Source organism: Solea solea, chromosome 8 (assembly GCF_958295425.1).
Source record: "Solea solea chromosome 8, fSolSol10.1, whole genome shotgun sequence".
Lineage (NCBI taxonomy): Eukaryota > Metazoa > Chordata > Actinopteri > Pleuronectiformes > Soleidae > Solea > Solea solea.
Genome location: NC_081141.1, coordinates 19306217 through 19594574, shown reverse-complemented (window position 1 = coordinate 19594574; position 288358 = coordinate 19306217). Strand labels below are relative to the sequence as shown.

The 288358-nt window shown below is 38.7% G+C and overlaps 11 protein-coding genes across 20 annotated transcripts; 3 read left to right on the top strand and 8 right to left on the bottom strand.

The window, feature by feature from the left end:
* Nucleotides 1–65442: 65442 nt before the first annotated feature.
* rasef (RAS and EF-hand domain containing) lies at nucleotides 65443–86338 on the bottom strand. 2 transcript variants are annotated; one of them, XM_058636982.1, is made up of 18 exons: nucleotides 85605–86338; nucleotides 83247–83582; nucleotides 77828–77974; nucleotides 77472–77562; nucleotides 76139–76234; nucleotides 75239–75316; nucleotides 75034–75149; nucleotides 73489–73557; nucleotides 73284–73350; nucleotides 73104–73186; nucleotides 72477–72792; nucleotides 71485–71625; nucleotides 70396–70543; nucleotides 70041–70122; nucleotides 69622–69736; nucleotides 69125–69232; nucleotides 68944–69020; nucleotides 65443–67979 (listed from the first exon to the last, which is right to left on the bottom strand). In XM_058636982.1, exons 1-18 carry the CDS (start codon nucleotides 85922–85924, stop codon nucleotides 67877–67879), a joined length of 2493 nt encoding a protein of 830 aa, XP_058492965.1. In that variant the 5' UTR covers nucleotides 85925–86338; the 3' UTR covers nucleotides 65443–67876. The 2 variants fall into 2 exon arrangements, with proteins under 2 accessions (XP_058492965.1, XP_058492964.1); XM_058636981.1 differs by having other exon boundaries at nucleotides 69125–69235; nucleotides 85605–86337.
* A 152-nt stretch (nucleotides 86339–86490) lies between these two features.
* On the bottom strand, nucleotides 86491–94533 carry LOC131463839 (uncharacterized). The gene is made up of 12 exons (XM_058635891.1): nucleotides 92811–94533; nucleotides 92321–92364; nucleotides 92035–92182; nucleotides 90391–90551; nucleotides 89106–89257; nucleotides 88842–88925; nucleotides 88374–88440; nucleotides 88172–88294; nucleotides 87946–88073; nucleotides 87421–87537; nucleotides 87089–87196; nucleotides 86491–86632 (listed from the first exon to the last, which is right to left on the bottom strand). The coding sequence occupies exons 1-12, from the start codon at nucleotides 94036–94038 to the stop codon at nucleotides 86536–86538; spliced, it is 2457 nt and encodes an 818-aa protein (XP_058491874.1). The 5' UTR covers nucleotides 94039–94533; the 3' UTR covers nucleotides 86491–86535.
* An 876-nt stretch (nucleotides 94534–95409) lies between these two features.
* frmd3 (FERM domain containing 3) lies at nucleotides 95410–143873 on the bottom strand. Of its 3 annotated transcripts, none has more exons than XM_058635184.1 (15): nucleotides 143760–143873; nucleotides 128201–128305; nucleotides 127049–127091; nucleotides 125049–125148; nucleotides 124253–124350; nucleotides 122672–122795; nucleotides 119966–120053; nucleotides 118905–118993; nucleotides 117977–118040; nucleotides 115065–115153; nucleotides 113215–113289; nucleotides 111097–111165; nucleotides 110867–110991; nucleotides 100959–101196; nucleotides 95410–100475 (listed from the first exon to the last, which is right to left on the bottom strand). In XM_058635184.1, the coding sequence occupies exons 1-15, from the start codon at nucleotides 143862–143864 to the stop codon at nucleotides 99995–99997; spliced, it is 1893 nt and encodes a 630-aa protein (XP_058491167.1). In that variant the 5' UTR covers nucleotides 143865–143873; the 3' UTR covers nucleotides 95410–99994. The 3 variants fall into 3 exon arrangements, with proteins under 3 accessions (XP_058491167.1, XP_058491168.1, XP_058491169.1); XM_058635185.1 differs by having other exon boundaries at nucleotides 115065–115150; XM_058635186.1 differs by having other exon boundaries at nucleotides 125049–125127.
* A 623-nt stretch (nucleotides 143874–144496) lies between these two features.
* Nucleotides 144497–147615, top strand: LOC131463465 (probable gluconokinase). 3 transcript variants are annotated; one of them, XM_058635190.1, is made up of 6 exons: nucleotides 144497–144694; nucleotides 145115–145191; nucleotides 145532–145562; nucleotides 145898–145984; nucleotides 146615–146658; nucleotides 147161–147615. In XM_058635190.1, the coding sequence occupies exons 2-6, from the start codon at nucleotides 145154–145156 to the stop codon at nucleotides 147516–147518; spliced, it is 558 nt and encodes a 185-aa protein (XP_058491173.1). In that variant the 5' UTR covers nucleotides 144497–144694; nucleotides 145115–145153; the 3' UTR covers nucleotides 147519–147615. The 3 variants fall into 3 exon arrangements, with proteins under 3 accessions (XP_058491173.1, XP_058491171.1, XP_058491172.1); XM_058635188.1 differs by having other exon boundaries at nucleotides 145110–145191; XM_058635189.1 differs by lacking the exon at nucleotides 144497–144694 and adding an exon at nucleotides 144700–144746.
* A 451-nt stretch (nucleotides 147616–148066) lies between these two features.
* Nucleotides 148067–154855, bottom strand: LOC131463463 (ubiquilin-1-like). The gene is made up of 11 exons (XM_058635183.1): nucleotides 154269–154855; nucleotides 153915–154057; nucleotides 153182–153303; nucleotides 152791–153053; nucleotides 152204–152359; nucleotides 151828–151987; nucleotides 151606–151727; nucleotides 151406–151489; nucleotides 151139–151254; nucleotides 150881–151049; nucleotides 148067–150445 (listed from the first exon to the last, which is right to left on the bottom strand). The coding sequence occupies exons 1-11, from the start codon at nucleotides 154398–154400 to the stop codon at nucleotides 150302–150304; spliced, it is 1611 nt and encodes a 536-aa protein (XP_058491166.1). The 5' UTR covers nucleotides 154401–154855; the 3' UTR covers nucleotides 148067–150301.
* Nucleotides 154856–154999: 144 nt separating this feature from the next.
* Nucleotides 155000–160180, bottom strand: gkap1 (G kinase anchoring protein 1). Its single transcript, XM_058635182.1, has 12 exons — nucleotides 160024–160180; nucleotides 159412–159673; nucleotides 158439–158597; nucleotides 158174–158248; nucleotides 157720–157855; nucleotides 157568–157596; nucleotides 157258–157419; nucleotides 157005–157091; nucleotides 156578–156641; nucleotides 156374–156444; nucleotides 156183–156260; nucleotides 155000–155400 (listed from the first exon to the last, which is right to left on the bottom strand). The coding sequence occupies exons 2-12, from the start codon at nucleotides 159658–159660 to the stop codon at nucleotides 155359–155361; spliced, it is 1152 nt and encodes a 383-aa protein (XP_058491165.1). The 5' UTR covers nucleotides 159661–159673; nucleotides 160024–160180; the 3' UTR covers nucleotides 155000–155358.
* A 1025-nt stretch (nucleotides 160181–161205) lies between these two features.
* LOC131463531 (kinesin-like protein KIF27) lies at nucleotides 161206–170670 on the bottom strand. Its single transcript, XM_058635288.1, has 14 exons — nucleotides 170113–170670; nucleotides 169350–169556; nucleotides 167805–168703; nucleotides 166956–167099; nucleotides 166682–166858; nucleotides 165850–166046; nucleotides 165292–165365; nucleotides 165085–165198; nucleotides 164393–164604; nucleotides 164020–164190; nucleotides 163753–163932; nucleotides 163470–163667; nucleotides 162399–162597; nucleotides 161206–162166 (listed from the first exon to the last, which is right to left on the bottom strand). The coding sequence occupies exons 1-14, from the start codon at nucleotides 170408–170410 to the stop codon at nucleotides 161532–161534; spliced, it is 3705 nt and encodes a 1234-aa protein (XP_058491271.1). The 5' UTR covers nucleotides 170411–170670; the 3' UTR covers nucleotides 161206–161531.
* A 797-nt stretch (nucleotides 170671–171467) lies between these two features.
* qng1 (Q-nucleotide N-glycosylase 1) lies at nucleotides 171468–176095 on the bottom strand. Its single transcript, XM_058636351.1, has 7 exons — nucleotides 176004–176095; nucleotides 174909–175099; nucleotides 174165–174314; nucleotides 173054–173166; nucleotides 172372–172515; nucleotides 171810–172005; nucleotides 171468–171731 (listed from the first exon to the last, which is right to left on the bottom strand). The coding sequence occupies exons 2-7, from the start codon at nucleotides 175093–175095 to the stop codon at nucleotides 171502–171504; spliced, it is 1020 nt and encodes a 339-aa protein (XP_058492334.1). The 5' UTR covers nucleotides 175096–175099; nucleotides 176004–176095; the 3' UTR covers nucleotides 171468–171501.
* Nucleotides 176096–176619: 524 nt separating this feature from the next.
* On the bottom strand, nucleotides 176620–189671 carry hnrnpk (heterogeneous nuclear ribonucleoprotein K). Of its 2 annotated transcripts, none has more exons than XM_058635207.1 (17): nucleotides 189583–189671; nucleotides 188608–188681; nucleotides 188327–188484; nucleotides 187538–187635; nucleotides 187246–187302; nucleotides 186262–186305; nucleotides 184686–184758; nucleotides 184389–184502; nucleotides 184010–184138; nucleotides 183360–183688; nucleotides 182817–182864; nucleotides 181726–181765; nucleotides 180927–180942; nucleotides 180488–180520; nucleotides 180270–180334; nucleotides 178642–178811; nucleotides 176620–177514 (listed from the first exon to the last, which is right to left on the bottom strand). In XM_058635207.1, the coding sequence occupies exons 3-17, from the start codon at nucleotides 188379–188381 to the stop codon at nucleotides 177484–177486; spliced, it is 1302 nt and encodes a 433-aa protein (XP_058491190.1). In that variant the 5' UTR covers nucleotides 188382–188484; nucleotides 188608–188681; nucleotides 189583–189671; the 3' UTR covers nucleotides 176620–177483. The 2 variants fall into 2 exon arrangements, with proteins under 2 accessions (XP_058491190.1, XP_058491192.1); XM_058635209.1 differs by having other exon boundaries at nucleotides 188608–188712; nucleotides 189583–189655.
* Nucleotides 189672–189773: 102 nt separating this feature from the next.
* rmi1 (RMI1, RecQ mediated genome instability 1, homolog (S. cerevisiae)) lies at nucleotides 189774–197258 on the top strand. 2 transcript variants are annotated; one of them, XM_058635206.1, is made up of 9 exons: nucleotides 189774–190021; nucleotides 190127–190728; nucleotides 191797–191907; nucleotides 192787–192936; nucleotides 193866–193936; nucleotides 194073–194196; nucleotides 194378–194480; nucleotides 194760–194934; nucleotides 195237–197258. In XM_058635206.1, exons 2-9 carry the CDS (start codon nucleotides 190567–190569, stop codon nucleotides 196453–196455), a joined length of 2115 nt encoding a protein of 704 aa, XP_058491189.1. In that variant the 5' UTR covers nucleotides 189774–190021; nucleotides 190127–190566; the 3' UTR covers nucleotides 196456–197258. The 2 variants fall into 2 exon arrangements, with proteins under 2 accessions (XP_058491189.1, XP_058491188.1); XM_058635205.1 differs by having other exon boundaries at nucleotides 195210–197258.
* A 19963-nt stretch (nucleotides 197259–217221) lies between these two features.
* ntrk2a (neurotrophic tyrosine kinase, receptor, type 2a) lies at nucleotides 217222–287982 on the top strand. Of its 3 annotated transcripts, none has more exons than XM_058636195.1 (20): nucleotides 217222–217904; nucleotides 220882–220956; nucleotides 223415–223486; nucleotides 223698–223766; nucleotides 224620–224768; nucleotides 231807–231940; nucleotides 232508–232640; nucleotides 232766–232837; nucleotides 232937–233164; nucleotides 233296–233316; nucleotides 233592–233603; nucleotides 234427–234464; nucleotides 234570–234669; nucleotides 262209–262397; nucleotides 269520–269650; nucleotides 275766–275938; nucleotides 276187–276342; nucleotides 276946–277030; nucleotides 284124–284282; nucleotides 286598–287982. In XM_058636195.1, the coding sequence occupies exons 1-20, from the start codon at nucleotides 217639–217641 to the stop codon at nucleotides 286781–286783; spliced, it is 2448 nt and encodes an 815-aa protein (XP_058492178.1). In that variant the 5' UTR covers nucleotides 217222–217638; the 3' UTR covers nucleotides 286784–287982. The 3 variants fall into 3 exon arrangements, with proteins under 3 accessions (XP_058492178.1, XP_058492177.1, XP_058492179.1); XM_058636194.1 differs by having other exon boundaries at nucleotides 276946–277036; XM_058636196.1 differs by lacking the exon at nucleotides 233592–233603 and having other exon boundaries at nucleotides 276946–277036.
* Nucleotides 287983–288358: the final 376 nt, after the last annotated feature.

The following is a 288358-nucleotide window of genomic DNA, read 5'->3' as shown; positions in this document are numbered from 1 at the left end:
TTTTTTGAGTGATTCTGGACGACATACTATAGTATGACTTTTTTGTCACATTTTGGACGACATACTAACCTATGACTTTTTTGTCACATTTTGGACGACATACTAACCTATGACTTTTTTGTCACATTTTGGACGACAAACTAACCTATGACTTTTTTGAGTGATTCTGGACGACATACTATAGTATGACTTTTTTGTCACATTTTGGACGACATACGAAAGTATGATTTTTTTTTCTCAGATTTTGGACGCAATACTAACGTATGACTTTTTTGTCACATTTTGGATAACATATGAAAGTATGACTTTTTTGTCACATTTTGGACGACATACTAACCTATGACTTTTTTGTCACATTTTGGACGACATACGAAAGTATGACTTTTTTGTCACATTTTGGACGACATACTAACCTATGACTTTTTTGTCACATTTTGGACGACAGGAAAGTATGACTTTTTTTTCTCAGATTTTGGACGCAATACTAAAGTATGACTTTTTTGTCAAATTTTGGATGACATACGAAAGTATGACTTTTTTGTCACATTTTGGACGACATACTAACCTATGGCTTTTTTGTCACATTTTGGACGACATACTAACCTATGACTTTTTTGAGTGATTTTGGACGACATACTAACCTATGACTTTTTTGTCACATTTTGGACGACATACGAAAGTATGACTTTTTTTTCTCAGATTTTGGACGCAATACTAACGTATGACTTTTTTGTCAAATTTTGGATAACATATGAAAGTATGACTTTTTTGTCACATTTTGGACGACATACTAACCTATGACTTTTTTGTCACATTTTGGACGACATACTAACCTATGACTTTTTTGTCGTCCAAAATCACTTTTTTGAGTGATTTTGGATGACATACTAACCTATGGCTTTTTTGTCTCATTTTGGACGACATACGAAAGTATGACTTTTTTGTCACATTTTGGACTACATCTTAACCTATGACTTTTTGAGTGATTTTGGACGACATACTAACCTATGACTTTTTTGTCACATTTTGGACGACATCTTAACCTATGACTTTTTGAGTGATTTTGGACGACATACTAACCTATGACTTTTTTGTCACATTTTGGACGACATACGAAAGTATGACTTTTTTGTCACATTTTGGACGACATACCAACCTATGACTTTTTTGTCACATTTTGGACAACATACTAACCTATGACTTTTTTGTCACATTTTGGACGACAAACTAACCTATGACTTTTTTGAGTGATTCTGGACGACATACTATAGTATGACTTTTTTGTCACATTTTGGACGACATACGAAAGTATGATTTTTTTTTCTCAGATTTTGGACGCAATACTAACGTATGACTTTTTTGTCAAATTTTGGATGACATACGAAAGTATGACTTTTTTGTCACATTTTGGACGACATACGAAAGTATGACTTTTTTGTCACATTTTGGATGACATACTAACCTATGACTTTTTTGTCACATTTTGGACGACATACGAAAGTATGACTTTTTTTTCTCAGATTTTGGACACAATACTAAAGTATGACTTTTTTGTCAAATTTTGGATGACATACGAAAGTATGACTTTTTTGTCACATTTTGGACGACATACTAACCTATGACTTTTTTGTCAAATTTTGGATAACATATGAAAGTATGACTTTTTTGTCACATTTTGGACGACATACTAACCTATGACTTTTTTGTCACATTTTGGACGACATACTAACCTATGACTTTTTTGTCACATTTTGGACGACATACGAAAGTATGACTTTTTTGTCACATTTTGGACGACATACTAACCTATGACTTTTTTGTCACATTTTGGACGACAGGAAAGTATGACTTTTTTTTCTCAGATTTTGGACGCAATACTAAAGTATGACTTTTTTGTCAAATTTTGGATGACATACGAAAGTATGACTTTTTGTCACATTTTGGACGACATACTAACCTATGGCTTTTTTGTCACATTTTGGACGACATACTAACCTATGACTTTTTTGAGTGATTTTGGACGACATACTAACCTATGACTTTTTTGTCACATTTTGGACGACATACGAAAGTATGACTTTTTTTTCTCAGATTTTGGACGCAATACTAACGTATGACTTTTTTGTCAAATTTTGGATAACATATGAAAGTATGACTTTTTTGTCACATTTTGGACGACATACTAACCTATGACTTTTTTGTCACATTTTGGACGACATACTAACCTATGACTTTTTTGTCGTCCAAAATCACTTTTTTGAGTGATTTTGGATGACATACTAACCTATGGCTTTTTTGTCTCATTTTGGACGACATACGAAAGTATGACTTTTTTGTCACATTTTGGACGACATCTTAACCTATGACTTTTTGAGTGATTTTGGACGACATACTAACCTATGACTTTTTTGTCACATTTTGGACGATATACTAACCTATGACTTTTTTGAGTGATTTTGGACAACATACTAACCTATGACTTTTTTGTCACATTTTGGACGACATACGAAAGTATGACTTTTTTGTCACATTTTGGACGACATCTTAACCTATGACTTTTTGAGTGATTTTGGACGACATACTAACCTATGACTTTTTTGTCACATTTTGGACGACATACGAAAGTATGACTTTTTTGTCACATTTTGGACGACATACTAACCTATGACTTTTTTGTCACATTTTGGACGACATACTAACCTATGACTTTTTTGTCACATTTTGGACGACAAACTAACCTATGACTTTTTTGAGTGATTCTGGACGACATACTACAGTATGACTTTTTTGTCACATTTTGGACGACATACGAAAGTATGATTTTTTTTTCTCAGATTTTGGACGCAATACTAACGTATGACTTTTTTGTCAAATTTTGGATGACATACGAAAGTATGACTTTTTTGTCACATTTTGGACGACATACGAAAGTATGACTTTTTTGTCACATTTTGGACGACATACTAACCTATGACTTTTTTGTCACATTTTGGACGACATACGAAAGTATGACTTTTTTTTCTCAGATTTTGGACACAATACTAAAGTATGACTTTTTTGTCAAATTTTGGATGACATACGAAAGTATGACTTTTTTGTCACATTTTGGACGACATACTAACCTATGACTTTTTTGTCACATTTTGGACGACATACTAACCTATGACTTTTTTGTCAAATTTTGGATAACATATGAAAGTATGACTTTTTTGTCACATTTTGGACGACATACTAACCTATGACTTTTTTGTCACATTTTGGACGACATACTAACCTATGACTTTTTTGTCACATTTTGGACGACATACGAAAGTATGACTTTTTTGTCACATTTTGGACGACATACTAACCTATGACTTTTTTGTCACATTTTGGACGACAGGAAAGTATGACTTTTTTTTCTCAGATTTTGGACGCAATACTAAAGTATGACTTTTTTGTCAAATTTTGGATGACATACGAAAGTATGACTTTTTTGTCACATTTTGGACGACATACTAACCTATGGCTTTTTTGTCACATTTTGGACGACATACTAACCTATGACTTTTTTGAGTGATTTTGGACGACATACTAACCTATGACTTTTTTGTCACATTTTGGACGACATACGAAAGTATGACTTTTTTTTCTCAGATTTTGGACGCAATACTAACGTATGACTTTTTTGTCAAATTTTGGATAACATATGAAAGTATGACTTTTTTGTCACATTTTGGACGACATACTAACCTATGACTTTTTTGTCACATTTTGGACGACATACTAACCTATGACTTTATTGTCACATTTTGGACGACATACGAAAGTATGACGTTTTTGTCACATTTTGGACGACATACTAACCTATGACTTTTTTGAGTGATTTTGGACGACATACTAACCTATGGCTTTTTTGTCTCATTTTGGACGACATACGAAAGTATGACTTTTTTGTCACATTTTGGACGACATCTTAACCTATGACTTTTTGAGTGATTTTGGACGACATACTAACCTATGACTTTTTTGTCACATTTTGGACGATATACTAACCTATGACTTTTTTGAGTGATTTTGGACAACATACTAACCTATGACTTTTTTGTCACATTTTGGACGACATACGAAAGTATGACTTTTTTGTCACATTTTGGACGATATACTAACCTATGACTTTTTTGAGTGATTTTGGACAACATACTAACCTATGACTTTTTTGTCACATTTTGGACGACATACGAAAGTATGACTTTTTTGTCACATTTTGGACGACATACTAACCTATGACTTTTTTGTCACATTTTGGACGACATACTAACCTATGACTTTTTTGTCACATTTTGGACGACAAACTAACCTATGACTTTTTTGAGTGATTCTGGACGACATACTATAGTATGACTTTTTGTCACATTTTGGACGACATACTAACCTATGACTTTTTTGTCACATTTTGGACGACATACTAACCTATGACTTTTTTGTCACATTTTGGACGACAAACTAACCTATGACTTTTTTGAGTGATTCTGGACGACATACTATAGTATGACTTTTTTGTCACATTTTGGACGACATACGAAAGTATGATTTTTTTTTCTCAGATTTTGGACGCAATACTAACGTATGACTTTTTTGTCACATTTTGGACGACATACGAAAGTATGACTTTTTTGTCACATTTTGGACGACATACTAACCTATGACTTTTTTGTCACATTTTGGACGACATACGAAAGTATGACTTTTTTTTCTCAGATTTTGGACACAATACTAAAGTATGACTTTTTTGTCAAATTTTGGATGACATACGAAAGTATGACTTTTTTGTCACATTTTGGACGACATACTAACCTATGACTTTTTTGTCACATTTTGGACGACATACTAACCTATGACTTTTTTGTCAAATTTTGGATAACATATGAAAGTATGACTTTTTTGTCACATTTTGGACGACATACTAACCTATGACTTTTTTGTCACATTTTGGACGACATACTAACCTATGACTTTTTTGTCACATTTTGGACGACATACGAAAGTATGACTTTTTTGTCACATTTTGGACGACATACTAACCTATGACTTTTTTGTCACATTTTGGACGACAGGAAAGTATGACTTTTTTTTCTCAGATTTTGGACGCAATACTAAAGTATGACTTTTTTGTCAAATTTTGGATGACATACGAAAGTATGACTTTTTTGTCACATTTTGGACGACATACTAACCTATGGCTTTTTTGTCACATTTTGGACGACATACTAACCTATGACTTTTTTGAGTGATTTTGGACGACATACTAACCTATGACTTTTTTGTCACATTTTGGACGACATACGAAAGTATGACTTTTTTTTCTCAGATTTTGGACGCAATACTAACGTATGACTTTTTTGTCAAATTTTGGATAACATATGAAAGTATGACTTTTTTGTCACATTTTGGACGACATACTAACCTATGACTTTTTTGTCACATTTTGGACGACATACTAACCTATGACTTTATTGTCACATTTTGGACGACATACGAAAGTATGACGTTTTTGTCACATTTTGGACGACATACTAACCTATGACTTTTTTGAGTGATTTTGGACGACATACTAACCTATGGCTTTTTTGTCTCATTTTGGACGACATACGAAAGTATGACTTTTTTGTCACATTTTGGACGACATCTTAACCTATGACTTTTTGAGTGATTTTGGACGACATACTAACCTATGACTTTTTTGTCACATTTTGGACGATATACTAACCTATGACTTTTTTGAGTGATTTTGGACAACATACTAACCTATGACTTTTTTGTCACATTTTGGACGACATACGAAAGTATGACTTTTTTGTCACATTTTGGACGATATACTAACCTATGACTTTTTTGAGTGATTTTGGACAACATACTAACCTATGACTTTTTTGTCACATTTTGGACGACATACGAAAGTATGACTTTTTTGTCACATTTTGGACGACATACTAACCTATGACTTTTTTGTCACATTTTGGACGACATACTAACCTATGACTTTTTTGTCACATTTTGGACGACAAACTAACCTATGACTTTTTTGAGTGATTCTGGACGACATACTATAGTATGACTTTTTGTCACATTTTGGACGACATACTAACCTATGACTTTTTTGTCACATTTTGGACGACATACTAACCTATGACTTTTTTGTCAAATTTTGGATAACATGAAAGTATGACTTTTTTGTCACATTTTGGACGACATACTAACCTATGACTTTTTTGTCACATTTTGGACGACATACTAACCTATGACTTTTTTGTCACATTTTGGACGACATACGAAAGTATGACTTTTTTGTCACATTTTGGACGACATACTAACCTATGACTTTTTTGTCACATTTTGGACGACAGGAAAGTATGACTTTTTTTTCTCAGATTTTGGACGCAATACTAAAGTATGACTTTTTTGTCACATTTTGGACGACATACTAACCTATGGCTTTTTTGTCACATTTTGGACGACATACTAACCTATGACTTTTTTGAGTGATTTTGGACGACATACTAACCTAGGACTTATTTGTCACATTTTGGACGACATACGAAAGTATGACTTTTTTTTCTCAGATTTTGGACGCAATACTAACGTATGACTTTTTTGTCAAATTTTGGATAACATATGAAAGTATGACTTTTTTGTCACATTTTGGACGACATACTAACCTATGACTTTTTTGTCACATTTTGGACGACATACTAACCTATGACTTTTTTGTCGTCCAAAATCACTTTTTTGAGTGATTTTGGATGACATACTAACCTATGGCTTTTTTGTCTCATTTTGGACGACATACGAAAGTATGACTTTTTTGTCACATTTTGGACGACATACTAACCTATGACTTTTTTGTCAAATTTTGGATAACATATGAAAGTATGACTTTTTTGTCACATTTTGGACGACATACTAACCTATGACTTTTTTGTCACATTTTGGACGACATACTAACCTATGACTTTTTTGTCACATTTTGGACGACATACGAAAGTATGACTTTTTTGTCACATTTTGGACGACATACTAACCTATGACTTTTTTGTCACATTTTGGACGACAGGAAAGTATGACTTTTTTTTCTCAGATTTTGGACGCAATACTAAAGTATGACTTTTTTGTCAAATTTTGGATGACATACGAAAGTATGACTTTTTGTCACATTTTGGACGACATACTAACCTATGGCTTTTTTGTCACATTTTGGACGACATACTAACCTATGACTTTTTTGAGTGATTTTGGACGACATACTAACCTATGACTTTTTTGTCACATTTTGGACGACATACGAAAGTATGACTTTTTTTTCTCAGATTTTGGACGCAATACTAACGTATGACTTTTTTGTCAAATTTTGGATAACATATGAAAGTATGACTTTTTTGTCACATTTTGGACGACATACTAACCTATGACTTTTTTGTCACATTTTGGACGACATACTAACCTATGACTTTTTTGTCGTCCAAAATCACTTTTTTGAGTGATTTTGGATGACATACTAACCTATGGCTTTTTTGTCTCATTTTGGACGACATACGAAAGTATGACTTTTTTGTCACATTTTGGACGACATCTTAACCTATGACTTTTTGAGTGATTTTGGACGACATACTAACCTATGACTTTTTTGTCACATTTTGGACGATATACTAACCTATGACTTTTTTGTCACATTTTGGACGACATACTAACCTATGACGTTTTTGTCACATTTTGGACGACATACTAACCTATGACTTTTTTGTCACATTTTGGACGACAAACTAACCTATGACTTTTTTGAGTGATTCTGGACGACATACTATAGTATGACTTTTTTGTCACATTTTGGACGACATACGAAAGTATGATTTTTTTTTCTCAGATTTTGGACGCAATACTAACGTATGACTTTTTTGTCAAATTTTGGATGACATACGAAAGTATGACTTTTTTGTCACATTTTGGACGACATACGAAAGTATGACTTTTTTGTCACATTTTGGACGACATACTAACCTATGACTTTTTTGTCACATTTTGGACGACATACGAAAGTATGACTTTTTTTTCTCAGATTTTGGACACAATACTAAAGTATGACTTTTTTGTCAAATTTTGGATGACATACGAAAGTATGACTTTTTTGTCACATTTTGGACGACATACTAACCTATGACTTTTTTGTCACATTTTGGACGACATACTAACCTATGACTTTTTTGTCAAATTTTGGATAACATATGAAAGTATGACTTTTTTGTCACATTTTGGACGACATACTAACCTATGACTTTTTTGTCACATTTTGGACGACATACTAACCTATGACTTTTTTGTCACATTTTGGACGACATACGAAAGTATGACTTTTTTGTCACATTTTGGACGACATACTAACCTATGACTTTTTTGTCACATTTTGGACGACAGGAAAGTATGACTTTTTTTTCTCAGATTTTGGACGCAATACTAAAGTATGACTTTTTTGTCAAATTTTGGATGACATACGAAAGTATGACTTTTTTGTCACATTTTGGACGACATACTAACCTATGGCTTTTTTGTCACATTTTGGACGACATACTAACCTATGACTTTTTTGAGTGATTTTGGACGACATACTAACCTATGACTTTTTTGTCACATTTTGGACGACATACGAAAGTATGACTTTTTTTTCTCAGATTTTGGACGCAATACTAACGTATGACTTTTTTGTCAAATTTTGGATAACATATGAAAGTATGACTTTTTTGTCACATTTTGGACGACATACTAACCTATGACTTTTTTGTCACATTTTGGACGACATACTAACCTATGACTTTATTGTCACATTTTGGACGACATACGAAAGTATGACGTTTTTGTCACATTTTGGACGACATACTAACCTATGACTTTTTTGAGTGATTTTGGACGACATACTAACCTATGGCTTTTTTGTCTCATTTTGGACGACATACGAAAGTATGACTTTTTTGTCACATTTTGGACGACATCTTAACCTATGACTTTTTGAGTGATTTTGGACGACATACTAACCTATGACTTTTTTGTCACATTTTGGACGATATACTAACCTATGACTTTTTTGAGTGATTTTGGACAACATACTAACCTATGACTTTTTTGTCACATTTTGGACGACATACGAAAGTATGACTTTTTTGTCACATTTTGGACGACATACTAACCTATGACTTTTTTGTCACATTTTGGACGACATACTAACCTATGACTTTTTTGTCACATTTTGGACGACAAACTAACCTATGACTTTTTTGAGTGATTCTGGACGACATACTATAGTATGACTTTTTGTCACATTTTGGACGACATACTAACCTATGACTTTTTTGTCACATTTTGGACGACATACTAACCTATGACTTTTTTGTCACATTTTGGACGACAAACTAACCTATGACTTTTTTGAGTGATTCTGGACGACATACTATAGTATGATTTTTTTTTCTCAGATTTTGGACGCAATACTAACGTATGACTTTTTTGTCACATTTTGGACGACATACGAAAGTATGACTTTTTTGTCACATTTTGGACGACATACTAACCTATGACTTTTTTGTCACATTTTGGACGACATACGAAAGTATGACTTTTTTTTCTCAGATTTTGGACACAATACTAAAGTATGACTTTTTTGTCAAATTTTGGATGACATACGAAAGTATGACTTTTTTGTCACATTTTGGACGACATACTAACCTATGACTTTTTTGTCACATTTTGGACGACATACTAACCTATGACTTTTTTGTCAAATTTTGGATAACATGAAAGTATGACTTTTTTGTCACATTTTGGACGACATACTAACCTATGACTTTTTTGTCACATTTTGGACGACATACTAACCTATGACTTTTTTGTCACATTTTGGACGACATACGAAAGTATGACTTTATTGTCACATTTTGGACGACATACTAACCTATGACTTTTTTGTCACATTTTGGACGACAGGAAAGTATGACTTTTTTTTCTCAGATTTTGGACGCAATACTAAAGTATGACTTTTTTGTCAAATTTTGGATGACATACGAAAGTATGACTTTTTTGTCACATTTTGGACGACATACTAACCTATGGCTTTTTTGTCACATTTTGGACGACATACTAACCTATGACTTTTTTGAGTGATTTTGGACGACATACTAACCTAGGACTTTTTTGTCACATTTTGGACGACATACGAAAGTATGACTTTTTTTTCTCAGATTTTGGACGCAATACTAACGTATGACTTTTTTGTCAAATTTTGGATAACATATGAAAGTATGACTTTTTTGTCACATTTTGGACGACATACTAACCTATGACTTTTTTGTCACATTTTGGACGACATACTAACCTATGACTTTTTTGTCGTCCAAAATCACTTTTTTGAGTGATTTTGGATGACATACTAACCTATGGCTTTTTTGTCTCATTTTGGACGACATACGAAAGTATGACTTTTTTGTCACATTTTGGACTACATCTTAACCTATGACTTTTTGAGTGATTTTGGACGACATACTAACCTATGACTTTTTTGTCACATTTTGGACGATATACTAACCTATGACTTTTTTGAGTGATTTTGGACATCATACTAACCTATGACTTTTTTGTCACATTTTGGACGACATACGAAAGTATGACTTTTTTGTCACATTTTGGACGACATCTTAACCTATGACTTTTTGAGTGATTTTGGACGACATACGAAAGTATGACTTTTTTGTCACATTTTGGACGACATACGAAAGTATGACTTTTTTGTCACATTTTGGACGACATACTAACCTATGACTTTTTTGTCACATTTTGGACGACATACTAACCTATGACTTTTTTGTCACATTTTGGACGACAAACTAACCTATGACTTTTTTGAGTGATTCTGGACGACATACTATAGTATGACTTTTTTGTCACATTTTGGACGACATACGAAAGTATGATTTTTTTTTCTCAGATTTTGGACGCAATACTAACGTATGACTTTTTTGTCAAATTTTGGATGACATACGAAAGTATGACTTTTTTGTCACATTTTGGACGACATACGAAAGTATGACTTTTTTGTCACATTTTGGACGACATACTAACCTATGACTTTTTTGTCACATTTTGGACGACATACGAAAGTATGACTTTTTTTTCTCAGATTTTGGACACAATACTAAAGTATGACTTTTTTGTCAAATTTTGGATGACATACGAAAGTATGACTTTTTTGGCACATTTTGGACGACATACTAACCTATGACTTTTTTGTCAAATTTTGGATAACATATGAAAGTATGACTTTTTTGTCACATTTTGGACGACATACTAACCTATGACTTTTTTGTCACATTTTGGACGACATACTAACCTATGACTTTTTTGTCACATTTTGGACGACATACTAACCTATGACTTTTTTGTCACATTTTGGACGACATACGAAAGTATGACTTTTTTGTCACATTTTGGACGACATACTAACCTATGACTTTTTTGTCACATTTTGGACGACAGGAAAGTATGACTTTTTTTTCTCAGATTTTGGACGCAATACTAAAGTATGACTTTTTTGTCAAATTTTGGATGACATACGAAAGTATGACTTTTTTGTCACATTTTGGACGACATACTAACCTATGGCTTTTTTGTCACATTTTGGACGACATACTAACCTATGACTTTTTTGAGTGATTTTGGACGACATACTAACCTATGACTTTTTTGTCACATTTTGGACGACATACGAAAGTATGACTTTTTTTTCTCAGATTTTGGACGCAATACTAACGTATGACTTTTTTGTCAAATTTTGGATAACATATGAAAGTATGACTTTTTTGTCACTTTTTGGACGACATACTAACCTATGACTTTTTTGTCACATTTTGGACGACATACTAACCTATGACTTTTTTGTCGTCCAAAATCACTTTTTTGAGTGATTTTGGATGACATACTAACCTATGGCTTTTTTGTCTCATTTTGGACGACATACGAAAGTATGACTTTTTTGTCACATTTTGGACGACATCTTAACCTATGACTTTTTGAGTGATTTTGGACGACATACTAACCTATGACTTTTTTGTCACATTTTGGACGATATACTAACCTATGACTTTTTTGAGTGATTTTGGACAACATACTAACCTATGACTTTTTTGTCACATTTTGGACGACATACGAAAGTATGACTTTTTTGTCACATTTTGGACGACATCTTAACCTATGACTTTTTGTCACATTTTGGACGACATACGAAAGTATGACTTTTTTGTCACATTTTGGACGACATACTAACCTATGACTTTTTTGTCACATTTTGGACGACATACTAACCTATGACTTTTTTGTCACATTTTGGACGACAAACTAACCTATGACTTTTTTGAGTGATTCTGGACGACATACTATAGTATGACTTTTTTGTCACATTTTGGACGACATACGAAAGTATGATTTTTTTTTCTCAGATTTTGGACGCAATACTAACGTATGACTTTTTTGTCAAATTTTGGATGACATACGAAAGTATGACTTTTTTGTCACATTTTGGACGACATACGAAAGTATGACTTTTTTGTCACATTTTGGACGACATACTAACCTATGACTTTTTTGTCACATTTTGGACGACATACGAAAGTATGACTTTTTTTTCTCAGATTTTGGACACAATACTAAAGTATGACTTTTTTGTCAAATTTTGGATGACATACGAAAGTATGACTTTTTTGTCACATTTTGGACGACATACTAACCTATGACTTTTTTGTCACATTTTGGACGACATACTAACCTATGACTTTTTTGTCAAATTTTGGATAACATATGAAAGTATGACTTTTTTGTCACATTTTGGACGACATACTAACCTATGACTTTTTTGTCACATTTTGGACGACATACTAACCTATGACTTTTTTGTCACATTTTGGACGACATACGAAAGTATGACTTTTTTGTCACATTTTGGACGACATACTAACCTATGACTTTTTTGTCACATTTTGGACGACATACTAACCTATGACTTTTTTGTCGTCCAAAATCACTTTTTTGAGTGATTTTGGATGACATACTAACCTATGGCTTTTTTGTCTCATTTTGGACGACATACGAAAGTATGACTTTTTTGTCACATTTTGGACTACATCTTAACCTATGACTTTTTGAGTGATTTTGGACGACATACTAACCTATGACTTTTTTGTCACATTTTGGACGATATACTAACCTATGACTTTTTTGAGTGATTTTGGACATCATACTAACCTATGACTTTTTTGTCACATTTTGGACGACATACGAAAGTATGACTTTTTTGTCACATTTTGGACGACATCTTAACCTATGACTTTTTGAGTGATTTTGGACGACATACGAAAGTATGACTTTTTTGTCACATTTTGGACGACATACGAAAGTATGACTTTTTTGTCACATTTTGGACGACATCTTAACCTATGACTTTTTGAGTGATTTTGGACGACATACGAAAGTATGACTTTTTTGTCACATTTTGGACGACATACGAAAGTATGACTTTTTTGTCACATTTTGGACGACATACTAACCTATGACTTTTTTGTCACATTTTGGACGACATACTAACCTATGACTTTTTTGTCACATTTTGGACGACAAACTAACCTATGACTTTTTTGTCACATTTTGGACGACATACGAAAGTATGACTTTTTTGTCACATTTTGGACGACATCTTAACCTATGACTTTTTGAGTGATTTTGGATAACATATGAAAGTATGACTTTTTTGTCACATTTTGGACGACATCTTAACCTATGACTTTTTGAGTGATTTTGGACGACATACTAACCTATGACTTTTTTGTCACATTTTGGACGATATACTAACCTATGACTTTTTTGAGTGATTTTGGACAACATACTAACCTATGACTTTTTTGTCACATTTTGGACGACATACGAAAGTATGACTTTTTTGTCACATTTTGGACGACATCTTAACCTATGACTTTTTGTCACATTTTGGACGACATACGAAAGTATGACTTTTTTGTCACATTTTGGACGACATACTAACCTATGACTTTTTTGTCACATTTTGGACGACATACTAACCTATGACTTTTTTGTCACATTTTGGACGACAAACTAACCTATGACTTTTTTGAGTGATTCTGGACGACATACTATAGTATGACTTTTTTGTCACATTTTGGACGACATACGAAAGTATGATTTTTTTTTCTCAGATTTTGGACGCAATACTAACGTATGACTTTTTTGTCAAATTTTGGATGACATACGAAAGTATGACTTTTTTGTCACATTTTGGACGACATACGAAAGTATGACTTTTTTGTCACATTTTGGACGACATACTAACCTATGACTTTTTTGTCACATTTTGGACGACATACGAAAGTATGACTTTTTTTTCTCAGATTTTGGACACAATACTAAAGTATGACTTTTTTGTCAAATTTTGGATGACATACGAAAGTATGACTTTTTTGTCACATTTTGGACGACATACTAACCTATGACTTTTTTGTCACATTTTGGACGACATACTAACCTATGACTTTTTTGTCAAATTTTGGATAACATATGAAAGTATGACTTTTTTGTCACATTTTGGACGACATACTAACCTATGACTTTTTTGTCACATTTTGGACGACATACTAACCTATGACTTTTTTGTCACATTTTGGACGACATACGAAAGTATGACTTTTTTGTCACATTTTGGACGACATACTAACCTATGACTTTTTTGTCACATTTTGGACGACAGGAAAGTATGACTTTTTTTTCTCAGATTTTGGACGCAATACTAAAGTATGACTTTTTTGTCAAATTTTGGATGACATACGAAAGTATGACTTTTTTGTCACATTTTGGACGACATACTAACCTATGACTTTTTTGTCACATTTTGGACGACATACTAACCTATGGCTTTTTTGTCTCATTTTGGACGACATACGAAAGTATGACTTTTTTGTCACATTTTGGACTACATCTTAACCTATGACTTTTTGAGTGATTTTGGACGACATACTAACCTATGACTTTTTTGTCACATTTTGGACGATATACTAACCTATGACTTTTTTGAGTGATTTTGGACATCATACTAACCTATGACTTTTTTGTCACATTTTGGACGACATACGAAAGTATGACTTTTTTGTCACATTTTGGACGACATCTTAACCTATGACTTTTTGAGTGATTTTGGACGACATACGAAAGTATGACTTTTTTGTCACATTTTGGACGACATACGAAAGTATGACTTTTTTGTCACATTTTGGACGACATACTAACCTATGACTTTTTTGTCACATTTTGGACGACATACTAACCTATGACTTTTTTGTCACATTTTGGACGACAAACTAACCTATGACTTTTTTGTCACATTTTGGACGACATACGAAAGTATGACTTTTTTGTCACATTTTGGACGACATCTTAACCTATGACTTTTTGAGTGATTTTGGATAACATATGAAAGTATGACTTTTTTGTCACATTTTGGACGACATACTAACCTATGACTTTTTGTCACATTTTGGACGACATACTAACCTATGACTTTTTTGTCGTCCAAAATCACTTTTTTGAGTGATTTTGGATGACATACTAACCTATGGCTTTTTTGTCTCATTTTGGACGACATACGAAAGTATGACTTTTTTGTCACATTTTGGACGACATCTTAACCTATGACTTTTTGAGTGATTTTGGACGACATACTAACCTATGACTTTTTTGTCACATTTTGGACGATATACTAACCTATGACTTTTTTGAGTGATTTTGGACAACATACTAACCTATGACTTTTTTGTCACATTTTGGACGACATACGAAAGTATGACTTTTTTGTCACATTTTGGACGACATCTTAACCTATGACTTTTTGAGTGATTTTGGACGACATACTAACCTATGACTTTTTTGTCACATTTTGGACGACATACGAAAGTATGACTTTTTTTTCTCAGATTTTGGACACAATACTAAAGTATGACTTTTTTGTCAAATTTTGGATGACATACGAAAGTATGACTTTTTTGGCACATTTTGGACGACATACTAACCTATGACTTTTTTGTCAAATTTTGGATAACATATGAAAGTATGACTTTTTTGTCACATTTTGGACGACATACTAACCTATGACTTTTTTGTCACATTTTGGACGACATACTAACCTATGACTTTTTTGTCACATTTTGGACGACATACGAAAGTATGACTTTTTTGTCACATTTTGGACGACATACTAACCTATGACTTTTTTGTCACATTTTGGACGACAGGAAAGTATGACTTTTTTTTCTCAGATTTTGGACGCAATACTAAAGTATGACTTTTTTGTCAAATTTTGGATGACATACGAAAGTATGACTTTTTTGTCACATTTTGGACGACATACTAACCTATGGCTTTTTTGTCACATTTTGGACGACATACTAACCTATGACTTTTTTGAGTGATTTTGGACGACATACTAACCTATGACTTTTTTGTCACATTTTGGACGACATACGAAAGTATGACTTTTTTTTCTCAGATTTTGGACGCAATACTAACGTATGACTTTTTTGTCAAATTTTGGATAACATATGAAAGTATGACTTTTTTGTCACATTTTGGACGACATACTAACCTATGACTTTTTTGTCACATTTTGGACGACATACTAACCTATGACTTTTTTGTCGTCCAAAATCACTTTTTTGAGTGATTTTGGATGACATACTAACCTATGGCTTTTTTGTCTCATTTTGGACGACATACGAAAGTATGACTTTTTTGTCACATTTTGGACTACATCTTAACCTATGACTTTTTGAGTGATTTTGGACGACATACTAACCTATGACTTTTTTGTCACATTTTGGACGATATACTAACCTATGACTTTTTTGAGTGATTTTGGACAACATACTAACCTATGACTTTTTTGTCACATTTTGGACGACATACGAAAGTATGACTTTTTTGTCACATTTTGGACGACATCTTAACCTATGACTTTTTGAGTGATTTTGGACGACATACTAACCTATGACTTTTTTGTCACATTTTGGACGACATACGAAAGTATGACTTTTTTGTCACATTTTGGACGACATACTAACCTATGACTTTTTTGTCACATTTTGGACGACATACTAACCTATGACTTTTTTGTCACATTTTGGACGACAAACTAACCTATGACTTTTTTGAGTGATTCTGGACGACATACTATAGTATGACTTTTTTGTCACATTTTGGACGACATACGAAAGTATGATTTTTTTTTCTCAGATTTTGGACGCAATACTAACGTATGACTTTTTTGTCAAATTTTGGATGACATACGAAAGTATGACTTTTTTGTCACATTTTGGACGACATACGAAAGTATGACTTTTTTGTCACATTTTGGACGACATACTAACCTATGACTTTTTTGTCACATTTTGGACGACATACGAAAGTATGACTTTTTTTTCTCAGATTTTGGACACAATACTAAAGTATGACTTTTTTGTCAAATTTTGGATGACATACGAAAGTATGACTTTTTTGTCACATTTTGGACGACATACTAACCTATGACTTTTTTGTCACATTTTGGACGACATACTAACCTATGACTTTTTTGTCAAATTTTGGATAACATATGAAAGTATGACTTTTTTGTCACATTTTGGACGACATACTAACCTATGACTTTTTTGTCACATTTTGGACGACATACTAACCTATGACTTTTTTGTCACATTTTGTACGACATACGAAAGTATGACTTTTTTGTCACATTTTGGACGACATACTAACCTATGACTTTTTTGTCACATTTTGGACGACAGGAAAGTATGACTTTTTTTTCTCAGATTTTGGACGCAATACTAAAGTATGACTTTTTTGTCAAATTTTGGATGACATACGAAAGTATGACTTTTTTGTCACATTTTGGACGACATACTAACCTATGACTTTTTTGTCACATTTTGGACGACATACTAACCTATGACTTTTTTGTCGTCCAAAATCACTTTTTTGAGTGATTTTGGATGACATACTAACCTATGGCTTTTTTGTCTCATTTTGGACGACATACGAAAGTATGACTTTTTTGTCACATTTTGGACTACATCTTAACCTATGACTTTTTGAGTGATTTTGGACGACATACTAACCTATGACTTTTTTGTCACATTTTGGACGATATACTAACCTATGACTTTTTTGAGTGATTTTGGACATCATACTAACCTATGACTTTTTTGTCACATTTTGGACGACATACGAAAGTATGACTTTTTTGTCACATTTTGGACGACATCTTAACCTATGACTTTTTGAGTGATTTTGGACGACATACGAAAGTATGACTTTTTTGTCACATTTTGGACGACATACGAAAGTATGACTTTTTTGTCACATTTTGGACGACATACTAACCTATGACTTTTTTGTCACATTTTGGACGACATACTAACCTATGACTTTTTTGTCACATTTTGGACGACAAACTAACCTATGACTTTTTTGTCACATTTTGGACGACATACGAAAGTATGACTTTTTTGTCACATTTTGGACGACATCTTAACCTATGACTTTTTGAGTGATTTTGGATAACATATGAAAGTATGACTTTTTTGTCACATTTTGGACGACATACTAACCTATGACTTTTTTGTCACATTTTGGACGACATACTAACCTATGACTTTTTTGTCGTCCAAAATCACTTTTTTGAGTGATTTTGGATGACATACTAACCTATGGCTTTTTTGTCTCATTTTGGACGACATACGAAAGTATGACTTTTTTGTCACATTTTGGACTACATCTTAACCTATGACTTTTTGAGTGATTTTGGACGACATACTAACCTATGACTTTTTTGTCACATTTTGGACGATATACTAACCTATGACTTTTTTGAGTGATTTTGGACATCATACTAACCTATGACTTTTTTGTCACATTTTGGACGACATACGAAAGTATGACTTTTTTGTCACATTTTGGACGACATCTTAACCTATGACTTTTTGAGTGATTTTGGACGACATACGAAAGTATGACTTTTTTGTCACATTTTGGACGACATACGAAAGTATGACTTTTTTGTCACATTTTGGACGACATACTAACCTATGACTTTTTTGTCACATTTTGGACGACATACTAACCTATGACTTTTTTGTCACATTTTGGACGACAAACTAACCTATGACTTTTTTGTCACATTTTGGACGACATACGAAAGTATGACTTTTTTGTCACATTTTGGACGACATCTTAACCTATGACTTTTTGAGTGATTTTGGATAACATATGAAAGTATGACTTTTTTGTCACATTTTGGACGACATACTAACCTATGACTTTTTTGTCACATTTTGGAAGACATACTAACCTATGACTTTTTTGTCGTCCAAAATCACTTTTTTGAGTGATTTTGGATGACATACTAACCTATGGCTTTTTTGTCTCATTTTGGACGACATACGAAAGTATGACTTTTTTGTCACATTTTGGACGACATCTTAACCTATGACTTTTTGAGTGATTTTGGACGACATACTAACCTATGACTTTTTTGTCACATTTTGGACGATATACTAACCTATGACTTTTTTGAGTGATTTTGGACAACATACTAACCTATGACTTTTTTGTCGTCCAAAATCACTTTTTTGAGTGATTTTGGATGACATACTAACCTATGGCTTTTTTGTCTCATTTTGGACGACATACGAAAGTATGACTTTTTTGTCACATTTTGGACGACATCTTAACCTATGACTTTTTGAGTGATTTTGGACGACATACTAACCTATGACTTTTTTGTCACATTTTGGACGATATACTAACCTATGACTTTTTTGAGTGATTTTGGACAACATACTAACCTATGACTTTTTTGTCACATTTTGGACGACATACGAAAGTATGACTTTTTTGTCACATTTTGGACGACATCTTAACCTATGACTTTTTGAGTGATTTTGGACGACATACTAACCTATGACTTTTTTGTCACATTTTGGACGACATACGAAAGTATGACTTTTTTGTCACATTTTGGACGACATACTAACCTATGACTTTTTTGTCACATTTTGGACGACATACTAACCTATGACTTTTTTGTCACATTTTGGACGACAAACTAACCTATGACTTTTTTGAGTGATTCTGGACGACATACTATAGTATGACTTTTTTGTCACATTTTGGACGACATACGAAAGTATGATTTTTTTTTCTCAGATTTTGGACGCAATACTAACGTATGACTTTTTTGTCAAATTTTGGATGACATACGAAAGTATGACTTTTTTGTCACATTTTGGACGACATACGAAAGTATGACTTTTTTGTCACATTTTGGACGACATACTAACCTATGACTTTTTTGTCACATTTTGGACGACATACGAAAGTATGACTTTTTTTTCTCAGATTTTGGACACAATACTAAAGTATGACTTTTTTGTCAAATTTTGGATGACATACGAAAGTATGACTTTTTTGTCACATTTTGGACGACATACTAACCTATGACTTTTTTGTCACATTTTGGACGACATACTAACCTATGACTTTTTTGTCAAATTTTGGATAACATATGAAAGTATGACTTTTTTGTCACATTTTGGACGACATACTAACCTATGACTTTTTTGTCACATTTTGGACGACATACTAACCTATGACTTTTTTGTCACATTTTGGACGACATACTAACCTATGACTTTTTTGTCACATTTTGGACGACAGGAAAGTATGACTTTTTTTTCTCAGATTTTGGACGCAATACTAAAGTATGACTTTTTTGTCAAATTTTGGATGACATACGAAAGTATGACTTTTTTGTCACATTTTGGACGACATACTAACCTATGACTTTTTTGTCACATTTTGGACGACATACTAACCTATGACTTTTTTGTCGTCCAAAATCACTTTTTTGAGTGATTTTGGATGACATACTAACCTATGGCTTTTTTGTCTCATTTTGGACGACATACGAAAGTATGACTTTTTTGTCACATTTTGGACTACATCTTAACCTATGACTTTTTGAGTGATTTTGGACGACATACTAACCTATGACTTTTTTGTCACATTTTGGACGATATACTAACCTATGACTTTTTTGAGTGATTTTGGACATCATACTAACCTATGACTTTTTTGTCACATTTTGGACGACATACGAAAGTATGACTTTTTTGTCACATTTTGGACGACATCTTAACCTATGACTTTTTGAGTGATTTTGGACGACATACGAAAGTATGACTTTTTTGTCACATTTTGGACGACATACGAAAGTATGACTTTTTTGTCACATTTTGGACGACATACTAACCTATGACTTTTTTGTCACATTTTGGACGACATACTAACCTATGACTTTTTTGTCACATTTTGGACGACAAACTAACCTATGACTTTTTTGAGTGATTCTGGACGACATACTATAGTATGACTTTTTTGTCAAATTTTGGATGACATACGAAAGTATGACTTTTTTGTCACATTTTGGACGACATACTAACCTATGACTTTTTTGTCACATTTTGGACGACATACTAACCTATGACTTTTTTGTCGTCCAAAATCACTTTTTTGAGTGATTTTGGATGACATACTAACCTATGGCTTTTTTGTCTCATTTTGGACGACATACGAAAGTATGACTTTTTTGTCACATTTTGGACTACATCTTAACCTATGACTTTTTGAGTGATTTTGGACGACATACTAACCTATGACTTTTTTGTCACATTTTGGACGATATACTAACCTATGACTTTTTTGAGTGATTTTGGACATCATACTAACCTATGACTTTTTTGTCACATTTTGGACGACATACGAAAGTATGACTTTTTTGTCACATTTTGGACGACATCTTAACCTATGACTTTTTGAGTGATTTTGGACGACATACGAAAGTATGACTTTTTTGTCACATTTTGGACGACATACGAAAGTATGACTTTTTTGTCACATTTTGGACGACATACTAACCTATGACTTTTTTGTCACATTTTGGACGACATACTAACCTATGACTTTTTTGTCACATTTTGGACGACAAACTAACCTATGACTTTTTTGAGTGATTCTGGACGACATACTATAGTATGACTTTTTTGTCACATTTTGGACGACATACGAAAGTATGATTTTTTTTTCTCAGATTTTGGACGCAATACTAACGTATGACTTTTTTGTCAAATTTTGGATGACATACGAAAGTATGACTTTTTTGTCACATTTTGGACGACATACTAACCTATGACTTTTTTGTCACATTTTGGACGACATACGAAAGTATGACTTTTTTTTCTCAGATTTTGGACACAATACTAAAGTATGACTTTTTTGTCAAATTTTGGATGACATACGAAAGTATGACTTTTTTGTCACATTTTGGACGACATACTAACCTATGACTTTTTTGTCACATTTTGGACGACATACTAACCTATGACTTTTTTGTCAAATTTTGGATAACATATGAAAGTATGACTTTTTTGTCACATTTTGGACGACATACTAACCTATGACTTTTTTGTCACATTTTGGACGACATACTAACCTATGACTTTTTTGTCACATTTTGGACGACATACGAAAGTATGACTTTTTTGTCACATTTTGGACGACATACTAACCTATGACTTTTTTGTCACATTTTGGACGACAGGAAAGTATGACTTTTTTTTCTCAGATTTTGGACGCAATACTAAAGTATGACTTTTTTGTCAAATTTTGGATGACATACGAAAGTATGACTTTTTTGTCACATTTTGGACGACATACTAACCTATGGCTTTTTTGTCACATTTTGGACGACATACTAACCTATGACTTTTTTGAGTGATTTTGGACGACATACTAACCTATGACTTTTTTGTCACATTTTGGACGACATACGAAAGTATGACTTTTTTTTCTCAGATTTTGGACGCAATACTAACGTATGACTTTTTTGTCAAATTTTGGATAACATATGAAAGTATGACTTTTTTGTCACATTTTGGACGACATACTAACCTATGACTTTTTTGTCACATTTTGGACGACATACTAACCTATGACTTTTTTGTCGTCCAAAATCACTTTTTTGAGTGATTTTGGATGACATACTAACCTATGGCTTTTTTGTCTCATTTTGGACGACATACGAAAGTATGACTTTTTTGTCACATTTTGGACGACATCTTAACCTATGACTTTTTGAGTGATTTTGGACGACATACTAACCTATGACTTTTTTGTCACATTTTGGACGATATACTAACCTATGACTTTTTTGAGTGATTTTGGACAACATACTAACCTATGACTTTTTTGTCACATTTTGGACGACATACGAAAGTATGACTTTTTTGTCACATTTTGGACGACATCTTAACCTATGACTTTTTGAGTGATTTTGGACGACATACTAACCTATGACTTTTTTGTCACATTTTGGACGACATACGAAAGTATGACTTTTTTGTCACATTTTGGACGACATACTAACCTATGACTTTTTTGTCACATTTTGGACGACATACTAACCTATGACTTTTTTGTCACATTTTGGACGACAAACTAACCTATGACTTTTTTGAGTGATTCTGGACGACATACGAAAGTATGATTTTTTTTTCTCAGATTTTGGACGCAATACTAACGTATGACTTTTTTGTCAAATTTTGGATGACATACGAAAGTATGACTTTTTTGTCACATTTTGGACGACATACGAAAGTATGACTTTTTTGTCACATTTTGGACGACATACTAACCTATGACTTTTTTGTCACATTTTGGACGACATACGGAAGTATGACTTTTTTTTCTCAGATTTTGGACACAATACTAAAGTATGACTTTTTTGTCAAATTTTGGATGACATACGAAATTATGACTTTTTTGTCACATTTTGGACGACATACTAACCTATGACTTTTTTGTCACATTTTGGACGACATACTAACCTATGACTTTTTTGTCAAATTTTGGATAACATATGAAAGTATGACTTTTTTGTCACATTTTGGACGACATACTAACCTATGACTTTTTTGTCACATTTTGGACGACATACTAACCTATGACTTTTTTGTCACATTTTGGACGACATACGAAAGTATGACTTTTTTGTCACATTTTGGACGACATACTAACCTATGACTTTTTTGTCACATTTTGGACGACAGGAAAGTATGACTTTTTTTTCTCAGATTTTGGACGCAATACTAAAGTATGACTTTTTTGTCAAATTTTGGATGACATACGAAAGTATGACTTTTTTGTCACATTTTGGACGACATACTAACCTATGGCTTTTTTGTCACATTTTGGACGACATACTAACCTATGACTCTTTTGAGTGATTTTGGACGACATACTAACCTATGACTTTTTTGTCACATTTTGGACGACATACGAAAGTATGACTTTTTTTTCTCAGATTTTGGACGCAATACTAACGTATGACTTTTTTGTCAAATTTTGGATAACATATGAAAGTATGACTTTTTTGTCACATTTTGGACGACAAACTAACCTATGACTTTTTTGTCACATTTTGGACGACATACTAACCTATGACTTTTTTGTCGTCCAAAATCACTTTTTTGAGTGATTTTGGATGACATACTAACCTATGGCTTTTTTGTCTCATTTTGGACGACATACGAAAGTATGACTTTTTTGTCACATTTTGGACGACATCTTAACCTATGACTTTTTGAGTGATTTTGGACGACATACTAACCTATGACTTTTTTGTCACATTTTGGACGATATACTAACCTATGACTTTTTTGAGTGATTTTGGACAACATACTAACCTATGACTTTTTTGTCACATTTTGGACGACATACGAAAGTATGACTTTTTTGTCACATTTTGGACGACATCTTAACCTATGACTTTTTTAGTGATTTTGGACGACATACTAACCTATGACTTTTTTGTCACATTTTGGACGACATACGAAAGTATGACTTTTTTGTCACATTTTGGACGACATACTAACCTATGACTTTTTTGTCACATTTTGGACGACATACTAACCTATGACTTTTTTGTCACATTTTGGACGACAAACTAACCTATGACTTTTTTGAGTGATTCTGGACGACATACTAAAGTATGACTTTTTTGTCACATTTTGGACGACATACTAACCTATGACTTTTTTGAGTGATTCTGGACGACATACTAACCTATGACTTTTTTGTCACATTTTGGACGACATACAGAGTATGACTTTTTTGTCACATTTTGGACGACATCTTAACCTATGACTTTTTGAGTGATTTTGGACGACATACTAACCTATGACTTTTTTGTCACATTTTGGACGACATACGAAAGTATGACTTTTTTGTCACATTTTGGACGACATACTAACCTATGTCTTTTTTGTCACATTTTGGACGACATACTAACCTATGACTTTTTTGAGTGATTTTGGACGACATACTAACCTATGACTTTTTTGTCACATTTTGGACGACATACGAAAGTATGACTTTTTTGTCACATTTTGGACGACATCTTAACCTATGACTTTTTGAGTGATTTTGGACGACATACTAACCTATGGCTTTTTTGTCACATTTTGGACGACATACTAACCTATGACTTTTTTGAGTGATTTTGGACGACATACTAACCTATGACTTTTTTGTCACATTTTGGACGACATACGAAAGTATGACTTTTTTGTCACATTTTGGACGACATACTAACCTATGACTTTTTTGTCACATTTTGGACGACATACTAACCTATGACTTTTTTGAGTGATTTTGGACGACATACTATAGTATGACTTTTTTGTCACATTTTGGACGACATACTAACCTATGACTTTTTTGAGTGTTTTTGGACGACATACGAAAGTATGACTTTTTTGTCACATTTTGGACGACATCTTAACCTATGACTTTTTGAGTGATTTTGGATGACATACTAACCTATGACTTTTTTGTCACATTTTGGACGACATACTAACCTATGACTTTTTTGTCACATTTTGGACGACATCTTAACCTATGACTTTTTGAGTGATTTTGGACGACATACTAACCTATGACTTTTTTGTCACATTTTGGACGACATACTAACCTATGACTTTTTTGTCACATTTTGGACGACATACTAACCTATGACTTTTTTGAGTTATTTTGGACGACATACTAAAGTATGACTTTTTTGAGTGATTTTGGACGACATACTAAAGTATGACTTTTATGTCAAATTTTGGACGACATACTAACCTATGACTTTTTTGTCACATTTTGGACGACATACGAAAGTATGACTTTTTGGTCACATTTTGGACGACATCTTAATCTATGACTTTTTGAGTGATTTTGGACAACATACTAACCTATGACTTTTTTGTCACATTTTGGACGACATACGAAAGTATGACTTTTTTTTCTCAGATTTTGGACGCAATACTAAAGTATGACTTTTTTGTCAAATTTTGGATGACATACGAAACTATGACTTTTTTGTCACATTTTGGACGACATACTAACCTATGACTTTTTTGTCAAATTTTGGATGACATACGAAAGTATGACTTTTTTGTCACATTTTGGACGACATACTAACCTATGACTTTTTTGAGTGATTCTGGACGACATACTATAGTCTGACTTTTTTGTCACATTTTGGACGACATACTAACCTATGACTTTTTTGTCACATTTTGGACGACATACTAACCTATGACTTTTTTGAGTGATTTTGGACGACATACTAACCTATGACTTTTTTGAGTGATTTCGGACGACATACTAACCTATGACTTTTTTGTCACATTTTGGACGACATACGAAAGTATGACTTTTTTGTCACATTTTGGACGACATCTTAACCTATGACTTTTTGAGTGATTTTGGACGACATACTAACCTATGACTTTTTTGTCACATTTTGGACGACATACGAAAGTATGACTTTTTTGTCACATTTTGGACGACATCTTAACCTATGACTTTTTGAGTGATTTTGGACGACATACGAAAGTATGACTTTTTTGTCACATTTTGGACGACATACGAAAGTATGACTTTTTTTTCTCAGATTTTGGACGACATACGAAAGTATGACTTTTTTGTCACATTTTGGACGACATACGAAAGTATGACTTTTTTTTCTCCGATTTTGGACGCAATACTAACGTATGACTTTTTTGTCAAATTTTGGATAACATACGAAAGTATGACTTTTTTGTCACATTTTGGACGACATACTAACCTATGACTTTTTTGTCACATTTTGGACGACATACGAAAGTATGACTTTTTTGTCACATTTTGGACGACATACTAACCTATGACTTTTTTGTCACATTTTGGACGACACGAAAGTATGACTTTTTTTTCTCAGATTTTGGACGCAATACTAAAGTATGACTTTTTTGTCAAATTTTGGATGACATACGAAAGTATGACTTTTTTGTCACATTTTGGACGACATACGAAAGTATGACTTTTTTGTCACATTTTGGACGACATCTTAACCTATGACCTTTTGAGTGATTTTGGACGACATACTAACCTATGACTTTTTTGTCACATTTTGGACGACATACGAAAGTATGACTTTTTTGTCCCATTTTGGACGACATCTTAACCTATGACTTTTTGAGTGATTTTGGACGACATACTAACCTATGACTTTTTTGTCACATTTTGGACGACATACGAAAGTATGACTTTTTTGTCACATTTTGGACGACATACGAAAGTATGACTTTTTTTTGTCACATTTTGGACGACATACGAAAGTATGACTTTTTTGTCACATTTTGGACGACATACGAAAGTATGACTTTTTTGTCACATTTTGGACGACATCTTAACCTATGACTTTTTGAGTGATTTTGGACGACATACTAACCTATGACTTTTTTGTCACATTTTGGACGACATACGAAAGTATGACTTTTTTGTCACATTTTGGACGACATACGAAATTATGACTTTTTTTTGTCACATTTTGGACGACATACGAAAGTATGACTTTTTTGTCACATTTTGGACGACATACGAAAGTATGACTTTTTTGTCACATTTTGGACGACATACGAAAGTATGACTTTTTTGTCACATTTTGGACGACATACTAACCTATGACTTTTTTGTCACATTTTGGACGACATACGGAAGTATGACTTTTTTTTCTCAGATTTTGGACACAATACTAAAGTATGACTTTTTTGTCAAATTTTGGATGACATACGAAATTATGACTTTTTTGTCACATTTTGGACGACATACTAACCTATGACTTTTTTGTCACATTTTGGACGACATACTAACCTATGACTTTTTTGTCAAATTTTGGATAACATATGAAAGTATGACTTTTTTGTCACATTTTGGACGACATACTAACCTATGACTTTTTTGTCACATTTTGGACGACATACTAACCTATGACTTTTTTGTCACATTTTGGACGACATACGAAAGTATGACTTTTTTGTCACATTTTGGACGACATACTAACCTATGACTTTTTTGTCACATTTTGGACGACAGGAAAGTATGACTTTTTTTTCTCAGATTTTGGACGCAATACTAAAGTATGACTTTTTTGTCAAATTTTGGATGACATACGAAAGTATGACTTTTTTGTCACATTTTGGACGACATACTAACCTATGGCTTTTTTGTCACATTTTGGACGACATACTAACCTATGACTCTTTTGAGTGATTTTGGACGACATACTAACCTATGACTTTTTTGTCACATTTTGGACGACATACGAAAGTATGACTTTTTTTTCTCAGATTTTGGACGCAATACTAACGTATGACTTTTTTGTCAAATTTTGGATAACATATGAAAGTATGACTTTTTTGTCACATTTTGGACGACAAACTAACCTATGACTTTTTTGTCACATTTTGGACGACATACTAACCTATGACTTTTTTGTCGTCCAAAATCACTTTTTTGAGTGATTTTGGATGACATACTAACCTATGGCTTTTTTGTCTCATTTTGGACGACATACGAAAGTATGACTTTTTTGTCACATTTTGGACGACATCTTAACCTATGACTTTTTGAGTGATTTTGGACGACATACTAACCTATGACTTTTTTGTCACATTTTGGACGATATACTAACCTATGACTTTTTTGAGTGATTTTGGACAACATACTAACCTATGACTTTTTTGTCACATTTTGGACGACATACGAAAGTATGACTTTTTTGTCACATTTTGGACGACATCTTAACCTATGACTTTTTTAGTGATTTTGGACGACATACTAACCTATGACTTTTTTGTCACATTTTGGACGACATACGAAAGTATGACTTTTTTGTCACATTTTGGACGACATACTAACCTATGACTTTTTTGTCACATTTTGGACGACATACTAACCTATGACTTTTTTGTCACATTTTGGACGACAAACTAACCTATGACTTTTTTGAGTGATTCTGGACGACATACTAAAGTATGACTTTTTTGTCACATTTTGGACGACATACTAACCTATGACTTTTTTGAGTGATTCTGGACGACATACTAACCTATGACTTTTTTGTCACATTTTGGACGACATACAGAGTATGACTTTTTTGTCACATTTTGGACGACATCTTAACCTATGACTTTTTGAGTGATTTTGGACGACATACTAACCTATGACTTTTTTGTCACATTTTGGACGACATACGAAAGTATGACTTTTTTGTCACATTTTGGACGACATACTAACCTATGTCTTTTTTGTCACATTTTGGACGACATACTAACCTATGACTTTTTTGAGTGATTTTGGACGACATACTAACCTATGACTTTTTTGTCACATTTTGGACGACATACGAAAGTATGACTTTTTTGTCACATTTTGGACGACATCTTAACCTATGACTTTTTGAGTGATTTTGGACGACATACTAACCTATGGCTTTTTTGTCACATTTTGGACGACATACTAACCTATGACTTTTTTGAGTGATTTTGGACGACATACTAACCTATGACTTTTTTGTCACATTTTGGACGACATACGAAAGTATGACTTTTTTGTCACATTTTGGACGACATACTAACCTATGACTTTTTTGTCACATTTTGGACGACATACTAACCTATGACTTTTTTGAGTGTTTTTGGACGACATACGAAAGTATGACTTTTTTGTCACATTTTGGACGACATCTTAACCTATGACTTTTTGAGTGATTTTGGATGACATACTAACCTATGACTTTTTTGTCACATTTTGGACGACATACTAACCTATGACTTTTTTGTCACATTTTGGACGACATCTTAACCTATGACTTTTTGAGTGATTTTGGACGACATACTAACCTATGACTTTTTTGTCACATTTTGGACGACATACTAACCTATGACTTTTTTGTCACATTTTGGACGACATACTAACCTATGACTTTTTTGAGTTATTTTGGACGACATACTAAAGTATGACTTTTTTGAGTGATTTTGGACGACATACTAAAGTATGACTTTTATGTCAAATTTTGGACGACATACTAACCTATGACTTTTTTGTCACATTTTGGACGACATACGAAAGTATGACTTTTTGGTCACATTTTGGACGACATCTTAATCTATGACTTTTTGAGTGATTTTGGACAACATACTAACCTATGACTTTTTTGTCACATTTTGGACGACATACGAAAGTATGACTTTTTTTTCTCAGATTTTGGACGCAATACTAAAGTATGACTTTTTTGTCAAATTTTGGATGACATACGAAACTATGACTTTTTTGTCACATTTTGGACGACATACTAACCTATGACTTTTTTGTCAAATTTTGGATGACATACGAAAGTATGACTTTTTTGTCACATTTTGGACGACATACTAACCTATGACTTTTTTGAGTGATTCTGGACGACATACTATAGTCTGACTTTTTTGTCACATTTTGGACGACATACTAACCTATGACTTTTTTGTCACATTTTGGACGACATACTAACCTATGACTTTTTTGAGTGATTTTGGACGACATACTAACCTATGACTTTTTTGAGTGATTTCGGACGACATACTAACCTATGACTTTTTTGTCACATTTTGGACGACATACGAAAGTATGACTTTTTTGTCACATTTTGGACGACATCTTAACCTATGACTTTTTGAGTGATTTTGGACGACATACTAACCTATGACTTTTTTGTCACATTTTGGACGACATACGAAAGTATGACTTTTTTGTCACATTTTGGACGACATCTTAACCTATGACTTTTTGAGTGATTTTGGACGACATACGAAAGTATGACTTTTTTGTCACATTTTGGACGACATACGAAAGTATGACTTTTTTTTCTCAGATTTTGGACGACATACGAAAGTATGACTTTTTTGTCACATTTTGGACGACATACGAAAGTATGACTTTTTTTTCTCCGATTTTGGACGCAATACTAACGTATGACTTTTTTGTCAAATTTTGGATAACATACGAAAGTATGACTTTTTTGTCACATTTTGGACGACATACTAACCTATGACTTTTTTGTCACATTTTGGACGACATACGAAAGTATGACTTTTTTGTCACATTTTGGACGACATACTAACCTATGACTTTTTTGTCACATTTTGGACGACACGAAAGTATGACTTTTTTTTCTCAGATTTTGGACGCAATACTAAAGTATGACTTTTTTGTCAAATTTTGGATGACATACGAAAGTATGACTTTTTTGTCACATTTTGGACGACATACGAAAGTATGACTTTTTTGTCACATTTTGGACGACATCTTAACCTATGACCTTTTGAGTGATTTTGGACGACATACTAACCTATGACTTTTTTGTCACATTTTGGACGACATACGAAAGTATGACTTTTTTGTCCCATTTTGGACGACATCTTAACCTATGACTTTTTGAGTGATTTTGGACGACATACTAACCTATGACTTTTTTGTCACATTTTGGACGACATACGAAAGTATGACTTTTTTGTCACATTTTGGACGACATACGAAAGTATGACTTTTTTTTGTCACATTTTGGACGACATACGAAAGTATGACTTTTTTGTCACATTTTGGACGACATACGAAAGTATGACTTTTTTGTCACATTTTGGACGACATCTTAACCTATGACTTTTTGAGTGATTTTGGACGACATACTAACCTATGACTTTTTTGTCACATTTTGGACGACATACGAAAGTATGACTTTTTTGTCACATTTTGGACGACATACGAAATTATGACTTTTTTTTGTCACATTTTGGACGACATACGAAAGTATGACTTTTTTGTCACATTTTGGACGACATACGAAAGTATGACTTTTTTGTCACATTTTGGACGACATACGAAAGTATGACTTTTTTTTCTCAGATTTTGGACGACACACGAAAGTATGACTTTTTTCTCAGATTTTGGACGACATACGAAAGTATGACTTTTTTGTCACATTTTGGACGACATACGAAAGTATGACTTTTTTTTCTCAGATTTTGGACGCAATACTAACGTATGACTTTTTTGTCAAATTTTGGATAACATATGAAAGTATGACTTTTTTGTCACATTTTGGACGACATACGAAAGTATGACGTTTTTGTCACATTTTGGACGACATACTAACCTATGACTTTTTTGAGTGATTTTGGACGACATACTAACCTATGGCTTTTTTGTCTCATTTTGGACGACATACGAAAGTATGACTTTTTTGTCACATTTTGGACGACATCTTAACCTATGACTTTTTGAGTGATTTTGGACGACATACTAACCTATGACTTTTTTGTCACATTTTGGACGACATACTAACCTATGACTTTTTTGAGTGATTTTGGACGACATACTAACCTATGACTTTTTTGAGTGATTTCGGACGACATACTAACCTATGACTTTTTTGTCACATTTTGGACGACATACGAAAGTATGACTTTTTTGTCACATTTTGGACGACATCTTAACCTATGACTTTTTGAGTGATTTTGGACGACATACTAACCTATGACTTTTTTGTCACATTTTGGACGACATACGAAAGTATGACTTTTTTGTCACATTTTGGACGACATCTTAACCTATGACTTTTTGAGTGATTTTGGACGACATACGAAAGTATGACTTTTTTGTCACATTTTGGACGACATACGAAAGTATGACTTTTTTTTCTCAGATTTTGGACGACATACGAAAGTATGACTTTTTTGTCACATTTTGGACGACATACGAAAGTATGACTTTTTTTTCTCCGATTTTGGACGCAATACTAACGTATGACTTTTTTGTCAAATTTTGGATAACATACGAAAGTATGACTTTTTTGTCACATTTTGGACGACATACTAACCTATGACTTTTTTGTCACATTTTGGACGACATACGAAAGTATGACTTTTTTGTCACATTTTGGACGACATACTAACCTATGACTTTTTTGTCACATTTTGGCATCACGAAAGTATGACCTTTTTTCTCAGATTTTGGACGCAATACTAAAGTATGACTTTTTTGTCACATTTTGGACGACATACTAACCTATGGCTTTTTTGTCACATTTTGGACGACATACTAACCTATGACTTTTTTGAGTGATTTTGGACTACATACTAACCTATGACTTTTTTGTCACATTTTGGACGACATACGAAAGTATGACTTTTTTGTCACATTTTGGACGACATCTTAACCTATGACCTTTTGAGTGATTTTGGACGACATACTAACCTATGACTTTTTTGTCACATTTTGGACGACATACGAAAGTATGACTTTTTTGTCACATTTTGGACGACATCTTAACCTATGACTTTTTGAGTGATTTTGGACGACATACTAACCTGTGACTTTTTTGTCACATTTTGGACGACATACGAAAGTATGACTTTTTTGTCACATTTTGGACGACATACGAAAGTATGACTTTTTTTTGTCACATTTTGGACGACATACGAAAGTATGACTTTTTTGTCACATTTTGGACGACATACGAAAGTATGACTTTTTTGTCACATTTTGGACGACATACGAAAGTATGACTTTTTTTTCTCAGATTTTGGACGACATACGAAAGTATGACTTTTTTCTCAGATTTTGGACGACATACGAAAGTATGACTTTTTTGTCACATTTTGGACGACATACGAAAGTATGACTTTTTTTTCTGAGATTTTGGACGCAATACTAACGTATGACTTTTTTGTCAAATTTTGGATAACATATGAAAGTATGACTTTTTTGTCACATTTTGGACGACATACGAAAGTATGACGTTTTTGTCACATTTTGGACGACATACTAACCTATGACTTTTTTGAGTGATTTTGGACGACATACTAACCTATGGCTTTTTTGTCTCATTTTGGACGACATACGAAAGTATGACTTTTTTGTCACATTTTGGACGACATCTTAACCTATGACTTTTTGAGTGATTTTGGACGACATACTAACCTATGACTTTTTTGTCACATTTTGGACGATATACTAACCAATGACTTTTTTGAGTGATTTTGGACAACATACTAACCTATGACTTTTTTGTCACATTTTGGACGACATACGAAAGTATGACTTTTTTGTCACATTTTGGACGACATCTTAACCTATGACTTTTTGAGTGATTTTGGACGACATACTAACCTATGACTTTTTTGTCACATTTTGGACGACATACGAAAGTATGACTTTTTTGTCACATTTTGGACGACATACTAACCTATGACTTTTTTGTAACATTTTGGACGACATACTAACCTATGACTTTTTTGTAACATTTTGGACGACATACTAACCTATGACTTTTTTGTCACATTTTGGACGACATACTAACCTATGACTTTTTTCAGTGATTTTGGACGACATACTTAAGTATGACTTTCATGTCAAATTTTGGACGACATACTAACCTATGACTTTTTTGAGTGATTTTGGACGACATACTAAAGTATGACTTTTTTGTCACATTTTGGACGACATACGAAAGTATGACTTTTTTGTCACATTTTGGACGACATCTTAACCTATGACTTTTTGAGTGATTTTGGACGACATACTAACCTATGACTTTTTTGTCACATTTTGGACGACATACGAAAGTATGACTTTTTTGTCACATTTTGGACGACATACTAACCTATGACTTTTTTGTAACATTTTGGACGACATACTAACCTATGACTTTTTTGTCACATTTTGGACGACATACTAACCTATGACTTTTTTGTCACATTTTGGACGACATACTAAAGTATGACTTTTTTGTCACATTTTGGACGACATACTTAAGTATGACTTTTTTGTCACATTTTGGACGACATACGAAAGTATGACTTTTTTGTCACATTTTGGACGACATACGAAAGTATGACTTTTTTGTCACATTTTGGACGACATCTTAACCTATGACTTTTTGAGTGATTTTGGACGACATACTAACCTATGACTTTTTTGTCACATTTTGGACGACATACGAAAGTATGACTTTTTTGTCACATTTTGGACGACATACTAACCTATGACTTTTTTGTAACATTTTGGACGACATACTAACCTATGACTTTTTTGTCACATTTTGGACGACATACTAACCTATGACTTTTTTCAGTGATTTTGGACGACATACTTAAGTATGACTTTCATGTCAAATTTTGGACGACATACTAACCTATGACTTTTTTGAGTGATTTTGGACGACATACTAAAGTATGACTTTTTTGTCACATTTTGGACGACATACGAAAGTATGACTTTTTTGTCACATTTTGGACGACATCTTAACCTATGACTTTTTGAGTGATTTTGGACGACATACTAACCTATGACTTTTTTGTCACATTTTGGACGACATACGAAAGTATGACTTTTTTGTCACATTTTGGACGACATACTAACCTATGACTTTTTTGTCACATTTTGGACGACATACGAAAGTATGACTTTTTTGTCACATTTTGGACGACATACGAAAGTATGACTTTTTTGTCACATTTTGGACGACATACTAACCTATGACTTTTTTGTAACATTTTGGACGACATACTAACCTATGACTTTTTTGTCACATTTTGGACGACATACTAACCTATGACTTTTTTGAGTGATTTTGGACGACATACTAAAGTATGACTTTTTTGTCACATTTTGGACGACATACTTAAGTATGACTTTTTTGTCACATTTTGGACGACATACGAAAGTATGACTTTTTTGTCACATTTTGGACGACATCTTAACCTATGACTTTTTGAGTGATTTTGGACGACATACTAACCTATGACTTTTTTGTCACATTTTGGACGACATACGAAAGTATAACTTTTTTGTCACATTTTGGACGACATACTAACCTATGACTTTTTTGTAACATTTTGGACGACATACTAACCTATGACTTTTTTGTCACATTTTGGACGACATACTAACCTATGACTTTTTTCAGTGATTTTGGACGACATACTTAAGTATGACTTTCATGTCAAATTTTGGACGACATACTAACCTATGACTTTTTTGAGTGATTTTGGACGACATACTAAAGTATGACTTTTTTGTCACATTTTGGACGACATACGAAAGTATGACTTTTTTGTCACATTTTGGACGACATCTTAACCTATGACTTTTTGAGTGATTTTGGACGACATACTAACCTATGACTTTTTTGTCACATTTTGGACGACATACGAAAGTATGACTTTTTTGTCACATTTTGGACGACATACTAACCTATGACTTTTTTGTCACATTTTGGACGACATACGAAAGTATGACTTTTTTGTCACATTTTGGACGACATACGAAAGTATGACTTTTTTGTCACATTTTGGACGACATACTAACCTATGGCTTTTTTGTCACATTTTGGACGACATACTAACCTATGACTTTTTTGTCACATTTTGGAAGACATACTAACCTATGACTTTTTTGTCACATTTTGGACGACATACGAAAGTATGACTTTTTTGTCACATTTTGGACGACATACGAAAGTATGACTTTTTTGTCACATTTTGGACGACATACGAACGTATGACTTTTTTGTCACATTTTGGACGACATACTAACCTATGACTTTTTTGTCACATTTTGGACGACATACGAAAGTATGACTTTTTTTTCTCAGATTTTGGACGACATACGAATGTATGACTATTTTGTCACATTTTGGATGACATACGAAAGTATGACTTTTTTTTCTCAGATTTTGGACGCAATACTATCGTATGACTTTTTTGTCAAATTTTGGATGACATACGAAAGTATGACTTTTTTGTCAAATTTTGGATGACATACGAAAGTATGACTTTTTTGTCACATTTTGGACGACATACTAACCTATGACTTTTTTGTCACATTTTGGACGACATACTAACCTATGACTTTTTTGAGTGATTCTGGACGACATACTATACTATGACTTTTTTGTCACATTTTGGACGACATACTAACCTATGACTTTTTTGAGTGATTTTGGATGACATACTAACCTATGACTTTTTTGTCACATTTTGGACGACATACGAAAGTATGACTTTTTTGTCACATTTTGGACGACATCTTAACCTATGACTTTTTGAGTGATTTTGGACGACTAACCTATGACTTTTTTGTCACATTTTGGACGACATACGAAAGTATGACTTTTTTGTCACATTTTGGACGACATACTAACCTATGGCTTTTTTGTCACATTTTGGACGACATACTAACCTATGACTTTTTTGTCACATTTTGGACGACATACTAACCTATGACTTTTTTGTCACATTTTGAACGACATACTAACCTATGACTTTTTTGTAACATTTTGAACGACATACTAACCTATGACTTTTTCTCAGATTTTGGACGCAATACTAAAGTATGCATTTTTTGTCAAATTTTGGATGACATACGAAAGTATGACTTTTTTGTCACATTTTGGACGACATACTAACCTATGACTTTTTTGAGTGATTTTGGACGACATACTAAAGTATGACTTTTTTGAGTGATTTTGGACGACATACTAAAGTATGACTTTTATGTCACATTTTGGACGACATACTAACCTATGACTTTTTTGAGTGATTTTGGACGACATACTAACCTATGACTTTTTTGTCACATTTTGGACGACATACGAAAGTATGACTTTTTTGTCACATTTTGGTCGACATTTTAACCTATGACTTTTTTGTTACATTTTGGACGACATACTAACCTATGACTTTTTTGAGTGATTTTGGACGACATACTAACCTATGACTTTTTTGTCACATTTTGGACGACATACGAAAGTATGACTTTTTTGTCACATTTTGGACGACATACTAACCTATGACTTTTTTGTAACATTTTGGACGACATACTAACCTATGACTTTTTTGTCACATTTTGGACGACATACTAACCTATGACTTTTTTGTAACATTTTGGACGACATACTAACCTATGACTTTTTTGTCACATTTTGGACGACATACTAACCTATGACTTTTTTATCACATTTTGGACGACATACTAACCTATGACTTTTTTGTCACATTTTGGACGACATACTAACCTATGACCTTTTTTGTCACATTTTGGACGACATACGAAAGTATGACTTTTTTGTCACATTTTGGACGACATACGAAAGTATGACTTTTTTTTCTCAGATTTTGGACGCAATACTAACGTATTACTTTTTTGTCAAATTTTGGATGACATACGAAAGTATGACTTTTTTGTCACATTTTGGACGACATACTAACCTATGACTTTTTTTAGGTGATTTTGGACAACATACTAACCTATGACTTTTTTGTCACATTTTGGACGACATACGAAAGTATGACTTTTTTGTCACATTTTGGACGACATCTTAACCTATGACTTTTTGAGTGATTTTGGACGACATACTAACCTATGACTTTTTTGTCACATTTTGGACGACATCTTAACCTATGACTTTTTGAGTGATTTTGGACGACATACTAACCTATGACTTTTTTGTCACATTTTGGACGACATACGAAAGTATGACTTTTTTGTCACATTTTGGACGACATACTAACCTATGGCTTTTTTGTCACATTTTGGACGACATACTAACCTATGACTTTTTTGTCACATTTTGGACGACATACTAACCTATGACTTTTTTGTCACATTTTGAACGACATACTAACCTATGACTTTTTTGTAACATTTTGGACGACATACTAACCTATGACTTTTTCTCAGATTTTGGACGCAATACTAAAGTATGACTTTTTTGTCAAATTTTGGATGACATACGAAAGTATGACTTTTTTGTCACATTTTGGACGACATACTAACCTATGACTTTTTTGAGTGATTTTGGACGACATACTAACCTATGACTTTTTTGTCACATTTTGGACGACATACTAACCTATGACTTTTTTGTCACATTTTGGACGACATACTAACCTATGACTTTTTTGTAACATTTTGGACGACATACTAACCTATGACTTTTTTGAGTGATTTTGGACGACATACTAACCTATGACTTTTTTGTCACATTTTGGACGACATACGAAAGTATGACTTTTTTGTCACATTTTGGACGACATACGAAAGTATGACTTTTTTGTCACATTTTGGACGACATACGAAATTAATGACTTTTTTTTCTCAGATTTTGGACGACATACGAAAGTATGACTTTTTTGTCACATTTTGGACGACATACGAAAGTATGACTTTTTTGAGTGATTTTGGACGACATACTAAAGTATGACTTTTATGTCAAATTTTGGACGACATACTAACCTATGACTTTTTTGAGTTATTTTGGACGACATACTAACCTATGACTTTTTTGTCACATTTTGGACGACATACGAAAGTATGACTTTTTTGTCACATTTTGGACGACATCTTAACCTATGACTTTTTTGTCACATTTTGGACGACATACGAAAGTATGACTTTTTTGTCACATTTTGGATGACATCTTAACCTATGACTTTTTTATCACATTTTGGATGACATCTTAACCTATGACTTTTTTGTCACATTTTGGACGACATACGAAAGTATGACTTTTTTGTCACATTTTGGACGACATACGAAAGTATGACTTTTTTTTCTCAGATTTTGGACGCAATACTAACGTATTACTTTTTTGTCACATTTTGGACGACATACGAAAGTATGACTTTTTTGTCACATTTTGGACGACATCTTAACCTATGACTTTTTGAGTGATTTTGGACGACATACTAACCTATGACTTTTTTGTCACATTTTGGACGACATACGAAAGTATGACTTTTTTGTCACATTTTGGACGACATACTAACCTATGACTTTTTTGTCACATTTTGAACGACATACTAACCTATGACTTTTTTGTAACATTTTGGACGACATACTAACTTATGACTTTTTCTCAGATTTTGGACGCAATACTAAAGTATGCATTTTTTGTCAAATTTTGGATGACATACGAAAGTATGACTTTTTTGTCACATTTTGGACGACATACTAACCTATGACTTTTTTGAGTGATTTTGGACGACATACTAAAGTATGACTTTTTTGAGTGATTTTGGACGACATACTAAAGTATGACTTTTATGTCACATTTTGGACGACATACTAACCTATGACTTTTTTGAGTGATTTTGGAAGACATACTAACCTATGACTTTTTTGTCACATTTTGGACGACATACGAAAGTATGACTTTTTTGTCACATTTTGGACGACATTTTAACCTATGACTTTTTTGTTACATTTTGGACGACATACTAACCTATGACTTTTTTGAGTGATATTGGACGACATACTAACCTATGACTTTTTTGTCACATTTTGGACGACATACGAAAGTATGACTTTTTTGTCACATTTTGGACGACATACTAACCTATGACTTTTTTGTAACATTTTGGACGACATACTAACCTATGACTTTTTTGTCACATTTTGGACGACATACTAACCTATGGCTTTTTTGTCACATTTTGGACGACATACTAACCTATGACTTTTTTGTCACATTTTGGACGACATACTAACCTATGACTTTTTTGTCACATTTTGAACGACATACTAACCTATGACTTTTTTGTAACATTTTGGACGACATACTAACCTATGACTTTTTCTCAGATTTTGGACGCAATACTAAAGTATGACTTTTTTGTCAAATTTTGGATGACATACGAAAGTATGACTTTTTTGTCACATTTTGGACGACATACTAACCTATTACTTTTTTGATTGATTTTGGACGACATACTAAAGTATGACTTTTTTGAGTGATTTTGGACGACATACTAAAGTATGACTTTTATGTCAAATTTTGGACGACATACCAACCTATGACTTTTTTGAGTTATTTTGGACGACATACTAACCTATGACTTTTTTGTCACATTTTGGACGACATACTGAAGTATGACTTTTTTGTCACATTTTGGACGACATCTTAACCTATGACTTTTTTGTTACATTTTGGACGACATACTAACCTATGACTTTTTTGAGTGATTTTGGACGACATACTAACCTATGACTTTTTTGTCACATTTTGGACGACATACTAACCTATGACTTTTTTGTCACATTTTGGACGACATACTAACCTATGACTTTTTTGTAACATTTTGGACGACATACTAACCTATGACTTTTTTGAGTGATTTTGGACGACATACTAACCTATGACTTTTTTGTCACATTTTGGACGACATACGAAAGTATGACTTTTTTGTCACATTTTGGACGACATACGAAAGTATGACTTTTTTGTCACATTTTGGACGACATACGAAATTAATGACTTTTTTTTCTCAGATTTTGGACGACATACGAAAGTATGACTTTTTTGTCACATTTTGGACGACATACGAAAGTATGACTTTTTTGAGTGATTTTGGACGACATACTAAAGTATGACTTTTATGTCAAATTTTGGACGACATACTAACCTATGACTTTTTTGAGTTATTTTGGACGACATACTAACCTATGACTTTTTTGTCACATTTTGGACGACATACGAAAGTATGACTTTTTTGTCACATTTTGGACGACATCTTAACCTATGACTTTTTTGTCACATTTTGGACGACATACGAAAGTATGACTTTTTTGTCACATTTTGGATGACATCTTAACCTATGACTTTTTTATCACATTTTGGATGACATCTTAACCTATGACTTTTTTGTCACATTTTGGACGACATACGAAGGTATGACTTTTTTGTCACATTTTGGACGACATACGAAAGTATGACTTTTTTTTCTCAGATTTTGGACGCAATACTAACGTATTACTTTTTTGTCACATTTTGGACGACATACGAAAGTATGACTTTTTTGTCACATTTTGGACGACATCTTAACCTATGACTTTTTGAGTGATTTTGGACGACATACTAACCTATGACTTTTTTGTCACATTTTGGACGACATACGAAAGTATGACTTTTTTGTCACATTTTGGACGACATACTAACCTATGACTTTTTTGTCACATTTTGAACGACATACTAACCTATGACTTTTTTGTAACATTTTGGACGACATACTAACTTATGACTTTTTCTCAGATTTTGGACGCAATACTAAAGTATGCATTTTTTGTCAAATTTTGGATGACATACGAAAGTATGACTTTTTTGTCACATTTTGGACGACATACTAACCTATGACTTTTTTGAGTGATTTTGGACGACATACTAAAGTATGACTTTTATGTCACATTTTGGACGACATACTAACCTATGACTTTTTTGAGTGATTTTGGAAGACATACTAACCTATGACTTTTTTGTCACATTTTGGACGACATACGAAAGTATGACTTTTTTGTCACATTTTGGACGACATTTTAACCTATGACTTTTTTGTTACATTTTGGACGACATACTAACCTATGACTTTTTTGAGTGATATTGGACGACATACTAACCTATGACTTTTTTGTCACATTTTGGACGACATACGAAAGTATGACTTTTTTGTCACATTTTGGACGACATACTAACCTATGACTTTTTTGTAACATTTTGGACGACATACTAACCTATGACTTTTTTGTCACATTTTGGACGACATACTAACCTATGACTTTTTTGTCACATTTTGGACGACATACTAACCTATGACTTTTTTGTAACATTTTGGACGACATACTAACCTATGACTTTTTTGTCACATTTTGGACGACATACTAACCTATGACTTTTTTGTCACATTTTGGACGACATACGAAAGTATGACTTTTTTGTCACATTTTGGACGACATACTAACCTATGACTTTTTTGTCACATTTTGGACGACATACTAACCTATGACCTTTTTTGTCACATTTTGGACGACATACGAAAGTATGACTTTTTTGTCACATTTTGGACGACATACGAAAGTATGACTTTTTTTTCTCAGATTTTGGACGCAATACTAACGTATTACTTTTTTGTCAAATTTTGGATGACATACGAAAGTATGACTTTTTTGTCACATTTTGGACGACATACTAACCTATGACTTTTTTTAGGTGATTTTGGACAACATACTAACCTATGACTTTTTTGTCACATTTTGGACGACATACGAAAGTATGACTTTTTTGTCACATTTTGGACGACATCTTAACCTATGACTTTTTGAGTGATTTTGGACGACATACTAACCTATGACTTTTTTGTCACATTTTGGACGACATACGAAAGTATGACTTTTTTGTCACATTTTGGACGACATACTAACCTATGGCTTTTTTGTCACATTTTGGACGACATACTAACCTATGACTTTTTTGTCACATTTTGGACGACATACTAACCTATGACTTTTTTGTCACATTTTGAACGACATACTAACCTATGACTTTTTTGTAACATTTTGGACGACATACTAACCTATGACTTTTTCTCAGATTTTGGACGCAATACTAAAGTATGACTTTTTTGTCAAATTTTGGATGACATACGAAAGTATGACTTTTTTGTCACATTTTGGACGACATACTAACCTATTACTTTTTTGATTGATTTTGGACGACATACTATAGTATGACTTTTTTGAGTGATTTTGGACGACATACTAAAGTATGACTTTTATGTCACATTTTGGACGACATCTTAACCTATGACTTTTTTGTTACATTTTGGACGACATACTAACCTATGACTTTTTTGAGTGATTTTGGACGACATACTAACCTATGACTTTTTTGTCACATTTTGGACGACATACTAACCTATGACTTTTTTGTCACATTTTGGACGACATACTAACCTATGACTTTTTTGTAACATTTTGGACGACATACTAACCTATGACTTTTTTGAGTGATTTTGGACGACATACTAACCTATGACTTTTTTGTCACATTTTGGACGACATACTTAAGTATGACTTTTTTGTCACATTTTGGACGACATACGAAAGTATGACTTTTTTGTCACATTTTGGACGACATACGAAAGTATGACTTTTTTTTCTCAGATTTTGGACGACATACGAAAGTATGACTTTTTTGTCACATTTTGGACGACATACGAAAGTATGACTTTTTTGAGTGATTTTGGACGACATACTAAAGTATGACTTTTATGTCAAATTTTGGACGACATACTAACCTATGACTTTTTTGAGTTATTTTGGACGACATACTAACCTATGACTTTTTTGTCACATTTTGGACGACATACGAAAGTATGACTTTTTTGTCACATTTTGGACGACATCTTAACCTATGACTTTTTTGTTACATTTTGGACGACATACTAACCTATGACTTTTTTGAGTGATTTTGGACGACATACTAACCTATGACTTTTTTGTCACATTTTGGACGACATCTTAACCTATGACTTTTTTGTCACATTTTGGACGACATACTAACCTATGACTTTTTTGTCACATTTTGGACGACATACTAACCTATGACTTTTTTGTAACATTTTGGACGACATACTAACCTATGACTTTTTTGAGTGATTTTGGACGACATACTAACCTATGACTTTTTTGTCACATTTTGGAAGATATACGAAAGTATGACTTTTTTGTCACATTTTGGACGACATACGAAAGTATGACTTTTTTGTCACATTTTGGACGACATACGAAAGTATGACTTTTTTTTCTCAGATTTTGGACGACATACGAAAGTATGACTTTTTTCTCAGATTTTGGACGCAATACTAACGTATTACTTTTTTGTCAAATTTTGGATGACATACGAAAGTATGACTTTTTTGTAACATTTTGGACGACATACTAACCTATGACTTTTTTGAGTGATTTTGGACGACATACTAACCTATGACTTTTTTGTCACATTTTGGACGACATACTAACCTATGACTTTTTTGAGTGATTTTGGACGACATATTAACCTATGACTTTTTTGTCACGTTTTGGACGACATACGAAAGTATGACTTTTTTGTCACATTTTGGACGACATACGAAAGTATGACTTTTTTGTCACATTTTGGACGACATACTAACCTATGACTTTTTTGTCACATTTTGGACGACATACTAACCTATGACTTTTTTGTAACATTTTGGACGACATACTAACCTATGACTTTTTTGAGTGATTTTGGACGACATACTAACCTATGACTTTTTTGTCACATTTTGGACGACATACTAACCTATGACTTTTTTGAGTGATTTTGGACGACATACTAACCTATGACTTTTTTGTCACATTTTGGACGACATACTGAAGTATGACTTTTTTGTCACATTTTGGACGACATCTTAACCTATGACTTTTTTGTTACATTTTGGACGACATACTAACCTATGACTTTTTTGAGTGATTTTGGACGACATACTAACCTATGACTTTTTTGTCACATTTTGGACGACATACGAAAGTATGACTTTTTTGTCACATTTTGGACGACATACGAAAGTATGACTTTTTTTTCTCAGATTTTGGACGACATACGAAAGTATGACTTTTTTCTCAGATTTTGGACGCAATACTAACGTATTACTTTTTTGTCAAATTTTGGATGACATACGAAAGTATGACTTTTTTGTAACATTTTGGACGACATACTAACCTATGACTTTTTTGAGTGATTTTGGACGACATACTAACCTATGACTTTTTTGTCACATTTTGGACGACATACTAACCTATGACTTTTTTGAGTGATTTTGGACGACATACTAACCTATGACTTTTTTGTCACGTTTTGGACGACATACGAAAGTATGACTTTTTTGTCACATTTTGGACGACATACGAAAGTATGACTTTTTTGTCACATTTTGGACGACATACTAACCTATGACTTTTTTGTCACATTTTGGACGACATACTAACCTATGACTTTTTTGTAACATTTTGGACGACATACTAACCTATGACTTTTTTGAGTGATTTTGGACGACATACTAACCTATGACTTTTTTGTCACATTTTGGACGACATACTGAAGTATGACTTTTTTGTCACATTTTGGACGACATCTTAACCTATGACTTTTTTGTTACATTTTGGACGACATACTAACCTATGACTTTTTTGAGTGATTTTGGACGACATACTAACCTATGACTTTTTTGTCACATTTTGGACGACATACGAAAGTATGACTTTTTTGTCACATTTTGGACGACATACGAAAGTATGACTTTTTTGTCACATTTTGGACGACATACGAAAGTATGACTTTTTTTCTCAGATTTAGGTGAAATACAAAAGTATGACTTTTTTGTCACATTTTGGACGACATACTAACCTATGACTTTTTTGAGTGATTTTGGACGACATATTAACCTATGACTTTTTTGTCACGTTTTGGACGACATACGAAAGTATGACTTTTTTGTCACATTTTGGACGACATACGAAAGTATGACTTTTTTGTCACATTTTGGACGACATACTAACCTATGACTTTTTTGTCACATTTTGGACGACATACTAACCTATGACTTTTTTGTAACATTTTGGACGACATACTAACCTATGACTTTTTTGAGTGATTTTGGACGACATACTAACCTATGACTTTTTTGTCACATTTTGGACGACATACTAACCTATGACTTTTTTGAGTGATTTTGGACGACATACTAACCTATGACTTTTTTGTCACATTTTGGACGACATACTGAAGTATGACTTTTTTGTCACATTTTGGACGATATCTTAACCTATGACTTTTTTGTTACATTTTGGACGACATACTAACCTATGACTTTTTTGAGTGATTTTGGACGACATACTAACCTATGACTTTTTTGTCACATTTTGGACGACATACGAAAGTATGACTTTTTTGTCACATTTTGGACGACATACGAAAGTATGACTTTTTTTTCTCAGATTTTGAACGACATACGAAAGTATGACTTTTTTCTCAGATTTTGGACGCAATACTAACGTATTACTTTTTTGTCAAATTTTGGATGACATACGAAAGTATGACTTTTTTGTAACATTTTGGACGACATACTAACCTATGACTTTTTTGAGTGATTTTGGACGACATACTAACCTATGACTTTTTTGTCACATTTTGGACGACATACTAACCTATGACTTTTTTGAGTGATTTTGGACGACATACTAACCTATGACTTTTTTGTCACGTTTTGGACGACATACGAAAGTATGACTTTTTTGTCACATTTTGGACGACATACGAAAGTATGACTTTTTTGTCACATTTTGGACGACATACTAACCCTTTGACTTTTTTGTCACATTTTGGACGACATACTAACCTATGACTTTTTTGTAACATTTTGGACGACATACTAACCTATGACTTTTTTGAGTGATTTTGGACGACATACTAACCTATGACTTTTTTGTCACATTTTGGACGACATACTGAAGTATGACTTTTTTGTCACATTTTGGACGACATCTTAACCTATGACTTTTTTGTTACATTTTGGACGACATACTAACCTATGACTTTTTTGAGTGATTTTGGACGACATACTAACCTATGACTTTTTTGTCACATTTTGGACGACATACGAAAGTATGACTTTTTTGTCACATTTTGGACGACATACGAAAGTATGACTTTTTTGTCACATTTTGGACGACATACGAAAGTATGACTTTTTTTCTCAGATTTTGGACGACATACAAAAGTATGACTTTTTTGTCACATTTTGGACGACATACGAAAGTATGACTTTTTTTTCTCAGATTTTGGACGCAATACTAACGTATTACTTTTTTCTCAGATTTTGGACGCAATACTAACGTATTACTTTTTTGTCAAATTTTGGATGACATACGAAAGTATGACTTTTTTGTAACATTTTGGACGACATACTAACCTATGACTTTTTTGAGTGATTTTGGACGACATACTAACCTATGACTTTTTTGTCACATTTTGGACGACATACTAACCTATGACTTTTTTGAGTGATTTTGGACGACATACTAACCTATGACTTTTTTGTCACGTTTTGGACGACATACGAAAGTATGACTTTTTTGTCACATTTTGGAGGACATACGAAAGTATGACTTTTTTGTCACATTTTGGACGACATACTAACCTATGACTTTTTTGAGTGATTTTCGACGACATACTAACCTATGACTTTTTTGTCACATTTTGGACGACATACTAACCTATGACTTTTTTGTCACATTTTGGACGACATACTAACCTATGACTTTTTTGTAACATTTTGGACGACATACTAACCTATGACTTTTTTGAGTGATTTTGGACGACATACTAACCTATGACTTTTTTGTCACATTTTGGACGACATACGAAAGTATGACTTTTTTGTCACATTTTGGACGACATACGAAAGTATGACTTTTTTGTCACATTTTGGACGACATACGAAAGTATGACTTTTTTTTCTCAGATTTTGGACGACATACGAAAGTATGACTTTTTTGTCACATTTTGGACGACATACGAAAGTATGACTTTTTTTTCTCAGATTTTGGACGCAATACTAACGTATTACTTTTTTCTCAGATTTTGGACGCAATACTAACGTATTACTTTTTTGTCAAATTTTGGATGACATACGAAAGTATGACTTTTTTGTAACATTTTGGACGACATACTAACCTATGACTTTTTTGAGTGATTTTGGACGACATACTAACCTATGACTTTTTTGTCACATTTTGGACGACATACTAACCTATGACTTTTTTGAGTGATTTTGGACGACATATTAACCTATGACTTTTTTGTCACGTTTTGGACGACATACGAAAGTATGACTTTTTTGTCACATTTTGGACGACATACGAAAGTATGACTTTTTTGTCACATTTTGGACGACATACTAACCTATGACTTTTTTGTCACATTTTGGACGACATACTAACCTATGACTTTTTTGTAACATTTTGGACGACATACTAACCTATGACTTTTTTGAGTGATTTTGGACGACATACTAACCTATGACTTTTTTGTCACATTTTGGACGACATACTAACCTATGACTTTTTTGAGTGATTTTGGACGACATACTAACCTATGACTTTTTTGTCACATTTTGGACGACATACGAAAGTATGACTTTTTTGTCACATTTTGGACGACATACGAAAGTATGACTTTTTTGTCACATTTTGGACGACATACGAAAGTATGACTTTTTTTTCTCAGATTTTGGACGACATACGAAAGTATGACTTTTTTGTCACATTTTGGACGACATACGAAAGTATGACTTTTTTGTGTGATTTTGGACGACATACTAAAGTATGACTTTTATGTCAAATTTTGGACGACATACTAACCTATGACTTTTTTGAGTTATTTTGGACGACATACTAACCTATGACTTTTTTGTCACATTTTGGACGACATACGAAAGTATGACTTCTTTGTCACATTTTGGACGACATCTTAACCTATGACTTTTTTGTTACATTTTGGACGACATACTAACCTATGACTTTTTTGAGTGATTTTGGACGACATACTAACCTATGACTTTTTTGTCACATTTTGGACGACATACTAACCTATGACTTTTTTGTCACATTTTGGACGACATACTAACCTATGACTTTTTTGTCACATTTTGGACGACATACGAAAGTATGACTTTTTTGTCACATTTTGGACGACATACGAAAGTATGACTTTTTTGTCACATTTTGGACGACATACGAAAGTATGACTTTTTTTTCTCAGATTTTGGACGACATACGAAAGTATGACTTTTTTGTCACATTTTGGACGACATACGAAAGTATGACTTTTTTTTCTCAGATTTTGGACGACATACGAAAGTATAACTTTTTGTCACATTTTGGACGACATACGAAAGTATGACTTTTTTTTCTCAGATTTTGGACGCAATACTAACGTATTACTTTTTTCTCAGATTTTGGACGCAATACTAACGTATTACTTTTTTGTCAAATTTTGGATGACATACGAAAGTATGACTTTTTTGTAACATTTTGGACGACATACTAACCTATGACTTTTTTGAGTGATTTTGGACGACATACTAACCTACGACTTTTTTGTCACATTTTGGACGACATACTAACCTATGACTTTTTTGAGTGATTTTGGACGACATATTAACCTATGACTTTTTTGTCACGTTTTGGACGACATACGAAAGTATGACTTTTTTGTCACATTTTGGACGACATACGAAAGTATGACTTTTTTGTCACATTTTGGACGACATACTAACCTATGACTTTTTTGTCACATTTTGGACGACATACTAACCTATGACTTTTTTGTAACATTTTGGACGACATACTAACCTATGACTTTTTTGAGTGATTTTGGACGACATACTAACCTATGACTTTTTTGTCACATTTTGGACGACATACTAACCTATGACTTTTTTGAGTGATTTTGGACGACATACTAACCTATGACTTTTTTGTCACATTTTGGACGACATACGAAAGTATGACTTTTTTGTCACATTTTGGACGACATACGAAAGTATGACTTTTTTGTCACATTTTGGACGACATACGAAAGTATGACTTTTTTGTCACATTTTGGACGACATACGAAAGTATGACTTTTTTTTCTCAGATTTTGGACGACATACGAAAGTATGACTTTTTTGTCACATTTTGGACGACATACGAAAGTATGACTTTTTTTTCTCAGATTTTGGACGCAATACTAACGTATTACTTTTTTCTCAGATTTTGGACGCAATACTAACGTATTACTTTTTTGTCAAATTTTGGATGACATACGAAAGTATGACTTTTTTGTAACATTTTGGACGACATACTAACCTATGACTTTTTTGAGTGATTTTGGACGACATACTAACCTATGACTTTTTTGTCACATTTTGGACGACATACTAACCTATGACTTTTTTGAGTGATTTTGGACGACATATTAACCTATGACTTTTTTGTCACGTTTTGGACGACATACGAAAGTATGACTTTTTTGTCACATTTTGGACGACATACGAAAGTATGACTTTTTTGTCACATTTTGGACGACATACTAACCTATGACTTTTTTGTCACATTTTGGACGACATACTAACCTATGACTTTTTTGTAACATTTTGGACGACATACTAACCTATGACTTTTTTGAGTGATTTTGGACGACATACTAACCTATGACTTTTTTGTCACATTTTGGACGACATACTAACCTATGACTTTTTTGAGTGATTTTGGACGACATACTAACCTATGACTTTTTTGTCACATTTTGGACGACATACGAAAGTATGACTTTTTTGTCACATTTTGGACGACATACGAAAGTATGACTTTTTTGTCACATTTTGGACGACATACGAAAGTATGACTTTTTTGTCACATTTTGGACGACATACGAAAGTATGACTTTTTTTTCTCAGATTTTGGACGACATACGAAAGTATGACTTTTTTGTCACATTTTGGACGACATACGAAAGTATGACTTTTTTGTGTGATTTTGGACGACATACTAAAGTATGACTTTTATGTCAAATTTTGGACGACATACTAACCTATGACTTTTTTGAGTTATTTTGGACGACATACTAACCTATGACTTTTTTGTCACATTTTGGACGACATACGAAAGTATGACTTTTTTGTCACATTTTGGACGACATCTTAACCTATGACTTTTTTGTTACATTTTGGACGACATACTAACCTATGACTTTTTTGAGTGATTTTGGACGACATACTAACCTATGACTTTTTTGTCACATTTTGGACGACATACTAACCTATGACTTTTTTGAGTGATTTTGGACGACATACTAACCTATGACTTTTTTGTCACATTTTGGACGACATACGAAAGTATGACTTTTTTGTCACATTTTGGACGACATACGAAAGTATGACTTTTTTGTCACATTTTGGACGACATACGAAAGTATGACTTTTTTTTCTCAGATTTTGGACGACATACGAAAGTATGACTTTTTTGTCACATTTTGGACGACATACGAAAGTATGACTTTTTTGTGTGATTTTGGACGACATACTAAAGTATGACTTTTATGTCAAATTTTGGACGACATACTAACCTATGACTTTTTTGAGTTATTTTGGACGACATACTAACCTATGACTTTTTTGTCACATTTTGGACGACATACGAAAGTATGACTTCTTTGTCACATTTTGGACGACATCTTAACCTATGACTTTTTTGTTACATTTTGGACGACATACTAACCTATGACTTTTTTGAGTGATTTTGGACGACATACTAACCTATGACTTTTTTGTCACATTTTGGACGACATACTAACCTATGACTTTTTTGTCACATTTTGGACGACATACTAACCTATGACTTTTTTGTCACATTTTGGACGACATACGAAAGTATGACTTTTTTGTCACATTTTGGACGACATACGAAAGTATGACTTTTTTGTCACATTTTGGACGACATACGAAAGTATGACTTTTTTTTCTCAGATTTTGGACGACATACGAAAGTATGACTTTTTTGTCACATTTTGGACGACATACGAAAGTATGACTTTTTTTTCTCAGATTTTGGACGACATACGAAAGTATAACTTTTTTGTCACATTTTGGACGACATACGAAAGTATGACTTTTTTTTCTCAGATTTTGGACGCAATACTAACGTATTACTTTTTTCTCAGATTTTGGACGCAATACTAACGTATTACTTTTTTGTCAAATTTTGGATGACATACGAAAGTATGACTTTTTTGTAACATTTTGGACGACATACTAACCTATGACTTTTTTGAGTGATTTTGGACGACATACTAACCTACGACTTTTTTGTCACATTTTGGACGACATACTAACCTATGACTTTTTTGAGTGATTTTGGACGACATATTAACCTATGACTTTTTTGTCACGTTTTGGACGACATACGAAAGTATGACTTTTTTGTCACATTTTGGACGACATACGAAAGTATGACTTTTTTGTCACATTTTGGACGACATACTAACCTATGACTTTTTTGTCACATTTTGGACGACATACTAACCTATGACTTTTTTGTAACATTTTGGACGACATACTAACCTATGACTTTTTTGAGTGATTTTGGACGACATACTAACCTATGACTTTTTTGTCACATTTTGGACGACATACTAACCTATGACTTTTTTGAGTGATTTTGGACGACATACTAACCTATGACTTTTTTGTCACATTTTGGACGACATACGAAAGTATGACTTTTTTGTCACATTTTGGACGACATACGAAAGTATGACTTTTTTGTCACATTTTGGACGACATACGAAAGTATGACTTTTTTGTCACATTTTGGACGACATACGAAAGTATGACTTTTTTTTCTCAGATTTTGGACGACATACGAAAGTATGACTTTTTTGTCACATTTTGGACGACATACGAAAGTATGACTTTTTTTTCTCAGATTTTGGACGCAATACTAACGTATTACTTTTTTCTCAGATTTTGGACGCAATACTAACGTATTACTTTTTTGTCAAATTTTGGATGACATACGAAAGTATGACTTTTTTGTAACATTTTGGACGACATACTAACCTATGACTTTTTTGAGTGATTTTGGACGACATACTAACCTATGACTTTTTTGTCACATTTTGGACGACATACTAACCTATGACTTTTTTGAGTGATTTTGGACGACATATTAACCTATGACTTTTTTGTCACGTTTTGGACGACATACGAAAGTATGACTTTTTTGTCACATTTTGGACGACATACGAAAGTATGACTTTTAGTCACATTTTGGACGACATACTAACCTATGACTTTTTTGTCACATTTTGGACGACATACTAACCTATGACTTTTTTGTAACATTTTGGACGACATACTAACCTATGACTTTTTTGAGTGATTTTGGACGACATACTAACCTATGACTTTTTTGTCACATTTTGGACGACATACTAACCTATGACTTTTTTGAGTGATTTTGGACGACATACTAACCTATGACTTTTTTGTCACATTTTGGACGACATACGAAAGTATGACTTTTTTGTCACATTTTGGACGACATACGAAAGTATGACTTTTTTGTCACATTTTGGACGACATACGAAAGTATGACTTTTTTGTCACATTTTGGACGACATACGAAAGTATGACTTTTTTTTCTCAGATTTTGGACGACATACGAAAGTATGACTTTTTTGTCACATTTTGGACGACATACGAAAGTATGACTTTTTTGTGTGATTTTGGACGACATACTAAAGTATGACTTTTATGTCAAATTTTGGACGACATACTAACCTATGACTTTTTTGAGTTATTTTGGACGACATACTAACCTATGACTTTTTTGTCACATTTTGGACGACATACGAAAGTATGACTTTTTTGTCACATTTTGGACGACATCTTAACCTATGACTTTTTTGTTACATTTTGGACGACATACTAACCTATGACTTTTTTGAGTGATTTTGGACGACATACTAACCTATGACTTTTTTGTCACATTTTGGACGACATACTAACCTATGACTTTTTTGTCACATTTTGGACGACATACTAACCTATGACTTTTTTGTAACATTTTGGACGACATACTAACCTATGACTTTTTTGAGTGATTTTGGACGACATACTAACCTATGACTTTTTTGTCACATTTTGGACGACATACGAAAGTATGACTTTTTTGTCACATTTTGGACGACATACGAAAGTATGACTTTTTTGTCACATTTTGGACGACATACGATAGTATGACTTTTTTTTCTCAGATTTTGGACGACATACGAAAGTATGACTTTTTTGTCACATTTTGGACGACATACGAAAGTATGACTTTTTTTTCTCAGATTTTGGACGCAATACTAACGTATTACTTTTTTCTCAGATTTTGGACGCAATACTAACGTATTACTTTTTTGTCAAATTTTGGATGACATACGAAAGTATGACTTTTTTGTAACATTTTGGACGACATACTAACCTATGACTTTTTTGAGTGATTTTGGACGACATACTAACCTATGACTTTTTTGTCACATTTTGGACGACATACTAACCTATGACTTTTTTGAGTGATTTTGGACGACATACTAACCTATGACTTTTTTGTCACGTTTGGGACGACATACGAAAGTATGACTTTTTTGTCACATTTTGGACGACATACGAAAGTATGACTTTTTTGTCACATTTTGGACGACATACTAACCTATGACTTTTTTGTCACATTTTGGACGACATACTAACCTATGACTTTTTTGTAACATTTTGGACGACATACTAACCTATGACTTTTTTGAGTGATTTTGGACGACATACTAACCTATGACTTTTTTGTCACATTTTGGACGACATACTAACCTATGACTTTTTTGAGTGATTTTGGACGACATACTAACCTATGACTTTTTTGTCACATTTTGGACGACATACGAAAGTATGACTTTTTTGTCACATTTTGGACGACATACGAAAGTATGACTTTTTTGTCACATTTTGGACGACATACTAACCTATGACTTTTTTGTCACATTTTGGACGACATACGAAAGTATGACTTTTTTGTCAAATTTTGGATGACATACGAAAGTATGACTTTTTTGTCACATTTTGGACGACATACTAACCTATGACTTTTTTTAGGTGATTTTGGACAACATACTAACCTATGACTTTTTTGTCACATTTTGGACGACATACGAAAGTATGACTTTTTTGTCACATTTTGGACGACATCTTAACCTATGACTTTTTTGAGTGATTTTGGACGACATACTAACCTATGACTTTTTTGTCACATTTTGGACAACATACGAAAGTATGACTTTTTTGTCACATTTTGGACGACATACTAACCTATGACTTTTTTGTCACATTTTGGACGACATACTAACCTATGACTTTTTTGTCACATTTTGGACGACATACTAACCTATGACTTCTTTGTCACATTTTGGACGACATACTAACCTATGACTTTTTTGAGTGATTCTGGACGACATACTATACTATGACTTTTTTGTCACATTTTGGACGACATACTAACCTATGACTTCTTTGTCACATTTTGGACGACATACTAACCTATGACTTTTTTGAGTGATTCTGGACGACATACTATACTATGACTTTTTTGTCACATTTTGGACGACATACTAACCTATGACTTTTTTGAGTGATTTTGGACGACATACTAACCTATGACTTTTTTGTCACATTTTGGACGACATACTAACCTATGAATTTTTTGTCACATTTTGGACGACATACGAAAGTATGACTTTTTTTGTCACATTTTGGACGACATCTTAATCTATGACTTTTTTGTCACATTTTGGACGACATACGAAAGTATAACTTTTTTGTCACATTTTGGACGACATACTAACCTATGGCTTTTTTGTCACATTTTGGACGACATACTAACCTATGACTTTTTTGAGTGACTTTGGACGACATACTAACCTATGACTTTTTTGTCACATTTTGGACGACATACTAACCTATGACTTTTTTGAGTGATTTTGGACGACAAACTAAAGTATGACTTTTTTGAGTTATTTTGGACGACATACTAACCTATGACTTTTTTGTCACATTTTGGACGACATACTAACCTATGACTTTTTTGAGTGATTTTGGACGACATACTAAAGTATGACTTTTTTGTCACATTTTGGACGACATACTAACCTATGACTTTTTTGTCACATTTTGGACGACATACTAACCTATGACTTTTTTGTCACATTTTGGACGACATACGAAAGTATGACTTTTTTGTCACATTTTGGACGACATACTAACCTATGACTTTTTGTCACATTTTGGACGACATACGAAAGTATGACTTTTTTGTCAAATTTTGGATGACATACTAACCTATGACGTTTTTGTCACATTTTGGACGACATACTTACCTATGACATTTGTGTCACATTTTGGACGACATACTAACCTATGACTTCTTTGTCACATTTTGGACGACATACTAACCTATGACTTTTTTGTCACATTTTGGACGACATACTAACCTATGACTTTTCTGTCACATTTTGGACGACATACGAAAGTATGACTTTTTTGTCACATTTTGGACGACATACGAAAGTATGACTTTTTTGGCGCATTTTGGACGACATACTAACCTATGACTTTTTTGAGTGATATTGGACGACATACGAAAGTATGACTTTTTTGTCACATTTTGGACGACATACTAACCTATGACTTTTTTGAGTGATTTTGGACGACATACTAACATATGACTTTTTTGTCACATTTTGGACGACATACTAACCTATGACTTTTTTGAGTGATTTTGGACGACATACTAACATATGACTTTTTTGTCACATTTTGGACGACATACTAACCTATGACTTTTTTGTCACATTTTGGACGACATACTAACCTATGACTTTTTTGTCACATTTTGGACGACATACAAAAGTATGACTTTTTTGTCACATTTTGGACAACATACGAAAGTATGACTTTTTTGTCACATTTTGGACGACATACTAACCTATGACTTTTTTGTCACATTTTGGACGACATACTAACCTATGACTTCTTTGTCACATTTTGGACGACATACTAACCTATGACTTTTTTGAGTGATTTTGGATGAAATACTAACCTATGACTTTTTTGTCACATTTTGGACGACATACTAACCTATGACTTTTTTGTCACATTTTGGACGACATACGAAAGTATGACTTTTTTGTCACATTTTGGACGACATACTAACCTATGACTTTTTTGTCACATTTTGGACGACATACTAACCTATGACTTTTTTGTCACATTTTGGACGACATACTAACCTATGACTTCTTTGTCACATTTTGGACGACATACTAACCTATGACTTTTTTGAGTGATTCTGGACGACATACTATACTATGACTTTTTTGTCACATTTTGGACGACATACTAACCTATGACTTTTTTGAGTGATTTTGGACGACATACTAACCTATGACTTTTTTGTCACATTTTGGACGACATACTAACCTATGAATTTTTTGTCACATTTTGGACGACATACGAAAGTATGACTTTTTTTTTCACATTTTGGACGACATCTTAATCTATGACTTTTTGAGTGATTTTGGACGACATACTAACCTATGACTTTTTTGTCACATTTTGGACGACATACGAAAGTATGACTTTTTTGTCACATTTTGGACGACATACTAACCTATGGCTTTTTTGTCACATTTTGGACGACATACTAACCTATGACTTTTTTGAGTTATTTTGGACGACATACTAACCTATGACTTTTTTGTCACATTTTGGACGACATACTAACCTATGACTTTTTTGAGTGATTTTGGACGACATACTGAAGTATGACTTTTTTGTCACATTTTGGATGACATACTAACCTATGACTTTTTTGTCACATTTTGGACGACATACTAACCTATGACTTTTTTGTCACATTTTGGACGACATACTAACCTATGACTTTTTTGTCACATTTTGGACGACATACGAAAGTATGACTTTTTTGTCACATTTTGGACGACATCTTAACCTATGACTTTTTTGAGTGATTTTGGACGACATACTAACCTATGACTTTTTTGTCACATTTTGGACAACATACGAAAGTATGACTTTTTTGTCACATTTTGGACGACATACTAACCTATGACTTTTTTGTCACATTTTGGACGACATACTAACCTATGACTTTTTTGTCACATTTTGGACGACATACTAACCTATGACTTCTTTGTCACATTTTGGACGACATACTAACCTATGACTTTTTTGAGTGATTCTGGACGACATACTATACTATGACTTTTTTGTCACATTTTGGACGACATACTAACCTATGACTTCTTTGTCACATTTTGGACGACATACTAACCTATGACTTTTTTGAGTGATTCTGGACGACATACTATACTATGACTTTTTTGTCACATTTTGGACGACATACTAACCTATGACTTTTTTGAGTGATTTTGGACGACATACTAACCTATGACTTTTTTGTCACATTTTGGACGACATACTAACCTATGACTTCTTTGTCACATTTTGGACGACATACTAACCTATGACTTTTTTGAGTGATTCTGGACGACATACTATACTATGACTTTTTTGTCACATTTTGGACGACATACTAACCTATGACTTTTTTGAGTGATTTTGGACGACATACTAACCTATGACTTTTTTGTCACATTTTGGACGACATACTAACCTATGAATTTTTTGTCACATTTTGGACGACATACGAAAGTATGACTTTTTTTTTCACATTTTGGACGACATCTTAATCTATGACTTTTTGAGTGATTTTGGACGACATACTAACCTATGACTTTTTTGTCACATTTTGGACGACATACGAAAGTATGACTTTTTTGTCACATTTTGGACGACATACTAACCTATGGCTTTTTTGTCACATTTTGGACGACATACTAACCTATGACTTTTTTGAGTTATTTTGGACGACATACTAACCTATGACTTTTTTGTCACATTTTGGACGACATACTAACCTATGACTTTTTTGAGTGATTTTGGACGACATACTGAAGTATGACTTTTTTGTCACATTTTGGATGACATACTAACCTATGACTTTTTTGTCACATTTTGGACGACATACTAACCTATGACTTTTTTGTCACATTTTGGACGACATACTAACCTATGACTTTTTTGTCACATTTTGGACGACATACGAAAGTATGACTTTTTTGTCACATTTTGGACGACATCTTAACCTATGACTTTTTTGAGTGATTTTGGACGACATACTAACCTATGACTTTTTTGTCACATTTTGGACAACATACGAAAGTATGACTTTTTTGTCACATTTTGGACGACATACTAACCTATGACTTTTTTGTCACATTTTGGACGACATACTAACCTATGACTTTTTTGTCACATTTTGGACGACATACTAACCTATGACTTCTTTGTCACATTTTGGACGACATACTAACCTATGACTTTTTTGAGTGATTCTGGACGACATACTATACTATGACTTTTTTGTCACATTTTGGACGACATACTAACCTATGACTTCTTTGTCACATTTTGGACGACATACTAACCTATGACTTTTTTGAGTGATTCTGGACGACATACTATACTATGACTTTTTTGTCACATTTTGGACGACATACTAACCTATGACTTTTTTGAGTGATTTTGGACGACATACTAACCTATGACTTTTTTGTCACATTTTGGACGACATACTAACCTATGAATTTTTTGTCACATTTTGGACGACATACGAAAGTATGACTTTTTTTGTCACATTTTGGACGACATCTTAATCTATGACTTTTTTGTCACATTTTGGACGACATACGAAAGTATAACTTTTTTGTCACATTTTGGACGACATACTAACCTATGGCTTTTTTGTCACATTTTGGACGACATACTAACCTATGACTTTTTTGAGTGACTTTGGACGACATACTAACCTATGACTTTTTTGTCACATTTTGGACGACATACTAACCTATGACTTTTTTGAGTGATTTTGGACGACAAACTAAAGTATGACTTTTTTGAGTTATTTTGGACGACATACTAACCTATGACTTTTTTGTCACATTTTGGACGACATACTAACCTATGACTTTTTTGAGTGATTTTGGACGACATACTAAAGTATGACTTTTTTGTCACATTTTGGACGACATACTAACCTATGACTTTTTTGTCACATTTTGGACGACATACTAACCTATGACTTTTTTGTCACATTTTGGACGACATACGAAAGTATGACTTTTTTGTCACATTTTGGACGACATACTAACCTATGACTTTTTTGTCACATTTTGGACGACATACTAACCTATGACTTCTTTGTCACATTTTGGACGACATACTAACCTATGACTTTTTTGAGTGATTTTGGATGAAATACTAACCTATGACTTTTTTGTCACATTTTGGACGACATACTAACCTATGACTTTTTTGTCACATTTTGGACGACATACGAAAGTATGACTTTTTTGTCACATTTTGGACGACATACTAACCTATGACTTTTTTGTCACATTTTGGACGACATACTAACCTATGACTTTTTTGTCACATTTTGGACGACATACTAACCTATGACTTCTTTGTCACATTTTGGACGACATACTAACCTATGACTTTTTTGAGTGATTCTGGACGACATACTATACTATGACTTTTTTGTCACATTTTGGACGACATACTAACCTATGACTTTTTTGAGTGATTTTGGACGACATACTAACCTATGACTTTTTTGTCACATTTTGGACGACATACTAACCTATGAATTTTTTGTCACATTTTGGACGACATACGAAAGTATGACTTTTTTTTTCACATTTTGGACGACATCTTAATCTATGACTTTTTGAGTGATTTTGGACGACATACTAACCTATGACTTTTTTGTCACATTTTGGACGACATACGAAAGTATGACTTTTTTGTCACATTTTGGACGACATACTAACCTATGGCTTTTTTGTCACATTTTGGACGACATACTAACCTATGACTTTTTTGAGTTATTTTGGACGACATACTAACCTATGACTTTTTTGTCACATTTTGGACGACATACTAACCTATGACTTTTTTGAGTGATTTTGGACGACATACTGAAGTATGACTTTTTTGTCACATTTTGGATGACATACTAACCTATGACTTTTTTGTCACATTTTGGACGACATACTAACCTATGACTTTTTTGTCACATTTTGGACGACATACTAACCTATGACTTTTTTGTCACATTTTGGACGACATACGAAAGTATGACTTTTTTGTCACATTTTGGACGACATCTTAACCTATGACTTTTTGAGTGATTTTGGACGACATACTAACCTATGACTTTTTTGTCACATTTTGAACGACATACGAAAGTATGACTTTTTTGTCACATTTTGGACGACATACTAACCTATGGCTTTTTTGTCACATTTTGGACGACATACTAACCTATGACTTTTTTGAGTGACTTTGGACGACATACTAACCTATGACTTTTTTGTCACATTTTGGACGACATACTAACCTATGACTTTTTTGAGTGATTTTGGACGACAAACTAAAGTATGACTTTTTTGAGTTATTTTGGACGACATACTAACCTATGACTTTTTTGTCACATTTTGGACGACATACTAACCTATGACTTTTTTGAGTGATTTTGGACGACATACTAAAGTATGACTTTTTTGTCACATTTTGGACGACATACTAACCTATGACTTTTTTGTCACATTTTGGACGACATACCAACCTATGACTTTTTTGTCACATTTTGGACGACATACGAAAGTATGACTTTTTTGTCACATTTTGGACGACATACTAACCTATGACTTTTTGTCACATTTTGGACGACATACGAAAGTATGACTTTTTTGTCAAATTTTGGATGACATACTAACCTATGACGTTTTTGTCACATTTTGGACGACATACGAAAGTATGACTTTTTTGTCAAATTTTGGATGACATACTAACCTATGACGTTTTTGTCACATTTTGGACGACATACTTACCTATGACATTTGTGTCACATTTTGGACGACATACTAACCTATGACTTCTTTGTCACATTTTGGACGACATACTAACCTATGACTTTTTTGTCACATTTTGGACGACATACTAACCTATGACTTTTCTGTCACATTTTGGACGACATACGAAAGTATGACTTTTTTGGCGCATTTTGGACGACATACTAACCTATGACTTTTTTGAGTGATATTGGACGACATACGAAAGTATGACTTTTTTGTCACATTTTGGACGACATACTAACCTATGACTTTTTTGAGTGATTTTGGACGACATACTAACATATGACTTTTTTGTCACATTTTGGACGACATACTAACCTATGACTTTTTTGAGTGATTTTGGACGACATACTAACATATGACTTTTTTGTCACATTTTGGACGACATACTAACCTATGACTTTTTTGTCACATTTTGGACGACATACTAACCTATGACTTTTTTGTCACATTTTGGACGACATACAAAAGTATGACTTTTTTGTCACATTTTGGACAACATACGAAAGTATGACTTTTTTGTCACATTTTGGACGACATACTAACCTATGACTTTTTTGTCACATTTTGGACGACATACTAACCTATGACTTCTTTGTCACATTTTGGACGACATACTAACCTATGACTTTTTTGAGTGATTTTGGATGAAATACTAACCTATGACTTTTTTGTCACATTTTGGACGACATACTAACCTATGACTTTTTTGTCACATTTTGGACGACATACGAAAGTATGACTTTTTTGTCACATTTTGGACGACATACTAACCTATGACTTTTTTGTCACATTTTGGACGACATACTAACCTATGACTTTTTTGTCACATTTTGGACGACATACTAACCTATGACTTCTTTGTCACATTTTGGACGACATACTAACCTATGACTTTTTTGAGTGATTCTGGACGACATACTATACTATGACTTTTTTGTCACATTTTGGACGACATACTAACCTATGACTTTTTTGAGTGATTTTGGACGACATACTAACCTATGACTTTTTTGTCACATTTTGGACGACATACTAACCTATGAATTTTTTGTCACATTTTGGACGACATACGAAAGTATGACTTTTTTTTTCACATTTTGGACGACATCTTAATCTATGACTTTTTGAGTGATTTTGGACGACATACTAACCTATGACTTTTTTGTCACATTTTGGACGACATACGAAAGTATGACTTTTTTGTCACATTTTGGACGACATACTAACCTATGGCTTTTTTGTCACATTTTTGTCACATTTTGGACGACATACTAACCTATGACTTTTTTGAGTTATTTTGGACGACATACTAACCTATGACTTTTTTGTCACATTTTGGACGACATACTAACCTATGACTTTTTTGAGTGATTTTGGACGACATACTGAAGTATGACTTTTTTGTCACATTTTGGATGACATACTAACCTATGACTTTTTTGTCACATTTTGGACGACATACTAACCTATGACTTTTTTGTCACATTTTGGACGACATACTAACCTATGACTTTTTTGTCACATTTTGGACGACATACGAAAGTATGACTTTTTTGTCACATTTTGGACGACATCTTAACCTATGACTTTTTGAGTGATTTTGGACGACATACTAACCTATGACTTTTTTGTCACATTTTGAACGACATACGAAAGTATGACTTTTTTGTCACATTTTGGACGACATACTAACCTATGACTTTTTTGTCACATTTTGGACGACATACTAACTTACGACTTTTTTGAGTGATTCTGGACGACATACTATACTATGACTTTTTCGAGTGATTTTGGACGACATACTAACCTATGACATTTTTGTCACATTTTGGACGACATACTAACCTATGACTTTTTTGTCACATTTTGGACGACATACTAACCTATGACTTTTTTGTCACATTTTGGATGAGATACTAACCTATGACTTTTTTGAGTGATTTTGGACGACATACTATACTATGATTTTTTGTCACATTTTGGATGACTCCTCTGACCTTTCTGTGGATATGCAGCAAGTCTGTGTTTATAATAGTTAAGACATGATTTCATGACGACCCTGGTCGCAGAACAGGTTAAAGTGGCTTTCAAAAATATTTATATGTGATAAGTTAGTTTATCAACCTTCACTTGGGAAATGTGTCAAATGTTAACAATGAATTAAGTTGAAAAGAATATCTGATTAAGATTTTTTTATAGATATTTCTTCTGTGTGGAACCAGTCTTTTGGCGATGAGGCATTCACTCTATATTCTTTAAGACAAAAGAAAAACTTAAATACCAAGTAATGACATTGCAGTCGCATGGATTATGAAGTATAAGCAAAGGCATTTATAAAAAAAGAAGTTTATTCTAGGTGGAAATAAATAGCAGAGCATCAGGTTCCCTGCTATATGCACAACCACAGTGTTTGATTTTTACCTGCAGACACAGTCTAACAGTGAAAGACAACATTACAAACACATTATGTGATCTATACGTAGCATCTGGAGACTGAAGTAAACTTCACATTAACTAGATTTTATAAAGTGTCATAATGAGGCTAAAGTCTTTACAGTTTATCTCTTAAATGTTTCACCAACCACTACGTTGGTGACAAAACCTTTTTCCTTTGTTTTTGTATCTCCGTACCTCTCTGCATCAAGTCAAAATCTGAATTTTAGATTATTCTACCATGTGTTTGTTGTTAGGAAGTTGAGGAAGAATAAACTGACAGCCACAGATCATCAATTCAGACTGTCATAAAAGTTTGGGAGGACTGGTTTCTGACGAGAATCGTCCTTCAGCAGCTTGATATTATGGCATTATTATTATGTAATAACAAGAATAAGACGGACTATAATATCAGTTGTGACACTTTACCAAGCTCAGATGCACACATTTAAACAGATTACAGATAGCAACTATGTCAGAGGGATAAAACAAACGGGCTTTGACACCTTCGGCTTTACTTATTTTCATAACTCATATATTATTTTAAAGCATTTGTGCAAATCTGAAAAATATAAAATCTGTAACAAAGTCGTCCTCAGTGGGAAGTTAAATGAAGAGAAACATAACACTGTGGGTAATATAATAAAGATGATGGGATGAACCAAAAGTAATGTAATGTAAAAATCACATACAGTGAGAACAAAGACAAGGGGAGCTTTTCTGTCTTTAAAGATCCAATGTGTAACTGAATATACTGCCTAAATGTATGTTTGTGTGTATATGTATAATCACATTTCGTTTGGGCGTTTGTAGTCTCATTGCCTCTGCACAGCAGAGCTTTATTCGCACGGTCATGTTTTTTTTAAACGTGTGTATCCTTTCACATCAGAGTCAGAATTTTACTTAAAAGAACAGCGACTAAACCAACCATGCTATCCTCTCGTCTTTAGCTGTGGCTATAATCAGGTTATTATTTTTACTCTGTAAAATGACTGAGAACCAGCTCAACCTCACTAGAAGCAGATTTCTTCCAATTATGCAAATATTTTCTCTTCCAAATAATTTACTATAAGTTTTAATCTATCATATTATATGTGTGAATAGAGAGGGTGCGTTGAAATTTGCCTCTAAATCATTCCCAATTGTGTGTTGTTTGTTGCGCAAAGGCCTTACAGAATAAGCATTGTGCATGTACTATGGGCAAGGGCCTTGCTTTATGGAGGCCGCCATGGTGCTTATGGTGCTTTTCCCCTATACAGTCATGCGCGACTTGGCACAGCTCGATTCTACATGGGTTTGGGTACCAGGCATGTCGTTTTCCGGGGTCATCATAGCACGGCTGAGTGAATCTGCCGTGACGTTGTTTTATACCCGACACAAACACACAAACTAGTGACAATTAAAGAAGTTGTTTTCGGTGTACTGAATCATTAGAAACAGTTAATTAACAAGATTAGTTCAGCGCTTCCTGCACAGTCACTGAATTATAATACAGCTGAACGGGTTGTGATTCGGCTAATGTTAAATTGACCAGACTCCTTTGTTAAATGTTGACATTACACAAAGTTTCTTGCTAAATGGTGGAGATTAACATTAACAATCAGAGTAGAACCAAGCCGAGTTGTGCTAGAACTGTATAGTGGAAAAATGCTTTTTCACATTTTGAAGAAAAGCGTTACTAAGAGAAAGAAGAACTGCATTCTTCTCACTAATTCTTACACACTGGACCTTTACGTTCTCACACAATTCTCAGTGTCCCCACATCAGCAGTCAATACATATCACTTGCGTTAATATTTGTGTTACGCGGATGACAGATGCAGGTTAAATCCTGGACAGGTCATCGGTGTATCACACAGCAGACATTTACAGAGACAAACAACCATTCACACTCATATTCAAGCCAACACAGAGTCGCCGTTTCTTCAAACGTGCATGTCTTCACAGAGGAAACAGGGCGAACACATTCTTCTTTACTATCACATGTTGTTGGAAGGAACTTGTGCGAGTGTGTGTGAAAACATCATACGTGATGAGTAAGAAAGTTCATACTGACAAAGATTGAAATTCAAAAACTATGGAACATATAGAGAAATTGAGTACATTATTATTTAAAAAAAAAAAAACCCTGAATAAGAAAAAAAAACTTGCTCACTTCCAGCCGTTCATAAAATAGTTGTGGAGAACCATGGCGACGATGATTTGCTCCCGTTGCAGATATCATGTCTCATTTCGGTTTAGTTTGTTATCCTTGTTCCACATTCACTGAGTTCACATTAAGTCACATGTCCAGAAATGATGAGTTTGATCAGGTGCAACAGGAGAAATTTGGTTTCTTCCTGGGAGCGTCCAAGCTGGGCAGCGACTGATGGTGACTCTTTTGATTTAAAGCAGCATACTGTTTAACCTGCCTGTGGAGTGGAAAGGATTTACATAGCTTAAAACTTGTTACAAATACCCCTGAAAGAGAACACTGCTATTTTGGCCTCTCCAGTCAATTTTAAATTAGATTTTGATTTTTTTATATATAGTTAATGTTTAAAGCTGTGGAATTGCTGCATTTTTGTTTTCATGTCACACAGGAAGTTATGCGTTTAATGTCATGAGGAAGCACAGCAGCTAGATACAAATTTCTTTGACTACCTATCATAAAAACAATGAAACATAAATATTTTCAAAATCTTTCAAAAAACTTGTTCAAACTTAAAAAATTGATCTGGCAAATAACAAACTGAATTCATCTTTTTATACCCAAATTTGAGCCGGTAATTCTTGGCTTCTCTGAGAAGTCAGAAATGAATCAAACGTAACATTCAACCACTAAAACTAGTTTTTTTCTTTTCAGGAATGCAAGTAAATAACAATTTTTTAATGTTTTTTGAAAATTCATGGACACCAATAATAGTCATTTTGGATAAAGAGCTTCTTCATACTGGTGTATTAACCATTACAGAAACATAAACATTTTTTTTGTTAATTTAGGGCAGCTGTAGCTTTGGGTGGTGGTCTAATAAATTTGTTGAGTAAAGAAAGATGGCTGCAAATGTTTGGACTAAGGCTGAAAACTTCTAGAAGCCTCCATGAAAAGTTTCAGAATTTAATTCTACACCTACTTTGCGTCCAGTAGTTTGACTAAAACAGAATAAACACTTATTGCAACTGGGTATTGAAGGATTGGGGGTGGGTGCAGTATCAGCGAGGCATACATCATGAATAGAATTAGTCAGAATTACTCCGAATTCATCATTTGCTGGCTGTTCCACAGTGTCTTCAGTGTTTTAAGCATGAATTTGCATTGGAAACCTGGTTAGCATTAAACACACCAAGCGCTGAATGAGTTGTATTTGTTTTTCTGACGCAGTTGTAGCGTCTCACCTGGCCAGATGCAGCACAGCCTCAAGGATGTTGGAGCCATCTTTGGCACTGGTTTCACAGAACAGAGTGTTGTATGTCTGTTGGGTGAAGGAAATCAATAATCAATGCTAACCCTACAACAACGTTAATGTTACGACTTGTATTTACATCAACAAGGCAGCAGGTGTTGATTTGTAACTACCATGGCCAGTTTTTCTCCATAGCTGGTCGGAACAAAGCTGGCTCCACTTTGTCTTAGGTCACACTTGTTACCCACGAGCATGATGGGAACATCCTCTGAAGAAACATCCTGCTAATGGAAACAAAAAAAATGGACTGATATCGACAAATTAAATAATCTAGCCAAGAAATATTAGTTGTTATAATCACCACAGTGTGTATATGATGGATTCTGTCATACAACACATGATACAAGTCACACACACTGTACAGCATGCAGACATTTTTAACATGCTCATAATAAAATAGCAGAACAAAATGCTTTTTTCTAACCCACACTTACACATCTGCTGCATGTAGAGAGAGAAAAACAAGTAAGACCACTTGGTTTCAAATGCACACATCACAGCACATGTTCTTATCGCGTCTCAAATCGAACACTGAAGAAACAGAATGCTGACTTTCCCCCTTCACTTTGCTGTCATTAGTGATGGGTTGTTTTCTTGAGCAGTGTGTTACCTCAATCATGTCCACCCACTCTCTGACATTTAGAAAGCTTCTTTCACAGGTGACATCGTACAGCAGCAACACGCCGTCCGCCCGGCGGAAATAAGACTTTGCAATGCTGCGAAACCTAAGATGAGGAAGAAGACAACTGGTTCAAGACACAGGCAGCTGAAACGACTGTGGTGACTTTAGGGTTCCGCACGATTTTCAGCGGCTCATAATTTGTGAAGAATAAATAGTTAGGTTCAAAAAGATAAAAAATATAAAGAATAATATGCAAAAATAAGCTTAAAAGGTTGTATACACATATCTTTCACAGTAAGAAAGGCATCTTTTGTGAGTTTACCAGCCATTTTGCAGCTGAATGTCCATAATTCTGTAATATGTCCATTTACAGCATGGACATCAATTCATGAATGAATACAACACACCTTTCCTGTCCTGCAGTGTCCCACAGCTGTAGCAAAACAGGTTCTCCGTCTACGACGAGTGTCTTGATCTGGAAATCCACTCCTGAAGAATCACACGGATGAATCACAGTCAAAGACGACTTAAAAGACGTCACATTTTACAAAAGCAGTTTATTCACCTTACCTACTGCATGACCTCATATCACCACGTACAAAACATTCAACCATTAATCAATCAGCTCTATGAGCGGTTCAATACAAGTCTAAATGATTATTTCTATGTGAAATATTGCCAATAGGAGGTTAAATGCAAGTATGTATTACTCTGACAGACTAAAGGTGAACAGATTTGCTGTCTTTGATCCATCCAGCTCACCCAGAGTTGCACTGGAGCTTGGTGTGAATTCATTCTTGCAGAGACGCAGCAGGAAACTGGACTTTCCCACAGCAGCGTCTCCGGCCAACACGATTCTGAAAGCTCTCTCTGACGTCATGTAGCCCAGGTCGGGGCTCGCCTCGTCCTTCTGGAGAGAGAAGGGAGAAGGGAGAAGGGCAGAGGTCAAGTGGAGAAAAGGGAAAGTGAAGCACTTGCAAATGCAATTCAGGTTAAATGCATGTAGTTCTAGGAAATGGCCACTTTAGTCAAACCAAATAAATGGCTTTAGGCAGAGTTAGGCAGGATATCTCATTAGTCTTCTTTTGTGATATACTTAAATTTCATTTAGTCAGCCAGACAGGTAAATGCCCCCCTGCTGTCTGCCACCTTGTCAAGGACAGCATCCCAGGTGTGGGATAGGATGTACGCTCCCTCGTCTCGGTTGAAGACAAGGTGTCAGACGAGGCGTCAGACAGCAGGGGGCATAGTCGTCCCCTGCTGTCTGTATAAGGAACAGCTGAGCAAGACACGTCACAGCCACGTCACGTGACTCTTCTGTTGATACAGTTGACAGCCAAAACACGTCAAGGTAAACAACCTTACCTGACCTGTATGACTGTATAAATTCAATTTAAGCTCAAGGATATCTCATTGTTTATATACAAATTATGCAAGAGGAGGACACAAGTAGTATCTAGTATGTAGTCTATTTCTGTGTTTTGTCCAGAAAATTCCACTTAACACTTGTTTGTTGAAGTGACACTACTATATTTAGCTGAGCTTTTTAATTTTACTGAGCTAAGAGTCCATTTCTTGTGGTTCGCTGCTGATTCATAAATGACTATGGTAGTAACTTAGAGATGCAAATGCAAGTATAAATCTTTTGTAAAAGTCTGGAAAAACATTCAGCAATTTTTTTTTTTCCAACCCAGAGACCTCTGGGAAAGTAAGACGCAACACAACAAGTCAAGAACATACATATAAGTTTGCCAAGTGTGGCCGAAAATATGAAGTTGTAATGTTTGACAAAAATCAGCACCAGGATTTGTTATAAATGTAATAATTTGAGTTAGTTTGTCGCTCTCTTACCTGAACACTGATGGCACTGAGGGCCTTTCGTGTTGTTGGGGCAGGGGTTTTGGGGACATCGATGGATTCAGGCAGCTTCCACTCCAACGCTGAGCTACTGTCTGACCCAAACGCTGACTCACTGTCCTGTGTCTCTGCTGGCTGCGATGTAGACACACAGTGGAAGACATTATTGAAAACTGTGGCTGTGAACAGCCTGTGAAATCATTTGTTGACATTTAGTTTAGAATCCACAAAGGATTTTCTTCTCTCGTGCCACCATTCTGCTTCTGAGTGACATATGCAATTTATAATCAATATAAAGGTCACCAGAGGATAAGACATAATTAGTCAAATCAGGTCAAATTTCCATTTATCACAGAGATTTAAACCAAATTTATAGTAAGCTAATTAATGTGTAGACATTGACTACATTTACTTAATTTCTACAGATTTTAAAGCTGCAATGTGTAACCTTTGGTGAGTTCTGTTGTTGTTGCTGTTCTCTTTGGCATTTAATTCATGTTGAGCTGGACTCCCGTTTGTCTGCTTTTATGTTCTTTTATTATGCACTGTATTGTTTTAATTGTATATGTTATTTTATGTTCCCATTTTACTTATTTTTATTGACATCATTCTGTACGACACAACCTTGGTCAACCTTTAGGCCTCTTTCGTCTGAAAACGGAACGATATCACTTTTTTGCGTCCGACACCGATATCACTAATTTTAGACCATTTATCAACGTATAAAGCTGTTAACACCCATTTGTGCCGAGTCATTCCAAAGACATAATTCCCCAAATGTGTCACAAATAAACAGCCCAAACATGACTCAGCTAAAATGCCTTTGCTGATTTTTAGTTACATTTTTATAGTTTTATAAGCATGCGATATATAGGATTTTTGAATTGTATCCGATTTTACATTTTTATTGGCCTGATATCCCATCCATTGATTTTGACCGATACCAAGCTAACTATGTTTTTGCATTTCTTTCCTTTTTGTCTCACCTCATTGTCAGAGTTTTCTTCGCATTCTTCAATGATGCTGTCATTGTAGTCATCCTCCCTTGTCTTCTCCTCCCTCACTTTCTCCTCCTCCTCCTCCTCCTCATGACATTTGACCTCGTGCTCAGAGTCGTAGCCACCGTGTGAGCCTCTGAGTGTTGACAGGCCGCTGTCCATGTAGATCTCAGGCAGGCTGTCCTCCTCACACTCACTGCTGTTTCTGCGCTTCAGGCCCGGGTCACACATGGCCAAGGCCAGAGTGTCACAGCTGGGCCGACGGTTGTACGGAGAGAAATCGTCATTCAAATGGTGGCAGAACCTGAAGAAGAGATCAGGACATAATCTGTGATACATGCCACAAAATATCCACACTATAATTGTATAGTTCAGTGGTAGATACTTAAAGTAAAGTCATTTAGTTTTCTTTGTTTTTAGACACCTCTTTTTAAAGACTTTTTCAGTACAGAGTCCTCTATGGACAGATAACAGTAAAATCTATTATTCAGAGTTGAAAATCAAAACTAAACTAAATTCTTTTTTTCTTTTCTTGTGTGAGTCATAAGCTACATAAATACACTTGCATTGACTTGACTATAGGTGGCGCAGTCAAACACTGGTTGCAGGTCTCACCTGTCCATTAATGCGTGTGGTGACGTGTAACAGATGCTTTTACTTCTGCTCTTTATTTCTCCTGGTGATCCACTGTTACTAGACTGTAACACACGTTCACAATCAGTTGTTGGAAATTAACAAAAGCATTTTTTTCTTTCAAAATTAAGATTGTTCTTAGTTAAAAAAATGCAACTCCACCTTTGTGATCCTCTCCAGTGCCATCCTCAGGCCATCGTTGTTGTCGTGGAGCTTCCTGTTGGCTTTCCTGCACACACAAACTTTTTTTTTTACCCGGACAATCTTTATTTTCAAAATGAAGTCAAATCAGTAACCTGTGTGTGTGTGTGTGTGTGTGTGTGTGTGTGTGTGTGTGTGTGTGTGTGTGTGTTACTGTCTAACTCACTGCAGAATCTCAATCTGACTCTCCAGGATGTCGCGCTCATCAGCGAACTGCTGCAAGAGCTCCTCATCTCTGCAACACAACACACTTTTAGAATTTCAATTCACAAACAAATATTAACCTGCAAAGGGAGACAACATATTATATAGTATAAGCTTCCCTTTCTGCACAAAACATTAGTAATTACAAAAAACAGACTTGGCCAGTGAAACTGTACAAGTCTAACAAGCCTAATTAAAACAGACAAACAATTAATAATAGATAGACTCAATGTACGGGATTTTGTGAATGAACACTTAGTAAAAACGCAACTGTATGAAACAAATACAGTTATCTCAGTCCTCGTTTCACTAGAACTGGATTAACAAGCTGTTAAATTGTTGTCCCTTTAAAACCTTTCCTTTTGATCGATTACTATTGGTGTGTTGTATTTAAAATGTGTCAGGCAAACACTAAAAACAGTTCAGTTCAGTTCAGTTTTATATTGTTGCCTCAGTTCACCTGAGATCTGTTTTTTTTTTTTTTTTTTTCATATCCAACACAGCAGTGCACCTCCCTGGTCACTGAAAGACACTGCACCGAGCAGGAACTGTCACTTTGCTGTTGGCTCTGCTGCTTCTGTTCCTAAGTAACGCACCAACAACAAGAAGTTATTGTGTGTGTGGAGCTGCTCCAGGATATCCTGTTTCAGCTTTGCTCTCTCTCTGTCTCTGTCTCTCTCTCTGTCTCTGTCTCTGTCTCTATGACATGTACAATGGAATGCATTGTGATGAGATCACAGAGAACAAATAGTTATTATTCCTAAATGATCAAAATTAAGATGCAAAACAGTGGATGGAACCTGCTCTGCAACTTCGTTTTCAGTAATTAATTAAGTGTTAGACTTTCAAAAGTCAATAATTCAATAATTTATTATATAACAGCATCATTTTTTGTCATTATAGTTTGTTGCATTTATGAAATTACAATGTACTGCTGTTTTTACCTGTTACTATGAAACTCTAATAAGGTGGACAAAGAAAAACACTGGCATGTTTGGCCCTAATTTTGAAAACCCCAAACTATGGAGGCCTAGTTGAGGCCTTCCATTATTTGTGGTGGAAAATAAATAAAATAAAAAGTAACCTAAAAGTGGAATTTCGTCACACATATTGTTATTGTGATATCGTGATGGAATATCTTAATATAATTTTAAGCTTTTAAACTGAAAAGCTCTGGGACTTTTCTTTTCACTTGACCGGCTCCCTCCTGACCAGACGACATGCTCAGTGGCCACCAGGTCATTTGAGTTTGAGTCCTCTTCCTTATAAATAATAAATAAAGCACTATATAAATAAAATGTATTAATCTTATTATCAACCTCAATCTCCAAATAAGAGGGGTTGCCTTTGAACTGTGTTGCTTCACACAGCTAACCAGGACTGATTCTCCTCTCAACATAGATTTCACAGTAACCTGTCTTATGACCCTTTAAATTAATCTGGACATTGATCCAAACCAGTGAGACATGAACATGGCACATACAAGGAAACAAAGGCATGAACTCACCGTTCAGTGTTGATGCTGTGGTCGGTTAACTCTGTCTTCAGCATGTCCATCTCGCTGTGCAGACAGGCCACTTTGGTCTGAGATTTCAACAGCTCCTGCTTTAGACGCTGGTTATCCTGCAGAGGTGAAACACAAGAGCATAGGAATGTTAAAAGAAAATAAAGAAAATAAAATGAGAACAACGTGCATATTCAGTCTCACTCACCAGGGTTAGTTCAGTGATCTTCTTCTTCAATGCCAGCGACTCGTCTTTCACTGTGATATTATTGTATTTTTCTTCAATCTGATGATTGGACAAGTTCACATGTTTTAGAGTCATTAAAACAAAACAAAAAAGTAAATCATTTAAAAGCCTCTTCCGTGCAGCAGCCTCACTACTGGACTACATAAAGTCATGTTCTATTAAGCATCCTAATGTACATTAGCAAGAAAGCTCACAGTGACTCTAATAACATATTGTTTACGACTGCTCAAATGTACTACATTTTTCATAATGCATCTATAATCACGTTCAAATGATTCTTATCAATGTTTTTTACTTTATCTGCAGCCCCTCATATATCTCCTTCATGCACTAAAGCATTTAGGTTTCACTTTAAAAATCATACAAACAGGTGAAGGTTATTTACTCAAGTAATAACTGTGTTGTCATGGGGCCTGCAGAATAAATTAGCCCTGGTTCACGCTCCAGTGAGTGAAGTCAGTGTTTCCTTATAGAAAAAGGACTCAACTTTCCACTGACGAGCAGAGTCATGTTTTCTTTCCGACATAAGTACAGTACATATAACCTTTAAGGGCTTGTTCCTATTTAGATTTTAAAAGAAAAAGCTTCTCTCTTTAGCAGTGAAGTGTATCATGAGGCCCCGAGGGACGCTGGGACAGCACAACTGTGCATATTTATCTTTAAGACTTTGACGTGACTGTACTGTACACATGTGTGGCATATAGACGGAGATGAGAGCTTGAGAATACAAATAAACGGTTTAAAATTTGTAAACATTCTCCAAAGATTGTGCAGAAGGGCTCGATGTGAGATTCTCTAGAGACTGGACAGTCCTCAGCCAACGTCCCACTGCTTTTGCCATATGTGATCCGTATCATTTACCATCTGCATCCGCTGGATCTTACACTGAAGCTCACAAATTTCCGTTTCATAACTTCTTCGTAGCTCGCCCAGTTCAGCCTCCGTTCGCCTCTTCTCCTGCAGACAGGAACACAAACACATGGTCACAAATATATACATGTATATACATATATCTGTTAAACCTGCTCTTTTTGCTCTAACTTTGCTGCCATGACAACCATTTTCCGGGTTCCTCCCTATGTCACGTAAAGAACACATTTAAACAGCTTTAAACTATATATATATATATATATAAAAATGAAGAGATTTCGAGATTTGCGATTTGACTTTGAAACTGTAAGTTCACAGTCATTACCTGCAACCCCTATTGGACGATACCAGCTGTCAATCACACTGGTGTCTACTCATATGTCGTGTACTCATCTATTTTAGGAGCACAATTGACATAGCGATTAGCAATTGAGACCATTAAGTCCTCAGGAAAATGTTTACTGATGATATAAATTAGGTGAGACAGTTGCCCCCTGGTGACCACCACCGACCTACTTCCTAAGCCTTGAATGTCCATTTTAAATAAATTCTATGCAAACAGCCTAATCTGAGCAAAGAGCACGGCCTCTTTGTAAAGTTCTGACCCAAGTTTGGTTTACTCCTGAATTTACTGTCAGACCCCTCAGAGTGAGAGACCCATGTCACACACTGCATGTGCTCTCTCTGCAGTTATGTCACGTCTGTGACTCAATAAGCTGTGTCACATTGACCTCTGGATAATCAATAAGCGTATCAGCAACTCTGTGTGTGTCTACAAAAATAGGTGTCAGAACATGACTGTGTTCAAACAGGTGGTTTAACCCCACAAATGTGTGTGTGTGTGTGTGTGCGTGTGTACTTTTCTTTCACAAAATAAACAGCAGCTCTTGAGTCAGTGAAGTATACTTACATAAGTTCTGCCTGCCAAGATTTAAAGGCACAGTAAAAGAAAAAAAAACTGTGGTTTGCAGTTTATTGTTTTGTGTTTTCATTGAGAAACTGCCTGTGTGCATAAACTGTGCCGTCCTATCACATAGAGCACTGACAGTAAAACAAGTTTCGGCTCCTGCGAACTCTGATTAAATGCGTGGAAACCACAGGGTTGTAAAGTCCAGCTGTTCAGCAGCCGTGTCACAGTCTGGATGAGTAACGTGATATTCAGCCGCGCACGATTTGTTTGACATGAGGGAAGAGCAGCTCCAAACACTCCCTTCTTATCGCTTCGCAAACTCAAGAGAGAGAGAATGAAACAATATTTACAGTATTTAAACCAAGTTAACGTATCCATTTTAAATGGAGAAGATGGCGCTGAGTTTGTCCCCACCTGCTCGCGTGTTTTTCTCTCTGCCGCGTGAATGCGTTGGTCCATCTCCTCCTCCATCTCAGTGAGCTGCATGGACGCCTGGTCCTGTGCTCTGCGGAACATACAGAGGATAATGTCATTCCATCCATCTTTTATTAACTATACCGAGTTTCCTCTGTGTGTGGTCACAGGGTGGGAGAAAATGTAGGTGAAAATCTAAACATAAGAGCCACCGATTCGTAAAAATGGGTTTTAAGAGCAGAACATCAGACATTTTGTCACCTACCTTTGATATTCATCCTCATCATACTACATCATTATAGAACGCACATGCACGCGCGTGTGTGTGTGTGCGACTGTAAGTCTGTGTTGCTCACCGTTTGATGGCGAGCGCCAGGTTCTCCATCTCTAGGTTTTGCTGTTTGATCTCTTTGGTGAAGTTAACGATGACTCTTTCATACTGAGGAATCAGTCTGGGCTCCGTCAGACTGATGTTCTGGTACAACGTCGATGCTTGTTCGTGCCTGGAATAAAATTGGGGATTGAAATCAAGTTTTAATAATTTTGACATTTAATTAATTAAGATTTAAAAACTGAATTACTTAAACTGGTCAAGAAAAATTCAGCTGTGCTTGAATTGAATAAAACCTATGAACAAAATACATTAACAGCAGGCGGTAATAGAGGTTATGTAATGTATTTTATTTTTTAGCCTGGAAAACGTTTTTTACCTCCATAGAGTAACAAAAACATCTCAAAAGTTCAGACCCATCATTACACACGTAGAGTATTTGCTTCTGGCTGTAACAGATCCTATGTAAGACAATACAGCTTAAAGGGACAGTGACAGTGGTGCTTGTGTTTCATACAGCACACACGGTTCAGCACAGTAGCTGTTTAAAGAAGGTGAGCCAGAACACATTTTACATATGGTTTTCATGTGAACAAGGACATCAGAGAGAAACATGTCATGACCCTGTAAGATAAGGAATAATACTAACACTATATTTTGATTGGTTGTAGAGGTATAACGTGCTGTCAGACAGCCCCCTTTTTTTCCCTAGAGGTTACCCTTTTCAAAAGGATGGGTAAACTGCTGAAATGATTCAAAACACAGCTTAAAGTGAGCATTTTGTTGCTATTCTATTTTACTTTGTATTCTGTTGTGTCCCCATTCACATCAAAACAACCCATGAACTGTGTTCCAGTTCTCCTGCTGCCTCGCTCTCTCACACTGACTCTACTTAAAACCCAAACTATCCCTTAAAAGTCCCACAATTTAGATTTAGGACTACATCTCAACATGATCTCACTTTACCCTGACTGTGTCGCTCTGGAGTCACGACAGTGATAAAGTGTCCTGCGTCACAGCTTGATGGTAAAAGTACATCATGAAAGTGTCTGCTGTCTGTGTGTGTGTGTGTTTGCCTTCTAACAGGATGGACTAGCTGTATTACTAAGTATATAGACACTGTTGTCTGTCAGTCAATAACTTACAGCTTGCAGCAGCGTCACACACATTGTGACACACATATGAAATGAGCAGAAGCAGAACATATTACTGGGCTTTCTGCTTTCTTATCTATTCTGTAGTCTATTGTTTGTCTGATTGATAATAGATGTGACAGCCAAACCTTTTCGCATACTTTGCAATTTGAGCCCTTTTTCAAGCATCTTTCGGTGCACAGCCTGATCCCTTATAGTCGGCGCCTCAGTCAGCTGAGAGAACTAATGTTACTGAATAAAAAACACAGTGCACATTCACCATAATCATACAAAATAAGTATGAATAAGGAGCTAATTGATGTTGTTTGCTCATTAGGCCTGAATCTAAAAACAACAAATATTCTTTCATGAATCAGGCACTGTGTCTTATGTGCTGTGCTTTTCAGGCTGCCATGTCTCAGCTGACTGTTGTTGACTGCAATCGGTGTCAGATAAGAGGGTGTATTTCGCAGAAGGTACCACTGTGACAATCGGTGTCCCAGTGCCACCGCACAGTAGCACGAGGAGTTGTCCCATGCCAGGCCTGGGGCCAAAAGCACAAACAAACACACAAAATACAGATAAAATATAAATATATACACAAATAAGGAGACATATTGACACAGCTTGACCCAACACGGCAACTCTTATCATGGCCTAAGACAAGGAGGAAGTGCGACAGCTTCAGAAGTGGATTCTACTGTAAAATAAATACAACTCCGTGTTTGATTTGATGGGATAAATGCTTATTGTAATTAAAGGAATACTTCAACGATTTGCATTTAGCTTTGTATTACAAGAATAGGGGTAATATTTTTGAAAAATTGTGCTTCCCAACCTCAGTTTCCCCTGAGTCGAGACATATCTTCAGTCTATTTTTTGTTACATGCCCACCAGTGACAAAAATACTTACCCTATTCTAGAAATACAATGGAAAATGCAATTCGGTGAAGTATTCTTTTAAGTAGTGGGGGGGTGAATGTATACATCGAGACTGTCCTCCAACGAAACGTAGCTATAGGTTGTATGCAGGAATTATCACTAATAGGTAAGTTTTAAAAATAGGTGCCCCTAGTGGTAGTATAAATAACAGCAATCTGGTGTGTCCCTAACCTCACTAACACTTGTGCACAGTTGAGTTGAAAGTGGAAATCACTTCTAAAACTCTTCATGGGCTCCTCTTTGTATTTTCAGTGATTCCCCAACATGTTTGAGGCCGGCTCGCCTTACTAGCGCAATGTTGCTGTTGCCTCCATCCTTCTTGATGTAAAATGGATAAAAACTTCCAGTGTGCCGTGTGGGAAGACGCAAACACAGCCATGCTGAGAAGCACAGAGAGAGTTTATTTAAAGGTTTACTACAGTTTTAACACATGTTACAAATGTTTTACCTTTGCAACATGCTTCAATTACAAGTGTTTATCATTTTCTTTCAGTAAGGTAGTTTTAAACAGCACCGCGTTAACTGACATCTATCGTGGTAATTATTGCTATATAATTATTTGACAAATTCGTCGAAATAACCGTTAAATGTTACCAAAGGGACTTGACATTAGCTTTCCTAGAAGTCTCTCTACAGAAACATGTGAGAAAAATGTCTTCTCTGTTGTCTGTGGTCAAACGGATGACGACCTAATTTGTTATGAGGCAGCAGAGAAGAGCAAAGAGAGAGAACATTGAGAACATGAAATACCTACAGCAAATTACTGAAGATGACTTACTGTATATGCACTGAAAATAGAAAGATATGATTATTATTATTATTGTTATTATTATTATGGTTGTCCTAATACTGAGTGATTAACAGTATCAGACAGCCCTTCTCTCTAGAGTGTCTCACAAACTGTAAGGATAACTTTAAATCCTCTGCATGTGAAGTAGAAAAACAATCCATTAAAGAAATGGGAGGATGTTATGATAACAGAAGAATCTTCAGGCCGGATAAAAACGATCATAGTTGTTGTGAAGGGCGTTTTGCTTCACGTCTGATACAAATGGCAAACACTGCCCTACATGTAGTCAGTCTGTAGGGTTCTGGGGCACATGGACCACGAGGAGCCTGCATTAAAGCTGTAGTTCATGTATAGTGACATGTACGTATCGTATCGTATAGTGGAGGCTGAGCTGCAGGTGTGATTGAGGGAGGAGAGGAGGTTGTAGTAGTTTCCCCATAGTTTATTTTTTTAATTTCTTTAGTGCTGCAGTAAGGTTAATACAATTACTTGATTATTAATCAATTGCTAAATTAAACACCAACCATTTTGATAATCAATTAATCGGTTTGACTGTTTTTTAAAGAAGTAAAACCATTTTTCAGCTCCTTAAATGTGAATATTTTCTTTGCTCTGTGTAATCATTAAAACTGGATATTTCCTGGTTTGAGAGACACTTTATGGACCATGAACCCATTACTGGATTAATGAGAAACTAATCAACAGATTGAAATGATTATAAAAAGAATCATACGTTGCAGCATTAAACTGGGTCTGGTTCTCTGCACCAGGTTCTCTCTGTGCCACACAACATCAGTGCTAGGATATACACGCTGTATGTAAATGACTGAGATCTTGTCTGTGGCTTCAACTGAACACAGCAGTCAAACAGGTGCTACAATGCTCTTTCAATAGTCACTTGAATTGCTTCCCTTGATTAATAACTAATGGTTTAAAAATGGTGGGAACATGTCGAAAAAAGTTTCCCAAATACTAAAATCATATTTGGGTTACAGTCAAATTCAGCTTACAATCATATGAATAGAAAAGCAGAAAATCCACTCAGTGAAAAAGGTCGGGTTGGGTCATGTTTACCATATTTGCTAATTACTGGTCTCTCTTTCGCATTTAAATGAAAAGTTATGTGTCGTTTCACTTATCCAGCCTTGAATAAAATAAGTGGAACAGAAACAAATGAGCACACAGAAAAACTAGTCTGTCTGTATCTGGATTATAATGATTCCTTCAGGGGAGAAGAACTCAAGACAAACAAAGACTCACACCTTCACTTCACTGTCACAAAAACACAACATGAGTTCGAGTAGAACTGAAACCAAACCTGTGTTGTGCTGGTTCTCAAACCTTTTCCACAATCAACAGTTGACCTTGTGTGTTGTGGATTATATGGGACGACACACAATATTAATCACATTGTGATTACAAATTCGAACAGTAAATTGATCATAGTGAATATTTGCGACTACTCAATAATCTTGAGTGGGGAAAATCGTTAAGATTTCACACATGTGACTTGAAAACCATACCAGCACACACTCCTGGTGATTTATTTTGAAGAACCACAAGTGGGATCTTGCATTTTCCAGGACCTTGTTTTTCAAAATGTTTGAAATGTTTACTTAAATGCATATATATCCTTTTTTGGTTAGGCAAGTAACAATGTTAGTAGTAACATTTGTTCATGCGTTTCCACAGTGTAATGGACCTAATTATGGACATTTTCTAAATTTATAGACACAAATTAAATGCCCATTTTCATACTGATATTAGTCCGACACAGTCATCTTAGACCATTTATGAACTATGAAGCTGTTAAAAACACATTGGTGCCGAGTCATTTTTAAAGACATAATTCTCCAACTGTGTAACAAATATTGTTTTCCTAAAAAAACAGTCTGTGCATAGTGAAGCATGCGATATATATAGGATTTTTTTTGGATTGTATCGGATAATACATTTTTATCAGTCCGATATACAATGTATCGTACCGATACTGACTGATACTAATACTCATCCCTAATTTTGGAGTTAGCTGTTGACAGTCTTAACGGAATACTTGAGTAAAAGTACAAGTATCTTACCAGAAAATTACTATGGTAGAAGTTGAAGTATTTTTTTGTAATTTAAAGTAAAAGTCTTAAAGTATATGACATTGTACTTAAGTATCCAAAGTAATTTTCTGATATAAAATGTACTTAACTTTTAGAAGTAAAAGTATGTAAAGATTTGGTAGTTTAGTGGTAGGGGCGAGTTGTCTTTCAACTGGAAGGTTGTGGGTTGAATTCCTGGCTCTGCTACTGTCCTTGAGCAAGACACTTGTTGCAGTGTGTGAATGGATATGAAAGATGTGTGAATGGGTGAAAACTAGAAAATCTCTATATAAATACAGACCGTTACCAACTCTTCTTCTGATTTTATTTGGTAGTAACGAGTAACAAAGATAGTTAGAGGAAATGTCAAAGTTGCTAGAAATATAAAACACAAAGTTAAAGTAAAACACTGGCTGTTGAAATATGTGCACTCACTGTTGAACGCACTCATATTTCTCCTGATTATTCCCATACCACAGTGTTCGCGCTCACCTGGGGATGAACTTGCTCTGTTCACCTAGTCTCCCCGCGAAGTTCTCCCAGGCGGTGGACACGTCTCCCCCGTCCGACTCCATCATGTCTTCCCCGTAGCGCTCGTGGAAGCCGCTGATGAACTCCAGCAGGGTGACGGTGCCGTCCTGGTCCGCGTCCAGCTTGTCAAAAATGCGGTCCGCCTCGGCCGCGGACACTTGCAGCTCCGCGCAGATGGTGAGGAACTCGTTCCTCTCGATCCTCCCAGACTTGTCCACGTCGTAGGCGTGAAATAGCGAGCGCAGCCGGTCACGCTCCTCCGCGCTCATGCCCCCGATCACTGCGGGATGTGGCTGGCTGGGGAAAAACAGAAGGCGATTCATGGTTTAATGTGTGGGGGGGGGGGAAAGTCCAGATCGGCCTCAGGTCATCGGTACAACTCCTAATGTTGTTCTCCTAACATGTCCACACGTGTACAAAAGTTAATCCATTTTAAACAAGTAAAGTGTCCAGAAAAGACAAAAACTCCACGTCCAGTGGTTGTTGGTTTCAGACAGACAGACAGACAGACAGTCAGTGGAAGCAGCTGCTGTTTCTGCCTCAGGTAAACGGTGTGTGTGTGTGTGTGTGTGTGTGTGACTTCCCTCTCTCCTCAACAATAAAGGTCTGGGCTTGAGGCCAAAGGGAAAGTGCTTTCATTGTGTTGACAGGCTGATAGGCTGTGAAGGATTGAATGAACATTATCTAAACCAGAGAACGATACCTCTCTGCTTTATAAATATCTATTGAGATCACATTTATAATCTTCAAACCCTGTAATATGCATGTTTTTACAGGTTATATATACACACCAGGCGTGTCCAAACGTTTTTTGAATACTTTTACCTTTACTTCTAAAACTTAATGTCAAATACTTTAAGACTTTCACTTAAATAATATTATAAAAAAAGTGACTTCAACTTCTACCATTTTCTGGTAAGATACTAAAGTATCCCCTTTAGGTACTGGACACAAGACTGTATGTACACACACACGTACACGCAATGTTGCACTCACTGTCATTTACACTTCTACTTAAAACTCCCTGTGTTCACAACAGTGACATTAGAAGTTGTTTTAACTTATTTGGAAAAGGTTATACAGAGAGGAGCAGACTATATTCAAGTTCATAAACAAGTTTATAAAGTCTACTCAGCACAGCAACGTATAATAATAAGTCCTTTTAACCAGAGTCATGTGACTTAACTCGAGTCTGAGTTAAGTTTACATTATGGTTTAATGTAGGCCTCGTGTCAGTATTTTTTACATTTTACGCTCTGCAGTTTTATTTATTTTCATTAATTATATCTTTTTTTAAGAAGTGTCCAGGGTGTATCCCGCCTATCGCCCTATGTCAGCTCAGATTGGCACAGCACCCCCCACGACCCTCATGTGGAGGATAAAGCTGTAGATAATGAATGGATATCTCTTTTTAATTCAGTTGGTACAGGATCATGAAGCAGAACTGTCCAGTGTGTACCCTGCTGTAAGATGAGATTGGCACAGCACCCTCTGTGACCCTCATGTGGAGGATAAAGTGGTAGAAGATGGATGGATGGATGGATGGGACCATGAAGCAGTCCTTACATTGTATGAGTGTTACAGATAATACTCTAGCAGTTCAAAATGACCGTATTTGTGGTGGGGGGGGGGCATATTTATATGTGGAAAAAGACATGTGCAATAAAACCCTGGGCAATACGGGGTAACTGTAGGTGTGTGTTTACCTATGTGTGTGTATGTATATGTATGTATATAATATGTATATATGTGTGTATGTATGTATGTATATGCATATTTATATTTATATGTATATGTATGTATATATATATATATATATATATATATATATATACATACATATACATATAAATATAAATATGCATATACATACATACATACACACATATATACATATTATATACATACATATATATATATATATATGTGTGTGTTGTGTGTATGTGTGTATACATACATATATGTATATGTATATAGCATAGGTCACTTTCATTTTTATTTTTATTTTTATCTTATTTTATTCTATTCTATATTTTATTCTATATTTTATGGTGTTTGGTACCTAGAGAGAACCTCCCAAAGGGATTAATAAAGTCGTCTGTCTGTCTGTCTGTCTGTCTGAATATATTTAAATCAGGGACTTGAGTTGACTTGCTTGATTCTTGCAAGAATGACTCCAGACTCGCTTGAGACTAACTACACTACATCGATAAAGACACATGTGAAAATCTTTCCTACAATCTCTGAATTTATAAGAATCCAAATCTCCAACACAGAACAGCATCAAAAGAAAAATATCAAAAGTGACAGCCCTCTTACCTGGATATGACCTGCTCCTTGGTTTTTACAATTGTTTCCTCAGTGAAGGAGCACACGTCCTCTGTCTCAGTCCCGTCTTCTTCCTCTTGATGTTGTTCTTTGAAGCCAGTGATGAACTCCTCTAAGGTCACCGTACCGTCTTTGTCGATGTCAAGGCGGCTGAATAAGCCATCGGCGTCTTGAGACGGGACATGGAGCTCCTTGCAAATGGTCGAGAATTCATTTTTCTCAATTCGTCCTGAATAATCCACATCATAGGTGTGAAAGAGCACAGTCAGGTGTTTTTCCTCTTCCTCTCTAATGCCTTTGGATGATGCCATAGTTTTGGTTTTAAATCATTGAAAAAAGAAGTGACAGTTTTGGATAATGAATAACAAATAAAATTGTTATTACAAGAGCCAAAGCCTGTTCACTTTTAACTGTCCAACAAAGTGAGAATCAGAGATAGTTGGAAGCCAGCTGTTCAGTGGAAGCATCAAAAATATTTTCCTCTGTGTCTGATAATAACTCATCCATAAAAAGAAATGACCCGATCTGACTCCACTGTCTCACTTCTATAACCTCCCTCCTCCTCTTATCTAACCTCGTGCACGCTACTGACAAAGACAAAATATTCAGTGTTCTCAATTCAAAAATGGTGTTGCAAATGCTGCAAATCCATGGCTGGCATTCAAGTGGAAGAATTGCCTTTAGCAAAGTTAAGTGAGACAACAAAAAAAGTAGACCATAGTTGGGAATTTCCCTCAACAGTGGTTTGAAAATCCATTAATAACAAAGTAAAAAAAAAAAGTTCAATCAATCTCTACAGACAAAGTAAAACCCATGTGCTTTTAATTAAGCTGAACATAATTCATAATCCTGTGATACTTCATAATTATTTTGCTCCGGTCGGCTTTATCCTTCCAGTTGTTTGCAGATGTTTGAATGTTATTTATGGCAGAGGATAAACTTGAACATTGGTGTTAACTTCTCGAATCTCTCTCTCAGTGGGGAGCCGAGCACAGCCGTACAGATGGAGCACCTTCAGCCTGAAGAGGGGAAAAACATGCAGACATAGAAACAGAAGACGGTGAAAATTCAGCTTCACCACAAACATCTGGTCCGAGAAACACTTTATTTTCATCAGTTCTAAACATTATCAGTGGGATGGATCACGTTTGGCCAATGTTATATCTTAGTTTCATGCATGTTATTGTGTTTTCCTTAGTGTCACATGCATTATAGTTTTGTGATTTGATAGGATTGAAGGGTTAAGATCGGTGGAGATATTTTACTACTCAATATTTATCTACAAAGTTAAAATTCAAGCAGTAATTTTGGAGATTTTTAACTGTGTGGACAGGACAAAAGAGTTTAAACAGACAAACAGAAGATACACTTTAAATGTACCTTTCATAGTTACTCTGAAGTGTATTTTGACCTGTGAGAAAGAAAAATTATTGTGATTAAAATGTACTTGTGTACGTGTGTGTGCGTGTGTTCACCTCTTGCCACGTCTGCAGAGCTTCAGTATGTTCGCTAAGCTGATGTGGCAGAAACTGAGTTTGACAGTATGAAGGTGTCCACTGCAGTAATTGGTGAGCAGATTAACCCTGTGATACACACACACATACAGACAGGTACTACCATTTTATCAGTGATTTTATCACAGAAATGTGTAAACTGCACAGAAACACTGAGTAAAAGACAGATGGGATCAATTAAAAAAAAAAAAGATGGGAAAACTTCTCTGTGTTATTAAATATTACACCCTTAAATCCATGACATATGACATACATGCACAGGCATATAAACCACAGCTCAGTTTGTTGTTTACCCTCTGTTTCCTGTCCTGGTGGAACTGAGATCCAGGTACTGAAGTCGTCTACATCCCAGAGTCAGAGACTGAACTCCTGCGTCTGTTACTGCCTTACAGCATCTCAAATCCAGGGATCTGACACACACACACACACACACACTCTCACCCAACATTCATAAATACATCCCCTAACCTCTTACCTTAAACTTAACCATCACCACTAAATGCCAAACCCCAACCTAAACCTAATTCTAAACCCTTACACAGGAGCTGCCTCATACAGCTGTCTCATTTGCTCCAGTAAATCCTAACTAAGAATTTCAAACACTAAATTCACAAATGCAATTACACATTTGAACTAATCGGTGGATGCAACAGTGAATCGACAACTCTCCTGTGTGCTGTGATGTGAAATTGTCTATTGTTTAACTGGACTTTGGTGTGGGGGATGGAGCTTTTTACCAAGTGACACAAACTTCAGTTTTCAGTCAGCACAGGCTGTCTAATCTAAAAATGATAATTTGCGTGCACATGATTTTGTACCTAATACATGGTGTGTATCTGCCGATGTTGTGCAGCGTCAGGTCAGTGACTCCAGGACAGGAACTGAGGTTAAGACGCTGTAGTTTGACACAGTTTTGAAGCAAAGTGGCCACAGTGTCATCGGTCACCTGTTACAGAGTAACCACAGGTAATGCTGTTATTTAAAACTCTTTAGATACAGTATTTTAATCCCACCTTTTTTTTTGTTGTTAAATTTCAAACTCACTGCTTGTAGACCAGTTAGATTAAGGGAAATAAGACATTTGAGCTGTGACGTCATGGCAGTCAGGCTATGTGCATTGACTTTCGGCACCTGTCCGATGTTAAGATGCTTTAGGCCTGGACACATCTGAAACACACAGAGTGGTTTTTTTTGCTATGTCCAGCAAAACAAATACTGGACTGATGACATTTTCAAAATAAAATACCTGATATATTGACTGTAGACAGGATGGGGTGAGGTACTGGCAGCCAAACACTTCCAGTCTGCACAGGCTGAGAAAACACGGCCACAAAAAAGAAACAAACATGTATACGACGGACATCATGATTACATCTTGTTACTACTTGTCCACTTAAAAACTGCAGTTGACTATGCATCTTTACCTAATCGTAAGAAAACAAAGTACTAATTATGAACCATGTGAAATGTTAGGATTGACTCCATGCACTCGAAGCAGTTGATAATGAACAAATTAATTGAAATTATAGACGGAAAAAGAAGAAAAAAACAAGTCAACAGTGTCTGGATTTACGTAATCCATTTTAGTTTAGGTGCAATAAAATTAAATCCTGTCAGGGGCATAATAGATTATCTGTCGTATCTGAAGAACAATATCTAAACGCATGCTGACAAATGTATACACAGTGAGGCTGAAGTCAAAACACCTTCTGACCTTTCTTTGTGTCTCACGATGAGTTTCTTTATTGGGTCATCGGTGACATGGCAGCCATTCAGGATTATTGAGTTTAATCTTGACCTACAGGAAGGAGAAATATAACAGCAGTGTATTAGTCATGTTGTGGGGATTATACAGTCACATCGTGGGGACTTGTCTTCCTTAAAGGGACGAAAAGTCCCCATCATGTAAATTATGTGATGAAATTAGGGTTATTCCAGAGAATGTGTGTGTGTGTGTGTGTGTGTGTGTGAAATTGACCGTGCGGAGCCACACAGAGCTTTCACTCCCGTGTCCGTTGCTCCACTCCAGCTCACATCCACGGTGGTCACATGATCACACAGCTGACCAATTAGACGTAATATTCGATCACCATGGAGACCAGCACCAGTACAACTTATGACCTTGACTTCCTGTAATTAGCAAAGGGCCTCAGAGTCTGATGAACTCAGTTAATGACTCAGCAGATTATAGCTAGTAGTTATAACAGTAGTTTTTACATCAGTCAGCAGATATCAACAATAATAATCACACAATCACACAAGTCTCTATCACTGGCTTTTAGTGTGTTAATGTATTCTTCATCTTCAAGTGGATAAATAAAAGTGCATTGGATTATGTGACAACAGGCACCTTAGCACTAACATGAAGACATTTTCTTTTCCAGTTAATGTCATTTTGTAGTCATTTGTGCATTCATTTAGATCTTTTGTGTTGTTTTGTGTCATCTCGTGTGCTTGGTTGACCTTACAAACAGGCTCAGGGTCCGGGGCCTAAAGGCTGGTTCAAATAGTGCGAACAGTTACTTGTTTGCACTAATTAGGATTAGTAAATATACAGTACCCACAGTATATACTGTATGTTTGCATATAACTGTGGTGACAGTACTGTTATAGTGTTGATCTTGACCAAGTGTCCCTTGTAGAATAGATCCTTGATGTCAAAGGAACTAAAGGCTGAATAAAACTAAAAAGTTGACAGTGACAGCAGGCACATGGAATATGGAATATGGATGTAAGGTCAATAAAAACCTTTGTTTTGCTTTTCAGGTGGCACATGCAGCAGCTCAGCATTACGTGAAACAATGTTCCCTTATCATCCTATCTCCCTTTCTCAAGTACATCACATGCCAGAAAGTCATTATTTGTTTGCAAAGTAAACTCATGTTTCAAAATGCAAACAAAACCTCATGCTCTGACTGGTTTTTGTCCCTTCAGGCCACTGTAGAAACATGGCAGTATAAGATGGTGGCCTTGTCTAAAGTACATGCAAAAGTTTGATTCTATGGCTACAAAAACCAAAATGTTTTCATTACGCACATATACATTCACACTTATGGGTAGTATATTCAATTTCTGTTTCTATTCATATCCTAAAGTATTCTAAATGTTCCACATTGGACCTTTAACACAGAAGCAGCACTGTGGCTTATTGATTAGAACGATGCAGACTTGAAACTTGAAGAGCATCATGTGATGGCAAACATCAAGTAACTCATTTCTGAACTTCACTGTGTTTTACATAGTGGAGTTTTTTTCTTTCTTACCTCTAAATAATTTCTACATAGAGTGAAAAACATCTCCAGCCCGTTGGAAGTGATGGACGGGCCACTGCAGCTGTACAGACAAAGGCTGAGAGGACGACGTCTGCCCATTGAAACCAACCACCGCTCTGATAGGGTTGAGTTTTCAATTGTGAGATGTTTCCCTTCAGGGGCAGAGAAAAGTAGCAGAACATGGGTCATGTTTCATATATGAACTTGTTTTTGGTGATTTGAGATGTTATGTTGGCGCTGACCCACAGTGTGTGTGTGTGTACCATTATGAAATCATGTGATGGTGCAGTTCTGGGTTATCGTTCTGTATGTTTGTCCAGGGAGTGGTTTGCTCACTGGAAAGACTGACATCATGAGAACAGGCCATGTGTTGTTACTTTGATAAGTTCAGGACATCCCATGACCGAGGTCATTACCTCCAATGTCTAACCTAAACCTAATAAGGCCAAACAGAAAATTATTTTATGTACAGTAGTCCAGTCATTCCCAAAGTGTGGGCTGCAGCCCACTGGTGGGCTTTGGAGGTATTGCAGGTGGGCCTCATAAAAATGATTTTTACTCACATTTCACAGCATATTTTTATTTGTTAGCACAATATAGGTCAATGATTGTTGTTACATTTATGTTGATGAAGATTTTTAATGATATGTTATTAGTATTAAGGACCAAATATTCACGTTTTGATGTTATCTGTTTATTTATTGTGGTTCTACATTATAGCTAATGTACAAATCCAAAGGTAGTTGTCAGTTTTGCAGAATATTTTTGGGTCCTCAGACCTCTAATATTCAGGGAGCTCTGATCTAGTTGAAAATTGTGATTTTTTTATGTCCTACTGCTCCTCTGCATGCATTAAATAACAGTTCTAAACATCACTGATGACAACAATGACTTTGGGGGAAGCTGAAGTCACTTTTTATAATATTACTTAAGTAAAAGTCTTTAAGTATATGACATTTACTATACTCAAGGATCAAATGCAATTATCTGATATAAAGAGTATACAGTGAGGAGTTAGGGTTGAGCCATGGTGGCTCAGTGGTAGGATGAGTTGTCTTGCAACTGGAAGGTTGTGGGTTCAATTGTCTACATGTGTCCTTGAGCAAAACACTTAACCCCATGTTGCAGTGTGTGACTGGGTGAATGGAAAAACTGTAGTGTAAAGCAGCTCAAGACTAGAAAAGCTCTATATATAAATACAGACCATTACCAACTCTTCTTCTTCTGATTATATTTGGTAGTAACGAGTGACAAAGATAGTTAGAGGAAATGTAGTGGTGTAAAAGTAAATGTTACTACAAATACAAATAGCAAAGTTAAGTACAGATATGTACATTTTGTACAGTAACAAAGTATTTGTACTTTGTTACATCACACTATTACTGTGTGTATGGCCTACTGAATAGTGAATACTGATGCTGTATTATTGTAATTGTAAGTAATGCTGTTTGCTTATATTTTGTCCATTTTTGTCTCCTGTGTGTAACCTTTAATCAGATTTAGATACAGACTCAGACGGTCACTTAACTGCGATCACATCATCATCACCATCATCATCTTGCAGGATGTAGATAAAAGTGCAGGCAATGAAGAGTGAAACAAATGCAACAAACAAATATTCACACAGTGACTCACATAGTGTGTGGTCAATGGTTAGTCTGTGCAGGTGACTGCAGACCTGAGACACTCTGCACAGGTCACTGTGTGGCAGCAGAGACAGCATGAGGAGCCACACTTCATCAGGTAGACACAGCCAGCGGTCACACACAGGGACACCTGCTGGCTGACAGGTGTAACAACAATGGTTAAGAAAACACTCTAACTCCAAAATGTTATCTTTTCTATCAAAAAGCTACTGATTGACTATGTTTTCAAGAGTTTTTTGAGATTACATGATAAATTAATAATGACATTTCCTTACACCATCTTTACTGTCTGTGTTGTTCACAGCATGCACTGTTGCACCTGAAAAAGCAAACAGAAGTTTATAGTCATATTCATTTCAGGGATAAAACTTTTTCTTAAATTTATTTGAGTAGGAACATTCTGCATTATTAACCATCAACATGTAAATATGCCAGATTATAGCCAGTTTTGTCTTGGATAACAATGAAGAAATTGTTACGATGGAACCTTTTTGGAATGGAACGTCACATAATCAGCTCAGTAAAAAGAACCCCTCTCCAGTCTCTTGTGACTTTCATTGATTATCCACCGTGAATTGAATCAAAGCATTTTCCTCACCATAACATTTTGTAACTGCTTTAATGAATCTTCGAAGGCATCCAGGGGCAAAGTCTATGATGATGATTTCAATGATTTCAAATGAAGCCAGTCATATGATAAGTGCTATTGTGACCTTGGTCATAATGTTAGAGTTTATTTTTGTGTAATTGTACTGTTAAACTCACCTGTGACTGGTGATGTTGGTGTCAGGTCTGCATACTGACGTTTGTGTGTGTCTGTGGGTTGTAGAAATGTCTGTGTGTCCCTCTGAGGTGACGTTTGTCTCCTTCTATCCTCTGATGTGTGTTTCTTTGTGAGTCTTTCCCTCAAAGTCAAATAATCCGAGCTACTCTCCTCTGGATTTTCTGCAGCTGAAACGTCTTGGTGTGTTTTTTCATTTAGACGCTTTTTAAGGTCTGGATTTGTGCTGGAGGAGTAAAGTTTGAAGGGAAATGTAGGCGGCACTGGCGTTTCAACAGGTGCTACCACTTCTTTAGAGGTCTTTTGCACTTTTGTAGGTGAGTCAATGAGACATCCAAGTTCAGTGACATGGTTTTGTCTCAGTCTGAGGTTCTGCAACTGGTCCATACAAAGCTGGTACTTCTCGTATACAGTTAAATTCGATGGTATTTGTAAGTGACAGGGAAAACTGGGCTGTGCTGTCTGTGATTTCTGTGCAGGTTCCCTTTGTGGCTTACTGAGGCAATCATTGTTAATATCATGATCATTATTGTCACAGAACAGCATAGAAGCTGAGTTGAATTTCTTTTCCTGTTTTGTGTCTGTTTTTTCCTTTACAACTCCCATCTTCTCTTCAGCTTCTTCCCTCTGTTGATTTTCTGATCCTTTTGACTGAGCTCCATCCATTCTGTGACTCATATCTGTGTAATCACATTGTAAAGACACTCTCCTGCATGGTTTGGAGTCTGTGATGAAGTGTTTTGCTGGTGCATAAGTTTGGTTTGTGCTCGTTTGTGACATTGATTTGTGCAGTCTATTTATCACAGTCTCGTTGTCTTGGATAATACTGTGTTTAACGCTTGGATGCTGTAGCTCCCGGCTCTGTTTCATTTGATCCATTTCTCTGTTCTCGGGCCAAGTGACCTCATCTCTCATGTGCGGGAGATTGTCCTGTAAAGGTGACATTTCCTCCGTTTTCCTCTTCATTTCATTTCTGTCCGCAGCCAGAATCAAACCGTCAGCCCTGCAAAATTCCTGGCAAACCTCGGAACCATAGCAGAGGAATCTGTGAGCCCAGTCCAACACATGCCGCAGCTTCTTCTGTTCACTGCAGAGAGAATCACTGACAGGATGAAGGTTCAGCTCCTGGCTGATGTTCTGCCGACAGTTTCCAGAAGCCTCTAGAAGTGTGGACATAGCATGAGCTTCTCTGGTGGTAGGATCCGTTTCCATAGTTGGGGTTTGCTGCTGCAGAGTTGTGTTTGCCTTTAATTTTTCAGCTTTACAGTTTCATAATGAAATCTTACGTGTCTGTAATGTCTTAACATCTTCTTGCAAAACAACTCTTTACATTTAGTTTAATATAGTTAAGTAACCACAGTGTCCTTCCTTCATCTTCTCAGTGTTTGATCTTGTTTGTTTATGCCAGAGAATTGACAGTTTGACCCATTTTTAAGAGACAAGTCACTCTTACCCCAAGGAGAGTCTGTCTTCTGTCTTCTGTTTGTCTCGTCACACTCGTTCTGTCTACTCTTTTAGATCTTTCTGTGCATACAGCAACAACTTGAGTGTCAAGAACAGAGATTTGAACTCCGGTAGCGTCCCAGAAATCTTATGTTGCTCACACAAAACATCACCATAGAGACGACAACACAACATGTAGTTATTCTGCTACACCGCATGGGGGAGACAAAGTCTCGAGATATTTTTCCCCCATTTTATTTTCGTTATAATTTGATAACTAATGCACATTTAACTGTCTTGATGGCTCATATTTAATTTTCTAATCAAAATAGGTTTTGTTTTTAGTATTTACATTTTGAAATATAAATAAAAGGAGGGTACAATTAGTAGGATAATCCTCTTAATTGTGAATTGGTGTTGATTCACTGTCAATAACGACACGATTAATGCTTTCAACTTCAGAGTCAATAATTTTGCCTCATGGCATTTGAATCTGAGTTTATAAACCCAAGTATATAAAAAAAATGAGTGGTGGGTGTGGTACCAGGCTGCCTTGAAGCTCCTCCTCCTGTACCCCATCAAGGCCCTTGGAAACAACTTTAAGTCCGGCTGCATCGGTGGGTCTTCTTTACATTTGCTGGTGTCTGTGGAGAAAGACAAACCGAATATATGTAAATAAACATATATTCTGCATGGACACAGCGTATAAACTGCAGCATATACTGTAAATTACACTGACAACACTTACATTAAGTCAGTAATGTAAGTGACCTAAGGATCCGACTGTTGAGCCACGCGCATTAGTTCCGCGTTTTGCGTCAGCGCAATATAACAATTTTAATAATTAATGTAATCTTCGCTCGGAGGGGGGGCCACAGGGGGGTCCAGATTCAGTGTTACAGGGTCCTCCGACAGGGTAATGACCAAAAACACACCGATAAAGCAGCCAAGAATGAGTCTGGGCTAATCTGAAATGAGGCCTGATGTTATTGATCTTTAAATCCTGTAAAAAGCTGTAATTGTTGGGTTTTAAGTTCAGGAAAGCAGGACAGGAAGCTGCTCATCTGTGAAAACCACAATAAACACAGTTACATGAAGTAATGTAAATACAGTACAAACATTAGGGCCCATCTTTCAATATATATTCATTAGGGAGCTTTATTGAGGCAGTATTAACATATAAAACAATCCATGTTTTCTTTTAAAACATACAAACATTCAAAATTTGAACTTCACAAAATTCATAAGGCTTGGTTTAACCCAGAAGAAAGGGGGTCATTATACTTTTATGCTTTTTCTTTAAAAAACAAAACAAAAACTTTTTTATGATTCTTTTTTTAATTAAACGTCCCAGAGTTTGTTATCAAAAGAGGCTGGGTTACCAATAACAAAACGAAGAAAAAAACAATCAGACTGAAACAACAAAACAATCAATTTAACAATCAAAAACAACAAAGTGACCGTGCAAGAAAATCTGCTACCGTACATGCCCACACAACAATTAAATAATATCATAAATAACAGCTTATTTTTCTCCTGTACGCTATGGGATGTCCAACAAATTTGCATATGGTTGACCTGAGTTCAAATATTTAAAATCTTAAATAATATAATATATTATCTGTATATTTTTTTTATGTTTTTTTTGTTAGTGATGATTAAAGAAAGGTTATTTAATTTAAGGTTTGTAAATACTTGACTCATGTCTGGAACTGAATTACCCTTAAATGTGACATCACCTGGTGTGTGACCTCAATGACAGTTTTATCACAGTATTACTTACGTACAGGCAATAAAAGTCAATTTTTTAAGGGTGCTCGTAAAAAACACAGGAACTACGTCATTGGCTCAAAACAAAAAAGAGCTAAAACTGAAATGAATTGACCTGCTTTATGAACTCATAAAATTAGCTTATAAATGAGCTACAAGCTAATAAATAATGCTACACTCTCAGTCAGATCAGTTTTAGCAGAACCCAAAGGCCTTTATAGTTTGTTTTTTTTGCAATGAGTTGAGGTGTAGTTTTACTTTCCATTCATACAAAACAGAATATCTGAATAATTGACTCGGCTAAAAGCATGCTACATTAGCAATGACGTCAGGTGTTATCGTTAGCATTTAGCATCACACAGCTAAAGCACAATGAAGCTACGTGGTCAAATATAGACCTCGTAACAGCGACCTATGTGAGCAGAAATCTTTCTTTTTTTGTTCTGAGACATACAGTACTTAGCTAATTTAACCAATGTATTAGTGTTATTCCTATTCAAATGTACTGTTTTACAAAAAAGAACTCTGAAACAAATAGTAAACATTTGCCAAATTAACATTTTTAGTTTTGAACAGCTTTTTTGATTTCTAACATATTTACTCATTTTTATAACAGGTGGTCCAAGAAATTAGTTAAGCACTGTAAATTATCAAGATAATGCAGTTAGCTGTGTAAAGGTCCAGTGTATAAGAATTAGTGAGGAAACTGCAGATGGTAACACATATACACCCTCCCAAACATTACACACTGGCTCTTCAAATCACTAAAAACATAACAAATGTGTGTTGGTTTTTTTTTAACTTCCTATACAGTTTGTGCTAGCACATCTCAAACTCCTTTAATGCTTCAAACTTTTCTTCCCTTTCTCCTATTGTTTAAAAACACAGCGAGCATGCGTTCACCTAAGATGGTCAAGACGGCCAAGCCTATATCTACAACTCTTTACACAGACAAGACACACAGAGGCAAGACAGAAAGTAAGTCTTAACCCATATAGTTTTTTGTTGGTTTTTTTTGCCACATCTATAAAAATGGTTTTTACATATGAGGGCATACAATTGCACTGCAACGTCAACTGAAAAGATCGTAGAGTTAGACCAGAATAAAGCCAGGGACAAACTTTACAGCCTTTACATGTTGATGTGTTTTTTTTTCGTATATATGTTTAAATGCTTGAGCAATTTGATGCACATGCAGACTGGAGGAGCAGCAGTCATGACGGTGATCACGAAGCAGTGCACGCAGATCAGCCTCGTCCACTGCAGTGAGATTGTTTTCATGTCAGAGTCAGTGACGTCAGAGGCAAACGTCATCGTCATAGTGGCTTGGCCCTTTGCTTGGTCTCAGCATCAGACGCTCAGTGCATGTTTTCCGTAGTAAGAAAATAAACGTTTTGTCCCGAATAAGCACGTTTCTGCTGTTACTGCATATTTTTTGTCAATGCATAAAGTCTACAGAGGTACTCGAACGACACACATATGAGGAGGCAGCAACACTGGAGAGGAGATGACAGGGATGTTATGTGCTTGCAAACAACCTACAAAAGAGTGATTCCTGTAAATGAATGTTTTAGTTTTAGTTTGAAGAGAGTTGAAATACTGTGTGAGAGCCTTAATAGATAAGTCAGTTTGATAGAGTGTACCAATTATAAAATTGGCATGACAAAAGCAGTGTGGAGGTTCAGATGTTAAAACTGCAGCTACGGTTACTGGCTCTCAACAGTGAGGACTATTTTTATCAGAATGGCATGGATGCATACGTACTGCGGTGAAATGAAGCTACAACCAGGCAGACAGTCTGCTGCCATAATAAGGTCTGCTGTTACTATGTACATAAAGTGTTTGGATATCTATAATAGTGAGACACATAAAGATGGCATGAATAAACTATGTTGGGTTTTTTTCCCAGTTTTGTTGTTTTTGGATTTCTTGAACATTTAATTCTTTTTAACATAAGGTGTTTAATGTCCTTACCTGAGAAGTTGATCCACATCAAACTACACTTTTCATCTTCATTTGATCGAACAGTCATTTATCGCCCACTACACGTCTCTGCTCTCTTCTCCACACTGAAACCCCACGCGGACACCATCTGTGTGTTCAACTGTCACACTGTGATGGCTGCAAGTTCCCAAAAGTTATGAGGCTACAGGAGTTTGATTAAGTCCCAATTAGATTTGATTTTGCCCTTGTGTGATGCCAAATTACACAACATTTTTGACATTATTTATCTTTGACTCCATGGCTCTTTTTTTTGGAAACCTCAGCTGTGTCAGTTGTGGCTATATGAACAAAAAGCACCTTTTCCAATCCAGCACTACTCATAGACCTGCCTTGTCGGTCGCTGAAATTAAAAAAGAAAAGATATCATCTCTGTTGACAGATAAAAAAACAGTTGCAGGGATGTGGATGATAGACACAGGATGTTCGATATGTTTTCACCTTTCATCTTGATTCCAATGGCTACTTGTTTCTTTTTCTTTTTTTATCAGTGAGTAAAATGCAGATCTGCCTCCTGTGAGTTAAATACCTGAAACTGTACCTGTTCAACCTTTTCGACCACAGGAAATGTCCTTCACAAGATCACAAACACGCCACTTGTCCCAGTCCTGTGTTGCTAGGTCGAACATTTACAGAGCTCACATAAAAACATCACACCAGTGACTTAACAAATCACCAACCTCAAGCTCCAGACTGTGGAAATGTAAAATGACTGTGTGAATAACATGATTCAGTAACTTTCTCACAAGCAGTCATATCAAACCCGATCCTCCCTTAGTCTCGCGTAATACGTTTTGTGTTAAAACTCCTTAAAGCCCACGTGTTAAAATTGAAGACATTGAACAAAGCACGCTTTTTTTTATCACTACAAACAGACTAAAGTTTCTCTCATGCCACCCTCCCATCTCTGAAATGACATCACATAATCTGAAACAGTTGTAATCTGTGGTCTGTGTAAAAGGTTTGTGCTGTAGCCTCTGTAGGAAAAAAAAAACCCAGGGTGCCATCAGGTCAACAAATGCTGACTGTCGTCTGAAAAAATAGCTCAAGTTTCTCAACACCCATCACCCGATAAACGTCAATAAATTAGCCTCTGTTTTTTTTTCTAATCTTTTGTAAATTCTTAATTTCAAAATAAACTCAAAGTAGATCCTCTGACTGAAAAATTCCTGAAATATTTGGATCACATAAAAATGTACAAAACACTAAAAACAACTAATTTAAGGTTGGTATTAATTATCAATAGTCTCCTTTGTTTTAAATATATACTGTATATATGTATATAATGTGTCTCTGACTGTGGCTTTTGTTGATGTCTCTCTCTCTCTCTCTCTCACCCTGTGTTCCCTCACACTCCTTCATGACTGACAGGCTCCACGGCCAATCAGAGGGTCTGCTCCAACGACAAGAACCAACCACAATGGTACCGTAAAGTCTCTGCATCGACTTGTCAGCATCAGGAGTGAACAGACCATCAAAACTGGAACCAACCAACTGGTTTTCTCCTGTTACTTTCTCTGCGTTCACAGCCTCCCCTCGCTTTCTATTGTCATGACTTTCATTTCCTTGTGTTCTTTAGTAATTCTTGCGCTCCGGTTTATTTAATTCATCACTGCCAAGTGCCAATCTTAACAGGTAATTATATCCCATGATAAGAGTATTATTTTTGTATTAAGTGCTGATGCCACAGACATCAAAGGCGTCTGCATTACGGCACTGTCTTTCCATCTGAGGCCCTTTTTTAATAAGATGTCCTGTGACATTTCTGTGGAGCCCTTATAAGTGATTCAATTCAATTACTCAATTACCTCTTTTTTTTTTTTAATCAAGTGACACCACTTCTTAAGACTGAATGTAAGAATCAATTAGATGTTAAGACAGACATTTGGGCATAGCTCATTCTCCCCACACTGACTCCCCATCCTGTCCTTTGTCAAACTTTATATTTCCCTCTTTAATCTGACCAGAGGTTCTCCATGGCCATGCTGATCCTACACAGGACCCAGCGGCGGAGCGGGCAGTAATACTCGTGGTGAAACTGCTCAAACTCCGGCGTCTGGCGGATCTCGTGAAGGAAGGACACGTCAATGTCTGACTCCAACAGAAGCAGCAGTGTGGGCACAGTGACGAGCAGGACGCCCATTACCACGGCGACCAAGCGGACCACACTCAGCACGCATGCATTGACCCTGTCGTTGGACGACAGCATCTGCAAGCTGGTGGTCAGGACTCCGCCCATTCGACTTCTCGCAGCGTTTCGAGTGCGCTCATAGGCGCGGTCTCGCTCCCTCTCAGCTTCCAGCTGGGCCTGGATGTCGGGGTCAGCGTGGAGCTCCCTCAGCAGCCTGGCAGGACTCTGGACCGGAGAGGAGAAGACCACGTCCACACCTCCCTGACTGTCATCTACTGGAGTGGGCAGCATGCTGGCACAGGGGCTGAGGAGGCAAAAAGTTACAGAAAATATCATTAAATAGGATTAAACAAAGACGTAAAAGAATGGCGGACAGAAAATGTTCTTAATTCTACACCAAAAAGATTTAGTGTCCTGAGCGCACAACAGTATACTACATATACACTTTTATGAGAAACTGTTCGTATTATTAGTACGGAGAAATATTAAGAGTTTTAAAACCATACATGCTCCTGATTCCTACTATGACATGTACCTGAAATGTGAAAAATCCACTCAAACAAGTATAAAACTGTGGCTCTACACAGGAAAATAGACCTGCTAAAACCAGCGTCTTTCCTCTGCAGGAAGCATGCAGTGTTTTCACTGTGTACACATGTGTACAAAGTTTTCACCTAAAACAGATTCCTTGCACGGGAGTGAACCAAAAAAAACTCAAAGGCAGTAAAAAAAAAAGCCATGACAGAAGCTATAAAGCACTGTCATAGAAAACAGGAACTCTGTGCACCTGTAGGCAAACTCAGAGATGGTGAGTCCTCCGCTGGCCTCGTCGTCTTCCTCCACTTCGTCTTCCGCTTTGGGTGACTGAGGTCGAAGATTTGCAGTTTCCATGGAAACATGGGGAGGCTGCAGATGATTGCTCAAGGCAGAGTTTGCTCCCTCAGTGCTTTGCTGCTCGGCGTCTGTGGGCACGGCTGAAGGTTTGAGAGGAGACAGGGGAACTGCGTCCTTCACGACGACAACACCTGTGGAGGGAAGAAGAAAAGACAGATAAAAGAGACACAATTACCTGAGTCCCTGATGAACTGAGCATTGCCTCACATGTACCATTGTGTGTGTGTCTTTGTGGAGTTTCAATGTTCTACCCGTGTGTGTGTGTGTGTGTGTGTGTGTGTGGGTTCTCTCTGGGTGCTCAGGTTTCCTCCCACAGTACGATAACATATAAACTGGGCCTTGTGTTAATCAGACACTCTAAATTGACAGTAGGTGTGAGAATGGGAGTGAATTGTTGTTTATCTGTATGTATCTGAGATAGAGTAGCCAATCTAACCCCTGCCTTTCGCCCCTATGTCTGCAGGGATTGTCTACAGCTCCACCCGCGACCCTCACACGGAGGATAAACCGGTCAATGACAAGTGAGGATGTGAAGAATGTGGCAGTCATTACCTTTTGACAATTCTAGGAACACAGTACATGACCTCTGACCCATTTCCGTTTTTTAAAGCCGGTAAAAAAATACAATTATAACTTTAACTTTGTTACATCACACATTAACCAATGGCGTCTTAAATTACTCTTCAAGCAAACAAACAAGTGTTGTGTTTATCAGTGTGAGACAACAGTGTCCAACTTCTCAGTTAACTTTGATTTTGATTATAGACAATGACAAGCGTGTTTGTTGTTGTAGTTTAGTTGCTATAGAAATGTATTTGGACCCGGATGAAGTGCCCCCCCCCCCCCCCCCTCTCTCTCTCTCTCTCTGTCTTTGCTGCTGTTGGTCTACACCGCAGATGAACATACTGGCCACATGATGGCGCTCTTCTTCTTCTATGCTACTGACATGTAAACTGAACTCACAGCCTGACACTGAGTAAATACATAACCTCAACTCTACCATTAGTGTAAGCAGTATGTGCAGGATGCTCACACATTGGCAGTGACATCACTGCTGATGCATCAGTGAATCTGAACGTGGGTGAGTTTGTGTGTGTGTGTGTATTTGTTACCTCTGGCATCAACACTGACCTTGCCAGGGCCAGTGGTCCTTATGGAGACCAAAACCTGGACCTAGAACGTCATTTCTTAAGGTACTGGTCAAGCGTGGTTAGGTTAAGATTACATTAAAGCATTAACTGTTGATAATTATGGTTAAATAAATGGAAGTCAATGCCGTGTCCTCAGAATAAAAGCTGTGCAAACCATTGTGTGTGTGTGTGTGTGTGCGTATGAATGTTAAAAATAACTACAGCTGTCTCCCTGCTATAGATTAAGCAGGAGCTGGGGTGTAAATGTCCAGTGACACATGACTCATCTTGTCGACACATTTGTAATCTAATGATCACACACACACAAGAATATATTGGTAAGTTATACTGTAAATACAGTATGCCAATGGTATACTCATATATACTTATATAATTCACCAGATCACCAAACAGTATATAATTTCTGGTGATTCTGTGATCCATTTAAAAGTTAACATAGTCATTTAGAAAGTCAAGGCCGGACTCACTCATCGGTTACCATGTCACTTGATTCATCCACCAGTTGAGGGAAATTAAAGAGCAGAAAAAAAGAGAAGGGAAGGGAAAAAGTGGTGAAAGCTACCATGGAAACAGAGTCTGCTAAAAAGCCAAAGCATGTGAACCCAGGGAGAGAAAGAAGTGGCGGTAAACCTGAAATACAGAAAAGTAGGAGCAGAAGAAAAACGAACCCAGAGATGAGGAAGATGGCCGGTAATAACTTGAAAAATGTTTTCACTATCTTGAGTGAAATATTGCACCTGTACTTGGCCAGTAACTGCCTGAATTTAGTTTTTATCTAACATTTATCTCCTGTCAGAGCATCCAGACACAGATATATGTAACAGGAAAAGTGTAAATCAAAGATGAGTTTCACAGTAGTTTAATTTGTAATCAGTTATGACACGAGTGAGAATTCATAAATAATTCACCTGCATCATAAAGTGATTCAGTGATTTCATTTGCACTTAAAATGACTTTTGAGGCTGATATAATTATAATTTTTTTTTTGCTCTTTGCGATTGAGGAGAATTATTTTCTTGACGATAGAGAACGTGAATGTGAAAGTACACAGTTACTTTACTGTTTCTAATAATTCTAATATCTGCTTCACTGGATAAAATACAAGCTTTCACGCCACAAGGCTTCCATATTCTCACACACACACACACACACACACACACATTGGGATTTCCCCCTGCTATGTAAGTGTTGACACATCAATTCATCTTCACCATAGCACTTCATCACTGACACCCTGACACCTCCAAAGTCTATTTATCTGTGCAAGTACATAGAAGACTACTGCACTCATAAGTTTCTTTATGACTTTTTGAAATGTATATCCTTAAGATGACTTGTTTTGCATAAATGGATCACAGGTGAGACAGTTTTCACGCTCCTCCTCCTACACAGCTTCAAGTGAACGAACAGGATCAGATGAAACGCGTCGCTCCTAAACCCCGGAGAAGATTCGGTGACGGATTCAAGAACACTTCAGCAAAGTGGAGAATGGAGATGTGCCAACAAGAGGATTCCAACAAGGACAGCCCCGATGCCTCTGTCTTAATGTGTCATAGTGATAGAAATCAAATACCAAAGAGCAATGGGTGTGCAGTTACAATGCCTACAGCAAATCAAACTATATAAATCATTACAAATAATTGCAAACTTACATCTAAAAACAGGTCACAGTCTCAAATATACCTGTGCGAAATTAATCAATATGTTACTTAAAAGGCCAAATAAAGTGTAAATAGAAATAAAAACAAGACATAATTTGAAATTACTGCTTCATTACAACAGATGATCTGCAAATCTGAGATTATTATGCCATTAGAATTATTATGCCTTATCCCATTTATCTGGGCTTAATCATGAGCAATGGGGATTGGGTGCCTTGCTCAGGGGTACCACAGCACTTGACCTGGTGGGGACTCCACCTGGCAAACCTTCAGTCACAAGCCAAGAGAGAGTTCCACTTGGCCCTCATACTCTCTACTAACTACCGCTGTGTTGGCTTTTTAAACATCCAGACAGAAAACAATACACACTAGTGATGTCTCAGGATGTCTGACCTTACCTTTTTTCTTTTTTTACTTTACAGTTAAAACTGGACCAAACTGGGAACTGCAGTCTCTGCAAAATGTGCACTTTAGGGCACTGACAGCTAAAATGACCCTCGTTGAGGAAACTACACAAAATGATCACATATCACTTCATATATAGTATTTCATACATATGAATTGTACATAAGTATTTCTTCTCTGGGCTTACTCTGTTCCAGTGTGTTTCTCTGGTGTCCTGTACTGATTCCAGTGATACGTCCTTCATGCCCGACCAGTCGCACATAAACATCCCGTGCCGTGTGATTGGCTATACGTAGATGCAGGCTACGCCGCGTGGTTATCTTCACCTGGCACCTCAAGGCCTCCGACACCGCGATGGATGAAGCTTGCTCCTCTGAAGCCTCTCCGGGGTGAAAGATTTCAAGAGGCCCAGTCTGTCCCTCCTCCATCTCGTCTCCCTTTAGTCTCACAGAGGACACGTCCAACCCGAGTCCCGCTCCCCTACAGGTGTCCCCAACACTGAACCGGTCGCTAACACCCGGCTCCAAACTGTTCTTCATGAGGCCGCCGCCGACATCACTACTGCTTCTGTGCTCAACAAGCTCCATCACTCACTCCGACGACAAACCTTGGACCAGCTGTCTGCAGCAGGACCCCTGCTCTCTGAGTGACCAGGCTGCCGGCTCAGATCTGAGGCTGGGATGGGTATGAACTCACACACATGCACACACACACACACATGCCTTTGCATACACACACACACACACACACACACAAGGAGATGATGAGGGATGTTCACCAGACTGATGAACAGACATGATGAGCCCTACTGTGAATGTCAGCGATGTAACAAAGAGTAAAGGGGCATTAGAGGAGGATCAGGTCCAAAGCTGCGGTTTCTATATATAACCAGGTGGTCCTGGTTCCAGAGGGGCAGCTAATCTAACACTGATTACAGAGAGGTATGCAGGCCGGGCCCAGGAAGGGGTGGGGATCACTTTCTTTTCCTCTCTGCAACTCTCTCTTTGTTTCCTTCCATCAGAGACACTTTCATTCGGTTAATTAAAAACAGGCAGGGTCCCACACGCCGTGTGAAATGAAGTCACGAAACATCCATGAACAATAACCTTAGTTAAAACCTGTCTGAATGAGGTCAGCACAGACCTCGGGTCAGCTTCCAGTTCCCCCCTGTAATGGCAGAGATTAGTGCTCTGAATATAGACCGTTGTCCTGGACCATCTTGAGAACACTTTATCCCAAAGCCTTCGCAGCATCCGTCTCGTAAGAATAAGCATTCGACTGTTGTATGTGTACAGTACTTATGTCTCTGAACCACCGCTGTTACAAAAGGCCACACCGAAAGTCTTTCAAATGGAGCAAACAACACGTCATTTTGTATTTGCAAAGAGTCTGTGTCATGGGGAAAAGACCACACAAATCATTGTGCGAAGTCAATGTGTTTCTCTGATGGTTGTTTTTGTTGTATTGTCATTTTTGGGTGTGTACAAGCAAGTGGAACTCCACAAAGACAGAGTATATGCTGTGCGGTCATGCCAATTTGTTCTATTCCTTGTGTCACACCACTTTCTGAAATGGCTCCACGGCCATTTAGAATCTCTCTCTCTCTATATATATATATTTTTCTGCCATTAAACATACTCGTGTGTTCATGACTCAGGGGTGCAGCGGGGTCACCTTCCAACTGGTGGTTCAATCCCCAGCTCCACTAGTCTGTATACGCAGATGGCAAAGCAGTTGCATCAGCAAAACGCCAAATTGCTCCTGATGGTTTTGCTGGCAGCGTGTGAATGTGAATGATGGATGCGTGACAATGCTGCATGGCGATGGATGTGAATGGAGCAAGTGGAAAAACTGTTGTGTAAAGTGCTCTGAGTGGTCATCAAGACAAGAAAAGTGCTATAGACAGTATTATATAGAATCCCATTTTGTTTTCAGATGCCAGGGACTGAGTTGGTCCATTTATCCACACTTCTTGGAAGACTTTCTTCAAGATTCTGAAGTGTTTCCAGGTGAATTTGTGTCCATTCATTCTGTAGAGCATTATTGAGGTCAGACACTGATGTTGGATCGAGAAGACCTGGCTCACAAGCTCGATGGGTTTGAGGTCAGGGTTCTGTGTGGGCCAGTCAAGTTCTTCTACACCAAACTTGTCAAACCCATGTCTTTATAGTCCTTGCTTTGTGCACTGGGACACTGTCATGTTCCTCAAACTGTTGCCACGAAGTTGGAAGCATAGCATTGTCCAAAATGTCTCGGGTTTGCTGGGGTCTAGAGCCTAAAGCCTGATTGAAGCACCTGAATGCAGGACCTAACGGGTGAGGTCAAATGCTTTTGTCCATATTGTGCTTGTATGTGTACATGTATACGTGTGTGTGTGTGTGTATGTATACATGTCAGTGTAATGTCTATATTTATCTTTATTTGCATGTAGATTTATGAGCACTTTTTTTTTTAAAATTAAACCTTAAAAAAGACCATTTACTATCTTCCAAACATCAAATGGCTGCATTCATTTGAAGAAAACTTTCATCTTCACCTGAAGTCTTCTAAAGTTGCACCATAATGTCCTATACAACACAATAAATTAATCTTTTCACTGTGCCTTAGCTCACTGAGTAGCTTTTAGATGACAGTATGATAATTTCACACTGCTCTGACTATAATCTTGCACATTTGAATGATTCAGCTATTCTCGAAAATAACAAACAACGAGTAAAACATTCTCTTGAGTTAAATAAGAGAGGAGCAGACAACACAGAGTTGTCGGAAAAACAAGGCATTTTCAAATTCAATCTTGTGTCATTACTCGGCCTGCATCCTGTCAGAGCTGCACGAGGCCCCTGATTTGATGACGACCTCCTGCCCCTCCCCAAACTAACAAACGGAGATAGCCGATATGGTAACCGCAGCAGATCTTCGACCCTGAGCCAAGGCGGAATTGATTTTCCCATAAATGAGATAAGGGCAGATAGAGAGAGGCCTCACAAAGCAAGAGGGCGGCAGTAAATTCTGAGAGAAAAGGTGTACAAGAAGACGTCCATCAACAGTTTATATATTAAATATTATTCTAGGCTACTATACATGATGAGGTGAGGTGAGGTATAGGAGGGGTGAAAGAGGGAGTCAAAGAGGGGGAAGGAAGGAGTTAAACCAAGGTCAGTTTTGGTCTGTTTCTATAGTCATTAAGTCCCATTAGATGATCGCAGAGCCTTACATTTGTGCACCAGCATGATTGACACCCACGACAGACAACAGCCAATGGCACATAAAGCAGAGTAGGTGAGGACAGGGTGGACTGTTACCCCCTCAAAGAGAACTCAAGGTAACTTACTGTCTGTTTACTGTATGCTCGTTACAAAAAAAACAAAAACCAGCCAGACTTTATGTTGCGAGGTGTCCCAGTTTCCCACAGTGTCAATACACTAAAATCTAGATCTGTGTTCGGATCACCACCAAAATGTTATTATACCCCTACATCCCAGAAATGTCATTCACATTTGTCCTTTCCAATTTGCTGCTCACAAAGAGGCAGACAAACAAACGTGTCTGAAAATATCTTCGGCCAAGGCCTGGTTAATAAAAAGAAGAAAAAAAATTTAAAAAAGGCTTGACTGAGCTGATAAAAAGGTTTACACACTCATTTACTGTACAATACACTTACTGGCAAACGTTTTACAATCAGGCAACTGTAACCCTGTGAGTGGAGAGAAGAATATATAAACAGTTCACTTCTCTTTTCCACCTGTGACCTGAAGACAAAGAACAGCGCTGACATCCCTCCTCTCTCATCTCGTGACATTATTTCAGTCAATGTTCATATTTTCATTCATTCGTTTTACTCTTAAAAGACTCGGAAGAATCTCTCTTCTCTGCGTTGTTTTCCGAAATGTCTCATTGCTACATATTGAATCTGCCCCTTGTTTGCTTTATGAATAAAAACTGCCTCACACAACTTCTCTTTCCTCCCTCTCTTCTCACTCTCTCAGAGGCAGAGAGGGTGTGGTTACCACAGATGCACGTGTCACCTCATTACACCTGCCTGTCACCAGCTCATCCTCTGCCGTATATATCTAGCCTGCTCTTTCTCATCGCAGCATATGTGGCAGAGTGAACAGGGCTAACTGACTCCTAGTGGATTTTTTTTTTTGGCTTCTCCCTGTTTTCTCCCTCTGCGTCAGAATCAATTGCTCCATCTGACCCTCTGCTGCCATGTGCACCATGCTGTTCCTCAGCATGCCAACAGTTACGCCACTTGACTTGGACTCCACCCTCACATTCTCCCTTGCATTATTTTTTACCCGCTGTCATCATAATAGTTTTTAATATAATGCCTGTACGACCACTCAAAATGCTTTACATTACAGTTTTCTCACTTTCATTCCTACAGCCCATGTCCAAGAGGAAAGGAATTGGGCTTGTAACCAGAAGATTGCTAGTTCAATCCCAGAATGGGCCAGCGACAGAGCCGCCTGAGTATGGAACCCAATCCCTCGTTGCTTCCTAGGTGCAGACAAGTGCTTCCCACTGCTACTGCTACTGGTGGGTTAAATAAACAGTGCAATCACAAATTGGTATGTACCAATTCTCAAACCTGTTCCTCCCACAGATTTGGGGATTAGGCAAATTGGACACATGGATCTGAGAGTGGATGGTTTGTCTCTATATGTGGCCCTGTGATGGACTGGTGACCTGTTCAAATGTATGTCAGCTGAGATTGGCAGTGGTATTATGTTCTAATACAGCTTTCATCACATGTTTATCATACCAAGTAAAAACTGCCAGCACAACAATTAAGAGCAATATGGGGTTACGTGTCTTGTCTTGGGAAACAAAATTGGCCTGTAGAGTAGAAATGTCCTACCTCCTGTTCATCCTCACATAAAGAGAGCCTGCATATGCCTTTGCTGACCTTTGTCTATTCTCTTCTCTCTCATCTTCTCTCCATTTCTTCCCCCCTCTCTGCTCTCAGACTGTGTGAGATAATCTTCCCTACCTGCTTCTCCTTAACAACAAGATTTATGCTTCAATCAGATAATAGGTCACAGGGGAGTGTTAGGAATACTTGAGAAAATGAAACAGAAGAATCACGATGACATGCAAAAGAATCTCGCGAGGGGGAACCCGTAGTTGTACGAGTAGATGTTTTATGGTCTACTATTATAAATCTGCTCTGGGAGGATGTGTCGAGGGAACAAGGCCTGAACATACTAACTATATTGTGCTGCCTCAGTAGGTTTTGTCTCTCTGCCAAAAAAAAAAAAGCCTACTGCTTTTCTCCAATATCCCATGAGAACAAAACTGATCCAGGATCGACTGTGAGTCAGTCGACAACAGGCTAGATAATGGATAGCTGAGATATCCCTCAGCAACTACTACCCTATTATACAGCTCACCACAGTGGTACATCTACTGTATGTAATATTATACTAATAATATGGAAAACAGACATTATTGCACCAACACTTTAATCACGTTGCACTTGTACTAGTAATGCTTTTAATGTCTTTTTACTATTTATATTTTTTAATATACTGTTACTATTGTACTAATACTGTATTGTCTCTATGTCTAAAATCCTATATGAGATTACTGAATTATAATATACTATAACCTGAAGTTTATATCCTAAATGTGTGTTAATATTACTATATATAAATGAATTGAAATTTCATCTAAATCGCAAATATGGCCTACTGCAATTTTCAAATCGCAGGAGCTGCGACATTGTGTAATCTAATTTTAGATGAATTACTATGCTGATATATAGACATCTTATTCTGCAGACTGAAGGGAACATCTTTGTTTCTCACAGATCTGCACAAATATCATAAAGTAATCATTTTAAATGATTACAACTCTTGTCCAAAGATATTAAATATATAATATTCAAAATCATTCAGTCCTTGTATGATTGTCTGATAGTGTGATGAAAAATGTAACCTAAATATGTTCATTAAAATGTGGAACAGCAAAAGTTATCTTACAGTCTCACACACAGATAAACTGCAGTCGATAAGTCCATGTACTGTCTGTATGTTCTTGGTTTGCATTTCTATGATTCAACCACTGGATGAAGATTCACAAACTAAGAAAAACAAGAAAAGAAAAACTACGACGACAGAGAGCGTGCCTGTGCATGCAGCTGTGTGCACATGCGTAAACAGAGACAGACTGCCCGGAGCCAAACAAGCGCTGTAACTTCTAATTGACTTTTACTCGATGAGAACACAAGCTGGGTCTGTGGCTCTGCTTCCGTGACGTCTCTCTCTCTCTCTCACACACACACCGTAAAACGCGCAGTGTCAAACACATGGACACCCCCTTCCCACACACACACAGATATGGTGGTATCCTTGGCGTGGATCATGGGGAGGGTATTTTTAGCGTGCTGTGATCAGTGTCTCCAGGGAGACAAGACTGATGGAGGGATGGAAGCATCAGCTGCTCAATTAATGCACGTTTGTGCATGTGCTTCTTCCTACACAAGGGAGACCACATGAGCCTTTCCACAGGTCTGTGCTGTGGCAGAGCCGTGTGTGTGTGTGGGTGTGTGTATGTGTGTGTGTGTGGGTGTAATATCCTACCATTGTCTGTGGCAGTCTCTTCGTATTCGTTAGTTGAGGGCAGTGCAGGAACCAGAGGCTCCATGTTCATGATGAGGTTTTTATGGCTCAGTGAGTTAAAACTTCGACTCTGTCCAAACTGGGCTCTGAAAACACAGACGACAACAACAACAACAAGCTCATTACTTTAAATAAGCAACAGGCAATGACCACTTCTCTAATTGTGTGAGGGATTTTAAACTGGTGCTTACCTGCACACGTCTGGTGGCTCTCTCTGGATCTTAGAACTGGCTTCAATCACCTCCTTGGCTACTTTTCCACTAACAAGAAAAACAGAAGCAATTTGCTGTAGAAAGAGGTTTCTCCTGATTAAGAATTAAGAAAAAGTGCTTCTCATAAGAATAAGAAACCACAAACACTGTGCATACAATGGTCAATAAGAATAAGAATCAGTCAGCTTTTGTTTTAAAGCTGCAGTGCGTACATTTTTAATTTAAACACATGCCTGTTGCATTCAAACCAAATGAGTTTACACAATACTGATTAAGGGTACTTTCTATTTGGTCCGCTTTCAAAGTTTCAACGTTTCTTTGGATAGTCCAATTTCTAGATTTCACGTCGCCTGATGTCATTCCAATACTGCAAACAGGAAGTGATTTATTTAATGTCAAGACAGACGGAGGCAACAGCGACTTTGGCCGAGTATACTGAGGCACTGCAAACAGTTTAAAGTGTGATTGAGAGCGCAAGGAGGCGGCCACAAATAGTGATAATTCAGAAGTGGATTTCACGGCTCGGAAAAACCCACTTGTTCAGCATTTTGACAGCATAAATGTTTCTTGTCTCCAGCAGCAGCAGCCGCCCCTGTGCTGCAGTGTACGCACACACACACACACAAACACACCATCGGTCAGAACTGATGAAGGACGCAGCATAGAAATAATGTCACATCGTTTCTGTTCACATAGACTGAACAGAGGCACATAAACAACGTTAAACGTCTAATCACCAAAAGTCACGCACTGCAGCTTTAAATCCAGGACATGGACAAACCTTCTCGAGGTTTTTGGTTTGCAAAAGTGCCTTTAACTGAGAGGTCAATCTTATACATTTGCTTTAAGTTGAAAGTTTTAAGTTTTAAGTTTTTTTTTAAATGCTACAAGTTGGAGACAAGTGTGTATAAGAACCAGTGGTCTCTGTCAGAAAATAACAACCTGTGATTTTTGCAGTGAGAACTATTTTTGTTTCAGCTGAGCAGGCAGGTTCCTCCTCAGCAGGTTTAACAGACTGTTGGACAAGTTAAGTTTCTGGACTCTGACCACTCAATTAAAAGCCGGCAGACACACCTTCCAACCCACTAGTCGTACGTTAGTAAGTTGTAATTTACCGGGTGAAATTTATCACCTGGGGTTGTTGACATGCACTTGATAGCTCAGGGGACGGTCACACCGCTGCGTGCTGCCTAATGCTAAATTAATCCACAGATCCAACACCACAAATCTCTTTTTCCATTTGCACAAATTACCATTTCTCATATTTCAGAACAAACTCTACGCCATTACTCATCATGGACCTCTGGGCCACACTGCTTTAGCTGATGAACTGAAGTATAATCCCGGAGAAAAAAAAAACTCCTACAGTATGTCTGAGATGGAAATCAAGACTAACATGACTTCCATTAGTGGTTTTCCTGTGATATTAGGGTCCGTAAACCACAGCGACCGAGACTGACCATACTCATTAACGAGGAGATGCAGCAAATGGATGCACTTTATGGACAAGCTGAAAGATGAACAAACATCACTGGTATACGACAGGGGCAAGGATATGAGGACAGGGAACACTCATATGGACATAAAATGTATATATCTGTATATTTATCCTCTATCTTCTCCTACTGTCACTGTTAAAATTGTAGCATCACTTTGTTTTCCTTTCTCTCTCAACACACACAGATCCTACTGACTTTCAAACCTGTCGTCCAACTGAAATGTAACGATGGATAATTTTCAACCCAACTACGCACAAGTGTTAGTGTGGTTAGGGTGTGGGCTAAAAAAAAGACACAACTAGGGTTAGGGTTGAAAATGACATACAAAATAAATAAAAACCTGTGTCAGTCACATCAACATATAATGCTTTAACCACTAAACAAACTCGAAGCTACTTGATGACAACCCCCAAGGTACCAGATTACTGTTATTTATACTACGCCTATATTAAAAACGTATCTATGGGTCGTAATTCCTGCACACTGGAGGACAGTCCTGTACTTTACTTTAACTGTCAAACTTCTGCCTGTATTTCTAATTGTCTATAATAAAAAAATATGCACCCACTCTTGAAAACTAACTTGAAAAGTGTCTCACCTGTATCTGAACCTGCTGCCTTTGAAGAAGATGTTACTGCTAGAAACCGTCTTTATCTGACTCGACTTGATGCACCTGTCAAACAGAGGGTGGGAGAAACAAAGAGATGCACACAAAGGGCTTCGTTATTACAAGGCCATGACGACATATATATATATATATACATATATATATAAAAGAAAAAGGTTGTGACGATAACTCTGCGACTAACTCATAACACAGCACAGCTCAAACTTTTCTTTTACAGTGTGTGGCTTCAGTGACTTTTCTTTGTGTAGATTGGATTCCTAAAAGGCAGAAGAGGAAGAAGCTGTGTCAAGGTAAAGTTTACACTTCATGTTTTATTCAGGTTCATTTATCATGTGAAACCAGGTTCCAGAGCAGCAGAGATGATGCCAGGGAGACACACACACACACACACACACGCACACATGAGTTTGAGTTTCAGAGAAAGATAGAGACTGTATGTTCTCCTCGCTCTGCTTGGCTGCCATTTACAGTCCAAACTCAATTCCCCATGATTCGATTAAGAGGCTCAAATGCTTGTCTGACATCCAAGATGACATCCACTCCCCTTCTGTCCACCTCTCAGAGACACACGAGCTGCCGTCATTAAGAAGTCAATATCCACGCTAATACGGGCTCAGGCAACACCGGGAGGCGTTTATTACTTCATCCATATGTCCTCTATAGTGATGTGCATGTACGGTATTTCGACAGGATGATCAGATGCTGCAGAAGAAAAGCTAAGATCCAAAAAAAACAAAAAAACAAACAAAAGACAAACGAAATATAAAAAAGTGGCGAGGAAATCAGTGAGGGATTAATAATCTAGAGGAGGAAGGACACCATGAAGCAGTCCCCGAACTGTATAAACATGACCTCAATCTCACCCAGGTGGATGTTTCTTATTTTCCTCCATTAACCCTCACACAACTATAAATAAAGTACATGTACATATACTTATACTCATAAATGTTGTAAATGTCTTTGTGCTTTGGTTTGCAGCCAGAACAGAAAAACTTTGTGTCCTTGATGCTCCTCGAGTCCTGAGACCTCGAGCGCCGTTTGCTCCCGTTCTCATGAGCGCTGCAACTTTCCTCTGCCGTTGCATAACGACCCCTGACTGCGGCGACGAGGTCATTCGTATACATTTCGCCCCGCAGACCTCGAGTCCCCCATGATGACAGACAAAAGTCGGGTTTAATCTCTATTCTCACACATGTTTCTTCACCCCAAGCCTCTTTCTATTCCTGACACACCAGTGTCAACGGTCTGCAGATCAGAGAAAAGGGCCTTGCAGCATTCAGCTGCTCCCCAGTGAAAGATAGCAGCAACAGTGTATCAGTCAAATATGTTTACAATAGTGAAAATGTGCTAAAAATTTACCGTAATCCAGTAAAATACTTATTTATACATTTTTTTGAATACTTAATGTTATTAATTATATTTGTTTGTTGTTGGTGAGCGGACTAAATGTTGAAATAATCCTGTGCAGTCTCAAACACCTCTGAATTAAAGACCAGTAAAGCTGTTTTCAGACATGTTTGCCTCCTTGTCTAATTTATGGGTGATTTGTTCTGGTCATTGGTGCAAAACGACAGCAAAATAAGAATTAATATTAGAGCAAAATGAAAATAAAATACAAAAATGAGGAAAAGAAAGAAAAATGTGAGCTCATGTGACAAAGCAGGAGAAACTTGCTACTGTGAACGTGTCGTACCCAAACAATCTGTCGCTGCCTTCATCATCGTGTGTGATTGACAAACTCTAATATGGAGGTCATGTCCTAACATGGCTGTCCTGGATGTTATGTGCGTATGAGTGCTTATGTAGAGAGAGGGGCTCACTTGTAAAAGGCCTGGTTCTCCACTCCACACTTCCATAAGTGCTTACACGCTGCAGGGGTTGACGTGTGAAACGTCAGCACCAGTTTCTTCTGCACAGAAAATGACAGACGGAGAGAGAGAGAGAGTGAGAGAGAGAGAGAGAGAGGGGGGGAGAGAAATGAGGTAACCATAAGAGGTGTGACTAAGGACTAAGAGCAGTGCTGAGCACAAAGAGAGGGAGCTGTGCAAAATGCTGACCCACAGGCCCAAAGCCAAAAGCTTAGCAAGATGTTAGGACAGATATAGTGGGCATTCAGCAGTAAAATGGCCTGCAAGCAGAACACTGGTCTTTATGGACAAAGAGGAGAAGGAGGAGGGACAGGTTATGTTCCTGTAAATGTCAGGATTTCAGTCCCCGTGAGTCTGGTCATATGATCCCAGATCAATGCTGCCCGACAACAACGAGGAGGAGGAGGAGGTGAACGAGTGAAGAAGAGAGGAAACAGGAGGATCCATGCGTCACTTTATACCTACGATTTGTAGACAAAAAGCAAAAGATTGGGACCTTTAATTGTGAAAAAACCCTCTGTCAGCTGTATTGCTCAGCCCTCTCAGTGTCACACATCAGTTATAAAACACTTTTGCAGCAGTGGTCATGTGTGTCTGGTCACAGGCATGTAAAAAAAAGAACCACAATTCTATATTAAAACATTAATAACAAATTGTCTCGAGTCCCACTTTGTCTGTGTGAAATAGTGTGTGTTTTAAACAATTTAACTAATTGTTTAATTCTAATTGAATTGCTCCTAGGCTCTAAAAAGTAAACATTATCATGCACTACAGTGTTTAGAATGAAACCTAAGCCATTGGTTATGGCAAACATTGTATGTGTAAAATGTTGATGTGATTTTGTATGAATTATTTTTCCATTACCCGAGAATGACCATACATTAGATCAGGAGTCTGGTAAGCTCTATGGAGGCCACCGTTTGGGACCTCCGTGTTTTTACAGTAGCCCACAATGGACAAACTAAACATCTTTTGAGTTTCGATGCTAACTGGAGGCTACATAGGTTGTTAAACACACTTAGAAGAGAAGTTTGAGGTGAGGGATTCATCTGTAACATGCAACGTCACCTACAAGTGTGGCTAAAAATTTTACACACTGTGCCTTTAAAATGTGCTTCTAAGCTGGAGCACCAGATAGTGACTCAGAAATGTGAAAATAATATAATAAAAACAACTGTTTACAAGATGTTTGAACGGAGAAAACCAGCTCAAAGTGGGACAGAACAGTCGATAAACAACAGTGTAGTGAGGATGAAGTGAAATCAGACAACAACAACAACATCAGACAACAACAACAACAACAACGACGACAACAACAACATGACTGAAATCTAACACCTGTGAAAACTCTTCACACAAAATAATGTGAACACCAACACGTTCACACACATACAAAGGTCAGTGAAGAAATAAAGAGTTATAGATTATGCATCACAATATCACATAATCTATAATTTACTGATAATGTGATAATCTAATCTGAAACATCACTCCTTTTTTTTTAAATGAATTATAGCTAAATATGAAGGGATGAAATGACACAAGTAACAAATGAACACATGAAAAAGGTTCACCCAGTTAAACGGTGGAGGGGAACTGAGGGCAGCAGTGTAGGGAGAGGCATCACTTAGAAAAGTTAAAGGTCCAATGTGTAAAATTTAAGAGGTTTTATTGGAAGAAACTACCCAGGTAGGTATGTTTGTAATCACTTTAAAAACTTTAGCGTCCGAGTAAGTTATTTACTTGCTTGTTGAACACCCGCAATAGTTACCTGTGACACCCTTGGGGAAGAAAGGGGCGAGTGAAGGAGTCCTTAGTTTGTTGCAGTCTGTGGTCTCACACCATTACGTGTCACTCATTTTTACACACTGGACCTTTGAGTACAATGTTTTTGTGCTGCTATTGTTATGCCTTGTGTTTACTCACCAGTGACGATTATGTTAACACACACACACAGAGAAAAGACAGAGACACAAAGATAAAACTGCACCTTCAGCCATTCATGAGCTGCCAAACAGACAAAGAGAAACACTGACACTGACGAGCTATAAGGCGAGATGAGAGCTGAGCTTCTGTCATGAGGACATACAGTTATGAGACTCGTCACCCCGGGTTAAAAAAATGAGTGTGCCTTTAAATACATGGATGGATATTTTAGCGGCAAAGCAATATGAAACACAGACGTCAGTAGTTCTTGCATAATAAAGTGTTAACACACACACACACACACACACATGGTTTAATACACCGAGGCATGCTCTGAATCTAACACAGCTCCACACTGAGGTGAAATCTGTGTCCCCAAATGTGAGACACCTGTAAGCGTGTGTGTCTGCATGTGTCACGGTGAGATGTCACGCCGTTTACATTGATCAAATACCACACTGCCATGAAGGAATCTCATATTTGGGCCACAGCAGCCGACACGTGACACGTGAGTGAGGAGCTTAGTCGTAACACACCCACCATCCTGTTACAATGAATCCTGCCTGTTACCGAGATCTGAAACAGTGGCACACATACACAGTGTGCGTGTGTGTGTGTGTGTGTGTGTGAGAGAGAGAAGTACATTTTCATAGGACATTCTTCGAGTGATGAGACATGACAAATAATGGCAAGGAAGAGGATAGGAAAAAGAAGAAGGGAGGGAGGGAAATAAATAATAAAAAAAACAACTATTGTACACAAGTCAGAAACAAGCTACTCAATTCACCAACGCAAACAGACGGTAGCTGTGCATCTGCATCAATGTCATAATCTTGGCTACACAGTGATGCAAGAAACTACACAACACATTTATTTCTTTTTTTAGTCATAACGATGCAGAGGAGGAGAAGCTGCATGCTCGACGACACCGCACTCACCTCTTTCTGAATCCCTATGACGTAAAATGTCTTTCCTTCAAACTTCAGCTTGCTGACGTCCACCCTGCAAAGAATGACATCATTACAACTCGAGGAATAATATACAAACTACTGTTCTCACAGTGAGATGAAAGTACCGTAAACGGCCCGTTTTACTATTTACATTACTTTATAGATGCACCTATTAACAGCAGAACGTAATTATACAGTGCATTTACATTTAAGTGCTTTGCTTGCATTTTACTCACACTTGACACTAGATAAATAATGTTTATGTGCGCCAATGTGTCTATTTAACAGTCGCAGTTAATCTTCCACCCAAAATATTTACAGTTGAACCCTGATACTCAGCGATACATAAAGTAGTTCAAACGATGCCATCGCGACACGCTTCAAAACGAGCGCTCATAAACATCATCAGATCATTAAAATTAGATAACATTTATAAACTTTAAAAAAAAACTCCAAATGGGGTCACTCGACATAAGACTGTCCAACACTTTCATTTAAGTAAAACTGGAATTGAGTCGCTAGAAATATTACTTTTTACTTAATAATTCCAATACTTTTCCAACCACTCTGGGTTAGCCCTACCTTTAATTAACTACTTATTTTGTATATGTTAATACTCCTAAATGATCAAAAGTGAGGGGGGAAAAATAACCCTGGACTGGTTCTATATTTTATAAGCCATAGTTTTTACAAAATCAATTAATCCTGTGTTTATCTCTCAGCACTGGTAACGTGCGTCCCATATTGTCCCACATAGAAATTCTCCTTGTCCCTCATTTACTTAGTTGGGATTTGGTCACGTGATGAAATGACAACTAAATCCAAAGAGGATCAGCCGAATAATCTTTATACTAAGTGTCATTTGAGATGTGAAATACCCCGGTTTATATTTATGACTTGAGGCCAACATTTGTACCATTTGAGGAGGTGGATTCTCTTGTTTCCCTGGAAGACCACGAAACCGGTGGCTGTGAACCCGAGAAAGGCTGTGGAGCCTGTGAAGTCCTGAAAACACACACACACACACACACACAGCGTGAGAGGAAACACATGGCATGATGGGATGCAGGTGAGCTAACCGTGGGGAAGCAAGTGGGCCATTAATAATTTCCCATGGAAATGCCACCTACGCGAAACACCTCGTTTGTTTGTTTCAAACTACAAGCCTCTAATTTGCAGCAAACGGCAACAAGAAACACGGAGCAGCACAAACAGCGCGTGAGATACAGTTTGACACAAAGTGAGTGAGAGAGAACTCCGTCACTCTGTCGATCTGCCTCCTGCCACGAAACAAATGAATGACAGAATACCTATGATGACCTTTTTGCATCTTGTACCCGGCAAATACTCCATATTACAAAAAACCCTACTAACACTAAAACTAATAAAAACTAACCTAAGCATTTACAAAAAAATAAAAACTAACAAACCCACTCTAAAAAGTAATTAAAACTAACTCATTTTAAAAACAAAAAATCCCTAACTATTATAACCTTGCTGCAGATCTGCACGATACAGATGAAGGGGTCTGATCTGCACCAGACTCAATTTAAGAACATATTTTTTAATCATGTTGTGATGAGGTCCTTGTCCTTTACTCACTCGCCACGTCTCTATTGGACTTATTATCATGCGTTGTGGGAAAAACTGCTGTCGCTGAAGTTGTTCATGTGTTCAGTTGAAATTATGCAAATGAAAGAGCGCAGATCAGTGTGCGTGTGTGACTGGAAGCGTCAAACCTTCCACTGAAGCCTGAGTTTGCACTTCCACAACACCTTTACCTTTAACGTAAACAAATGGCTGCAAGTGGCATGAAGTTTTTATGTAACAATTATGCCGTTTCGTTCTTAATTAACCTCGATTACAAACATGGCAGTGACGTGGAAGTTCTGGCTTAAAAGAGCAGCGAATATCGGTTAATCCTGAACATTTTGAACTGGATTAACTACGACAGTTGCGGCTTCTCAGTCACGTTACCTTGCACGGATGAGGGTCAACTCCGTACGTTTCGAGGCTGTGAGCCCTTTGGAGCATGCTCAACTCTGCGAGTGCAGCACTCTGACCCCTGAGGGCAGAGGAGAGGAAAGGGAAAATAAAGTTACAAAAACTATACACAAACACTCAATCAACAATAATCTACATATTGTCTATTTTTCCCTTAGGGAAAACATGATGTGTCAAGCTCCTATGCGAGTGAGAGTAATTATCTTTTTTGTGCAATCACATTTTGCTATTACAGTTTCTGTTTACTGTGTGTACCAGAAAAGATACTGATAAACATGTACCTAAAGGTAGTGACTTTGCAATAAGAGGCTACACTGACTGTAACCATCACATCACACACTCCACATCCTGTCTGCTCTTGTGTCAAAGCTCCGCCCTAAAAACACTAAGCACACAACATTCAAGGCAGAGAGGAAGAGAGAGTGCTGTCACAACAGTTTTAATGATACTGACTTGTAAATATACATATATTACATATATTTTTTTTTTACTTCCCTTTCCCTATTCCTTATTTGTGCACTTTATATAGAACCTGCAATGTATTTTTTGTAGTACAGTATTATATATTGTTCCACTGCACTCTTCCCTCCTATGTTTTATATTTTGTATCTCTCGATGTGCCACTATCAAGATGAGAAGAGGATTTTAACAAATAAGATTAAAACGTTGGAGATGGGAATCGGTATCAGTATCAGTAAAATCCGATACAATCCAAAAAGCCTATATATACAGTAGACAGACAAGAAAAAAAAAAAACACTAGAAATGCATATTTACATACTTGAGTTTGTGATATTCGTACTGGTCTCTTCCCATCCCTAAAATGAATGTTTCATTCAGCAGTTTTTTTGTTTTCATGCATATTCCTGACCATGTTTTTCTATTATCTATTTGTCTCCATGGTCTATGCATCCACTCTTTCTGCTGCTGCTGCTTCTGCTGCTGCTGTAACTGATCATGTCGATGTGTTGCCAAACTAGATACCGTTCTCACATTTCTATTTCAGATCACACAGCGTGTTTCCGCACATCTCTTCATCTCGACCCTAAAAAACCTCTAGAATCGAGCCAAACTTTCTCTGGGGTGAAAATCAGCCCGAATAAAATATTTGCCACATGCAAAGTTAAACCAATACGACATGCAGTGCATCATTCCTCCTCTGGAACGTCAACAATACATGATAGCAGAGAGAAAAGCCTGCAATACTCAAACATGTGAGACACACAAATCAACATTAAATAGGCTGAATCCATTATAAAGAAGTTATTCACTATGTGAATAGAATTCATACTTGTACTTGTAAACTACCTGCGGTCTCTTGCTCTGCAGCTCAGTCAGTAACTAATCTGTTAATCCTGTCAGTCAGAGAAAAGAAGAGCATCATCTGCTGCTTCTGCGGGAAATGAAGGCCTTTGCTTTGATGTTCTATAATCACAGCGTGTGGCCGTCACAAAGCTCACATGCTCATTCATGAGCTGCAGCCATGATGGAAATAATTACCAACCACCCAGTGGAGGTGGAAAGAGGACGGAAGTAAAAGTACCACTACTTTGGTCACTTTATACTTAAGTGCAAGTAAAAGTACTGGTCTAAAAATGTACTCAAGTTAAAGTAAAAAAAAAGTAGCTTGTTTAAAATTTACTCTTGACGTTTTTATGGGGATACAAGAGGACACAAATCTCACATGAACTGTTTTTAATTAAAGAAAGTGCTGACAAAATAAAACATGTAAACACATGATGTGTCAGTCAAAATGGGTCAAAGGTCACAAATGCTTGACTTTCTCACTCAGTCAGGGACCTAATTAACGCCAATTCACCTGTCCTCATCATTCCCCTGTCCTCCTCATCACCTGTCCTCATCATTAACCTGTCCTCATCACTCACCTGCCCTCACTATTCCCCTGTCCTCATCACTCACCTGTCCTCATCACTCACCTGTCCTCACTATTCCCCTGTCCTCATCACTCACCTGTGCTCATCATTCATCTGTCCTCATTATTCACCTGTCCTCATCATCACCTGTCCTCACTATTCACCTGATCTCATCACTCACCTGTCCTCATCTTCCCCGTCCTCATTATTCACCTGTCCTTATCATCACCTGTTCTCATCACTCACCTGTCCTCATCGTCACCTGTCCTCACTATTCACCTGTCCTCATCTGTCCTCTTATCTTATCTCATCTTCTTATGTTGTGTTGTGTTGTGTTGTGTTGTGTTGTATTATCCTATCTTATCTTACATGTCATATAGTGCCTCCTTGTGCACTCTGGATTTGTGTTTTGACGAATGGTTGTGTGTGGAGTGGTGAAACTGTGGAAGCTGAATTGCCCTAAGCGATAAATAAAGTTATGTGGTTCTGTAACTCTTGCAGCAAGACATGTGGGAGGTAATTTTTTCCAGGCATTCACTCCACTTTCTCTTCCACTCTATCCATCACGCAAGTTTGGTTCTGATCAAAATCTAAAATTCAGAACATCCCAGCAAACAAGCAAACCCAACCGAGAGTGAAATACATGAATAATTCAAGCCTAATTCCTCTGCAAATGATTACAAGTGGAATCTGAATGTGCAGATCCCAGGAACAAGCATATGCGTCTGCGAGTATCAGAGAGTAAACACATGACAAAGATGTCCCTCCGCACTTACTCACTCATTCACACTCACTCACACATTCACCTGAGTTCATTCTTGTGTATTTCCATGATCTTCCTCTCCAGTTTGAGCGATTGCTTCGGGAACAGCTTAAAGTCGCTGATGTAGTCTGATGGGTGCTCCTCTGGGTCATAATCCCCGAGTTCAGCTGTAGTGAGAGAGTGATCATTTGTGCAACAGGTCAAACACTAGGAATCGTGTATATTACGCTCCACATCTTTCTGCAGAAAAATAGCATTAAACCACGCTTTTCACATTTCAATCAACTGATTTATTTTTGTGCCGAGAAGTTAAAACGGACCAAAATAGAATCCTTTCTAAAAAATCCATCCTTAATTAGTCGTCATAAAAGAAGCTTCAAAAACCTTTGAAGTTTAATTAAAATAAAATAATCCTCAAACGATGCTCCGGCTTTATAATCAACACCCTAACAAAGTGGGATAAGGACCTGCCCTTGTTAAAGAGCGCAGCTAATGTGGTCTCTGGGGAATCATCTCATCAGAAGGGTTCGTGCAGATCAGCAATTTGTATATTAGCCACAAGGGCTCACATATGTGATACAGCTAATTCCTCTCGTAACCCTTGTGAAAGCAAGTGGCTCTGCTGCTGTGATTTAAGATTAAAGTAGGAATTAACGGGTGTTTCAAAGCAGCCAAAGTCAGAGAGCAGACAAGCAGAGGGACTGGTTTAAGGGTTATTTAAAAGTTTTTCTTTGTTTTGGCCTTAAATATGATGTAAATCTTATATTCAAAACAGGTTACAGGTAAATTCTGATGCATATGATCATATGAAATGTGTGTGACATGTTAGACCAGAAACCAAATGCTGTTCAGAAATGATATACTACATCATTAAAATTTAAAAACACAGTCATTCCAATCTGAAATAATCCTAACATGAATGAAATTAAATTAAACTGAATTAAATTAACAGCATTGGTAATTATCAAAATTGTGGTTTTATGTTTCTTTGAAGGTTAATACACTAGTGTGTAGAAGCTCTCTGATCGAAATGATATTTTTAATGCTAAAATATTAATTTAATTAATTAAATGTACTGTTTTACAAAAAAAACTAGTAGAAGTAGTAAAGCACATCATTATTTCTTGCTCAAGATGTCATTTTACAGTTACTTACTTGCATTACTAAAAAGAAAAATTAGTTTTATTGGAGTTGGCTCAAATTTGGGTATTAAAAGGTGAATTCAGTTTATTTGCAAGATAAACAAAAGGTGGTCTAATTCATTTGTTGAGCTCTGTAGAACTGAGAGAATCTACGTTTGATTGGGTGCAGCTTCAGATGTTAACAAATCTGCTAAATACACACAATTAATTTATATCTATGGAAACTGAATTGCCCTAAGGAGATAAATAAAGCTATCTGTATCTGGGCTCGGATCTCTTGCAGTACGACATAAAGGAGGTCATTTTTCAGGCATTTGTTCAGCTTTCTCTTAACTCTAGCCATCCCGTAAGTTTGGTTTCAATCAAAATTTCAATTCTCAAAATCACGTCTAATAAATACGCACAACTACTTTGTGTTTGTGTAAATCACATGTAGATTCACTGTCAATAACATAATAAAAGTAAAGAAATAAGTCTCTCACCCTGGATGATACAGGCTCCCAGATATGCAGCTTCAGCAAAAGGACAGAGCAGACGACCGTGGTAGATGTCTCTCTTTAACTGGAGGTAAAGGAGGTACCTGGACACACACACACACACAACATTATCCTGCATCACATGACGTCAGATGAATTCAGATTGTAAATATAAATTCTGTGCGATTTCCAGCTTCATAAAGAGGAAAATAATCCATGTGTGTTGTTGCTATGGGAATGAGATAAACAAGCACATTGCCATGGAAACAACTACCACATACCAGGGCCTGACACTGTAGTTACTATGGGAACAACTTCCTTGGAGGCCGACTCAGACTTGTTGCTGATACACTGAATTGCTGAGTGTAACCAAGGAGCAGAAGAGATGACAGTTGTGCTGTGATGACAGAAATGTGTGTGTGTGTGTTGCCATGGAAACAGATGACTTTCCTCACACACCAGACCGCATCTCTGAGTCACCTGACTCATTAAACATGTTTCTGGACCATGAGGAACAGAAGCAGTGGGAGGAAAGAGCAAGAGATCAGATGGAGGATTAGATTCATAGACTGTCAGATCACTGATGAGCTTCTTGTCGTCAAGCTTTGTGCGATTCATACATTTTTCAGTCGCACTGCAGTTTTAATGTTTAACAGATGCCTAAAAAACACTCTTTTCAGAGTTCATCATTTTTTCTGTTTGACAACATTGCAGCGTCGCTGCCAAACGAGGGGGAAAAAAAGAGAGAGAAAGAGCTGCGTTGTTCGTTTGCACCAGGAATCAACAATCCATTGCTTAATACCTGGTGAGCTCCTCCTTGATTTTCATCGGCTCGTGAGGATAAAACTTCACCCGGAAGCACATGGTGTACGGCTGCTGAGCTGCAGAAGACAAGAGACACACTGACGTAAGAGAGAGAGACAGACAGACAGACAGACAGAGAGAAAGAGAGAGAGAGAGCATTGGACAGTGATAGGCATTTGTGGGAAATAAAAGCGGTGAAACAGAGATGATTGAGGGAAGTATGCATTTAACTATGTTAAAACGTTCAGTATATACAGAGGCTATAAGAATGTCCATTACTAACTATATAAACACACCTGGGCAAAAAGCACTGAAAATGTTTAAAATCTTTATGAATTTATGAAATTTGGAAACATGTGACAGTTCAACAGTCTGTTTTGTGACTTCTGCACAACTATCGCTACTTTATATCACGGCTTAATAATGCGACATAAAATGAATCATAACTTTGACTCAACAACACGTCCGAAAATGAAAAAAATGCTTTTTTTTAAAGCCTGAATATGTGACCTATAAACACACACACTCCCAGGATGTCCATATAAGGAGTTGTGTGTTATTCTCACGGTAATTTGTCATGGGTGCGCCTGCGGCACAGATACGCGCCTCATGAGCACTAAAGGTTAATACGGATTAAAACTCAAGAGGGGAAAAAGAAAAAAAAAACTGTAATACAGATTAGGAATTTGATAATAACAGCAATTACTCATCTCTCTCACACACACACACACACACACACACGATGCACATATACCCACATAGGACAAACTAAAACATCAGCCTTGCAGAATAATATGACATAAATTCTGCCACAGAGAGAACTGATGTTTCACAAAGACTCAGATCTTCCTCCTCTCTCATTCTTCTCTCTCTTTCACTTCCTCTCAGCCTCTTTTATCTCAAACTATCTCTCCATTATCCACGGTCTCTTATTTTCCCCCTCATTTCTTTCCTAATCCGATTTTTTTCACTATCTGTCACTCCCTCTCCTGAATTATCTCCCCATACGTCTTCTTTATCACTCTCTCTTCCCGTGGAATCTCTCCATCCTCTGTCGCCGACCTCCCCGCGCTGCCTCCTGTCCTGCCCTCGCACACGTGTACTGGTGGAGCAGAAAGCACCGCTAATAGCTCCTTTATTAATTTATAACAGGAAAGCGAGAGCAGAACAGTCGTTAAGAGGGAGGGTGAACTTCAGACGGAGGCATGAGGGGAGAAAGAGGGGAGGGAGCAGAGGGGGAGATAATTGTAAAGCGAGAGAAATATAATAGTCGAGAAACGGACTGCCCACAAATGTCTTAGGAAAACACATTCCTCTTACTTTTAGGTCTGTTATTTTTGTGTCGAGCAGTTTACCGACTCCAAATGTGAGAAATGTGAGAAACCAAACTGCACCTGCTCATGCAGAATTGTTTTCTCTTGTTCATCCATTTTCATCAAAACAAAAACACATCGTACACCGCTGTCTGTGTGATTGCATGATTTCATTTCAGAAACGGCACTAACGACACCAGTTCTGACAGAGCAGTAGAAAATATAAAAGGATACTCTTAAAGTTCATTTCAATTGAACACACTGAAGGCTTGTTGACTTTTGTTTTTGTAATTGAGATTTTTGTCTTTTATGACACTTTTGTTTTTCTTTCTTTTATTACTTTGTCGTTTCGTGCGTCTCCAGCTCCGTCACTACTCTGAAACTTGAGCAGTGTGTCCTGGCAAAAAGGTACATTTATTTTAAAAAACGATGGCTGTGGCTCAGTGGTAGAGTGGCTTGACTTTCAACCCGGAAGGTTGTGGGTTTGATGCCAGACTCTGACTCTATAGTCTACATGCTGACGTGTGTACATTCTCTGTATGAATGTGTGAGTAAAGGAGTTACTGAATAGACGCAGACCATTTATGCGCATTAATGTGTGGTTTTAATTTTCGTGTGCAGTTGTGATCACACAAATACAACAATCCAGACACAACATAAACACACAAAAAGAAAGGACACTTACACTTCATCTGCCTCACCACAGGCTTGTTGGGCTCCAGCCAGTGCTGAGAGAAAGACATACTGTGTTATTGTCAGTGTACATTACATATGTAACATCAGAAAATAGTATTTATTTAAATGCATCATTGGATAGATTTGTTTTTATGTAAATGATCTCATATATTAGATGGGACTGCACTGAAACTGGTTTTAGAGTTTTATAAAAAATCAAGTTCTCATGACGTATTTCTACTATGTCACTTGTGTATTTTGAGCTCTGCCAAAATATCATTACGATGTTTACAGAGAAGAAGAAGAAGGAGGAGCCACTGTTTGCCTCCAAACTCCACTAACTTGACTAAAGCAAAGACAACAGTATGTGAATTTCAATAGGTTTCCCTTGAGTTAATTCAACATTAATGATGCAAGTTTACATTTGCACTTCCCCGACTACAAGTTTCAGTATAACGATGAAAAAAAAGAAAAAAAGTGCTCCTAATCACAACCAATCACAGTAAATTCTGCTTGTTCAAAATGTGTCTGTTCATTTATGTGAATCATTAGACTGTCCCACTCATTTTTTAATGTTGTGTTGTAAAACTTCTTGTTTTATTTTACAGCACCAGCAGAGATTAGACACAGCGACTGTGTGCGTGTGCGTGTGCGTGTGTGTGTGTGTGTGTCTGAAATACAGAGACTGGACTTAGCTGTAGTTGTTTCTCAATTAAAATTGTTTTGGAATAAACTGACTGTCTCCTAACTAATTCCCCACAGTGCCATCCTGCTGGCAGAGGTGAGGGATATTATTACAGCGGGGGGTGACGCATGTGAATAGAGAGCAAAGCTGCTTTCTCTGGTTGTCAACACTATTTATTTTCCCTTTCACTGAATATTTGGACCCATAATGCAAATGAACCTGAAGTATAATTATGAAAATATTGTCTCTTTTTGAATAAAGAAATATTTAACAAGTCAAACAAACAAAATCACTGATTCCAGCTTATTTTTTATGTTTTTTTTAATCATTTTTAAAGACACTTTTGGGCCGACAAGACAATCACAAAACTGTGATGATCTTTGGATGCAGAACATAATTATTTAACAATAATAATAACAATGGAAAGTCATGAGCCTGACAGATTGTGGGCGTCACCTGCACGTGTGTGATAGTTACCCTCTGTTTCTCTGGGTCCACATATCGAATGCCGAAGTAGTCTTTCTCTAGTAGGTTGTAATGGTTACACACATGGTCCAACAGGAACTGGCCTTTGGTGTCTCTCTGTGAAGACATCAAACACAAAGCACCATTCATTCTGGAGGTTATGTTGTGATCACGCAGGCACTTTAATCCAAGCAGCAATCTAAGCAGTCTTTCCATCCATGCAGATGAATCTCCCAGATACCCACAGCATCATCGCATGAACAAACTCTCCTGGGTCATATTTCTGTGACGTATTTTATCAGAGTGAGACATGATGCGGAACATCAGCAGCCTTAAGGTGTGTTTGTGATTACATGTATATCAGCCGTGGTCATACTCAGGACTCCAATAATCATGTCATCACCTAAACGCACACGAGGTTTCCTCATATGCATCGCACAACAACAACACTTTTACATGACTTGGAGGAGCACATACCACATCACATCCTGTACATTTAACCCACTTTCAATTAGGGCTGAACAATTTTGAATAAATATGTAATTGTGGTTATTTTGACTGACATTGCCATTGCAATATGACTCGCGATTTTGGAGGTAATGGTAATTAACCTTTATATCACTGTTCACATTTTCATTGAAGAACATACACAAAACCATCACTATTTTCCTCTGTCTGTAGAATGTGACGTGTCGGCCAGGACAACATTTCATCTAAAACAGTATTTTCATACACATTTTGGCTTTAACGAATATTGCGCCATATTGCAATTTTGATAACATTTTTGATTAGCCCTACTTTCAATCTATTGAATTTAGCTGTAATTATTCATCTGATGGACGTTTCATCATATGCATCTACTGTAGAGGTGGGTTTGGTGTGTGTGTGGGGGGGGGGGGTGGAGACTATGTGACCTGCTGATGAAGGTGGATTCTCTGCTCAGTTAAGCAGGACTGATTGATTTAGAAGGACCTTGTTGTGATGTACTTACCACCTGACACACACACATATAATGCATTCCCTTAACCTGACCTTAACTAACACAACTAAGTGTCAAACCCTAACCCTCAACCTTAAGCAAGTTTGGTTTGTATTTATAAAGTGCTTTTCCAGTCTTGATGACCACTCAAAGCTGCTTTACACTATAGTTTTGCCATTCACCCATTCACTCACACTTTCATACAGCGCGTCTACTGTATCTTTCATATCCATTCGCCCGCTTCCCGGCACACCTAAACCAGATCTTCACTCCCAAAAAGCCAGACCAGCCATAACGTCCTCAAAATGCCACAAACACAATGTCGTTGTGCTGATTACAGCGTCGCACGTCCCTCCACAGATGAGAAAGATTGACAGTGAGGTAGAGACACACACTCACAAACCCCTGCTGTCTTCTCTCCTGTCACACGGCTGCTCAGTCAGCAGTGCTTGGTATGTTTTGTTCTTCCTCAGCAAGCAATCAGGACATTAGGCCAAGTCATTAGCTGTGTTCACCAATTCTGTGTGCAACGTCTGCAGCTGACATGCAGCAGCAGCAGCAGCAGCAGCAGCAGCAGCCGCAGCAGCAGCGGCGGCAGCAGCAGCAGCAGGGTGATTGATTGACTGACAACAGCTGGCCATGAGTTCAGGCTCACATCCATCTTATACAGAAAGTTCAGCTGTTACAGTGATAGAGCACATACGTCCTTTGTCAGAACCGCTTATGTATTCAGGGTTATTGGGAGACGGAGGTGGAGTGCAGCGATAGAGCTGCAACTAACGATTATTTTCATAATCAATGAATGCGTTGATTATTTTCTTGATCAATCGAGTACTTGTTTGGTCTTTAAAATGTCAGAATATGTTGAAAAATGTTGATCAAACCTGTTAATGATATTGTTCTCAAATGTCTCATTTTGTCATTTTGTTTACAAACTAAAAGGATTCAGTTTGAATTACTTTCAATGAGCATTCACTCAATAATGAATAATCTCCACCTAAAGTGACGCTGCATTAGAGGTAGATCAATGTATTGCTAAGGCCGAAATTTGTTGTTTTTATTAATCAACATTGTCTGACGATTGTTTATTTGATGACCCGTTTCATTTATTTGACATTTACTTTTTACACTACTCTTATTTATAATATAGTGTTGCGATAGATAAGTGTTGTTGACTAAATTAACATAAGTAAAGAACAATGTTGTGCCTCATTTGTTATTCAAAATGAAAAAGACACACAGTGATATGGGGAGAACATCACACAACCTCCACTAAGAACAACAGATTCTTTCTGTGAGCTAACAACGTATTTATGGATTGAGTTATTTAAGTATTTTAAACCACTATTTATAAGTACAACTCCCACAGCATTTAAACCCCCTCTATTTTATCGTCTATTGTCGCTGCAGATTTGTTAAATGACCCTGTTGAGTCACTGATGGCGGGCAGTCTGTGCGTCAGTTACATCTTATTTCATTTTTACACGAGCGAAGCAAATTCCTGTGCATGTGCTGAATTTTGTAGAAAACACCGGAGACTCTCGCCCAGGCAACCTTTCAAATCAATGTCTCGGTGAGTCATGCTTCATTCCGTGGTAAACAATCTGTTATGGGCAGTAATTGCACAAACAGCCACCAAAAAAAAAAAAAAGGCAAGATATTTTCATATAAATATCACAGTCACAAATCAAACACAAAACAGCACAGCGAGTCTAAGCAGCGTCTTAGAGGCAAAACCACAGCATCATTTAAAGGTCAATTCACTGAGCACTGAAGACGATTCAGACTGAAAACAAGTTCCCTGGAGATGAAACACATATTATATTTAATTTAAAACCAATATGTTGAGAAGAGAATTCCTTTTACATAATTTACTTTCTCTACTTAGTTTGTATCTTTCCTTCCTCTCTCTCTCTCTCTGTGTCCTCATCTTGCAGGCTGCAGGATCCAGATCCAGTTTTGAGGTTGTTATTATTATCATCATTATTGTCATTATTATTATTATTATGCTATAATTAAAGTTGATATCGGTGTACTGTTTTGCTGCTGCCTGTATAAATGACATTGCAGTACTATAAACGTGTCATAACTGATTCAAAAATGTCTTGTCTCAACCTATAACGTGTTCTAACTGTTATATATCTCTTTCTTCTGTCTCTACCTCGCAACCCACTTTTACTTTCTCTCCCCCCTTCCTTCCTCTCCTCTGTCCCCCATTTTTCCTTTCACCCCAACCGGTCGAGGCAGATGCTACACATTTTTGAGTCTGGTTCTGTCAGAGATTTCTTTCCCTCCACTGATGCCGAGTGTTTGCTCAATGTGTGAATGAATAAAGGATTATGTTATCTTAACTGTTGGGTTATCTCTATAATATTATAAAGGTTTCTACCTTACTACGTACAGTGCCTTGTATGTTGTGATTTGGCGCTATACAAAAAAATTGAATTGAATTGCAATTTCTAACCGTGTGAAATTCAGACGCAGTAAGGCTAAATTATATATTAATCAATATTAATATATTTGGTTAGTTTTAAGTGAAGAAGAGAACAGTGGAGCTGTTTGTGGTTCAGTTTCTGCAAAGTTGCTCGCATGTTTGTTCTCATGATGCAACTCCTTAAGAGATTTGCACTGCGATGCCTGTTAAGTTCACAGAGATTAGACACATATTATACATTTACACATATTCAGGCTTTCCAAAATGCATTTTTTTCATCTTCTTACGTGTTGTTGAGTCAAAGCTGTGATTCATTTGAAGTCGCATTTTTTTAAGTCGCGCTATAAAGTAGCAATAATTGTGCAGAAGTCACAGAATAGACCGTTTTTCTTTTCCCTTTGTTCATTAAAAACGAGCCAAGAGAACACTGAACTGTGACGTATTTCCAAATTTCATAAATTCAACCTGCTTTTAAACATTTTGAGTACTTTTGGTTCAAGCATGTTTATGTAGTTGTAAAAAATAAAAATTCATCCGATTGTCAAGGCTATAAGACACTCTATGTTGCACATAGCCTCTGTATATGCTGTACGTTTAAAGCAGCCTAAATGCTCTGTGTTCTAAGGATTAACACATAAAACATAATGATCTGATTGTAATGTAACCAGTTATGATTTGATGTACCAATTGTCCTGCAGACATTATTCAAAGGTTGAAATCCTGCATCGTGCCACTGTAATTGGTCGTAAGTAGTAAGTAAGTAAATTGCTTTTTCAGCTGCAGCTAATGGGACGTGATTAATCGAGTAAGTAACTTACTGTGTGTTCCACAGATTCTAAAAGCAACGTAGTAAGGTGGACGATCCCTGTGACCATTTGTTACATCGCTGACAAACACCGTTGGCTGGACCGGGTTTATTGTTATGTCACTGTAATACAAGTCGTGTGCGTTGTTGTGGGCGTGCGTGTAGGATAAAAGGCAGGAAACATAGCCAGCTCCTTCTAACCTGATCGTCAAACTACACCTTTCCTCCGTCTGCTTCTCCAGGGCAGGGAAAGAAAGAAGTGATGCCAAGAGGGAAGAGAGAATAGACTAGACGGAGAGTGAGCCAGGGCCACACACGCCGCAAGGCTGAATGAGACAGTTGGCAAAGACGGAGCTAAAAGAGACAGGGACTGATAGATTGACTTAAAGAATAAAAGACAGAGTGAAGAAGAAGAAGAGTCTGTATCATGCCCAACAAGGGCTGAATTCATATTTCATACATCCAAAGGCTGAGCATTAAAAATTAACTTGGTCATCCTGTAACTACATGATCTCTTCTAATGACGGCAAAGTGCTTTCTTCTCTGCCTCACTTCAACACACACACACACACACACACTTTAAATAGAGCCTCGGTGTAGAGTGTGTATTCAGTTTAGCACAAGCAAAGTGCACTTTGACGTGCGTGCCCACTGGAGCGAGTCCACCCGTCGTGCTCTACCATTTTCTTCTCAATAAGGCAACCTCCTCGGAGTCCAGGCAGAGACACACAGCAAAAATCAGAAGGGGGAAAAAATAGAAAACCATCAGCACACGGAGTAAAAATACACAAACATCAATTATTTATTTTATACTCAATCCACAAAAAGTCTGTTCAACTTGGGCGAGTCAAGTAAGTTTGGCCACTCACTCACATTCACATGTGACAATTTACATTTACATTTTCTGTCAGCATCATAAGGAAAATGTGGGATTAGAACCGGTGACCTGCTTTTAATCCTGGTTTAAATTGTTGTGAGCAGGTTTCATGTTCTCCCTGTGTGTGGTGTTAGCTTGATTTGGAGACCATAATTCAATTGTAGGTGTAAATATTTGTTTGTCTTATAAGAAGCATTTTATAGGAGAATCTTTGAATAACAAAATAAGTCAAATTGCAAATGTTAGGCAAATTGGACACTCTAAAATTGACCGTAGGTGTGAGTGATGGACTGGTGACCTGTCCAGAGTGTACCCCGCCTTTCGCCCTATATGTCGGCTGAGATTGGCACCAGCGCCCCATGTGACCCTCATATTAAGGATAAAGTAGTAGAAGATGGACGGATAATAACATAATATAAAAGCAGTGGCATACGCACATAATTGGAAGAGAACAGGATTAAAATACAGCTGCTTCACTATGTGACTCCAGTGCAGAGACAAAAACAAAGCCAAATCAAAAAAGACTATCTGTAAGTTATATTTAGAAATAGAGTCCCCCCCCCCCCCCGTCGCCACCGCTCCGATTTGTTCCGATTCCTATCGACATCTCATGACTTCACGGCCGACACTAGGACCCCGCACACCCTGGCGATGCTTGTTTGTTGTTAAATTAATTTGCATGCCCGCTCAATTATGACTCGGTCCTTACTGAATTTGATGTGATTCATCTCATGACACACTTAATTGACTGAAACATCGCGAGGAGGAACAGCGTGTGTGAGGACGCCAACACACACACACACACACACACACACACACACACACTCCTTTTTTTGTTCACACAGGGACATTTTCAAAATTCAAAATGAAATAATGGTCCATGCTTATAACTAAAGATCCCTTATACCTTATAATTCCACTCATGTTTTCTTAATATTTTACAAGATATAACTACGAAATAGTGAGGTTTAAAAGATGAATGGTATTTCCCTCTTTACCTCCACACCAAACCAATCTGAGGCTGCAGCTAAAACAAGCGCTCCACTAATTCATGGCTTCACTCTGCTGCCGCTGTTGCTGCTCTTTAGGGAAATGGAGATTTAAGACGCCAGTGCACCAATCTGCCAATTTATTTGCCAATTAAGATAAGTTTGTGAGTAGACCTCTGCACGTATATGCGATGTTAACTATTCTTACACCAGTGCCAATATTTCTAAAGCCGGTTTGTATTTACCACCCAAAAACCCTGAGCCCTCGGGCAAACAAGTGCATAGATCGAGAGGCTTGACCAGGATGCAGGGGAGACTAATCAATACCTGACATTGATGGTTTGGGAAAAGCAATAGAATAGATCAAAGAGCGGGAGCGCTAACAATTAAGCTGTTTTCTATCATTTTCTCAGGAGGCAGAAACAAATTTCGCCCTTCGCCCTCAAATATAATAACTCTCCATCCTCTTTTCCTTTCTCAGTTCACTTCAAGGAGCTTTGGATTTGCATAAATCAAGTCATTCCACACTGTCTGGTTGGACCATACATGCACACTCTGGCTTTTTACAGCATTTATCTGAGCTACATAATGTTGTTTACTCTAACCTCAGAGTCATTTAGGGGCTCCAGGGCTTTCAGCAAATCATATTTCTTTAAATGTCACCTTCTCATGTTCGAGCCTGACATATTTGCTTTATTTAGTCGGAGGCCGGAGAATTTAGAAAGGAAGTTTGTGGAGTGTTTTGCTGCAAAGTTATGACTCACCAGGTCATTTTACTTTAAGGAGACATTTGATTGTTATACCTTACACCTGACTTAATGAGTCAGCTATAGATTCAGGATGCAAATGCAAATCATCCTCTCGGGCTACGCTGCATAACGGGATTGGGATAGAGGAACACGTTCTGTCTTTTATGGAACACGTCCAATTTATATTCAAGAGGGAAACCTTTGTGAAATGATAGTTGACCTCTCCACCCACAACCTCTCTTCGTAAAAGCCTCCCGTCATCACACTTTTGATCGGCACGTTTCCCTCGTAAATGCTCTCTCTACTGTTTGTTATACGAAGGACTTCTTTTATCCTCCGTGTGCCACAACCGGAAAAAGTTTACCTCTTGTCATTAGATTGTACTTTCAAGGAACATTCAAACTAATTTGTAATTTCTTGTCATTCGAGTCCACTGCTTTTATTCTGAAATACTGACTGAATACTTGGACTGAAATATCTCAACATAAAGTGAATAGTTTGAACATGGAAGTTTGAGACCTTAAGAGTTTGAATTAAACATATTCTTTCATTTTGTCGACCACCTACTTTTATTATAGCACCTACACAGGTTTTTGTTTTTTTCTTACATTTCATATTTTTTCTGTTATTTTGTTATTCCTGTGCATGCATTTTTGAGGCATTTAAGTGACTGTTAAGTAACGTAAATGTTGACATAACTATATACGTGTGTATATAGATATTGTACTGTTAATTCCAAATATGTAAAGGCTTCCCGATTAAACAAATTCTTTGCACAACATAATATAGAAATGAAATTGAGGAAGCAAAATAATTAGAGCTGATAATGACTCGACGAATCGATTATTAATCGATTATCAAATTAATCGTCAACTATTTTGATAATCGATTAATCGGTTTGAAGCTTTTTTCATGATTAAAACAAGATTGCTGATTGTTTCAGCTTCTTAAATGTGAATATTTCCTTGTTTCTTTGCTCCATAAAACAAAGAAATCATTTCCGGGTTTGACAAACACTGATCCATATTTTTCAACGTTTTCTGACATTTTATGGACCAAGCGATTACTCGATTAATCGTGAAAACAATAGACAGATTCAAGAAAATATGACAATAGTCAGTGGTTGCAGCTCTAAAAATAATAAAACAAAAAGAAAATATACAGATCTGCAATATGTAGATATACAGCTTTAAAACGTATTATATCGGCAAACGCACCAAGGCATGACCAACTTATGCTCTTATAGCACTGACTGTGACCTTGGACACAAACCTATTGCCTTTTCGTCACCTGCAGTGCTGCAGAGAACACATAGACATGCACAAATCAGCACACATGTATGAAATATGTCATGTGCACCTTGCACACCCTTCACGGCTGGGCACACACAGCCTAATAATCTTAGCGGGAGAGCCATCACTTATCAATAATGTGGAGCAGAGTCACTTTTCCGTCGTAATGGACTGTCACCTCTCTTGCTTTATGTACAGCTGGACATGAACTCGCAGGACGGTGGGACGGTGAGAGAGTGACCGCTGCAGCATGTCTGTGCACATGTTGGACGCACCGGAGCATGCTGCCTTATCGCCGCTCCACAGAACGATGACACTTTGTGTGTGGACATGTGCGTATACGTGCGAGAATTAGTGTACACAAAAGATCTGTTTGCCTGCCTGTTTGCAGGTCCCCGACTGCGTGTGTTTGTCCATGCCTTTCACTCTTGTAATGCAAAAAGCAGCGTTGTGTGCTTTATACAATAAAACAGGCCTCACTGTGGCCTCACTGTGATATGTTATGATGGGATACGATGTTATCCTTCCCCAGAAATGTGTCTATTTTTAAACAAAAAAACCTCATAGTAAATATTACAACGTTATATACATAAACAACACACGGTTTTCTTTGTCTAGTGAGGGTGTGAAATGAGGAGGAGAGTGGCCGAAACATCCATCACACCACGAAATCACAATACTTTAGTGTATTTGTATCTTCTTACACCAAAAAAAAGCTCATATCCACAAACTCATATCACATAACAACAACTTTCACTTTATGTATTTACACTCCACACACACACACACACATTAGCACAATCCTCTGCCAATATCACACAAATCCTGACTCCAGATCCTTGCACAGATCATCACCAAAATCCAATAACGTCTTCCTACATCCAACCTACTTTTCCCCCGAAAATGTAATTTTTCTGTTACACTCCGTCCTTATAGGCAGAAATAGGAGCACAGCCATAATAAGAGGAGTTAATAAATGCTGGTGTGTGACAGTGAGGAGTCTGACCTGTCATTGAGCAGGATAATAAATATCAATGAAGCCCACGTGTGACCCTTGACCTGGCTCATACCTTCCCTGTCTTCCTTGTCTATCAGCTGCTGGCAGTTTTAATCTATAAAACTCTTTTACGCCGTCCAATTCCTTTCTACATCAGCTCGTTTATTGAGACCCACCACGATGACATTGATTTTGTCTCGTCTACCATCTTTCTTTTGATGTCGTCCCTCCCTTCTGCCGTCTCATTCCCCCGCCTCCACTCCGTAGCAAGCAAAAAAAATAGATATTTTTTTTCTCTTTAGTCATCATTGAAGGAGCTTCAAAGAGGCATAAAAATAGAAAACTGATGTTATTTATAACTTGTTCCATCAGCCAGAAACAATAGCACTGCACCCAAACATGCACACAGAACAACGCTGCCGCACCGCCTCATCTCTCCTGGACCGAGTCAATGCAGTGGCAGTGAAAATCAATAGCAGCAACCATTTGCATCTTTAAATAGTACGTACTGGTGATGGGAATAGAGAGAGAACAAACAGAAAGGAAATATCAGAAGCTTTCAGAAGTTCACGTTATTGAATGTTATTTTGGTGCCGAGCAGGGAAGTTCTCCCTAACGGCAGAACTTTGAGTCCATCTTCCATGCAAGTGAACATAGTTTTTACCTCCCACACACTCACTCGTCGCGTAGAACATCACTTGACAACTGACTGATGTTGGCCTCATGAAGAACAGTGATCTCTGTTAATTATACATGACGTGTCACAGAGCAGGAGACGGGAGAAATCGAGAGATGTAGGAGAGGGAGAAGCAAGAAGATAAGGATGAAAGATGTAAAAATAGAGAGGGGGAGAAAAGTCGTTGAGGGGAGCAAATGTGAGGCTGAAAGTGGAGCAGAGAACGAGTAGGGGGTGAAAGGAGGAGCAGCAGCAAGGTTAGGCGTGGGAAGACGAGAGCCCGGAGGAGACGGGAGGAGGACGGAAGAGAAGGACAGACGGAGGGATGAGAAGAGCAAGAGTGGACGATAAAGGGACGAGGGGCTGAAAGCAGCAGAGGAGGTCGATGCACATTGATCTTGACATGTCTGTCCTGCAGCAGGTTAGAGTTAATATTACCACTGAACTTGAGAGCAGGAGGCTGGACACGCTCTTCCTCCAGGCCTAACACACACGCACACACGCACACACACACACACAGAGGTTTGTGCAGCTAGTCTTCTTAGGACACTATGCTGACTTGTATTTATTTGGACAAGCATCATCCCTTATCTTAACTATAACAAGTCAATCCTTAACCTATCCACAATCCAAATCTTAGCCCTAAACTGACTCAGAGATGAGGTTCTTATTGGGACCAGGTTTTGGTCTCCATGAGGGCGACTGGCATAGGCGGAGTTTGACTTTACACAGTACACAGTGCAACTAATGTGACCTGATGTGCAGAGACGACCGACTACACACAGCAAGAGAAGACACAGCACCGAGCTTGTGATAAAGTCAAACAGCAAAGCGCACAGGCTTAATCAGCTTCTGACCACTTTAATTAATTAATTAATTAATTAATTAATTACATAAGGGGGAGAAACAGCGTGCACACAAAGCGTATACTGTATTAAAACAACAGCGTAGATTTTACTTTGGCTGTTGGATTAGGAAAGTAGAGAGGACAAATGCTGAAAGTGCTCAGGAGCTGCTTCATGTCACATGCCTGCTCAAAAGTATGTGGTTGTTTTGTATAATTACAGTATTTTGAATTTATGAAACACATGGTGCCTTTCTCATGGATGTTGTGCGTGGGTTTTCTCCACATGCTCCAGTTTCCTTCCACACTCCAACAACATGCAAAGGTTACTTGGACATTCTAAATTGAGCGTAGGTGTGAATGTGAGAGTGAATGGATGTGTGTTGGCCCTGCGATGGACGGCCAGTTGCAGTACCTTCTTTGCTGCAGGATTATTTTCCTTTATTGTGCTTTTCCAAGATATTTGAAAGTCGTTTATCAGTGAAATCCCTGAACTGCCATAAAGGGATGTGTCTGTGCAGAGTTGACAGCTTAAGAGTAAAGTTTAACCACATTAAGCAAAAACACTATTCAAGATTCAGTGATTGCATTCAGTGTCATCTTTGGCCTACATAGTCCAACTAACAGAGAGCAGCACGACAGTCAACAGAAGCAAGACAGACAGTGACAGCGAGGGGAGGAAAAAAATAAACAGCTAAAGTAAGGCATGTGAGTCTCCCCACAGTGGTAACAGGAGAGCTGCTGCTGCGGTCGAGCAGCAGAAAGTGTAGCATGAGGAGCGCAGGATGTCATGAAATATGTAGGAGGGAGCAACTCAACAATGGAACACAGAGCCATTAAAGAAAGAAAGTCCTGGAAGATGCAGTCAGCTAGAAAAATAACCGTCCATTTCCTTATGGGGCACAGGGACACTCAGCTAAAACCTCCATATTCACACACAGTGTTGCATTTATGCATCTCACGTCAGTGTTCTCAGACGCTTACACAGAGTTTAACGCACTTTTGTGCTCACACAGTCACAAACACGCAGGTATACATGCCTGAGCCCTCTCCTCCTCCTCCCTTCCCCTTCCCTCACAGTGCACTCACTGGTGTTTTGTTAAATCATTGATTCCAAACACACAGGAGATGAGTGTCACAGTCAGTTTGGCATGCGGCAGGTGTGTTCACTCTGTCAGGGTCACACCACAGGCCCGAGGCAGCTGACAACTTGTTCTGAAAGCGGCTCAGGATGAGACGAGCTGCTGCTCATTCACTGTTAACAAGCTGGTGCTGCTTTGAAGGGTTTAGTGCAGCACTTAATGTAATAGTTCGGTTTGCACACACACCAGTCCACTGTTGTAATGTAACAAAGTACAAATACATTGTTACTGCACTTAAAGGGGACATATTATACCCTATTTCCCCCATTAAAATAGTTCCCTGGTGTCCTAATGAACATGTCAGTGACATGCCTTGGTCAAAATACCATAAGGATGAAGCATCATAGCAGTTCAATAACCCTGCTAAGCCCGCCCCTTTCAGAACGCTCGGTTTTCCTGCATGGTCCCTTTACATGCAAATGAGACACAGGCAAACACACACCCACTTCTTCCAGGGAGTTTCTGATTTGTCCTCTTTACAGCGCTTTACAGCTCTATTCGTCTCCCCCTCCCTCCACTAGTTCTCCGACAATATCAACATGGCAGCGTGCGCAGAAAACAGCCAGAGTGCCGTCACAGGAAGAGACGTTCTACATAAGGATCGAGCCGAACAGTGCCGAACTGTTAATCAGTTAAAAACACTTAGGAACAGCACCACTGATCGCCAGCGGCGCGCGGCGAGCTGCATAAGCTGGCGCTGTATGTTACTGTATCAGACCGGTGACTATGCTCCGGAGACCTCGGCACCGCGGCACCGCTGATCGCCACCGCGGCACCGCTGATCGCCAGCGGCGAGCGGCGAGCTGCCTAAACGGCCGCTGTATGCGACTGATCGCCAGCTTACATACAGCGGCCGTTTAGGCGGCTCGCCGCTGGCGATCAGCGGTGCCGTGGTGGCGATCAGCGGTGCCGCGGTGGCGAGGTCTCCGGAGCATAGTCACCGGTCTGCACCGGAGCTGGCGATCAGTCGCATACAGCGGCCGTTTAGGCGGCTCGCCGCTGGCGATCAGCGGTGGCGATCAGCTGATTTTCACAGAGAGTGCAGCACCTCTGCACAGAGAGTGCAGCACCTCTGCACAGAGAGTGCAGCACCTCTGCACAGAGAGTGCAGCACCTCTGCACAGAGAGTGCAGCACCGCTGATCGCCAGTGGCGAGCGGCATAAACTGCCGCTCGCCGCTGTATATGTGATTGTATCAGACTGAGTCTGTGCTCCGGTCATGGAGGACGTACTGAACAAATATTTTTAATTAGGACGTGTCAGAATGGTCAGTTATGAGATCTATGTGACCTTTTCTTAACAACGTGTGTGTGTTTGTACGTCGGTGAAATACGTCCCCTGACTAAATACGGCGACCGCTGGCCGCAGTCTAGTGCGAACACACGAACACACGTTTGCTGACTTTATCCGGCACATTAGCTTCATATATAAAATCCTCTGAGGCTGGAAGTTTGTGTAAAACACTGTGCTCCACTGTGCAGCCACCAACAGCACACTTGTCCCTCCGCGTTGACATAATACCGCTCTTCCTCCCTCGCCTGCACTCTCGCAGGGACAAGGTGGAGCTAAGGTGGAGCTCTCGAAGTAAACTTACTGGTGGGGCGGTAACATTCGCGGTGAAATGCGCATTATGACGTCATAAGCGCAGGGAATTCAACATCGAGTGTTTTATCGCCTATACTTACACTAAGGGGAACCACGAAAACATGACGGAGTATTCTTTTTCCACACGTTGGTGACTGGTAGGGCCTCCAGAGTCCCAAATATAAGTATTAAAATGGTTAAAAAGTTGATTTTGCGTAATATGTCCCCTTTAAGTACAAAGTTCACGTATCTCTACTTTACTTCTACTTTACTTTGTTATTTATATTTGTAGCAACTTTTACTCATTTCCTCTAACTATCTTTGTTAAGTGTTGGTAATGATCTAGTTTTTCTAGTCTTGATGATCTTTCATAAACATTCACACGCTGCAGTACGGGGTAAAGTGGCTTGCTCAAGGACACATGTAGACTAGCAGAGCCAGGAACTGAACCCACAGCCTTCCAGTGGAAAGACAACTCGCCCTAGCACTGAGTACATTTTATATTATTTCATAAAATTACTTTTGATACTTAAGTACAGTAAATGTCATATACTTTAAGACTTTTAATATTATAAAAAAAGTGACTTCAAATTCTAAGTCATTTTCTGGTAAGATACTTTTAGGTACTAGGTATACATGCCTGCAGTAGTCAGAGTTAACTCCATGCACAAACGCACGGTGTGCAGAGACATGAAGGCTCGTCCTCATTGTAATCATCATCGCTCTCAGCTGGGGCTTATGTCCTTTTTTTTAGCCACTAAATAAAAGAGCTCACCTAACGCAACCTGCACCTGCTTAAGTCAGCGATATTTAAAGAATATGTTTGCTGTCTTTCAGCTTTTGTGACAGGAAACTAAAAACACTCAGAAAACCCGAGCTGTCGTTCTACTGCTGCCTTGTTTAGTAAGTTTGTGTCACTTTGGTAAAAAAAAAACAAAAAAACATGGAGGCTGCAGCGCTCAGTGGATCAACAAGTCTTTCTCATGTTCTCTCTGGACTTTGGTGTGGGAGAGCGAGCAATTTATAAAAGTAACACAATCTTTAGTTTCCACTTTGATTAAGTTTGATTAAGGATGAAGTTGCAATACATTCTTAGGGTATCTTAAACTCAGACACGTGTACATTGCATAACTTCTTCCATATGTTTTATACCTTTGTATGAAATGTGATTGTAAATAAACATTATTATAATTATTATTATTATTGTTATTATTATTATTATTGTTATGTTTCAGTCTTGTATACCTTAAAGGGATACTTGAGTAAAAGTACAAGTATCTTACCAGACAATGACTTTGGTAGAATTTGAAGTCACTTTTTATAATATTACTTAAGTAAAAGTCTTAAAGTATGTGACATTTACTGTACTTTAGTATCAAAAGTAAATTTCTGATATGAAAAGTGAGGAGTTAGGATTAAGCCATGGCAGCTCAGTGGTATAGGGCGAGTTGTCTTTCAACTGGAAGGTTGTGGGTAAAATCCCTGGCTCTTTACCCCCTGTTGAAGAGTGTGGATGGAAAAACTGTAGTGCAAAGCAGCTCCATATAAACACAGAACATTAACAACTCTTCTTCTGATTCTATTTGGGGGAACAAATATAGTTAGAGGAAATGTAGAGGAGTAAAAGCAAAAGTTGCTAGAAATATAAACAGCAAAGTAAAGTACAGATAAGTGAATTGTGTACTTAAGTACACAATTCACTTGTGTAATGTTTACAGGTATAGACAGCAGACAAGCATGAGGAGCTGAGACAGAGCTTTCTGCCCTGTCATCATCATCAGTGCTGCTATCCTCATCACCACCACCACACCCAGGCATCACTTCCTCTGCTGAACTTCATCACAACTTCTCTTCACATATTGGAACACAATGAAACGCATGAATGAATGGATCACAGTGAGGTTCTGTTTCCCACCTCTCTCCCTCTCTCTCTGTGTGTGTGTGCTCAGATACATGTACAGTGAAGGGTGTATGGGGATCGAACGCGCACATCACAGCAGCAGCAGCAGCAGCAGCAGCGTGGAAGAACAATACACACAGTGTGCAGGTGCTTTTTTGTCGCATGCACAGACGACAAAACTACATTGTTGCACAGCTTCATGTCGAGAATTAAATAACGTGTGTGAGAAAATTCGTCTGCCACGACCATGTGAGTGAAGTGACCACATTGACAAAGCAGCACATGATGAGTGTGCTCGTTTACCTGGATGCTGCAGGAGATCTCGGAGTCGTCCAGTAACCGGATCGTGCACAGGACCTCCTGGTCCAAAGAGTGGATGCTGGGTCTGCGGAACCGAAGCATTTTCATCCTTCTGCTCGGTTCTGTCTCAGCTCCTCATGCCAGCGGATCCACGGACGACAGCTCGAGGGGCAGGCGCTCGCTCACACATGCACGGTTGCGCGGGGCACTCACGCATGCACACGCGCACGCACACACGTATATATGTGCGTGTGTGTGTGTGTGTGTGTATAGCGTGGCTTTCAGTCAATGCTCTGCGACGCCCTTGGAAACGAAAAGGGTGGATGGATGATGGAGAGATGGAGAAGAGAATGGATGGTTAGAAGAGAGCTCTCATCCGTCTGCCTGCACTGAGGATCTACAGGAGGGAGGAGGTCTCTCTCTCCCTCCCTCTCTCTCTCTCTTTCAAAATTTCAACATAGATCCTTATTGCATCGTCTTACATGGAATAATAATAATACTAATACTACTGCTGCTACTACTACTACTACTAACAATAATAATAATAATAATGATGATAATAAAAGTAGTAGTAATTATAATAATAATAATAATACACTATGTAACTGCGACCTGTTGTGGAAAAATGATAGACAAATAACCCAAATCTATAGATCTAAAGATAATATAGTGAACCATAATAATACTAATAATAATGAATAATAAAAACATTGGACGTTGTGCATTGTTGAGTGCAAATGGGCGATATCAACTTATTCGTATACATTCTGTCAGACTTCAGTATTTTATTTAGTCAGTAATTTCTCTTTTCCTTTTTTTTTATTTCAGTCCGAAAGCAGAAATGCAGCATTGCCCCTTTAACTGGGAACGTATGACTTGCGTCTTACGTCATCACGTACGTTAATAAACAAACCCTCGCGCTGGGGTGCGGAAACAAGGTAAATTCAGTCCATGCTTTTCAGCGGGATAAGAGAGTGTTTTATCATTTAGGTGAAGTTATTTTTCTGTGAAACGTTGAAACGCTCATCAGAACGAATGCTAATGTGCTAATTAATCTGAAGTAATGTCACATTGTAGCTTGTTGCCTCTGCTATTATTGGAACAAATTTCAAAAAACTTTATTTGTCTCCGGAGGCAAGGACAATGAGTTACAGTCATAGTAGATGTTTACACATCATAACCTTTACTGTTAAACCTCGTGTTTGTGGATGTAACAGTAACTGTACATTTATGATGGTGATATCACTGATTTGTCATTACAAATGGTTTTCCCGCAGTTCAGAGATGCGATATTAACTGAATACGGAGACATACATTAATTCCAATATTGACTCTACTAGTTCTTTCACCCAGCACAGGTGTCTCTGTCTCTGTCTCTCTGAAGGTCCACAGAGGAAATGATCTACATCATAATGGGAGTCTCTGGCTGTGGAAAGTAAATACTATACTGTCTGCCTGCATATGTTATCTAAAGAGATGAGCTGATATTCAGCATCAATATAAGACCAAAACCATGACCCTAGCCACCAGAAATAATTTTAGACCTAAAGTTTGTGTTCCCTTGCAATAACGTAAAAGTATTGTGAGGGAACACAAAAATATTGCAAGAGACAACCAATCTTCTGGTGGCTTAAGACGTTTGCACAGTAGTGTAGGTGGTTAATGCTCCATGTGCAAAGCTGTTGTCATGTAAACCTAAATATTACTATTTTATGTAATTACATTGTGTCAGATTAACCTGAATCGAGCTGTATCTTGTTCCTTTTGTTATGCAGAAGCAGCTTAGGGGCTTTTCTTTCAGAAAAGGTAACCTTTTTACACACACACACACACTGGTTTCCATGACTTCAGAGGACATTTCCTGTAGACTTGTTATAACCTAAACCATAATTACCACTGGCCTAATCCTAACCCCCAACCCTAGCCTTAACCTAACACTAACCTCAGACTAACTTAAAAACATGCCTTCACCTTAAAATGTAGTAATTTACATTTAAGGAAGACAAGTCCCCATAATGTGACTGTGTAAACAGATATAGGTCCCCACAACATAAGGAATACCAGGTACACACACACCCTTAAACATGCTTGTGTTCACACATTGCTTGATACTCAACTGTACATGTGTTTCCTCCCATCAGTTGGGCTGGCCGCTGCATGAAGGAGATGATTTGCACCCACAGGAGAACATTGTGAAGATGTCACAGGGCGAACCACTCACAGATGAGGTCAGTTAAAGTGTCCGTGTCCCTGGTGTCTGGCACTTTGTCTTCACTCGCGAGTCAATCATCCTATCAGACTTTCAGACAGAGCAAGCAGTGAACGCAGCAGCAGCAGCAGGAGAAACAGAGTTTCATCCACCGCTGCTTTTTTATTTGAAAATGCTCAACAGCTGTCTGTGTGACAATTAAAGATGAAGTCTTTAATGGCAGAATCACAGTTGGCAGGTTGAGGCTGGGCACAAGCGAACAGGACATGAGTTTGCCCAGAAATGTGGACATTAAAGAATGAGATTCATCTCAGTTCTTTGTGTTTGAAAAAAAATGGATTCCACCTCAGTTGTACCCAAATTAGGACAGATTTAATTTCTAGCAAAGGCACAGTCACTTTAAGATTTTACACATAACCTTGGAACTAACCTGAGGATCTAAGGCTGCATGCTGGCTCCTGTGGGGCAAAAACATGCGATTTCTGCCATGTAGCTCAGGGCCAAACATCTGAAAATCAATTAAAGGAAATGCACTGTATGTCAGTGGAGAGAGAGGCCAGGATCAGAGTGATGTGATGTATGTTATTACAGCTGTCTGCAACAAATGTAAATCATTTCACTTTGTTGGTTTTTTTTTTTGTCTCCCCAGGACAGATTACCTTGGCTCCTGCAACTACATGGAGTCATTCAAAGGTGAGAATATCACTGTGTGTATACACACAGAGAACATAACGCACACACACACTAATATTTTCTTAATGACACAGAAGTAGACGGGGAGAAGAAGCTGAAGAACAGAGCAGCAAGCGGAAGATACGCAGGCGTGAAATCGCTGGAGAAGATCAAAGATGATCAAAGATGCTTTTGGAAATTGAGATGAAAACCAGAGAGAGCAGAAAGGAAATGGAGGAAAATAAAGACAGATTACAGTGAGAGAGAGTGTAGAAGAGAAGGTGAAGGGGCGAGTGAAAAGTATGCCATCTCCTCTTTAAAATGTCTGCAGCAACATCAAAGACTGATCTTTCTTAACTCCTCCAGTCGTCACAGCTATTTTTTCCTCTTCCTGCTCAACTTATCTCACCTTTCCTTTTCAACTCCTTCTCTTCCTGACAGTTTTTTTTGCACTGTTCTTTACTGTCAACATTCATTAGGACTGTTACATCTGTACGTGTGTGTGTGTGTCTTTTCACCTCAGAGAAAGGGGTTCAGGCCGTGATGGCTTTGTGACATGCTCTGCCCTAAAGCGCCTCTACAGACAGATCATGCTGCATGGGTCCAAAGCCCTTGACCAAGAGATCCTGCCTCCTGCCCCTCCTGACGTCTTCTTTCTGTTCCTGCACGGCGACTTCAGTCTCGTCCATCAGAGGATGATGTCGCGGACGGCCCATTTCATGAAAGCCGACCTTCTGCGTTCCCAGTTTGAGCTTTTAGAGCCTCCGTTGGGGGACGAGGAGAATGTGTTGTCCTTAGACATTGCAAGAAACATTAATGATATAGCTATGGAGGTTGAAAAGCACATTATCAGCCTCAAGCCACAACCGGTGAAGCTGTAACCACTGCAGCAGACCAGACATGATGAGGATAACCATCAAGTGTTTTTAAGGGAAGGCAGTATAGAAATAAATCAGTATCTAGTGTGTGGATTTTTATGAACATGAGCCTTTTTCCAGATCAAAAATTACATTTAATTCAATGAAATGTCCACATTTACTTACTACTTACAGTATGATGTACTGCGGAGATTCCCAATGTTCTTCTTGCACTGCCAAAAACACTGAAAAGTGTAGCATCCTACAGTCCTTTTTATTCATTGTCATGATACATTGAATGTCATCTGATCTGATTTACACATTCATAAACTAACAGGTTAGACAGACTTCAGTGTGAGAGACACAAGCGTCTTTTATCAGTCTCCATCGTGACCATCAACTCCTGTGATTTGCAGTTTATGGGATGTATCGGATACTCTTCTGTACGCAGCAGAGCATCAAATGATGATAAGAAGAATAGACTATTTGAGTTTGTATATATTTTGTTATAAGTCTGTAAATCTTTGGCTTTTTTTAATCAATGTTTTGTACTGAATAAAAATCAATAAGTTTGAATATTTCACATAAGTCACATTTGTAATTTCAGTGTTTGCAGTGTGGGCCACATTTCTATAACAGGGAACTAAAGAATAAACAATTTTAAATCAGATTAATCTCTCAAGTGCTTTCTTGATTTACTGGATTAATTGATCATCTGTAGAACAAAAGAGAACTTCCTACAAGTGTCTGTCTTATCTGCAGTTTTAGATTAAACACTACAGGTTTGTTATCTTATTCAAACAAGTTCTCATCATGGATGGGTTAATATGAAATATACTTAAATTGATTTAGTCTGAGTTACTACCCGTCATGCTCTGATGTCAAGTCCATCAAATGGTGCAGAATATAATAAAGTGAAGTGACAATAATAGACAATATGGTTGTATCATTTTAAAGGTCAGCTCAGGTAAAGGCTTTTTTTGTTATTTGCGGTGAGAGACACACACACACACACACTTCCATTCAGCACTGCAGACCTGTTTTTGTTAGTGTGACTCATCTGCAAACCTCAACATGAATATTTTAGGAGCTTCTAATCCAGAAAACCCCCCCTTGGCTACTCTCATATCTCACACATCCAGACGAACCCACTGACACACACACACACACACACACAGACTACTGAAGATTAAAGCCCTTCAGTTTGGCACCAACAGACAAATGCTCACAGGTTGTCAAGTGGATCACATGCACACTTATCTGATGTCATTGTACGTGTCCTTAATCCAAGAGGCTAAGGGCACAGAAACCCTTATGAAACCACACATCTCATTATTAACAGTAAGAGCTACAACTCACTTAAAGATATTATGTCAACGATCATATATTAAATGATTGCTTTATGCTTATCGTTTTATCCTGTTATGCTTAATATGTGTTTTTTTTATTTCAATGAATATGTCATGTGTCTTTATAGAGGTCAATAATGTGCATTAGTAATGACAAATGACCGTAGAAACTGCTATTTAAACGGCCATCGATGGGATTGGACTCTGCATGTTGCTGCTGCATGATGAAACTACTGAAGAAATGAAGTGCCCCCTAGTGTTTGTAGTAAAGGTTTCAACTTAAGTAGCACAGGGGGATGTGTTAAAATACCTTAAATTCTGATTTTGATGGGTAGTGAGGTTTTCATCTAAGGGAGTGAAGGATAATATGTACAAAATAAATTCATACATAACCAGTTTTTGTTGTTTGTGCTGAGACTGCTGGATAACATTTATGATTTCTGCAGCGACTTTTTTAGAATGAGTAATGATTGATTTGCTACCTTCATACTCATGTAAATGGATCATCTCCGGAATTTCACGACTAAATGATGAACAGGCTCCCCCGCAAATACACAGATCATCAAATAGTGCGCGGAGAATCAGAAACGGAACGGTGGAATTAATGTAGTGTAACAACTTAAGAGGAACTGTGCTGCAACAGAAAGGTGCACATTTGCATGAATGCGAGACACAATAGTGCTGACGGACTCAAAAAAAAAACGAAGAGAAATTACAGAGCAACACTCAGCACTTTTTACTGATAACATCACGTTTACTAGTCAGTGAGACTGATTCCAACATCCTGTACTGAATATCACGCATTACTGGTCACAAAGTATATGAGACATGAGGTTTTAAAGTAATGTCTTATTATAATTGCAGATTGTGTTTATAGTCCTGAACTCATTCATTTTCTCCTGCGAGTGAGTGTCGAGCGGATGAGCCTTGAAAGTCTGAGTAGTATGTCTCGAGATAATATTGACATTTTAGTGCAAAGTCCATCTTTTAATAACACGTTTTGGAGCCGAGTGCATCTTTGGAGACAAAGTCTGCGTGTGTGTATGCAGCAGGTGAGGCCAGGTAAACTCACGCACCTGCTTCTTGTCCAGGCACTGGGAGTGTGGATGTTGTCAGAATAAACAGTGTCTCTGAGTGTTCAGGTGGCAAGGTGAAAAGTGGCCTAAAATGAATAATGTAATCTTCTGTTTCAACTCTGTTAATTGAAGCATCCACTCCTCTTGGCCCTTCAATTCAGGTAAGGGTCAATAAGTGTAGTGTGTAGACTAAAGTAAGGGTGTCTTTTATGCCAGGACTGAATATAGAGCACTTTAAAACTACACGCAGATGTTTCAGTCGTATGGAAGGTTAAGGAGTACATCAATATAAATATGCCGACGTGTGTCTGCTGTGTTGTAACACACTTAATGTTAATGCTTCTAAAATGAATCAGCGCGTATGCGTGTGCACATGTGTGTGTCAGAGACCGCGCAGCTGTTGTATAGCAGTGGTGAGGTCTCCTCTCGTGCTGATGAGAGCCTGCAGGTTTGCCCGTCTGTCCCTGAAGCCCATTGAGCTCAGGTGCTCCAGTTCCTCCTGGAACTCCGCCTCCTCGTGACAGACCTGACGGGAAAAGACGGGAGGGAAAATTAAACACTGATCTAGTCACACGATTGCAAAGGAGCAAACAGCTCCTGTCTTTCTTCTCCAGTGTCTCTGCTCATCTGTCTTTTAGGAGACCACAGCACCACAGCATATTTACTGTATTTTCTTATTTGACCACACTGAATAAAAGAATAAAAGCATATAGGAACTATAGATAACAACAGTGACTTCTGTTATACTTATGTAAATAAAAAAACTTAAAAGACATTAGACTATAGAAGGAGGATATGGAAATACACTGGCCTGTGGGTTGATAAAAGGAAAATCATCTGCTAATAAGCAGTTTTTAGTGGATATTTGCACTTAATATTTGGTAATATTTCAAATTCAAGAGCAGTTCAAACCATTCACTGACAGCAGTAATAATAAGGTTATAAAGAAACACTGACATACTCCATTATTGGTGTTGGTCAGGGCCTGTAGCATCTGATGTACAAATTGCTGCTGCTGCTCTGTCTCCGTGGCAACCTGAGAACAATTTCCTGATTGGCCGTTGAGGACAGAGTTAGATGTGAGATCAGGAGCAACGCCGACTTTGGCACCAGTGTTTCCGAGTCCAGCCCTGTAAGAAGATAATATGTACACTTTAGATATTATAGACTCATTAAAAAAAAAAAAATTACTAATGAAGTAAACATCTGTTTTACTCACGCGGGTATGAAGGCGGGAGCCTCTGCAGCCAGGGTCTGCAGTCCCTGCTGGATCTGTAGCAGAGCCTCCATGGCTCTCGGGTTCAGCATAGCTGACAGTAGCTCTGGACTCTGCATCTGCACAAAACTGACAATTATGAGCAGTGGGGTCTATGTGGCATTTACATATCAAACAACTGCAACTGAAAATGTGACCAATAACATAACACGAGGATGTTTCATGTGCAAAATGGCTGAACAGGAGAGTCAAACAGAAGCATGAACAAACTTGTTGGAGGAAGAAAGGCAGCTGCTGTCTCATCTGCTGCTGTAGCTGAGGATTCCCTGAGAACAAAGGGTGGCTCAGCAGCATCTGTAAAACCAGCCAGGAAACAAATAAATCTAATGAGAGACATTGGGCTGCGGGTTCTGTCGAAAGAAAATAAAGAGAACCATAACTTTCTGAATGTTATGTGTCGTATGTGTCACCTGTGAAGCCAGGTCAGGATTCTGGCTGAGGCAGTTCAGAAGACTGCTAACATGCGGCCCAGAGAGGAGGCTTTCCATCAGACCTGGACTGGCTGTGATCTCCTCCAGCAGGGACTGCATTCCTGAGGCAGCAGGAGAAACAAGGCCATAGATACAGAGTGATTAAAACCGTGGAGAAATGTTTAGCCGATGAAACTGTTGTGATCTGCATTTTAGCCTTGCCCGTAGAGATATTGCTCTGTGGGTTTGGATCAGGCGTCAGTTTTCTGAGAGGGTCTGTGCAGTGACTGGACTCGGAGGCCGGTCTCTGGTCCCTCTCTGGCTCTGCTTTGAGTGTTTGCTGATTGCCAGATGAGAGAGTGGCCACCTGGGGTAATCCTGTCTGGATTATAAAGGTTAAAACACACAAATTAGTTTAATATAATTAGGATGGTTCAGACGGGGGTTTTTTGCAGCTTTTATTAATGGGGTGAAGGGGGGGGGGGGGGTGTAGAATCACAACAGAGGATGCAGGCCAGTCTACCAGGTGAGCTAAACAGATTCCCCAGATAAGACATTCATTTCAGGGTTGTACCTGTGACAGTTTGAGATGATGTACCTGTACTTTCGCTTCAGTTTCCTGAAGATCCCCAGAGTCACCAGTGACGGTTTCACGACCGTCCTGCTGTGGCTGCAACTTGCAACTCGCCAGTGTCCTCTCCTCATTACGCATCACTTCCTCTATCATGTCAGGGTTCCTGAGGAGCTCCTGAACCTTGAGATGAAATTAACAGCAACAAGATAATGGACGTATGGGTGGAAGAAACTACATTTACATTTGACATTTTAGCATTTAGCAGACGTAAAAAATGACATGCTCCTGTCACAGGAAAATGAATAATGAGCTTTTTTCCACATCTCACCCTCATTTTATGGAAACTTGCATGTATACAATATCTCTTCGTGTTGTATATTTCATTGTAGAAATTCTAAATTTCTGAATTTAAGCAGTAACTTGCAATAGATGTTGTGAATGAGGACATAAGGAGGCAAGATGGCGGCAGATGATCTGCTGTGGCGACCATTAAAGGGAGAAGCCAAAATGAGAAGTAGTAACTTGCTATAGAGAAGGAATTCTTTTAACACATTGTACTGTATGATGTCAACCCTCACACATCACGTTTTTGAATCCCAAACTACACCCACCTGTTCGATGATGTCTGTGTCGCTAAGCATGTCTCCCACCTCTGGATTTGTCTGGAGGAGCTGCTGGACTTGGGGATTAGACAGAATGAGCTGCCTGGTTATTTGGGCACCGGAGGTGGAGAGTGTGCTCTGCACTAGTGGGCTGCCCACAACACGGCGCATCATCTCTGGGTCATCCAAAAGCTGCTTCTCCATCTGGCACTGGAGTGCAGTGAAGAGGCAGGGTCCACTGTTTGCAAGGCCAAGACTGCCCAAACCTTCCACTGCGGGACCAGGATCAGATCAAAGTACAGAGGTTGGAGCATATCATCTAGATAAAGAAGACAAACTGAACACATGTGAGGTCTGAAAGTAAGTAGGAAATAATAACCCTGCTTTAATGATTTCTTACCCAAAAAGAAGGGAGAGGTGGGAGATGGTGTCAGGGTTTCAGGGTCAAGAACATCGGTGACCTCTGACTGGACCGTCTCTGAGGTTACATCACCAGAGGGCACACTGGACGAACCCTGAGGCCTGAGAAGAGAAAACTTCATCTGAGAATGCCACTTCCACTTGACACAAATCAAGTATGAATGTATACTGAATTAATTACTTTGGTACTGTACTGTGTTTGTCATGAACAGAGTGTACAACTGAAAGTGTTTGTATGTGTATTTTTATGACCATTTATGAGCAAAATGTAGGTTTTGGCCCAATGAAGAAATAAGAATTTGAAGGTGATATGACTGTTTCAGATTCAGGATTTTCTTACTAGATAGGACAGCGAGAAACTGAGCGGCATTGGTGGAGGTTTGCGATGTCTGCATGCTTATAGTTCTGTTTTTTCAAAGCCATCTTTTATACCATGTATTTCATTAACTCAAAAACTGTTTTACAGACCCTCAGTGTTCTTCTAAACAAGGAGTTCTTTTACTCCAGAAGAGATCAAATCCCTTAATGAACAACTTTAGATTCACAGCTGATATTTCTGTCTCAGAAGGCTTTCTAAAGTACTTGAATTTGGGTTTTGTTTTTTCAAATCAAAATAAATATATATATGTAGCCACACCCCTAATTAAAAATTCATATTCATCTTTAGTGAACTACATTATGAGACATTATGAGATATGAGTGTTGTTGTTTACCTTTGGATCATGCAGAGCCTGACTGACTCCCTCTGTCTTTTAAGGTGACTCAGGATCTCCGACTCTCTGAGGACTCGACCAGAGTGGATCAGCACCAGCTGCTCTGCTGGGGCCCCGAGACGATCTGATAGGTCCCACTTCAGCTAATACACACAACAGACACACAAAGGCATTTTGTTAGCCAAAAAAAACAAAAAACCAAAACCAAAAAAAACAAAAAAAACAACACAGCAGTGGCAACCGACTGATAATATGCCAGGCATGGTTTGGCAGCTTTTAGTCTAGATTAACGAAACCAAACCATTTTTTACACACAAACCTGTCCAACACAGCATCTTTAGTCTCCTGACCTACCTGTCTGACAGTACAGTCACAGCGGACAGTGAAGTCGTTGCTCTCCGTTAGACTTTTGACAGAAACATGGATCATTTCAGTCTCCTGGCATTCACCTGACAGCCACAGCTCATCTGTCCCTGCGTCTGACATCTCAGTTCTGTAGAGGCTGACGGTGAAAATGAGCAGACACGGAGCTGGCTGCACTCTGTCTCTGGGTGGAGGAGTCAGTGTGTCCGATGACTCGGCAGAAAGTTGTATGGATGTGTGCCAGCTCTGACCAGTTCTGAGATGCAGGCCACATACAACACTAAACCTTTTCTGTTTAAGCAATGTGAGATTTTAGTTTCATTACAGCTCATACTGATTTATTTATTACTACAATTATTATTGCTATTATCTGCAAGCAGCTTTTATTATGTAACAGGGGTGATTTAAAGAGACAGTGGCTCAGATCCTTTTTAATTTTTTAAATCACAAATTTAAATTTGTATTGTAGCTATACTATACATGTAATCAATTTTACAATGTATTCCTTAATTTATTTTCATTCTTTACTTAAGCACTTTTGTAAATTCAGTTTCCAGTGCTCTATAAAGGGTTTCATTATCACCATTATTAATAATATTTATTGTTTGCGTTGCAAGTAAGTTTTACATCATTCTACACCCACACAGAATACAGCCTAAGTCATTACATTTCATTAAAATGTCGCCCTTTCAAGACAAAATTCAGAAGAAAAACTGAAAGAATTGTTTTCACCGAAAAAGCATTTTATTTACTTAACAGTGAAAAAAGAAAGGCAAACTAAGTAAAACATGTTGGCATTAAAACAGAAAGAACCAGTCGGGCGAGCAATCAACCTTCAACAGATATGCAATGGCACTCATGTGCCTACAGGTGGCAGCACCGAGTACCAAGCCAACATTTCAACAAAACCTTCAAACATAGCCATTTCTTGTGTGTATGTAAAGGGACATGCATTTTATGCCGACACAGAATTCAAGCCATAAAAGAAAGAGGGAAAAAGAAACCTGATGAGCAGTTGTTTTCTTCATATGCTTGTCTGCTTGTTCAACTTTGCTATGCAGGTCTTTTCCTTCAGAAACCTTCATACATCCATTTCTGAGCCTTTTCTCCCTTTTCTGTTTCCCTGTCAATCACAGAGGCAGAGAAAGTACATCATTATCAATAAAGAAATGTGTTACTGGAGCATTTTTAAATTTGATCCAATTCTTAAAAAGTAAAATAAAAGTGACAGAAATGCAGAATACAGTACAACTGCATGTAGTGCCTGCTTAATGTTTTATGTCTGTGTGTTTTGGGGGTTTTTTTTAATAAAAAGATTCATTTTGCATCATAAATAAAATATTGTGAACTAGTTCTTGTTCCATATTACATGAAACACTTTTATTTTGTAATTACATGAACTATGATCATAAATATTACTTTGATTTTTTTTCTCAAAATGTTTGACTTTTTTTTCCACTTAACCGGCCCCCTACTGACCAAACTAGACCCTCAGTGGCCCCCAAGTCATTTGAGTTTGCAACCCCTGCAATGGATCATCTGCAGTTTCCACATGTCACCAATCTTTCTACAGCAATGTGAACAGTTCATAACGTCAGTAATCGGTTGTTTCCTCTGCAGTGTCCTCTATCGCTACCTGGCAAATCTGCCACCATCATAGCAATCTGTCACATACACTTGGCTTTCATATGGAACAGGAAATGGCAACAGACCCATGATTTATTATGTGACTGAGTGAAACCATTTTGATTGGACAATGTGCCTACTGCAGTGACACTTCATTTACAATAAAAGTGGAAAACGTACACATTTGGACATGGCCTAAATGCACCAGTCCTACATTGTTAGGTTGACATTTCCACAAACCAAGGAAATTAGAGCATGAGTAAATATCTGTACTCTCACCTGATGTCTCGGTTGTTCTGACTGCAGACCTTTGATTTTAGATCTTTCTTGTTCAAGGGCAGCGTGCAGTAATGTTACCTACAAAAGACGTACAATAAATACACATAAAAAAAAAAAAAATAAAAAAGTACAACTTTCTGAAGCAGCTTCCTTCAATACTCTGTAATCATCTTTATTTTACTATAACACACCTGTGATGACAGTTCTTCTTTTATATTTAGTAGCTCTTCTACCTGTAAAAGGATTTCTGCTTTGTCTTTCACTGAGGGAGAGAGAAACATCATTAAAATCAGACAGACTACAATATCCATTCATCAGGAAAGAATACATGAGAAAATTAAGAGAAATGGAAGGTTGTTAGTTAGCTATTGTTATTTTGGTGACATTCAACTCACTCTCTCCCTGTTGGAGCATCTTAAGCAGCTGGGAATTTCTAGCTTTCACCTCTCTGTATTTCACCTGAGGAAAAAAGAAGAAAACAAATATTTTTTATGTTATTTATATAGTCCCCTTTTTACCAAGACACCACTCTCTTGACTCTAGTGATCATGATTTGTATTCTCTGCCAGTTGCTCGATAATCAGCAAGTAAAGGCAAGGGTGTGTTCATAAACCAACAACTCCTGCCTAGTATACCATTATTTTTTATTTCCCTGCACTTTTCAGGTTTGAAATATATCAAGAAAGAAACAACATAACATGAACCTGACAGGGAACAGCTGAATATTTGACTAAAGAGAGCCAACTCTTAAACTTGCAAATTCGATGATATTCCAACATTGCAGAGGAATTCTAGAAAAAGCACAAGGTTATGAATACTGACCTCCCACTGTGATATTGTCTTTTTTAGCACTACTATTTCCATGTCTTTCTTCTCGAGATCATATTTCAGCTGCTCTGCTCGTGGGTCCTAACAAGAATAAAATGAGAATGTTATTCTCACAACCAAGAAAGGAAAATCAAAGTTCACGTAGGGGACGTCACATTCAGTCAAACACACACACACAAAAAAACCTGTGTTCATGTCAAAACCTGAGGTAAAATGCACACATACAAGTATTTTGTCGCCTACTCACCGGTTCATGTTCTGTAGATGTGTTTACTTCTTGTCCCTGGCTGGTAGTGAACTGCTCACGTCTTTTTTCCTGCTGGATAATCCGACTGATGTCGTCTTCCAGATCATTAAAAAATTTCTCGTCCTGACCAGTTCCTAGTGCCGTGTTGGCTGCTTTAGGATCCTGGGTAGGAACGGGATCAGTTTTTCCAACTGCAGTGTAGTGCGCCACATCACACATAATATTCACCCCGAAATAAAACCCTGCACCTCTTCATCATAGGGATTTAATATTGTTACCTTATATCTATATTGTGTTTGTTCTTGCTCACCTCTTTTTCTTGTTTCTTACATGAATGTTCTGGAAAGAGACAAAATACACAGACCTAATATTTAAAACACACATTTTTCAGTCCTAAAGGGAGTCATAGGCTGAGATCCAACCCTTTTGGCATTTAAAAAGTACAGAGCAAGTTTATCTTACCTAAACTGCCTTCAGCCTGGAAGTCCTGCAGAGAAACCGTCTTTTTTTCTTTTGCCTGCTGATTCTTCTTTTTGTCCTTCTTCCCTGCGCCCTCTTTTCCTCCCCGTGATTTGGGCGAGGACGCGTTTGTGTTGCTCTGTGAATGAAAGCAGATCATTTGTCAAAAACTAAGATTACAGAACAATTCTCCTTTCTGTTGTAAGCATATGATTACTTTCTTACTGAGAACTATGCCAAATAATTCTAAAGCTTAAATTAAATTTATGTTTATTTATGGTAAAAAAATATAGATTTATAAAAATTGTGTTTGCATAGTTTGAGCTCTATTTTTCATCAAACAGTGATTATAAGGTTGAATGGAGAGCTATGCTGACCTTTAGCTTAAGTGGGAGAGTATGTGTGAATACACATACATATATATACATATATGCACACACGCGCGCGCACACAGTACCTTTTTCTGTTCAAACTCCAATTTACTTAAAATCAAGGCCTTTTCCAAGTCTGCCTCGTATAATTCAGAGGTCATCTGAAAGGAGAATAACACAAGTGCGCACAATTTCTGTAAGGTCAGACATGATCTCATAGAAATACAGTTATATCTATGAAGGACAAGAGACAAAATACACACACAACAAGGAAGTGATCAGTTGGGTAAAACTCTCAAAATGGTCATTCTAACTGACATTTTTGTTATTGGAGCGGTGGTTCCCTCTTACCTGCTCATCCCTCTGCTTCCATTGCTGCCACCCTCCTGCTGGTACGCTCGGGGCTTCTGATGAAGGGCTGAGAAGATCACTTGCTATTCCTGACAGTGTCATAGAGGCAGGTGGGACACAAGACTTCTGCGGAATCTTCTTGAAGGCCAGGTTACGCAACTAAACAAAAAGATATGGTTAATCCAAACACTGACTGAACATGACATTACAGCTTTACTAAGTTTGGTTGTTAGATTTGAAAGCCATAATGTTCACTGAGAAAACAAAAAGCTCAGAGGGATAAATGTGTGAGATCTGTGCTGTCTTTGAGTAGAGCAATTAATGTTCACATAGCTGCAAATTACGATAAATGTATGTGTTATTCTAACCTTGTGTCTTATTCATAAGTGGAACAATTACTCATATGGTCAATAAAATGTCACACAAGTTAAATCATTCTAAAATGTTAGTTATTCCTACAATCCAACAATACACCTCCAGATGCTTTGTGCAGCACTCCACTAGACTGAGGCCTAGTCCACACGTATTATTAAAAACAGAGCTTGGGCCTTATGTCCACATGTAAGTGGAGTTTTGTGTTTCTGTTTATCTCTGTTTATCATTCTCAGATCACCTACATTTCCCCAGGGAATGTAGGTCATGGCCCAAGACATTCATAGAATTTGGTGGTGATCCAGACACAGATCCAGTTCCTGAACTATATTAATCAAATGTTAACCCTAAGAGAAAGGGGAGTGTATGAAAATGGCTAAACTGTCCGTCTTGGCAGAGGTTTGTGTTATCAAAGTGCTTTCTCTAGTCTACCTAATAAATCCAGCCTCCTGTACGTTAAAAAGCTGAAACGAAACTGATTACAATGTGTCTGACAACAGAACAGTGGTTCATGTCACTAAACGGGTGTCATGTATATGACCATGTAATATGTTCATGTATGAATCAGTGCATGCTGACATGCTTCAGTCTAAACCGTCACCTCATTTGCTTCACTCTGCTGCTGTTCCTTCTTCTTCTTTTTCTTCTCTTTCTTCTTGTCGTTGCCCTGAGTCGCTTTCGCCCCGGGTGTCCCTGCCTTCCTCTGCCGGGGCTTCCCGGAGGATTCCCTTGCGCTTTTGGTGCTGCTCTTCCCCGGCTCGGACGTATCAGAGTCCGAATCCGAGTCTATCTGTAGCAGGGCGAAGCGGGATGCAGTGGTGGGGACGGTGATCATAGCAGATGATGCCATTGCGGAGTGGAAACTGATGATGAAGAATATTAAAAACAATTCAGTCAGGGTAACCGAGTTAGCCTCTGGTGGTCGCGTCTTTCTATTAAAACACATTCCCATACCTCACTCAACACATTTATTTCAAACAAAACTGTGTCGACACAATGGCGATAGATAAATTCGACCTCTTTTTAAAGTCAGCTAGCTAGCATTGGAAACATGCAGGTTAACCTAGCTTGCTATAAACGCTGAGCCGTTTTGTTAGCTTCAAAACAAGTACAAAAGTAGAGGCGAATGACAGTTAACGACACAAACGTGTGTTCACGTTAACATGTTGTTCCTGGTACACGCGCTGATATGTGCTGAAAATGTAATACTCACATAAAAGTTGGTAGAGAAGACTTTCACCTGTTAGTGACGGGACTGACTGCTTTGCTACCAAACTATTGTCTGGCTAAGTACAGCAGCCCGGAGGGGCCAAAAAGGAGAAAAGGCTGGGAAAGGCGTTGTTATATTTAAGTAGCCCAATCCAATCAGAACCGGTACCGCCATTCAGTCACGTAAACGACCGCTGCCTTCGTCTTAACGACACCAATCTGTTGAATTTGGTGTCATTATTAAGATACAACCAAATATATATACTAAAATGTAAACATTTTCAGAGCAAAATGGCTTCTCCAGGCAATAGTCAGTATTTAAGTGGGATTCGCTTTACACTTAGCAATACTTTAAGTTTTCTTAAGCAATCTTCTAGTAGGCTACCATAGTTCACAAACTGTGGTATGAGTACCACCAGTAGTACACGAGTTTCCTCTGGTGGTACTTAGAGTTACCTTATCTGTCACTCCATCTTAATCTAATTTCACTATACCAGTGTCAAAGTTAAAGTTAATTAATCCCCTTAGGGAAAGTATTCCTCTGCATTTTGACCCATCCTAGAATTAGGAGCAGTGGGCTGCCACACTGAGTAGCGCCCGGGGAGCATTGGGAGTTGGGTACCTTGCTCAGGGGTACCCCAGCCCTTTTTGGCCGGGTGGGGATTTGAACCGGCGACCTTCCGGTCAAGCCTTCCGTGGCCAAGTGGAAAGGGAACTTGGCCACGGGCTGCCCCTCTGAAGTAAATGTGAAGAGGAGGAGGATGATGAGAGAGCAAATGATCTGATTGGGAGAGAATCCTGTGAAATGTCCATAGCTGACTTCTCTAGAGCTCAGTATTCTCTGAGGTGATACTTGGTATAAACACTGTTCTATTATAGTATATTATACCAGACTTCTTTCAGCACCTACACCAGTTTATAGTCTAGTCTAGATATAGACTACGTCCTTTACTTCTCTGTCTGTCCAGGTGATCCCATTCTGCCTCTGTGAGTATATGCTGAGGAGCAGCTTCAAGATGGGTTTAAAAAAAACCTATTCACTTGCATCAATTCTGCAAACACACAAACTAAATGTAAAACATTTTTCATAGATAGATAGATAGATGAGGAGTCATTAGGGTACTTAAAGAGTTCTGCAACAAACAATTTTTTGCTTTGCATTTAGGAATGTATTTATAAACTTGGTCTTTGTAAAATAATTTAAACATCAATCAACACACAGTTTAGCTAACTGAACGTAGTGCACACAGTGTAAAAAAAAAAAGTGCATAGAAACACAGCACACAGAAAATCTACCGGCCGCTTTAAGTGCTAAACATTGTCACACATTAAGGTGTTGAACCTTTCCCCACTCACATGGAAGAGCTCTACAGTTGACTGGCAAACATTACCATGTTTTCTCTAAGATACAGTAGCTTTTCAACTAATAGTCTATGTAAAAGGAGAGGGATCAGCTAAGTGGATGAAACTGGTTGAAATTGAAAAGGATCACATTGTGCAAAATGAAAATAATCAGAATGTAGGATTGTCTGGTTTTCTCTGCAGCTCTAGGGAGTCCTCTAATATTGACTCTGTACTTTTGTCCACATCAGACTTGTGCCTCCCTGTGGAAAAACCAGAGACCTGCAGGTCAGTTGCAGAGATCTGTCTCAGTTGTCTGCGGCACAAACGGACTGGTGTCATCGCTAAACTTTGTCCACATTCACCAGTCATTCTTGCATTCCCACCCTGGGACTGTGTGCATGTTTGAATCAGGTTGTACTCTGACATGTTGGTGTTGTTGTGTGCTTGAAGGTCAGAGGATAAGGAGGGACATGAGGTTTGTTGTACACATCTCTTGACAGGGGAATCATTCTGTATCATGTGGTCTGTTTGCTTAGTATATATCTTTGTGTGTGTTGTTGCAACATGTTTCTGTGTTTGTACCTTTTCAGCGTTTATGTTTGTGTTTGTCTGTTTCTGCCTACTGTGTGTTTGTCTGTGCTCCTGTTCATGTGAGAGCTGATTATCAGGCTGCTGGGCGCCACTGCCAAGTGCTTTGAGCTTTTGTTTGAGCTGCCGGCTGTAGCTTTTGTAGAAAAACAGTTCTTTCTCCAGATGCTGCAGTCTTTCTGGGATGGCCTCCTGTTGCTGCCCTGAACTCTCTTCTAAACACACACAAGGACACACAGGAAGAAAATGGATCCATTATTTATGAGACCATTTGTGTGTTAACATTTTTGCAAGGCAGGTTTATTTATAAGGCACTATTATAGCCACATAGAAATTCAAAGTGCTTCACAGAGCCATGGAAACAGAAGGAGACAAAAAAAATGCACAAAAAAATATTTTTAATGTTATTTTTTTTTGTGCCAAGGCTGACATAACATTCCCACCTACCTTGAAGTTTTAGCGACACTAGCTCAATGTTTCTCTGGTAATCCTTGCACTGGTTTATGAACCTGCGGTCAGCCTCCAGGGCCAGGTGCTGCATGGTGGCCTCCATGTCCCCCAACGCTGCCTCTAGCTCTCCAACTCGAAGCTCCAGCTCTTCACTATGCAAACGTGAATGGTGCTCTTTCTCACGAAGACAAACAACCTGGAGAGGTTGATATTTATTATTTTCTTATTTATTATTTTTATTACACAGTAAAATTACAAAGACATTGGCAAAAAAATAAGAGAAAACGAGGACAGGGCAAAACGGAAGCAAGGGTGTATATCAGGTTGTAATATTTACATAAGGTACAAAAACTGCCGAGAAGTTGATTAAGTTTATAAAGGAACAATGAAAAAGGAAGCAATAGGGAAGAAGAGAAAATATCTCTGCTACATTTATGACACAGCTTTAACTCAAACCCATAGAAGGAATAACAGAAGAGGAGAAAAGGAGAGACATAAATCTCCAGCTGGAGAAGAAAAATGTAAACATTCAGATTTCATCAGTGCATAGTAAGATGCATTTTTAACAAATTAAGAACACAAAGTGCAGATACCAGGTGCATGTGGAATTTTATGTGCACATAGGGAATATAAAGAGATGAAATTGCCTACAAATCAACAAGACTTCTAGAAAAAGAATCTATAAATTCAGTTGCTATTGATTCAATGACATTTGGAGGACTGTGGCCTGGATGAATGAGAATCTTCACACATACTGTGAAAAACAAAGTAAAGAGGGGACTTATATGTACAGCTCAATACTGCCAATATACGGGGCCACTTAAGTAAAGTAAGATTTGAACTTCTGCGAGCAATAACATTTAAAAGAAACATTGTTGAGACACATGCAAGACATATTTGTGTCACAGTGTCTTCATTTGCTTACCCAGCTGTCCAAGTTGTTGATGGGAATGATACAAAACCCACATATGAATATTTCATGTGCACATTACACATGGTTGTTTTCCCCCATGTCATGTCAGGGGCTCCGTACCAATACACATGTGTGAGTGTGTATTTATTTCTTACCTTGTTGAAATATTTGACAAGTAGCTCTGAAGCCTCTGGTGGCGAGAGCTCCTTTAGCTTCCTGATGACATCACAGACACGAGAAGGTTCAGTGACCAACAGCTTGTTCTGTTTGTCCTCGATAAACTGGTTTTTAAACTCCAGGGCTCCATCGAGAGCCTCAACAGCTTCGTCCAGCTGGAGCAGGTGATATTCCTCCTGTAACAAAGATGGTCACTGAGAGTTAATTTGGCTTTAATTCAGCAAAATCCTGTCAGTTTAATGTGGTTTCTTTCTCTCAGACCTCAGCTGTAAGTACTCTGTTTCCCTTCAGCTGCGCATCCAGAGTGTCTTTCCTCTTTTTAAGCATGTCTCTCTCTTTCTCCAGTTCCTCTGTGGTGACTCCTCCATTGGTGCTGCTCTGCAGATGCTCCTCCACAGACTTCAACTGCATTGACACTCGCAGCAGGTTCTGACTCAGAGCCTAAAATGTATGCAACAAAAAGACATATAAACACTACAGAAACAATCTACCCTGTAACAACACAGGACAATACAGAGGGAGACTGACCTGACTGGATCGTAATATCTTGACCTGCAGTTTGTTTTTCTCCTGCAGACAGGCCTCTCTGCGCAGCACCACCTCCTCTCTGCTCCTCATCTCTTCCTGCAGATCCAGCAGCTCTGCTCTCCTCTGCAGCACCTGCTCCTCCTGCTGCTCCAACCAACTGCTCTCATGCACCTGCAGTGAGGAAGAGGAGTAGTGAAGGGATTGTGAGGAGGGGAAAAGGAGCATAGAGAGTGAAGAATCAGAGGATAGAAATGTGAAGAGTCAGGCATTCAGAGTAATATCTTCACACAACATTTCTTTTTTTCTGTTGCATCAACAGCAAAGTTAAGATTATTTTACTGGTTTCTGTTCTTTAAAAATCTGTACGACTAACCTCACTCTGGCTAAGATCTTTGAGGTCAGTTTTCTGTCTCCGCAGACTGAGGCTGAACTGAAGCTGGTCTCTCTCCTGCCTCATGTGTTGAAGGCTTCGATACTGATCTTTCCGAATCTTCCGGTTCTGCACGAAAAGTTCTCCCAATAACCCAGGGTCTCCGTCATCTCCACTGGTCCTACCGTGTCTGTCCACCGCCTGGAACGTCTTGTCTGTGAAGACACGTGTACAGCAGATTTAATAAAAAAAAAACACCAAACACTTCTCTACCTGAGGCTCAATGGTATGGTATGATTCAGTGCTGCTATTCCCTGGACCTTCACAAATAAATATAACAGTCGATGATTGAAATGATCTAATTCAGATTAAAACAGGTTTAAAAGAATAATAATAATAAAAAATATACTAAAATGAATGAATTCTCTACAATATATGAGCTGGGTCATGCATTACTGTCTACGTCAGTATATTCTTTTTAATTGTCCACTGAGGTCACACTTTAAGTGTCCACACACCATTTACACAAACATACACCAATTACAGATCTATTCAAATGATTTAAACAGAATTCAGTCTGTAAAAAAAAAATATATGTATTTTGGATGTAAAACAAATCATACTGTCTTAATCCAGAATAAAAGGTTAAGTAAAACTACAAAACAACAGACATAGGAATCATTATATGAACACACCAGTTTTGTCCAGCTCTGTGATGAGCTCCTCCTTCATATGAATGTTTACTGACAGATCTTGGATTATTCTCTGAGTGACACTGGGCCGAAGTCTGGCAAGGTTCCCCTCAGTCCCTATGAGGAAAAAATTGTAATTCTTAAATGGAAACGTCTCCTTAGAGGATATATATACATATATTTTAAAATCTATAGAAATATCAACTATACCTGTTAGTCCCAGAGATTGCACTGATGGATTCCTGTTCTTCTGTGAGACAGTCCATGTTCGGGTTAAAGAACGGCTGAAGTAAAAATGACAGTATTCAATTAGTCACACAATTATGTACAAGTGCACAACAGGCAGTGAAATGTTATCATTAAATTAGGGATAAAGAGCGTTGTTACTCAACGGTTGCAATGGTTAACCTGCCACAAGACTTTTAAACACTCTGTGGTTAACTATTAATAACAATGGACTGACCAGTGTCCATGTCCAGGGGAAAGAAATCAAGTTGAGTCAACGTTATGCCCAGATGATTGATGAATAAATTGAGATAATAATGTATTTGGTTTTTTTGTATACGTGTAATTGGCAGGATTCACTGGAAAAGTAGTTGACTGTTGAGTTCCATCCACACATTATTCACCTTTTGGGATCGCAGCTCTCACAGTCCTGAGCTTCTTCTCATCAGATAAACAATAACACACACAGACATGTCTCATGTATGACAGATGACTTCCAGGTGACTTTTAAAAAGCCTGTCAGCTCCTATCAGACAAACTCACTTAAATGCCATGTTTTTCACGAGGTCTCCATCTTCCTCGCTGTTCCCTTGAACCCCGGGTTTGCTCTCTGCTTGTTGTCTTACGAATGGACGGATCACCTCATCCTTCTCATCGAGCTCAGCCAGAAGGCGCTTCCTCTGCACCTTAAAGGCTGCCATCACTCTCTCAAGGGAATATGTAGGGGGACTGGTGTGAATCTGCAAACACACATATACACAGCTATGAGCGACAAGACCACGTGACTGCACATGAGTGTATGTAGTAACACTGTACACTACATGAGATGTGAGGAACTGCTTTTTTCCAGCTGAGGAAACATTGCCAAAGATCTCTGGTGTCAAAGGGCGGACTTGAAATGATTATCCGTGCTTTTATTCATTCTTCTTTAGACGCCTGTTTTAATAAGCGAGAGCTTAACTGTCTCCGGGCAGATCAGAGCTGCTGCACAGCTTTTAACCAACACACCTACGAGAGAGATCACATCACACCAGTTTTAGAGTACATTTGGGTTCAAGCTTTTCAGGCAGTGGCTCCCAAACTACAGTATGTAACACACTGCCTCTGTCTTTACGCTGCTTAAATTGTGTTGATTCTTTTAAAAAGAAGCTAAAGACTCTTTTATTTAAGCAGACCTTTAGTTAGACGAGGGTTTTTATGGCTTTGAATCTATATGTCCTGTGTTTATGTTTTTATCCATTTTATCCTCTTTTATTATTTATTGTATTGTGATGTAAAATGTGCTATATAAAATAAACTTTACTTGCTTACTTATGACAATTACTGGAACAAGCAAGTGTATCTGTTACAATAGATGAATAAAACAGTTGCGTACCTTCCTGGGCTGCTGGTCTCCACTGATGTCTCTGATCAGAGGGACACTGTGGGGCCTTTTTCTTGACTTCTCAGAATCTTCTGCTTCCACCGTGGCCCCAGCTGCTGCACTCTGTGAAGTCATGATGTCTTTGCGCAGACGATCATTCAGAAGCTGCTGCTCCACCAGTTGTTCAGTCTGAAAACAGTCACACAAATGTTAGCGCAGACGTGAATTTAAACTAAATTAAAAACAATGCAGTGAATGGAGATGCTTTCAAACTTGTTCTCCTCACCTGTAGACGATTACGCTTCTTTTCCTGCTCTAAGGCTTCAAGGTTGAATTTGCTCTCTTGAAGGTGTTTCTCAGCATCTTTTCGTCGCTGTCTCAGTTCTGCATCTTTCTGCTCCAGAAGCTGCTCCTGTTGGTTAAGCACTTCCTAATAGTTGTAGGGGGTTTTAAAGTAATTAAACTTAATACAATTTTCTCATTTTTATTTTTTATTTATGTATCTTCCCGATCTAAAGCATCTACTGCTTTTTTCCTACACACTCGCATCTTAGGCTCTCTGAGTTTAACAGGTGAAGAGGAGGCAGAAATGACTAATAATCCAGCATTATTGACCATCTGGACAACAATTTTTGGCCTCCTACTTGGAGAAGGCAGGAGTCTTAATGTGGTACAGTATGCTGCAGTATAATATACGGCAGTAATTAAACAAAGTAAACAAAGGTGTCTTAGAGAATGCACTCAGAATGACGCTCCAACAAGGCCGCTCAATTTCCCACAGTGTCAAATTAATATACTCCCCTATCTTGGAAAGGTTAACAATTGTTTTTAAAATAAAGACTTGAATTCATGTCTGGATCACCACCAAAATCTAATCATTCCTTCCTTGGGCTATAACCTACACCCCAAGATAATTTCATACAAATTGGTCCTAAACTTCTTTTTGAGTTATGCTGCTCTGAAACTGACAAACCTAACCTCTATAGTGGATATAAAAACATAAACAAACGATATCAGCTCACACGATGAGGTGTGATTGCCATTGAACAAGCTCTTAATAATTGTTGAACGCATCAAATATTTGTAAACTTTTAGAGCAGTATGACATTGTTTCCTTCATGATCTGAGTCATCACCTGGCATTTATTGAGCTCTTCTCTCAGCTTTAATACTGTAACATGGTCAGGCTGGTCTCCATCCCTCTGTGAATCATCCTTGTTATCGATTTGTTGAGTGTTATTGACAACGGCCAGTTTCTCCTGCCATTCCTGCAGCCGCTGCCTGAGAGAATCACTCAGAGAAGGTGAAACATCTGCGAGCAGCGCTGCAGCTTCCTGTGATAAGACTTTGTAGAGTCTCAAGCTCTCCTCCTCTAGTCCTCTTCCACCTGCCCTCTCCTTTTGCATCTCCATCTCTTTCTCTTTCAGTAGCTCTCTCAGTGTCTGTACTTCAAACTCGAGCTCTGCTAACCGAGCAACGCTACACGATTTGACCTCCGTGCACGTTGCCCTGGGACTGTTGCGAATGTGACGGGCCTTGGTCGCGAACTGCAGAGCACCCAGAGTCTCGTCGGCGCTGTGGTGAGAGGGGCTGACACAGACCACCATCAGCGTATGTGCAGTGCCTCCCAGTGCATCGCGGAGGAGCCGGGTGATCTTGGCATCACGGTACGGGATATGTTGGCTCTGCCCTGTGCGACCCTGCTCAGATAGGGCACTGATCACTTTACTGAGTGCAAGCAGGCCAGTGTTGATCCGCACAGACTCTTGGAACCTCACTCCAGTGTTGCCAGTTTTTCCGGCACGCTCCGAGCCCGCCAGGTCGACCAGGCAGAGTTTGGAGGTGCGGACAGACTTTAAGGGGGAGTTGTCATTGTGGCAACACTGGGCGACCTTGAGAGTGATGATAGTGTGAGAGCGGCTGGAGCGCTCGTTCATCCCCGTGCTGGCGATGTGGCGCAGAGCTCTGCCTGTCTGTAGAACGCCGAGAAGCTCTTCTGCTGACGTTACGACCATTTCCCGTGCTCCCATCACCACTGAAAACACACAGAAACACAATATGATTATAGTTTTTGTTTTTTAAATATCTCTTGTTTTATTACAACGATTACTTTCTTCATTCTGTCAGAAAATGCACATTATTTACATGTACACATTATGAGGTAATAAGGGTTTAGTGAAGAGTGCTTTATGTTGGCTCACTATGAACCATCCAGACCACTAATGTCATCTGGGTCAGGTTTGCTCCGTGTGGAACAAACGCCCAGAAGAGCACAGGTCTGAAGAATCAAGTCATTCCTTTAAATGTAGCCTGAAAATCTACCTGTTTGCCACTGCTTTAAAATAAAAATTCACTGCTGCAGATCAACCGTAACTGCAACTTTTAGTTTTTTAGTTTTTGTTGTCTTTTATTATGCCTTTTACATATTTAATACTACTAGTATTTTTCTTTCTTTTTTTATTGTAAAACACTTTGAAATGCCTTGTTGTTGATATGTGTTATATTAATAAACCTATAGGGGCAATAGTACAGTACTTAAAACCACAGTATGCTGGCCTTTGACCTATGTTTTGATTTACTTGTCTACTGCACATCCAGACGATCTTATGCAACTTTTATACTAAACTGCTAGAGAACATTTGCATGTTTGTCTGAGCGTCATAAAAACACCTTTTCCTCACCTGTGTTGCCCTTATCGTCCTCTCTGATATGAAAGACTTTGTGAACGTTTGGCTGCTCCAGCAGGTCACGCAGCTCCTCTCTGTACAGCTCCATACATGACACCGACACTGTGGCCTCCAAACCATCGCTGCTCTTGTTCTTTTTCTTCTCCTCCAATGACAAGAACAAATCCTGGGCCACGCGGTCAATAATTCCTCCGTCTTCGTCTGAGGAAGTTAAGGAAGGACGGCAAATATGACCAGAGTAAAATATGTGTCACAACAGCAAAAAAGATCATTTTTCTACCACACAGAGTGCAATTATATATATATATAGATATACCAACTGCACCAACTGCACACACTCCTGGTATGTATATATATATACATACATACATATATATATATACATATATATGTATGTGTATATGTATATATATATATATATATATATATATATATATACACACAAACATAGTTGTTAGTTGGTGAGAGATGCAGATGAACCAATTTATCGAAATACTACAAGACCTGGCAAATACAGGAAGACAATGATAGGACCCAGACATGAGCCCTGTGGAACTCCACATGCAAGTGACAACCTGAAATCATAGTGTGTCTTGTGTTTTACTTTGTTCAAGTACTTTAAATTGTAACTTTTTCTTTTAAATGTGTAATTCTTTTTTTTTTTCTACACATGCTGTCAAAATAGTACTTGCACTTGAGTAGATTTTACTTTAATATCACTTATGACACTTTTATTTCTCTTAAAATAAACTCTTACCAACACTCCCTCCTTCCAGTGTGTATGTTTTCCCTGAACCGGTTTGTCCATAGCAGAAAATGGTGGCATTGTAGCCAGTGACAAGGTACTGCACTAACGGCTGGACGCAGGACGTGTACACTTCATCCTGGCCAACCGTTGGTCCAAACCCGTGGTCGAAGGAGAAGAGTCTGTCTGAGCCGAACATCACCTGTGAGGAGCCCGGCACCAACTGCACACACTCCTGGTGTTTGTGGAGCTTCTCTTTAGGGAGCAGCGGGCGGATGCGGACCGCCACCCGGACAAAAACCTCGCTCATCCCGCTGAGTTCAAAGTAAATGCTAGTTGTGGTTCTTCTCCGGTGTCTCAGCACCACGTATACAGGTGAAACTTGAAGTAGTTTTGGTTAAAACCCGACAGTTTACACACACAAAACACCTGATGCAGTCCTCGTGTGTGTACATTATGGTCGAAAGTATCCAGTGACGGAACTCTCCGGTGTGTTGTTGCTCTTCGGTTGCCGAGGAAACCGCCGCAGCGGCTGGGCTGGGTGCTTCAGGAGAGGCCGGTGACTTGAGGGCGGAAGTGGAACATCAAGGCAACAGCGCCAACGTGTGGACGTGTTTCTCCTTCTACTCACGCTTTTTCAACACAAAGAACGGTACATTAAGACCCTCAAGTTTATTAACTCAAAGAAAACTGAACAAACTGCGAATAGTTTTGTTTCTTTTGCTGGTTTGTTATTTCTGTTCACTTCTCTTTTCTGTTTTTAATAAATAAATTTTTTAAATATTTTTATTTTAATGTTTAACATTCATTAAAATGTATAACATCTTAACATTTCTTTGAACATTGTGGATCTTAAATACAGTTTTAATTTTGTTCGCGGCTATAGATGTATTAAATAAATCAATACTAAAGTCTCGTGAAAAATGTGAAGGGCCTGAGGATTTGCCCTGTACACATCGCGATGCAGAAATATGACTTGCAGAAAAATAATAATAATTAAAAAAAAAAAAAAAATTCCAACACTTATAAAAGTATAAAAGAAGTATTGAACATTCACAGTTTGGTACGTGTTCACACTGAGCGTAGGATCACTGTCGCTCTGTTACTGTGAGATGTTTGCTATAAAATGTTCCGTCTCATTAACAGGAAACATTTTTATTGACTGTAAATTGGACAACGGTGATACAACCCACACAGACTACATTAAAGACTGTGTGAAGCAAATGCAGAGTTTCTCCTCTTTGCACATTATACGTGTTAGGGAACATGTGGAAAAAATACAACTGAGTAAAGAATTTGAACTGTTTACATAACTAGTCCTCAAAAGCTGTATGATACAAACATTAAAACACAAGAACACACAGAGAAAAGCTCTGGCACTTTATTTGAAATATCTCATCATCAGTAGTAAATACAGCGAGTGTGATGTATGGGAATGTGCGCCATCTCTTTGTGATGCAGCTTGGCATAAGGCCACAGGTAGAAGTCTATGATGGCAGAGTTGATGTCACATGTCTGTCCGTCTCTCTCCTGCACCAGCTCGCAAAGTCGGCCTCTGATCAGCTCCACGGACCAAATGGAACAACCTCGGATCTCCACCTCTCTCCTGTCCCCTGAACACAACAGCTCACCTGAAAGAAACACGTATCAAACGCACATCGATTTAATGATTCATGTTCTTTATGCACATACAAACACACCTCGCTCACCATTCTTCAGCGTCTGCATCAGTGAGTCAGAGTATCGCAGTACTCCAAGGTACACGAGGGCCTGTGGGACCCTGTAGTCGGCAAACATGGTGAGCCAGTCCATGTTAATGATGTCTCCCTCTCCTCTGGCCTCCATGACACCCCAGAAATCTGCCACCAGGATCTGGGCTCGCTTGTAGATTGAGATTCTCTTCCCCTAAAAGTATAAAGTGAGTGTCAGAAAATACTGCTATACTGTCTTTGGCCAGGAGATGGAACCCTAACATCACCACTTCTTTAAATGCACATATTTATCACAGATCTCACACATAACACTCATATTTATTTACAGTGCATTCACTGCTCATGCAACACAGTCACCTCTGGTCCTAGCTATTCTTTCTTCCAAATGTTTGATACGATTACATTTGCTTACATGATTACATGGTTGACACACAACAAATGGATGACATCCCTGAATACCTGAACTTATTATTATTCAATTTTCAAACATTTTCCTCCACATCTACATGAAACACACATTGATGAACCTTAAAAACCTGCAAAAGAATAGAATTCTAACCTCATAGGTAGCTTCGTCCCTGTAGGAGGGGATCTTCTCCACGACGAGCTCCACCATCTTCCGGGCATCGTTCCCAGCGTGACTGATGAAACTGCGGAAACTTCCGCCGTGTTCCAGCAACACAAGGCCGCCTTCTGTCAGCACCTTGTTAGGCAGATTCAGATAACATATGGCAACGGAGTGGAAAAAGGAAATGTGCTGTGTGAGTATGCCACAATGATCAGTGAGACAGACAGAAGGTTACGGTAGTAGCAGCCGTGGATAATCAACTGAATGATGGCCGAGTTCCTTTTGTCTTCCTCAGTTTCATGGCTCAGTGTCAACACAACAACATCCTGACATCCTTTGTTTTTTTGTTAAATCAGACAGTACAAATTGAAGGCACCTATTTTCTTTCTCCACTGCACTGTAGATGTAGAACATTTCTGAAGTGACCTGTTAGTTAGCCCATCATTACATCGTATTTTTATTGTAAAGATACTTTATTCTGACCCTGACACTTAGTGACTCTTCTTTGTTTATTTATTTATTCTACATTTTGCACGACCTTGCATGCCCAAATTGCTTTTAATTGTTTCCCATTGTCCGCCTTAGATTCTACACTTGGGGTTTGTGAAACAGATTGTTTTTTAAGTGGCAGTGACCGAGCTGTAGAACATGAATAACACGATAATGCCAGAACCTTGTAGCGGTCCTGCAGCATCGGCATGGGCGTTTCATTGTCAGACCGAAGGACGTGTCCCAACTCCTCCACACTCATCTTAGAGAAGTACTTTGGATCAGTGATGGGTAAACCTGTGGAGTGAGCACAAGTCACAAGCCTTATTCATTTAGACGGGAACCGGAGGAGAGAAATAAGACCCCCAATGCTACCAAATTGTGGTTACAGTCAGTTATAATAATGTAGTCAATTTGAGATTCAATAAACATAATTTACTCCAACAAAGAAACGTGTGCTTTTCCAAGAAACTCTTTTCATTTTTTCTTTTTTTTTTAATTTTAAAAGGCCACATCTCCCCCCCCCCCACATTGAGAGCACTACTGCATAGAAGACATAATTGATTCATTTCTGGAGTCATTCACGCTTATTATAAATGGTGCACATGCAGGCACATACAGAGCAATTCAAGCAATTTCCTAGCAGTCGGTGATCATGTAAAGGGCGCATATACAATAATGGGCAACAGCGGTGCAAAACAAAAACGTGCAGAGGAGAAAAAAAAAATCTTTAAATGTATCTATAGGGGCATGAATAGACATCAATCTGTGAAGAAGACAGGGTGGCATCATGTCTCACTGTCAGAGCATGGCCCTACATTTGCCTCATAATTCTAGGTTTTCTGTTTGTTCATCAAGAGCCTGCTTTATTGTCCTGTGTTGATTTGAGGGAAATGTAAGTAGCAGCATCACCTCCTACACATCTGACTCCAGTCTGCCGTTTGTGTCGGCTAAATAAGCCTACAATTTAATTAAAAATACTCCTGTGCTATCTTTAAAACCATTGCAGCAGATGTAGACACAGAAAAGTCTGTGTTATACAGACAAATATGCATTATGCCATAAAATGGGCTATAATAAAATAAAAGCATCTCTTATGAGTATCTCTAATACTCATTGTGACTTTTTCTTGTAAAGTTCCTTTCAGAAGAGTCCAAGGATTATTTAATAATTATAAGCATGAAATTGTGTGTTTAAGGGGGTTAACATAGCCGAGATTCTGCCGTGACCCAGTAACATGTTAAATGCTGGTGTTAAAATTGTCATCTATAAAGGTTTTTTTGTTTTGTTCTCACCTTCTTCCATGGCCCTGGTGATGGCAGCACAAAGCGTCATGTAACCTGTGTACGTGGTCCCTTTATACGTCACCTCACACTGCTGGGTTTCTTTCTCTGGCCAAAAGGAGAAGTTCATGGTGTCGACCACAAACACCCAGTTCAAAGCCTGCACAGTTTAGCGACACAAGTTATTGACGGAGAGTCAGTGAGAAAAAAAATAAAACCACAATTCAAAGGCTATTTAATTCAATAAATCATTGTGCAATTCTTTATTTGACATTTTTTTTCTGTCACTTTCACATAAACACTAATACAATGCCATTTTATTGCAACTGCAATTAAGGGTATTATTCATTAATCATAAACTAATTAAATCCAGCGATACTACACTTTATGATACAAACATAGAGACGGTTGAGAGGCTACAAGAAAATAATGCTTTAAAAACAACTTAACAACTTTGTCTGTCTTAATAGCTAACTAGCAGGCATTAACTTGACTCACTGTTTGAGCCACAATTCACTACTGATACAGAACAAGTTAACACACAAATAAAAATCCTCTTTACATTATGCCATACTGTTCATATTTGCATTTATTTCTGCCCCCTGCAGACCGTTACTACCTGCCTGTCACTTCAATATTGAGCAGGTCATTAACTGAGAATGAATAATAGTATAAATGTTGATCACTACTTATGCATTATATGAAAAATGATATTTAGCACTCTGGGTGGTGCCAGCTGTGTGACCATACTCCCCTCGTCAGAAGTGGGTGCTGGGGCCAGTGGATTTGCCTTTTTCCAGCCACTGGCAGTCAGGACGTCACTGTGTTGCAGAGAGTACAGCATCTCTGCCACCTTCTGCACTCCTTCATCCTCCACAAACACATCCCGACTCCGCTCTGCGATGAACTGGCCAGACTCACGGGGAAGCAGCGGCGGTTCCATGAGACTGTATGAAGAAACAAATACACATTCTAAAGCAGTGCCCAGACTATTCCATGGGAGTATTGTCAAAGTAATAAGCTCTTACGTGCACATTCATCATTGCAAACTAAACTAAGGTTAGACTTGTTTTCTTGAAAGACTGCAGGAGCAGATCTGTTATGTATGGGCGGGTGAAGAGGGGAATGCAAATCTTACATACAGTACAGTTCAGCACTGGGGAAGTGGCATTTTAAAGATCGTCATCTGCATCATTAGATAATTTAAAATCAAAAGAATTAAGTGTAAGCAAGGGACGGTGTGAAAACCTCCACGTCATTGCAAATAGAATAGTTTTTTGTTTTTTCTTTAAATAAAAAAGATTATACATCTTGTGGCACTTTTAAAATAAATCACTACAACTCTATGTTGGTCACGATACACTTACGAAAAACTATGAAGGGTTTCCCTCATTCTCGATTGTCCTGATAAATCGACTAGAGAGCAAGTACCTTTTAAAACCGCGATACACGATATAAACAGAAATTTGTAGAAGGTCCCTAAGTGGAAGCCTTGTGATTGTGAGTGAAGGTCTTCCACTGTCAGTGGAACAACAGGTCAGACACGTGATAAATTCTAAATGACTGAGTTACTACCACCTCACAGTGGCCACGTGATTCACGTTACATACATACGTTATGTACATAAACACAAAATCCCCGTTATTTGCCCGAAACCCGCGAGTTGCCCGATTACATTCAATTACATTCAGTCAAACGAGCAAAGTGAATGAGCTGAACGTCGCCACACTGACAGTCAACCTTCAGTTTCCACACTGTGCACAAGCAACGCTGCCACGTTTTTTTATTTTTTAAAAGTACAACTTTAGTGACGCTGTGTTTCATTTCATGTGACTTTTTCACATAACTTACCAATGAAAGTGTGTTTGTTGAAAGATCGTGCCGCGTCGAGCTTCCGCTACCTGGTTCCAAGCTTTTGACCAATCAGAACCTCCTGTGTTTGCGTCACAGAGTGATGGACCAATCACAAGACGCCAGGAAAGGACACGTCCGTTAAGAATATAAGATCTAAGCGAAGTTATTAAAAGGAGAATATATTTCATCCATATTTTTGTAAAGTTAATGTTGGATTTGATGTTAACTGAAAGAATTGGCTATATTTTGGGCCTGTGTTGCAGTAGAAACATGGACTCATTTATATTTAAATATAAATAGGCAATAACAGTACAGAAATCCCTTCAACAGTATATGCAAAGGTATCAAAAGGCTACAGAGTATCTATAGATGGCTACGGAGAGTGCAAGATGCTCATGTTTGTTATGATATGATTAAATAATCCAGTAATCTTGTCTAAACCGGACAATGTGTTTGTTAGTTATTTCACAGTAATAGAAAGTAAGTTTGTGAGCCCAAATGTTTCTATGTCTCTTATGTGCAGGTTAAAAAAAATACTCATGTCACCAAAACAATCACATCAAAATTCATCCCAAACACAGAAAACTGATCCAACTGCAAAAACTCAACCCTGTTTCAGTAAAAAGTGGCATCTTTATTCATTTTACAATTTCAGAGAGTGAAGTCTACAGCATGGAGCGCAAACAAGCACAGAGCACAGGGAATTTGAGGGGGGACAAAAGAGTTGAGTTCCGTATCATTTGTATATTAATCATTCCGAGCTACACGAGTCCACTTGTGAAGAAGTCTCAACCAACTTGAATATTTTAAATCACACAACTATGAATGATATTTAAAAAAAAAGAAATTTGTCACTGTCCTGTAACTGTTGTGTACAAGTATCTCAAATTAAACATCCCAAAATCCATTCATAAGGATAAAATTTACACATCTCATCAGAAAGAAGAAGAAAAGAAACTATTAATGGTTCAATGTGAAAACAAATGTAGCTTACATTCTGAAAGTTGCACAGAGTGGTAATATGGTACAACTGTGTGTAAAGGGGCCTATATAAAAAACAGACAAACCCAAACGTGCCAACATACACACTCACCCACAGGACAGACTTGAACCAGAGACACGAACACGTAAGACGTCATAAAAAAACAAGACCATCGAAAAATAAAGGTTGCTTATTTTTGTCTATCAAGAGATTAAGAATATTTTTGACAGATGTGAGTATAAAAAAAAGGATCTGACACACTAATGGGCTACTAAAATGCAGAACAACTACATTTTATATGCACAGGAATGTTGGGACATTTCGTCAGAAAAACAAAAATTACAAAATGTTAAACTAAAAAAAAGAAAAGAAAAAAAAAAAACACAAAACAAAAGACATCCATGAACCAGAATAATAGTCTGATGTGACAGACGGGGGCAGATAGTTTACAGGTAAGGGGCAATCTGGGTCTGCTTCAATCTGAGTCTCCTGGATTTACACCATATGACCAGAGAACTGCTTCACACTGAAATACAAAGAGCAAAAAATAAATAAAAACAAAAGAGGGACAATTGTAATTATCAAGTCAATGATGGTGTAAATACAAAGCTGTAGAAGGAATAATGGAGGAGGCCATGGTGAAATAAACATCACATAAAGATGGGCAGAGAAGAAGAAGGGTGACATAAGTGGTTAAAGGTAAACAAGGACGATGAAGAGGAAGAAGAGGGAGGAGAGAGAGAGAGAGCGAGAGAGAGCGAGCGAGCGGGGTGTGGTTAGCCCTTTTGCCCAAGTAGGAGCAGAACACTGAAGGGGGAGGAGAGAAGCAAAGAGGGAGGCAGGGTTAGTTACCATGGCAACACTACACTACTGATGAGACAGCAGCGGCAGGTCAACAGATGTTTTAGCATTCAGGCTAAGCTCTAATATCATCAACATGGAAGTAGTGTATATTATACGTGCTTACTGGTTGCCAAGGGAGACAGAAGAGGAGGAGCCTATGCTATTTGGCAGACTGTGATTTGTTGTCGGTTGATCTAACTAAAAACAACAAAATCACTAGTCTTCCACACAGCAGCAGCCAGGGGAAGAATCAATCCACTCCCTGCTTGACAGTGAAATGGCTTAGATGGAAAGTAGACTTTTGTCTTCATTATATTCAGTTGAAAAATGCCAATTTTATTGTCCTTTTAAGTGTTATACAAGAACTATACACTATGTTTGTCTACTCCATCACAGCCATTTCATGTAAGAGGAAGGTTTGGAACAAGTTTCAAGTTGCATGGGGAAGAAAGGAAGGGGTTAGTTAAGAGAAAAATCAGCAGGCAGCAGAAATGTTTAACCTAACAGATGAGTTAATTGTATTAGGATGTGGTCTAACAAAGTCTACTGTTCAGTCCATCTATGCTTGTGAAGTTGTCAGTTAAAAGTAAAAAAATTTAAGACAGCATGCACATTATATCTGCAGTTCTTTTAGTCTGCATAAAATAACTTCAATTTTAAGATGGGTTGCTCCAAACTTTTTACTTTTTATGCAACAGATGTAAACCCAGAGGTTTTAATAGGCTTTCATATGACAAAGTAAAAACCTTGTTCAGCAACAACTACAAAAATGAATCAAGAGCTTCGACGGGTATGTGTGTGTGAACATGCCTGTTCTGTAGAAGGAACTGGGCATTCTGAATCTGATCCTGCGTGCCAGAAATTGTGATGATTCTGTCCTCAGAACCTTCCAGGGGCTCATCGATTTTGATGGAGGCGCTGGACTCGTGGCGGATCTGTTTGATCCGCTGACCTCCCTTACCAATAATAGACCCAGCCAGCTGTTGGTGGAGGAGAGAATGAGACAAAGCTGAAGATGATCCCACTGGTCAAATGCTTTTTCAATGTTTATTCTGCGGTTAGATATCCGAAAGTGTAATTTTCAGTATCAGTATTAAGTATTTGAAGATTTACACTTTCCAAAAGTTGCAAAAGGCTTCATGAGCTGAAGTGGAGGCTGCATGAGTTTAAGGGTGCATTCACACCAGATCTTATGAATTGAACCCTAGATTGATTGTTTGGAAAGTCCAGTCGCTTCAAGTGACCCAAATGCAGGAAGCGGACTACAACGCAGGGCATTTGGGGCAAACAACAAAAACATATGCACATCTAGAACGATAGCCGGAAGAAATGGCTGAGTCCATTGTTGCAGCGTATAAAACATAATGCCGGTTTTGATGCAGCTCCATGCTTTGCTCTTTGGTGGCTCAAACAGAAGTTGCCCTGCATTAACCAATAGATGAGCAAGTTTTCTTATTCATTGTTAGTCTCTCAGACTATTAGGTGTGAAAACAACCGTAAGACCTGAAGGTGAAGCTTCTCATTCAGAATTAAGCAGCTGTAGATCCCTTTGTAAATCAAAGCAGGCCATGTTAATTAATTTACCACAATTAAAATGTCACTTAATTATGAGAATTTAAGAAACACAGTGATTTAAGTCGACCTTCCGTTTTCTCGTACACTCACACACGGGGATGCAGGCCCGCTTATGTCGCCATCTCTCTGCATCAATAACATATATAATCGCATCCATATGTTATGTTTATGGACATGTTTGTGTCCGTCCATTTGTGAGCAGCAAAACACTAGTAATTAGTAAGCCTGACACTAGTAAGTAACAGACCAACTCTAAAGAAATTTTCTTTTGATGGAGGATGCATCATACATGTGTGGACCGAGTCTCATAACAGGTCAGGTGAGTATCATGCATCACTGAGGTGTGTTCTCAAAAGGCTTAAGCATAATCTTTCCATGATCATCTTGGAAAAGCTTAGTCACCACATCCTTTGAGATCTGCCTGTACATACTGCTGTTAAAACATATTATCTGTAATATTAAAAATCTCTATATTTACATCTTGTGCCCTCAGTTTACACAGAAGCTAAAAGGGTCAGGTAATTTGGCATTACTTTTAGACAGAATTAAGATTAACTTTAAATATCTGTGTATCTGAGAGAAAAACAGAGGTTTAATATTGTATTATAATGTTTACTGACTTAACTAAAATGTCAATATATTTTGGTAATTAGAGTTTAAGACTACAATAACTGTGTTATAGTGTGAATACATGGAAAAATTATATGGAAGATAACATGGGTCTGCACACCTGGTATGTAGAACTTCACTTTTTCTGGTCCTACTGACCACTCTAGGCATTTAAAATGTAAGATCACAATAATGCAGTCTGACTTAATCTATGTCAGGGCAGTTTATAGGTTAGGGTGCTGTCATTCACTCACATCTTTGGGGATCGTCACTTGTGTGGTGATGACAGGCCCTCCCATGTCACTATAGGAGCCACGTCCTGTTGAACGAAGAAGAGAAGACAAATACAGATGAGCAGTGAAAAGAAAAACTACGAGTGGCGCATCAAAAATCAGTACTTTGCTGCCCACATTGCCATCACACTTGGTTCAGCAAATATTTTTGATCATTCATATCATGTGTCAAAACTTACCTGAATGGTAGTTATCCCAGGAGGAACTGTTATCTAACATAGAAGCAACAGACAACACTGACAAGTTATTTCTGTGACATTTGTAGGGAAAAAAATGATCAAAGAACGGCTATTCAACAAAACAAGAATTTGACATGTTCAAAAGTTCCTTTAGAAGATTTTCTACAAAACGTCATCTTTAACAGACCTAGTTTAAACTCTTTTAGTTTCAGGAAGGAGCACAATCTTCCAATAATATTAGCTGAAATATTCCCTCAGTTTGCTAATGTAAAGATAATTTTATCTATAAACATAACATTCTCGCAAAATCATTGACACTGCAGGTTGATAGAGGGTTGGCCCCTCTGAGGCCTATTCTTTAAGCCACAGAAACAGTAAAAAATTTACAGAAAAAGTAACATCTTTGTAAGTCCATAAAAAGGTAAGGTTGAACACATACCATAGCCTCCTCCACTCTGTAAAAAAACAGAAACACAGACATGTTACGTTCAGTGCGGCCGATTCCTTTCATTTTCCTACAGATCCTAGACGAATGGATGGTGGGTTGGAAGTGTGCGGTACAGATCATGCACCAGCCTCATCCATGGAGTAGACAAAACTAAAAGCCACCCAGTTTTCATCCATAAGCTAGACTCCACCTCCTCCATCCCCCTTTCCCGTCTCTACTTGCATCTCCGTCAGCCCCCATTTTCACCTGCTATTCAGCTGCTGCTGTCACCAGGGCAACAGGCAATTCAAAAAGCTGTTGCCGGGCAACAGCAGGCAGTATCCTGCCAGCTCTCAGGGAGGGAGAGAGAGTGTGATGTAGAGAGAGACCTTCCAGTCTGTCAACAAAGCGTTATTATTGCCTAGCAACCAACTATGGCTACCCCCACCCCCAACATCCTCCCAGTCTTTGCAGGAAACACAGGCTGACCATGAAAAGTACACAGTAAGAGGGCAATTATAGCTGATTATTATGGGGTGTCTCCGGCTGTGGTGATTATGGTCATTTGGTGGGATGGCTTATGCCATGCCAAATCTGGCTTGAATGCATAGCCTGGCCTCAGATGAGAGTGTGCGATGTGCACATGAATGACAATCTTGTTTGTATTTTCAATAAACTACCATTATCATGTCGACACAAAAAAACAATCGTAGCATATGACAGAGCTAGAACAAAACCCTGTGCTAACCTGCTGCTGTTCAAAAAGAAGCTAGTACGAAAAGGTGCATGCATACAGCAAAGGGTCACTAACCATGCTATCGCTATAGCGATCCGGTCTGCTCCTTCTGTCACTAGTGACGAAACAGCCACACGGGAAGGTAGATCGTTGAGAAGCAGAGATGTAGAGAAAGAAAGATGTGGGTGGGGAGGGAGAGAAACAAAATTTTGTTTAGAGAAAAAATGCTTGGCAACGTTCCAAAGAAAATTTCTGGTCTAGGTCAAACTGCACACACATGCTGAGCAAGATTACAGTATAAACACATTTCCTCTCAGCCATCTTCCCACACAGTAACAGGAACAGCTCTGACAGTGTTATGGTGAGAGGAGTGACAGGTGGTGGTGGTGATGATGATCAGAGCCAAGGACTGCTGCTCTCCCCCCCTCAAAACTGAGTTCACAAGATGGAATTAGCTTAGGAAATTGTGGTTGTGGTTTACATGGTATTCTTACTGTCCCTAAGGAAATGATAGACAAATGTCAATGTCATATCACTTATGACATTGTAACATTGCTGTACTAACCATACTGATTGAGAAATATACTACATATGTCTTAAAGGCCAAAGACATGTCGTCAGACATCAGGCCTAACATATCAGTTTGATTTATTTTATTTTCACTTTGCACATGGACAGCAAACTAAGGCTGGGTCATGCATTATGATTTTGTGATGATTTTAAAAGACTGGGAACAAAGTTGAGACCACAAGACAGGTCATACATCTATCATTTCCTTCTTTCAAAGGGCAAGATGAAAATGTCAAAAGGGCAAACAGGTGCTACAGTGGCCACAAGGGCTCAACTCATGATGGTGGAAAATATTTTCATAATTCTCATTCTGTTCTTAAATTATGGCGCTGAATGAAATTACACCATTTTTGGCCCATTTTACATTACTGATCTCATAATTACAGCATGTAGATTTTCCCGTTATGGACAAAAATGTGTTTTGTCAGGTCACTGTGACCTTTGACCACCAAAATGTAATCAGCTAGCCCAAGTGAGTATACATTTGAAGAAATTCCTTCGAGGGACAAGTAATAGTAAATAACATATCTAAATGTCAAAGTATCCCTGTTGAGATAAGTTAGGTAGGTTAAAACAGGTTTGGGACAGAAACTTACGTTGACCTTTCATCTGAGCCACGGTACGAGTCATAGTAACGATCATCTCTGTGGGCAAGATGGAAATGGGAAAGAGACACACAAACACACCCAGACACACAATGATGAGCACATACAATTAATGGAATGATAACCATGAAAACAAATCATTTCTAGGAGGGTGCTGCATAGTTACATACTGGACTAAATTTATACCAACCAGAAATGTAAAAGTTCTAATAAATGTATTAGAATATGCAAAGAATCTCACTTAAGGGAAAATATGCAACTGAATAGTCATAAAGCTTTACATATGCACAGCTTTGTACATACACTTCAAACTCAATATGTTAACTGAAGTAGTCGGACTCAACTTCAAAAACATAATCAGGAACTTGCAGTAACTTAGCAGTAGTATTCAGTAAAACAAATAACATTTACAATATACTCATTGTAATTTTTATCAAACTAAATTAATGATTTATGACAGGAGAAATGTTTGTGCATGAAATAAAAAGCAAAGCAGCAGGGCAACATTGAAGCGTAGTACACTGTCCGTCTCACCCTCCTCTGTGTGGGTGTCCCATGGACATATTGCGTCCACGGCTACTCCCCCTGCTGACTCGACTCGGGTGGGGTGGAGGACCGCGACGGGGGCTCATTTCATCGTAATCCCGGCGAGAAGGTGGCATGGGTCCACGTACCCCTCTGCTAGAGGACATTCTATCAAACCCATGGTCTCCACCACTGGACCTTCCACCACGCATGGGGAACCCTCCCATAAGTCTACGGCCACTCCCCCTCTCTTCAAACATCATGGTGAATCCACCATATTCATACGTTTCATCATAGAAGTTGGGGTCGTAGGGTTGTGCACGGCCCTTAATGGGAGCCTGAAAAAGGAGAGAATATATTTGCTCTTAGGGGATTTTACATTATTTATAAGCACACAAGTGTGCAAAGAATTAAATGTGCATTTACTAGCAACAAGGTTATTCCTGCATATTAAAAAAAGCTCAGGGGCATTAACTATTTTGACATATGTGCAATGCTTAAAATTATCTGGCGCAAGCCATTTACCATTTCGAGTATTGTACCCTGGCATGTTTAGAATTTTCAGTCATCAAGATATTTTCTCAAATTTCTGCATGAATAGTAAGTCACAAATATTAGATTCACATAAAGGCCTCCCCAACACTATGAAAGACTCTTACTTCAGCGATGAGCTCCAGCATAGTCTTGATGCACTCCACCACTCTTTCCGTTTTACCACCAACCAGCACAACGCGGTCTGTCGACTGAGGACAGCACTCCTGGAACAGCTTGATGCTGGTTTTTGTGTTCTAGAAACAGTCACAAGAACACATGAGTAGGCACAGAAAAGGTGAAAGACGAAAGCAAACGCAGAAAATAAATAAGCCTAGTATATAACAAATCACAATTTGACCCAGGAGAATAACAATTCAATAGAAGTCTACATAAAGGCATTTCATTTCCTGTATATGGCGACTTGCAGTGCTATGTGAGAACAAGCTGAAATTCAATCACACAAATTCAATTGCAAATAAGACCCCATTCCTTGTATCAACATACCTCCCGGAGCTCCTTGATCTTGGCTCCCTTCACCCCGATGATTGAGCCAGCGAGGCTCTGGTGGATTAGCAGGCGCAACTCACAGTCAAAATCCATACCATTGTACTGCTGGTACTGAGGGGGAAATTAACATGTTAATTCTACTACATTTTATTTCTCTGAAAAATAATAATCTAAGAAATTTCAAGCAACAGTATTGGCACAGGTTTAGAAATAAAAATTCAGTTTTGCGCGTTAAAAATGACAAAGACATAGCTTAATGCCAATGAAAGAAGAAACAGGAAGCCATGTTCACACCTCTTCCAGTGTTGGGATAATCTTCAGCAGGATTTCTCCAACTGTCTCGATGTCGGCACTGATGCTCAGGATGCTTCATATTTCACCCACCAATGACAGGGAAGAGCCACACAAAAAGGGTGGGGGTGGGTGCCAACAAGGCATACCAGGAAGAAGGAAACAACATTCAGATCAGAGAATTTATGACATCCCTTTTGCCATTGATAAAACAAAGAAACCCCATTTGGTCAACTCTGGCCTGAGACTAACAAATCTAAATAAATTGCTGCAGTCAGGTTTTTACATTCAATTGCTAGGTAAAAGGTCAATATCATTGCTGTAACTAGAAAAAATCTGGCACCCAAACAAAACAATAAAAAGAAAACATGTTTCTCCAGAGAAAGAAAGAGAGAAAATTACAAGGAACCCAAACAAAAGCAACTGCTATTGGTGACCAGTGAAGGGGCAACACAGGGGAGGTGACATCTGAAAAGCCCAGGCAGCAACTGGCACCAATAGTGCCAAAGAGAACTTTCTAAACCTAAAGCATTTTTTGATGGATGCAGACTACAAACACAGACTACAAAGACTCAAAAATAAGGTTCTAAAAACAATTTGAATGATTGGAGATGATGGAATGAATGAACACTCTTTTAGTTTTATTATTTGCTTATGGTCCTGCTTAAAAAACAATATTGCCAAAAATATTAGCAATAACGTTTTGTTGTTTGCATCCACCCAGCGACGTAACAAAATTAAAAAAAAATTAATTTACTGGTCAAGAGAACTTAAGCACAGTTGTACATGGAAGCAGAATGGTAGACGGCTGAGGAAGACTGGCAGATTACACCATAAAAATTAAGTTTGCCACCACTCGAGTTGATGATTTTTGAGGGGACTGAAGAGCAGACAAACATAAAACCCCAAAAAATGCAGAGGTGGGGGGGAAGAGATATAATCAGTACTTTCAATAGCTCTAGCAGATAAAACAAGTTCAGATGAAAGAGGAGAGAGAAAAGGAGATAAACACACACACACGCACACACACACACACACACACACAAGACTCGAATCCTTGCTTGCCTTATGTGCTTCAGAATGGAACAACAATCTGAGTATGTCGATACAATGAGGACATCACAAGGAAAGAATGGAATGGTTTGAGAAGCAGAAGTAGGCTTATGAGACTAAACAAACAAAACACCAGTTTATCCACTCTGAAGGGTATGGGGTTGAAAATGTTAAAGATGAAGGGAAAAGACAACCAGGAAATCCATTAAAAATGATATAATGCATAGATTGCTGCAAAGATTTAAAAAGACAGTGGCAAATAGTGGAAAAATCCTGACAACACCACCCTATGTTTCTACGTTGATGCGACTTTAAGAATTGCATATAAAAGGATGATTTTCACAGGCTCAACAGGAAGATTTGGACATTAACGCATATAAACATTTTGACTTCAGGCTACAACACTGAGGACAGGTAGGTTAAAATACAATGACTTGACAGAGGCAGGATGATTATTTATTATTCATTTCTTCTTTTTTGTTTGACCTGTAGTCAGGCAGTGAGAGGGAGGAGCTTTGGGACATACCGCTCAGGCCCACTGCTGTCTGGGACTGACACACTGGCATTGAACTGGGCGTGGCATGGGCAGGGGCCAGGGCCATTCGAGCACAGATGTCAATCAAGTAAGGCGCCCATTTAGGGACAGGGCACGATTATGGGCAGGGCCAACCAGGGTGTCAGGTGGGCGGGCGCAGGAGGGGCCATCCAGAACATGGGCAACAGAGGAGGAAGTGGGCAAAAAGTCAACAGTAAAATAATAAACAAGGGAGAGGGAAGAGGAATACATTTTTAATATACAGGCTCTACACTGTTCAAATGTGAATTTTAATTTGTTTCTCTCAGAGATTAGTTTGTCAAAGAGAGAACAGGAGAAAATGTGACATTGGAAATGGGTAATGGCATAATAAAAACATGAAGAGTTTAAACTTGGGGAATAGACCAGAGACAATGAGAAAGGGGGAGGGAGAACAAAATGTGGAGGGCTAGAGAAAGTGGCACACTATCAAGTAAGACTTGGCCAGGTTTTCTTAACTATAATAAAATATTATTTTTGCTGCAGGTGAACTCAGACACTGCATTGTGCCATTAAATTTAACTTAAAAAGAGAATCAGTGTTGCCACAACAGGACTGCTACAATAAATTATCATTATTGAGAAACAAATTGACATAAATTTGGACTTTCGTGCCAGGGTCAAGATTAGCTGAGGCCATCGCATGATGTTTATATGACAGGAAAATCATGAAACCAACCCCAAGGGGCTGTTTAGATCGTCTCATGAGCAGAAGGCTAATATCAACACAGGCATCAGCTAACCACATCCCTCGTTTACACATAAGATGCCAAATACCCAAACAACTTGTAATCATTTATCACAGAGAGATTTGTTAAAAACAATACCTGTTACATTGTAAAGGCTGGGTAGGTTTGATGGAGTTAGCGAGTGAAGGGTAACGTAAAAAAACCAAAACCAAAATAAAATCTCCTTGTATAAAAATATGTGTACTCACGTCTGTACGCAGGGCTTTGATGTTTTTGCCACCCTTTCCAATTACTGCTCCTGCATTCTGTGGATAAAGAGAATACTGAAAAAAACTGAAAATGCTAAAGACAGGCAAGGTGAGAGAATATACAACTAATGTCAGGATAAGCAATGACTTTACAAATACCCAAACAAAATACCAATCTCATTCAAAAAAAAGCAAAGAAAAAACAAGAAAGCGTGATTTTTGGCTTGAGAGAAAAATACAAATAATCACAGAGGTTCAACATGATGTATTAATGAAAGAGAAGCTGATTTACTTTGCTCTGCAGGAGGATGCGAAGCTCAACCATCTCCTCCGAGTTCCTGGAGCGCTTGAAGGATTTCTGCTCATCTGCCTCCTCAGCAGGGCGCTTACCTGACACAGGGAGACAAAAACACAATTTTCAGCCTTCCACAACAAGATATTAAACCAAAAAACAAAAGAACATTTTCAGGTTGTTTTCTGCCGCTAAATCTGCTGATATGTAGCTTTGCTCTGAGAACCGTAATTTATACTCTTGACACCAAATCAGCCGCATAACAAAAAGGAGCCGTGTAACATTTTCTATGTATGCTAGAGCAAAAGGTTTCCGTTGTATCCAAGTGTCGAGTTTACATTAAAGCTTCCTGACCTGTATCGTCACCTGTATTTAATTTATTTTTACAGGGAGGACAATGTTGCAACAATCCAAATAGCAAAAGGGAGAAAATGTTTTGTTGACAGATGAAATGTCTACATGAAGGTAAATACCAACCACACTGCGTGAAAACATATAATATAATGATGTTCACAAGACAAATGTTTTTGTTGAGTTTTCCGCCGTAACAATTGCTTTTAACTGGACACAATAATTGACTTGCAAAAAATATAAATTAGGCTCAACTGCTGCACAGACAATAGCTATATACTTTTCTTACAGAAACAATAGAAAACGTTTTGTATATCATAGATTACTTCTAAAATCAGGGCAGTAACTAATCACAAACAGCAAGCATGTCACTGCTGCCCATTCATTACATTTCACAGATTTATCATAACATTACCAAAAATGTTGAGTTTGTTATACCGTTAGATTCATTGTTGCTAAATGATTCGTCGTGCTGTTCAATGTCTGTGTCCATGGTCTTCCTGGAGTAGAAGAGATGGGCTGGGCACCTCGGCACAGAGAACTGGCGACAGCAGATGTAGACAGGCACGAAGCTGGCCCCTGTGAGCTCTGGTAGTCTGACAGCATTGTAAGAAGGGAGAAGGATAAATTAGATAATACACACCGTGTCCTGGAGGTCTGGTTACTCAAAACCCCGAAATGAAAGGGTGATTAAAAACTGGTTGGAAAACGGCACTCACCGATATTTATTATAAGGACAAGGGCGTGTTGGTAGGCGGTACTAAACACGCAAGAACCAAACAGCTGCTTCGACCTGCCAGGAAGGGGAGAGGCTGCATAAAACACTGAAACACAACATGCAAAAACTGAGAGGCAGTCGAGTTAGAAGCGCACTGATTATAACATTGTGGCATGTCTACGGAGGTGTTACATACATTTAAATGTTCGCTAAAATAATGAATTATATTATATTATATTAAGTGGGCACCTTTGTAGCAAACAATATATGAATATAAATTCACCATAATCTGAAAGTTGACATAATTACTATATCATTTGTTACACTGGCACTCAAATGTGTCGGTATAAAGGAAGTACATGTACGACTGCTGGTATCAGTGGTATCGGGAAGCACCAACCGAACTAACATTACTTACGTAACACAGCTGTCATGGACAAAGAACAGGGTGACTGCTCAGATTCCAGCTAAGTGCAGCGTAATGCGTATTTAAATAAAGTAGTCGTATCTATACCGACATGTAACAGGAATCACATTATGCTAACTCAACCCGGAATGTGCTAGGTGCTAGCTACCTAAAAGCTAAGTCGTTCGAAGGCAACTGCGTTAGCTATAACATATTTATTTTAATCACACTGCCAAATGACGACCCGATGTATCGTTATATTTGACCTGAACAAATTAAAACGCGCCACATTTATGAAGCGAGTGTAAACCGTGTCCGATCGGTTCATACAAAGAACGGATTTAGTCGCGTTAGCTAGCAGCGAGCTAATTTCGCCATGTTGCCTTAATTTCGGTTGAGCACAACTTGAGCTAGCCAGGCCGACTAATTAGCCAACAGTGTACCAAACACACACTACGTCGAAAAAATACCATGAAAGTCACGACTATTTTTGGTAACACTCGTACAACTCTGCTGCATTATACGTACTGTTGTTCACAAAAGTAAGAATAATACCGTCAAAACACAAACCTGCGGCGCAAGACCTTGCTCTTCCACTTTCCTCTCTACCGAACATGGAATGTTCAAGTGGCGATGAACTGGGCTGATTGGTTGAGCGGGAAGCAAATCAAAGGAGCGAGGGTCACAATTGGCTAGTGCAGATGTCAATCACAAGTGCGGGCGTATTCAAAGCGACAGCACGGCATCCCTTTCCGCCTACTTGACTTGTGTTGAATCTATAACAGTTACGCGGGATATTCGAGTTATTCCCGTTTTTAAGGTATGATCTCGTCAACTGTTGTTTTTGTAAGAACTCGTACAGGCATTAATGTTAGTGTTCATAACTCAAAATCGGATCTATAAACGTATATCGTCATATCCGGATGCAGTCACCTGGGTTAGTCCAACTTTGGCGCCTTGGCTGCTTCTTCAGTCCAGTCATGTCAGAGGCCGTCTCCGTGCTTCGCTGGTAACAGTTATTACAATTCTCACTTCAACATAAGCTTTTTGACCCGTTTTTTATATTTCTTCTCGCTTGCACTAATCTCACCGTCTTTCCCTCTGTGCTCCACAGTTTCCAGACGTGACCCTCTGCAGTGACAAGGGGCTTAGCCTTGCTCATATACCCACAGGAAAGAAACAGAAGCAATTCTGTGTGTTCTCTATTAAGCTGTCAAGTGGGTTCTGTGGTCCAGAGAGAAGACCCCTCAGCACGGTGTCCCCTCGTAAGCACTCATAAGATTACATTGTGCTGTGCATTGTATTAAATTAAATGCAGCATTTCTGGACCACTTCATGGGAGAGATCTGACAATTATTGTGCCGCCACAAAAATGTTAAGGTTTTATTTACTTACATTTTAGTTGTAAAGAAGCCCATTTTAAAACTTAAAACATTATAGATATAAATGCAATTCAATATTTAATAACTGGAGTCAGAAACAAACAGTTTTGGTTGGAGCTCCTTAAAAATAACCACTGACTAGAGGCAATAGGTGGGTTCCTGAAAATAGAGGATGGCCCCTGAGATCCAGACAGTGGTGTGTTCCACCCAAGCCTGGCTGCAGACCTCCTGGCATGTCCAGGTGCCCTATGCCTGGCTGGAAGCCTGTGTGGAGTGGCTACAAGAAGAGGCAGGTGGGCCAGGTCGTCTGTCACAGCAGCAAATTAACCAACAGGTAGGCACTTTAAAGTCAATTTACCTCTTTGGGTGATTTTGTTTTTAGGTCAAACCAGTCTTCGGAGTAACACTGACTGTCACAGACTGTGGTTTTGATATTCCTTTTTTGCTCTTAAGAGGCCTTGCCTTTTGCCAGGCTGTCAAAAAAGAGCACATGGGCACATTTGGATGACTGAGGAAATAAAAATTAAAATCAAATACACCTCCAGATTTGACGCATTCGTCTTTCTATTGCTGTGTGTTGGTAGCAAGGCAAAAAAATTTCAGTTCATGTCAGATCATTTGGTGGTGAAGTCATGTAGGGTGCGTTTTTTTTTTTTTGTCTATTGACGCATTTTAGTACGCCACAGTGTAGCTAAAATATAACATAACAATATGCTGTGAATGAATTGATGCACATAAACATGTTCATATCACTCTCGTGAGTCATTATGCCCTTAAAATATCTTGCTTACTAAATCATTTCTTTGAAGATGTGACCCAGAGCTAAGCAGGGGAAGTGATCTGTTCACGCTGTAATGCATGACTTATTCATATAAACAAATGTCCATTACATTTAAACCACTGTCAAATTAGTTCACATATTTCTGATTGAGCCAATCATCAGCTCTGCACAACCACCCTGTTTCTCAGTATAGCATTGTTTTGTTTTCGTGTCTATGGTGACACGGAGTGATGCATTTTACCTTCACCACTGACTGAGGGAAGGCAGAAGCAAAACAGCTACACTATTGAAGTGAGATGGAAGCAAGCTTATCCCCATTTCTCTCAAATATGAATGGGGCGGAACAAAAATTGGTTCTCTGAAACATGAGTGCGATTATGAGATACGGTTGGAATATAGGTAGATAAAAAGTCTTGGTGGGTAGCAACTCTATTCGTGTTTTGGTTACAGAAGTTACACACCAGAGCTTTAGAGAAATGTGGTTTTTAGCATTTCATATATTGATACATGACAATGTAACTTTGTAATGAGTGTCATAGTAGGAAATGAACTTGCTGTGAAGGACAGCATTGCTAATGGCTTAAAACATCACATGCTTTACTGTGTTTTCTGTAAATGTAGGCTCTGGACCAGTGGCTGCTGACAGATCTGAGGGACCTGGATTGTCCTGTTCTCCCTGAAAGACTTGCTGAGGCACTTAAGACTAAACTCAGCGGCACTTTCTGTGTTCAGGTACAGGCTTAATAAAAAAAAGAAAATTAATATACACATATATATATATATATATATATATATATATATATATATATATATATATACATATATATATACATATATATATATATATATATATATATATACACATATATATATATATATACACATATATATATATATATACACATATATATATACACATATATATATATATATATATATACATATATATATATATATATATATATACATATATATATATATATATTTGGTTTATTATCAGCCGTTTAGGACAATATCTACACTTTCACCAAAACACAGGCACATTAGTCATATGTAACTAAAACAAATTGAGTGACAATAAAATACACAGAGTGGTAATGCATTTGCATAATGGTGCCATCATTTTATAATATTTTAATTGCATATTTTTGTAGTATGGGTTTTTATAAATCTTTTATATATTTTCATTACTGTCATAGATCCCGTTTTCATATTTGGTGTGTTTTCTTTGAAAAACAAAAATAAGTAAATTAATTTACAAAATAGGCAAATTATCAGTTAAAAAAGAAAAAGCTATTGTAGCAAAGTTATGGGTGTTGAGCAGTTCATGGAAAAGACATGACTGAAGGGCTGTCAGAAGCCATGTTATTACAAAGCACCCCTGGATTCCAGTTTTCCTTTAGACGGAAAATATAAAAACTCAGCTGGAGACCCTGAGCCAGAGTACTTTAATTAAAATGTTCTGAACATACAATGATGGGAGCCACAAGCTTCATGTTCCTCTCTCCAGTACAACTAGCAACTCAAATACAGAATGGTACAACTAAGATTTGGCACTAAGAGTTTTAACAATTTGTTATTTATGCTATTAAATGTCCTGCTCTGTTTCAGGTTGACTCATTTCTTGACATCAGTCAGCCTGCATATGGGCAGCTACAGAAATGGAAGGGCACAGACTGCGGCAACGATGATGTGTCCGCAGTCACGCAGACCACCCAGAGGCCTTGGGAAGCCAGACCGACACGTATGCTACTGCTGCAGGTGAGAGGCGTTCGTGAAAAAAAGTTGTGACGGAACATGTTATATAGTTTGTTATACTCTCAACTGAGACAGCTTGATATTAATGTTTTGTCTCAAAACAAGTACAGTTGCCCATAAATATTTGTTTGTGTGCGTTTGAACTCAGTAATATAACATTGTGGGGGTTTTTTTCTCTCACAACAAGTAACTAAACATTCCCCTTTGCTGTGGAGAAAACCTTTAAAAATGTTGATCGGTGTTCGTCAAACCTGGAAATGATGATGTTCTCAAATGTCTTGTTTTGTCAAAATGATTCACTTTTAATGATTTTTGTTATCTAGAGCAAAGAAATGAATAAATTACTCACATTTAAGAAGCTTAAACAATCAGAAATCTTGTTTTAATCATGAAAAAAAGCTTCAAACCGATTAATCGATTATCAAAATAGTTGTCGATTCATTTAGTAATCGATTAATAATCGATTAATTACTTCAGCTCTACTCTATACAATTCTACTCTGTTTTGTTGGGTAGAATAATGAAGACTTGAAGGTACAAGCATATGAGAATATATGAAAAATATATAAAAAGCAAATTGCTGTAATATGGGGTGCAGTCTTAAGCATTACACTTGTTGCCGCTCTAAGGTTTCTCAAGAATAGTGCTGTGCCGGTGTTGCTTAGAAACGGAGCATTTATAAAAAATTATTTCTTAGACCATTTCAGCATTTCACAGCTTCAAGAGTCATGAGATGCAGTGCAGAGCAGTACAGAAGTCGTTGCCAAAGGCCGGCAATTTTACAGCTAAAAAGCTTACGTTACGATTGAACTACATTTAGAAAATAAGATAGCAGCAATATTGTTGGACTTTGTTTGGTAAGGTAATCCTATTTTTACAGTAGCCTTTTATTGTGAAGTTGCTGGTCACATACGCTCTCTCTCTGTTGCTCAGATAACGGATGGAGTCCAGAGCTTGGAGGCCATGGAGTATCAGCCCATCCCTGCACTCAGCACAGCCCTCAGGTTAACAATTGCTATTAAATAAGAAAGTCAAGTTTGAGTTAATAAACATGCAGCTACTATTCCAACACCAGTTTTTAAAAAACCAAACAAAAAAAAACAAACAGAACCTTTTCTTAAATGCTGGTGATTCTCTCAGGCCTGGCGCAAAGCTGCAGTTGCAGGGACAAATGGTTTGCAGACTTGGGATGCTGCTGTTGGGGCCTTCCAATATCAAAGTCCTGGGTGGTGAGGTGGAAGACCTAGTGGACAGGAATACACAGGTATTTGTATACTGTTTTTGTTTTCTGTTAAAAAGCTATATTTTGTTTTGACTAATTTTAGCAGATAAATTGTTACTGTTTTTAGCATGGACCAAAGGGCATTGATCCTGACTGTATGCAGTATACAGTACATCATACATTTATATAGATTAAATGGCATATGGCATTACTTCTCTGACAGGGCCGGGTACTGTCCCGTACACTTGGACTTGCTGAGGTGGAGGAGCAGCAGCAGCAGCAGCAGGAAGAGGAGGAAGAAGAGGGACCACCAGCACCACAGCAAGGTATACAGACCAGTGCTAATGCGTTTATAAAGGTCCAGGTCCAACTGTAGCAGGTCCGAGGACGTTAGCTGAATAGGCAGTCCTTCAATGTGACACATGACTTATTTGTATTCAACAAAAATGTGGTGTATTATTATTGTTATTAGATAATTAAGATTTGTCTTGTAAACAAGCTTGTACTGTGTCATTAATGTCCTTGAATTTGAGGTTACATTTTTTTTGGCAACCCTGACCACACAAGCACTGATATTTTCATGCTTCCTTTGGTTTTCTGTTTAGTTAACCCTGGTGAGGAAGACCTGGACCTTGATGATGCAGAGTTGTTGGCCAGTCTGGACACACAGGAGGAGGTGCAAAGGGTTCCGGTGGGTTCTGTTGGAGACAGTGGCTACGGGACACTGGGTGACATCTCCACTTCCTCTCTCAGGAGTGTTGTCTCCACAGCGTCATCCAGGTGGGTGATTTAAAAAAAAAAAAGGGAGAGATCACCATATGTAAAATACACAGAGACAAAAGTATGTATGACTGCTTGAAACACTGTGAAAAAGGTTGAAAGAGGAGAACCAGTTCTTCCTCTTCCTCGTTTCTCCAGCACTGTTCTCTTTCATCAAGTTGATGTTCAGTTTTCATAAGCAGCAATGCATACATGGAATTCACTCACAAGTAGTGTAAAAAGCTCTGTTAACTCAGTCCCATATTATTGTCTGTTTATTGTCGTCCGTCCTACAGAAGTGAAGCCTCCGCCCACTCTTACAGAAGTGGCTTGGCCCACAGTAGCAGAGGTGGTTTGCTCCAGGAGGATCCTGACCCCATTGACCTCCTACTATCTGACCAAGAGATTCAGGCAGAGGTCCAAGACCACCACATGGCAGAAGAAGACTTTCCTGATGAAGACTTCGACGATATTCCTTTTGATGAGTTGGACAGTGTGATCTATCGGCAAACCACAAATGTTACTGCGCACAGTGTCAGTCACAGAAACACATCTAAAAGTAACACCAGAACATCGGGGAATCCCGGCAGTTTCGACGGCGCCACAAAAGCCCAAACTTCACAGTTTGAGCGGCACGAGTCAAATTTCTCAGGGTTACGTTCTGGTTCTTGCAACTCCAGATCTATCACACCGAACAGAGACCTTTTAGGCAGTGCTAAAGGAGCTAATGGGCAGTTAGCAGCCACAACTTCCACACCGTCCTTTACCCCAACAGCTTTAGAGCCGTCACATGAACCACAACTCATAAGTGATGAGGAGACAGATTTTATGGATGAGGACATGGACTGCTTTCTTGAAGAGGTAGAAAACTTTGGCGTGCATCCTGGAGCGCAGGGGCCGAGGAGAGACATAGCGGACGCTACCAAAGCAGAGAGTTCAGGGCCCAGTTATGCACCTGATTCATCAAGATCTGTAAGAGATGGTGTTTCTATTCGCACAGGACACACAACACCTCATGAGCAAACTTCAAACAGTGCAGACCACAACAAACTGCCTGCTAAAAAGGATACACAAAGTGACAGGACAGCTCCTGTTCTCACTCTGACCTCTCCACCTTTTACGTACTTGTGTCTCCTAGAGGACCTGAAGTCTAAGCCACACCCCCGCACCACAGAGATCCGTGTGAAAGCGTTCATCGTTACTCTTCTAGGGAAACTCATCAGCAGGAACAATGCTTGGAGTGTGTGTGCAACAATATCAGATGGAACCAGTTACATGGATGTGGAGCTGTCGGATAAGGTTTTGACGGACCTGCTTGGCTTCTCCGTGGCGGAGAAGGCGTCTCTGAAGCGTAACCCAGCCCGGAGGGGTGAGCTTGACGCAGGGATGCGGAGATGTCAGGAAGGCCTGGTGGACATGTGTTGTCTTATGACCATTGTGGTTGAACCCGACGGTGGGAAAGCGGTTGTGACAAAGGCAGACCAGGTCACTGAGAAAGTACTGCAGGAGCTGGAGATGAGGGCAAGAGCCAGGAGAAGATAAACACAGAAAAAGGTTCAGGGACTCTTGATTAAAGATGAAAAGTCACAACCTTAATGGAATTAAATATAAGACCACGCAGTAACAGTGCCACAAAAGGTTTCCCCTCACACAAAATTGAAACAAAGGTATTCTTTTTAGGGTTGGAAATCAATCTGGCCATCTGCTTCAGATTTAGAGCAGAATGTGCGAACTGAATGTCTGCTGATCACCAAGCAGTGTGTTGCAATGCATCCCATCTGCTGTATGAGAATGTGACAGTCTGTTATTTGTCATCGGAGCATTTCATTCATCTATTCACGGAGCTATTTCCTGCCTGAACGCACTTCATCATTAACAAGCAGGATGGAACATTTGATCTATAGGATATGTCAATAATTGGCTATTCACATTTCAGTTTGGATATTTCAGAGCTGAGCGTCCAACATGTAACATTTAAAACGGAGCCAAGACGAGTGTATAACATCTGAGATGAGAGCCGGGAGTGGAGGATACAAAATAATTCATTGTCTGATTGTTGTAATGAATTTCCAGCCTTTGACTTCGTTCAGTACGTCCATTATTTTCTGCTGAAAATGATGAAATATTTAAGGGCAGTGTAGGCCTTTTAATAAACTCCCCCACAGTGGTATGAGAGGAAAGGCAGTTAAAGGAGAGTCCATGGTGTTTGATTATTTCTGTTCATTATAGATCCTCTTTATAGATATAGATATATATATATATATATTATCTTTAATGTGCACATGCATATGTGATGCGTTGTCTGTATTTACCTAATACTGAAATAAACTTTTTCCTGACGAGTTTATTATTTTCTTTCTTTCACGTTCCATGAGTACAGAAATGCATGTGAAGTAAGAGCTCGCCGCTAATTTTACCTTCCCAGCGGGTTGATGAATAGCTGGACTGGTGCGCCGTGTTACATTTGGTTTGTAATCATTTTTATTAAGTGCACCGTTGAAGCACATGGAACTTTTTTTTTTTTAAAAGCACCTCTGCCATGTCTCCCATGCCAGGGATCTTATTTACCGCACAAGTGAATGTCTCATATTTAAAATGTGATGAAGAGATCTGCCCATATATGCACCACAGGAAACGTAAGAGTTAAATGCTGCAAAATGTACGCACGCACTACACGTCTGTTTGCTCGTGCAGAAGGTTCATCGACATTTACCGCCTTACACTATTGTGTGGATTTCGATTCAGGTAGCTGGTCTGGGTTCATTAAAGCATAATCAGGTTGGAAATCTAAATCAGGACCCTGCTATGAATGTCAATAGCCTGTTATGTGCTAATGGGCCTGGATAAAATGGAGGGGTTAATGGAGAGAGGAAGAGAAGAGACCCATAAGAGGGGTACAGTTTGAATAAGTATTGGGTGATAGAGGAAATTAAACAAGGGGGGAGTGCTCTCCGTGGGAGTTGTTGCTACAGTCCAACCTCACCACCTACAGTGCAGGCACACTTCATTAGGCTGACAGGTAGATAATGAGTGCCCAGTGTAGCAGAGTACAGGGTTTTTTTTTTGTTTTTTTTTATGAACAAAAAAATACATTTTACCTATTTTTTTTACTTTTAATTACATGTTTTATTTCAATGTCTGACAACGAGAGAGGTTTATGATTATGAAATCCAGCTGAATGTGATTTAATATAAAGCAATAAAAACACAAGAAGAGTTTGATTAACCCTTAGTGTGCTACAGGTGCACCCATGGTCATTTGCTGTGGGAAACAATACACAACTCCTTATATGGACATCCTGGGGGCGTGTGTGTTTATAAGTCACCTATCCAGGGTTTTTGACTTCTTATTGAGTCAAAGTTATGATTCGTTTTATATCGCATTTTTAGTAGTGATATAAAGCAGCAATACTCGTGCAGAAGTCACAAAATTAGACATCGTTTTATAAAAACGAGCCAAGCATATTATATTAATTATTCACACCCATTTAAAAAAAAAAAATAATAATTCATTGAGTGTTTAATAAAGTGTTGATCAGTAGTGAAAACGAGGCCTGCTCCAATCAATGAATTACCAGATTATTAAATAATTACAATGATTAATCTGTTTCAGTTCAGCTTCTTAAATGTAAATATTTTCTGGTTACTTTGGTCCTATAGTAAACTGAATTCAACAACAACAACAACAACAATAATAATAATAACAATAACAATAATTTAATATTATTTTTCAATATCCATTTTTTTTAAAGAGATGGTGCTTTTTTCCTTTAGAAGGAACATTTTTACTTTTATTAAAAATCTCAAGTTTTCTTTTGCAGATACAAAGTTTGCATTTAAATGAATAAAACATGATGCATTTTGTTAGCTTCCGGTGAAAATTAACTTGGTGCTTAAATATTCTGTCAAAGATAAAACTAATAAATGTACAATTATATACACACACATATATATATGTATGTATATATATATATATATATATGTATGTATATATATATATATATATATATATATATAATTAAGTGTAGAATATGAGAATATGAGCACTGTGTCTGCCAGTGCAAGCATTTATGCTTTCAAATGTAGTGTTTTATCTCCAGGAAGTAAATTACAAGGGCAGAAGGGAACAAATGCAGAGGACACAAACTAAACAGTCGCAGAAGGGGTTCTTTTCTCTGTAATTTTAAATGAATTTTATATGTAGCTTATGACCTTCATCAATTCCTTGTAAATGTACGACATGTGCGCCAAGGGTCTGGGTTATATTGAACGGCACAGTCTTGTGAGGAAATTATAATTTCTGAGTCCGAGCTTGTCACGCAGTGGCACATAATAAATGACATATTTCAGAAGCAGCATGAGAAAGTGCTTGGCCGCCCTAATAGCGTTCCATTTACAATATTATTTCCTCGGTTATGTTAGGGTTCCACTTCTGTCTCCGTCTGGAGCTGTGGCAGGAGATAGAATAAGCTTTTTTCATTCCCCTTGTGAGTTTGGATGTACCTTTCCAAATTGCAGATAGTAGGCGAGTGAAGGCTGACACTGAGACAGAAGGGACAGAGCGCACACACACACACGTGCGGCAGAGCGAGCACTGTGCTAATTTCTGTAATGCTCTTATGCAGCTGCACTGTACCTCCTCGGCCATTACAACTATCACTGTAAAAAGTACATGAGCAATACTCCTTCTGCAGCAGCAGCAGCAGCAGCAGCAGCAGCTGTAATTTTCTTTGCCCTATTATATTTAGTAATGAAAAATCCACTTAGACAGCTCAACCTCTCTTTTAGGCCTCCAACAAAATGAGTAAATGGTTTCTCTTCATGACAAAAACATACCTCTTTGCCTCTGTGTGCATGTGCCTGCCGAGGTTTGAGAATGTGAGTCATTAAAGGAATAGACAATTATGAGGAAATTGGACTTTGCTAACAATAAAGTACTTCTCTGTATTTTGTTCTGGCTCATCTGGGTGTACGCAGGGGAAGATTATTGTGTGTGTGTGTGTGGGGGGGGTTTAAAAGGGAGGAAAAAAGAAGCCTTTTTGTGCTCTACAAAAGTTTTTTATGGTACCATGACTAACTATTTTAAAGGGCGATCGGCAGAAGGCTGCGCTCCGTCCAGTCCAGAACTTCACGTCTCAAAAAACAGCTCCTCCCGCTCTGCTGTGAGGTTAGAGGCCCCTCATGGACATTATGGATTACATTAATGCACACACCGCCTCCTCATAGCCATGTTAATCCTCACACCACTTACACATGTATACACTTCACATCCTGCTCATCAATATTTTCTAATCCTGATCAAGCTTCAGTTTTATATTGGGTTGTCTCCTTTAACTGTGTCTTGTACAATAATTGCTTTTCTTGAGATAAAATAATAATATATATTTGTATTTTTGTTGGCATAAAATGTAAAATAAAATGTGTACTTATTTGCGTTCTACCTCTGCAGATCTTCAGAATCCCATAAGTTAAAGTTGGCAGTGGGACTTCATGTGTGTTAAACGTGTGATAAATACTAAGCACGTACAGTACGTTGCTGTTGTCGTCTTGATACCTTTGTAGGTTATCTGTTAAAAACTAAGGGCAGCAAAGCACCAAATCCTCATCCATAAATCCATCCTGCAAGCAGAGCAGATGGCACATATACCCTCTTCTTCTTACCTGCCCTTAAAACACAGACTCTACAGTATACAAGCACATGTGCCTGATGGTTGTGACACAGGTCTGAGTTGTAGCTGCCAGGACAGCCCATGATATTTTGTGAGCACAGTGTGTCCGTGCAGCTTAATGTGCAGGGAGATGATGCAAAATACAAAATACAAAATACAGCTTATACAAAATCCTGGAATAAAGCCATCATATAGAATGTGTGAATCTAAAAAGATGTCCTTTTGCGGTCAAAGAGAGACAAGTTATCGGTCGTGTGACCGTCTGACCTCCAGCTGATGGCTCAGCTCAGGTGAATGATGATTTCCTGGATTTAAAAGCTCACTTATGCAACTTTGAAAGAGTGCAGAAACGCAACTGACAGGCCCACAATACAAACTGGCCTCTACTTACGCCTAATCCAAGTCATTACCAACTTATGTCGCGACCATTTCAATACCAGCATGTGCTTGAAAAGCGGGACTTAAAAGAAATATACCATATAAATAGACAAATGAATGACAAGAAAGAGAACGTTCACTCCCCCCACTTGTCCTTTCTTTCTCCACCGAGATGAAGCCGTGTGACAATCTGGCCATTAGGAAGGTAATTTTACGAGCAGCGCCGAGTGCTTCACCTGCTCCTTATGCCCCTTGAACATCATGAAGCTTTGTTCTTGTCCCCCCCACTTGACATTAACAGAATATGTGGATCTAACGTGAGTTCTGTGCAGGTCGAGAGTCAGTCAGTCTGTCTGCACTCGGAGTTTGCACTGAACTTGCTGTGAGAGAAGTTGTGAGAGTATTATGTGCTCCTGTTGTCGTGTGTGTGTGTGTGTGTGTCGTTCACTCCTGGGACAGGATATAGAATGAAAGGTCACATCATCAAATCACTGGGCAAAGAAGTAATTAATGGGAAATGAGATTGCACCAGTTGAGATTAAAAGATTTATGGGTTTAAGTTCAGTTTTATTTTGTGGTCGTGTGAGGTACCAGAGGTGGAAAGCAATGAATTACATTTACTCACATTACTGTAATTGAGTGTGTAAGTACTGTGCTTTTTTAAACTTTAAACAAATACATTTAAATTTAAACAAATAAATCACATACCAGACACTTTGGCAGTGAATGATGAGGACAGGTGAGCTGATGCTTATTAAGGTCGGTCCCTGAGTGAGTGAGAAGGTTTTTCAAGGGACAACAGTGTTTTTTCCTCAATAAAACTTTTTGTTTTTCTTAATTTGAAATTGTAAATAAACTATAATTAACATGCAGTAAATTGAAAATAACTGCCAGATATTGAACATTATTCTGGAAAAATGGGCAAAAGCACTTAGTTACAGGCCATTTTCTGGCTGTTTTATGGTTAAAATAAGCAAAAAAAAAAAATTCCAGACGGACATTTTGAGGCTTAAGTGTTAGAGGGTTAATGCCTGGGTTTTTATGAGCAGCAGAATTCACCTGTGAAACCTTTTGTGGGCGCCTCTTTGTGTTTTCATTCATACTACAACCTGTTTACAGCCGTCTTGTGTGACAGTTCGTCAGTCCATCTCAGGGACACACACATAGAGACAAACAACCATTCACTCTCACATTCACACCTACGGTCAATTTAGAGTGACCAATTTACCTAACCTCCATATTGCATGTTTTTGGACTGTGGGAGGAAGCCGGAGAACCCGGAGAAAACCCACGCACACACGGGGAGAACATGCAAACTCCATGCAGAAAGGCCCTTGCTTCGACCTGGATCTTCTTGCTGCAAAGACAAGAGTGCTAACCACTACACCACCCGTGTGGCCCTAGATTGTTTGTAAATCAGTGTTTGTTTGTTGGGACACGAGCGTTGCCATTCTGCTGCTGCTGCTGCTGCTGCTGCTGCTGACTTGTTGGAAAGTCTGTGTCACTTGGGTAAATGAAAACAAATAACTTCAAAAAAAGTCAGAACATAAAACACTTGAAATACTGTAACGAATGGAGGCAGCAGTGGATCAACAACCCCTGGGTAATATAAAATGCACGACTCTCTCTCAGGCAAGGGCCTTTCTGCTGGATGGATTTGGCGTGTTCTCTCTGTGTGTGCGGGGGTTTTCTCCGGGTTTCTCCGGTTTCCTCCCACAGTCCAAAAACATACAGATTTGGGGATTACGTGTCAGTGCCTCATATAACCATACTTAAAAACCTGAACTTTCCCTTTAAACAGGAAAAAAAGAGAAGAAAAATCACCCAGCTTCTATTTTGAGGACGTATTTTACACACACACACACACACACACACACAGACCAAAATGTCCTCACTCTGTCCTACTGCACTTAGAGACGCAGATTTATGTTGCCTGTGAAAAATTATACAAACAATCAAAATTAATGATTCATTTATGCAAACTCACACACCCACGACAAACATGTCTTCAAATCTCGTCTATGGGGGATATTATCGAATCTTAGTAATGGACCTGATCAGAAGTGGTCCAGCTGGCGGCTAACTCCTGCCCATCCATTAGAATTCATTATCACACTCTTGCAAATGTCTTGCCCTCTAACTATGTTTGTTTTCGCGTCGAGGCCGGCGCGGCCTAATTGTAATTTATCAAGCGCCCCATAATGTTAACACATTTAAATCTTGCATTTAGTGAGTCATTTATTCAGGTTTACAATCAGGAGAAGTGGTGAGGCCATTTCTGCTCCCACTGTTTGCTTAAATCAAGTGAAAGAGGATGGAAGAAATCATTTCTGTGTTTTGCTTGTCGGTTTTTTTTTGTTTCTTTTTTTTCCCAGGGCTCAGGTCCAGTTTGCACCAGCCTGCACTACAATTAAACACATGAATCACCGTCTGCTTCAGTCATTTACTATAAAATATACTACTATACTACTACTACTTCTGTTTGTTTGTAAAACATGTCAATTTGAAAATTCATGCACAACAATAATCATTATATTGTAGCATTAAAAATGGCATTTTTCAAAAGATTTTCAAAAATCACCAACGCTGTTAATTTAGGGCATTAACTTGTCATCGCTTCAGTAATTGACTATAAAATATACTACTACAAGACACTATTACAAGCCTATGCCCACTATACACTTAGCCTTTTCTGACTAAAAACGTCTTAAACGTTCCCCATAAATGGAAAAGTCTGCATTTCATATGAAATCCTTACGATTTCACGCCATTCAATTCAATCATCTGTTACTGAGGAAAGCTAAGATGCCTCTGAAATCCAATTCAATTAGCCTGAATGTGGATGATGGGGGGGGGGGGGGGGGGGGGGGCGGGGGGGGATGGGTAATTATGGGATGGGTGTACAGAGGTGCAGACAAAGCTGAGGAGAGGCTGAGTGATCGGTGAGGAGAAGCCTTCATTTTGCTGTGATGTGAGTGTGGAGTGTATGAATATACTATAAATAACGGAATGACATTTGCTTTCTTGAACTATACGAGACAAACTTCTTTTGGGCCTGTTTCAAAAACACATGTTTAGATTTAATGTATACACAACAGTCGCACATCTGAGTTTACTGTCTTGATGTAATCAAAAGACAGACAGACTTTGAGCTGAGCTGTTTCATGTCTTCCTTTTCTTTCACACCTTTAAAGTAATATTTGAATCACCTGTCATTTGGAAAAAATATCAAAAATAGTTTCATGGCATTAACTATGCGAATAGTGTAAGTCATTTTATATTTTTACACCTATGACCTTCAACAGTTCACACAATTCAGTCATTTATTTGCTTTTGCCTTCTGTATTTTTTGTTCTGTACAAGTTTGATTTTTTTTTTTTTTAAATCCTGGATTAAAATGGCTGACTTTTGACGATGATAATTGACTGATCACCTGTCTTTCGTTTTTTGTTACAGTGTCTTTGAGTGACCTGAAAAGCACTAAAAAAAATGTGCTGTATTACTATTATTATTATTATTATTGTTATAATAGATGTGTGAGGCGTCTTACTGTACATCCTGTGCTGAGTATAACAAAAAATGTGCGCTTCTTCTCTGAGAAATCATGCAGAAATGAATCAAGCATGTCATTCAAACACTAAAACAAATTGTTCCTGTTCAGCAAGTAAATAATGTGCTTCACTATTTTCTTTCAGTTTTTTTTTTTTTCTGTCAATTTGAAAATTCATGCATATTTTAGCATTAAAAATATAATTTCAGTTACAGAGCGTCTACATTGGTGTATTAACCGTTACAGAAACATACAGAAATGATTTTGATAATTACCAATGCTGATAATGTAGGGCAGCTGTGGTGTTGAGTGGTGGTGTAATAAATTTGCTAAGCACTGTATGTTTCATAATAAAAATCATTATGTGCATGTGTTATTAATAAAGAAATCCTGAAAACCCATCTGTGGGTCCTGACCCAGCCCAATGAATGAGTGCTTTAGTTTAGGTTGTTTTTAAGTTGTTTTCAGAGCCACCAAACCCTCTCCTCTTCTTCTCAGTGCCACTCACATTTAGATGTGCAGTGACCCCAAGTCAATTTCAGACTGATCTCATGAATCCTACAGATGCAACCCCCCCCCCCCCCCCATCCATCATTTCACAAGAAGGTCCTAATGCATCTTCAAGGGCCATCCTGTGCTCTTTGCTGCCTCGGTCACCATGGAGATTTTACAATAATTCACCAAATGATAGGGTTAAAGAAGTACACATTCAGCTGAGCATCAACAGCAGCGGCACAACTGGTAAACACGTGGATGTTTGGAACAACGAATGTCCTGAAATACGGGGGACTTGACATGGTGCTTTCATGCTTTTAAAATAAATTCACGTCTTTCCCCTTACAATCATCATCAAAAAAAAAAAATAAATAAAAAAAAAGCCTTAAAAATGGTCCGAGCCATCTTTTGTGGCGGTGTATGGAGGGGCTCTAAATGGGATGTGAATTGATGGAAACAAGGACAGAGGAGCCGGTGGAAGGATGGCACGGATGTAAAGCTGGAATAGGAATAAAGAATTAAGAAGCACTTGATATTCTTCAGGCACCAGAGGCCATTAAGGGAGCGGTGTGTTTTCCAAATTAGAGTAATGAGGGGTTTGGTACCCAGCGAGCTACATGAAGATAAAAAAAACGAAGGACAGAAAACGAGAGGGAAAATACACAATTCTTTGAGAGAAAAGCAAAAAATCTTCAAATGACAAGTATGCAACTGCTTCTGTAGGTTCGGCAACTGTGGTGTGCGACGAGTTTGTGTGCGGAATATGTTTGAGACACTCAGGACACACAGGGGCAAAAACTGCAAAGAGAGGTGGGAGTGCGGTGTCAATGATGGAAGAGTGAGAGGCTGAAAAGAGAGAGATGGATGTGAATCACACTCTGCCGCTCTCATCCCAGCGTGAGTCCGTCTTGTCCTGGTCAGACCCCCTGCCTCGCCTCCAGGGAAACCGCTTGTGTGCGTGTGTGTGTGAGTGTTTTTGTGCACACCTGTGTGTGCGCTCTCACAGCAGGGGAGGAAACTCATGGGATGGAGGGCACATGCAGCGAAACACAAATGTATTCGTAAAAAAAAGAGTGGCTGGGCCGAGGTTTTTCCAGGAAACCGTCACAAACACGACGATAAAGGCCGCGTTATTTCTCAGAAAAAACGAAAAAAAACAAAAGAACACAGAAGAAACAATCCTAACAGATTTAAATGCAGCTCCATATTTCACTTTCTCACTTATTCTAACCAATAAGAATGAAAAAACATGAACCTATCTTGGGACTGAAGTTTGTTTTTCTTTCATAATTTGGGGTTGAATTTGACAGATTATTTTAATGGCTAGACCGACAAAATGTAGTTTTATAATTAAATTGACTGCAGCTCCTATCTTAAGACCCCCATTTTTTATTTAATCTTCTTTTTATAAAGATAACCCCATTGAGACTGTGAGACAGCACATAAGAATAAAAACATGAACCTATCTTTCATAATTTGGGATTACATTTTTCAAATTATTTCCCACCCAGTTCTTTACCATATGTATATATATGTATGTATGTATTTATATACTGTATATATATATACATAGCAACAAAATGCAGATTTATACTTAGGTTAAATTGATTGCAGCTCCTACCTTAAGCACCAAATGTTTGTCACTGCCCCAAAATGTGTTAATTTAACCTTTATTTGAACAGGATAATCCCATTGAGATTGTGAGACAGCACAGAATAAACAATCTTCACAGATCTAAATGCTAAATCTTTGACATATATATGGAGTACAAACAACAAAATGCAGTTTTATAGTTGTCTTAAATTGATTGCCGCTCCTAACTTAAGATGTAAATTATCCACATCTATTGCCAAAGGATTTGTGTCTTATGTGTCACACTGCGCCGACATTTGGGGAAATATTTCTCTAAATTTCTTTAAAAATCTCGAATTTGGGGAAATATTTATAAAACAAACTTGGATCCTATAATTAAACTTCAGAAAAGAGCAATTAGATTAATAAATAAACAATTTTATGCCTAAATTAACCAGTCACGTGTGTATTACAACGTAGAGATCACAGTGGATCTACAAAAGCCACACAACATTTAGTCACAGGTATCTGGAACTGAAAAATGTAGTATTTTTCACAAATTCATCCTGGGAGCCGGATTGGACCCACTGGTGGGCCAGTTCTGGCTCACAGGCCGTACGTTTGACATGCCTGGCTTAAGTGTTTCACAGTATTATTACCTTATCGAGCCTTTTTTTTAACTTACATTTGATTTAAACCACTCCAAACATACTGTATTTTGTGTGATTCACGTTCACCAGACATACTTTAGAGGGAGACGTTCGTATGAGAAATGGGCGACTGTACCCAGGTGTCTGCTCTCCTGCACACATATTTTCAGGGACCCTTTTCAAAATGACTCGGCCTGTGCCAGGACACGGCCACGTCATTATCTGTCAATGAGCAATTAAAGCACCAATCAAGGTTTGTTAAGCAGCAGAACAGTGAGTATATGCACATGCAGCAGCGGCCACATCAATGTTTGTGTAGCCCGAGAGGATTGTCAATAAGATCATTATCCACACTGTTAAAGGTGTATCACTATAATTACAGTTATAGAAGTCAGAGCACATTAGAAAATCCATCTATCTATCTATCTATCTATCTATCTATCTATCTATCTATCTATCTATCTATCTTATCTATCTATCTATCTATCATCTAGTTATCTATCTGTTTTTCCTTCTCTGCTCTTACCATCTCATCTCATCTCATCCACCTCTCTGTGTGTCTCCCTCTCCCTCCCTCCTGATGCTCCGGATGGTCTCCTCTTCCTTTGTGCGCTCTCTTGAGAGCTGGTGGATGACATCTTCATCTCCATCCATCCTCCATCCTCTCCCTATTCCCCCCTTCTTCTGTTTGAGTGGTGCTACATGACAATCCAGTATCCACCCGTCTCCGCGTCCTAATACTCTCCCACTTCTCTGGTTTTCCATCTGTCCACTGTTCTTTGCCTTTTTCCCAGGTTTTTCCTGCATGGGTGCATTTGTGAGTGGATAGTGATACAATTGTACTGTTTTTATATTTATTATTATTATAAAAATAATAAGAGGACGAATAATCGATTGCAGGACGACAACTGGAGATTTTTGAAAGTTGAGAACGCACAACAGTTTTCTGTGGAAAGAGAATCTTTGTTTGGTTGATCAGTACCAGATTATTTTACATTCTTACATTAATCAGAAAATCCTTAGTAACATCCCCAAAGCAAATTCACGCACGCATATTTTTCAGGGCTTCAGATTTAGTTTTTATCACAATTAGATTTAAATTGTTCAGAAATAAACTCATTAATGTTGTCTTACAATTCTTCTACAGTAATCTGGTTCGTTATTTATATTTATTTTATTTATTACCACTTTTTTTTCTTCACGATTAGTCCTAATATTGTTGTTTATTTTTAAGGCTGAGGTGCTATTTCTTTTGAAAGCCGCATATTTTTAATTTTAGCTCTGGATCAGATAAAGGCTCCTTTTGCAGCATCTATGTACAATGTATCGATATCATTGAGTTTTAATCTCAGACTTCTAAGGGCGCATAATGACTTGAAACCTTGGATATATATTGTAGGCAAGAGGCTGAAGGTAAGTCTATCCTAAATAAGTCCTTTATCGTTGTGTATACCTGAGTGAACGTCATCTTTGCTTGTGTCGTTCCATCAAAGCCATAAATAATGCAGATTAAGAAACAAGAATGATCTAATTTTATATAAGCCACCCGCCGTCATCAGAGCGGAACATTTCTAAAGCGTCTCCCAGGAAATTTTTGAAATAAAAGTGTATTAAACACCTGCAGCGTGGTGAGAGGTATGAGGACAAATTGGCTTGATCCCGCGCTGACCTTTCCAAAATTTACACGAGTGAGTTTCTTGTAGGAAAATCATGTCGGCATCAGCTTTCTTATTAAGAGGAATATTGCTTTTCTTGTAGTGTTATCTCTCAGAACCCTTGACATTGAAAGAATTTAACATGAGTACAACAGGAAAACTAATTTTCAGTCACATAATAGTGGAGAGCAACAACCATACACCAAAAAGGTCACACCTAGTTGGAGCCATGTTTTGTACCCATCACCACAGCACAAAAATTTAGTTATTATGTTATTGAAATGTCACTCCACACAGGTCAAGGCACAACTACTATTTTTTTGCCACAATTCTTGTAACAACACAGGAAGTGCCGCTCTGTAATCAGGTCACTGACCACACACAAAAAATGTTGCCTACTACTAAATCTGATCACAACACCCAATAAACCACAAACCAAAGTCTGCCTGTGAGTGGTTTTTACTGGACTCTATATTGTGCAGGACCAAAGTTGTTATAGTTCACGAAATAAAATAAAGACATTTTTGCCAATTGAAATAAAATTAAAAACAACCCAATAACTAACTGAAACGGAATTGTGTGTTTACTAAAATTGTAGTGAAAATGTGAAAACGTTTTTTTTTAGGTTCGTATGAACCAAAAATTAATTCATTCATTCATTCATTCCTAATAAAATGTTTTTGTTTAAAATGCGGGACATGAGGTTATGCAAGTTAAACATAACATTCATTATGTAGTTAATTGGGTTGCGCTGGTTCATCAAAGTGAATCAAACCTTTAGTCTGGGTTTTTTTTCATTTTGCAGTTTCAAGGCTCGGACCAAGTGTGCACGGAAACAAAAAAAAGAATGAAGATATTTCTCTACTCAGGGGAAACTGAGGTTGGGAAGCACAATTTTTCAAATATACTACCCTTATTCTAGTAATACAAAGCTAAATGCAAATCGGTGAAGTATTCCTCTAAATCACACAAAGATCGTAATTCCTGTGAGAGGTGACAATGACTCGTGTATATCAGTGGACTGTTCCTAATAAAGTGAACAGTGTCAGTGTCTGGAATCGATCATCAGACATCACTGATCCGTCCCAGCTTTTTACTCTCAGAACTATGGGATGAGTTTTGCAGCCAACTTTTTGTGGAAGAAGAAGAATATTAATATGAAGAATTAACCTAGGGGATAATAAAATAGCTCTCTTTGCCAAGCAGGCTCAAATAAAAATAATACTAATAGTAATAGTAATGTAAAATTTAAACTAATTTATCATCACCATAATTACATTTAGAATAATATTATTACGGACATAATACAGTACTGCATTATTAGTGTTAGTATGTTTTTTGTTGTCAAATCATATATACATTAACTGATGAGAACGCACAATAGTCGAATGTTTGTATTAAAAGACAGTCAAAGATTGTTTTTCCTCCAAATCAAACAGCTTTATGATATTCTTTACAATCCTGAGAAAAGACAAGAATGAACCCTTTCACTCTCTGTCTATCTATAGTTTAAAATGTTGTGGTAGGAGAAAACCTAAAAAAAAAGCCTGATATGTGACGGCGTCAGAGTCTGATGTTCCCTCTCTGCGGGTGCGTGAAAGTCACACATATGAGCAAACCTCCTGCCCACTGAGAAGAGAGCCATCTGACCTTTTGCCTGTGGCGGATTTAATGAAGACACTGTCATTGGGCGTCTCTCTGTGACTCAGTGATCATCTCACCCAGGCAGGTGTTTTAAGTGCTTGCCCTCGATAGACTTGCACTTTAAGGATTCAGACTTCGGGAAGAAGTCGGTAATCTTGAACCTGTCCACTTTTCTGCCCGGAGTAATTGCCTGGTCACTGGTGGCTCTGATGAGACACTGTATATATTTGGATTAAAAGAAGACACCACTGACATCCGGTGGCCACATAATGCACTGCACTGCAAGGGAAAAGATACATACATAGAGTATATAACTTACAAAACTACACCTTCTATTTTTTTCTGCTGGTTCTGAAAACATCAGTGTATTTACAGATCCTGAGGAGGTAATAAAAAACTAATAGAGACACACACACACACACAAACACACACACACACACATCATCTCAAAGTGAGGACCCTCCTGCAACCTTTAGGATGAAAAGAGCCATTTTTGACCCGTCTCCACCCAAATATGATTCCTCTGAAGCTGCAAAAAAAACCCTATTTGACCCATCAAGAATTAACTTGAAATAAACCTCAGAAGTTTGTAGATCTATTTGAGTCCCTGCAACTCAACTCAGGCCAGCTTCAACTCATGTGTTAACCCTGGCACCCATCGTTTGTCTACACAGTGTGCCTCATTATATCTTTGTTGAACCTAACTGGACTACGCAGTCCTCCCCAAGGTCCGCTCTAGGTATCAGCAGAGGAAGGCGCCAGACATCTTGACTTGACGTCTGTCTCTCCTCTCACTCTTTCTCCAGAACCTTAGATATACCATAACTCTGGGATTCACAGGCAAACTGACAGAGGATGTCTCAGTTCTCCTCAGATCTGAGCTGTTTTCAATGAAGTGTTTCAACTTAACTCATCACCGACTCCAGAGACTCCATCCTTGGTCGGCCCATCTGATAATCAAATCTACACAAACACATATAATTACTGCAACTGACAGATCCAATTCTCAGGGGATGGTTACATCCTGAAAAGAACACAGCTCAGTGATGTTGCGGCCAGAGGCACAGCGTGTGCATCCCTGACCTCCCTGACACGTTCAGCCTTCAACAACGACAGCAATAAAAGGATAAAGGATCGGGGGAAGTCGTTCCTTTACATGGTCTGTGACATAGCAGTTTCTCCTCACTTTGTTGGTTTGTGGCACGATAACTACAAGTGTCTGGACAAACAGCTCTGCGATCAATATGCATGAGACGCTTATTCTGAGAGAGGAGAGGAGAGCGTTGTGACGAAGTGACAGGTGCAAATCAATCTGTTCTTTCCAAATGAAACGTTTGGTTTTGTTTATTTATGTATTGCAAGGTCTAAAGACGCCAGATTGTCTTATTTCTTTTTTTCTTCAGACAGCTGTATTTATTGATGGTTACCGGGAGGTGAAGAGAATTACAACAAATAAGAAACTAGCGTTTTAGAAACAACTAATGAACTACGGCTTAATTCAAAACAATATGTTTACTTCTTTCAGGCGATAAGGAAGTGGCAGGTACACCTGACACACAGGTGCCCAACTGAATCTCATTTCTCACCCTCTGATCCAGAACCAGCTTCTGAAAGGAACGGCGCTTCTCCCACAATTGGTTGCCATAGTGTTCCATCGTCCAATCCCAGACCAGAGAGAATGCAGTTACCAAGGAGAGGACCAGAAGCCAGACGGAAGTTCAGGACACATGCTGTTATCGCTATGGCAACAACAATCTGAAATAAATGAAGAATACATATGAAATGTGTCGTGCACTGCTGACAACATGTAGTCGGTGGTCGTACTCTGGTACTGAGTAAATCCAAATTGTTAATGTTCACCCCTGCTCTGTACAGAAGACAAAACAGAACTAACTTTTTCCGATTGCGCTTATGAAATGAATGAAAACGACTGTTGTTTGGACTCTTAATATATCTATGTGTTGATTTGTTAATACTGAAGTGATGGACAATAATATATGTACACGACTGCCTCAATTTGCTCCTCCAGCACAGACAATACCAACAAGCAGAGATGATGTTAATGTTCATAAAAAGACAAGACAAGAGATGGTCTGGTACATTTACGAGACTAATAATAATAAAAGAAAAACCTTTTTTGTCTGTGGATCAGTGAGTAATTTCAGAGGGACTGTCTTCATTGATTGTATATCTGATTCTGTTGGATTGTTAGTTTTAGTAAAATGCACAAAATACAATCTATTTCTACACAGTTGTGTTTGCAAAGTGTTTATTTAAGGAGTGTGTTGTCCACATGTGTTTGTGTCATGACCAAAACTTGGTCCTGTTGAGGCAGAATCTAATTTCTGAGGAACTGTTTATATTTAGTTAAGTATAAGTTAAGGCTTAGGCATCGAATTAATTCAGGGGTCTGCAACCTCAAGTGTTAGAAAAGCTGAGAGTTTGACCCCTAAAGTTTAATATATAAACATAATAACATAATAGGTTTTTTGTATTTGTGAAATTTAAGAACTGTAAAAAGAAAACTGTTGAACCCTGACGGTTTCAGCCATTCTAGTATCTTTGTTTAGGTTTTTGCACCTGATTCAGTAAAAAAAGTACAGATTATTTTGTAGGACATCCTCCGTGTCCTGTTGATTGTCGATTGACTGCAGCTTCTTCTCTAACGATCTCACTGCTGCACATAAATATCAGGTTTCGACTGTAGTGAAAAAAAAACACTTTGCCTACCTCATACTCAAAGTCCTTGTGGTCTTTGTCACTTTCTTGCTTCCTCTTCTCTCTTCTCTCCAGCTCCGTCTCACGCCACTCATGGATGTTCATGTTCTTCTCCTCTGTCATTGCTCCTCCTCCTCCACAATTCGTTTGATATAGATTAGGACACTGTGAACGATATCATTTATTATTTATTCATCATGCATCTCGAGAAGCACTGTCACTTTACACTCACTCATTTTGCAATTTTAACAGTGTTTTGTGTGTGTGTGTGTGTGTGTGTGTGTGTGTGTGTTCGGGTAGTTTTTAATGCCTTAGATTATCATTCTTATTCTGTTCATAATTATACATTCTGTGGATGGATTAAATGGCCTTTGTTAGCCGTCTGCTGTCTCTGTCATTCTCTGTATTGCCCTGCAGTTGTTGTCGTGGAGACAAATGTTCTCTGTGGGGACAATGAAGTGTATTTGACTTGAAACAACCACTCATACGTACTGTATATTTGCATGCATTAGTAAAAGAAGCTAATTAAGCCCAACTAAAAAAAAATGTCCCTCATAGGAAAAAGAATCTCCCTGCACTGATGTTACTGATAACACTGATAACATCGACAATGCCTCGGTTCATTTTCAGTCCCACATTCCGTATGAATGTGCGACACTGAGCCAGAATCCGAGCAGAATATTTGAGTGAATACAGCTTGTTTACTGTGTTTCTGCCTGTGGCAATGAAAAGGCTTTTGTTGTGCTCAGTTTCTTTTTTTAAGTCCATTTTAATAGAAAAAATAAAGGAGACTGTACTTTTCTCCCCACTTCTCTGATGTGGTGTTCATGCACGAGACACTGCAGACTCTTGTTTTGCAGCCACTAGAGAGCACCAGTGTATCATTTGTGTTGGTGTTGGTGTGCAGAGGTTATAACACACGGCCGACAGATGATAGTGACGCAACAACAGGTGACTGTAATTCAGTCCCAGGTGATTGAATAAAAAACAAACAGCAAAGCTCACAGCAATTTAAGCACAACGCGACAATACAAGATTGTTTCACCGGAGAAAGTTAACTCCAAATATAACTTATATGTTAAACAACTTTGTTTTCTCTGTTTCTCAGTGCTCTGTAGATGACTTACCTCCCACCACCCACTTTTAACTTACAAACACCAGTTAAATTAATATCAATCACTCAGATAAAATTAACAACTAGTCAAGACAATGGATAACTGTACATTCAAGTATTGAAAATGTGTTTTTAATGTCCACAAATTGTCATGGAAAGTGGTGTGATCAGAATAAGTGGCTGCAAATGTATGACTGACGTGTACTAGGGCATAATGTTAACAATTAAAAGACTACACTACTGCAGTGACACAGAAAATGACTGTGACCAGCTGCGGGAAAATTGGGGAACATTCGTCTGAAAAACAGAAATCCACCTTTGAATGATATCAAACAGCAATTGTACACCTCAGACTTCATGTGATCACTTTTTGTGTCTCATATAGTGAAAGAAAGGATGGAACAGTGAAATAATATATATTTACTCCCTGAAGCTCAATTCTACAACTCATTTTCCATGCACCGACGCCAAGAAACTGACTTTTTGTTGAGGAGCAAACACATTTATGTTTGCTGATTCTAATGTATCTGTACTGAGGCATTTTGAAAAAGGTGGACTTTGACTGCTAAGTCAAGGAGAAAAAATATCATCAATTGTATGTAAATATAAATATTTGGAAAGTACTTATCTTCGCAATCAACACATCAAACACGCGGAGTCATTTGCAGAGGAGGATAAGTATGCTGTGTCTCGTGCTCAGTGTTGGATGAAAAAAAAACTGATGATTGAAGAGGCTACAACCTCTGTCAATTTATTTATTTATTTATCTAAAAAAAAAAAATGGCTAGAGAGTAATTCTATTTTGTGAGACAATGTTTTAATTAGTGCGCCCACACTGTTCTGTGTAGAATGTGCACAGCCCCCGTGTCTGAGGCGGGCATCCGCCAGATTGGTTCAGACACAGACGGGGCTCCATAATTACACTCCTCTATTCAGTGCACTGCCTGTGCGTCAGTGCAAACGTCATATTAGAGCTGCACATGGGAGATAGGACGTGAGGAGGAGAGGAGGAGAGGAGGTATCATAGCTGTGGTGTGTTGAGGACGCTGCTCCTCACTGGTGCAGACGTATGGGCCGTCGGTCTCGGTCTTGCGGTGAAAGACTGAGGAGAAACAATTGTGTTGTGTACAGCAGTGACAGATCACCTCCTGTGTCACACATGCGTCTTGCACTTGGAGCCTGTGCAGCAGCAGCAGCAGCAGCAGCAGCAGCAGCAGCAGCAGCAGCAGCAGCAGCATCAGCAGCAGCAGCAGCAGCAGCACCTCCTCGCAGCTGCACAGCCTCCATTCTAAGATGACAGCTTATCGATCCAAGTCAGCCTTTGGCTGGGAGCCCCTTATGATTATGAAATATGGTCTAATGATTTAATAAGGTGATGCTTGGTCTAGTACACAGCAGCTAAAGACTCAGTGATTGGTGATTGCTCCCTCTTTCTTTCTCCCTCTCTCTCATGTGATACTGTGAACATTATTGATAAGGACAAACATGTTATAACATGTTGTTTGGTGGAATAACATGGTTTGTTTTGTTTTGTTTTGTCAGTCAGACATTGTTGATTGAGCACTTTTTTCCCTACAAAGCACTTTGTGACTCAAAGTGTTTATCCAATGTAAGGCAGTAAACGTGGTACTGACTATTAGGGATGAGAATCGGTATCGGTCAATATAGGTATCAGTCTGATACTGGTCAAAATCACTGGATCTGATATCGGATGGATAAAAATGTAGAATCTGATACAATCCAGAAATTCTATATGGAGTTACGAGAGTGAAACAGTGAAGTTTCCATACTGTTGAATGCATTTCACCGTCATAAAGGTTCTGCTAAAAAGTTCAACTTTCATCTAAAAGGAGGTGATGTAATGGCAGGTTAAGGCCAGGTGTGAACAGAAGTGGTTTTGTTTGGTGATAAGAAGAAGAAGAGTAATAAAGTTGTCTAGTCGCATCTTTGAATAATAGGGGAGCAATACAATCGCACACTTCACTACACACAGACTGTAAAAAAAATGGAAATAAAAAAATCAGCAAAAGCATTTTAGCTGAGTCATGTTTGGGCTGTTTGTTTCTTCTTTTTGGGAGAACAAGATTTGTTACACACAATTGAGAGAATGATGTCTTTAAAAATGACTCAGATGACTGTATCGGAATAATATCGGTAGATACTCGGGCACAAAGAAGTGGTATGTCCCATCCCTACTGACTACCTCCACATGTGTTTGTACAGCTGTGTGTGAACATGTCATGACCAGTTTCCCTCACGGAGACCAAAACTTGGACGTACTGAGGCAGAATCTAGTTTCTAGTTTAAAATTTGTTGAGAAAAATAAAAATATCCAACAATATTAAGCCATGAAACATGTTCCCACAGGCATCTGGAACTGAAAAAATATAGTATATGACATGATGATTAGACTCTACTCATAATTCAACCTGCGGGCCAGATTGGTCCCTCTGGCGGGCCGGTTCTGGCCCTCGGGCCGTATGTTTGACATTCCTGGTTTAGGGGCTAAGAGCTTGGAGACATGTTTAAACTGTATACTATTGCCTACATCATACTGCACGTCCTTGTCGTGGCACGTTTCATCCACTGATGGTACATGTATATACATCCAGATGGTTGTGACAATTAGAGCCAGCGAATGAATGACCACTTATATCCCATTTTCACCTCAGTCATCAGACACATTTAATGACCACACCCACACCGCACCTGACCCTTCACCCAAACCCACTCTGAAGGTGAAGAGGATCAGTCACGTTAAACCAACATAATCATCAACATGCTCATCTTCATCCAAGTCTCCTCTCCCTCCTCTCCCTCCTCTCTTCTCCTCCTCGTCATCATCATCGCGTGCAACCTTGTATCCAGTCACCTTGTTTCGAGGATGTACCGACCAGAGCGTGACAGCTGAGAGAGAGCGAGAGAGAGAGCGAGAGCGAGAGAGAGAGAGAGATCCTCCCTGGCACACACACACACACGCCCGTCAGTGTGGCAGTGTGATTTTGACTGACGGGTGGATTGTCAATCGTGGAGGAACCGGAGGACGCGCTCCATGATTCTTTTTAATCATTTTTCCTCCTTCACACCTTTCCCTCGCTTGTCTTTTGTGCCAACGATGGTTTTCTAGTTTCCCCGCTGCTTTTATCCACCGGAGCATCGGATTTTTTTCCCTCCCTTCATTTCTCGTCTCCTCGTTTGGCCGAACCGGGGCTGACTCCAGCCAACCTGGGCCGGGCCGCGGGGCTGTTCAGCGAGCCTCGTAGCTGAAGTTGGCACCCGAGATGAGCGCCTCGAGACCCGGGATTGGGCTCCTCTTTGCACCGCGGAGAGGCTCGGGGTCGTGGTGGTGCCAGTGGTGGTGGTGGTGGTGCTGGCTTGCGGCAGTCGGGGTGACAGTGGGCTCGGGAGACCCGTGGATGTCCGCGGAGGCATGTCCTTCGACATGCTCGTGCAGCAGCACCAGGATCTCGTGCGTGGACCCGGAGCAGGGCATCAACGCCTTCCCGGCGCTTCAGAGCGAGACAGAGATGGAGAACATCACCGACATGTGAGTGTCTTCTCTGAGCGTCACATTTAGGGAGGTGTCGGCTCCGTCCTCAAGGTGTCCACATTTCTATGAAAAGTGGCTGCTGCATCCTCACCACTTTACAAATAAAGGAATGTCATCCTGTCACCGACACCCCCCCCCCCCCCTGCTGTTTGTGTCTGTGTCTGGCAGACACGGCGCGCAAATAACCGCTTTTATTTATCCCTTTATACTGAATGGACAATGATGTCCATATGTCGCTATAAATTGCATTTATTTGTTCACTGGTGTCAGACCGACATGCATCATGTGTAACCTGACAGTCTTTCAACGCCAGGCTGGAAACAGCCCATTTAGAGGAGAGACCAGTTTATTCTGGCAAACACACACTTTGTATGTGTGTGTGTGTGTGTGTGTGTGAGAGAGAGAGAGAGGATGTCTCACTGTCCAAATATTAAATCTGTCTCTTCCCAAGATGCTCTGTATGTGTGTATTTGAATAAACCAGAGGAGAGGATTTAATGATTTTCCAGTCAGTGTCAACATTTTGGTGTGTCTGACTGACTGACTGACTGGACAGTCCTTTGCTGGGTGACTGTTCAAGATGAGACAAAAAAAAAGGGAAGAAATGAAATGTGTATTTGGGAATGAATGTACACGAGCACCTTCACCACCGCCCAGCTTTCTCATTGACATTTCACCAAACGTCATTTGGCCTAGAAATAAAAGAGAAACGGGGGTGGGGGGAGCGTTCTCTCCACGCGAGTGCAATCAAATGTGAGATTGTGGACTCGTCTAATTTCGCTGCAACAGTTATGATCCTTGGCAAAGATAAACGTCCTTGTTGACGATGACATTTGTCGTGGATAAGCTGCCCGTGTATCGACAGCCTTGGAGAAGCCTTGGATGCCGTTTAAATGAGCCAGCAATCTGGTGAAAAGCACTCACTGGCTGCTTGTCTAATGCAAACAGACACACTGCTGATGACAGCGTGACATCTAATTCCAAACAACCTTGCCAAAAACCAGGGGAGAGTTTATCCTTCCCCCCATGTCTGTGTTAATTGCTAAGACATCCTAATTTTAAGGCACTTGGAATGGAAATATTTCTCTTTAGCTGACGACTCTTTTTGTCCACCATGGACATGGTGATGTTTTGTGACACGGACACTGTAAGAAACATTCTGACACACAAAATGTCACAGGACTTGCTTTCTAAAGCCTGTTGTGGTTAACGATGACCTCTTCACAGGTCTCTAAGACACACACACACATGCATGGAAGGATTATCCATCCATCTTCTACCGCTTTATCCACCACACGAGGGTCACAGGGGGAGCAAAAGGCGGGGTTCACCCTGGACAGATCGCCCGTCCATCACAGGAAAAACACACAGACATGGAAGAATCATTCACTCTTACAGTCAATTTACAGCATTTAGCATGTTTTTGAACTGTGGGGGGACCAGTATCGGACCGATACCTATATTGACCCACGCACACACAGGGAGAATATGCAAACACAGAAAGGCTTTTGGTCAAACCGGGATCCAAACCGATGACCTTTTTGCTGAATGTTAGCCACTTCACCACCACGAGGCACAATGGAAGGTTTACTTTTGGAGAGGCATTATTATTTTTCTTCAGCAATCTTACTCTGGTGTTTTTGTCAAACATGTATAATGAGAACATTCATATTCAGTACTTAAAGTATCATATTTATTTTTTTAAGGCATTCATCAGTAAGGTGTTGCGGAGAATGTTTTTCATTTCATTTTGCAAAGATCCGGGGAAACGGTGACATTCTGGGTCAGTTTCTTTAATTATTGAAAGGCGGTGTCATGCAATATTATCTTCAAGAAATATGTCTTTCGGGGGCTTTTTGGCTTTTATTTGATGGGGACGGTGGAAATCTGACAGGAAATGAAGGAAGGGGAGAGAGTTGAGCAGATGTTCAACAAAGGGCAGACATAAAATGGAGATGCTGTGATTACATGGTCTATGGGAGTCATTCTTTCGAGGACTTGATTTGAAATTTGCCAAATGCCGAATATTCAAATTTCGAGTTTCCCCATCAGAAATAATACAATAGTAAAAATAGTCATTATCGTATGCACACGTTTGCTTGCTGATATTTATGTTTATATTGTGTTATAATGGATTTTCATCTTTAAAAAGTGGGTCCCGATATAAAACATTCGGGAAACAATGGTCTATAGTGCAGTACAGTAACGTAGATGCTGAGGCCAGTGCAGGACACCATCTATATCTATATCTATATCTATATGATAATCTTTTGACTTACCATACTCAAAATGATGTTATTTAGGTAAAAACACATGCGTATCATGTTGCATTTGAAACAATTAGCTCTCGTCCCCTTCTATTGCAGCCTCGCAACGATCTCGGGAATCAATGAATTTAATTAGAATAGTTTTTGTTTCAATTTGCGAGTCAGAGACCGTGTGTCACCACATGAAAAACATTATTTAACGATCCGGTGCCGGTGGAGACACAGTGTTGCAGCAGGACAAAGAGCTCTGCTCTGGCTGTCACAGCATGTTCCATATCACATCAGAGCGCCTTTTTACGTCCACAAAATGTTCGTATGATTTCAAAGCTGCGACGTCTGAAGAGCACACACATTGTATTTCGGAAACGCGTTAACACTCATTCAGGAGGGGAGTGGCCCCCACGGTTATCTGGTGTTGGCCCTTAAAAGCTGTCAGGTTAAGTGCCTTGCCTTGCTCATGTGCAGCTGAGGGGAAACGAGGTGAATTCCTGTGCCTGATTCTCCACCATTAAAACACAACCATCTGCTCCTCCCTCGTCCCACATATCTTGCACACACTTCGTCAGGAGCTCATCTTTTAGCGATGAAGTGCAATTATGTGGGCTCATTGTGTCCCCTTTTGTCTTTTTTTTTTTTGCAGTGTCTCTGTTTATGCTTCGCTTCTGTTAACAAATGACTCTTGTGACACACTCTTGTATCTCCTGACAGCTACATCGCTAACCAGAGCAGCTTCTCCTCCATCAACGACAAAGACCTGCACTACTACAAGAATCTCAGGAACCTGTGAGTCTTTAATGGATTTTATCACCCCCCCCCCCACACACAGTGTTTTGTCATATATATGTACATATACATATATATATATATATATATATATATATATATATATATATATATATATATATATAGGTAAAACAATCACCATAACAGGGTATACTGCAATATCATGTTCTCCATTATCAGTATAATAGTTTTTCCACTGGGCAAAGACACTTTGAGACACAACACTAATGTTTTGCCTCAAATTTGTTACATGTTTATTGTGTTTCACAAGTGCTTTTTATAAATGATTTTAAAACTAAAACTCAATATTTTTATATATCGGACACGTTATCATGATAATTATCGATATCGACTATTTGAAACAGATTTTTTTCATCATGACGATTAACCCTTATTAACCCCATGCTTATGCCCCCATGGTACATTGCTGTGGGAATAATACACAACTCCTTATATGGACATCCTGGGGGTGTATTTATAGGTCACATATTCAGGCTTTAAAAAATGTTGGGTCTTGTTATGTGTTGTTGAGTTAAAGTTATGATTCACTTTCTATCGCATTTTTAGTAGTGATATGTTTTTGTTGTTTTTGTTGTTTTTGTTCATAAAAACTAGACAAGCAAACTTTGAACTCCCGTTTCCAAATTTCACAAATCTCACGAATTCAAATCCGATTTTAAACAGTGTGAGTACTTTTTGCTCACGTGTGTTTATAGAGTTGGTGAAAATGATTTTTTTCCCCTAGGTCGTGCTGATAAAAAGGATATAAGACACTTTATATTACACATTTTTATAGCCTCTGTATATACTGTACGTTTTAACATAGTAAAGGAAAAAAAGCAGCCGAAATGCTCCGTGATCTAAGGGTTAATGTATTTGGCCATTATTGCCCCAGTATTTTTGCACTGAATCAACTTGAATCACAATGATTTTACTTCTTCTATTGCCTGTGCTGTGTCTCTGGGCGTTAGCTGTGTTTTACTGTGTTTCTGTGTCACTGCGTTTCTTAATTACAATTGAACAAAAAAAAAAGAAAATAAAGAAAGAACTGTCTACCGAGTAGCATTTTCTCACAACGGCAATACTCTGTTAAGCAGACGCCACCTAATTTCCCAGTCAATATCCCATTTCGTAGACGGATTAGTGCAAAGAACAGTACACACTACACAGTACAGTATATGCTTTTAACTGCAATTTGATTCAGTGCGAAGAAAAGTCTGATTGCGAGCGGAATAAGTGCTGTGTCTGTGCTATAAGTTTCCACACAGTTCCTCTCTGTGCCGCGCGCTTGATATATATACTGCAGGACGTTAATATTTCACAGCTAAGAGCAATCATTTCAGTCCAAATCATGTCGGGGACGATAAATAAAGTCACAGATCATGATTTAACATGACTTCATCAGCTAATGATGTTATCTTACGGCCTGAACTGAAACGACTCTCTGAGCACCTGCTGTTTTTAATAGTGCTGAGTGCGGCGTGTACTGTATGTAGCAGCGATAAAGGCACTCATACAGCAAAGGAAACATTTGTTTCACCTACATTGACAGGGTTAGTGTAAATTGTTCAATGATTGAAAGAAAAAAATAAATAATCAGCAACAAATTTGACAGTTGTTTTAGCGGTGATTTACTCCTGAAGGCTGGATGTGTGGGGGGTTTTCGGAACTGTAGGTGGAAGAACACATGGAAGATTATTGGGCCTCCTTTGACTCTGGATAGTTGTGTTTTTGATGATTAAACAATGATTGCCATAATTCATTAAAAGAATAATTAGTGGCAGCTATTTTTTTTTTAAATGTAATTTAACATTGCTTTCATGGCACATAGATTAACTGGTGATGAGTTGCTTTCCATGTGAACAGCAATCTCTTTATGTCTGTGTCACTTTATTTCACACTAAATTACACACCACAGACTCAGCTGAGATTGGCACAGCACCCCCCGCGACCCTCCGGTGGAGGATAGAGCGGTAGATGATGGATGGATGGAATTACAAATGCCTGGAAATAAACAATAATAACAATAATAATATTACTAATAATAATTCCTTGTCCCTCTGTGTTGTTCTACTTGGAAGGACAAGCTCCTCAGAATGTTATTGACAAAAATATTAGCATATTGCTAATAACATTAGTATTCACATGCTTTATTTAAATCAAGTCCTGGAGTAGAACCTAAATAAAAAACATGGCAATTAATCCTACTAATAAGGGCTAATAAGTATTTTTTTTTATTTGTCTCACTGTTTTATTTAATATAATTATTTATTTATATATAGATATATAATTAAGTTATTTTCCTTATTATTTTTCTGAGTTAAATGTGTGTCCTTAGACATCATCTTTGAAACTGATCATAATTGATGTTTTTTGCAATTGTTGTTGATGACTTAATTGTTCACAGGGTTGGTTAAGATTAAGGACGCCGTGTTAATTCGTATTTATTTTTTGTCAGAACGGTGATCAACAGCAGGCTTACGTATGTATCCAAGCTGGCCTTTCAAAACAACATCAAGTTACAATATCTGTGAGTAACAATTCAAATCACACTCTCATTATTGTTGTTATATTTAAACATTTGACTCTGTGTTTGCAATGTATTGTGTGATACACGTTGTCACATTATAGATATTATACATTTAAAATATTTAAAATGTTGTTGATACGTGTAGAAAAGTGTACGTTTGTGTCGTCGTGCAGCTGCAGTCTCATTCCCTGATTTGTGATTTCATTTCCAGGAATCTGAAAGACAACAACTTGTCGTCACTGTCCTGGAGACTATTCAAGCACCTCAACATCTCTTATCTGTGAGTTCTTTCACTCTGTCCTCCTCTTCTAGGCTCTATAGCATGTGTGATGTCACCTGTAGGCTTCATTATGTGATGATTTGAACAATGCAGTTTGGGTTTTACTGCTAGTAACTCCCCACAGCCAGAAACACAGGGGTGGTGTCAATCTTCTCACCCTGAGCTCTGGTCAACTGTCAACCTGTTTATGTATGAAACTTTTTAAATAATGGAAGTTCTATAGCTTCTATTTTGTACATCTATTTTGCAAAAACAGAGAGTTCTCTCTCCCACGGCTGCGAGAAAAGAATTACGTCATTATTCTCTTTGACACATCTTCTGGGCAGAACCCTTTTCTTGTGCAGTGTCCGACAACTATTAAGTGTGGAAATGTTGTCATTCCCTATGAGGACTTCCCAGGAGTTCTGCACTTAGTCTGAAATGTCCTGGCCAGAACTAACTATGTTCTTGCTCTTGACACCTCGAGTTCTTGCGGAGTACATACAGCTCACCCTTGGTAAAAATGCACAACTCCTTATACTGTAGGGACGTCCTGGGGGTGTGTGTTTATATGTCACATCTTCAGGCTTTTGTCTTCTTATGTGTTCAGAGTCAAAGTTATGATTCATATTATATCATGATAAATAGCGATAATTGTGCAGAAGTCACAAAGACGGACTGCTTATATCCGATTTGAAAAAATATTGAGTAGTTTTCGCTCAGGTGTGTTTATGTAGTATAGAAAATGTAATCAAATCATCTGTTTGCACGCCCTTATAGTCTCTGTATATACGCTTTAATATAGTGATGGAAAAAAAAGCAGTGTAAATGCTCTGTGTTCTAAGGGGTAAAGTGTGTGTGTGTGTGTGTGTAGGATCCTGACAGGGAACCCTCTGCACTGTTCCTGTGAGAACATGTGGATCAAACTATGGTTAGGGGACGAAGTAGACTCTCAGGATCTACGCTGCATTGAGGACGGAGGGGTACGCAAGCTGATGTCCAGACTGATACTGCCTAACTGTGGTGAGGACACACACACACGCACACACACGCACACGCACACACACACACACACACACACACACACACGATAAAGACCTGGGGAAGTCATTTGCGGCTGAATGATGAAGAAGTCAGGGGAAAATTCTCCTGGGGTCATTTTTCCTCTTTTGAAACTTTTGCATGTGTTTCATTGGACATGTACACTGTCTGTTCTGTGTGTGTGTGTGTGTGTGTGCGCGTGTGTGTTTAACTGCAGGACATATTCTACTGTAGAAGCTATTGTTATTGCAAGGTTAGGGTTAGAGCAGGACAAGTGTTTTGTCATTTGTGGCTGTAGAAAGAAAAGTTTCTGATTGAAAACTAAAGAACAAAGAATATTCCAAGCAATAATCCATAATCATCTATGTATCTATCTGTATACGCTGTGGTGTTTGGATTTCTGCAGACCAGCGTGAGGACAGTGTGTTTTCCCCGTGCTTTACTCCTGCAGGGTTTCGCTTAGCGTGCATATTGTCATTTCCCTAGGCACAGTGCAGTGCAGTGCAAAAAAAAAAGAAAAAATTCTTCCACATGAACAAACAAAGAAATAACTGCCAAAACTGCATAGATGAACACTTTAAAAAGTCAAGGAACATATTGTGCCATACAAAGAGACTTTAAATGGCTGCTCAGTGCTGCCTTGGCCTGAATGTGGCTCTTCTTTCTAGGGAAGAAGAGCCAAATTCAAATTTTCCCCTTGAGAAAATGTTTCACCATTTTTTCGCCATTGATTCCAAGGCACTTCCTCTTATGTATGACACAGTTTTATTCCAACTAATCCAACTGCCAACGTTCACCACTGCCATGATGTCAGATTGGCTTGGTTCTGCTTGGTTTGTGCAAACTTGCACACCCAAAGTATTAGACTTATGAAACGAATGAACAAAGAGGTAAACTTGAGTTTTAAACTCTAGTTTTAGTTACATTCGAGTTCATTAATGACAATAAGTGATGCACACAAAGCCACGCTGCTTTTACAGAGGGCTTCATAAACATCATTTCATTTCGACTTGCTGTCCCATGTCATTTCTGGGATTATATCCATACGAAGCATAGATTGACAGGAATGAGTAACATACCGAGTAGTGTGTGTGTGTGTGTGTGTGTAGCGTGACGAGCCGTGTCATCTTATAGACTGATTACAGTCATCTGACTGATTACAGTCATTTCTCAGTCAACTAGAAACGATGATTCACCGTTAACTAGAAATCATTATTATTTTTTTTATAAATCTATAAAGTTGCAAGATGTTCTGAAATCTAAAATCTAAATCCATTCAGAGAGCCAGAAAGTGTGTATATATATATATATATATATATATATATATATATATATATATATATATATATATATATATATATATATGTACACATATGTGTATATATATATATATATATATATATATATATATAAATATACACGTTGAATGTAAAGCTATAAGCAGGAAGCCGGCTCTCACTCTGGTATGGAGTTTACACTGACCGCAAACCTTTTATGTGCTTGCTTATGAGAGTCTTTATCAAGCTTAAGCATTTAAATGTCAGCGGTTAATTGACACATTATTCTTGCATTCTTCACTGTGCGTTGCATCCCCCCTGCATTCATTTTTAATGAGTTTTGCTATTTTGGACTCTCGCTGCTATTCATAAACAGGGTCAGATTGCAGCTTGACCCGTCTCCGAGAGTCTGAGCAGGTCCTGCGGACGATTCTGTGCACACTCAGTGTGGATTTTGTTGATCTCCTTAAACACAAATCCGCCTCAGATGGACATTCAGTCTGCAAGCATCTTGAGCTTGACCCACGAAAACAAATGAAACTCAGCTTGTTTCGCCCCCCTCCCCTCCCCCCCCTCCCCCCGGAGGGAAAATGTCAGATCTCGTTTGTTACTGTAAAGTGGCAACATAAAATATCCACTTCATGTCTGATTTAAATGTAATACACACAACAAAAGCTGCCAGAAAGGCTTCACAGAGCTAAACTGAAATGTAATCTGATTGTTTTATATAATTGGCCAGAACATGATTTAGATGTTTTTATTTTACTATCTCTGTTGTCGACAGGGTATAAATCTGCTCTTTAAACAGCTCGGGGCAGTCGGGATCGCGGAGGACACAAACAATAAGTTGCAGGAAGCTAACGGCGTCATTGATAACTTCTATTGATCTGTCCTCTCTGAACTCCCATCCTCTCACCAGTAAAGGTTATTTTTGGCATTAGCACAGCTACAACAGGGTCCGTGGAGAGGTGGGGACCCCCTGGCAGAGTGACATATGAGGAGGAAGACATGATGGGGGCAGGGGGTGCCAAATAATGCCCCAGGGTTAACACTGATACACCAAAGAGATCACAGTCTGGCCAAGCTTCAGGCCTTTGTCAATTTTTTTTTTTTATTTCTATCCCTTCTCCCTCCCTCCCTCCCTCCCTCCCTCTGGCCGATCCTCCCCTTTAGTGCTCATTTTCCATCTGTCTGTCGCTTTCACGTAAGACTCTTCCTCCCTCTGTATGGCCGAGCATTTCTGAGTGACACACGAGGAAGGCACAAAGGAGAGGAAGTACCCTCTGATGCCCTCAGGCTGATACCAAGCTTTCAGGCCACCCACATACAGTATCTCCCTCTCTCTCTGTGGACTGTTTACTGCTGGAGCTCCACTCAAATCAGCGGGCAAACTCTGACTGTGATCACAAAACTTCCCTAAAAACAGTGCTGCTGTGATGTTGTTGCTGTCCCATTTCCTCTGCGTATCATGAGAACGAGGCCACGTTCAGATATTTCTCAGACCACTGTTAAATAATCCAGTCGGTAGATTTTCTTGTGCAGATTTTATACATAGATACAGAAACATGTGGAGGTGCACCATCATGTTATCAAGTCGCGGGAGTGATGCGTTTTCTGTCGCCCAGTCAGCTCACTGTCGTGCCGTACCCTTCTACTCTTGTACCCCGAGGGAAAAAGGCACCAAAGCATACTGTATTTACCGTACTGTACCGAACCGTCCCACTCTTGTGGCTGGTCTTGACAACACTGTTTGTTGTGTGTCCTGTCGAGGACCGGCGGTCAAGTTTGAAATCTGATTCAAACAAGCCGACCATTCAGACTGAGGCGGCGACTGCATGAAATCAGATTTGAGTTGCATTTCAAACAAACCAAACAAAATGTGGTTCGAATCAAACTCGAAATAAATAAATAAATAAATAAATAAACGGGATCTCCGACATGTGTTACTTTTTTTGTATTTTTTTTTTTTTGGCTGTCCAGACTTTCAAAACCAATGTGGATAAAATCTGGATAGACTGAAACACGCTAATGTTGCTTGGCAGTCCGAGCATGGCCTCAGTTTAATGTATCACTCAGCAGAATTGAAGGGGATTGAAACAGCTGCAAGTGTTAAAACACTCTGTTGTTAACAGGATAAACAACACAATACTGTATAACAACCTGTCATTTGTGTAGCTTTGTCTTGTTCTTTTATTTTTTTTTTTAAATAATCACACTCATTCCTTTTGAGGCATAGATGTTAAAAACTGAACCTGAAGGCCCTACACTTACTACATGCTGTGGCCATGGCAACAGATGGATTACCAGATTTCTCCTGGTCACATCACAGTATTGGTGCACTCCGTCTTCATCCGTCTCCCTCTCTGTCCCTCTGTCTCTGTGTCAGTTCATTGGTTTGTCTCGAAGGACTTTGTGATTAGGCTCCTTCCTCGCTGTAATCCTCTTGTCCGTCTTTTGTTATTCATCTAGTTTCTTGCTGAACACATGGACAGATACGTCCGAGTGTCAGACTTTTTCAATTTAATCAAATCATAATCATAATAATGATAATATTATTATAATAATAATAAAAATAACAGTTCAAAATAAATTCTATAACACTTACAACCACCGCAGGAGTTAGAAAGTACACAACGACGAGCACAGTGCAGACTCATAGAGATGTCTTGTTTTGCTTAATGGATGGTATCATAAAAAAACCCAGCAGACCATACCTTGTCTAAACTATTCAGTAAATCATCCTAACAGCAAAGGAAAATGCCATCAACGTTTTATTTGTTTATAGTTTATTAGGGGTCACTCTTATGATCAAAAGGATTTACAGCTGAACCAGCGCAGAGAGGAAGAGTGCGCTTCGTGTTCACAGTCGGTTTGGGCAACGATCATGAACGAGACCACAGTTTCGTTAACAGTCTTTCGCCTAACCTTAACTGTAGCATGAGGCCAAAACTATGATACTTTGTGACAAACAGCTCTGAGGAGAGAGCATCAGACCATCTATCCATCTTTTACCGCTTTATCCTCCACATGAGGGTCACGGGCAGCGCCGGTGCCAATCTCAGCTGACAGAGGGCGAAAGGCGAGGTACAACCCGGACAGATCGCCAGTCCATCACAGGGCCACATAGAGACGAACAACCATTCACTCGCACTCTCACACCTACGGTCAATTTAGAGACTGTTTTTGGACTGTGGAGGGAAACTGGAAGAAACCCACACACACACACGGGGAGAACATGCAAACTCCATAGTGAGAACAAGGCAGGTGTTAAATGGCTCAACATTGTCAGAAAATGAATCATATTTAATAGATTCTGGCTTTTAAAGTCTTTTTTTCGGCTTCCCTGTGCTCGAACAACAGGACGTGAGCTGGCAAACGGTGACACCAGCAACAATGACGCTGACGTATTCTATGGCGCATGCAATCCAAAGAGCGGTGGATGTTTTCTTTAAAAAAAAAAACTATTTTTTATTTTTTATTCATCGCCACATCACCTGGGAATATCTTTGACGCTGTGCTCGTATAGTGCACAGCTCAGACATGCTCCTGCAGGCACTAAGTGATATCCATTCATTCATTCCTTCCCTCTGGGTTTTAGATGGGGACATTATTTATAGTTGCAATTTGGCCCAAATTCTCAAACAAAATGATTGTACAAGATTTTCTTCTCCTTTTCGTATTATGTTGTGTTGACGTCTCGCAAAATACGGTAAAATGTGTGAAAATGACACAGATGGGCAGAAATCATTTTAGAAATTCAAAGTAAGCACTCCCAATTCCAAGTTAATTTCATTTGTACAACATACATTACTCAAGGCACTTCACAGAATAAGGTCAAGACTTCACAGTAGTACAGAGAGAAACCCGACCGCTCCAGCACTGAGCAACCACTCGGTAACAGAGCGGAGAGAGGAAAAAGTCCCCCAAGAAATGATTTGAAAATAATTAGCCCCAAGTTTCTGTCGTAATGACCGTGGCTGACTATAATGAGGGACATCATTTACACACAGAGTAACCCAGAAGACCAGAAACGTCAATCTTTGAAATGCTACGATGAAGTTATTGAGAAGTGTCGTAAAATGTAAAACAAAGAATTCATAGATAGTAAGCACATAATATACAATATAATAGCACTAAAAGGATGAACTAACATCATGAATAAAAGTGCTAGTGACTTCTTAATTAAAAACACCTTTATTTTCCCATGGAGTCACATGGAAGCAGAAGAAAAAAAGCCTGACTTGGTATTTCACTACAAATTTAGTGAAGGCCTTGGGCCAGGTTCTGTTTTTGAGAGTATTCCTTATTGGGAATTGAATTGATTCACTACAGAGGGCGACAAAGACACACATGCAGTCACAAAGAGAATTGGGTACAACCGCCCAAAAAAGAGCCGCACAAATGATGCCAAATGACACATAAAGCAACTCTTCCACTGGGTTCACAGGTCTCCTGTGGAGAGGGACATGAAGTGAGCAATTATAGAAAACAGCACCAGAGAAACGACTTGACTTTGTTGAATAGTTGTAGGTGTTTTTCACACCTTGGTCCACACCTGTGACCGGAGCATAAATGCTTCTTTTTAGAAATGTATCGCGTCGCATTTCGACTGATATTTCTAGCCTTTCTTATCCAAGCAAAACGGCTGAAGTCACCTGCCAAGTTGTGGACAATTCTGCGATAAAATACATTAAAACCAAACACGCTGAGCAACATCAAATGCCTTTTTCCAAACCCAAGATGTTAATGTGTTCTTAGTGATTATTCCCATCTTTATCTTGCCAATATTTTCTGGCATTTCCTTCTCTATTATTCAAGCTCTAATTTCATCAGACATTTTACTGTGAACCTCAGTGTTTGTTACAGGCACGTGTAGGTTCACTTCACCTGGTGTGACTCGGCAGGTGTGTGTGTGTGTGTGTGTGTGGCTTTAGTGGCAATGGAAAACTAATTTAAAGAGAGTGTGTTGAGGTATGTGGCTCTGATATGGCAGCCGGGCTGCCACCGCTAAAATGACTGATTTCTTTTTGTGAGCATCTTGTGGTGATTGAGTGGGTTGCCGTAGTGATAAGTGGGTTGCCCTGGTGATAAGCATTGTGCTGATGGACAGGCAGGGGAAGTTGGGGGAGGAGACAAGAAGGGTAAAGAAGAGGGTTTTGATAAGAAATCACTCCCGTTCTATCTGTGGTTATCTGCTTCTCTTTTCTTCTCCTCTGCTCTCCTCTCCTCTCCTCTTAACAGTGACGTTATTCGACAGGCGACAAATGTGTTGAGACTCTGATTGAGTCTGATTGGTCATACTCAGGTCACCTCCTGGTCATCGCGCACACGCACACACACAGAACATTACCAGTGCCTTTGCATTGACAGAGGATTCAGACTCTGTCCAATCAGTTTAGTCGTAGGACCTGGTGAAGACACGCACTCGTAATCAGCGTAACCGTCACTGTGTTTGAACTCTACCTCTTTGTCTTACTGTTTGATTTGAGTGAGTTTGCTTCAATGTGAGTCTGTAAGAGAGACACAGGGACTGAATTCAAGGCTTTCCTTTGTGTGCACTTCTTCTTTTTACTCCATGGTAGTGTGTGTTTGTGTGTGTGTGTGTGTTCCTGCTCTTATGAGCTTGTTGCGTGCCTTGCGTTTCAACTGAAGAGACAAGAGTTGGCATTCAATCCATGGCCACATCCTCGTCTCGCCGCTCTCCTCATTTCCTTCCCCTCTCTCCCTCCCTTGTTGTATGCAGAGGTACCCATGGCAACGCTGAACCCACCCAGAGTGGAGGTAATGGAGAAAGAGAACGTGCAGCTGACCTGTATAACCTCTGGCGTGCCCTCACCTGAGCTGATATGGGACATGTCGCTGGTCACCAACTATGTGGTGAGATCACGGACACACACGACAGACATGATGTCCCGAAGGTTTACACTAAACGTCACCACTGTTTGCCTAATCCTACAACACAACCCGGACTCTTTCTTTGTTATATACCGTCAGTGGTAACATTACTTTTCATTTACGTCTCATAATATGCTAAATGGTTGGATAACACTTCACATTATAGTTAAATGGTAATATGGTAGTATATAATTTTCTAATATGGAGGTAGTATCATCATATTACCAACTTTCTAATAAAATCCCCAGTTTGGTCATAACGATGGTAATAGTGAGGTAATATTACAGTAATACCATGTCATTTCCAAAGTAATATCCAGGTAATAACTCGCTAATGGGAATCAATATGGGCTACCGTCAGTGTAATGCCGTCACATGAAAATATTTGGGACTCCACTTTGGTAATCAGAAATAAGATTCACATAATATTACTACCCTATGATGAAATTAGTAGTAGAAACTTCAATACCACGTTTTGGGCAATTTACAGTTATATTTATATAATCAGAATGGGATTAAAATTGCTTTTTTTGTGTGTGTCCAAACTCAGATTGAGACATCGGGCCAGAATTCGGTAATGCGACTTTCCAACCTGTCGTGGATGGACCACAACAGCAAGATCAGCTGCACGGCTGAGAACGTTGTCGGAGAGAGGGAATCATCTCTGCTGCTTGATATACTTTGTACGTCTCGCTACGATTTCATTTATACGAACATGTCAAACTTTTTTTGTCTCTGTGTTATCGTCCTGGACAAGACAGCTGCATCTCTTACGTGTGTCCTGTCTATTTGTCTTTTATGCCCTCAGTTCCTCCCAGAATTACAAAGCTAAGTGATGCAATCCCAGACCATCACTGGTGCATCCCTTTCAGTGTGGCAGGTAAAAATGGCGTGAAATTCTTCATGCAGTACCGTACTGTTCATGGATTTTTTCCATATAAAAACCCAACAAAAATGACACTTTTTTTTTGTGTTTCAGGGAACCCAAAGCCAGAGCTAAAATGGTTCCGGAACGGTGTGATGGTGACGGAGGGTCGCTACATCTTGACCAGGATCCACGACACGACAGAGAGGGAGTACCATGGCTGCCTGCAGCTGGACAGTCCCACACACATCAACAATGGGAAGTACAGACTGGTCGCAAAAAATAAATACGGCTCTGACGAGAAGGAGGTGGAAGCTCACTTCATGCACGAGCCCTGGGAAGGTGAGTTAATGCAGCTGAACATAATTGGTTAATAAATCAATTCAAAGTAATTAACTATTATTTTGTTTTTATGATCGGTTAATGAGTCCATATAACACCAGATTTTCCTCTTTCCTGTTTTTGTCGTGTAGGAACTGAGCCGTCCTATTACGGTGAGTAAGAACCACACATCGCTAAAATTGTCTTCATTCAAATGTAACATTTTAGGTTTAAATTGTGTGTATTGTATGTTATAACAGTAACATTTAATCATGACACATTATATTTTACAAAAAGTCTGGTAGGGGGAGTATGACTCACTTTAAAGTTGTCCGTGTTGCTTGTTGCTTTGTGTGGTCACCACTTATTTGTTGTTTTGAAACTAACTTGTTTTTGTGTGTGTGTGCGCGTGTGTGTGTCTTCCTCCAACAACGTCTCGCTTCTGCAGATCTAATCACAGGTACAGCCACACCCTCTGTTCACTCACTGCCAATCACAAGCACCACAGTTTCATTAAAGGTCCAGTGTGTCAAAAATAGTGACATCTAGTGGTGAGTCTGTGGATTTTTGCATAGTAGGCTAAATACATGTAAAAATCTTATTTTAAAGCTACAAAAAACAAACGATGAGAAGTAGATTCACTGTCTGCCAGTAAATCCTACTAAATGTGACACACTGCACCTTTAATTGTAACATTTACTCTGCCTTGCTTCACCGTAGCCTGCAGCACAGCACATTGATAAATGTGGCAGTTACCGTGGAAACCCCCGTGAGTTGTTGTTGATGTTGCCTGGATGGTTGCTGCAGTTAGCTGCTGACTCATGAAGCTGCATGAAAGTTTGACGGAGACAAATCGTTTAGCTTCGGGGGCGAATATTTCTGCCTTACCAAGTTTCACAATCAATATACTGTATCCGCTTCCTTTTCTCTTGACCTGAACCTTATGTTTCTTTAACCCAAAGCAGTTTTCTGCGCCCCATCGAACTAGATCCTAGCTTAAGCTTATGCTGGCACTTGAAAACGGGAAGAAAGAAACACGAGATAAGGGTTCCATCACGATTTAGCATTGTACAGCACTGGCCTTGGAAATACAAGCAAACAAACCCCACATAAAATCAATGTATTCCACAGTTGTTCCTGTATTTTCTACTGAAGGTTTAGCCAAAGTTAAATAAATTATAAAATGAGCCGACATCCGAAAACTACCTTGACCCTCAGTGGTCACACTTTTCTTTTCACTGTGGCTGCGTCTCTTATCATTCTGCTCTCTGCCTCCTGCTCAGATGGTCCTCCAGTCAATCCACCCGAGGACAGAGTTGCTGTAAGTCCCGTTTCACGGCACATTTAGTTGTCCAGAAACACCTGAGCTGAACTTTTTGTGAGTTCATCAGTGAGTTTATGCCTCTGCTCTCTGATTGCACCGCAGGTGTACGTGGTGGTGGGCATCGCGGCTGTCGCCTTCACCGGTTTCCTGCTGATGTTGGTGATTCTCAAGTTTGGAGGGAACTCCAAATTTGGCATCAAAGGTAAGAATCAGGACTTGTCTCAGTGCTCATCCACACTGTGGTTGGATTGGGGGGGGGGGGGGTCCAACATTTTGGCCAACTTTAGAAATCAGAACCTGATGTTATACTAAAATTGAAGTAAGTTATGGGGAATAACTGGAGGCCGTTAATTACATGTTTTGTACCTGTCTGTAATGTATTACTCATATAATCTCTTGAGTCTACAAGTTGAATGTTTAAATCACATTTAAGGGTTTCCTCGCCCTGTGGCCGCTGTGATCATATCAGTGCACAAACAGAGCACATGCACTGACTTTATGGCTCTTATGTGGTAATGTTTTTGTCTATGGGAAGTTACAGTGTGATGCTTAGATGTGTTATATGTGCATATTGATGTTGCGTGTCATGTTAATCACGGTATATACGGACCGCCATCATGTGTCCATGAACATGTGTCGTGTTCAGATGCAAACAGCTGCCGTGTGATGGAGAATGGTTAGGTCTCAGTGCTGCTGGTTAATAACATGCATGCTTACTAAACTGACACACACACATTTTAAACTTCTTCTTTTTTCTTTTACTTCTGTAAACAGCTGCAGTTTAACATACTGACATACTAAAACAGATGTGACCCTGTTTTCTTCCTTTTGTCACATATCTGATAGTTTTCCAGCCTTGTGAACTCATAATAACAATAATAATAATAAAAATAATAATGATTATAATAACCACTCACAATTCCCGTCCAGTCCTATAATTGCTACACGTGTACAGTCCCTCACGATGGTTCTGCTGCCATAGAGCTGTGAATCTTTCATATTTTATCCACACTGGCTCATTTCGTGTTGAAAGATTGATCCAGGTTTAGAACATTTTGAAGTATAGTGCTGTGCCCTTCATTTAATGTTGGCTGTATTCAGTGCACATCACTGCTGTCACCATATTTTGCAGTGGCAGTAAAAACAACAACAAGTGGATGTAGCATGAGGATACCTGTCAGGATTCAGACAAATATTTGTTTAATTGTTGGTCCGTGCAGCTTATATTATTAACCATATCAGGCTCGAGGCACGGTTTGTCCAGAAATATGCAACTAGAGCAGCAATGGAACCGAGCACTCGTCTCTTTATCCGCCATAGAACTGCCACTCAGAAACATTGTGGTGAAACTCCTCTCGGCTCATCATACTTGCCCTGTTTCTGTGTCACGCTTGGACGACTGCTGCCATTCTGATAACAAGTCTCCTATATATGGGCGTGTACAATTAAATGCACCACCTAAATTACAGCGTCCCACACCACAGACAAACGCTTTCCTTCTTTTTTGCATATGTTCCACATTGTGATTAATAATTGTCTATAAAGGGCACTGACATAGCACTACATCTTCCCCCATAGTGAGGGCAGATGAAATTCCAGTTAAATGACACCTCAGATTATTTGCGAAAGAACAACACATTCATGAGAAGATAATCCAAAATTCAACAGAGGGAAATCCACTGTTAAAAGACACAGTTGTTAATGAATACATAACATTTCGGCAGCACCTAAAAGGTTTGCATTTGATGCATTAAAGTGTCCACACTTGCCATTCAAATGACAAAAAAGAGAATAATAAGACAAATACGTAATACATTTTTTCTTAAAAAGTGAATGCAAATGTAGACACAAAATCAATATTACTGTGTGTGTGTGTGTGTGTGTGTGTGCGTTTCTATGTGTGAGTCTTGAGGTGCAGTATTTTGGCAGTGATTGATTTATGGCCCCTCAGAGAGGAGGAGTCGAAGACAGATGGAGCAGCTAGTATATACATTGTGTGTGTGTGTGGGGTGTCTTCTTTCTCTCGGAGAGCTGAATAAGGTTACTCTGGAGGAAATTATGTATCCGTTTTCACACGTGCCCCCTATACATGCCTATTTATATGTATGTATGTTTCGTTGTCTCACCATCTTTTTGCACATGTACGCACTTCTGTTTGAGAAAGTTAGGTCATATTACGGTTTTGCCCTTCTTCTTCCTCTTCCTTCTCCTCTCCTCTCCACTGACAACATCCTCTCCCAGTGCTCCTCATACATCCAGGTGTATATATGCCCTGCAGCGTGTTGACACTCGGGTGAGTGTGTTGACAGATACTGAGAGATGGTGGCGTCAGTATAGAGTGCAGAGTCAGACAGGGAGTTAGAGTTGCTGTGTGTGGGAACAACAGCAGCAACAACAACAGTTGTGCACAAGTACACATGGTTAATGTCTCCAAAAAGTCAACTAAAGTCCACCTAAAGTCCACATGCATGAATACAGCAAGGGCTGCTGACGATGGTGTTCACGTTGTGATCGCAAAGTGTGCAGAGAGTGTGTCATAGGGCGCTTTCCCACTACACCATTCCAGCACGACTTGACTCTACTACTCGGTTTTTCTTGCTTTTCCATTAGTGATGGAACCTGGTGCTCTCTTTGGTACCTGCTCTGGTGAGGTTCCAAGCGTGCTGAGCCAATACTAAAAAGTGATGTCAACAGACTGCTGGCCACTGAGTGGTCAGAGAGTGCAACGTCCAACGTCCAACTCAGGAATCAAACTGAACAATACCGAACTGTCGATCAGTTAAAAATCCTTGAAAATCCTGAAGACGTGCGTTAATCTCCGACATTTAGCAAGGAAACGTCGAAAATCTCACTATTTAACAGAGGAGTCTGGTGTAATTAGCGAAAGCTGGGATCACAACCCGTTCTGCTGTATTTCAGTGCAGTGACTGTGTCAGCAGGAAGTACTGAACGATTCTGTGAACAAATCCATTTATTGAACTGAGTCTAATGAGTCAGTACACCAGAAAGAACTGCTTTGCAAGTCACTAGTTTGTGTGTGTCGCATATAAAGCGACGTCACGGCAGTTTCATGCCGCCGTGCTATGATGACTCCGCCCACGCTGAGTAAGTACCATCGTCATGGAAAACGTAGAGAGAGTCGAGCCGCGACGAGTCGAGTCGTGCCGGAACTGTATCGTGGAAAAGCGACAATAGTGACTGTATTAATCTGCACCTCGCTGCTTCTTGACATACACAGGATTGGATACGTTACCTATTATCGCGTGTGTTATTTTGTTTGAACCTCACAGGGTTAAATGGAATATTGAGAAGATGAAAAGTGAGTGTTTGAGTGTTTAGAGAGGGAATGTAGAATAATCATTGATGATATACTGGGCTCCGATGCTTGTTTTTGCTGTGGATATGTTAAAACTTGTACAGCCTTTATCGTAAAGTCAAAGCCAAAGACTTTGCCGTGATAAATGTTTTATATCCTTCGGGCATGGCTTTCAGGCACACAGCAGAGCCACAAAGAACACAATTTATTTGCAGCTTTAAATGTTACAGGATCATCGCAGGGTTCTGGAGACAAGGAAAGGTAAATTCTCTCAAGCAACTTTAGTTCCTTTGGTACTTGTCAGTGTTGTTTAAGATTCAGCCCGCTCATAAATTAGTCTAAACCTGCCTGATCAATACAGCCTTCCATTCTCGGAGAGGAAACAAATCAGGTTTGGTGAGACTATGTTGTCTCCCTCAGGAGGAAGAAACAATCGTCTGAGTGTGGGCCTAAAATACCACACAAAGGCTCCTACGTTTCACCTAACAACATTTGTATCGCGGCTGAGTCCCCTTTACCACAGATCGGCTCATGGCGATGGGCATCTTGTGAAATTCAAGTGCCAGCAAACTACGACACGCACGGACGTCTTCAACTCAAGCCTTGTTGAAGATAAGGTTCATTTTGCATGAGAGATCCCCCCCTAAAAATTCAGCGCCTGAGACGTCAAGAGAGAAATGTGAGCAGGGAAGCTGACATAGGCCTTTTGGAAGAACAGGTTCCATAAAATGACACTTAATGACCCTCCCAAACGGACTGCAGAGACCAAGCACATCTGACAAACGCCGTGCAGCGTCTGTGCGTGCCGTTCCAAAGCACCTTGAAAGAGAGGGAGGTGGGATTTATGACGCCCAGGTCTGATACAGGAGAGACAGAAATGTCAAGATGGCGGGAAAAAGAGTGATTGAAAGTGAAACTGTCGTAAAGTGGAGGGGGTAAAAAAAAAAGGGAGAAGGATAGAGTGAATGCTAAAATTGACATTTGGCAAGAAATGGGTGAGAATTGCAGAGAGAGAGAGAGGGACGTGGAGTTTAAGAGGAAGCGGGTGTTAAAAAAGTGAGCTAATATAAAAAGTGAGACAAAGAAAGAAAAGGAGGGAGATATTTCTCTCTTGTCCACTTATCAATGATTCATCATTAGTGCGGGTTTCGGTTTTCTCCTTGTTTGGCAGAGTTGCACGCCTCCATCTCTCTCTCTCTCTCCCTCTCACACACACACACACACACACACACAGCTTCTCAGTGGCGATCGATCGATATGACACCTTCAAGGTCAGCACAGCTCCACTCTAGGCCTGAGGCACCACAGAGCATGCTCAGTGCACCCACCACCTCCTCCTCCTCCTCCTCCTCTTCTTCTTCATCATCATCTCTCTGCAGAAAAGTGCGACACGTAAATCCAGCACTTGGGATTTTGATGACCAAAGCTCAGCCTCCCAAAATCGAAGCATATGACCTGAGCGAGTCGAATAATAAAAGCATTTTACAGGTCCGTCATTAGATTTATGACAAGCAGCACATCCAGTGCAAAAAAGATCAGAATTTAGAATTTGGAACATTCCTAGTCTTGTCAATCAAAGGGGGGCGTTCACATCCAGTGTCTAAAAATGCTTTGGATAATCTACAGGTTTGAGTTATTTAAACTTCAAATGGTGTTTCGTTTTAAAGGTTCATCAATCTGCATCACGTGAACTAGCGCGATGTAACTTCTGGTTTCTCCTCATTTCACGGAACGATTGGCAGCCCTGCCTTAGATGAAAGGTTGAGGAAAATTACGTTACGTCAATCTAGAAATATTTCAGTTTCGTGACGGCTGTAGGAAAAAAAAAAAAACATCATTCAGTGGTATTGACAGAAATGTCTGGACGGAAATTTCAATCCGTCCAAGCAGTTTTAATTATTAGAGTTTGGAGCAGGACTGAGAGACAGACAGCAGCGTGTCTGGCATCTGTGAGCTCTGACAGCAGCAAACAACAACATACGTCATGTCCTCTCAGTCAGTTGTAAAATAACAAGGACACGTTAAAGGTCAGTTGGTTGGAGAGTTTGAATGATGTTTGTTTGTTGTTATTGTTGTATTTACGTCAGCATTTCTTCGGCAAGTGTAGCGTCTTGTTTGCAGGTCAGTTGGCTATTTGAGGTAAATGGCCTAAGCTATTACGCTGAGTCACTGCATTGAAACTACGGGTAACTGAATTGCAGTGTTTTTTCCATTACGGAGCTGAATGCCGAAAAATTAAAAATCCAGACATGTAGATCAACTAAAAGAAAGTGTATTTACAGTGTAACTGACAAAGATGAAAGCCAGCTGTAGTTAAAGAAGATGGATAGATCATGCGTATTTCAGCTACACTAAATACTAATAAGAAAACAATATTAATATTTATGAACACGCAGTTCATACAACACAAGTCCTCAAAGGTCGAGTGATTTACAGTCTTGTTTTTGAATGTTTTGTTTTTGTTGGATTATAGTCACCTGACGGCTCGTGTCCACAGACACTTGTGAGCTCATGTGTCTGAACCAAAATGATGTTGTTTATTTACTTGTTTACAGACGTGGCAGTTGTGATTTTGATAAATGATAAAATGATAACCATTTCTCAGTTATGAATGAGGTTCGGGTCAAGGAAAAGATCAAGGCTTTTTCCTCGTGTTGTGTCACACATAAGAGTCTGAACTCCCGTTTTGGCGCCTTGAGATTTGTGATTTGTTTTTCTGAGTGGGAACATCATTTACAAGAATGGCATCATGAATACAATAAATACGGGTTCTATGCAGTTGAAAGGAACAAGAACCAATTGCTGGAGCAACAAAAAAAAAATCCACATTTTATAAAGAATATAGTTTCAGTTGTATTTAATGCTGTAGAAGACTATTTTCACGTTTCAAGTTATCCTTGTATTACCACCATGCTTGATTAGGCCATAGTGCCCTGTGATCCCTGGGTATGGAACATGTCCATGTTAATCTGTTAGAAGGCGTCATGGTTGTGTTTATGATTTCACCCTGTCTCCTGGAATACAAGGAACAATTTTGTTTGTTTTCACATTCTGACGCTTGGAGCTGGAGGAATAATAAAAGTCTAAACGCCTTTGGCAGATCCTGAGGGCAGGGATTGTTTGAAGTTTCTTTTCCAAAGCGATACGCTGCCTGAAGACCTCGTCTGTGCACTTCCAAGACTAAGATGTGCCTTTGGGTTACCGCTTTATACATGTATGTGTACACCTTTAATGACATATTTGAGGGAGTTCAGGGTCTGATTTGAAATGTTTTAATTGCCAACATGTTGGAGATCAATATTGCTCTTAAATCTGTTTCGACAGCTCACCGCTAATGATGATTGCGGAGACATTAATTATTGTTGCACCTAATTGGACAAACCATACCACTCACTGTGCTGCCACAGTTTTCTTACGGCTATTAAACTGAAAAAAGAAAATGTGCCATTGTTTTAGCAGTTATTGCTGTATAATTTCGCTTTTTAAAAACAAACCCAATTTAGTGGAAAAGTGTGCGCACTCCCAAGCTTTTGTATTTTTCTGTAGGTTATCACAGACTTGTCTTTGATAATGCACAGAATGTGGGCGATCATTAATGTCATAAGCCTGTTAGATGACACAGCCGTGACGCCGAGTGCTCTAATAGCAGAGATTTGAATTATTCTTGCCTCTAATTGAACAAACTGTGCTGTCACAGTTTTCTTAAGCTTATCAAACGGAACGGAGAAAAATAGGATAATGTGCCGTTGTTTTGATTTTTACTTTAAATGCACAGAACAAGGAAGCTAGTTGAATTAACAGTAACAAGGTTGGGGCAGCGCATGGACAAGTGGGAAGGGAGCTTGGCTTGTAACCGGAGGGTTGCCGGGTTTTGAGTCCCCACTAAGTCAAAGGGGCTGGGGTACTCTTGAGCCAGGAACCCCCACTTCTCCCTGGGGGGATAGGTTAAGGGGCGACGGTAGCTCAGTGGTAGAGTGAGTCGTCTTTCAACTGGAAGGTTGTGGGTTCAACTCCTAGTCTACGATGTGTCCCTGTGGCAAGAGACCGTGCCGGCAGTGTGTGAATGGGTATGAAAGATGAGTAATGCAAAAATGCAGTGTGAATGGGTAAATGGCAAAGACCGTGGTGTAAAGCAGCTTCGAGTGGTCATCAAGACTAGAAAAGCGCCAAATAAATACAGACCATTTATCATTTAAATGCAGAAAAGTAAAAACAAAAAACATCACCGTCTAAACTCCAGATGATCATCTACTATTTTAAGATAATATGAAAGCACCCATGTGTGAAATAAGGCAATCAAAAGTCTTCATTTTTTTTTGTTAGTGGACAAAAAAGTGTCAGTGAATTGGCAGTGACCATCCACTGGTATTTCTCTCCCTCTCTCTAATCTCATATCTGTCAGAGAGTCCATTGTGCAGCCACACATCAGTTCCTGTCTTGGATTGGTCGGCTTGACCTTTCGCAAACGGCCAGAGAGGGAAAAATGAGATAGTAGGAACTGGGAGTGCCGTGTGGGAACGGAACATTATGTATATTCACAATTTGTGAGCGGCGCAAATGAAATAATTACAGAGCAACCAAATCATGTAAAGCATCATGTTTCCATTTTGAAGCATATAAGGGAGTTTAAAATTGGATTACTTTTTTCCCAATTGATAAGCAGATGACATAAATGGACTTTAAATGCATATAAGGAAAGCTAGGGATCATACAGCTTATTCAGCACATGCACTGTTTACATGTTTATCTCCATATTTAGGACACTGAAGATACACAAGTCTGGGATTTTAGCTTGTCTGGCGGCAGCTGTTATTTTATTAAAAATGTGTAATCATATTTTCAGTGGATACTTTGGCCCTGAGCATTGATCAGACAAGAAATAATGGTTTGTCCATCATGTAATCACTAGATAAATGCCACCTCAATATGCAACAAAATGAGTGCTTTGATTATTGGAAAGTATTTCATTTGAATAACAAGGATTACCATTCTTTTGGCCAGTTAATATTTGGTGGCACTGTTAGCAATGAATACAAATGAACTCCATGATGGCATGTGTAGGAGCAGAAAAAACCTTTTAGTTTTAAAATTTGTAATTGATTGCCAGGAAAATAAAAAAAGTTCTGCCAATGTTTACATGAAAAACAGCAGTTTAATCATACACATAAACGTATAAATATTTAGTACTTACGAGCAGGCAGTGGCTTGTTTTACATACGATAAACAACAACATTAGTAACTGTTACATAGGCTTCTTTGTGCCAAACTGTGTCAACAGTTTTAAGATTTACCTCAGATTCAATTCCTAAAATCAAGGCAATCTATGCAATATTTTTTCACTTGCCAGGCAGTTTTTTGTGTGTGTTTCAGTCCATATTTATCGTAATAAGGTATTATAACTTGTTACTAAGATTGTATTACTGGTTTTGAGTTGAGTTTGATCAACGGCGACAAGCACAAAATGTTTTTTTGGTTTCAAGCACATTATCCTTTGCATTTCTTATGGGAAACAGGTACGAACCAAGCAGATTAATAAATTGTTGTGATCATTATTCATTATATTAATAATCCGAGCACACAAAGTAACGTGTAGCCAGGATTCCAAACTGTGTACGTGTACACGTGTACAGTGTGTGATGTTTTTCTTCAGACAGTGTCCTGTTCTCCAAAGCCAGGCAGGTTCTTCTCAGTAAAAGGTCACAGCTGCCACAAAGTGTGCACATGTGGCATCAATGTGGCTTTTTCTTGACAGTATAGATGTCTTTATGATAAGGTCTATGTTAATGAGGCTGCAGCTATCGATCAGCGTCTAAACACATCAACTTACAAAGTGGCAGTGCTCCTTATCTTTGAATGTAATTTAGAAAAATTACATTCAACCTTTCTATTCTATTCTATTGGATTCCATTAACATTGTATCTGGCTGCTTTAGGGTTGTGTATTTGTGCATCTCTGCACAAAAGAGCCACGTAGAGAGAGAGAGAGAGAGACAGAGACAGAGACAGAGAGAGAGAGTGAGCGATTGAAAACAGCACTACAACAGATAGAGGCGTATTGATGGATTAATTGATTGCTTTGCTCGCCTGTCCAGACTGAGCCAGGATGCCTCAGTCTTCTTGGTCCTGCCTTCCCATCACTGCTGAATGCTAAGGTCAGCAGCTCTGCTCTGCAGTGTGTGTGTGTGTGTGTGTGTATACTTTGTTTCCTCTTTAGGACAATTTTAATCGCATAAACTCTGACCTTGTCCGGACCAGTAGTCCTCATGGAGACCAAAACCTGGCCCCTAATGAAGCAGAACCTGATTTCTGAGGAACTGGTTAACTTTAGGGCTAAGATTTGAATTGTGGTTAGGTTAAGGTTAGCGTTAAGTTAAGGGATAATGCATGTTTAGGCTGTTCAAATGAACGTCCTTAAAAGGATAGCTGCGCAAACCTGTGTGTGTGTGTGTGTGTGCATATGAGTGACAGTGTGAACGTAGATGGAGAGACGAAATATCAGCAATAGTGCTTCAAAGACGAGCGTATAAAATGTGAGAAAGAAGGAGACAGTAAGCTCTCTGTCTTGTTTTATGTGTATGTTAGAGGCAGGACTGTCAATCACAGATGATTTCTTGGTTTGTTTTTCCCCCTACAAGCACGTCTGTGCCTGAATATCCCTTAGTCAGAACGCTCAAGTATTTGTTGGCGTTTTCAACTCAGTCAAATCAGGCCATAGTTTATTGACGTCCAGCGCGTGGTCTATAGCCAACACTAACAATTTGCTGAGTATTTTTCACTGACTCAGTCAAACAAGAGGTAGTAGAAAGACGATGCGCCTGAAAAAAAAAACAAGCAGCGCAAGCAATCATTGCATGAAGTATGTCTTTGTGCAATGTCATCTCTTAGCCAACTTCATGTCTTGAGCTGCCTCTACCATTCCCCTCTCTCTCTCTCCTGTGTCGCCTCAACAACATGTCTGGTGCAAAGTGTGTACGGGTGATTTCTTCCAAAGTGACTTATAAGTGACATATGCTGCCAGCACAGCCATCAGGAGCAACTTGGCGGTCAAGTGTCTTGGCCCATTATTCATGGACAAACACTGTAAACGCCAATCCAATCCAATTTATTTATAAGGCACAAAAAACAACAACAAGCAGTTGACCAAAGTGCTGTACAGCAGTAATTAAATAAATAAAAACATAAAAAGACATAAAACACGTGTGCGGACAACATCTCACCCACAAAGTGCAGAACAGCAGACTCGAAGCTGTCTCCAATGCAAACGGAAAACAGTCTTTAAAAGAGATTTAACCCTCATATTTGACCACTTTAAATAAAAGATTATTCCACACAGATTGATGTCGTTCAGTCAGATTAAAAGAATATGAACCATGTTACAAGACTGTAAATTCATGCATTTTAAGGTGAAGACATGTTGTAATGGTTAGGTTTAGGCCAGAAGTAGTTATGGTTGAGTTTAGAGTCTACAGAAAATGAATGTAAGTCAATGTAATGTCATCCGAAGTCATGGAAACCAGACTCCTGTGTGTGTGTGTGTGTGTGTGTGGGTGAGAGACAAAGACGGCATGGATGTGATGGTGCTCATCAGTGAAAGATGAAGAAAAAGATCAACAAATGAATGTAAGAGAATGAAAGAAAAATGTGAAAGCCTAAGAGAAAGCCTTCGCTCTGCATGTGTCCCTATCATGCTGCTCGTCACTTTCAGAACAACAAGACTACAACAGCTCGTACTGTATGTTAGCAGCACCACAAAGCAGCCAGTTGGATTTACAGCAGCACTTCCTGAGGTCCAGCCTACGTTCAGTTGCCAAGACCAACGATTTTGCTGAGCTGTCCAGGCTTTTCTTAGCTGACATGAGAAAACACACACACACACACACACACACAGAGAAAAATCACATCTCGGCAAGAAGCAGACTGAAGCTGAGGAGGAAAAAAAACAACAAATGTACAGTATGTTCAGAGAATGTGCTGATTTAACAGATGGTACACAGAGTGCATGAAAAGTGTGTTTGTGTGTGCGTCGCTAAATACAGTAATAGCAGTAAAGGAACACTTGTCAGTATGTGCTGTATTACAAACATGGATCGTGTAAAACAGTTGGAATCGGCATTGGAACGGATTATTTACCATTATTGAATGTTACTCTTCCTTATTAGTTCATATGTAAGTATGTTTTCGTCATAGTCCCAGAGAGCTTGTTAAAATAAACTGGACACTGAACTTTTAGTCAAATCAACAACATTCAATTATGACTGAAATATTATAGTAGCAGTATAATGTATAATCCTCTTAGACTTCGTCAAAGTGTAGCTATCTTCAAACGTGAATGAGACAGAATGAACAGAAAGAGAAACACGTTTTAATCCTTTCACACTGTTGCACCGAGCAACTCACATGTTGACGCTTTGTAAAGTGTGTGTGTGTTCTTGTATATGTTACCTCTTCGGGACCTTGACTTTGTTACCAGTAGCCCTCATGGACACTAAAATTTGGTCAAAATGAGGCAGAACCTCATTCTTGAGGAACTGGTAAGGTTTCAGGCTGAGATTTGAATTGTGGTAAGGTTAAGGATTGGGTTAGGCATTCAGTGGTTATGGTTAAGGGTAGGGTTAGATATTAAGTGGCTATGGTTAAGGTTAGGGATAACACTTTGTTTTGGCTGTCCAAATGAATGGAAGTCACTGCAGAGTCCTCAGAAGAATAGCTGCACACATCTGTGTGTGTGTGTGTGTGTGTAATATGAAAGAGAAAAAGTGATTCTGTTTGAGAGATATAGACAGACAACGTTCTTGTATTGTGCGTGTGGGTGCCGTTGTCAGAAGGTCTGCAGCACAACATGGTTGACTTCTGTTGCCCGTTGCATGCTGTTGCCATGGCAACCTGCGTCATTGCCAACCCGCTCTGCTCCCAAAACTAAAACCAAACCAAATCATCGTCACTGTAGCTGAGTCTGTGACAGAAGTGAATCACCACCTTTAGACACACACACACACACACAAATCCACACACACGAAGCAGCACCTGGCGCTGACAAAGGTCAGCAGACAAAAGACGTCCAGTTATAAAGCCGTAGTTCCTCAGTGCAGCGTTAGGCCTCAAGCTGAGACACATTTTGCCCCATTTACTGGCTTTGGTTATGAAGTGAGTCATAGGAAGAAAAAGATTTCTCCCTCCTCCCACAAGGACTCGCACTGATTAGCAGCCAGAAGTGACGTTGACGTTTTTCAGTATGAAACTGTGACAGCAGTGAGTCAGGGAGGCATGCTGCTCCGACACACTGAGCCACCAGTGCATATGATATACAGAAGCATGTTAGAGCGGTCATTTCCTTGCCTCATCAAGGTACTCCTGCAGCTGACAAGTTGGGCCCTGACCCAGTTTTTGGCTTGGCTAAATGCAGGATAGGAAGAAGAAAAAAAACAAGCGTCTGTGATACGAATAAGCCCCTTCTGATGTTACACTCCTTTGCTGTGTCCTGGAATTGTTAATCCACTAAACTTCCACTGTTCCCAAACACGTGCATTCAGCTGAATCGTTGTATTTTGTAGTCCAGGTACAAATGAGAGCCTGAGAGCGGTCTCTGGTGGATTGTTATGAGGTGATTCTGTGACAGCAGCAGAGCAAGGAATCTCAAGAAGCTTTCCTCAGAGCAGCAAACTGTGGGGTTATTGTCTCCACAGTCACACTCTAGTGCTTGTAAAGTGAGTGTTATTGATACATTTCTTGTTTTTTTTTTTCTTGTCAGGCTTAGTTTTAGTCTGCTGCCAAACTGCAACCTTCTCCACAAAACAGAAATGGCAAAGCCAGCTTAAGGGGGAAAGCAGGCTGTTGTTTTTGGCTCACCTCAGCCTGTCTTCTATCATAAAGTGTCAGCTGCCTCGGATGGTTTTCTCCTTTACATTCCTGCGCTGACAAACGTCTCCGCCATTACTTCCTCGGTCTGCCTTTATTTCCACTGCGCTCGCTCCCTAATTACACATCCTTCTTCCCCCAGACCTGCAGCAGCAGCAGCAGCAGCAGCAGCAGCAGCAGGGACAGGGTATAAAATAATAAGCATGTTTTCAGTTACTGTGATATTAAACTCAATCTGAGTCTACTATGCTCTGGCCGGCGGGAGAGGACAGAGTATATAGAGCTGTGATCACTCCAGAAAGATTTTTGACCCCGACCCCGACCCCAACCCTTTCATTTTTCAGTTCCCTTTTCCTTTGGGGGACCGGAGTAATGGTACTATACTGGGTGGAGCTAGACCCACAACAGTCATCTGATTGACAGGTGTTTCTTCAACAGCCACAATCTATCTTCATATAAAGTTTGACAGCTTGTTGAGACAAACCAATTACTGTACTGATTACTGTATGGTCATTATAGTGTCGCTAAAACAACAAAGCTGAATGGTGGCTTCAGGATGTTGTACAGTACGATTGTCTCACTGAGATGCTCAGAGTACAACAGCGGTAATTCAAATTGTGACCATGGGAGAATGTACACATTGCTTTTCTCCGCTCTGTGGATTATTGTGAAACATTGGTGAGTGACGTGAAGCACACACTAGTTCTCTCTGTGGCTGCCACAAACAACAACACGGCGGCAACAACCACATTTATCTATCTTTCACGACTTCAAGTTAAAGACTTGACTTTTAAGTAATTATAGAAAGTGTTCGGGGCAAACCTTTCCTGTTTGTGGAGGGGTGTGTGGTGTCAAAATAGGAACCTCATCTAAATCTATCTAAATATCAATCGTTCTGAGCAGCTTTATAAAAAAAAAAAACAGTATGTGTAGCCAACATGAAGCCATGTTTGTTATTGTACTAACTCAACATATGCACTGAGCACACATGAGGCTGTGATGTTATTGCATGTTATATATTTCATAAAGAAACATGCGGCTGGTTATCGTTGATGAAAAGTGGGAATGACTGTGTCCATTAAATGCGATGGTTGAGGTTTACGTTTAATCTTATTATTATTAAGTTGAGTTAGTCTGGACTTAATTGCATAAGTGATCACACAAAGATGGTGTTTGGGGGATGAGTTGTGTCGACATGACCTCAGTTTTTGAACCTGTTGTGTCAGACATGATAAAGTACACATCGTAACTCCAGGATATCTGCTGCTGCACTGATGTGAGGAGCATGACTAATTTACTAAACCTCTCTCTTCTAATATCAGATGTTCTAACCTAGAAGATATTTAACACTCATTTTATCACTTTTATACTAAATTGTCCATGGTACTGACACTTCAAACAACTAGACCTCTCTCCAACAAATGCAACTTTTTATTATTTTTAATTTCTTACTATTATTATCATTGTTGTCGTTATTATTTCCCAGTTTAATATTATTATTTTGACATTTGTGTTGTTTTCTGCCCTTACAGTTGTTTTGGGTTTTTAAGTTTTTTTGTTTTTCCCTTCAGGCTGTGTGTTATTTCAGAACATCCCAGTGGAGATGGTCTCACGCTAAAGGAGATGGACACACAAGAGACTGAAAGAGAGAAAGATGTACTGTATGTGTGTGTGTGTGTGTTCATAAGAGAGAGAGAGAGAGTGGGGAGAAAACAGGAGCAAGGAAATGGCAGACGGTGAAGGAGAGGGGAATCCACACATCAATCAATGTAAATGAAGGAAGTGGGCTCTGTAGGGAGGTCACAACACACCCATAGACTTACCCCACCCCCACTGACACACACACAGAACTCTCCCACTATACAGTTGTAGCACAGCTCTGCACAGCTCTAAAATCTTCATTTTTAAGAGAGGAGTCTGGTGTACTTAGCGACCGCACTGTCGAAAGCCGGTGATTTTGAGCCGCATCACAACCCGTTTAGCCGTATTTCAGTTCAGTGACTGTGTCAGACGTAGTCTGTGCTCCGGTCACGCAGGAAGTACTGAACTAATCTAGTTAATTAACTGATTCGAATGATTCAGTAGACTTAAAACAACTGCTTTGCTCATCACTAGTTTGTGTGTCTGCGTATAAAATGACAAACGATCAAGGCAATGTTGTGAAAAGACAACTCCTATAGTAAAGGAAAAACCACCCAAACCACAGAGACTTGAGCCGTGTCACAACTGTGTAGTGGAAAATACACAGGTCAGGTACAGGCTCATTATTAATTTTTCAAGGTAGAAGAACCAGGTAGAGCCCTGGGACACAGCAGCCTGATCATCCAATCAAAAAGATTCTTCAGAGACACATAAAAGCCTCACAGAGGATGAATCATTCAGACGAGAGGAGCAGAAACAGCCATTAACCTACATCTCCCTCCTACCTCCACTGAACCCTCTCTCGACAAACTGCAGCTGATTTTGTGCACCGCCATGCAGACCCCGCGCGCTGAAGACCAGTTCACAACGTTCCTTCATACAGCTGCACAGCGCCAAACTGCACGTAATAAAGGTCATTAGAGAGGGAGGCACTTTTGCTGTCAAACTGCAGCATAAGCATTAAATGAGCGGTGCAGGTACAGTATTCACCACCACACCGGTCAGAACGTCCCACACTTCCAGCACAGAAAAGAGGGTTTTTCCTCCCCGTCCACCACCAACAGCTCTGTAAACATGTGTGGTGCGGTTTTGAATAAATATCTAATGGTGATTATTTTGAATGAAAATGATTCGCAATATGAGAGGCAAGGTTACTTCTAAAAAAATTATTTTGATTTTCATTTGATTAACATATTTAAAATGATTACCGTGTGATATTTGTGCACCTCTGTGAGAAACAAAGATGTTTTCAGCCAGGACAATGTTAAATCTAAATTTTTCACTCATTTTGGCTTTAAGAAATATTGCGCATGCTATTTGAAAATTGCAGCAAGCTGTATTGTATGGAGCCCGAGACATGACGTGGGGGAAAAAAACCTCAACAAACAATTAATTTGTTCCCAATAAATAGGTATAATGTGCGCACGAAATGAATAATATTAATAACGTTCTTGTGAATTTCATGGACAGTAAAGCGAGCGAAGAGGGCTGAAGCTTCGGGATGGACAGAGATAGTGTGATGGAGTTTTATTTTTGGTTGGGAATGACTTATGAAGATATTCTCAAAAGCCTGGCATCACAAGTGTCGTGCCAAGGTACGGGGCACCTACTCAAAGTGGGCGGAGTCATCACTGTGCGGCTGCATGAAACTACCTTGACTTCGTTTTACCCACGACACACAAATGAGTGACTTGTGTAGCAGTTGTTTTCAGTGTAACAGAATCATTAGAATCAGTAGGCAGGGTTTGTCGCTAAATACACCAGACTCCTCTGTTAAACAATGAGATTTTAGACTGGAGACTAGATTGTTAAGTCTTTTTAACTGATCTACAGTTCGACACTGTTCGTCTTGATTATTGTGCCGGACGTCTTGCTCATGCCTCTTCCTGTGACGGCAGTCTGTGGCGCATAGTATTGTCTCAGCTCGCTTGGAACCTCGCCAGAGGAGATACTAAAAAAACTACCAGGTACCAGGTAATATTGCTAGTGGAAATGCAAAATAACCATGCAGAGTCGAGTCGAGTCGAGTTAGTGGAAAACGTGCCACATTATTCTGTTTAATTGCTTCTCGCTAATAATGATTCCATGCAATGCCAGGCTTTTGAGATGATCTTTTTTCCCCATGTCCTGGGGCTCTGTGGTATGGCGATTTCAATACAATTCCGATCAATTATTCAGCCCTACTATAGATCAAAGATAGATCTTTGTCTTTTTTTTTTCTTTTTTGACAGTACAAGATGTTGACACTTCTGTCAGCGTTCAGTACAGGCACACCCTGACACACACAAGATCAGAAATGAAAGTCTCTTCAGTTTGCCCTCCACCCATCCTTCTTATCTGAACAAGAGATGCAGTCATGCACAAAGGTTTCTCTGTAGTGATACACGTGAGCACACTGTCACAAACTAAGAGACATACATACCGTACATGTATAATAAGGGTAACAGTTTGGGCTGCCCTGGACTTTTACTGTGTCCCTGTCTTGTTTTAAATTCCACATACACAGTCACAGTGATGAACATCTCAGTTACATTATGTGCTCACACCCACAAAAGCATACATAAATTAATAATTACATGCACATGTCATGTGCTTAAGTGCATCACATATGCGTGGCGTGTCCACATAGGTAACAGGCTACCTCCCGCGCGTGTCACAGATGGTGTCGGCTGAGATTGAGGTCAGGGCAGATGCGTAAGGAATATTTGATTGGAGGAGTTTTTCGGGACGCTTTGAGTGGTGTGAGGGAAGATATCACAGTTTAATAGAGTAAAAAAAAAACGTGTTTATCCCAAAACCTCAGACAACCAAATTGGTCAGCAAATTTAATAAGGAGAAAAAAATAAAGACGCCAGCTTATGTTTTCAGATAACTGATGCTTTTAAATTGCATTATCTTAAGAGTGTGCACTTGATTCATGTCTGCATCCATTAATAACTAAAAAAGGGGGCCTGTGCACTTTCACTGATGCATAAAATTCCACATTTCAAGTGGTATTATTGACCATACTGTAGCGTTCTAGCTGTTTAAACTGTATATTGTGTTTATATTATATGTATAATTTACTTCTTTACTGTTAGAGTCACTTTCAAACTACTTTGAATAGTATTTGGTGTGTGTTTTTTCCCAAGGAAATTGTTAGTTAGTGTAGCACTGGAGATAAACTCCCACAGCTCTGCGAAGCCTTTGCAGTGTGAGAGTATGGGAACCGGGAGCAAACTGGGAGTTGTGATTGATTGAACCTTTGCATTGTTTCATTTAGAAAGTTTTGTTCATTTGTGTATTCACAATTTTTTTTTTTTTTTTAATTGAGTTCTCATAATTAGAATAACGTACCATGTAACAATCCATTTGGGGCTTTAAAAGGGGGAAAACAAATAAATCCACCAAAGTGCTAATTAGAGACCATTAATTCAGAAATCAGAGTGAAGAACGTTTGATAATAAATTATTTTGAAAACAAAATAATACATTTATGAAAACAAAAGTTGTCTTTATTTGTTTTTGTACTATAAAAGTATAAAACAATTAAAGCAACCCAGAGGCCATTTAGGATAAAAGTAAACAGACTGAGAAGATTAGTGTGTACGTGTGTGTGTTCTTTTCTGCCATAAAAAAATACTATTTTCTAGTTTCAAATCAATCGTTAATAAGTTCTTATCACAATTGTTATCAATATTGACTCATTTTTAATAATATGACCCTTTTGGCCTTAATTTCAGTTAAGGGTTATTGAAAAGTGCTCAACAAAACTCAACGGTACAATTAGGAGCTATGAGTTTTTATTCTGTAAATTGCAGTTCCTATTTTGAACAGCATGTATTTGCTTGTTATAGCATTTAAGCTTCTTTGGGGTTTTTTTGCACACAGTTATACTTAAGTACATTCATGCGTCTGTGTGACCACTGTGAATGACACACGAGATTTCTTGGGAAAGGTTTTTGTCGACATTTGAGCTAAAAAGAATGGTGGAAATGCTAACACTGTGATGGTGAATATGAATGTGGTTTGTTCTATCTTATTTTGTCCTTTTTGTTTTGTATGTTTTTCTGTTTCACAGTTTTAACTAAATTGTTATGGAGTGACCATTATCATACCTCATTTTTATCATGTGTGTCCATCAGCAGTGCTAAAGCTCCCCCCCCACATTTTACCAGAACATTTAAGTCACTATTATTCCTCTCTGCAGTCGGGTTGCAAACAACATGTCTGAACTGGTTATAAGTCATGTCATAAGCTGTATGACGACTTCTGGCCTTGATCCACATCCATAATCTCTGTATTGTGACATTAAAGCTGCGTTTAAGAAGCTATTCTGTACATTTTTTTTTTTAAAGGCTAATTTGAAAAAGATATTTCCTTCTTCAGAGGAAAGTTTCCTTTTCAATAAAACTATTCATTTATTGGTGTCTCTCATGTGTTAATGTGTCTTTTTCAACTGAAAGTGCAAAAGCTTTTCAGTGTGTCATACACATTTTATGCTCCCTATTCCTTTATCTATCGGGAACAAAAGGCTCAGTTGGACACAAACCAAATAAATGTGTCCACTCTGGTTTTTGAAATGAATGCCACATCCAAATCCTCTTTTTATTTTCTCTTTTCTGTAAATTCTATTTTCCTTGCTTGTGTCTTTGACACTGGTCCTTCTCTTAACTGGGGCCACCAGTTGTATACATGAAGTCAAGGCTTTTTCTTTTGTACTGCTCACACTCGCAGGGATATGCCAGCGTTGTAAACGTGCCTGCAAACTACAGATACTTGTGCGAGTTCAAGACTCATGACAGTATGTATATTGTTTGTGGGTATTTCTTGGCAGAAATGAGGAAACATATAGGTGATGATCATCATTTTCTGGTTATGAATGTGGTTATGATTAGGCACAAAAGGCATCTTATAGCTCCCGCATCCATAAAACAAACCAACATGTCCTCATAAAAGCATTGTAGAAACACCACAAATGCCTCCATATACAGGTGATTATTTTGTCTCAAACACTTTAAAACTATGGCACGATGAAACTATTTGCCACACTGTTAAATTCAGCTCTTTCTTTCTGAACAGAAAGTAAAAACACAACCATGGTTTATTAAAAAGTAAAAAAAACTACCTCCATACCTATACAGGTGGAAAGCCACAACATCGCAGCTTTTTTTTCTTACTTTTATTTACTTCCCTTCTTCACTTTCACACCTCTGACCTCCTACGTCGGAAGCGTTGGTCTTCCAGCGTGTTACGAGAGGAGGATGTGGAGGAAAAACAAGAGGATGACGGACGAAAGCAGGATGGAAGACACATGCATGGAGATGAGGAGAAGAGGAAATGTCTATTTTTAACAGTGGATAGTACAGAGACATGGGAATATGATAGGCCTCTGTATTAGGACAAAGAGGGGAGGGATTTTGGCTTGTGGAGGCAGATTCATATAGATGTTTATCTAACTGCAGTGTAGAGGAAATTCTACCCACCTACTTCATCCATCCCACCAATTCTCTGTACTTTCCTCTTCGTTAACCCTTCTCCTTCTGCCCGTGTCTCATCCATCTACTCTTTGTCAGAATTTCAGTAGTTTCTCTCGACTCATGTTGTATGTTAATTTCAAAAGTATGTTGAATGAGACATCCAGTAAATGATCTAGATTCAGGAACAGAAACAAAAGTAAAAACTGTGACAGTTCCTCACATGTTTTATAAACATTGAGAACTTAACATCATTATTTCTTAATAAGGACATTAAAAAAATTAAGCTGTTGATGATGATGTACAGTAATGAATGCTGTTTCATAAAAGAGGAGGTGGCAATGACCAATAGAGCACAGGCCAGATTTTAATTAAGCTCTGCTTTCATTCACTCAAGTCTTAAAAAAAAATAATCCCATTTTATGATTGGTAAAAACATCATATAGTTATTATTTGGAAAGTGTTTAAACTCTTAAAATCTATCTCATCTACTTACCAAACTGATTCAGATACCAATTCCTGCACGGACACAATGTATGTGAGAAAAGTCTTCAGACTCATTTCCATGATTTCATTCCTTCCCGTATTTTTAATCAAATTTATCCTGCAGGTTTTCAGCCAAACACTCAGTAAATCTGCAGCTCCTCTTTCCTTGCACTTTAAATGTTGTCTCCTCCGTGTGTCTCACCCCTCCGTTGCTCTTCCTCCTGGATCAATAGATTACTTCCTCTGTTCGGCAGGGTGACAGCGAAGTTTAGAGACCATTGGGTTTATGTTACAAGTCATCTGTGAGTGTGCGATTGTGTGTGTGTGTGTGTGCGTTTGCAGAAATTGTGAAGGACTTAAGGGGTCATTGAGGTCTTTGGGTAAATAGAGGCAGCATCCAGAACAGACAGAATTAGAGGTTTTAAATGAAGGTCATTTCATGCCTTTAATAAAGAATTTGGTTGTCATATTGTGGCCAAGTGTTTATTCCGACTGTCAACTGTTTCTGTCACAAGATGTGCACTTGGCAGCTCACGGCAACTGAGCAGAGAAAAGCCGGACACTTGTCTGTTCAATGTTGCTCTAACCCTTCTGTTACCATTTGGCATGCATGCTCCTCATTACCGTAACTCCTAGACCTAGTTTGTGATATCTAGAAAATTCTAACTGGCAATCTGTACAGGGTGTGACCCCGCTTTTCACCCAAGGTCAGCAGAGATTGGCACAGCACCACCCACGACCCTCGTGTGGAGGATAAAGCGGTAGAAGACAGATGGATAGCAGAGAAATAAAGCTTTGCGCTCATATACTTGTCATTACGGTAGCCCCTCAGGACAAGCTTCTCATTACCGTAATTCCTAAACGGTTGACTAACTGCCAGATATAGAAAGTGAAAGTTATCTTGGAAAAAGGGGCAATTCCACAGCCATAAAATCTAAATAAATCCATTATCATGACCGTCATAAGAGGGTTAATCAGTGTGTTCTTGATATCTAGTGTAGTCCATCATCATCTCGTAAGTGTCTGAACCCTTTGCTTTCACCAGCCTTACACTCTGACCTCGCCGACCTCTGCCAATAGAATAATACACCGTTATCTGCCAACAACTGTTGTCAGCGCCCATCGCTGCGCTGACAGACAGGCTCTGATGAATTTAGATCCTCAATTAGCCTCCCTCCATCCATCACCACGGGCAACAGTAAATGGCTTCAGTTTGTCAGATGTGTGTCCAGTGAGCATAAGAGAGAGATCAATACTGTCACTCAAAGTCATTGTTTTAACTCAGTTACAGTGTAAATCCCTGCCATAAAACTCCTGCTCTGCTCCAGTCCCCAAACCCCCGGGCTCTCACAGCAACACTGGTGTCACAGCAGCAACTGAAGGAGCTAATGAATGGACTGTCCATATGGGCACCTCTGTCGCTGTGTAACACTGTGTTGACATCAGTGTGTTAAATCTATAGCTACCTGAGCTCTATCTTTGCCCATTTTCCTTGCAGAGAGTGTGTGTGTGTGTGTGTCTCTGAATTCCTGCAGAATGTTCTAGAATGTGGCCATTTGGCTGAAACACAGCTGATTAAACACACATTCTGCTTTGTATGTATCCTGGAGCAACAAGATCCTTGTGTGTTACTTACATTCAAACAAGAGAGATTTCCCCACGTCAAATAATTGCTATATGCTGACAGAACAAGTGTCTCATTTCCAGCACCCAACATAAACCTTTAATAATAAAACGGGCCCTGTGGAGTTGAGGTCATTAATTTCACAATGTCATTATTCATGACCAGTGATGCCCATTTCTTGACAGAAACAGCTGCTCATTCACATCCAGGGCCATTCGTGTTGGTACACAAAGCTGATCAAAGTCATCCAGTGTCATAACCATAGACCAGGGCTCTGCAACCTCGAGTATTAAAAGAGTAATTTTTGTCCCTTCTCCTCTCAAATAAATGTAATCTGGAGCCGCAAAACTTATTTGATCCATAAAACGAAGATAACATCACAGAAGTGGAGGGAATTTGGATGGAAAAACTTGATTAGGTACTTTATTACACCTTCTCAGAAGTCTCACTATGATGATAATTCCCCTGTCTGCTGGAGGAACTGTGGAAATCAAAATGCTGACCACTACCATGTTTTCTGGGACTGTCCTGTCATTAAGGGCTACTGGAGAGGGATACATAATGCTCTATGCATGTATGTTTTGCCCGATGTGAATGTCTGTTTCTGAATGTCAATAAAAAATAAATTATAAAAAAAAACAAAAAACGAAGATAACATCAGGTATAAAGTTTAATATATAAATATACTACAGATAAAAAAAAAACATAGTTTTTTTTGCATTAATGAAATCTAAAAAGTAAAACTTCTTTTAAATAAATACTGAAAAATGATTTGGATTTTATATAGTTCATGCTTGAGAAAACCTGCTGGCATTATTATGTGGATCCAAAGATTGACAGGACCGTTAATGTGTACGTCCTTATGTACAAATGACTTCATTTAAGTGCTGGGAATGTCTCTGCACATTTCAAAACACAGGTTTGTCGGGTTCTGGGACGTTTTCAATATCGCATTTGACATAGATATAGGATGTGACGCATATTTATAGTGGGCGAAATATTAGACTATTTTCATTTATCGTAAGTGTTCACTTTGAAAGAAATAATGAAAGAAAATAAAGATAAAAAATTTCTGGGGGATATAATGGTCTCAATCACTTGTTTTGTGTAATAAAAACCTGGTTGCAAATTCTGAGGCCTCAAAATGGGAGTTCCAAATCATTTCGGGGGACCAGCTGCCACTTGACTTTATCGAAATGGTAATGGATTTGGCTGCTTAAAATAAACACATAAAAAAAATGATTATTATCAATTATTGACAACTTAATTTTACCCAAATAAACCTGATCTATCCATCATCCATCCATTGCTGCCGCTTTATCCTCCACTGGAGGATCGCAGGGGGTGCTGCGCCAATCTCAGCTGACATAGGGTGCTCCAAAACAACCATTCACTCTCACATTCACACCTACGGTCAATTTAGAGTGACCAATTTACCTAATCCCCATATTGCATGTTTTTGGACTGTGGGAGGAAGCCGGAGAACCCGGAGAAAACCCACGCACACACGGGGAGAACATGCAAACTCCATGCAGAAACGCCCTTGTTCCAACCAGGGCTCAAACCCGGGTCTTCTTGCTGCAAAGGCAAGAATGCTAACCACTACACCAACCGTGTGGCCCAGATCTGATCTAATTATTTAAAAATGTATTCAACCAATAAGGTTTTGTTTCACCGTTTGCACTTCTGTCCATCCATTGCTCAATCTGAGAAATTCCAATCTCTCAATCAAAAACTACCACCGATTTCATTGACATTTGATGAATGACCCAAGGGAGAATCATTTTAGAGTGAATTGTTTCTGTGATGGTACATAGAGTTTTAGCCGCACACGCTCTCCAACTGAGTGCGATTCCCATCGTATGTTATCCCTGTGAGGGGACAGGTTCATGCAAAACATTGAAATGCTGTGATTCACTTACTTGGCGAGAACTTGCGACATCACTGAAGAGGAAAATAGATAATTTCTGAGGCTAATTACATATGTACAGAAATCTGCATCCCTACATGGAGCTAATTTAGGGAAAAACATGTATCTGCCGGTCCTGAGTGTCTGAATTTCCATTCACTAATTTAGAAGACTTGGACGAAAACACAGTGCACCCGGTGGGAAATTAAAGGAAGAAGTGAATTTTCTGGTTTGAGATTAGTCTGAAGACTGAAGCTTACTAAACCACATACTCCATACACACATTGGCTGTAGCTCTTGCTGGTTTGAAAATGTGATGCCATAAACAAAAACCTAGCGGTAGATGAAACATAAAACATAAAAATGTCTTAGATAGCAACCAACATGCTGAAAATGACGATAATTTATAATGCTCAGCGACATGCTTGATTGTTTTAGTCAATGGTTGTAAAGATCTACAGCATGTTTTAAAGGGACAGTGCACACCTTGTTTTTGCTCCCGCCAAACCAGTTCCCATTTAACACGGATTTTGCACCAAAACCGCATCCTGAAATCAGTGCTGCTCAACCAATTGTGAATAAGACATCATGTGTCTTTTTTGTGGTGCTAGGTCTGGCTCTGTGAGACAACTCCCCATCAAACAGCAAAGAGCCCGAGTCGCCATCAGTTTAAACATCAGCTCCATTAACAGTGTTGGGTCAAGAGTCATGACCTGACCCCACTTATACCTTCACCTCTCCTGTCCATCTCCCTCTTTTCCTCTCATCACCTCTTCTCCGCAGCAGCGTTACATCCCCCTTTTACAGTCCCTGTGGACACATGGGCACACGCACACACACACACACACACACACACACACACACACACACACACACACACACAGACTCTTGTTGCCCCTCAGCTTAACGGCATTTATAACGATCTGACCCTGGGACCTCTTTGTGTTAATGATCTTCAGCCCCTCCCAATACGCACACACACAAACACAAAAACACACACTAACTGACAGACAATAATCTGCATGTACGTCACGTATTTCTCTCCCTTTGTTACGCTGAGATAAAATCAGTGGAAGAGTGCAGGTAAACTACGTGAATAACAGATGATTTTGCTGGGGACAGAACATTTCTCCAGTGAGAGACAATTGTCTCCTGACTGTTCTTTAGGACTGTTGACTGCAGATTGTGAAATGATGTTTCACATTTAAGAGAACAGAAACAGGAAAGTATATAATTTTTCTAAAGCACCAAAACCAAGAGTAAATTAAAATCCTTTTGAATTCCATTCATCATGAAGGATGTATTTGAAGGGGGGAAAAAACAACTTTTTTCTTTAACAAATCAACCAATATAAAAAATTTTCTGGTATTTTACTTTGTTGACCCTTAACAAGAGATTTACTGTACTGTATATTTTTAAAATTATCTTAAGAATTTAATTTGCCTGTTTGGGCTGGCAAAATTTGCATTCTCATTCTCTTAAGGTTAGGGATAAGGCTTTTGAAGTGAATGGAAGTCAGTGCTGTGTGTGTACATTTCTGTGAGGAAAAGATTTGACTGTTGGGACATTTTGACCTTGTGAGGACATTTTTGTCACTCCTTCCAACCAAATTTGAGGGTTTGGACTTGGGGTTAAAACTTCAGAGTACATTCACAGTTTGTTTACATATTGATGTGTGCATTTAAAGCATTTTTTGTTCCCCACAATTGTTCCTCCTGCTCACAGTGGTCACTAACGCAGGAAACAAAACCCCCCCCAGTAAGCATCTGACGTGAGAGCGATTACTGTAAAAGCAAATTTCAACAACCCTCTTTGCTGGAACATTATCTTCAGATAAAGCAGTAAATCTTCAAGTGTTTTCATATGGGCATTTTGATATCCTTTACACTTGTTCCAAGTATAAACAGTGAGCAGTAAAACGACTCTCTCTCGCTCACTCTGTGCATGAGTGTTATTGTTTGCCTTGGCTCTCAACCTAAAGACACAGAAAATTAGCAGCAGTGTCAGGCGGGTTTGCTATAACTGGCAAACTTGTGAATGTGTAATCTGCCACATGGATTGTTTTCACCCTCCTAATTAGAAAGTAACAACACTTTTGTTGGCAAATCAAAAGAGATGTCTGTAAAAGAAAATAATAAAAAGGGTTGGACGCAGCGTTTGAGTCATGCCATCCCACCTCTCTTCTGTTTTCACTCCGTTTTCTGTTGTTGAAAACATGCATTTAAATATCTGGCATTGATATGAGAAAGATTACATTCCAGAGATAGAGATGGATAGTCTAGCGGAAAAATATACTGTATATATATATATATATACACATATATATATATATATATATATATATATATATATATATATATGTATATGTATAATTAAAAGAATAACCCACCATGGAAACATCTGATAGAGTATCCGCTGCTCTCTAATCTTATTGGACTAGTAACTCATTTTCCAACATGTGGGAATTCACAAATTTGTTCTCCTCCAAACACAAAGGTCAAATCTTTGAGAGCTGCCACCTGCTCTCATCATCCACATCCGACAAGCAATAACACTGCAAGGGTTACTTTTCCAGTTGACCTCAGTCCTCACGGAACAGCTTACAGTGTCGGTACACATTAAAATGTGTGGGTTGGCCTGTGCATTGGGACTTATGTGGTTAGCCTTAGGTTGAGCCTCCCTTCACCTCGAGATTTAATGGGGTTTGTCCTGACATTTCCTACATGTTTCAGTGTTGTCAGGGGGTTAAGTCATCAAGCTTTGTCCCCCAGCTCTGTTTGATGGAGAATCCTGTCTGAAATACTGAATACAATCCTGCATTACAAAACAGACACAATGTGCTGTGTTGCTATTTCAGGTAGAGCTGAGACAAGAAATATGATCATTGTAATCCTGAAGGGTTGCAAAGCTTTGGCGTTTCTTTCCTGTTTTTATTGAACCGCATGGCTTTCATTTTGAGAGCACTAACTTAATTTTACTTTTTTAGATTTTGTACTGATTTACTTCCAAATCCTGCACCTTCAAAGCTGCACACAGATATATCTATGGTAAAAAATTAAAATAGGAAAGAAACTTAATCCAAATTATAGACACTTATAATAGTGTGAGGATTTTATAATTTCAGACAATAGGTAAAAATACTACATTCACGTAGCCTAACAGGAATGTGGACCTCTAAGTGAGCTTGTTGCATGAGATCCATTTGTCCTCTCTTGAAACTCTAATGTGATCAATAATAACTGCTTACTTCCCTGCTTTATGATCGCATCGCCTCAATCTCTGCTAACAACAGCTTAACAACTTAATGAATTCTCCTGCGTTCCACTATTAACATGGCCGGCATGCGTGCTGACTATTTTTTTTTTTTTTTTTTTTTCATTTTACATGTGTAAGACTGTTCTCAGCCGCTGTGAAGTTAAGGTAAACACACTGAACTGACTCTCTGTGCTCTCTCAGGAGCGTCCTCAGTGATCAGCAACGACGATGACTCGGCCTCTCCTCTTCACCACGTCTCCAACGGCAGCAACACTCCCTCGTCTTCAGAGATGGGCCCCGATGCCGTCATCATCGGCATGACTAAGATCCCCGTGATAGAAAACCCTCAGTACTTCAGGAGCACAAACAGCCTGCTCAAGACCGACACATGTAAGTGAAACAAAAACCTATCTCCATGTAACCAAATTAAACTATGCTGGGGCAGAAATATGTCTTAATCAGTTATGAGGTATGCCCGAGTATTCAAGTGTAGGGGGGGGGGGGGGGGGGGGGTTACCATGGCAACACATTTCCTCATTGTCACAGCAATGACCTTGAAGCTGCCAATTTAAACTGTGAAATAGGAAGTACATTTCTGTATGTATTATGTATATGGGTCTTCTCGTGTGTGTGTGTGGGTGTGTTAAAGCATAAGCTCTGCACAAATCCATTCATGAATCTGACTCCATGTGTCACTCACAAACATACAGCAGATTACCACAGGCAGCAGTGATGTTTTCTCAGGGTGAACTGCTTCAGTTTGATACACGGAAAAATTCCCAAAACAAGAGAGACAAGAAGGAGTCACAGAGACAAACAGAAACTGAAGAGAGAAACACGGGGGGGAGACCAGAGGGAGATGGAGTGAGAGCAGCAGTCAAACAGTCAGGCAGAAAGCACACAAGAATATTGACCTGGTCCATCAACATGACATTATGATTATTGGCAAGTAATAAAAGCTTCTCCAGGCTTTGGCCTTGTGCTCCACTCTAAATTATGAAAGTACGTGTGTGTGTGTGTGTGTGTGTGTGTGTGTGTACCATCACGCTCTTTTTTTGTTGAGGGCAAGGTTGATAATGGAGGACTGGGAGTTGACCCCTTTCGGCCCTGCGATATAACGAAAAGATAAACTGGGATTTACAGCACAATGACTAGAATGAAAGCGCCGGGAATCAATGCAAGTCAATAATGCCCTGCTGTGTGTGTGTGTGTTTTTAATATATAACAGCCATTACAGCTATTACTCTGTGTGCGTCTTTGACTCAGCAGCATAAATACTGAAAGTATGTGACGGATTGTTTGGCACTCAAATCCGTATAATAGCTTTTGATGGAGACAGTTTTGGCAAAGTGGCGTTAGGGTTGTATGCCAGGAACAGAACACAACACAACAGAACAGAACAGAACAGAACTCTTCTTAAACAGCAGCCTTAACCAGCTTGTGGCCTGTAATGCTAAGTGCAGGAATCAGCAGTGGGTACACATTTCTTTTGAAAGACGGCACAGACCTCCTCCTGGCACCGATGAAACTACAATTACTCCGCAGAGATGACGAAGCTGTATGTAATTATGGGAATTGTTGCAAAGCTTCAGCTGTGGAGCTTACGTCGGAACTGAGCACCTCTTTAGTATCATCAGAGGAGTTAGCATTGTTGGAGAGAGTCTCCCATTCGTGATTAAATAGTTACAGTAAATATGTAATATAGGTTTCAGCTGCAGTTTGTGTTGTTTGCTTAATTATGGTGCATTTACACAGACAGTTAGTGCCAATTTTACAGAAGGAGAAACCAGGAGATGAGCATCCACATCTCGCCAACAAATGGTTGCCAACTACTGCAAGACAAATAAGAAGCCATGGCTTCAAACCCCAAGTCCAATATTTACATATTTCAATAATAGTCAGTTAGTAATGAATAGAAAAGGAGAACAGGGGACAGAATACCCAAACACACAAGTAAATAAATACAGGAAAATAGCAACCATAAATGTAAAAATAAATAAATAAAGTAACTTGCCAGATCCTTGTAACAAGCAACTTTATCTTATAAAATGAGCCCTCCAATGAATACAATCTTTGATTTTACAAGCAACTTTGCAGCAATGCATGCACAGAAAAACCAAGTGTAATATAAATCTCTCTCTTTTGGGGAAAATTCAACCAGAATCTGATTGACTTTGGAGTTAAATATTATTAAGTGAAATGTATTTGATTAAAAAAAGATGAATACCAATCTTAATACGAAATGTATATGTTGTTAAACTATCAACAGCTGCCACAGGTCTGTAATGACACATCACTGACAGATGTATAAATAGCATTTCTGAATAGTTGCGGGTCCCATAAAAGGACTAATGCCTGTACTTTGTGTGGTGTTTTATCTCAGCGGCACCTGCACCTTCCCACTGCGGGAGTCTTCTTTGTATCAAATGATTGTGAACAATGAGGAACAACAGACAGCCTTAAATGGAGACTGAAGAGACATTGATCATGCTAATGATCAAATCTCACAAATATGCACCTCCACATGAACAGGTGGTATTCATTAGTGTGATAGGAGCGATTTACAACGTTTTGTGCAGTAAAGAGAGGTCAGTGAATCTGGATCTTGGAACACTGTTACGAGCAAGAGCTTTGTTAAAATAAATAATAATAAAAAAAAAAAAACAATGTTGTCTTCTCCAATTCTCTGTTGGACAATTCAATGTAAAATGCACTGCATTTATAATATAGTGGCTTTACAGTGTAAATGACCACTCAATGTCATGCCAGACATTCACCCATTAAGGCTCATATCACTTCCACATGTTTTTGTTTTTGTCCATCACACATCCTACTCATACACGGCTGGCATGGGCCTGTGTACCCTCCCGTTAGTGGACAGCCTGATCCATAACTTCTCAGCAGTGTTAAGTGTAACATTTCATTTTCAACATAACACTTAAATGTTCGAGTTTGTTGGAAAGGATAAGGAGACTATCTGCAATCTCGTGTTTGCACAGTAAATCTTCCATAGCCATAGTGGTTGTACTGGCTCGAGTGTTTCCATCAGTGTTGCCAGATCTCACAAAAGAAACAAGCAACCGGGCCCATGAAAACAACGCCAAAACAAACGACTTCTCTCTCTCTCAAAATAAAAAAAACAATAAACACCAGCAAAATGTGCACAAGAGGGACTTGAATAAAGACTGTTGTACCAAGTACCTCTGATAATTAAACTTTGCACACACACACACACACACACATATCATCCTGAAGCCACAAATGCATTATTCTTTTTTTAATTGCTCATCTTGCTTTTTTCTTTTAGTTCCAGTCCAACCAAACAATACAATACAATAGAACCAAACTCAGATTTTCCCTTTTTCAGTTTAAATAAATCTCTCACCAAAAAGGAGAGGTTATCACTTGCCTTTGCAGCAAGAAGACCCGGGTTCACGACCCGGTCGGGACAAGGGTCTTTCTGCATGGAGGTTGTATCTTCTCTGACTCTCTGTCCCACAGTCCAAAAACATGCAACATGGTGATTAGGTAAATTGGACATTCTAAATTGACCACGGGTGGAGAGTGGATGGTTGTTTTACCCCGCCTTTTGCCCTTATGTCAGCACCCTCCGCAACCCTCATGTGGAGGATAAAGCGGTAGAAGGTGGATGGATTCAGACAGGTCTCAGAAACTGTAGAACAGAAGATCCCATTTTCAAATAATTACAAGGCGAAAGTGAAGGGTGGTGGGATCCAGCAAGCAGACAAACTATCCTGTGTTTTAATAACATATTGAAAATATCTCCTTGAGAACTCATGAAGCTGGAAACAAGCCCAAATACACAACTACACTTTATCAACAAGCCCAGAAAACCTGCAACCCGGGACTACTAATATCTGTGAGCGACTTTACAGTAAAAGCAAGCTCAAAGTCGCTTATAAAGAGCAAACGCATTAACTATGATTATCATCCCGATGATGAGCTACAATTTTTTCCAAAATATTTACAACATCATCGGTTATCCCTGGACTGAAGTACAAATTGTGTTTCTTTTTTCCCTTTGTTATGTTTATGTGTAATTTTTTCCATCATTTTCATCTCATATGAGCTTTGGGGCGTTTATATTTTGTTATGTCTAGGAAATGAGATTAACAGTGGTTTGGAAAATGTTATTCACAAATCACTTTTTTCACTCCGTATTTAAACCCATCCATACAAAAAACACATTTACACACATGAATGTGACAACTGAGCACTTCCTGCCAGTGAGGACTGAGGGATAACAAGAAGGAGAAGCACTGAAAAGAACAGGAACAAATAAAATCAAGTTAACCAGTCATTGATTGAATGTTTTGACAGAAGTGGTTTGGAACATGAGAGTGTCTCTGACCCACCACAACAGTTCAAAATGGACAAATTCTAAGTCGTTCAAGCTGTTTTATATCAGGACACGGAGTCGTGGAAAGATGTTGGGCTGAGATGACAGAAGAAGGAAGGAAGAAAAAAGACAGATGGCAAACGGGGAATTATTATGTCCCGAAACATTCATTTCTTTTTGTTTTTTATAAGATGCTGACTGTGGTGGATGGGTGTGAGAGGTGGCTCCATAGGGGGACGTGGTGAGATCGGGGGATAGGAAAAGGACAGATGGAAAAAGACAGGAGAGGAGGTGGTTGATGGAAAATGTTATTCCTCTTGCTGTTAATGTTGTAAGCGCTGTCATGAACAAGTGATGGAAAAAGGCGGACGCAGCAACAGAATGGGGGGGAATAACGTTGATTAAAAAATGATAGGTTTAGCAGCTGAGGGGAACGGCGATGGGGAGAGATATATCATGAAACAGGGGGATGCTAAATATGGAAAGTGAACAGATAATGAGGCCTGATGGAAGGTTGCTAAATGAGGAAGTATGACAAGCTTGGAAAAACGGGCGCTAATTTAGAACAACATCATCAAATAACAGTACAAACTTTGGTAAATGGGGAATCATGTTTCTGTAGATCTTAATTAGGGACACTGATTGAGGATAAGATAATAATATGTTGCACTGCACACAGAGATATAGTTTAACAATGACTGTGGAATGGGAGGAGGAATGCAGTGGCAGAAGCTCATTTCCGGCACAGGTATAAATTCTTACATAAATTAGAACAATGAAACACGCTAATTATGTAAAACTGAATATGACAGTGTTTTTATCTACAGTGTAAATGTACAAATGAAAATGGTCTACACCGCCGAGCAAATCACACAACGACCAGCTATTTGTCTACAGACCCGTGGTCAAATCCACACAGGACTGAAGTAGAAAAGGCTCCGTATGTTTCTGCAACGCTGTCAATCAAAAACTGGTTCCACCTTTCAGACCGTTCCTCCAATCATCATGCAGAAGCCCACCGTCCACGCCCGCCCACTGCTCCATTGACTCCCAGAGAAGCTGAGCTTCCCTGGAAGTGAGGACTTTGTCCTACTTGTCCAATTACATTCGAGCCCACTGCAGTGAAAAAAACCTATTCTGTGTCACCCCATAAAGAACAGTTGAAGTTGAGCTTCAAGTGGTTTTAATGCGGAGGCTGCTACGGGAATACAAAAATCTCGTAAGACGATCCGTCACCTGCAAACAGCTGATTCTGAAGACTCTTTTCGTCATGAGCCAAAGATAGAAAATGTAAATACGGATATTTAGCCACATTTACTGGATCACAATTGGATGACCAAACAGAAGGACAGGTATAAAGTTGAGAACCAATGCATTTTGAGGGCAGATGGAGATTTGATTGGCCAAACCACCACCGTCAAGAAGGCATCATGTCAATGCGATGTCAATCCACATATAACAATTATGTGGGCGGATATAATAATCACATGTGACCGTTCCAAACCAGTGAAGTAGCAGCTGGGCAGGAAGTGGCCATTAGTCAGTAAACAAATGAAACAGTCCTCTCCTCAGTCTTCAGCTGCAGATGTTATTCAAGATAGTCATGGATGGAGTCAAGACGACAAAGGAAGAAGCTCACATTTATGCCTGTAGCTACTGTTTTTAACTTGTTGTAGTTGTAGTATATTGTATTGTAGTTGTAGTATATTGTAGGTTTATGTTTTATCAGCATGATGAACAATATAATCAACAAAATCCATCATCAGTGAAGTTTTTCTAAGAAACACCTTTTCTCTGCAACTAAATCGGTTGGGTTTAGGCCCTCGAGCACTTTAGGAAACATCGACATCTGTGTTTGATCGATAACAAGTCTTTGAACACTCAACACTTCTTTACAACTTAAGCCAAGTTCACACAACATGATTGTCAAGTGTATGTGGAGACTGGGATCACTCACAGACTTTCACCAGCAGGAGACAAGAACTGCGGCATCTTCAAAGCTCACATGACACAAACACACACTGTCTGGTGGGTGTGTTCTCCAAAAAAATCTAACACTGAAAATTAGATGCTTTTGGATATCTGATGGAGACAAGCAGTGGTTTTCTCTCCCTCCCTCCCTCCCTCCCTCTCTGTGTTTGTCCGTCTGTCTGTACAATATTGGGTTATGGTGGACTTCAGTTGCTTACAGCGTAGATCGATGCAGCCTCTGAGAGTCTAGCTGGGCTTTAATGTGATATTCTGAGTGGACAGCTTTTCTTCAAATGCACCTCTTAATCACATCACAGATAAATCTCAGATCTTCTTGTCCCCCCCTCTCTCTGTCAGTCTCCCTCTCCCTCTCCCTGTCTTTCTCTGACTTTCTCTGTCCAGTGTGTGTGAATGTGTTCCGACCTCTCCGAGTACATGCCATGAGCCATAGGATGAATGTATATCCTTGCAAGCACAGAGCTGCACATCTGTCCTTTATCTATATATGGCTATAGTACGGGCACAATGTTGTTACTCATATTAATCATTCCAGAATAAAACCTTGTATCATCATGGTCAGATGCCAAATGTTATAAAATGAACAGAAATACAGAAAGGGAAAAATAGTGTCAACTTAAAAAAGTGAAAGAAAAAATGTATCTCTTTGTGTAAAAACGTTGGGAATAAGACAATGTCAAATATTTTATATTAAAGCAATTACATTTGCACTTCAGGGATTCATTAAAATGTGCTTTTTCAAATTGAAGAGAGACAAGTTTGCTGCAGCAGTTCAATGACAATGGCACTAGAGTTTGTACATCTGTTCGATCATCATCCATGTTCAATAAACTTGTACCATATTTTCCAAAACATCTGTTTTGACACCTGGTACTGTAGCATGTGGTCACCCACAAATCCTCCCCAAATCTGGGTGTAAATTATTGATATTTTCCTACAAATGTCCACGTTAAATCCCATGGCCTTGGTTTTTACCCTTGAAATTGAATTGGTCAAATAAAACAACATATATAGTGTAATATTTAAGTTCTACTTGCAACTATCAGAACTGTGACCTGTGGAATTTCAACACTAACAAAAGTGTAAATTGTGAAATTGAAAGTATGCAGAGTTTCTGACACAAAATGGCCTAAATTTATTTTATTTCTCTCTTTGTTCAACAGTCGTCCAGCATATTAAGAGACACAACATTGTGTTGAAGAGAGAGCTCGGAGAGGGAGCCTTTGGAAAAGTCTTTCTGGCCGAATGTTACAACCTCTCCCCTGACCAGGAGAAGATACTGGTGGCTGTCAAGGTAAACTGGAAGTTTAATTGTTCAATTTGGTATATTTGTCTACATGAGAAACACATTTCATATCAAAATGATGCGAGTAAGTGTCTGGTGTGTCGCTGATTATACGATAAAGATATTAAGTGGTTATATAACTACAGCAATCCAGTGTTTGTTGCTTCTTAATGTATAAGGTTACACTGTGGGTAAGTTGGATTGTGGGTGAAAACACCACTCATCAGTTAGATGAAAGGACACAATCTTTTCCCTTTTTTTGTGGTCTTATAAACTGAAGGCCACAGATGAAGGACGGGTTGTCTTTGTGATAAGAAATAGAAAGCCATCTCATCTGGATTACAAAGAATGTACTCCAATACACGAGGACTCCAGTTTCATGATAAGACGGTTTGAAAATCCCTGCTCCTGCAAAATGTTTGGTGGCACCAAAATAAAACACATCGACGGTGAAGTTATTTCCTTATTGACAGTATTTTGCCATTCGATCTGATGCCCGAAATACATTAAAACTATTGAAAATACACCTGATAATCTAATGTTCCCTGAAATGTATACATGGTCCTCTTGAAGTGAATCCTTTATGTGGTGTCTGTACAGTTTCTGGACTCATGACCTCCATTTCCTCTACTGTTGTTACAAAGTCACTTCTTTCAAGTGCCTTTTTTCCCTGTAAGTGAAAGGTGAAATTACAGTGAAACCACTGACTTCCGGGGTCAATCATCCCATCACATCTATCCATCCATCCATCTCTCCATCAAGCACACTCTCACTGCTGGTGTGCGGTGAAACAGGATCTGATTGGTGAAGAACTTCTCATTAACAATACATGACCTGTGATAGAACCCCCCCCCCCCCCCCCCCCACGCCCCCAAACCACCCCCCTTCTTCGGAATCCTCTGCCCCATACTTCCTCTTTCTTCTGTGCCTCTAATCCCACATTTCAACCTGGATAAAACTGATTTTATAAAATTTGTAGAATCTGCATCCACTCCCATGTCAATCAACTATGGGAATGCAAGCGATGCAAATTCCTGTGTAGTTTCCAACATAACTGTATGATGCACATTCATCTTCCGACCACCAGCATAGCCATTATCCATGAATGTTGGAAGCGAGCCTTACATTTTTTTCAATTTGTTTTGTTTCCAGCACATTCCTGATGACACAATAATGGACAGCATATAAAAATGGAAGTAGTCCTCTGGTTACAAAATAGAATGAAGACTTGAGAATTACAATATGGCAGACGCCATGACAGTTTTTGAGTACAAACTGGAAATTCATGTCACCTACAACCAGGCACTTCTTGCACAGATCTAGCTAGAACTGTGCAATTAACACTTTCACACCTAAGCCTCAAACTTGAGGTTAAAAAGACTTATTTTAACCAGACAATGTCCTGTTAGTAAGTGCTTTTGCCTATTTTCCCAGAATAACTCTCAATATGTGGCAGTTATTTACAATTTACTGCACGTTAAAATGGTGTATTAACGATTTTAAATGAAGAAAATAAACTGTAGTTATACGTGAACACCAGATTTTGCGTGTTAAATTTGAACAGTGTAACACATTTAAAACAACATTTTTTGAGTTTTTGTCTCAAAAACAGGCCAAAAAATGGAAACTTATGTATAGACGTTTTTTTCCACCACTCTCCCCTTTGGTGACACTGATTTGCCAGTTTCCTGCAACAGCGCAAGTGAAATTACCGTAATAACCACTAATAACTTGTGTTTCAATTACAATGACAGCCCCAAACGATTAACAAACCAAAATAATCGCACTTATGACTAGCACATTATAGTTTGGCTTACTTGAAGCACTTACTTCTAGCTCTTGTTTGTACCCAAATGTTTAAATGCACTTATTGTAAGTCGCTTTGGATAAAAGCCTCTGCCAAATGACATGTAATGTAATGTAATGATCGAAAACAAAAGGATTATTACAAAACAGGGCCTTTTATTCTGACACTTTTGTTGTGTTTTGTTGTAATAGTGCTTGATTTCCTGTCCCTGTCCTCATCATTCAGTGGAATGCCTGGGTTAAACACCCTTACCCAGCGAACATATATACAATATACAATAATTTATTGTTATTTTAAGGTCTATTAAAAACTTCATGTTTATGTTACAGTAAATTCCACTTGTTTCAGATAACCATGATGTCAATTTAGACCCAAATAATCGTGATTATTATTTACCCATTATCGAGCAGCCCTAGTTCTTAGCTTTCATCACACTTGTGTCCACTCATATGTGCCGTGCGTCATTGTCAAGTTTCCTCTAAATGGGAACACAATTTACAAAACATACATCATGTTCTGTTGAAGAAGCAGAAGCAGACACTAGCGATTTAGTCCATTAATTCCTCAGGAAAATGTTAACTGACATTATAAATCAAGTCGGCTCATTTCCCCATAGACCTTTCATTCAGAGTTAATTTCTATATATGGAGACAATTCATGCATGACTAACACAGGGATGGAAAAAAAATACCACCAGACAGACCAATCATTGGTAATAGGAATTGTGTTAATAGCTTTTTTGGTGGGTTTACGGTTTTACAAATCTGGGGTACTTTCTCTCATTTTAGTGTGAAAAAGACCTAAGTCTCTCCGTCACTGTCTTTATCTTGACACATTCCTCCTCCAAAAATACTCCCACCTTCGTTTCCCCGTCCTACACTTCCCGTTTCCCCTCCAGTTCAGCTCTAAAGGTCTCACTGCCTCAGTAAAATTCTATGCCAGCTGAGCTTCGGTCTATAAAATATGCACCTGAAAATCCTGGGTTCCTCGTTTGAGGACAAGGCTGAATGTTGGTGACTGTACGTCAAAGCAGGCATCATTTAATCAGCACATAACTTACACTAAACTGTACCATATGCACCGATTCATGGTGTCAATGAATCACATAATCGTTAGTGTCGTGTAACTGATTTAAGTCTCAATTCATCTCTTTTTTTTTTTTCCAATTGGCTAATGCACTACCTGCTCACTGAGTGCACCATATGCTCCTCCTGCTCTTTTCTTCTTGTCATTTGCATGACTCACCATTTCTCATCTGTTGTCTTTTCATCCCATGAATGAAAGAAAAAACAGCTTTTATAATTAATGACGACGATTCACCTTTAAGGGGTTGATTCACCCAAACTGACTTAAAGGGGGCTATTTTTAATTTTTTTTTTTTAACTCTTATTCTTGTTGAATATGTTTTCAATAGGTAAAAGCCCATTATTGAGGTTACGGGAAACACAATACTACATTAATCAGCTAGTGAATGAAATACATTTATTCTAGATTGAGCAGAATAAAGCTTAAGGTCTTAAAAAGTCATTGGTGCCTGGAGAGGAGAAATCAAAGCTGAGGTTTTTCTGCTTCTTAGCCAAATCCCCTTAAGTCCTACTCTGGTGATGACAGTGGTCACCTGGTGGTGAAGTGATGAAGAACAATGGATCAGATGAGAGGGTGTAGACTTTGTGGAGATGGGGAGGTGCAAGGTGCACACATATGTGCCCAGTAGACTGCTTGTGTTTGGTCGATTATTTCTTTGTTGTAACAATGTTTCTTGGCAATAAATCTTATACCGTTGGAAAGCTTATTCTGCCGTTGTCTCTTGTGTGGCATCTCCCACACTGGAAAAACAATTCTCTTCATCATTGGAGGCAATCTCAATGCAGAGAGATATCGAGATGAGATTGTGCAACCACAGTCTGGACCAAACTCTGTCCTCCAAGATGAAAACACTTGGGTTTATCAGAGACTACCTCCAGAATTTGGGAGTCAAGATGATGGAATGACGTGCCTGTAGTCCTGAACTTAACCCCGTTGAATACTTGTGGGATCAGCTTGGGTGTGACAACACAACCACTGACTGGCTAATTGACCAAGCTCGTGACCAGCATGAGGAGGAGGTGGTGCCAGACTGGTGTGGCTGTGCATGGTTCTTCCACATGCTACTGAGGCGCCTGTTTGTTCAACGAATACATTGTTAAAATGCCAATATGTCTTGTTCCTTCAGACTTCAATCATCCAATCCAAATAAATGACAACAAACAAGAGTCCATAGCAGAATAAGCTGTTTGGCATTGGCAGAGAAGATTTGGGAAGTTTTTCATGGCCGCAACCCACATTTTCAACTCTGCTGCTCATCCTGCAAATGCTTTCCAACAGTTTAAGACTTGTTACAACAAAGAAGTAATCAACCAAACACAAATGTCCTTATTTTTGTGCTAAGTTTATAATATATGTGACTTTTGAGATCCTCCCAGTGTGTACAGTGTCTCGTGTACATACTGGACATATGTTCTATATGTTATGTACTATATGTTAAACTTTGTCATTTATGCTATAGAAACATGTTCTTCTCTCCACAACACATTAGAATAACCTACACTCACTAATAGAGCTTAATGGCCCTGGTTTTAGAGTCGGCCATCAATCACCAGGTCATCCATAATACAGAAGCAAGTTTTGCTATTACTGTATGTTACACACTGAGCAGCCATCGATCACTGCACACTTTTACATAAGCAGCAGATGAATGCAGATATATGCATTTGCATACACGTCCATACACACTTTCACACTTACATGCCATCAATCACGAACACCTTCCGCTTTCAATGACGTTGCCTTTCTCACTCGTAAAGCGTAAATCACCACACTCACGGGCTGGACGTTAATGTGTGCGGACTGTATAACTAACAGTGCAAAAATATGGCCTTCTGCTTGGGAAATAATGCAACACGGACCTCAGAGGCTACACAGTCTCTACGTTCACAGAGGTTTGTGACTCACTGGGAAGTCTCCATTGTATTGTTCATGAATTTAACATCGATGTGATTTGCTGAATACAGAGATCTTTGTGCAGTTACCTGATTGAGCTCGGTGTTGCAGTGCAAGTCTTTGCAGAGAAAGGAAAACATTCTCTTTGATCAAATTTCGTGTCGCAGGTTTTCTTTTACCGGAGGCACAGTGAGTTATTTACAAACAGGACAAGTTCAATGTTTCAGCTTCAACCGACCACCATCAGTCAGGTGGTCTGCCTGTTGTCCCCTAAGAATTTCAGTGGCAATTTTAATACATCAGGTAATGCATTTACAAATACCTAACAGATAAATACTAAATAAAAACTGGGTTGCCAGGTTGTGTCTGGTTTTCTGGCAGTTGTAAGCATAAATGCAAAGGAAGGAACACTAGACTGGTTAATGCAATTGATTATCATCAGATAAGGATTTAGCAGCTATATATTAAGCTATTAATAACGATTTGTAAACCCTCTGTAAGTGTGGTGCACTGTAAATACTTCGGACAGTCATTATCCCACACACATTTCGAACAGAAAGGCCTTACGAAAGACATTATAACTCCAAGCATGTGCAACCTCCTCTATGGAAAGTCATCCCATACTTCCCATACATATCTGATATCACGTTTCAAACTGGGATCGGAACATCGTCTATACAGCATCTATACTGTAATAATCCACAGTCATTATCATGCAGTATCCGATTACAGCTTGAAATGTACATGGTCGAGGCTCTGTTTCGCCTTAAATGATTGGCTGGAAATGTATGTAAGTGTGCGTCTCATTTTCTGGCATCTCAGTGGTCTGTCTGGAGGGTCACGGGTCACTTCCTTCTTGCTGAGCTTTCTTGGTGACTCCTCCTTGTCATTTAGGTCTTTATTTGTAACTGGAGCTTCGATCTGCATCGTTAGTACACAGGCAAACAGACACACTCACATGCACAAGGTATTAAGCGAACATATATCCATGTCTTACTCTGTAGGAAGCCAATCAATTATTCATGTAAAGCACAAAAGGAATTCTCTATCATTTTTTTTCCCGTATCACTCTCATTTCCTGCTACTCTATCTCTCTGAACATAAGTTATGGAGGGATCCACCAGTACAACAGTGTTGTCTTTTGTAATGGTTCATATTAATATTAAATACATCTATCAGTCTGCTCTGTCATGGAATCAGTCCTCACTCCAGTGCCAGTGATGCCTCACAATGTGTCTGTCGAGTTGCTGGAACTAGTTGGCGACACTGCGTGTGGCACAATGTGTGAGTTTCTCCGTTTGACATTTTCTCAAAGTGTCACTTTTTGTGTGTGCGCAGACGCTAAAAGAGGCCAGCGAAAATGCCAGGAAGGATTTCCACCGTGAGGCTGAACTACTGACCAACCTTCAACACGAACACATTGTCACATTCTATGGCGTCTGCGTGGAGAGCGACCCACTCATCATGGTCTTTGAGTACATGAAACATGGAGACCTCAACAAGTTCCTCAGGTAGGCTCTATGGCTCTTCATGACATGAAGAGGTAATTTATATGGAGTAGCAGTTATCTTGAAACATTTCCACCATGAAAACGTTAGGATCAATAGATGTTTCCTATCCAATATTGATTTTTTGGGAAAAATAGAATAGAATAGCTTTTATTGTCATTGTGCAGCCAGTGTTTAATGAGTAATAAATAAGAATGTTGCACTTGTTTCTTCTTAAAAGGACTGACTCAGCTCACTAACTTGTCTCCCAGGGCTCACGGTCCAGATGCAGTTCTGATGGCAGAGGGCCAGACCACCAGACCTGTGGAGCTCACCCAGTCTCAGATGCTCCACATTGCCCAGCAGATAGCGTCCGGCATGGTCTACCTGGCATCACAGCACTTTGTGCATCGCGATCTGGCCACCAGGTTTGTCATGTACTCTGTTACTACGCTATGGAGAGTTTAGAACACAACATTTATTCAGGGATGAGGTGTCAAGAGACTTTGGAGGCCTTGGAACCAAATACTACTTGTATTGGACTAAGGGGTTTTCAAACAATAGTGTTGTTGCAGTCTCCTGTACAAAGCATATTGTTAATTTTAGGTGGGTCCTCACAAAAGTGCTGTTGCTGTCTATCAAAAATAATCATCGATTCTCAGGCAATTGCGTGCTTTGCCTCTTGGCGTCGCTGGTGCCAATCCTAGCTGACAGCTGGGCGGAAGGCGGGGTACACCCTGGACAGGTGACCAGTCCATCACAGGGACACAGAGACAAGTGACAACAACAAAATAGAGATACATCATAATAACACTATCAAATCCATATTCTCTTTCTTAATTTTTAACAGTATTTATTTTCGTTCAGTCTTTCAGACATCATTTGTAAATGTACAAGCCATCTATCTTAATATAAAGTCAAGGATCCATGAACATCCATAAATATAGGACAAATTTTATTTTATTATTGAAGCCAGTTTTATATTAATTATACTGATATTATTATACTTTTTTCTTCCGTTTCTCTGATAGGAACTGCCTGGTGGGTGAGAACCTGCTGGTAAAGATTGGGGACTTCGGCATGTCCAGAGATGTCTACAGTACGGACTACTACAGGGTAGGTGTATGTGTCGATATATTTTTTGGCCCTTCTTTCAGACTCCCCCCCCCCTTCCCTGTTGCATGTGTGTGTGTGTTCTCTGCTCCTCTCCTGCATGGGCATGACTGACAGAGATACACAAAGAAACCTTGCTGTGGTACTGCAGGTCTATGACTGCAAAGTACAATTTTAAACATACACTGTATTTGTAATAATACTCTACATAAATACAATGACCAATTTGGGTGTTCTTCCATCCAGTAGCACTGTAATTACTGCGCTGATAAGTTGCAGTGACTGCCACTTTGACTACCTAACATAGTCATTATTACTAGTATAATCTATTAAAAGTGTGTACTGGTATTACAGAGCAGATACATTCATTAGAAATGTGAACATGTTGGTCGTGTGCATGTCCAGGACACCTGTGAAAGTGTCTGGTTGAACACAAAGACACTCTTCCGCGTCTATACTAGATGCAACGGCGTGAACTCACAAGAGGAAGAACGCGCTGGATGCTTTCTTGGGTGATTTTAGGTCATAGCAAGTGTAATATTAGAGCCGTTTATCATTGCAGTATTTTCCGCCACTGAAAGCCAATATTTCATTCGGGGTTTTTTTTTCTCTTTCTTATTTATTTAACAGTATAATTCGCTGTTGTTGAGCAGTCTGTTGTTCACCAGAGTCCAGGCTAATGAGACAGCTGCATGACAAGACCAGACACATTTTAATACGCTTTCCTTGATGAAAGCTCCTCGTTAAAATTACAAGACGAAAATTCAACACAATGATGTGTAAAGTTTCACAAAATATTAAAAACAATATTTACAGTCATATCGCTATTACAATTTATAAACTCTATAAGAAGATGCTGTATTTTTACTGACAATAGGGAACTTAATCCACAGTAACTCTATTCACACTGCAGGAAGTGTAATATAACACACACACACACACACTTCTGTCATTTTTAGAAATGTAGCCACATTTCCTTTCTTAACAGCTCTTTCTAAAGTACCCCTGGAGATAAGTGTGTGTGTGTGTGTGTGTGTGTGTGCAGGAACATTTAGCAGCTCTACTGTGAGTGTCAAGATAACTCAGGGGTACAAGAGACAGCTGAGTGTGTTTTTTTCTTTTGCCCAGTAATCTGTCACCTTTCCAAAAGGGCAAATTCTAATAAATCGTTCAGACTGATTGATAGTGACTGCCCATTTGTCCAGCCCCTTTTTCCCATCCACTGTGACAAACTGACATGAATGACACTGACAGAACACTCAGGCAAGGAGGCCCGAAAGAGAAAACCAAGGAGCAGCCACTCACTAAATGGAAAAAAAATCGTAATTTTGAGCAAATTTCAGATAGAGTACAAGAATCTATAGGAGTGATGTACTAATTCAGACATTCCCAGAGACTGTCTGGGCCCAAAGATGAGTCAAAGGATATTTCTTGGGTCCCCAAATAATACATGTGAGTTAAGCCATTATGGTGGATGTTAACTGACCTTTGTTTTGTTAATGAAATTAAGTTCACAAAAAGAAAGACAAAACACAGAAATAGACTATAAGCTGCATCAGATATGCATGTTGCTCTCTCAACGACCAACAATCAGGAAATTAGTTGGAATTTTATCAGTCTCTTGGAAAAGAGATGGTGGTTGAAAGGGCTTAACAATTCATTTGAAATTTTATCGAAATCACAATTGCATGGGCTACTGCAATTTTCAAATCGCAGGAGGTGCAATGTTTGTTAAAGCCAAAATGTGTGTCAAAATATGATTTTAGATGAACTATCGTCTTGACCTATACACACCTTATTCTACAGAGTGAAGAGAATACCTTTGTTTCTCACAGATCTGCACACAAATCATACAGTAACTATTTTAAATATGTTTTTCGAATGAAAATGAGAATAATGATGTAAAAATTACCATCGCCTCTGATATTGCGAATCATATCAGCCTTAATACGAGGTATGCGAGATTGTGAATTACAATCAATAGATTTGGTGTTCTATGTAAAACAGCCTCTACATAATTTTAGATAGTAAATCATTTACTCAATCCAAAATTCTATAATCCTGTATTTTTAGTCTGTGCGTGTCCACATTAAATCAGCAAAGCATGGATGTACTTTCAGCAAACACGGTGGGAATATTATGCCGGAGATTAGCCTATCTCCAGGCATTTTGGGACCGTGTGGGTCTGACTGCCTGCTGAGGGCTGAATGTTTGCTGATCGAGGATAGTTAAGAATTTATGGGTGTTTTTAATAGGCCACCAACGGATCCTCCCACTGCTATCACTGGTCAGTCTGACTATGACAGATTGGCCAGCGTGTGTGTGTGTGTGTGCTGCACAGCTGCAGCTGTACAATGGAAAAAAAAAAACACTTATTTTATGTTCTATGAACAAAATGCCATATTATGAAAGTGTGGTAGAGCCCGTTTAGACAAGGTTGGACTTATAAAAAAAGATCCTAGCATTGAAATGAATCATCAGGACATCACTATGGAGTTGGAAAGGGATGTCATGCAATAGAGTATAGTTAAGCACATGGTCTCTTTGTGTGATTGATGTGATTCATTTCTAAAAACAAATATTATATGGTGTCCCATTAAACATGCAACAAAAAAAAGCCTTTTTTATACTATCTATTTGTGTGACGACACACAGCAGTCTCCCTCCTCCTCCTCCCTCCTTTCACCTCTCCTCAACAAAGGCTAAGCGCCGAGGCTGTAGTCATAGAAACGGGCGAAGGCAGTGGTGGTGAGGCTCGTAGATGTATCTAATGTTTCTCAGGAAAAAGTAATCAGTGAACTTCTATTTAGTAGTCTAAAAGCAGTGTGAGAGAAAGAGAGAGAGGTGGAAAAGAGAGATGGGAGTGTGGGAGTCAAAGATGGCAAATATGAAGGGGAGAAAAGAGAAAGAGAGGGTGGAGGTAGGAGAGGAAGGCCAGGGAGACAGAAAAGAAGACGCTGATAAATACACAAAAAGAGAGAATCAGTAATAGAGTGATAAAGGGGAGGAATACACCTGCCGAGGTTGGAGAGGAGGCAGCCAGTGGAGAAGACATCGCACAAGATAATTAGTAAGAAAATAAACACAGGAACACACAAGCACAGACTGACAGCAGTGAAACCGCCAAGCAGGGGAGGAGTACAGAGTGGTGGGAGGCAAAATACAGTGTGTGTGTGTGAGACTGTGGGGAGTATACTGTGTAGGGACTCAGTCATGCTCTTGCGTCAGACAGGAGCAAAGATGAGTCATACAGGAATCAGAGCTCCCCCACACCTCCACCACCTTCCCCGGTGCCTATATGTGTGTATGCATTTGTAGAAGAAAATAGAAGCAGGGGCGTAGGGACGAGGGGGCTGTGGTGACGTCATTCAATTCCCTGTGTGGAGGAAGAAGAAAAAGAAGAAGGAGGAGGAGGAGGCCCCGCTCAGATCTAGTATTAATATCCATTCTCAGTGAATCACATGTAGATTTAGCTCTAAGCACGACTGTTTACACCTGACATTAAAATGTGTCCTGGATGGTTTTCCTGTGACCACATGAGATCAGTTATGGTTTTGTGTGCCCTTAACTCAAATACACACTGATGTCATGTCTCTTCACAAGAACAAAATAATGTTTTTAAAGAAGCTAAGTGTACAGATGTTTCCTGTTGTCAACATGTTTCACAGACAGAGACAGAAAGGGACTGGCAAAGCTCGCCTTAGACTGCTGTAACGTGAAATCCGAAAATATGACAATCAGTGTTAATACTGTGATGATGGCTACAAATGAATCAGTGTGTGGGCACTGATCAGTGTAAAAAAAAAAAACCTGTAGATTAGTGGACATCAGCTAAGGAGGCGGATTGTCTTCATGCATGCTCAGAACTGTGGACACTTGGACCTGGAAAGTATGAACTAAGCCATAGTCTGTCCTTCCTGACTTGCGCTCATCTTTGTTGTGTCACAGACCAATTGTCTTTCGTGACACACGTGTTTTGAAATGTGGATCTTGATCTTTAATTGTGTTACTGTGCAGTTGCCTTCTGTTTCCACTGTGGTGGACCTGAAGGAACGTTTTTTAGTCGTCCACACCTTCAGCAGACAAACAAGGATGATATGATTCAACGCCTTGGATTATGTGGCTATGTGGGTGGGGCCCAACATCCAGTTGAAGTTGAGGAGGAGGATGGCACATATACAGCACACATATTTATTTTCTCCATAAATGGATTTCCTGCCCAAAGGTGTGGGATGAAAGTAAATTAGATGCCTGCATTTGAACTGTTTTATGTTTCTGACAGAAAAAAAAGCTGAAATTGAGCTAAACAATTTCATTTGGCCCCTGTATGTGTGAGAGTGTGCTTGTATCTTTGGTACTTATTCTGGCATGAACCGGACCAGTAGCCCTCATAGAGACCAAAACCTGGTCCTAATGAGGAAGAACCTTATTTCTGAGGTACTGGTTAAGTTTATGACGCTAAGATTTGAATTGCGGTGAGGTCAAGGTTATGGTAAGGGGTAACGCCTTGTTTAGGCTGGTGAGGCTCAAATGAGACACGCACACACACACACACACTATAATGTATGAAAAGAGTTTTGTTTCCATGGCAACACAGAGGGCAATTAAGGTAGACTTCCCATGTCGCGATAACAGTAGAGTAGATAGGATTAGTAACACAAGTCCCTCCTACATCACATCCCATAATGTTGTCTTTTAACCAGTCTAGTCGCTATGGAAACTACAATTTCCAGGGGGTCACTACAGGGAGCCCACTGCCTGCATCTGCTTTATTTCTCCTGGCTTTTTAAGGCTTTCCTGAAATGTACAGGGAGTGGTTTCGCTGTAATTGTACTTATTTGTAACGCGGAGAGGGTGAAACAGTATGTGCGTCGTGAAAAAGAATGTGTGTGTGTGTGTGTGTGTGAGTGAGAGAGAGAGGTAGACAAGGAAAGCAAAGGAGACGAAGGCTGATGACGAAGCTTCTGACAGGAAAGACGCATGGTGCAAAGAGATGCACCATCAGTGGGACTGCTCTGCTGTAAATGTGACTTTCTTACATTTTGATGCCCCTCCTCTCCAACAGAAATGTGCAATGCAAAGATTCCCATTCCTCCTCCTTCATTCCCTCTTCTAGTTTCTTATAAATCAACCTTCTCAGAAGCACTGGCTTTTTCTTTCCCCCACCTGACATGCACTGCATCAAGGCAACGCACAATGAGGCAAAGTTAAGATTAATATTTTGGACCATCAGGAGAAATGATCAACCATGATGAATAAAACAACGACTAATGCGTATGTGCAAATTAAGGCACATGAGCGAATAAATGTTGCCAGAAAGTGTCTGTCTATCTGTCTGTGCATTTAAAAATAAAAAATGGGAAGCAGAACTTATCTATGTGAGCACATTTGCATTCAAAAGAAAACGAGGGAAATATAAATGAAACAGATAAACAAGGAGAGAGACAAGGCATTACAGAGAGAGAAAACCGAGGGCCTGGTTATGAATGAAATGAGCGCGAGCTGCAGAAGCGACGGCAAATATGTTTCTCCCAACATAACAGTGAACCTGATGGCTATCTGACCGTGCACTTTTTATTACTCCATTAAATAACCAACTGACTAACATAGAAATAGGCCAAGTGTGGGTACCAAGCCATTAATAACAGACATAAACCTCAGAAAATAGATTGTGCTGTCTGTGTGGAATAGTGGAGTGTGGATCGGTTGGTTAGATTCATGTGAGGAGCGGAAATAAAAGGGAGAGGGGAGGTTCAATATAGAGGGGAATAGCATCAACACAAGGGGATAGATTTCATTTCACCCAGCTGTATTTTAAACATGTTAGGTTTGAAAAATCTACTTTAAATATTTACCCCCTTAAACCTTGTCTTTTTTTTTTTTTCATTCATTAAAATTCTTGCCCTGCAGACAAACATGCTTGCTCAAATGTATAAAACTAAGTTTTAAATTGAGGCAGAAAACTCTACATTTCTTCAAATGTTGAATATGTCTAGTTGATTTAATGAGTATTTCTCATTGGATGGAGCAACTGCGTTTGCTTCATTCGCCGTCTACGTAATGACGGGTAAATTGATTTCATGAACTGCTTTCTGCAATTGGATATTTTCAGAAATGTCCCCATGCATTAGTGCCAGTGCTGACTCACACACGCACACATTTTACAACACTGAATTGGGATTGATAATCAGGAGGCTAATCACAGACTGCAATCAGTGGCATGCTAATTAGGTGTTCAGAGCTTAATGGCATATTTCAGGAGTGAGATGTGGCACAGTCAAATACATGGCACATTCCGCTGGATACTGCTGCCAGTGATGTCATGTTTTCAGTAACTTTTGAATAACTTTTTTTTAAGCCATTGCTGCCCACAGTATCAATATCCCGCACCCTTCTCCCTACATTACTGCATAAATGCATTTGGTGAGATGGGAGGCATTTATTCACTGACAAAGAGACAAACCTCATACAGTCCATTTGTGGGGTTTTGGCTTCAGATTGGATAAAGTGCTGTGGGACAAACAAGAGAAAGCAGAGCATATCCTAGCTTATTCGTGTTATTCAAACACGAATAAGAAGGAATAATGAGTAATTAAATAATGACAGGATGCACATCAGATTTGTTGCATCAGATGCTTTTAGGCGCAATATGTTGAACAGCTCAGCAACATTAGCACCCGTGTGGTTCTCATTCATTGCTCTTGGTCGTTTTGGAGCACATGTGACATTAGCCTCCAGTCGTCGATGATAGAGTGCGCAGTTATAGTGACGTACGACGCACTTCGGAGTTCCGCCTTTTCGTACCGCCTATTTTACGTTCTTTAAAATCGGAATTTGGACATTTGAGAATCGATTCAGAACATGTAACAAATGTCACTGACAGCAGCTTTAAACTCCACAAGCAAAACTTTTACAGTGTTGTTTTAAAATGAATGAAATATGAAAAGCTGCATGCCCATTATTTAATAGAGTATAGAGCATACATGTTTTGTTCCCTAAATCTTTAGTAATTCCTCTATTTACTCAACTCCTGACTCCTGACTGACTTTACTCTCTCTCTCTTTCTCCCTGTGCTACGCATGTGTGTGTTCAAAAGGTCGGAGGTCACACCATGCTACCGATCCGTTGGATGCCGCCTGAAAGCATCATGTACAGAAAGTTCACCACAGAAAGTGATGTTTGGAGTCTCGGGGTTGTTCTCTGGGAGATCTTCACCTACGGAAAACAGCCTTGGTATCAGCTCTCCAATAATGAGGTACAGAACAAAGTCACTCATGCTACCTCTTTGCCACCTATGAACCCACTTGTCGAGATGAAGTTGCGATATCTCGACAGTTGTAAACCTCGTGGAGATATCTGATCCATCTCAATGACAAAGTAATGTAGCCAAAAGTAGAGAGCAACAACTTTATGTGAATGTTAGGAACTTCAGCCTAATAAGTAACGGCATACACGATGTTGTAGCCTCAAGGTATAGTAACATTTTTGCAGCTAAACTAAATATTTGATCATCTATGTGTGCAGGTTTCTCATGGGTATCTTTTCATGAATCATTTGGCCTGAGTCAGCTAGAGTGAGGCTCGGAAATTCAGCAAGTTGTTTATCATGTGAACATGAATTAATTGTAAAGTAAGACAGAGAGCTGGGAGCAGGTTTTGCCGCGTTTTCCTCTGTGCAGCTGTGCAGCTCTGGTGCAGGAGCAGATGTTTCTTTTGTTTCAAATGGAAATGTGTTTGAATCCATGTTTTTCAAAGAGTCTCATAAAACATGCCTCTGTTTTGGATCACACTGAATTTTGTGGTAGGCATGGCACTGCTGCAACGAGATGTCTTCAGGATGCCAACGCTTACATTCCCACACTGCATCATCGGATTACATTTATGTTTGTTTTTTGGTTTTTTTACATTCACCTTTGTGACATGCCATTGTTGTTGGTGTGTAACAAAGTCAGGGAGACATAGGTCGAGCACAAGACCATAGTCAGAGAAATGTTGTGCCAGTTGTGTGTTTTTATTGACATCCTGTTACTATCACATTAACTTCCTCATAACAGCAAAAGCACTACAAAACACAACTGTGTTGATATGCTTGTCTTTATATGTGTAAATAATTATTTTTTTCAAGAATGGGTTCCTTTCAAAACATGATTTTGTATGATTTTGTGTACTAGTTGTGTACATGCATTTTGTTAAGGAGACAAGGTTATTTAGTCATATAGAGCGATGGCACTAAATAAGGATTTCCATTTATTTAATGAATAAAAAACATTAAATTGAAGTCTTCAACTAAAGCTTTCAAAGTCAGTACACCAAAAATCAAGTATATCTGTAGTCTGGTATTTTCATTGTACATCATAAGAGCTGGAACACTGCAAGAGATTATATGTGATAAACTTAATGGGGAAAAATATAAAATTGTTTCACATTCTGTCAGTTGACTAAATGATTCACTGATCCTATATAACACTCACATTACAGCAAAAATACCCATACTTGCACAACGGTCTATAGCTTTTAATAATAAATAAGTCTTTACAGAACTCCCCTCTGTTACATTGTGGCTCATGACACAGTTTCCGGAAAACACAGCTGTATCAGGGCCTTTCAACCCTTCAACCTTACCCTTAGCCTTAACCACATGAACCTTCCTTCTGACCCCAACTCTGGTTACAGCTTTGCTACCAATTCAAAAGTCCCCTTTTGATTGGACTAATGCGGTTTACATTTGAAATGAACCTTTCACCCTATTACATTTCTGCAGATTCACAGTTCACTCACCCTCTGACCTGAATGAGGTGCTGTGATATCTTTGACACAGGATATAGACTTTTGTTTTAGTATTAGATATCCACGATATACCTACTCTGTTTCCCCATCACAGATTTACAAGAGCTTGGCAACGGCTTGGTTTTTGAAAATAGATAAGACCCATACAGATTAGATTTTTAATTATTATTTTTAATGATAATCTGGCGTTACATTTTTAATGGTTGTATTATAATTGGGAGGATAGAGGTGAATTCATTCCACACACAGAATAATGCATTTAATGTTCACTGAAATAATTAAAAGCTTCATTACATTACAGGAACATAATGGTGTATTTATGTTGCTCTCCCACCACTGCTTAGAGATGATGTACTGCATGCTCCCTGTATTGCCTTCCTCTGCATATAGCAGTTCAATTTCATCTTCTTTATCCACAATTCTTCATCCTGAAGCATATTTTAAGCTCCGTTTTTCTAATCAATACAAAAAAGAAGGTATTATGTGTGCAGAAACAGTAAAATAATTGAACTGAGGTAACTCTATAAGTGGGAACTTTTTGGGAAAGTTATTGAGAAATTGCACCATTTGTCCAACTGACTTGTCTAGTATAGTGTAACTTCACCAAAGCCATAAATAATAAACTCATATTTACTAACATTTTCTCTGTATGCCAGTGCAGCAAGGTCAAACAACTTCACCAAACAAATCATATTCACTGAACTTTACAAGTTTTGGATATCAACACCCATTCACATTAAACTTAAGGTATTTTATTTGTTTCCCTGTGTTTCTTTCTCTGTAGGTGATAGAGTGTATAACCCAGGGCAGAGTGCTGCAACGCCCCAGGACCTGTCCTAAAGAAGTGTATGACCTGATGCTGGGCTGCTGGCAGAGAGAGCCACACATGAGACTCAACATCAAAGAAATCCACTGTCTGCTCCTTAATCTGGCCAAGGCTTCACCTGTATACTTGGATATACTGGGCTGAACAAAGGAGGTGGACGGGAGAGAGTTGTGTGTGTGTGTATGTGAGGGAGAGAGAGAGAGAGAGAGAGAGAGGTGTGAGAGGTCTGTGTAAGGATGGTTACTGTATCCAAGTGTATATGTGCATTTGAGGCGACAGTGACACCTCTGAATATGGTGTCAGCGTCTGCAAGGTGCCGCTGTACAGGATGTAAAGCTATTATCAAACTCTTCAAGGCAATCAAAAGGTTCCTCTACCGAGCCCCAATCGTCTCTTTTCCTCCCTACCAATTTTCTGTCCTTTGTGCATCCGTACCCTCTCCCTCTGTCCTTCCTGAAGAGTAATTTAACTTTGGAGGAACAAAAGCTTCTCAATTCTTTTCAAATGCTTTAAACTGACTGGGGCTAAATTGATGATACCCGATTAACAGGACTTTAAATTGCCTGACTTCTCTATCGCTGCCTGTCGGACAATGGGACTCGTTTGAAACATCCGGCAATTTTAAAGGAGTCATGACGTGGGGAGGATTTGCAGAAGTGTGTAAATATGAGGCTGCGTGACCTTTCGGAGGAAATGGCTCTGTGAGATTTTGAGCCACAAGGACACTGTGTTTCTCCACTCACCCTGTCTGTGTATTTGTCCTCTCTTTCTGTCTGTCTGTCTCTCGAAACTGTACAACAGTATTATATGAATTCATCCAATATGACTTGTGGAAACAACAACATAATTAACACACAGATTAGCAAATGGTGGATTAACAATAACAGAAAAAATTACCAAAAAAAAAAGTGGAAAGTAAACCAAATCTGGTTTTCTGCGATTCAGGAAGAAGGCTGAGGTTTTCTACTACACTGTAACTGAACGACTAATATACAAAAAAAAAAAAAGATAAGTAAAAAAGGCTGATGTATCTGATCTACAATATGTTGTCATGCAACAGATTGATATAAATGACTTTATGGATATAATGTACTCACATCTGCATACAGGACTCTTTTTTATTTTTTTTATTTGTGTTACGTTGGACTTTTGTTCAGGCCTGGACTGTACATGTACTGTACTGTCACACAGTCCATGCAGGGTAACGCGATGATCAACCACCCAGCCCCCAGCAAAGTGACAGATGCTTCACGTGTGATGTCAAGCACTGGTGTCGGAGGTCAATTGATTCATTTGTCCACAGCTGTCCGACGATTGCGAGGAATTGGTGTTGATGGAGGGTGGTGGGGGTGGGGCTTGGGGGGGGGGGGGGGGGGGGGGGTTTAAAAGTTGCTTAGGGAGGCTGGGTTTTGAGTGGTCAGATCACTGTCAGATGTGTGGGTGGTGGTGCTGTAGAAGGTGTGGTTCATTTGGTCAACCCATATTAAATCATCAAGGCTTTCAGCACTCAGACATCCTTGAAAACCACATCTCGGAGATGCACACACACACGCGCACACACACACAAACACACACATGTTGTATACCTTATCCCGTCACCCCTCCATCTCCACACTCACACACACTGAAAGACACTCAAAACGGGCCAAGAAGGAAATTGAATTGTGCATGTTTTATTATTTGAGCGGTGCAGTGCTTTAGCCAGGCCCCCGTCCTCTG

Bases quoted from the DNA above. Each gene is read 5' to 3' on its own strand.
- rasef (XM_058636981.1), bottom strand. From the start codon at position 85,924: ATGGCATCATCCAAAGGCATTAGAGAGGAAGAGGAAAAACACCTGACT. The intron at 77,563-77,827 runs GTGAGCAACACA...TATGTTCCGCAG, and splicing joins CTGGCGCTCGCCATCAAACG to AGCACAGGACCAGGCGTCCA. The intron at 69,737-70,040 runs GTGTGTTGTATT...TCCTCATCTTAG, and splicing joins GACACTGCAGGACAGGAAAG to GTTTCGCAGCATTGCAAAGT.
- LOC131463839 (XM_058635891.1), bottom strand. From the start codon at position 94,038: ATGGAAACGGATCCTACCACCAGAGAAGCTCATGCTATGTCCACACTT. The intron at 92,183-92,320 runs GTAAGGAAATGT...TACACCTGTCAG, and splicing joins ACACAGACAGTAAAGATGGT to CCAGCAGGTGTCCCTGTGTG. The intron at 88,441-88,841 runs GTCAGAAGGTGT...GTGTTTTCTCAG, and splicing joins ATCGTGAGACACAAAGAAAG to CCTGTGCAGACTGGAAGTGT.
- frmd3 (XM_058635184.1), bottom strand. From the start codon at position 143,864: ATGAAAATGCTTCGGTTCCGCAGACCCAGCATCCACTCTTTGGACCAG. The intron at 113,290-115,064 runs GTGAGCCCCTCT...TCTGTTTGACAG, and splicing joins GAGAACCAGGCCTTTTACAA to GTGCATCAAGTCGAGTCAGA. The intron at 100,476-100,958 runs GTGCACAGAGTT...TTGCCTCCTCAG, and splicing joins ATCTCTGAGTTTGCCTACAG to CCCCTGTGCCAGCATGCTGC.
- LOC131463465 (XM_058635190.1), top strand. From the start codon at position 145,154: ATGATCTACATCATAATGGGAGTCTCTGGCTGTGGAAA. The intron at 145,563-145,897 runs GTAACCTTTTTA...TCCTCCCATCAG, and splicing joins GGGCTTTTCTTTCAGAAAAG to TTGGGCTGGCCGCTGCATGA. The intron at 146,659-147,160 runs GTGAGAATATCA...TTTTCACCTCAG, and splicing joins CTACATGGAGTCATTCAAAG to AGAAAGGGGTTCAGGCCGTG.
- LOC131463463 (XM_058635183.1), bottom strand. From the start codon at position 154,400: ATGTCAGACGCAGGGACAGATGAGCTGTGGCTGTCAGGTGAATGCCAG. The intron at 154,058-154,268 runs GTAGGTCAGGAG...TGTGTGTATTAG, and splicing joins GTGACTGTACTGTCAGACAG to CTGAAGTGGGACCTATCAGA. The intron at 151,490-151,605 runs GTGACACATACG...CTGGTTTTACAG, and splicing joins ATCCTGACCTGGCTTCACAG to ATGCTGCTGAGCCACCCTTT.
- gkap1 (XM_058635182.1), bottom strand. From the start codon at position 159,660: ATGGCATCATCTGCTATGATCACCGTCCCCACCACTGCATCCCGCTTC. The intron at 156,445-156,577 runs GTGAGTTGAATG...TCTCTCCCTCAG, and splicing joins GATGCTCCAACAGGGAGAGA to TGAAAGACAAAGCAGAAATC. The intron at 156,261-156,373 runs GTGTGTTATAGT...CGTCTTTTGTAG, and splicing joins AAGAAGAACTGTCATCACAG to GTAACATTACTGCACGCTGC.
- LOC131463531 (XM_058635288.1), bottom strand. From the start codon at position 170,410: ATGAGCGAGGTTTTTGTCCGGGTGGCGGTCCGCATCCGCCCGCTGCTC. The intron at 165,366-165,849 runs GTGAGTTTGTCT...TTTTTACTTCAG, and splicing joins GTGAAAAACATGGCATTTAA to CCGTTCTTTAACCCGAACAT. The intron at 165,199-165,291 runs GTATAGTTGATA...TTTTCCTCATAG, and splicing joins GCAATCTCTGGGACTAACAG to GGACTGAGGGGAACCTTGCC.
- qng1 (XM_058636351.1), bottom strand. From the start codon at position 175,095: ATGGAACCGCCGCTGCTTCCCCGTGAGTCTGGCCAGTTCATCGCAGAG. The intron at 174,315-174,908 runs AGGGGAGTATGG...GCTAAACTGTGC, and splicing joins CCCAGCACCCACTTCTGACG to AGGCTTTGAACTGGGTGTTT. The intron at 171,732-171,809 runs GTGAGCGAGGTG...TGTTTCTTTCAG, and splicing joins GATGCAGACGCTGAAGAATG to GTGAGCTGTTGTGTTCAGGG.
- hnrnpk (XM_058635207.1), bottom strand. From the start codon at position 188,381: ATGGACACAGACATTGAACAGCACGACGAATCATTTAGCAACAATGAA. The intron at 187,303-187,537 runs GTAAATCAGCTT...CTTTATCCACAG, and splicing joins GCATCCTCCTGCAGAGCAAA to AATGCAGGAGCAGTAATTGG. The intron at 182,865-183,359 runs GTGAGACGGACA...TCTTGCCCACAG, and splicing joins GGACACCCACACAGAGGAGG to AGATGATCGTTACTATGACT.
- rmi1 (XM_058635205.1), top strand. From the start codon at position 190,567: ATGGCCCCTGAGATCCAGACAGTGGTGTGTTCCACCCAAGCCTGGCTG. The intron at 194,197-194,377 runs GTATTTGTATAC...CTTCTCTGACAG, and splicing joins TAGTGGACAGGAATACACAG to GGCCGGGTACTGTCCCGTAC. The intron at 194,935-195,209 runs GTGGGTGATTTA...TCCGTCCTACAG, and splicing joins GTCTCCACAGCGTCATCCAG to AAGTGAAGCCTCCGCCCACT.
- ntrk2a (XM_058636194.1), top strand. From the start codon at position 217,639: ATGAGCGCCTCGAGACCCGGGATTGGGCTCCTCTTTGCACCGCGGAGA. The intron at 224,769-231,806 runs GTGAGGACACAC...TGTTGTATGCAG, and splicing joins ACTGATACTGCCTAACTGTG to AGGTACCCATGGCAACGCTG. The intron at 276,343-276,945 runs GTTTGTCATGTA...TTTCTCTGATAG, and splicing joins CATCGCGATCTGGCCACCAG to GAACTGCCTGGTGGGTGAGA.